The following is a 286542-nucleotide window of genomic DNA, read 5'->3' as shown; positions in this document are numbered from 1 at the left end:
GCTAATTATCGGCCATTTCCATAGTGTTTTGCACCGTAATAATCATGAGGTCGGTCTCTGCATCCTGAAGCCTATGATGCTTTTCGCAGAGAAACCTCTGCTGAGGCCCAGGTAACTTGGTATTTCCCATACCTGGCACCGGAGCCTTGGAAGATAGGATTGTTTTCAGTATTATTTCACCGTCCTTTCACCACCGTTTCAAGAACGGGAGCCCTTTTCAACCCTTAGCGCAAGAATCCTTCCTTGGAGATGAGATATTTTACTGGGGTGGCAAGTGCAGGGCCTATGTCAGTCCTGGGTTTGTTGGACTAGCGCCAGACATGAGAAGGGCGCCTTTGTGGGAGAGGTGAATAGTGCGGATCCTGTTTCAGTCTAAAGACTGAAACAGGATCCGCACTTTTCACCGTTCCTTTCAGAATCATTTGATTCATCAGCTAGGAACGGCGATTCCTTCTCCAGACCAATCGAAGGCTAGGCCAAAGCAACTCGATCTTTCCAAGAGGTGTGTGGCACAACTTTTGAAAGAACCGCTAGGTGCAGAACTATTTGGTATTTTTCCGTAGCACTTTTCACCATAATTGTCCTAAGGTTGGTCTCTGCATCCTTAAGCATAAGGGAGTTTTCACAGACGAAAGCAGTCCGAGGCCCAGTAAACTTGGCATTTGCAGTAGTTGGTGCTAGAGAGTGCAAAGAAAGTGTTCTTCTCAGTATTATTCCACTGTGGTTTCACCATGATTTTCAGAACCCGAGAAGGTTTCTCGCATTAGCATAAGAATCCTGCCTGGTAGTTGAGAATTCTGGGTGGGGTGTAAGTGCGGGGCTTCTGTCAGCCCTGCCTTTGATTTGTTTATCTCCAGAGTTGGTAAGTGCATATTTGCGTGGGATGGGAAAAGTGTGGATCGTGCTTCAGATTTCATGCTGACCCTTTTGAAATCACCAGTATGTTGCTAATTATTGGCCATTTCCATAGTGTTTTGCACCGTAATAATCATGAGGTCGGTCTCTGCATCCTGAAGCCTATGATGCTTTTCGCAGAGAAACCTCTGCTGAGGCCCAGGTAACTTGGTATTTCCCATACCTGGCACCGGAGCCTTGGAAGATAGGATTGTTTTCAGTATTATTTCACCGTCCTTTCACCACCGTTTCAAGAACGGGAGCCCTTTTCAACCGTTAGCGCAAGAATCCTTCCTTGGAGATGAGATATTTTACTGGGGTGGCAAGTGCAGGGCCTGTGTCAGTCCTGGGTTTGTTGGACTAGCGCCAGACATGAGAAGGGCGCCTTTGTGGGAGAGGTGAATAGTGCGGATCCTGTTTCAGTCTAAAGACTGAAACAGGATCCGCACTTTTCACCGTTCCTTTCAGAATCATTTGATTCATCAGCTAGGAACGGCGATTCCTTCTCCAGACCAATCGAAGCCTAGGCCAAAGCAACTCGATCTTTCCAAGAGGTGTGTGGCACAGCTTTTGAAAGAACTGCTAGGTGGAGAACTATTTGGTATTTTTCCGTAGCACTTTTCACCATAATTTTCCTAAGGTTGGTCTCTGCATCCTTAAGCATAAGGGAGTTTTCACAGACGAAAGCAGTCCGAGGCCCAGTAAACTTGGCATTTGCAGTAGTTGGTGCTAGAGAGTGCAAAGAAAGTGTTCTTCTCAGTATTATTCCACTGTGGTTTCACCATGATTTTCAGAACCCGAGCAGGTTTCTCGCATTAGCATAAGAATCCTGCCTGGTAGTTGAGAATTCTGGGTGGGGTGTAAGTGCGGGGCTTCTGTCAGCCCTGCCTTTGATTTGTTTATCTCCAGAGTTGGTAAGTGCATATTTGCGTGGGATGGGAAAAGTGTGGATCCTGCTTCAGATTTCATGCTGAACCTTTTGAAATCACCAGTATGTTGCTAATTATTGGCCATTTCCATAGTGTTTTGCACTGTAATAATCATGAGGTCGGTCTCTGCATCCTGAAGCCTATGATGCTTTTCGCAGAGAAACCTCTGCTGAGGCCCAGGTAACTTGGTATTTCCCATACCTGGCACCGGAGCCTTGGAAGATAGGATTGTTTTCAGTATTATTTCACCGCCCTTTCACCACCGTTTCAAGAACGGGAGCCCTTTTCAACCGTTAGTGCAAGGATCCTTCCTTGGAGATGAGATATTTTACTGGGGTGGCAAGTGCAGGGCCTGTGTCAGTCCTGGGTTTGTTGGACTAGCGCCAGACATGAGAAGGGCGCCTTAGTGGAGGAGAGGTGAATAGTGCGGATCCTGTTTCAGTCTAAAGACTGAAACAGGATCCGCACTTTTCACAGTTCCTTTCAGAATCATTTGATTCATCAGCTAGGAACGGCGATTCCTTCTCCAGACCAATCGAAGCCTAGGCCAAAGCAACTCGATCTTTCCAAGAGGTGTGTGGCACAACTTTTGAAAGAACCGCTAGGTGCAGAACTATTTGGTATTTTTCCGTAGCACTTTTCACCATAATTGTCGTAAGGTTGGTCTCTGCATCCTTAAGCATAAGGGAGTTTTCACAGACGAAAGCAGTCTGAGGCCCAGTAAACTTGGCATTTGCAGTAGTTGGTGCTAGAGAGTGCAAAGAAAGTGTTCTTCTCAGTATTATTCCACTGTGGTTTCACCATGATTTTCAGAACCCGAGCAGGTTTCTCGCATTAGCATAAGAATCCTGCCTGGTAGTTGAGATTTCTGGGTGGGGTGTAAGTGCGGGGCTTCTGTCAGCCCTGCCTTTGATTTGTTTATCTCCAGAGTTGGTAAGTGCATATTTGCGTGGGATGGGAAAAGTGTGGATCGTGCTTCAGATTTCATCCTGACCCTTTTGAAATCACCAGTATGTTGCTAATTATTGGCCATTTCCATAGTGTTTTGCACCGTAATAATCATGAGGTCGGTCTCTGCATCCTGAAGCCTATGATGCTTTTCGCAGAGAAACCTCTGCTGAGGCCCAGGTAACTTGGTATTTCCCATACCTGGCACAGGAGCCTTGGAAGATAGGATTGTTTTCAGTATTATTTCACCGTCCTTTCACCACCGTTTCAAGAACGGGAGCCCTTTTCAACCGTTAGCGCAAGGATCCTTCCTTGGAGATGAGATATTTTACTGGGGTGGCAAGTGCAGGGCCTGTGTCAGTCCTGGGTTTGTTGGACTAGCGCCAGACATGAGAAGGGCGCCTTTGTGGGAGAGGTGAATAGTGCGGATCCTGTTTCAGTCTAAAGACTGAAACAGGATCCGCACTTTTCACCGTTCCTTTCAGAATCATTTGATTCATCAGCTAGGAACGGCGATTCCTTCTCCAGACCAATCGAAGGCTAGGCCAAAGCAACTCGATCTTTCCAAGAGGTGTGTGGCACAACTTTTGAAAGAACCGCTAGGTGCAGAACTATTTGGTATTTTTCCGTAGCACTTTTCACCCTAATTGTCGTAAGGTTGGTCTCTGCATCCTTAAGCATAAGGGAGTTTTCACAGACGATAGCAGTCTGAGGCCCAGTAAACTTGGCATTTGCAGTAGTTGGTGCTAGAGAGTGCAAAGAAAGTGTTCTTCTCAGTATTATTCCACTGTGGTTTCACCATGATTTTCAGAACCCGAGCAGGTTTCTCGCATTAGCATAAGAATCCTGCCTGGTAGTTGAGAATTCTGGGTGGGGTGTAAGTGCGGGGCTTCTGTCAGCCCTGCCTTTGATTTGTTTATCTCCAGAGTTGGTAAGTGCATATTTGCGTGGGATGGGAAAAGTGTGGATCGTGCTTCAGATTTCATGCTGACCCTTTTGAAATCACCAGTATGTTGCTAATTATTGGCCATTTCCATAGTGTTTTGCACCGTAATAATCATGAGGTCGGTCTCTGCATCCTGAAGCCTATGATGCTTTTCGCAGAGAAACCTCTGCTGAGGCCCAGGTAACTTGGTATTTCCCATACCTGGCACCGGAGCCTTGGAAGATAGGATTGTTTTCAGTATTATTTCACCGTCCTTTCACCACCGTTTCAAGAACGGGAGCCCTTTTCAACCGTTAGCGTAAGAATCCTTCCTCGGAGATGAGATATTTTACATGGGTGGCAAGTGCAGGGCCTGTGTCAGTCCTGGGTTGGTTGGACTAGCGCCAGACATGAGAAGGGCGCCTTTGTGGGAGAGGTGAATAGTGCGGATCCTGTTTCAGTCTAAAGACTGAAACAGGATCCGCACTTTTCACCGTTCCTTTCAGAATCATTTGATTCATCAGCTAGGAACGGCGATTCCTTCTCCAGACCAATCGAAGGCTAGGCCAAAGCAACTCGATCTTTCCAAGAGGTGTGTGGCACAACTTTTGAAAGAACCGCTAGGTGCAGAACTATTTGGTATTTTTCCGTAGCACTTTTCACCATAATTGTCCTAAGGTTGGTCTCTGCATCCTTAAGCATAAGGGAGCTTTCACAGACGAAAGCAGTCCGAGGCCCAGTAAACTTGGCATTTGCAGTAGTTGGTGCTAGAGAGTGCAAAGAAAGTGTTCTTCTCAGTATTATTCCACTGTGGTTTCACCATGATTTTCAGAACCCGAGCAGGTTTCTCGCATTAGCATAAGAATCCTGCCTGGTAGTTGAGAATTCTGGGTGGGGTGTAAGTGCGGGGCTTCTGTCAGCCCTGCCTTTGATTTGTTTATCTCCAGAGTTGGTAAGTGCATATTTGCGTGGGATGGGAAAAGTGTGGATCGTGCTTCAGATTTCATGCTGACCCTTTTGAAATCACCAGTATGTTGCTAATTATTGGCCATTTCCATAGTGTTTTGCACCGTAATAATCATGAGGTCGGTCTCTGCATCCTGAAGCCTATGATGCTTTTCGCAGAGAAACCTCTGCTGAGGCCCAGGTAACTTGGTATTTCCCATACCTGGCACCGGAGCTTTGGAAGATAGGATTGTTTTCAGTATTATTTCACCGTCCTTTCACCACCGTTTCAAGAACGGGAGCCCTTTTCAACCCTTAACGCAAGAATCCTTCCTTGGAGATGAGATATTTTACTGGGGTGGCAAGTGCAGGGCCTGTGTCAGTCCTGGGTTTGTTGGACTAGCGCCAGACATGAGAAGGGCGCCTTTGTGGGAGAGGTGAATAGTGCGGATCCTGTTTCAGTCTAAAGACTGAAACAGGATCCGCACTTTTCACCGTTCCTTTCAGAATCATTTGATTCATCAGCTAGGAACGGCGATTCCTTCTCCAGACCAATCGAAGGCTAGGCCAAAGCAACTCGATCTTTCCAAGAGGTGTGTGGCACAACTTTTGAAAGAACCGCTAGGTGCAGAACTATTTGGTATTTTTCCGTAGCACTTTTCACCATAATTGTCCTAAGGTTGGTCTCTGCATCCTTAAGCATAAGGGAGTTTTCACAGACGAAAGCAGTCCGAGGCCCAGTAAACTTGGCATTTGCAGTAGTTGGTGCTAGAGAGTGCAAAGAAAGTGTTCTTCTCAGTATTATTCCACTGTGGTTTCACCATGATTTTCAGAACCCGAGCAGGTTTCTCGCATTAGCATAAGAATCCTGCCTGGTAGTTGAGAATTCTGGGTGGGGTGTAAGTGCGGGGCTTCTGTCAGCCCTGCCTTTGATTTGTTTATCTCCAGAGTTGGTAAGTGCATATTTGCGTGGGATGGGAAAAGTGTGGATCCTGCTTCAGATTTCATGCTGACCCTTTTGAAATCACCAGTATGTTGCTAATTATTGGCCATTTCCATAGTGTTTTGCACCGTGATAATCATGAGGTCGGTCTCTGCATCCTGAAGCCTATGATGCTTTTCACAGAGAAACCTCTGCTGAGGCCCAGGTAACTTGGTATTTCCCATACCTGGCATCGGAGCCTTGGAAGATAGGATTGTTTTCAGTATTATTTCACCGTCCTTTCACCACCGTTTCAAGAACGGGAGCCCTTTTCAACCGTTAGCGCAAGAATCCTTCCTTGGAGATGAGATATTTTACTGGGGTGGCAAGTGCAGGGCCTGTGGCAGTCCTGGGTTTGTTGGACTAGCGCCAGACATGAGAAGGGCGCCTTTGTGGGAGAGGTGAATAGTGCGGATCCTGTTTCAGTCTAAAGACTGAAACAGGATCCGCACTTTTCACCGTTCCTTTCAGAATCATTTGATTCATCAGCTAGGAACGGCGATTCCTTCTCCAGACCAATCGAAGGCTAGGCCAAAGCAACTCGATCTTTCCAAGAGGTGTGTGGCACAACTTTTGAAAGAACCGCTAGGTGCAGAACTATTTGGTATTTTTCCGTAGCACTTTTCACCCTAATTGTCCTAAGGTTGGTCTCCGCATCCTTAAGCATAAGGGAGTTTTCACAGACGAAAGCAGTCTGAGGCCCAGTAAACTTGGCATTTGCAGTAGTTGGTGCTAGAGAGTGCAAAGAAAGTGTTCTTCTCAGTATTATTCCACTGTGGTTTCACCATGATTTTCAGAACCCGAGCAGGTTTCTCGCATTAGCATAAGAATCCTGCCTGGTAGTTGAGATTTCTGGGTGGGGTGTAAGTGCGGGGCTTCTGTCAGCCCTGCCTTTGATTTGTTTATCTCCAGAGTTGGTAAGTGCATATTTGCGTGGGATGGGAAAAGTGTGGATCGTGCTTCAGATTTCATCCTGACCCTTTTGAAATCACCAGTATGTTGCTAATTATTGGCCATTTCCATAGTGTTTTGCACCGTAATAATCATGAGGTCGGTCTCTGCATCCTGAAGCCTATGATGCTTTTCGCAGAGAAACCTCTGCTGAGGCCCAGGTAACTTGGTATTTCCCATACCTGGCACAGGAGCCTTGGAAGATAGGATTGTTTTCAGTATTATTTCACCGTCCTTTCACCACCGTTTCAAAAACGGGAGCCCTTTTCAACCGTTAGCGCAAGGATCCTTCCTTGGAGATGAGATATTTTACTGGGGTGGCAAGTGCAGGGCCTGTGTCAGTCCTGGGTTTGTTGGACTAGCGCCAGACATGAGAAGGGCGCCTTTGTGGGAGAGGTGAATAGTGCGGATCCTGTTTCAGTCTAAAGACTGAAACAGGATCCGCACTTTTCACCGTTCCTTTCAGAATCATTTGATTCATCAGCTAGGAACGGCGATTCCTTCTCCAGACCAATCGAAGGCTAGGCCAAAGCAACTCGATCTTTCCAAGAGGTGTGTGGCACAACTTTTGAAAGAACCGCTAGGTGCAGAACTATTTGGTATTTTTCCGTAGCACTTTTCACCATAATTGTCCTAAGGTTGGTCTCTGCATCCTTAAGCATAAGGGAGTTTTCACAGACGAAAGCAGTCCGAGGCCCAGTAAACTTGGCATTTGCAGTAGTTGGTGCTAGAGAGTGCAAAGAAAGTGTTCTTCTCAGTATTATTCCACTGTGGTTTCACCATGATTTTCAGAACCCGAGCAGGTTTCTCGCATTAGCATAAGAATCCTGCCTGGTAGTTGAGAATTCTGGGTGGGGTGTAAGTGCGGGGCTTCTGTCAGCCCTGCCTTTGATTTGTTTATCTCCAGAGTTGGTAAGTGCATATTTGCGTGGGATGGGAAAAGTGTGGATCGTGCTTCAGATTTCATCCTGACCCTTTTGAAATCACCAGTATGTTGCTAATTATTGGCCATTTCCATAGTGTTTTGCACCGTAATAATCATGAGGTCGGTCTCTGCATCCTGAAGCCTATGATGCTTTTCGCAGAGAAACCTCTGCTGAGGCCCAGGTAACTTGGTATTTCCCATACCTGGCACCGGAGCTTTGGAAGATAGGATTGTTTTCAGTATTATTTCACCGTCCTTTCACCACCGTTTCAAGAACGGGAGCCCTTTTCAACCCTTAACGCAAGAATCCTTCCTTGGAGATGAGATATTTTACTGGGGTGGCAAGTGCAGGGCCTGTGTCAGTCCTGGGTTTGTTGGACTAGCGCCAGACATGAGAAGGGCGCCTTTGTGGGAGAGGTGAATAGTGCGGATCCTGTTTCAGTCTAAAGACTGAAACAGGATCCGCACTTTTCACCGTTCCTTTCAGAATCATTTGATTCATCAGCTAGGAACGGCGATTCCTTCTCCAGACCAATCGAAGGCTAGGCCAAAGCAACTCGATCTTTCCAAGAGGTGTGTGGCACAACTTTTGAAAGAACCGCTAGGTGCAGAACTATTTGGTATTTTTCCGTAGCACTTTTCACCATAATTGTCCTAAGGTTGGTCTCTGCATCCTTAAGCATAAGGGAGTTTTCACAGACGAAAGCAGTCCGAGGCCCAGTAAACTTGGCATTTGCAGTAGTTGGTGCTAGAGAGTGCAAAGAAAGTGTTCTTCTCAGTATTATTCCACTGTGGTTTCACCATGATTTTCAGAACCCGAGCAGGTTTCTCGCATTAGCATAAGAATCCTGCCTGGTAGTTGAGAATTCTGGGTGGGGTGTAAGTGCGGGGCTTCTGTCAGCCCTGCCTTTGATTTGTTTATCTCCAGAGTTGGTAAGTGCATATTTGCGTGGGATGGGAAAAGTGTGGATCCTGCTTCAGATTTCATGCTGACCCTTTTGAAATCACCAGTATGTTGCTAATTATTGGCCATTTCCATAGTGTTTTGCACCGTGATAATCATGAGGTCGGTCTCTGCATCCTGAAGCCTATGATGCTTTTCACAGAGAAACCTCTGCTGAGGCCCAGGTAACTTGGTATTTCCCATACCTGGCATCGGAGCCTTGGAAGATAGGATTGTTTTCAGTATTATTTCACCGTCCTTTCACCACCGTTTCAAGAACGGGAGCCCTTTTCAACCGTTAGCGCAAGAATCCTTCCTTGGAGATGAGATATTTTACTGGGGTGGCAAGTGCAGGGCCTGTGGCAGTCCTGGGTTTGTTGGACTAGCGCCAGACATGAGAAGGGCGCCTTTGTGGGAGAGGTGAATAGTGCGGATCCTGTTTCAGTCTAAAGACTGAAACAGGATCCGCACTTTTCACCGTTCCTTTCAGAATCATTTGATTCATCAGCTAGGAACGGCGATTCCTTCTCCAGACCAATCGAAGGCTAGGCCAAAGCAACTCGATCTTTCCAAGAGGTGTGTGGCACAACTTTTGAAAGAACCGCTAGGTGCAGAACTATTTGGTATTTTTCCGTAGCACTTTTCACCCTAATTGTCCTAAGGTTGGTCTCCGCATCCTTAAGCATAAGGGAGTTTTCACAGACGAAAGCAGTCTGAGGCCCAGTAAACTTGGCATTTGCAGTAGTTGGTGCTAGAGAGTGCAAAGAAAGTGTTCTTCTCAGTATTATTCCACTGTGGTTTCACCATGATTTTCAGAACCCGAGCAGGTTTCTCGCATTAGCATAAGAATCCTGCCTGGTAGTTGAGATTTCTGGGTGGGGTGTAAGTGCGGGGCTTCTGTCAGCCCTGCCTTTGATTTGTTTATCTCCAGAGTTGGTAAGTGCATATTTGCGTGGGATGGGAAAAGTGTGGATCGTGCTTCAGATTTCATCCTGACCCTTTTGAAATCACCAGTATGTTGCTAATTATTGGCCATTTCCATAGTGTTTTGCACCGTAATAATCATGAGGTCGGTCTCTGCATCCTGAAGCCTATGATGCTTTTCGCAGAGAAACCTCTGCTGAGGCCCAGGTAACTTGGTATTTCCCATACCTGGCACAGGAGCCTTGGAAGATAGGATTGTTTTCAGTATTATTTCACCGTCCTTTCACCACCGTTTCAAAAACGGGAGCCCTTTTCAACCGTTAGCGCAAGGATCCTTCCTTGGAGATGAGATATTTTACTGGGGTGGCAAGTGCAGGGCCTGTGTCAGTCCTGGGTTTGTTGGACTAGCGCCAGACATGAGAAGGGCGCCTTTGTGGGAGAGGTGAATAGTGCGGATCCTGTTTCAGTCTAAAGACTGAAACAGGATCCGCACTTTTCACCGTTCCTTTCAGAATCATTTGATTCATCAGCTAGGAACGGCGATTCCTTCTCCAGACCAATCGAAGGCTAGGCCAAAGCAACTCGATCTTTCCAAGAGGTGTGTGGCACAACTTTTGAAAGAACCGCTAGGTGCAGAACTATTTGGTATTTTTCCGTAGCACTTTTCACCATAATTGTCCTAAGGTTGGTCTCTGCATCCTTAAGCATAAGGGAGTTTTCACAGACGAAAGCAGTCCGAGGCCCAGTAAACTTGGCATTTGCAGTAGTTGGTGCTAGAGAGTGCAAAGAAAGTGTTCTTCTCAGTATTATTCCACTGTGGTTTCACCATGATTTTCAGAACCCGAGCAGGTTTCTCGCATTAGCATAAGAATCCTGCCTGGTAGTTGAGAATTCTGGGTGGGGTGTAAGTGCGGGGCTTCTGTCAGCCCTGCCTTTGATTTGTTTATCTCCAGAGTTGGTAAGTGCATATTTGCGTGGGATGGGAAAAGTGTGGATCGTGCTTCAGATTTCATCCTGACCCTTTTGAAATCACCAGTATGTTGCTAATTATTGGCCATTTCCATAGTGTTTTGCACCGTAATAATCATGAGGTCGGTCTCTGCATCCTGAAGCCTATGATGCTTTTCGCAGAGAAACCTCTGCTGAGGCCCAGGTAACTTGGTATTTCCCATACCTGGCACCGGAGCCTTGGAAGATAGGATTGTTTTCAGTATTATTTCACCGTCCTTTCACCACCGTTTCAAGAACGGGAGCCCTTTTCAACCGTTAGCGCAAGAATCCTTCCTTGGAGATGAGATATTTTACTGGGGTGGCAAGTGCAGGGCCTGTGTCAGTCCTGGGTTTGTTGGACTAGCGCCAGACATGAGAAGGGCGCCTTTGTGGGAGAGGTGAATAGTGCGGATCCTGTTTCAGTCTAAAGACTGAAACAGGATCCGCACTTTTCACCGTTCCTTTCAGAATCATTTGATTCATCAGCTAGGAATGGCGATTCCTTCTCCAGACCAATCGAAGCCTAGGCCAAAGCAACTCGATCTTTCCAAGAGGTGTGTGGCACAGCTTTTGAAAGAACCGCTAGGTGGAGAACTATTTGGTATTTTTCCGTAGCACTTTTCACCATAATTGTCCTAAGGTTGGTCTCTGCATCCTTAAGCATAAGGGAGTTTTCACAGACGAAAGCAGTCCGAGGCCCAGTAAACTTGGCATTTGCAGTAGTTGGTGCTAGAGAGTGCAAAGAAAGTGTTCTTCTCAGTATTATTCCACTGTGGTTTCACCATGATTTTCAGAACCCGAGCAGGTTTCTCGCATTAGCATAAGAATCCTGCCTGGTAGTTGAGAATTCTGGGTGGGGTGTAAGTGCGGGGCTTCTGTCAGCCCTGCCTTTGATTTGTTTATCTCCAGAGTTGGTAAGTGCATATTTGCGTGGGATGGGAAAAGTGTGGATCCTGCTTCAGATTTCATGCTGAACCTTTTGAAATCACCAGTATGTTGCTAATTATTGGCCATTTCCATAGTGTTTTGCACTGTAATAATCATGAGGTCGGTCTCTGCATCCTGAAGCCTATGATGCTTTTCGCAGAGAAACCTCTGCTGAGGCCCAGGTAACTTGGTATTTCCCATACCTGGCACCGGAGCCTTGGAAGATAGGATTGTTTTCAGTATTATTTCACCGCCCTTTCACCACCGTTTCAAGAACGGGAGCCCTTTTCAACCGTTAGTGCAAGGATCCTTCCTTGGAGATGAGATATTTTACTGGGGTGGCAAGTGCAGGGCCTGTGTCAGTCCTGGGTTTGTTGGACTAGCGCCAGACATGAGAAGGGCGCCTTTGTGGGAGAGGTGAATAGTGCGGATCCTGTTTCAGTCTAAAGACTGAAACAGGATCCGCACTTTTCACAGTTCCTTTCAGAATCATTTGATTCATCAGCTAGGAACGGCGATTCCTTCTCCAGACCAATCGAAGCCTAGGCCAAAGCAACTCGATCTTTCCAAGAGGTGTGTGGCACAACTTTTGAAAGAACCGCTAGGTGCAGAACTATTTGGTATATTTCCGTAGCACTTTTCACCCTAATTGTGGTAAGGTTGGTCTCTGCATCCTTAAGCATAAGAGAGTTTTCACAGACGAAAGCAGTCTGAGGCCCAGTAAACTTGGCATTTGCAGTAGTTGGTGCTAGAGAGTGCAAAGAAAGTGTTCTTCTCAGTATTATTCCACTGTGGTTTCACCATGATTTTCAGAACCCGAGCAGGTTTCTCGCATTAGCATAAGAATCCTGCCTGGTAGTTGAGAATTCTGGGTGGGGTGTAAGTGCGGGGCTTCTGTCAGCCCTGCCTTTGATTTGTTTATCTCCAGAGTTGGTAAGTGCATATTTGCGTGGGATGGGAAAAGTGTGGATCGTGCTTCAGATTTCATCCTGACCCTTTTGAAATCACCAGTATGTTGCTAATTATTGGCCATTTCCATAGTGTTTTGCACCGTAATAATCATGAGGTCGGTCTCTGCATCCTGAAGCCTATGATGCTTTTCGCAGAGAAACCTCTGCTGAGGCCCAGGTAACTTGGTATTTCCCATACCTGGCACAGGAGCCTTGGAAGATAGGATTGTTTTCAGTATTATTTCACCGTCCTTTCACCACCGTTTCAAGAACGGGAGCCCTTTTCAACCGTTAGCGCAAGGATCCTTCCTTGGAGATGAGATATTTTACTGGGTTGGCAAGTGCAGGGCCTGTGTCAGTCCTGGGTTTGTTGGACTAGCGCCAGACATGAGAAGGGCGCCTTTGTGGGAGAGGTGAATAGTGCGGATCCTGTTTCAGTCTAAAGACTGAAACAGGATCCTCACTTTTCACCGTTCCTTTCAGAATCATTTGATTCATCAGCTAGGAACGGCGATTCCTTCTCCAGACCAATCGAAGGCTAGGCCAAAGCAACTCGATCTTTCCAAGAGGTGTGTGGCACAACTTTTGAAAGAACCGCTAGGTGCAGAACTATTTGGTATTTTTCCGTAGCACTTTTCACCATAATTGTCCTAAGGTTGGTCTCTGCATCCTTAAGCATAAGGGAGTTTTCACAGACGAAAGCAGTCTGAGGCCCAGTAAACTTGGCATTTGCAGTAGTTGGTGCTAGAGAGTGCAAAGAAAGTGTTCTTCTCAGTATTATTCCACTGTGGTTTCACCATGATTTTCAGAACCCGAGCAGGTTTCTCGCATTAGCATAAGAATCCTGCCTGGTAGTTGAGAATTCTGGGTGGGGTGTAAGTGCGGGGCTTCTGTCAGCCCTGCCTTTGATTTGTTTATCTCCAGAGTTGGTAAGTGCATATTTGCGTGGGATGGGAAAAGTGTGGATCGTGCTTCAGATTTCATGCTGACCCTTTTGAAATCACCAGTATGTTGCTAATTATTGGCCATTTCCATAGTGTTTTGCACCGTAATAATCATGAGGTCGGTCTCTGCATCCTGAAGCCTATGATGCTTTTCGCAGAGAAACCTCTGCTGAGGCCCAGGTAACTTGGTATTTCCCATACCTGGCACCGGAGCCTTGGAAGATAGGATTGTTTTCAGTATTATTTCACCGTCCTTTCACCACCGTTTCAAGAACGGGAGCCCTTTTCAACCGTTAGCGAAAGAATCCTTCCTCGGAGATGAGATATTTTACATGGGTGGCAAGTGCAGGGCCTGTGTCAGTCCTGGGTTGGTTGGACTAGCGCCAGACATGAGAAGGGCGCCTTTGTGGGAGAGGTGAATAGTGCGGATCCTGTTTCAGTCTAAAGACTGAAACAGGATCCGCACTTTTCACCGTTCCTTTCAGAATCATTTGATTCATCAGCTAGGAACGGCGATTCCTTCTCCAGACCAATCGAAGGCTAGGCCAAAGCAACTGGATCTTTCCAAGAGGTGTGTGGCACAACTTTTGAAAGAACCGCTAGGTGCAGAACTATTTGGTATTTTTCCGTAGCACTTTTCACCATAATTGTCCTAAGGTTGGTCTCTGCATCCTTAAGCATAAGGGAGTTTTCACAGACGAAAGCAGTCCGAGGCCCAGTAAACTTGGCATTTGCAGTAGTTGGTGCTAGAGAGTACAAAGAAAGTGTTCTTCTCAGAATTATTCCACTGTGGTTTCACCATGATTTTCAGAACCCGAGCAGGTTTCTCGCATTAGCATAAGAATCCTGCCTGGTAGTTGAGAATTCTGGGTGGGGTGTAAGTGCGGGGCTTCTGTCAGCCCTGCCTTTGATTTGTTTATCTCCAGAGTTGGTAAGTGCATATTTGCGTGGGATGGGAAAAGTGTGGATCGTGCTTCAGATTTCATGCTGACCCTTTTGAAATCACCAGTATGTTGCTAATTATTGGCCATTTCCATAGTGTTTTGCACCGTAATAATCATGAGGTCGGTCTCTGCATCCTGAAGCCTATGATGCTTTTCGCAGAGAAACCTCTGCTGAGGCCCAGGTAACTTGGTATTTCCCATACCTGGCACCGGAGCTTTGGAAGATAGGATTGTTTTCAGTATTATTTCACCGTCCTTTCACCACCGTTTCAAGAACGGGAGCCCTTTTCAACCCTTAACGCAAGAATCCTTCCTTGGAGATGAGATATTTTACTGGGGTGGCAAGTGCAGGGCCTGTGTCAGTCCTGGGTTTGTTGGACTAGCGCCAGACATGAGAAGGGCGCCTTTGTGGGAGAGGTGAATAGTGCGGATCCTGTTTCAGTCTAAAGACTGAAACAGGATCCGCACTTTTCACCGTTCCTTTCAGAATCATTTGATTCATCAGCTAGGAACGGCGATTCCTTCTCCAGACCAATCGAAGGCTAGGCCAAAGCAACTCGATCTTTCCAAGAGGTGTGTGGCACAACTTTTGAAAGAACCGCTAGGTGCAGAACTATTTGGTATTTTTCCGTAGCACTTTTCACCATAATTGTCCTAAGGTTGGTCTCTGCATCCTTAAGCATAAGGGAGTTTTCACAGACGAAAGGAGTCTGAGGCCCAGTAAACTTGGTATTTGCAGTAGTTTGTGCTAGAGAGTGCAAAGAAAGTGTTCTTCTCAGTATTATTCCACTGTGGTTTCACCATGATTTTCAGAACCCGAGCAGGTTTCTCGCATTAGCATAAGAATCCTGCCTGGTAGTTGAGAATTCTGGGTGGGGTGTAAGTGCGGGGCTTCTGTCAGCCCTGCCTTTGATTTGTTTATCTCCAGAGTTGGTAAGTGCATATTTGCGTGGGATGGGAAAAGTGTGGATCCTGCTTCAGATTTCATGCTGACCCTTTTGAAATCACCAGTATGTTGCTAATTATTGGCCATTTCCATAGTGTTTTGCACCGTGATAATCATGAGGTCGGTCTCTGCATCCTGAAGCCTATGATGCTTTTCACAGAGAAACCTCTGCTGAGGCCCAGGTAACTTGGTATTTCCCATACCTGGCATCGGAGCCTTGGAAGATAGGATTGTTTTCAGTATTATTTCACCGTCCTTTCACCACCGTTTCAAGAACGGGAGCCCTTTTCAACCGTTAGCGCAAGAATCCTTCCTTGGAGATGAGATATTTTACTGGGGTGGCAAGTGCAGGGCCTGTGTCAGTCCTGGGTTTGTTGGACTAGCGCCAGACATGAGAAGGGCGCCTTTGTGGGAGAGGTGAATAGTGCGGATCCTGTTTCAGTCTAAAGACTGAAACAGGATCCGCACTTTTCACCGTTCCTTTCAGAATCATTTGATTCATCAGCTAGGAACGGCGATTCCTTCTCCAGACCAATCGAAGGCTAGGCCAAAGCAACTCGATCTTTCCAAGAGGTGTGTGGCACAACTTTTGAAAGAACCGCTAGGTGCAGAACTATTTGGTATTTTTCCGTAGCACTTTTCACCCTAATTGTCCTAAGGTTGGTCTCTGCATCCTTAAGCATAAGGGAGTTTTCACAGACGAAAGCAGTCTGAGGCCCAGTAAACTTGGCATTTGCAGTAGTTGGTGCTAGAGAGTGCAAAGAAAGTGTTCTTCTCAGTATTATTCCACTGTGGTTTCACCATGATTTTCAGAACCCGAGCAGGTTTCTCGCATTAGCATAAGAATCCTGCCTGGTAGTTGAGATTTCTGGGTGGGGTGTAAGTGCGGGGCTTCTGTCAGCCCTGCCTTTGATTTGTTTATCTCCAGAGTTGGTAAGTGCATATTTGCGTGGGATGGGAAAAGTGTGGATCGTGCTTCAGATTTCATCCTGACCCTTTTGAAATCACCAGTATGTTGCTAATTATTGGCCATTTCCATAGTGTTTTGCACCGTAATAATCATGAGGTCGGTCTCTGCATCCTGAAGCCTATGATGCTTTTCGCAGAGAAACCTCTGCTGAGGCCCAGGTAACTTGGTATTTCCCATACCTGGCACAGGAGCCTTGGAAGATAGGATTGTTTTCAGTATTATTTCACCGTCCTTTCACCACCGTTTCAAAAACGGGAGCCCTTTTCAACCGTTAGCGCAAGGATCCTTCCTTGGAGATGAGATATTTTACTGGGGTGGCAAGTGCAGGGCCTGTGTCAGTCCTGGGTTTGTTGGACTAGCGCCAGACATGAGAAGGGCGCCTTTGTGGGAGAGGTGAATAGTGCGGATCCTGTTTCAGTCTAAAGACTGAAACAGGATCCGCACTTTTCACCGTTCCTTTCAGAATCATTTGATTCATCAGCTAGGAACGGCGATTCCTTCTCCAGACCAATCGAAGGCTAGGCCAAAGCAACTCGATCTTTCCAAGAGGTGTGTGGCACAGCTTTTGAAAGAACCGCTAGGTGCAGAACTATTTGGTATTTTTCCGTAGCACTTTTCACCATAATTGTCCTAAGGTTGGTCTCTGCATCCTTAAGCATAAGGGAGTTTTCACAGACGAAAGCAGTCTGAGGCCCAGTAAACTTGGCATTTGCAGTAGTTGGTGCTAGAGAGTGCAAAGAAAGTGTTCTTCTCAGTATTATTCCACTGTGGTTTCACCATGATTTTCAGAACCCGAGCAGGTTTCTCGCATTAGCATAAGAATCCTGCCTGGTAGTTGAGAATTCTGGGTGGGGTGTAAGTGCGGGGCTTCTGTCAGCCCTGCCTTTGATTTGTTTATCTCCAGAGTTGGTAAGTGCATATTTGCGTGGGATGGGAAAAGTGTGGATCCTGCTTCAGATTTCATGCTGAACCTTTTGAAATCACCAGTATGTTGCTAATTATTGGCCATTTCCATAGTGTTTTGCACCGTAATAATCATGAGGTCGGTCTCTGCATCCTGAAGCCTATGATGCTTTTCGCAGAGAAACCTCTGCTGAGGCCCAGGTAACTTGGTATTTCCCATACCTGGCACCGGAGCCTTGGAAGATAGGATTGTTTTCAGTATTATTTCACCGCCCTTTCACCACCGTTTCAAGAACGGGAGCCCTTTTCAACCGTTAGTGCAAGGATCCTTCCTTGGAGATGAGATATTTTACTGGGGTGGCAAGTGCAGGGCCTGTGTCAGTCCTGGGTTTGTTGGACTAGCGCCAGACATGAGAAGGGCGCCTTTGTGGGAGAGGTGAATAGTGCGGATCCTGTTTCAGTCTAAAGACTGAAACAGGATCCGCACTTTTCACAGTTCCTTTCAGAATCATTTGATTCATCAGCTAGGAACGGCGATTCCTTCTCCAGACCAATCGAAGCCTAGGCCAAAGCAACTCGATCTTTCCAAGAGGTGTGTGGCACAACTTTTGAAAGAACCGCTAGGTGCAGAACTATTTGGTATTTTTCCGTAGCACTTTTCACCCTAATTGTGGTAAGGTTGGTCTCTGCATCCTTAAGCATAAGAGAGTTTTCACAGACGAAAGCAGTCTGAGGCCCAGTAAACTTGGCATTTGCAGTAGTTGGTGCTAGAGAGTGCAAAGAAAGTGTTCTTCTCAGTATTATTCCACTGTGGTTTCACCATGATTTTCAGAACCCGAGCAGGTTTCTCGCATTAGCATAAGAATCCTGCCTGGTAGTTGAGATTTCTGGGTGGGGTGTAAGTGCGGGGCTTCTGTCAGCCCTGCCTTTGATTTGTTTATCTCCAGAGTTGGTAAGTGCATATTTGCGTGGGATGGGAAAAGTGTGGATCGTGCTTCAGATTTCATCCTGACCCTTTTGAAATCACCAGTATGTTGCTAATTATTGGCCATTTCCATAGTGTTTTGCACCGTAATAATCATGAGGTCGGTCTCTGCATCCTGAAGCCTATGATGCTTTTCGCAGAGAAACCTCTGCTGAGGCCCAGGTAACTTGGTATTTCCCATACCTGGCACAGGAGCCTTGGAAGATAGGATTGTTTTCAGTATTATTTCACCGTCCTTTCACCACCGTTTCAAGAACGGGAGCCCTTTTCAACCGTTAGCGCAAGGATCCTTCCTTGGAGATGAGATATTTTACTGGGTTGGCAAGTGCAGGGCCTGTGTCAGTCCTGGGTTTGTTGGACTAGCGCCAGACATGAGAAGGGCGCCTTTGTGGGAGAGGTGAATAGTGCGGATCCTGTTTCAGTCTAAAGACTGAAACAGGATCCGCACTTTTCACCGTTCCTTTCAGAATCATTTGATTCATCAGCTAGGAACGGCGATTCCTTCTCCAGACCAATCGAAGGCTAGGCCAAAGCAACTCGATCTTTCCAAGAGGTGTGTGGCACAACTTTTGAAAGAACCGCTAGGTGCAGAACTATTTGGTATTTTTCCGTAGCACTTTTCACCATAATTGTCCTAAGGTTGGTCTCTGCATCCTTAAGCATAAGGGAGTTTTCACAGACGAAAGCAGTCTGAGGCCCAGTAAACTTGGCATTTGCAGTAGTTGGTGCTAGAGAGTGCAAAGAAAGTGTTCTTCTCAGTATTATTCCACTGTGGTTTCACCATGATTTTCAGAACCCGAGCAGGTTTCTCGCATTAGCATAAGAATCCTGCCTGGTAGTTGAGAATTCTGGGTGGGGTGTAAGTGCGGGGCTTCTGTCAGCCCTGCCTTTGATTTGTTTATCTCCAGAGTTGGTAAGTGCATATTTGCGTGGGATGGGAAAAGTGTGGATCGTGCTTCAGATTTCATGCTGACCCTTTTGAAATCACCAGTATGTTGCTAATTATTGGCCATTTCCATAGTGTTTTGCACCGTAATAATCATGAGGTCGGTCTCTGCATCCTGAAGCCTATGATGCTTTTCGCAGAGAAACCTCTGCTGAGGCCCAGGTAACTTGGTATTTCCCATACCTGGCACCAGAGCCTTGGAAGATAGGATTGTTTTCAGTATTATTTCACCATACTTTCACCACCGTTTCAAGAACGGGAGCCCTTTTCAACCCTTAGCGCAAGAATCCTTCCTTGGAGATGAGATATTTTACTGGGGTGGCAAGTGCAGGGCCTGTGTCAGTCCTGGGTTTGTTGGACTAGCGCCAGACATGAGAAGGGCGCCTTTGTGGGAGAGGTGAATAGTGCGGATCCTGTTTCAGTCTAAAGACTGAAACAGGATCCGCACTTTTCACCGTTCCTTTCAGAATCATTTGATTCATCAGCTAGGAACGGCGATTCCTTCTCCAGACCAATCGAAGGCTAGGCCAAAGCAACTGGATCTTTCCAAGAGGTGTGTGGCACAACTTTTGAAAGAACCGCTAGGTGCAGAACTATTTGGTATTTTTCCGTAGCACTTTTCACCATAATTGTCCTAAGGTTGGTCTCTGCATCCTTAAGCATAAGGGAGTTTTCACAGACGAAAGCAGTCCGAGGCCCAGTAAACTTGGCATTTGCAGTAGTTGGTGCTAGAGTGTACAAAGAAAGTGTTCTTCTCAGTATTATTCCACTGTGGTTTCACCATGATTTTCAGAACCCGAGCAGGTTTCTCGCATTAGCATAAGAATCCTGCCTGGTAGTTGAGAATTCTGGGTGGGGTGTAAGTGCGGGGCTTCTGTCAGCCCTGCCTTTGATTTGTTTATCTCCAGAGTTGGTAAGTGCATATTTGCGTGGGATGGGAAAAGTGTGGATCGTGCTTCAGATTTCATGCTGACCCTTTTGAAATCACCAGTATGTTGCTAATTATTGGCCATTTCCATAGTGTTTTGCACCGTAATAATCATGAGGTCGGTCTCTGCATCCTGAAGCCTATGATGCTTTTCGCAGAGAAACCTCTGCTGAGGCCCAGGTAACTTGGTATTTCCCATACCTGGCACCGGAGCTTTGGAAGATAGGATTGTTTTCAGTATTATTTCACCGTCCTTTCACCACCGTTTCAAGAACGGGAGCCCTTTTCAACCCTTAACGCAAGAATCCTTCCTTGGAGATGAGATATTTTACTGGGGTGGCAAGTGCAGGGCCTGTGTCAGTCCTGGGTTTGTTGGACTAGCGCCAGACATGAGAAGGGCGCCTTTGTGGGAGAGGTGAATAGTGCGGATCCTGTTTCAGTCTAAAGACTGAAACAGGATCCGCACTTTTCACCGTTCCTTTCAGAATCATTTGATTCATCAGCTAGGAACGGCGATTCCTTCTCCAGACCAATCGAAGGCTAGGCCAAAGCAACTCGATCTTTCCAAGAGGTGTGTGGCACAACTTTTGAAAGAACCGCTAGGTGCAGAACTATTTGGTATTTTTCCGTAGCACTTTTCACCATAATTGTCCTAAGGTTGGTCTCTGCATCCTTAAGCATAAGGGAGTTTTCACAGACGAAAGGAGTCCGAGGCCCAGTAAACTTGGTATTTACAGTAGTTTGTGCTAGAGAGTGCAAAGAAAGTGTTCTTCTCAGTATTATTCCACTGTGGTTTCACCATGATTTTCAGAACCCGAGCAGGTTTCTCGCATTAGCATAAGAATCCTGCCTGGTAGTTGAGAATTCTGGGTGGGGTGTAAGTGCGGGGCTTCTGTCAGCCCTGCCTTTGATTTGTTTATCTCCAGAGTTGGTAAGTGCATATTTGCGTGGGATGGGAAAAGTGTGGATCGTGCTTCAGATTTCATGCTGACCCTTTTGAAATTACCAGTATGTTGCTAATTATTGGCCATTTCCATAGTGTTTTGCACCGTAATAATCATGAGGTCGGTCTCTGCATCCTGAAGCCTATGATGCTTTTCGCAGAGAAACCTCTGCTGAGGCCCAGGTAACTTGGTATTTCCCATACCTGGCACCGGAGCTTTGGAAGATAGGATTGTTTTCAGTATTATTTCACCGTCCTTTCACCACCGTTTCAAGAACGGGAGCCCTTTTCAACCCTTAACGCAAGAATCATTCCTTGGAGATGAGATATTTTACTGGGGTGGCAAGTGCAGGGCCTGTGTCTGTCCTGGGTTTGTTGGACTAGCGCCAGACATGAGAAGGGCGCCTTTGTGGGAGAGGTGAATAGTGCGGATCCTGTTTCAGTCTAAAGACTGAAACAGGATCCGCACTTTTCACCGTTCCTTTCAGAATCATTTGATTCATCAGCTAGGAACGGCGATTCCTTCTCCAGACCAATCGAAGGCTAGGCCAAAGCAACTCGATCTTTCCAAGAGGTGTGTGGCACAACTTTTGAAAGAACCGCTAGGTGCAGAACTATTTGGTATTTTTCCGTAGCACTTTTCACCATAATTGTCCTAAGGTTGGTCTCTGCATCCTTAAGCATAAGGGAGTTTTCACAGACGAAAGGAGTCCGAGGCCCAGTAAACTTGGTATTTACAGTAGTTTGTGCTAGAGAGTGCAAAGAAAGTGTTCTTCTCAGTATTATTCCACTGTGGTTTCACCATGATTTTCAGAACCCGAGCAGGTTTCTCGCATTAGCATAAGAATCCTGCCTGGTAGTTGAGAATTCTGGGTGGGGTGTAAGTGCGGGGCTTCTGTCAGCCCTGCCTTTGATTTGTTTATCTCCAGAGTTGGTAAGTGCATATTTGCGTGGGATGGGAAAAGTGTGGATCGTGCTTCAGATTTCATGCTGACCCTTTTGAAATCACCAGTATGTTGCTAATTATTGGCCATTTCCATAGTGTTTTGCACCGTAATAATCATGAGGTCGGTCTCTGCATCCTGAAGCCTATGATGCTTTTCACAGAGAAACCTCTGCTGAGGCCCAGGTAACTTGGTATTTCCCATACCTGGCATCGGAGCCTTGGAAGATAGGATTGTTTTCAGTATTATTTCACCGTCCTTTCACCACCGTTTCAAGAACGGGAGCCCTTTTCAACCGTTAGCGCAAGAATCCTTCCTTGGAGATGAGATATTTTACTGGGGTGGCAAGTGCAGGGCCTGTGTCAGTCCTGGGTTTGTTGGACTAGCGCCAGACATGAGAAGGGCGCCTTTGTGGGAGAGGTGAATAGTGCGGATCCTGTTTCAGTCTAAAGACTGAAACAGGATCCGCACTTTTCACCGTTCCTTTCAGAATCATTTGATTCATCAGCTAGGAACGGCGATTCCTTCTCCAGACCAATCGAAGGCTAGGCCAAAGCAACTCGATCTTTCCAAGAGGTGTGTGGCACAACTTTTGAAAGAACCGCTAGGTGCAGAACTATTTGGTATTTTTCCGTAGCACTTTTCACCATAATTGTCCTAAGGTTGGTCTCTGCATCCTTAAGCATAAGGGAGTTTTCACAGACGAAAGCAGTCCGAGGCCCAGTAAACTTGGCATTTGCAGTAGTTGGTGCTAGAGAGTACAAAGAAAGTGTTCTTCTCAGTATTATTCCACTGTGGTTTCACCATGATTTTCAGAACCCGAGCAGGTTTCTCGCATTAGCATAAGAATCCTGCCTGGTAGTTGAGAATTCTGGGTGGGGTGTAAGTGCGGGGCTTCTGTCAGCCCTGCCTTTGATTTGTTTATCTCCAGAGTTGGTAAGTGCATATTTGCGTGGGATGGGAAAAGTGTGGATCGTGCTTCAGATTTCATGCTGACCCTTTTGAAATCACCAGTATGTTGCTAATTATTGGCCATTTCCATAGTGTTTTGCACCGTAATAATCATGAGGTCGGTCTCTGCATCCTGAAGCCTATGATGCTTTTCGCAGAGAAACCTCTGCTGAGGCCCAGGTAACTTGGTATTTCCCATACCTGGCACCGGAGCTTTGGAAGATAGGATTGTTTTCAGTATTATTTCACCGTCCTTTCACCACCGTTTCAAGAACGGGAGCCCTTTTCAACCCTTAACGCAAGAATCCTTCCTTGGAGATGAGATATTTTACTGGGGTGGCAAGTGCAGGGCCTGTGTCAGTCCTGGGTTTGTTGGACTAGCGCCAGACATGAGAAGGGCGCCTTTGTGGGAGAGGTGAATAGTGCGGATCCTGTTTCAGTCTAAAGACTGAAACAGGATCCGCACTTTTCACCGTTCCTTTCAGAATCATTTGATTCATCAGCTAGGAACGGCGATTCCTTCTCCAGACCAATCGAAGGCTAGGCCAAAGCAACTCGATCTTTCCAAGAGGTGTGTGGCACAACTTTTGAAAGAACCGCTAGGTGCAGAACTATTTGGTATTTTTCCGTAGCACTTTTCACCATAATTGTCCTAAGGTTGGTCTCTGCATCCTTAAGCATAAGGGAGTTTTCACAGACGAAAGGAGTCCGAGGCCCAGTAAACTTGGTATTTACAGTAGTTTGTGCTAGAGAGTGCAAAGAAAGTGTTCTTCTCAGTATTATTCCACTGTGGTTTCACCATGATTTTCAGAACCCGAGCAGGTTTCTCGCATTAGCATAAGAATCCTGCCTGGTAGTTGAGAATTCTGGGTGGGGTGTAAGTGCGGGGCTTCTGTCAGCCCTGCCTTTGATTTGTTTATCTCCAGAGTTGGTAAGTGCATATTTGCGTGGGATGGGAAAAGTGTGGATCGTGCTTCAGATTTCATGCTGACCCTTTTGAAATCACCAGTATGTTGCTAATTATTGGCCATTTCCATAGTGTTTTGCACCGTAATAATCATGAGGTCGGTCTCTGCATCCTGAAGCCTATGATGCTTTTCACAGAGAAACCTCTGCTGAGGCCCAGGTAACTTGGTATTTCCCATACCTGGCATCGGAGCCTTGGAAGATAGGATTGTTTTCAGTATTATTTCACCGTCCTTTCACCACCGTTTCAAGAACGGGAGCCCTTTTCAACCGTTAGCGCAAGAATCCTTCCTTGGAGATGAGATATTTTACTGGGGTGGCAAGTGCAGGGCCTGTGTCAGTCCTGGGTTTGTTGGACTAGCGCCAGACATGAGAAGGGCGCCTTTGTGGGAGAGGTGAATAGTGCGGATCCTGTTTCAGTCTAAAGACTGAAACAGGATCCGCACTTTTCACCGTTCCTTTCAGAATCATTTGATTCATCAGCTAGGAACGGCGATTCCTTCTCCAGACCAATCGAAGGCTAGGCCAAAGCAACTCGATCTTTCCAAGAGGTGTGTGGCACAACTTTTGAAAGAACCGCTAGGTGCAGAACTATTTGGTATTTTTCCGTAGCACTTTTCACCATAATTGTCCTAAGGTTGGTCTCTGCATCCTTAAGCATAAGGGAGTTTTCACAGACGAAAGCAGTCTGAGGCCCAGTAAACTTGGCATTTGCAGTAGTTGGTGCTAGAGAGTGCAAAGAAAGTGTTCTTCTCAGTATTATTCCACTGTGGTTTCACCATGATTTTCAGAACCCGAGCAGGTTTCTCGCATTAGCATAAGAATCCTGCCTGGTAGTTGAGAATTCTGGGTGGGGTGTAAGTGCGGGGCTTCTGTCAGCCCTGCCTTTGATTTGTTTATCTCCAGAGTTGGTAAGTGCATATTTGCGTGGGATGGGAAAAGTGTGGATCGTGCTTCAGATTTCATGCTGACCCTTTTGAAATCACCAGTATGTTGCTAATTATTGGCCATTTCCATAGTGTTTTGCACCGTAATAATCATGAGGTCGGTCTCTGCATCCTGAAGCCTATGATGCTTTTCGCAGAGAAACCTCTGCTGAGGCCCAGGTAACTTGGTATTTCCCATACCTGGCACCAGAGCCTTGGAAGATAGGATTGTTTTCAGTATTATTTCACCGTCCTTTCACCACCGTTTCAAGAACGGGAGCCCTTTTCAACCCTTAGCGCAAGAATCCTTCCTTGGAGATGAGATATTTTACTGGGGTGGCAAGTGCAGGGCCTGTGTCAGTCCTGGGTTTGTTGGACTAGCGCCAGACATGAGAAGGGCGCCTTTGTGGGAGAGGTGAATAGTGCGGATTCTGTTTCAGTCTAAAGACTGAAACAGGATCCGCACTTTTCACCGTTCCTTTCAGAATCATTTGATTCATCAGCTAGGAACGGCGATTCCTTCTCCAGACCAATCGAAGGCTAGGCCAAAGCAACTCGATCTTTCCAAGAGGTGTGTGGCACAACTTTTGAAAGAACCGCTAGGTGCAGAACTATTTGGTATTTTTCCGTAGCACTTTTCACCATAATTGTCCTAAGGTTGGTCTCTGCATCCTTAAGCATAAGGGAGTTTTCACAGACGAAAGCAGTCCGAGGCCCAGTAAACTTGGCATTTGCAGTAGTTGGTGCTAGAGAGTACAAAGAAAGTGTTCTTCTCAGTATTATTCCACTGTGGTTTCACCATGATTTTCAGAACCCGAGCAGGTTTCTCGCATTAGGATAAGAATCCTGCCTGGTAGTTGAGAATTCTGGGTGGGGTGTAAGTGCGGGGCTTCTGTCAGCCCTGCCTTTGATTTGTTTATCTCCAGAGTTGGTAAGTGCATATTTGGGTGGGATGGGAAAAGTGTGGATCGTGCTTCAGATTTCATGCTGACCCTTTTGAAATCACCAGTATGTTGCTAATTATTGGCCATTTCCATAGTGTTTTGCACCGTAATAATCATGAGGTCGGTCTCTGCATCCTGAAGCCTATGATGCTTTTCGCAGAGAAACCTCTGCTGAGGCCCAGGTAACTTGGTATTTCCCATACCTGGCACCGGAGCTTTGGAAGATAGGATTGTTTTCAGTATTATTTCACCGTCCTTTCACCACCGTTTCAAGAACGGGAGCCCTTTTCAACCCTTAGCGCAAGAATCCTTCCTTGGAGATGAGATATTTTACTGGGGTGGCAAGTGCAGGGCCTGTGTCAGTCCTGGGTTTGTTGGACTAGCGCCAGACATGAGAAGGGCGCCTTTGTGGGAGAGGTGAATAGTGCGGATCCTGTTTCAGTCTAAAGACTGAAACAGGATCCGCACTTTTCACCGTTCCTTTCAGAATCATTTGATTCATCAGCTAGGAACGGCGATTCCTTCTCCAGACCAATCGAAGCCTAGGCCAAAGCAACTCGATCTTTCCAAGAGGTGTGTGGCACAACTTTTGAAAGAACCGCTAGGTGCAGAACTATTTGGTATTTTTCCGTAGCACTTTTCACCATAATTGTCCTAAGGTTGGGCTCTGCATCCTTAAGCATAAGGGAGTTTTCACAGACGAAAACAGTCCGAGGCCCAGTAAACTTGGCATTTGCAGTAGTTGGTGCTAGAGAGTGCAAAGAAAGTGTTCTTCTCAGTATTATTCCACTGTGGTTTCACCATGATTTTCAGAACCCGAGCAGGTTTCTCGCATTAGCATAAGAATCCTGCCTGGTAGTTGAGAATTCTGGGTGGGGTGTAAGTGCGGGGCTTCTGTCAGCCCTGCCTTTGATTTGTTTATCTCCAGAGTTGGTAAGTGCATATTTGCGTGGGATGGGAAAAGTGTGGATCGTGCTTCAGATTTCATCCTGACCCTTTTGAAATCACCAGTATGTTGCTAATTATCGGCCATTTCCATAGTGTTTTGCACCGTAATAATCATGAGGTCGGTCTCTGCATCCTGAAGCCTATGATGCTTTTCGCAGAGAAACCTCTGCTGAGGCCCAGGTAACTTGGTATTTCCCATACCTGGCACCGGAGCTTTGGAAGATAGGATTGTTTTCAGTATTATTTCACCGTCCTTTCACCACCATTTCAAGAACGGGAGCCCTTTTCAACCCTTAGCGCAAGAATCCTTCCTTGGAGATGAGATATTTTACTGGGGTGGCAAGTGCAGGGCCTGTGTCAGTCCTGGGTTTGTTGGACTAGCGCCAGACATGAGAAGGGCGCCTTTGTGGGAGAGGTGAATAGTGCGGATCCTGTTTCAGTCTAAAGACTGAAACAGGATCCGCACTTTTCACCGTTCCTTTCAGAATCATTTGATTCATCAGCTAGGAACGGCGATTCCTTCTCCAGACCAATCGAAGGCTAGGCCAAAGCAACTCGATCTTTCCAAGAGGTGTGTGGCACAAGTTTTGAAAGAACCGCTAGGTGCAGAACTATTTGGTATTTTTCCGTAGCACTTTTCACCATAATTGTCCTAAGGTTGGTCTCTGCATCCTTAAGCATAAGGGAGTTTTCACAGACGAAAGCAGTCCGAGGCCCAGTAAACTTGGCATTTGCAGTAGTTGGTGCTAGAGAGTACAAAGAAAGTGTTCTTCTCAGTATTATTCCACTGTGGTTTCACCATGATTTTCAGAACCCGAGCAGGTTTCTCGCATTAGCATAAGAATCCTGCCTGGTAGTTGAGAATTCTGGGTGGGGTGTAAGTGCGGGGCTTCTGTCAGCCCTGCCTTTGATTTGTTTATCTCCAGAGTTAGTAAGTGCATATTTGCGTGGGATGGGAAAAGTGTGGATCGTGCTTCAGATTTCATCCTGACCCTTTTGAAATCACCAGTATGTTGCTAATTATCGGCCATTTCCATAGTGTTTTGCACCGTAATAATCATGAGGTCGGTCTCTGCATCCTGAAGCCTATGATGCTTTTCGCAGAGAAACCTCTGCTGAGGCCCAGGTAACTTGGTATTTCCCATACCTGGCACCGGAGCTTTGGAAGATAGGATTGTTTTCAGTATTATTTCACCGTCCTTTCACCACCGTTTCAAGAACGGGAGCCCTTTTCAACCCTTAGCGCAAGAATCCTTCCTTGGAGATGAGATATTTTACTGGGGTGGCAAGTGCAGGGCCTGTGTCAGTCCTGGCTTTGTTGGACTAGCGCCAGACATGAGAAGGGCGCCTTTGTGGGAGAGGTGAATAGTGCGGATCCTGTTTCAGTCTAAAGACTGAAACAGGATCCGCACTTTTCACCGTTCCTTTCAGAATCATTTGATTCATCAGCTAGGAACGGCGATTCCTTCTCCAGACCAATCGAAGGCTAGGCCAAAGCAACTCGATCTTTCAAGAGGTGTGTGGCACAACTTTTGAAAGAACCGCTAGGTGCAGAACTATTTGGTATTTTTCCGTAGCACTTTTCACCATAATTGTCCTAAGGTTGGTCTCTGCATCCTTAAGCATAAGGGAGCTTTCACAGACGAAAGCAGTCCGAGGCCCAGTAAACTTGGCATTTGCAGTAGTTGGTGCTAGAGAGTGCAAAGAAAGTGTTCTTCTCAGTATTATTCCACTGTGGTTTCACCATGATTTTCAGAACCCGAGCAGGTTTCTCGCATTAGCATAAGAATCCTGCCTGGTAGTTGAGATTTCTGGGTGGGGTGTAAGTGAGGGGCTTCTGTCAGCCCTGCCTTTGATTTGTTTATCTCCAGAGTTGGTAAGTGCATATTTGCGTGGGATGGGAAAAGTGTGGATCGTGCTTCAGATTTCATCCTGACCCTTTTGAAATCACCAGTATGTTGCTAATTATCGGCCATTTCCATAGTGTTTTGCACCGTAATAATCATGAGGTCGGTCTCTGCATCCTGAAGCCTATGATGCTTTTCGCAGAGAAACCTCTGCTGAGGCCCAGGTAACTTGGTATTTCCCATACCTGGCACCGGAGCCTTGGAAGATAGGATTGTTTTCAGTATTATTTCACCGTCCTTTCACCACCGTTTCAAGAACGGGAGCCCTTTTCAACCGTTAGCGCAAGGATCCTTCCTTGGAGATGAGATATTTTACTGGGGTGGCAAGTGCAGGGCCTGTGTCAGTCCTGGGTTTGTTGGACTAGCGCCAGACATGAGAAGGGCGCCTTTGTGGGAGAGGTGAATAGTGCGGATCCTGTTTCAGTCTAAAGACTGAAACAGGATTCGCACTTTTCACCGTTCCTTTCAGAATCATTTGATTCATCACCTAGGAACGGCGATTCCTTCTCCAGACCAATCGAAGGCTAGGCCAAAGCAACTCGATCTTTCCAAGAGGTGTGTGGCACAACTTTTGAAAGAACCACTAGGTGCAGAACTATTTGGTATTTTTCCGTAGCACTTTTCACCATAATTGTCCTAAGGTTGGTCTCTGCATCCTTAAGCATAAGGGAGATTTCACAGACGAAAACAGTCCGAGGCCGAGTAAACTTGGCATTTCCAGTAGTTGGTGCTAGAGAGTGCAAAGAAAGTGTTCTTCTCAGTATTATTCCACTGTGGTTTCACCATGATTTTCAGAACCCGAGCAGGTTTCTCGCATTAGCATAAGAATCCTGCCTGGTAGTTGAGAATTCTGGGTGGGGTGTAAGTGCGGGGCTTCTGTCAGCCCTGCCTTTGATTTGTTTATCTCCAGAGTTGGTAAGTGCATATTTGCGTGGGATGGGAAAAGTGTGGATCCTGCTTCAGATTTCATGCTGAACCTTTTGAAATCACCAGTATGTTGCTAATTATTGGCCATTTCCATAGTGTTTTGCACTGTAATAATCATGAGGTCGGTCTCTGCATCCTGAAGCCTATGATGCTTTTCGCAGAGAAACCTCTGCTGAGGCCCAGGTAACTTGGTATTTCCCATACCTGGCACCGGAGCCTTGGAAGATAGGATTGTTTTCAGTATTATTTCACCGTCCTTTCACCACCGTTTCAAGAACGGGAGCCCTTTTCAACCCTTAGCGCAAGAATCCTTCCTTGGAGATGAGATATTTTACTGGGGTGGCAAGTGCAGGGCCTGTGTCAGTCCTGGGTTTGTTGGACTAGCGCCAGACATGAGAAGGGCGCCTTTGTGGGAGAGGTGAATAGTGCGGATCCTGTTTCAGTCTAAAGACTGAAACAGGATCCGCACTTTTCACCGTTCCTTTCAGAATCATTTGATTCATCAGCTAGGAACGGCGATTCCTTCTCCAGACCAATCGAAGGCTAGGCCAAAGCAACTCGATCTTTCCAAGAGGTTGTGACACAACTTTTGAAAGAACCGCTAGGTGCAGAACTATTTGGTATTTTTCCGTAGCACTTTTCACCCTAATTGTCGTAAGGTTGGTCTCTGCATCCTTAAGCATAAGGGAGTTTTCACAGACGAAAGCAGTCTGAGGCCCAGTAAACTTGGCATTTGCAGTAGTTGGTGCTAGAGAGTGCAAAGAAAGTGTTCTTCTCAGTATTATTCCACTGTGGTTTCACCATGATTTTCAGAACCCGAGCAGGTTTCTCGCATTAGCATAAGAATCCTGCCTGGTAGTTGAGATTTCTGGGTGGGGTGTAAGTGCGGGGCTTCTGTCAGCCCTGCCTTTGATTTGTTTATCTCCAGAGTTGGTAAGTGCATATTTGCGTGGGATGGGAAAAGTGTGGATCGTGCTTCAGATTTCATCCTGACCCTTTTGAAATCACCAGTATGTTGCTAATTATCGGCCATTTCCATAGTGTTTTGCACCGTAATAATCATGAGGTCGGTCTCTGCATCCTGAAGCCTATGATGCTTTTCACAGAGAAACCTCTGCTGAGGCCCAGGTAACTTGGTATTTCCCATACCTGGCACCGGAGCCTTGGAAGATAGGATTGTTTTCAGTATTATTTCACCGTCCTTTCACCACCGTTTCAAGAACGGGAGCCCTTTTCAACCGTTATCGCAAGAATCCTTCCTTGGAGATGAGATATTTTACTGGGGTGGCAAGTGCAGGGCCTGTGTCAGTCCTGGGTTTGTTGGACTAGCGCCAGACATGAGAAGGGCGCCTTTGTGGGAGAGGTGAATAGTGCGGATCCTGTTTCAGTCTAAAGACTGAAACAGGATCCGCACTTTTCACCGTTCCTTTCAGAATCATTTGATTCATCAGCTAGGAACGGCGATTCCTTCTCCAGACCAATCGAAGGCTAGGCCAAAGCAACTCGATCTTTCCAAGAGGTGTGTGGCACAACTTTTGAAAGAACCGCTAGGTGCAGAACTATTTGGTATTTTTCCGTAGCACTTTTCACCATAATTGTCCTAAGGTTGGTCTCTGCATCCTTAAGCATAAGGGAACTTTCACAGACGAAAGCAGTCCGAGGCCCAGTAAACTTGGCATTTGCAGTAGTTGGTGCTAGAGAGTGCAAAGAAAGTGTTCTTCTCAGTATTATTCCACTGTGGTTTCACCATGATTTTCAGAACCCGAGCAGGTTTCTCGCATTAGCATAAGAATCCTGCCTGGTAGTTGAGAATTCTGGGTGGGGTGTAAGTGCGGGGCTTCTGTCAGCCCTGCCTTTGATTTGTTTATCTCCAGAGTTGGTAAGTGCATATTTGCGTGGGATGGGAAAAGTGTGGATCGTGCTTCAGATTTCATCCTGACCCTTTTGAAATCACCAGTATGTTGCTAATTATCGGCCATTTCCATAGTGTTTTGCACCGTAATAATCATGAGGTCGGTCTCTGCATCCTGAAGCCTATGATGCTTTTCGCAGAGAAACCTCTGCTGAGGCCCAGGTAACTTGGTATTTCCCATACCTCGCACCGGAGCCTTGGAAGATAGGATTGTTTTCAGTATTATTTCACCGTCCTTTCACCACCGTTTCAAGAACGGGAGCCCTTTTCAACCCTTAGCGCAAGAATCCTTCCTTGGAGATGAGATATTTTACTGGGGTGGCAAGTGCAGGGCCTGTGTCAGTCCTCGGTTTGTTGGACTAGCGCCAGACATGAGAAGGGCGCCTTTGTGGGAGAGGTGAATAGTGCGGATCCTGTTTCAGTCTAAAGACTGAAACAGGATCCGCACTTTTCACCGTTCCTTTCAGAATCATTTGATTCATCAGCTAGGAACGGCGATTCCTTCTCCAGACCAATCGAAGGCTAGGCCAAAGCAACTCGATCTTTCCAAGAGGTGTGTGGCACAACTTTTGAAAGAACCGCTAGGTGCAGAACTATTTGGTATTTTTCCGTAGCACTTTTCACCATAATTGTCCTAAGGTTGGTCTCTGCATCCTTAAGCATAAGGGAGTTTTCACAGACGAAAGCAGTCCGAGGCCCAGTAAACTTGGCATTTGCAGTAGTTGGTGCTAGAGAGTGCAAAGAAAGTGTTCTTCTCAGTATTATTCCACTGTGGTTTCACCATGATTTTCAGAACCCGAGCAGGTTTCTCGCATTAGCATAAGAATCCTGCCTGGTAGTTGAGAATTCTGGGTGGGGTGTAAGTGCGGGGCTTCTGTCAGCCCTGCCTTTGATTTGTTTATCTCCAGAGTTGGTAAGTGCATATTTGCGTGGGATGGGAAAAGTGTGGATCGTGCTTCAGATTTCATGCTGACCCTTTTGAAATCACCAGTATGTTGCTAATTATTGGCCATTTCCATAGTGTTTTGCACCGTAATAATCATGAGGTCGGTCTCTGCATCCTGAAGCCTATGATGCTTTTCACAGAGAAACCTCTGCTGAGGCCCAGGTAACTTGGTATTTCCCATACCTGGCACCGGAGCCTTGGAAGATAGGATTGTTTTCAGTATTATTTCACCGTCCTTTCACCACCGTTTCAAGAACGGGAGCCCTTTTCAACCCTTAGCGCAAGAATCCTTCCTTGGAGATGAGATATTTTACTGGGGTGGCAAGTGCAGGGCCTGTGTCAGTCCTGGGTTTGTTGGACTAGCGCCAGACATGAGAAGGGCGCCTTTGTGGGAGAGGTGAATAGTGCGGATCCTGTTTCAGTCTAAAGACTGAAACAGGATCCGCACTTTTCACCGTTCCTTTCAGAATCATTTGATTCATCAGCTAGGAACGGCGATTCCTTCTCCAGACCAATCGAAGCCTAGGCCAAAGCAACTCGATCTTTCCAAGAGGTGTGTGGCACAACTTTTGAAAGAACCGCTAGGTGCAGAACTATTTGGTATATTTCCGTAGCACTTTTCACCATAATTGTCCTAAGGTTGGTCTCTGCATCCTTAAGCATAAGGGAGCTTTCACAGACGAAAGCAGTCCGAGGCCCAGTAAACTTGGCATTTGCAGTAGTTGGTGCTAGAGAGTGCAAAGAAAGTGTTCTTCTCAGTATTATTCCACTGTGGTTTCACCATGATTTTCAGAACCCGAGCAGGTTTCTCGCATTAGCATAAGAATCCTGCCTGGTAGTTGAGATTTCTGGGTGGGGTGTAAGTGCGGGGCTTCTGTCAGCCCTGCCTTTGATTTGTTTATCTCCAGAGTTGGTAAGTGCATATTTGCGTGGGATGGGAAAAGTGTGGATCGTGCTTCAGATTTCATCCTGACCCTTTTGAAATCACCAGTATGTTGCTAATTATCGGCCATTTCCATAGTGTTTTGCACCGTAATAATCATGAGGTCGGTCTCTGCATCCTGAAGCCTATGATGCTTTTCGCAGAGAAACCTCTGCTGAGGCCCAGGTAACTTGGTATTTCCCATACCTGGCACCGGAGCCTTGGAAGATAGGATTGTTTTCAGTATTATTTCACCGTCCTTTCACCACCGTTTCAAGAACGGGAGCCCTTTTCAACCGTTAGCGCAAGGATCCTTCCTTGGAGATGAGATATTTTACTGGGGTGGCAAGTGCAGGGCCTGTGTCAGTCCTGGGTTTGTTGGACTAGCGCCAGACATGAGAAGGGCGCCTTTGTGGGAGAGGTGAATAGTGCGGATCCTGTTTCAGTCTAAAGACTGAAACAGGATCCGCACTTTTCACCGTTCCTTTCAGAATCATTTGATTCATCAGCTAGGAACGGCGATTCCTTCTCCAGACCAATCGAAGCCTAGGCCAAAGCAACTCGATCTTTCCAAGAGGTGTGTGGCACAACTTTTGAAAGAACCGCTAGGTGCAGAACTATTTGGTATTTTTCCGTAGCACTTTTCACCATAATTGTCCTAAGGTTGGTCTCTGCATCCTTAAGCATAAGGGAGATTTCACAGACGAAAACAGTCCGAGGCCCAATAAACTTGGCATTTGCAGTAGTTGGTGCTAGAGAGTGCAAAGAAAGTGTTCTTCTCAGTATTATTCCACTGTGGTTTCACCATGATTTTCAGAACCCGAGCAGGTTTCTCGCATTAGCATAAGAATCCTGCCTGGTAGTTGAGAATTCTGGGTGGGGTGTAAGTGCGGGGCTTCTGTCAGCCCTGCCTTTGATTTGTTTATCTCCAGAGTTGGTAAGTGCATATTTGCGTGGGATGGGAAAAGTGTGGATCGTGCTTCAGATTTCATGCTGACCCTTTTGAAATCACCAGTATGTTGCTAATTATTGGCCATTTCCATAGTGTTTTGCACCGTAATAATCATGAGGTCGGTCTCTGCATCCTGAAGCCTATGATGCTTTTCGCAGAGAAACCTCTGCTGAGGCCCAGGTAACTTGGTATTTCCCATACCTGGCACCGGAGCCTTGGAAGATAGGATTGTTTTCAGTATTATTTCACCGTCCTTTCACCACCGTTTCAAGAACGGGAGCCCTTTTCAACCGTTAGCGCAAGAATCCTTCCTTGGAGATGAGATATTTTACTGGGGTGGCAAGTGCAGGGCCTGTGTCAGTCCTGGGTTTGTTGGACTAGCGCCAGACATGAGAAGGGCGCCTTTGTGGGAGAGGTGAATAGTGCGGATCCTGTTTCAGTCTAAAGACTGAAACAGGATCCGCACTTTTCACCGTTCCTTTCAGAATCATTTGATTCATCAGCTAGGAACGGCGATTCCTTCTCCAGACCAATCGAAGGCTAGGCCAAAGCAACTCGATCTTTCCAAGAGGTGTGTGGCACAACTTTTGAAAGAACCGCTAGGTGGAGAACTATTTGGTATTTTTCCGTAGCACTTTTCACTATAATTGTCCTAAGGTTGGTCTCTGCATCCTTAAGCATAAGGGAGCTTTCACAGACGAAAGCAGTCCGAGGCCCAGTAAACTTGGCATTTGCAGTAGTTGGTGCTAGAGAGTGCAAAGAAAGTGTTCTTCTCAGTATTATTCCACTGTGGTTTCACCATGATTTTCAGAACCCGAGCAGGTTTCTCGCATTAGCATAAGAATCCTGCCTGGTAGTTGAGAATTCTGGGTGGGGTGTAAGTGCGGGGCTTCTGTCAGCCCTGCCTTTGATTTGTTTATCTCCAGAGTTGGTAAGTGCATATTTGCGTGGGATGGGAAAAGTGTGGATCGTGCTTCAGATTTCATGCTGACCCTTTTGAAATCACCAGTATGTTGCTAATTATCGGCCATTTCCATAGTGTTTTGCACCGTAATAATCATGAGGTTGGTCTCTGCATCCTGAAGCCTATGATGCTTTTCGCAGAGAAACCTCTGCTGAGGCCCAGGTAACTTGGTATTTCCCATACCTGGCACCGGAGCCTTGGAAGATAGGATTGTTTTCAGTATTATTTCACCGTCCTTTCACCACCGTTTCAAGAACGGGAGCCCTTTTCAACCCTTAGCGCAAGAATCCTTCCTTGGAGATGAGATATTTTACTGGGGTGGCAAGTGCAGGGCCTGTGTCAGTCCTGGGTTTGTTGGACTAGCGCCAGACATGAGAAGGGCGCCTTTGTGGGAGAGGTGAATAGTGCGGATCCTGTTTCAGTCTAAAGACTGAAACAGGATCCGCACTTTTCACCGTTCCTTTCAGAATCATTTGATTCATCAGCTAGGAACGGCGATTCCTTCTCCAGACCAATCGAAGCCTAGGCCAAAGCAACTCGATCTTTCCAAGAGGTGTGTGGCACAACTTTTGAAAGAACCGCTAGGTGCAGAACTATTTGGTATTTTTCCGTAGCACTTTTCACCATAATTGTCCTAAGGTTGGGCTCTGCATCCTTAAGCATAAGGGAGTTTTCACAGACGAAAGCAGTCCGAGGCCCAGTAAACTTGGCATTTGCAGTAGTTGGTGCTAGAGAGTGCAAAGAAAGTGTTTTTCTCAGTATTATTCCACTGTGGTTTCACCATGATTTTCAGAACCCGAGCAGGTTTCTCGCATTAGCATAAGAATCCTGCCTGGTAGTTGAGATTTCTGGGTGGGGTGTAAGTGCGGGGCTTCTGTCAGCCCTGCCTTTGATTTGTTTATCTCCAGAGTTGGTAAGTGCATATTTGCGTGGGATGGGAAAAGTGTGGATCGTGCTTCAGATTTCATCCTGACCCTTTTGAAATCACCAGTATGTTGCTAATTATCGGCCATTTCCATAGTGTTTTGCACCGTAATAATCATGAGGTCGGTCTCTGCATCCTGAAGCCTATGATGCTTTTCACAGAGAAACCTCTGCTGAGGCCCAGGTAACTTGGTATTTCCCATACCTGGCACCGGAGCCTTGGAAGATAGGATTGTTTTCAGTATTATTTCACCGTCCTTTCACCACCGTTTCAAGAACGGGAGCCCTTTTCAACCGTTATCGCAAGAATCCTTCCTTGGAGATGAGATATTTTACTGGGGTGGCAAGTGCAGGGCCTGTGTCAGTCCTGGGTTTGTTGGACTAGCGCCAGACATGAGAAGGGCGCCTTTGTGGGAGAGGTGAATAGTGCGGATCCTGTTTCAGTCTAAAGACTGAAACAGGATCCGCACTTTTCACCGTTCCTTTCAGAATCATTTGATTCATCAGCTAGGAACGGCGATTCCTTCTCCAGACCAATCGAAGGCTAGGCCAAAGCAACTCGATCTTTCCAAGAGGTGTGTGGCACAACTTTTGAAAGAACCGCTAGGTGCAGAACTATTTGGTATTTTTCCGTAGCACTTTTCACCATAATTGTCCTAAGGTTGGTCTCTGCATCCTTAAGCATAAGGGAACTTTCACAGACGAAAGCAGTCCGAGGCCCAGTAAACTTGGCATTTGCAGTAGTTGGTGCTAGAGAGTGCAAAGAAAGTGTTCTTCTCAGTATTATTCCACTGTGGTTTCACCATGATTTTCAGAACCCGAGCAGGTTTCTCGCATTAGCATAAGAATCCTGCCTGGTAGTTGAGATTTCTGGGTGGGGTGTAAGTGCGGGGCTTCTGTCAGCCCTGCCTTTGATTTGTTTATCTCCAGAGTTGGTAAGTGCATATTTGCGTGGGATGGGAAAAGTGTGGATCGTGCTTCAGATTTCATGCTGACCCTTTTGAAATCACCAGTATGTTGCTAATTATCGGCCATTTCCATAGTGTTTTGCACCGTAATAATCATGAGGTCGGTCTCTGCATCCTGAAGCCTATGATGCTTTTCGCAGAGAAACCTCTGCTGAGGCCCAGGTAACTTGGTATTTCCCATACCTGGCACCGGAGCCTTGGAAGATAGGATTGTTTTCAGTATTATTTCACCGTCCTTTCACCACCGTTTCAAGAACGGGAGCCCTTTTCAACCCTTAGCGCAAGAATCCTTCCTTGGAGATGAGATATTTTACTGGGGTGGCAAGTGCAGGGCCTGTGTCAGTCCTGGGTTTGTTGGACTAGCGCCAGACATGAGAAGGGCGCCTTTGTGGGAGAGGTGAATAGTGCGGATCCTGTTTCAGTCTAAAGACTGAAACAGGATCCGCACTTTTCACCGTTCCTTTCAGAATCATTTGATTCATCAGCTAGGAACGGCGATTCCTTCTCCAGACCAATCGAAGGCTAGGCCAAAGCAACTCGATCTTTCCAAGAGGTGTGTGGCACAACTTTTGAAAGAACCGCTAGGTGCAGAACTATTTGGTATTTTTCCGTAGCACTTTTCACCATAATTGTCCTAAGGTTGGTCTCTGCATCCTTAAGCATAAGGGAGTTTTCACAGACGAAAGCAGTCCGAGGCCCAGTAAACTTGGCATTTGCAGTAGTTGGTGCTAGAGAGTACAAAGAAAGTGTTCTTCTCAGTATTATTCCACTGTGGTTTCACCATGATTTTCAGAACCCGAGCAGGTTTCTCGCATTAGCATAAGAATCCTGCCTGGTAGTTGAGAATTCTGGGTGGGGTGTAAGTGCGGGGCTTCTGTCAGCCCTGCCTTTGATTTGTTTATCTCCAGAGTTGGTAAGTGCATATTTGCGTGGGATGGGAAAAGTGTGGATCGTGCTTCAGATTTCATCCTGACCCTTTTGAAATCACCAGTATGTTGCTAATTATCGGCCATTTCCATAGTGTTTTGCACCGTAATAATCATGAGGTCGGTCTCTGCATCCTGAAGCCTATGATGCTTTTCGCAGAGAAACCTCTGCTGAGGCCCAGGTAACTTGGTATTTCCCATACCTGGCACCGGAGCTTTGGAAGATAGGATTGTTTTCAGTATTATTTCACCGTCCTTTCACTACCGTTTCAAGAACGGGAGCCCTTTTCAACCCTTAGCGCAAGAATCCTTCCTTGGAGATGAGATATTTTACTGGGGTGGAAGTGCAGGGCCTGTGTCAGTCCTGGGTTTGTTGGACTAGCGCCAGACATGAGAAGGGCGCCTTTGTGGGAGAGGTGAATAGTGCGGATCCTGTTTCAGTCTAAAGACTGAAACAGGATCCGCACTTTTCACCGTTCCTTTCAGAATCATTTGATTCATCAGCTAGGAACGGCGATTCCTTCTCCAGACCAATGGAAGGCTAGGCCAAAGCAACTCGATCTTTCCAAGAGGTGTGTGGCACAACTTTTGAAAGAACCGCTAGGTGCAGAACTATTTGGTATTTTTCCGTAGCACTTTTCACCATAATTGTCCTAAGGTTGGTCTCTGCATCCTTAAGCATAAGGGAGTTTTCACAGACGAAAACAGTCCGAGGCCCAGTAAACTTGGCATTTGCAGTAGTTGGTGCTAGAGAGTGCAAAGAAAGTGTTCTTCTCAGTATTATTCCACTGTGGTTTCACCATGATTTTCAGAACCCGAGCAGGTTTCTCGCATTAGCATAAGAATCCTGCCTGGTAGTTGAGAATTCTGGGTGGGGTGTAAGTGCGGGGCTTCTGTCAGCCCTGCCTTTGATTTGTTTATCTCCAGAGTTGGTAAGTGCATATTTGCGTGGGATGGGAAAAGTGTGGATCGTGCTTCAGATTTCATGCTGACCCTTTTGAAATCACCAGTATGTTGCTAATTATTGGCCATTTCCATAGTGTTTTGCACCGTAATAATCATGAGGTCGGTCTCTGCATCCTGAAGAATATGATGCTTTTCGCAGAGAAACCTCTGCTGAGGCCCAGGTAACTTGGTATTTCCCATACCTGGCACCGGAGCCTTGGAAGATAGGATTGTTTTCAGTATTATTTCACCGTCCTTTCACCACCGTTTCAAGAACGGGAGCCCTTTTCAACCGTTAGCGCAAGAATCCTTCCTTGGAGATGAGATATTTTACTGGGGTGGCAAGTGCAGGGCCTGTGTCAGTCCTGGGTTTGTTGGACTAGCGCCAGACATGAGAAGGGCGCCTTTGTGGGAGAGGTGAATAGTGCGGATCCTGTTTCACTCTAAAGACTGAAACAGGATCCGCACTTTTCACCGTTCCTTTCAGAATCATTTGATTCATCAGCTAGGAACGGCGATTCCTTCTCCAGACCAATCGAAGGCTAGGGCAAAGCAACTCGATCTTTCCAAGAGGTGTGTGGCACAACTTTTGAAAGAACCGCTAGGTGCAGAACTATTTGGTATTTTTCCGTAGCACTTTTCACCATAATTGTCCTAAGGTTGGTCTCTGCATCCTTAAGCATAAGGGAGTTTTCACAGACGAAAACAGTCCGAGGACCAGTAAACTTGGCATTTGCAGTAGTTGGTGCTAGAGAGTGCAAAGAAAGTGTTCTTCTCAGTATTATTCCACTGTGGTTTCACCATGATTTTCAGAACCCGAGCAGGTTTCTCGCATTAGCATAAGAATCCTGCCTGGTAGTTGAGAATTCTGGGTGGGGTGTAAGTGCGGGGCTTCTGTCAGCCCTGCCTTTGATTTGTTTATCTCCAGAGTTGGTAAGTGCATATTTGCGTGGGATGGGAAAAGTGTGGATCGTGCTTCAGATTTCATGCTGACCCTTTTGAAATCACCAGTATGTTGCTAATTATCGGCCATTTCCATAGTGTTTTGCACCGTAATAATCATGAGGTCGGTCTCTGCATCCTGAAGCCTATGATGCTTTTCGCAGAGAAACCTCTGCTGAGGCCCAGGTAACTTGGTATTTCCCATACCTGGCACCGGAGCCATGGAAGATAGGATTGTTTTCAGTATTATTTCACCGTCCTTTCACCACCGTTTCAAGAACGGGAGCCCTTTTCAACCCTTAGCGCAAGAATCCTTCCTTGGAGATGAGATATTTTACTGGGGTGGCAAGTGCAGGGCCTGTGTCAGTCCTGGCTTTGTTGGACTAGCGCCAGACATGAGAAGGGCGCCTTTGTGGGAGAGGTGAATAGTGCGGATCCTGTTTCAGTCTAAAGCCTGAAACAGGATCCGCACTTTTCACCGTTCCTTTCAGAATCATTTGATTCATCAGCTAGGAACGGCGATTCCTTCTCCAGACCAATCGAAGGCTAGGCCAAAGCAACTCGATCTTTCCAAGAGGTGTGTGGCACAACTTTTGAAAGAACCTCTAGGTGCAGAACTATTTGGTATTTTTCCGTAGCACTTTTCACCATAATTGTCCTAAGGTTGGTCTCTGCATCCTTAAGCATAAGGGAGTTTTCACAGACGAAAGCAGTCCGAGGCCCAGTAAACTTGGCATTTGCAGTAGTTGGTGCTAGAGAGTACAAAGAAAGTGTTCTTCTCAGTATTATTCCACTGTGGTTTCACCATGATTTTCAGAACCCGAGCAGGTTTCTCGCATTAGCATAAGAATCCTGCCTGGTAGTTGAGAATTCTGGGTGGGGTGTAAGTGCGGGGCTTCTGTCAGCCCTGCCTTTGATTTGTTTATCTCCAGAGTTGGTAAGTGCATATTTGCGTGGGATGGGAAAAGTGTGGATCGTGCTTCAGATTTCATCCTGACCCTTTTGAAATCACCAGTATGTTGCTAATTATCGGCCATTTCCATAGTGTTTTGCACCGTAATAATCATGAGGTCGGTCTCTGCATCCTGAAGCCTATGATGCTTTTCGCAGAGAAACCTCTGCTGAGGCCCAGGTAACTTGGTATTTCCCATACCTGGCACCGGAGCTTTGGAAGATAGGATTGTTTTCAGTATTATTTCACCGTCCTTTCACCACCGTTTCAAGAACGGGAGCCCTTTTCAACCCTTAGCGCAAGAATCCTTCCTTGGAGATGAGATATTTTACTGGGGTGGCAAGTGCAGGGCCTGTGTCAGTCCTGGGTTTGTTGGACTAGCGCCAGACATGAGAAGGGCGCCTTTGTGGGAGAGGTGAATAGTGCGGATCCTGTTTCAGTCTAAAGACTGAAACAGGATCCGCACTTTTCACCGTTCCTTTCAGAATCATTTGATTCATCAGCTAGGAACGGCGATTCCTTCTCCAGACCAATCGAAGGCTAGGCCAAAGCAACTCGATCTTTCCAAGAGGTGTGTGGCACAACTTTTGAAAGAACCGCTAGGTGCAGAACTATTTGGTATTTTTCCGTAGCACTTTTCACCATAATTGTCCTAAGGTTGGTCTCTGCATCCTTAAGCATAAGGGAGCTTTCACAGACGAAAGCAGTCCGAGGCCCAGTAAACTTGGCATTTGCAGTAGTTGGTGCTAGAGAGTGCAAAGAAAGTGTTCTTCTCAGTATTATTCCACTGTGGTTTCACCATGATTTTCAGAACCCGAGCAGGTTTCTCGCATTAGCATAAGAATCCTGCCTGGTAGTTGAGATTTCTGGGTGGGGTGTAAGTGCGGGGCTTCTGTCAGCCCTGCCTTTGATTTGTTTATCTCCAGAGTTGGTAAGTGCATATTTGCGTGGGATGGGAAAAGTGTGGATCGTGCTTCAGATTTCATCCTGACCCTTTTGAAATCACCAGTATGTTGCTAATTATCGGCCATTTCCATAGTGTTTTGCACCGTAATAATCATGAGGTCGGTCTCTGCATCCTGAAGCCTATGATGCTTTTCGCAGAGAAACCTCTGCTGAGGCCCAGGTAACTTGGTATTTCCCATACCTCGCACCGGAGCCTTGGAAGATAGGATTGTTTTCAGTATTATTTCACCGTCCTTTCACCACCGTTTCAAGAACGGGAGCCCTTTTCAACCGTTAGCGCAAGGATCCTTCCTTGGAGATGAGATATTTTACTGGGGTGGCAAGTGCAGGGCCTGTGTCAGTCCTGGGTTTGTTGGACTAGCGCCAGACATGAGAAGGGCGCCTTTGTGGGAGAGGTGAATAGTGCGGATCCTGTTTCAGTCTAAAGACTGAAACAGGATCCGCACTTTTCACCGTTCCTTTCAGAATCATTTGATTCATCAGCTAGGAACGGCGATTCCTTCTCCAGACCAATCGAAGCCTAGGCCAAAGCAACTCGATCTTTCCAAGAGGTGTGTGGCACAACTTTTGAAAGAACCGCTAGGTGCAGAACTATTTGGTATTTTTCCGTAGCACTTTTCACCATAATTGTCCTAAGGTTGGTCTCTGCATCCTTAAGCATAAGGGAGATTTCACAGACGAAAACAGTCCGAGGCCCAATAAACTTGGCATTTGCAGTAGTTGGTGCTAGAGAGTGCAAAGAAAGTGTTCTTCTCAGTATTATTCCACTGTGGTTTCACCATGATTTTCAGAACCCGAGCAGGTTTCTCGCATTAGCATAAGAATCCTGCCTGGTAGTTGAGAATTCTGGGTGGGGTGTAAGTGCGGGGCTTCTGTCAGCCCTGCCTTTGATTTGTTTATCTCCAGAGTTGGTAAGTGCATATTTGCGTGGGATGGGAAAAGTGTGGATCGTGCTTCAGATTTCATGCTGACCCTTTTGAAATCACCAGTATGTTGCTAATTATTGGCCATTTCCATAGTGTTTTGCACCGTAATAATCATGAGGTCGGTCTCTGCATCCTGAAGCCTATGATGCTTTTCGCAGAGAAACCTCTGCTGAGGCCCAGGTAACTTGGTATTTCCCATACCTGGCACCGGAGCCTTGGAAGATAGGATTGTTTTCAGTATTATTTCACCGTCCTTTCACCACCGTTTCAAGAACGGGAGCCCTTTTCAACCGTTAGCGCAAGAATCCTTCCTTGGAGATGAGATATTTTACTGGGGTGGCAAGTGCAGGGCCTGTGTCAGTCCTGGGTTTGTTGGACTAGCGCCAGACATGAGAAGGGCGCCTTTGTGGGAGAGGTGAATAGTGCGGATCCTGTTTCAGTCTAAAGACTGAAACAGGATCCGCACTTTTCACCGTTCCTTTCAGAATCATTTGATTCATCAGCTAGGAACGGCGATTCCTTCTCCAGACCAATCGAAGGCTAGGCCAAAGCAACTCGATCTTTCCAAGAGGTGTGTGGCACAACTTTTGAAAGAACCGCTAGGTGGAGAACTATTTGGTATTTTTCCGTAGCACTTTTCACCATAATTGTCCTAAGGTTGGTCTCTGCATCCTTAAGCATAAGGGAGCTTTCACAGACGAAAGCAGTCCGAGGCCCAGTAAACTTGGCATTTGCAGTAGTTGGTGCTAGAGAGTGCAAAGAAAGTGTTCTTCTCAGTATTATTCCACTGTGGTTTCACCATGATTTTCAGAACCCGAGCAGGTTTCTCGCATTAGCATAAGAATCCTGCCTGGTAGTTGAGAATTCTGGGTGGGGTGTAAGTGCGGGGCTTCTGTCAGCCCTGCCTTTGATTTGTTTATCTCCAGAGTTGGTAAGTGCATATTTGCGTGGGATGGGAAAAGTGTGGATCGTGCTTCAGATTTCATGCTGACCCTTTTGAAATCACCAGTATGTTGCTAATTATCGGCCATTTCCATAGTGTTTTGCACCGTAATAATCATGAGGTCGGTCTCTGCATCCTGAAGCCTATGATGCTTTTCGCAGAGAAACCTCTGCTGAGGCCCAGGTAACTTGGTATTTCCCATACCTGGCACCGGAGCCTTGGAAGATAGGATTGTTTTCAGTATTATTTCACCGTCCTTTCACCACCGTTTCAAGAACGGGAGCCCTTTTCAACCCTTAGCGCAAGAATCCTTCCTTGGAGATGAGATATTTTACTGGGGTGGCAAGTGCAGGGCCTGTGTCAGTCCTGGGTTTGTTGGACTAGCGCCAGACATGAGAAGGGCGCCTTTGTGGGAGAGGTGAATAGTGCGGATCCTGTTTCAGTCTAAAGACTGAAACAGGATCCGCACTTTTCACCGTTCCTTTCAGAATCATTTGATTCATCAGCTAGGAACGGCGATTCCTTCTCCAGACCAATCGAAGCCTAGGCCAAAGCAACTCGATCTTTCCAAGAGGTGTGTGGCACAACTTTTGAAAGAACCGCTAGGTGCAGAACTATTTGGTATTTTTCCGTAGCACTTTTCACCATAATTGTCCTAAGGTTGGGCTCTGCATCCTTAAGCATAAGGGAGTTTTCACAGACGAAAGCAGTCCGAGGCCCAGTAAACTTGGCATTTGCAGTAGTTGGTGCTAGAGAGTACAAAGAAAGTGTTCTTCTCAGTATTATTCCACTGTGGTTTCACCATGATTTTCAGAACCCGAGCAGGTTTCTCGCATTAGCATAAGAATCCTGCCTGGTAGTTGAGAATTCTGGGTGGGGTGTAAGTGCGGGGCTTCTGTCAGCCCTGCCTTTGATTTGTTTATCTCCAGAGTTGGTAAGTGCATATTTGCGTGGGATGGGAAAAGTGTGGATCGTGCTTCAGATTTCATCCTTTCCCTTTTGAAATCACCAGTATGTTGCTAATTATTGGCCATTTCCATAGTGTTTTGCACCGTAATAATCATGAGGTCGGTCTCTGCATCCTGAAGCCTATGATGCTTTTCGCAGAGAAACCTCTGCTGAGGCCCAGGTAACTTGGTATTTCCCATACCTGGCACCGGAGCTTTGGAAGATAGGATTGTTTTCAGTATTATTTCACCGTCCTTTCACCACCGTTTCAAGAACGGGAGCCCTTTTCAACCGTTAGCGCAAGAATCCTTCCTTGGAGATGAGATATTTTACTGGGGTGGCAAGTGCAGGGCCTGTGTCAGTCCTGGGTTTGTTGGACTAGCGCCAGACATGAGAAGGGCGCCTTTGTGGGAGAGGTGAATAGTGCGGATCCTGTTTCAGTCTAAAGACTGAAACAGGATCCGCACTTTTCACCGTTCCTTTCAGAATCATTTGATTCATCAGCTAGGAACGGCGATTCCTTCTCCAGACCAATCGAAGGCTAGGCCAAAGCAACTCGATCTTTCCAAGAGGTGTGTGGCACAACTTTTGAAAGAACCGCTAGGTGCAGAACTATTTGGTATTTTTCCGTAGCACTTTTCACCATAATTGTCCTAAGGTTGGTCTCTGCATCCTTAAGCATAAGGGAGCTTTCACAGACGAAAGCAGTCCGAGGCCCAGTAAACTTGGCATTTGCAGTAGTTGGTGCTAGAGAGTGCAAAGAAAGTGTTCTTCTCAGTATTATTCCACTGTGGTTTCACCATGATTTTCAGAACCCGAGCAGGTTTCTCGCATTAGCATAAGAATCCTGCCTGGTAGTTGAGATTTCTGGGTGGGGTGTAAGTGCGGGGCTTCTGTCAGCCCTGCCTTTGATTTGTTTATCTCCAGAGTTGGTAAGTGCATATTTGCGTGGGATGGGAAAAGTGTGGATCGTGCTTCAGATTTCATGCTGACCCTTTTGAAATCACCAGTATGTTGCTAATTATCGGCCATTTCCATAGTGTTTTGCACCGTAATAATCATGAGGTCGGTCTCTGCATCCTGAAGCCTATGATGCTTTTCGCAGAGAAACCTCTGCTGAGGCCCAGGTAACTTGGTATTTCCCATACCTGGCACCGGAGCCTTGGAAGATAGGATTGTTTTCAGTATTATTTCACCGTCCTTTCACCACCGTTTCAAGAACGGGAGCCCTTTTCAACCCTTAGCGCAAGAATCCTTCCTTGGAGATGATATATTTTACTGGGGTGGCAAGTGCAGGGCCTGTGTCAGTCCTGGGTTTGTTGGACTAGCGCCAGACATGAGAAGGGCGCCTTTGTGGGAGAGGTGAATAGTGCGGATCCTGTTTCAGTCTAAAGACTGAAACAGGATCCGCACTTTTCACCGTTCCTTTCAGAATCATTTGATTCATCAGCTAGGAACGGCGATTCCATCTCCAGACCAATCGAAGCCTAGGCCAAAGCAACTCGATCTTTCCAAGAGGTGTGTGGCACAACTTTTGAAAGAACCGCTAGGTGGAGAACTATTTGGTATTTTTCCATAGCACTTTTCACCCTAATTGTCGTAAGGTTGGTCTCTGCATCCTTAAGCATAAGGGAGTTTTCACAGACGAAAGCAGTCTGAGGCCCAGTAAACTTGGCATTTGCAGTAGTTGGTGCTAGAGAGTGCAAAGAAAGTGTTCTTCTCAGTATTATTCCACTGTGGTTTCACCATGATTTTCAGAACCCGAGCAGGTTTCTCGCATTAGCATAAGAATCCTGCCTGGTAGTTGAGAATTCTGGGTGGGGTGTAAGTGCGGGGCTTCTGTCAGCCCTGCCTTTGATTTGTTTATCTCCAGAGTTGGTAAGTGCATATTTGCGTGGGATGGGAAAAGTGTGGATCGTGCTTCAGATTTCATGCTGACCCTTTTGAAATCACCAGTATTTTGCTAATTATTGGCCATTTCCATAGTGTTTTGCACCGTAATAATCATGAGGTCGGTCTCTGCATCCTGAAGCCTATGATGCTTTTCGCAGAGAAACCTCTGCTGAGGCCCAGGTAACTTGGTATTTCCCATACCTGGCACCGGAGCCTTGGAAGATAGGATTGTTTTCAGTATTATTTCACCGTCCTTTCACCACCGTTTCAAGAACGGGAGCCCTTTTCAACCATTAGCGCAAGAATCCTTCCTTGGAGATGAGATATTTTACTGGGGTGGCAAGTGCAGGGCCTGTGTCAGTCCTGGGTTTGTTGGACTAGCGCCAGACATGAGAAGGGCGCCTTTGTGGGAGAGGTGAATAGTGCGGATCCTGTTTCAGTCTAAAGACTGAAACAGGATCCGCACTTTTCACCGTTCCTTTCAGAATCATTTGATTCATCAGCTAGGAACGGCGATTCCTTCTCCAGACCAATCGAAGCCTAGGCCAAAGCAACTCGATCTTTCCAAGAGGTGTGTGGCACAACTTTTGAAAGAACCGCTAGGTGCAGAACTATTTGGTATTTTTCCGTAGCACTTTTCACCATAATTGTCCTAAGGTTGGTCTCTGCATCCTTAAGCCTAAGGGAGTTTTCACAGACGAAAGCAGTCCGAGGCCCAGTAAACTTGGCATTTGCAGTAGTTGGTGCTAGAGAGTACAAAGAAAGTGTTCTTCTCAGTATTATTCACTGTGGTTTCACCATGATTTTCAGAACCCGAGCAGGTTTCTCGCATTAGCATTAGAATCCTGCCTGGTAGTTGAGAATTCTGGGTGGGGTGTAAGTGCGGGGCTTCTGTCAGCCCTGCCTTTGATTTGTTTATCTCCAGAGTTGGTAAGTGCATATTTGCGTGGGATGGGAAAAGTGTGGATCGTGCTTCAGATTTCATCCTGACCCTTTTGAAATCACCAGTATGTTGCTAATTATCGGCCAGTTCCATAGTGTTTTGCACCGTAATAATCATGAGGTCGGTCTCTGCATCCTGAAGCCTATGATGCTTTTCGCAGAGAAACCTCTGCTGAGGCCCAGGTAACTTAGTATTTCCCATACCTGGCACAGGAGCCTTGGAAGATAGGATTGTTTTCAGTATTATTTCACCGTCCTTCCACCACCGTTTCAAGAACGGGAGCCCTTTTCAACCGTTAGCGCAAGAATCCTTCCTTGGAGATGAGATATTCTACTGGGGTGGCAAGTGCAGGGCCTGTGTCAGTCCTGGGTTTGTTGGACTAGCGCCAGACATGAGAAGGGCGCCTTTGTGGGAGAGGTGAATAGTGCGGATCCTGTTTCAGTCTAAAGACTGAAACAGGATCCGCACTTTTCACCGTTCCTTTCAGAATCATTTGATTCATCAGCTAGGAACGGCGATTCCTTCTCCAGACCAATCGAAGGCTAGGCCAAAGCAACTCGATCTTTCCAAGAGGTGTGTGGCACAACTTTTGAAAGAACCGCTAGGTGGAGAACTATTTGGTATTTTTCCGTAGCACTTTTCACCCTAATTGTCGTAAGGTTGGTCTCTGCATCCTTAAGCATAAGGGAGTTTTCACAGACGAAAGCAGTCTGAGGCCCAGTAAACTTGGCATTTGCAGTAGTTGGTGCTAGAGAGTGCAAAGAAAGTGTTCTTCTCAGTATTATTCCACTGTGGTTTCACCATGATTTTCAGAACCCGAGCAGGTTTCTCGCATTAGCATAAGAATCCTGCCTGGTAGTTGAGAATTCTGGGTGGGGTGTAAGTGCGGGGCTTCTGTCAGCCCTGCCTTTGATTTGTTTATCTCCAGAGTTGGTAAGTGCATATTTGCGTGGGATGGGAAAAGTCTGGATCGTGCTTCAGATTTCATGCTGACCCTTTTGAAATCACCAGTATTTTGCTAATTATTGGCCATTTCCATAGTGTTTTGCACCGTAATAATCATGAGGTCGGTCTCTGCATCCTGAAGCCTATGATGCTTTTCGCAGAGAAACCTCTGCTGAGGCCCAGGTAACTTGGTATTTCCCATACCTGGCACCGGAGCCTTGGAAGATAGGATTGTTTTCAGTATTATTTCACCGTCCTTTCACCACCGTTTCAAGAACGGGAGCCCTTTTCAACCGTTAGCGCAAGAATCCTTCCTTGGAGATGAGATATTTTACTGGGGTGGCAAGTGCAGGGCCTGTGTCAGTCCTGGGTTTGTTGGACTAGCGCCAGACATGAGAAGGGCGCCTTTGTGGGAGAGGTGAATAGTGCGGATCCTGTTTCAGTCTAAAGACTGAAACAGGATCCGCACTTTTCACCGTTCCTTTCAGAATCATTTGATTCATCAGCTAGGAACGGCGATTCCTTCTCCAGACCAATCGAAGGCTAGGCCAAAGCAACTCGATCTTTCCAAGAGGTGTGTGGCACAACTTTTGAAAGAACCGCTAGGTGCAGAACTATTTGGTATTTTTCCGTAGCACTTTTCACCATAATTGTCCTAAGGTTGGTCTCTGCATCCTTAAGCCTAAGGGAGTTTTCACAGACGAAAGCAGTCCGAGGCCCAGTAAACTTGGCATTTGCAGTAGTTGGTGCTAGAGAGTACAAAGAAAGTGTTCTTCTCAGTATTATTCACTGTGGTTTCACCATGATTTTCAGAACCCGAGCAGGTTTCTCGCATTAGCATTAGAATCCTGCCTGGTAGTTGAGAATTCTGGGTGGGGTGTAAGTGCGGGGCTTCTGTCAGCCCTGCCTTTGATTTGTTTATCTCCAGAGTTGGTAAGTGCATATTTGCGTGGGATGGGAAAAGTGTGGATCGTGCTTCAGATTTCATCCTGACCCTTTTGAAATCACCAGTATGTTGCTAATTATCGGCCAGTTCCATAGTGTTTTGCACCGTAATAATCATGAGGTCGGTCTCTGCATCCTGAAGCCTATGATGCTTTTCGCAGAGAAACCTCTGCTGAGGCCCAGGTAACTTAGTATTTCCCATACCTGGCACAGGAGCCTTGGAAGATAGGATTGTTTTCAGTATTATTTCACCGTCCTTCCACCACCGTTTCAAGAACGGGAGCCCTTTTCAACCGTTAGCGCAAGAATCCTTCCTTGGAGATGAGATATTTTACTGGGGTGGCAAGTGCAGGGCCTGTGTCAGTCCTGGGTTTGTTGGACTAGCGCCAGACATGAGAAGGGCGCCTTTGTGGGAGAGGTGAATAGTGCGGATCCTGTTTCAGTCTAAAGACTGAAACAGGATCCGCACTTTTCACCGTTCCTTTCAGAATCATTTGATTCATCAGCTAGGAACGGCGATTCCTTCTCCAGACCAATCGAAGCCTAGGCCAAAGCAACTCGATCTTTCCAAGAGGTGTGTGGCACAACTTTTGAAAGAACCGCTAGGTGGAGAACTATTTGGTATTTTTCCGTAGCACTTTTCACCCTAATTGTCGTAAGGTTGGTCTCTGCATCCTTAAGCATAAGGGAGTTTTCACAGACGAAAGCAGTCTGAGGCCCAGTAAACTTGGCATTTGCAGTAGTTGGTGCTAGAGAGTGCAAAGAAAGTGTTCTTCTCAGTATTATTCCACTGTGGTTTCACCATGATTTTCAGAACCCGAGCAGGTTTCTCGCATTAGCATAAGAATCCTGCCTGGTAGTTGAGAATTCTGGGTGGGGTGTAAGTGCGGGGCTTCTGTCAGCCCTGCCTTTGATTTGTTTATCTCCAGAGTTGGTAAGTGCATATTTGCGTGGGATGGGAAAAGTGTGGATCGTGCTTCAGATTTCATGCTGACCCTTTTGAAATCACCAGTATTTTGCTAATTATTGGCCATTTCCATAGTGTTTTGCACCGTAATAATCATGAGGTCGGTCTCTGCATCCTGAAGCCTATGATGCTTTTCGCAGAGAAACCTCTGCTGAGGCCCAGGTAACTTGGTATTTCCCATACCTGGCACCGGAGCCTTGGAAGATAGGATTGTTTTCAGTATTATTTCACCGTCCTTTCACCACCGTTTCAAGAACGGGAGCCCTTTTCAACCATTAGCGCAAGAATCCTTCCTTGGAGATGAGATATTTTACTGGGGTGGCAAGTGCAGGGCCTGTGTCAGTCCTGGGTTTGTTGGACTAGCGCCAGACATGAGAAGGGCGCCTTTGTGGGAGAGGTGAATAGTGCGGATCCTGTTTCAGTCTAAAGACTGAAACAGGATCCGCACTTTTCACCGTTCCTTTCAGAATCATTTGATTCATCAGCTAGGAACGGCGATTCCTTCTCCAGACCAATCGAAGGCTAGGCCAAAGCAACTCGATCTTTCCAAGAGGTGTGTGGCACAACTTTTGAAAGAACCGCTAGGTGCAGAACTATTTGGTATTTTTCCGTAGCACTTTTCACCATAATTGTCCTAAGGTTGGTCTCTGCATCCTTAAGCCTAAGGGAGTTTTCACAGACCAAAGCAGTCCGAGGCCCAGTAAACTTGGCATTTGCAGTAGTTGGTGCTAGAGAGTACAAAGAAAGTGTTCTTCTCAGTATTATTCACTGTGGTTTCACCATGATTTTCAGAACCCGAGCAGGTTTCTCGCATTAGCATAAGAATCCTGCCTGGTAGTTGAGAATTCTGGGTGGGGTGTAAGTGCGGGGCTTCTGTCAGCCCTGCCTTTGATTTGTTTATCTCCAGAGTTGGTAAGTGCATATTTGCGTGGGATGGGAAAAGTGTGGATCGTGCTTCAGATTTCATCCTGACCCTTTTGAAATCACCAGTATGTTGCTAATTATCGGCCAGTTCCATAGTGTTTTGCACCGTAATAATCATGAGGTCGGTCTCTGCATCCTGAAGCCTATGATGCTTTTCGCAGAGAAACCTCTGCTGAGGCCCAGGTAACTTAGTATTTCCCATACCTGGCACCGGAGCTTTGGAAGATAGGATTGTTTTCAGTATTATTTCACCGTCCTTTCACCACCGTTTCAAGAACGGGAGCCCTTTTCAACCCTTAGCGCAAGAATCCTTCCTTGGAGATGAGATATTTTACTGGGGTGGCAAGTGCAGGGCCTGTGTCAGTCCTGGGTTTGTTGGACTAGCGCCAGACATGAGAAGGGCGCCTTTGTGGGAGAGGTGAATAGTGCGGATCCTGTTTCAGTATAAAGACTGAAACAGGATCCGCACTTTTCACCGTTCCTTTCAGAATCATTTGATTCATCAGCTAGGAACGGCGATTCCTTCTCCAGACCAATCGAAGGCTAGGCCAAAACAACTCGATCTTTCCAAGAGGTGTGTGGCACAACTTTTGAAAGAACCGCTGGTTGCAGAACTATTTGGTATTTTTCCGTAGCACTTTTCACCATAATTGTCCTAAGGTTGGTCTCTGCATCCTTAAGCATAAGGGAGCTTTCACAGACGAAAGCAGTCCGAGGCCCAGTAAACTTGGCATTTGCAGTAGTTGGTGCTAGAGAGGGCAAAGAAAGTGTTCTTCTCAGTATTATTCCACTGTGGTTTCACCATGATTTTCAGAACCCGAGCAGGTTTCTCGCATTAGCATAAGAATCCTGCCTGGTAGTTGAGAATTCTGGGTGGGGTGTAAGTGCGGGGCTTCTGTCAGCCCTGCCTTTGATTTGTTTATCTCCAGAGTTGGTAAGTGCATATTTGCGTGGGATGGGAAAAGTGTGGATCGTGCTTCAGATTTCATGCTGACCCTTTTGAAATCACCAGTATGTTGCTAATTATTGGCCATTTCCATAGTGTTTTGCACCGTAATAATCATGAGGTCGGTCTCTGCATCCTGAAGCCTATGATGCTTTTCGCAGAGAAACCTCTGCTGAGGCCCAGGTAACTTGGTATTTCCCATACCTGGCACCGGAGCCTTGGAAGATAGGATTGTTTTCAGTATTATTTCACCGTCCTTCCACCACCGTTTCAAGAACGGGAGTCCTTTTCAACCCTTAGCGCAAGAATCCTTCCTTGGAGATGAGATATTTTACTGGGGTGGCAAGTGCAGGGCCTGTGTCAGTCCTGGGTTTGTTGGACTAGCGCCAGACATGAGAAGGGCGCCTTTGTGGGAGAGGTGAATAGTGCGGATCCTGTTTCAGTCTTAAGACTGAAACAGGATCCGCACTTTTCACCGTTCCTTTCAGAATCATTTGATTCATCAGCTAGGAACGGCGATTCCTTCTCCAGACCAATCGAAGGCTAGGCCAAAGCAACTCGATCTTTCCAAGAGGTGTGTGGCACAACTTTTGAAAGAACCGCTAGGTGCAGAACTATTTGGTATTTTTCCGTAGCACTTTTCACCATAATTGTCCTAAGGTTGGTCTCTGCATCCTTAAGCATAAGGGAGCTTTCACAGACGAAAGCAGTCCGAGGCCCAGTAAACTTGGCATTTGCAGTAGTTGGTGCTAGAGAGTGCAAAGAAAGTGTTCTTCTCAGTATTATTCCACTGTGGTTTCACCATGATTTTCAGAACCCGAGCAGGTTTCTCGCATTAGCATAAGAATCCTGCCTGGTAGTTGAGATTTCTGGGTGGGGTGTAAGTGCGGGGCTTCTGTCAGCCCTGCCTTTGATTTGTTTATCTCCAGAGTTGGTAAGTGCATATTTGCGTGGGATGGGAAAAGTGTGGATCGTGCTTCAGATTTCATCCTGACCCTTTTGAAATCACCAGTATGTTGCTAATTATCGGCCATTTCCATAGTGTTTTGCACCGTAATAATCATGAGGTCGGTCTCTGCATCCTGAAGCCTATGATGCTTTTCGCAGAGAAACCTCTGCTGAGGCCCAGGTAACTTGGTATTTCCCATACCTGGCACCGGAGCCTTGGAAGATAGGATTGTTTTCAGTATTATTTCACCGTCCTTTCACCACCGTTTCAAGAACGGGAGCCCTTTTCAACCCTTAGCGCAAGAATCCTTCCTTGGAGATGAGATATTTTACTGGGGTGGCAAGTGCAGGGCCTGTGTCAGTCCTGGGTTTGTTGGACTAGCGCCAGACATGAGAAGGGCGCCTTTGTGGGAGAGTTGAATAGTGCGGATCCTGTTTCAGTCTAAAGACTGAAACAGGATCCGCACTTTTCACCGTTCCTTTCAGAATCATTTGATTCATCAGCTAGGAACGGCAATTCCTTCTCCAGACCAATCGAAGGCTAGGCCAAAGCAACTCGATCTTTCCAAGAGGTGTGTGGCACAACTTTTGAAAGAACCGCTAGGTGCAGAACTATTTGGTATTTTTCCGTAGCACTTTTCACCATAATTGTCCTAAGGTTGGTCTCTGCATCCTTAAGCATAAGGGAGTTTTCACAGACGAAAACAGTCCGAGGCCCAGTAAACTTGGCATTTGCAGTAGTTGGTGCTAGAGAGTGCAAAGAAAGTGTTCTTCTCAGTATTATTCCACTGTGGTTTCACCATGATTTTCAGAACCCGAGCAGGTTTCTCGCATTAGCATAAGAATCCTGCCTGGTAGTTGAGAATTCTGGGTGGGGTGTAAGTGCGGGGCTTCTGTCAGCCCTGCCTTTGATTTGTTTATCTCCAGAGTTGGTAAGTGCATATTTGCGTGGGATGGGAAAAGTGTGGATCGTGCTTCAGATTTCATGCTGACCCTTTTGAAATCACCAGTATGTTGCTAATTATTGGCCATTTCCATAGTGTTTTCCACCGTAATAATCATGAGGTCGGTCTCTGCATCCTGAAGCCTATGATGCTTTTCGCAGAGAAACCTCTGCTGAGGCCCAGGTAACTTGGTATTTCCCATACCTGGCACCGGAGCCTTGGAAGATAGGATTGTTTTCAGTATTATTTCACCGTCCTTTCACCACCGTTTCAAGAACGGGAGCCCTTTTCAACCGTTAGCGCAAGAATCCTTCCTTGGAGATGAGATATTTTACTGGCGTGGCAAGTGCAGGGCCTGTGTCAGTCCTGGGTTTGTTGGACTAGCGCCAGACATGAGAAGGGCGCCTTTGTGGGAGAGGTGAATAGTGCGGATCCTGTTTCAGTCTAAAGACTGAAACAGGATCCGCACTTTTCACCGTTCCTTTCAGAATCATTTGATTCATCAGCTAGGAACGGCGATTCCTTCTCCAGACCAATCGAAGGCTAGGCCAAAACAACTCGATCTTTCCAAGAGGTGTGTGGCACAACTTTTGAAAGAACCGCTGGTTGCAGAACTATTTGGTATTTTTCCGTAGCACTTTTCACCATAATTGTCCTAAGGTTGGTCTCTGCATCCTTAAGCATAAGGGAGCTTTCACAGACGAAAGCAGTCCGAGGCCCAGTAAACTTGGCATTTGCAGTAGTTGGTGCTAGAGAGTGCAAAGAAAGTGTTCTTCTCAGTATTATTCCACTGTGGTTTCACCATGATTTTCAGAACCCGAGCAGGTTTCTCGCATTAGCATAAGAATCCTGCCTGGTACTTGAGATTTCTGGGTGGGGTGTAAGTGCGGGGCTTCTGTCAGCCCTGCCTTTGATTTGTTTATCTCCTGAGTTGGTAAGTGCATATTTGCGTGGGATGGGAAAAGTGTGGATCGTGCTTCAGATTTCATCCTGACCCTTTCGAAATCACCAGTATGTTGCTAATTATTGGCCATTTCCATAGTGTTTTGCACCGTAATAATCATGAGGTCGGTCTCTGTATCCTGAAGCCTATGATGCTTTTCGCAGAGAAACCTCTGCTGAGGCCCAGGTAACTTGGTATTTCCCATACCTGGCACAGGAGCCTTGGAAGATAGGATTGTTTTCAGTATTATTTCACCGTCCTTTCACCACCGTTTCAAGAACGGGAGCCCTTTTCAACCGTTAGCGCAAGAATCCTTCCTTGGAGATGAGATATTTTACTGGGGTGGCAAGTGCAGGGCCTGTGTCAGTCCTGGGTTTGTTGGACTAGCGGCAGACATGAGAAGGGCGCCTTTGTGGGAGAGGTGAATAGTGCGGATCCTGTTTCAGTCTAAAGACTGAAACAGGATCCGCACTTTTCACCGTTCCTTTCAGAATCATTTGATTCATCAGCTAGGAACGGCGATTCCTTCTCCAGACCAATCGAAGGCTAGGCCAAAGCAACTCGATCTTTCCAAGAGGTGTGTGGCACAACTTTTGAAAGAACCGCTAGGTGGAGAACTATTTGGTATTTTTCCGTAGCACTTTTCACCATAATTGTCCTAAGGTTGGTCTCTGCATCCTTAAGCATAAGGGAGTTTTCACAGACGAAAACTGTCCGAGGCCCAGTAAACTTGGCATTTGCAGTAGTTGGTGCTAGAGAGTGCAAAGAAAGTGTTCTTCTCAGTATTATTCCACTGTGGTTTCACCATGATTTTCAGAACCCGAGCAGGTTTCTCGCATTAGCATAAGAATCCTGCCTGGTAGTTGAGAATTCTGGGTGGGGTGTAAGTGCGGGGCTTCTGTCAGCCCTGCCTTTGATTTGTTTATCTCCAGAGTTGGTAAGTGCATATTTGCGTGGGATGGGAAAAGTGTGGATCGTGCTTCAGATTTCATGCTGACCCTTTTGAAATCACCAGTATGTTGCTAATTATTGGCCATTTCCATAGTGTTTTGCACCGTAATAATCATGAGGTCGGTCTCTGCATCCTGAAGCCTATGATGCTTTTCGCAGAGAAACCTCTGCTGAGGCCCAGGTAACTTGGTATTTCCCATACCTGGCACCGGAGCCTTGGAAGATAGGATTGTTTTCAGTATTATTTCACCGTCCTTTCACCCACCGTTTCAAGAACGGGAGCCCTTTTCAACCCTTAGCGCAAGAATCCTTCCTTGGAGATTAGATATTTTACTGGGGTGGCAAGTGCAGGGCCTGTGTCAGTCCTGGGTTTGTTGGACTAGCGCCAGACATGAGAAGGGCGCCTTTGTGGGAGAGGTGAATAGTGCGGATCCTGTTTCAGTCTAAAGACTGAAACAGGATCCGCACTTTTCACCGTTCCTTTCAGAATCATTTGATTCATCAGCTAGGAACGGCGATTCCTTCTCCAGACCAATCGAAGGCTAGGCCAAAGCAACTCGATCTTTCCAAGAGGTGTGTGGCACAACTTTTGAAAGAACCGCTAGGTGCAGAACTATTTGGTATTTTTCCGTAGCACTTTTCACCATAATTGTCCTAAGGTTGGTCTCTGCATCCTTAAGCATAAGGGAGCTTTCACAGACGAAAGCAGTCCGAGGCCCAGTAAACTTGGCATTTGCAGTAGTTGGTGCTAGAGAGTGCAAAGAAAGTGTTCTTCTCAGTATTATTCCACTGTGGTTTCACCATGATTTTCAGAACCCGAGCAGGTTTCTCGCATTAGCATAAGAATCCTGCCTGGTAGTTGAGAATTCTGGGTGGGGTGTAAGTGCGGGGCTTCTGTCAGCCCTGCCTTTGATTTGTTTATCTCCAGAGTTGGTAAGTGCATATTTGCGTGGGATGGGAAAAGTGTGGATCGTGCTTCAGATTTCATCCTGACCCTTTTGAAATCACCAGTATGTTGCTAATTATCGGCCATTTCCATAGTGTTTTGCACCGTAATAATCATGAGGTCGGTCTCTGCATCCTGAAGCCTATGATGCTTTTCGCAGAGAAACCTCTGCTGAGGCCCAGGTAACTTGGTATTTCCCATACCTGGCACCGGAGCCTTGGAAGATAGGATTGTTTTCAGTATTATTTCACCGTCCTTTCACCACCGTTTCAAGAATGGGATCCCTTTTCAACCGTTAGCGCAAGAATCCTTCCTTGGAGATGAGATATTTTACTGGGGTGGCAAGTGCAGGGCCTGTGTCAGTCCTGGGTTTGTTGGACTAGCGCCAGACATGAGAAGGGCGCCTTTGTGGGAGAGGTGAATAGTGCGGATCCTGTTTCACTCTAAAGACTGAAACAGGATCCGCACTTTTCACTGTTCCTTTCAGAATCATTTGATTCATCAGCTAGGAACGGCGATTCCTTCTCCAGACCAATCGAAGGCTAGGCCAAAGCAACTCGATCTTTCCAAGAGGTGTGTGGCACAACTTTTGAAAGAACCGCTAGGTGCAGAACTATTTGGTATTTTTCCGTAGCACTTTTCACCATAATTGTCCTAAGGTTGGTCTCTGCATCCTTAAGCATAAGGGAGATTTCACAGACGAAAACAGTCCGAGGCCCAGTAAACTTGGCATTTGCAGTAGTTGGTGCTAGAGAGTGCAAAGAAAGTGTTCTTCTCAGTATTATTCCACTGTGGTTTCACCATGATTTTCAGAACCCGAGAAGGTTTCTCGCATTAGCATAAGAATCCTGCCCGGTAGTTGAGAATTCTGGGTGGGGTGTAAGTGCGGGGCTTCTGTCAGCCCTGCCTTTGATTTGTTTATCTCCAGAGTTGGTAAGTGCATATTTGCGTGGGATGGGAAAAGTGTGGATCGTGCTTCAGATTTCATCCTGACCCTTTTGAAATCACCAGTATGTTGCTAATTATTGGCCATTTCCATAGTGTTTTGCACTGTAATAATCATGAGGTCGGTCTCTGCATCCTGAAGCCTATGATGCTTTTCGCAGAGAAACCTCTGCTGAGGCCCAGGTAACTTGGTATTTCCCATACCTGGCACCGGAGCCTTGGAAGATAGGATTGTTTTCAGTATTATTTCACCGTCCTTTCACCACCGTTTCAAGAACGGGAGCCCTTTTCAACCGTTAGCGCAAGAATCCTTCCTTGGAGATGAGATATTTTACTGGGGTGGCAAGTGCAGGGCCTGTGTCAGTCCTGGGTTTGTTGGACTAGCGCCAGACATGAGAAGGGCGCCTTTGTGGGAGAGGTGAATAGTGCGGATCCTGTTTCAGTCTAAAGACTGAAACAGGATCCGCACTTTTCACCGTTCCTTTCAGAATCATTTGATTCATCAGCTAGGAACGGCGATTCCTTCTCCAGACCAATCGAAGGCTAGGCCAAAGCAACTCGATCTTTCCAAGAGGTGTGTGGCACAACTTTTGAAAGAACCGCTAGGTGGAGAACTATTTGGTATTTTTCCGTAGCACTTTTCACCATAATTGTCCTAAGGTTGGTCTCTGCATCCTTAAGAATAAGGGAGTTTTCACAAACGAAAGCAGTCCGAGGCCCAGTAAACTTGGCATTTGCAGTAGTTGGTGCTACAGAGTGCAAAGAAAGTGTTCTTCTCAGTATTATTCCACTGTGGTTTCACCATGATTTTCAGAACCCGAGCAGGTTTCTCGCATTAGCATAAGAATCCTGCCTGGTAGTTGAGATTTCTGGGTGGGGTGTAAGTGCGGGGCTTCTGTCAGCCCTGCCTTTGATTTGTCTATCTCCTGAGTTGGTAAGTGCATATTTGCGTGGGATGGGAAAAGTGTGGATCGTGCTTCAGATTTCATCCTGACCCTTTTGAAATCACCAGTATGTTGCTAATTATCGGCCATTTCCATAGTGTTTTGCACCGTAATAATCATGAGGTCGGTCTCTGCATCCTGAAGCCTATGATGCTTTTCGCAGAGAAACCTCTGCTGAGGCCCAGGTAACTTGGTATTTCCCATACCTGGCACCGGAGCTTTAGAAGATAGGATTGTTTTCAGTATTATTTCACCGTCCTTTCACCACCGTTTCAAGAACGGGAGCCCTTTTCAACCGTTAGCGCAAGAATCCTTCCTTGGAGTTGAGATATTTTACTAGGGTGGCAAGTGCAGGGCCTGTGTCAGTCCTGGGTTTGTTGGACTAGCGCCAGACATGAGAAGGGCGCCTTTGTGGGAGAGGTGAATAGTGCGGATCCTGTTTCAGTCTAAAGACTGAAACAGGATCCGCACTTTTCACCGTTCCTTTCAGAATCATTTGATTCATCAGCTAGGAACGGCGATTCCTTCTCCAGACCAATCGAAGGCTAGGCCAAAGCAACTCGATCTTTCCAAGAGGTGTGTGGCACAACTTTTGAAAGCACCGCTAGGTGCAGAACTATTTGGTATTTTTCCGTAGCACTTTTCACCATAATTGTCCTAAGGTTGGTCTCTGCATCCTTAAGCATAAGGGAGCTTTCACAGACGAAAGCAGTCCGAGGCCCAGTAAACTTGGCATTTGCAGTAGTTGGTGCTAGAGAGTGCAAAGAAAGTGTTCTTCTCAGTATTATTCCACTGTGGTTTCACCATGATTTTCAGAACCCGAGCAGGTTTCTCGCATTAGCATAAGAATCCTGCCTGGTAGTTGAGATTTCTGGGTGGGGTGTAAGTGCGGGGCTTCTGTCAGCCCTGCCTTTGATTTGTTTATCTCCAGAGTTGGTAAGTGCATATTTGCGTGGGATGGGAAAAGTGTGGATCGTGCTTCAGATTTCATCCTGACCCTTTTGAAATCACCAGTATGTTGCTAATTATCGGCCATTTCCATAGTGTTTTGCTCCGTAATAATCATGAGGTCGGTCTCTGCATCCTGAAGCCTATGATGCTTTTCGCAGAGAAACCTCTGCTGAGGCCCAGGTAACTTGGTATTTCCCATACCTGGCACCGGAGCCTTGGAAGATAGGATTGTTTTCAGTATTATTTCACCGTCCTTTCACCACCGTTTCAAGAACGGGAGCCCTTTTCAACCGTTAGCGCAAGAATCCTTCCTTGGAGATGAGATATTTTACTGGGGTGGCAAGTGCAGGGCCTGTGTCAGTCCTGGGTTTGTTGGACTAGCGCCAGACATGAGAAGGGCGCCTTTGTGGGAGAGGTGAATAGTGCGGATCCTGTTTCAGTCTAAAGACTGAAACAGGATCCGCACTTTTCACCGTTCCTTTCAGAATCATTTGATTCATCAGCTAGGAACGGCGATTCCTTCTCCAGACCAATCGAAGCCTAGGCCAAAGCAACTCGATCTTTCCAAGAGGTGTGTGGCACAACTTTTGAAAGAACCGCTAGGTGCAGAACTATTTGGTATTTTTCCGTAGCACTTTTCACCATAATTGTCCTAAGGTTGGTCTCTGCATCCTTAAGCATAAGGGAGTTTTCACAGACGAAAGCAGTCCGAGGCCCAGTAAACTTGGCATTTGCAGTAGTTGGTGCTAGAGAGTACAAAGAAAGTGTTCTTCTCAGTATTATTCCACTGTGGTTTCACCATGATTTTCAGAACCCGAGCAGGTTTCTCGCATTAGCATAAGAATCCTGCCTGGTAGTTGAGAATTCTGGGTGGGGTGTAAGTGCGGGGCTTCTGTCAGCCCTGCCTTTGATTTGTTTATCTCCAGAGTTGGTAAGTGCATATTTGCGTGGGATGGGAAAAGTGTGGATCGTGCTTCAGATTTCATGCTGACCCTTTTGAAATCACCAGTATGTTGCTAATTATTGGCCATTTCCATAGTGTTTTGCACCGTAATAATCATGAGGTCGGTCTCTGCATCCTGAAGCCTATGATGCTTTTCGCAGAGAATCCTCTGCTGAGGCCCAGGTAACTTGGTATTTCCCATACCTGGCACCGGAGCTTTGGAAGATAGGATTGTTTTCAGTATTATTTCACCGTCCTTTCACCACCGTTTCAAGAACGGGAGCCCTTTTCAACCCTTAGCGCAAGAATCCTTCCTTGGAGATGAGATATTTTACTGGGGTGGCAAGTGCAGGGCCTGTGTCAGTCCTGGCTTTGTTGGACTAGCGCCAGACATGAGAAGGGCGCCTTTCTGGGAGAGGTGAATAGTGCGGATCCTGTTTCAGTCTAAAGACTGAAACAGGATCCGCACTTTTCACCGTTCCTTTCAGAATCATTTGATTCATCAGCTAGGAACGGCGATTCCTTCTCCAGACCAATCGAAGGCTAGGCCAAAGCAACTCGATCTTTCCAAGAGGTGTGTGGCACAACTTTTGAAAGAACCGCTAGGTGCAGAACTATTTGGTATTTTTCCGTAGCACTTTTCACCATAATTGTCCTAAGGTTGGTCTCTGCATCCTTAAGCATAAGGGAGTTTTCACAGACGAAAGCAGTCCGAGGCCCAGTAAACTTGGCATTTGCAGTAGTTGGTGCTAGAGAGTACAAAGAAAGTGTTCTTCTCAGTATTATTCCACTGTGGTTTCACCATGATTTTCAGAACCCGAGCAGGTTTCTCGCATTAGCATAAGAATCCTGCCTGGTAGTTGAGAATTCTGGGTGGGGTGTAAGTGCGGGGCTTCTGTCAGCCCTGCCTTTGATTTGTTTATCTCCAGAGTTGGTAAGTGCATATTTGCGTGGGATGGGAAAAGTGTGGATCGTGCTTCAGATTTCATCCTGACCCTTTTGAAATCACCAGTATGTTGCTAATTATCGGCCATTTCCATAGTGTTTTGCACCGTAATAATCATGAGGTCGGTCTCTGCATCCTGAAGCCTATGATGCTTTTCGCAGAGAAACCTCTGCTGAGGCCCAGGTAACTTGGTATTTCCCATACCTGGCACCGGAGCCTTGGAAGATAGGATTGTTTTCAGTATTATTTCACCGTCCTTTCACCACCGTTTCAAGAACGGGAGCGCTTTTCAACCCTTAGCGCAAGAATCCTTCCTTGGAGATGAGATATTTTACTGGGGTGGCAAGTGCAGGGCCTGTGTCAGTCCTGGGTTTGTTGGACTAGCGCCAGACATGAGAAGGGCGCCTTTGTGGGAGAGGTGAATAGTGCGGATCCTGTTTCAGTCTAAAGACTGAAACAGGATCCGCACTTTTCACCGTTCCTTTCAGAATCATTTGATTCATCAGCTAGGAACGGCGATTCCTTCTCCAGACCAATCGAAGGCTAGGCCAAAGCAACTCGATCTTTCCAAGAGGTGTGTGGCACAACTTTTGAAAGAACCGCTAGGTGCAGAACTATTTGGTATTTTTCCGTAGCACTTTTCACCATAATTGTCCTAAGGTTGGTCTCTGCATCCTTAAGCATAAGGGAGCTTTCACAGACGAAAGCAGTCCGAGGCCCAGTAAACTTGGCATTTGCAGTAGTTGGTGCTAGAGAGTGCAAAGAAAGTGTTCTTCTCAGTATTATTCCACTGTGGTTTCACCATGATTTTCAGAACCCGAGCAGGTTTCTCGCATTAGCATAAGAATCCTGCCTGGTAGTTGAGATTTCTGGGTGGGGTGTAAGTGCGGGGCTTCTGTCAGCCCTGCCTTTGATTTGTTTATCTCCAGAGTTGGTAAGTGCATATTTGCGTGGGATGGGAAAAGTGTGGATCGTGCTTCAGATTTCATCCTGACCCTTTTGAAATCACCAGTATGTTGCTAATTATCGGCCATTTCCATAGTGTTTTGCACCGTAATAATCATGAGGTCGGTCTCTGCATCCTGAAGCCTATGATGCTTTTCGCAGAGAAACCTCTGCTGAGGCCCAGGTAACTTGGTATTTCCCATACCTGGCACCGGAGCCTTGGAAGATAGGATTGTTTTCAGTATTATTTCACCGTCCTTTCACCACCGTTTCAAGAACGGGAGCCCTTTTCAACCGTTAGCGCAAGAATCCTTCCTTGGAGATGAGATATTTTACTGGGGTGGCAAGTGCAGGGCCTGTGTCAGTCCTGGGTTTGTTGGACTAGCGCCAGACATGAGAAGGGCGCCTTTGTGGGAGAGGTGAATAGTGCGGATCCTGTTTCAGTCTAAAGACTGAAACAGGATCCGCACTTTTCACCGTTCCTTTCAGAATCATTTGATTCATCAGCTAGGAACGGCGATTCCTTCTCCAGACCAATCGAAGCCTAGGCCAAAGCAACTCGATCTTTCCAAGAGGTGTGTGGCACAACTTTTGAAAGAACCGCTAGGTGCAGAACTATTTGGTATTTTTCCGTAGCACTTTTCACCATAATTGTCCTAAGGTTGGTCTCTGCATCCTTAAGCATAAGGGAGTTTTCACAGACGAAAGCAGTCCGAGGCCCAGTAAACTTGGCATTTGCAGTAGTTGGTGCTAGAGAGTACAAAGAAAGTGTTCTTCTCAGTATTATTCCACTGTGGTTTCACCATGATTTTCAGAACCCGAGCAGGTTTCTCGCATTAGCATAAGAATCCTGCCTGGTAGTTGAGAATTCTGGGTGGGGTGTAAGTGCGGGGCTTCTGTCAGCCCTGCCTTTGATTTGTTTATCTCCAGAGTTGGTAAGTGCATATTTGCGTGGGATGGGAAAAGTGTGGATCGTGCTTCAGATTTCATGCTGACCCTTTTGAAATCACCAGTATGTTGCTAATTATTGGCCATTTCCATAGTGTTTTGCACCGTAATAATCATGAGGTCGGTCTCTGCATCCTGAAGCCTATGATGCTTTTCGCAGAGAATCCTCTGCTGAGGCCCAGGTAACTTGGTATTTCCCATACCTGGCACCGGAGCTTTGGAAGATAGGATTGTTTTCAGTATTATTTCACCGTCCTTTCACCACCGTTTCAAGAACGGGAGCCCTTTTCAACCCTTAGCGCAAGAATCCTTCCTTGGAGATGAGATATTTTACTGGGGTGGCAAGTGCAGGGCCTGTGTCAGTCCTGGCTTTGTTGGACTAGCGCCAGACATGAGAAGGGCGCCTTTCTGGGAGAGGTGAATAGTGCGGATCCTGTTTCAGTCTAAAGACTGAAACAGGATCCGCACTTTTCACCGTTCCTTTCAGAATCATTTGATTCATCAGCTAGGAACGGCGATTCCTTCTCCAGACCAATCGAAGGCTAGGCCAAAGCAACTCGATCTTTCCAAGAGGTGTGTGGCACAACTTTTGAAAGAACCGCTAGGTGCAGAACTATTTGGTATTTTTCCGTAGCACTTTTCACCATAATTGTCCTAAGGTTGGTCTCTGCATCCTTAAGCATAAGGGAGTTTTCACAGACGAAAGCAGTCCGAGGCCCAGTAAACTTGGCATTTGCAGTAGTTGGTGCTAGAGAGTACAAAGAAAGTGTTCTTCTCAGTATTATTCCACTGTGGTTTCACCATGATTTTCAGAACCCGAGCAGGTTTCTCGCATTAGCATAAGAATCCTGCCTGGTAGTTGAGAATTCTGGGTGGGGTGTAAGTGCGGGGCTTCTGTCAGCCCTGCCTTTGATTTGTTTATCTCCAGAGTTGGTAAGTGCATATTTGCGTGGGATGGGAAAAGTGTGGATCGTGCTTCAGATTTCATCCTGACCCTTTTGAAATCACCAGTATGTTGCTAATTATCGGCCATTTCCATAGTGTTTTGCACCGTAATAATCATGAGGTCGGTCTCTGCATCCTGAAGCCTATGATGCTTTTCGCAGAGAAACCTCTGCTGAGGCCCAGGTAACTTGGTATTTCCCATACCTGGCACCGGAGCCTTGGAAGATAGGATTGTTTTCAGTATTATTTCACCGTCCTTTCACCACCGTTTCAAGAACGGGAGCGCTTTTCAACCCTTAGCGCAAGAATCCTTCCTTGGAGATGAGATATTTTACTGGGGTGGCAAGTGCAGGGCCTGTGTCAGTCCTGGGTTTGTTGGACTAGCGCCAGACATGAGAAGGGCGCCTTTGTGGGAGAGGTGAATAGTGCGGATCCTGTTTCAGTCTAAAGACTGAAACAGGATCCGCACTTTTCACCGTTCCTTTCAGAATCATTTGATTCATCAGCTAGGAACGGCGATTCCTTCTCCAGACCAATCGAAGGCTAGGCCAAAGCAACTCGATCTTTCCAAGAGGTGTGTGGCACAACTTTTGAAAGAACCGCTAGGTGCAGAACTATTTGGTATTTTTCCGTAGCACTTTTCACCATAATTGTCCTAAGGTTGGTCTCTGCATCCTTAAGCATAAGGGAGCTTTCACAGACGAAAGCAGTCCGAGGCCCAGTAAACTTGGCATTTGCAGTAGTTGGTGCTAGAGAGTGCAAAGAAAGTGTTCTTCTCAGTATTATTCCACTGTGGTTTCACCATGATTTTCAGAACCCGAGCAGGTTTCTCGCATTAGCATAAGAATCCTGCCTGGTAGTTGAGATTTCTGGGTGGGGTGTAAGTGCGGGGCTTCTGTCAGCCCTGCCTTTGATTTGTTTATCTCCAGAGTTGGTAAGTGCATATTTGCGTGGGATGGGAAAAGTGTGGATCGTGCTTCAGATTTCATCCTGACCCTTTTGAAATCACCAGTATGTTGCTAATTATCGGCCATTTCCATAGTGTTTTGCACCGTAATAATCATGAGGTCGGTCTCTGCATCCTGAAGCCTATGATGCTTTTCGCAGAGAAACCTCTGCTGAGGCCCAGGTAACTTGGTATTTCCCATACCTGGCACCGGAGCCTTGGAAGATAGGATTGTTTTCAGTATTATTTCACCGTCCTTTCACCACCGTTTCAAGAATGGGATCCCTTTTCAACCGTTAGCGCAAGAATCCTTCCTTGGAGATGAGATATTTTACTGGGGTGGCAAGTGCAGGGCCTGTGTCAGTCCTGGGTTTGTTGGACTAGCGCCAGACATGAGAAGGGCGCCTTTGTGGGAGAGGTGAATAGTGCGGATCCTGTTTCAGTCTAAAGACTGAAACAGGATCCGCACTTTTCACCGTTCCTTTCAGAATCATTTGATTCATCAGCTAGGAACGGCGATTCCTTCTCCAGACCAATCGAAGGCTAGGCCAAAGCAACTCGATCTTTCCAAGAGGTGTGTGGCACAACTTTTGAAAGAACCGCTAGGTGGAGAACTATTTGGTATTTTTCCGTAGCACTTTTCACCATAATTGTCCTAAGGTTGGTCTCTGCATCCTTAAGCATAAGGGAGATTTCACAGACGAAAACAGTCCGAGGCCCAGTAAACTTGGCATTTGCAGTAGTTGGTGCTAGAGAGTGCAAAGAAAGTGTTCTTCTCAGTATTATTCCACTGTGGTTTCACCATGATTTTCAGAACCCGAGCAGGTTTCTCGCATTAGCATAAGAATCCTGCCCGGTAGTTGAGCATTCTGGGTGGGGTGTAAGTGCGGGGCTTCTGTCAGCCCTGCCTTTGATTTGTTTATCTCCAGAGTTGGTAAGTGCATATTTGCGTGGGATGGGAAAAGTGTGGATCGTGCTTCAGATTTCATCCTGACCCTTTTGAAATCACCAGTATGTTGCTAATTATCGGCCATTTCCATAGTGTTTTGCACCGTAATAATCATGAGGTCGGTCTCTGCATCCTGAAGCCTATGATGCTTTTCGCAGAGAAACCTCTGCTGAGGCCCAGGTAACTTGGTATTTCCCATACCTGGCACCGGAGCCTTGGAAGATAGGATTGTTTTCAGTATTATTTCACCGTCCTTTCACCACCGTTTCAAGAACGGGAGCCCTTTTCAACCGTTAGCGCAAGAATCCTTCCTTGGAGATGAGATATTTTACTGGGGTGGCAAGTGCAGGGCCTGTGTCAGTCCTGGGTTTGTTGGACTAGCGCCAGACATGAGAAGGGCGCCTTTGTGGGAGAGGTGAATAGTGCGGATCCTGTTTCAGTCTAAAGACTGAAACAGGATCCGCACTTTTCACCGTTCCTTTCAGAATCATTTGATTCATCAGCTAGGAACGGCGATTCCTTCTCCAGACCAATCGAAGGCTAGGCCAAAGCAACTCGATCTTTCCAAGAGGTGTGTGGCACAACTTTTGAAAGAACCGCTAGGTGGAGAACTATTTGGTATTTTTCCGTAGCACTTTTCACCATAATTGTCCTAAGGTTGGTCTCTGCATCCTTAAGAATAAGGGAGTTTTCACAGACGAAAGCAGTCCGAGGCCCAGTAAACTTGGCATTTGCAGTAGTTGGTGCTAGAGAGTGCAAAGAAAGTGTTCTTCTCAGTATTATTCCACTGTGGTTTCACCATGATTTTCAGAGCCCGAGCAGGTTTCTCGCATTAGCATAAGAATCCTGCCTGGTAGTTGAGAATTCTGGGTGGGGTGTAAGTGCGGGGCTTCTGTCAGCCCTGCCTTTGATTTGTCTATCTCCTGAGTTGGTAAGTGCATATTTGCGTGGGATGGGAAAAGTGTGGATCGTGCTTCAGATTTCATCCTGACCCTTTTGAAATCACCAGTATGTTGCTAATTATCGGCCATTTCCATAGTGTTTTGCACCGTAATAATCATGAGGTCGGTCTCTGCATCCTGAAGCCTATGATGCTTTTCGCAGAGAAACCTCTGCTGAGGCCCAGGTAACTTGGTATTTCCCATACCTGGCACCGGAGCCTTGGAAGATAGGATTGTTTTCAGTATTATTTCACCGTCCTTTCACCACCGTTTCAAGAACGGGAGCGCTTTTCAACCCTTAGCGCAAGAATCCTTCCTTGGAGATGAGATATTTTACTGGGGTGGCAAGTGCAGGGCCTGTGTCAGTCCTGGGTTTGTTGGACTAGCGCCAGACATGAGAAGGGCGCCTTTGTGGGAGAGGTGAATAGTGCGGATCCTGTTTCAGTCTAAAGACTGAAACAGGATCCGCACTTTTCACCGTTCCTTTCAGAATCATTTGATTCATCAGCTAGGAACGGCGATTCCTTCTCCAGACCAATCGAAGGCTAGGCCAAAGCAACTCGATCTTTCCAAGAGGTGTGTGGCACAACTTTTGAAAGAACCGCTAGGTGCAGAACTATTTGGTATTTTTCCGTAGCACTTTTCACCATAATTGTCCTAAGGTTGGTCTCTGCATCCTTAAGCATAAGGGAGCTTTCACAGACGAAAGCAGTCCGAGGCCCAGTAAACTTGGCATTTGCAGTAGTTGGTGCTAGAGAGTGCAAAGAAAGTGTTCTTCTCAGTATTATTCCACTGTGGTTTCACCATGATTTTCAGAACCCGAGCAGGTTTCTCGCATTAGCATAAGAATCCTGCCTGGTAGTTGAGATTTCTGGGTGGGGTGTAAGTGCGGGGCTTCTGTCAGCCCTGCCTTTGATTTGTTTATCTCCAGAGTTGGTAAGTGCATATTTGCGTGGGATGGGAAAAGTGTGGATCGTGCTTCAGATTTCATCCTGACCCTTTTGAAATCACCAGTATGTTGCTAATTATCGGCCATTTCCATAGTGTTTTGCACCGTAATAATCATGAGGTCGGTCTCTGCATCCTGAAGCCTATGATGCTTTTCGCAGAGAAACCTCTGCTGAGGCCCAGGTAACTTGGTATTTCCCATACCTGGCACCGGAGCCTTGGAAGATAGGATTGTTTTCAGTATTATTTCACCGTCCTTTCACCACCGTTTCAAGAACGGGAGCCCTTTTCAACCGTTAGCGCAAGGATCCTTCCTTGGAGATGAGATATTTTACTGGGGTGGCAAGTGCAGGGCCTGTGTCAGTCCTGGGTTTGTTGGACTAGCGCCAGACATGAGAAGGGCGCCGTTGTGGGAGAGGTGAATAGTGCGGATTCTGTTTCAGTCTAAAGACTGAAACAGGATCCGCACTTTTCACCGTTCCTTTCAGAATCATTTGATTCATCAGCTAGGAACGGCGATTCCTTCTCCAGACCAATCGAAGGCTAGGCCAAAGCAACTCGATCTTTCCAAGAGGTGTGTGGCACAACTTTTGAAAGAACCGCTAGGTTCAGAACTATTTGGTATTTTTCCGTAGCACTTTTCACCATAATTGTGCTAAGGTTGGTCTCTGCATCCTTATGCATAAGGGAGTTTTCACAGACGAAAGCAGTCCGAGGCCCAGTAAACTTGGCATTTGCAGTAGTTGGTGCTAGAGAGTGCAAAGAAAGTGTTCTTCTCAGTATTATTCCACTGTGGTTTCACCATGATTTTCAGAGCCCGAGCAGGTTTCTCGCATTAGCATAAGAATCCTGCCTGGTAGTTGAGAATTCTGGGTGGGGTGTAAGTGCGGGGCTTCTGTCAGCCCTGCCTTTGATTTGTCTATCTCCTGAGTTGGTAAGTGCATATTTGCGTGGGATGGGAAAAGTGTGGATCGTGCTTCAGATTTCATCCTGACCCTTTTGAAATCACCAGTATGTTGCTAATTATCGGCCATTTCCATAGTGTTTTGCACCGTAATAATCATGAGGTCGGTCTCTGCATCCTGAAGCCTATGATGCTTTTCGCAGAGAAACCTCTGCTGAGGCCCAGGTAACTTGGTATTTCCCATACCTGGCACCGGAGCTTTAGAAGATAGGATTGTTTTCAGTATTATTTCACCGTCCTTTCACCACCGTTTCAAGAACGGGAGCCCTTTTCAACCCTTAGCGCAAGAATCCTTCCTTGGAGATGAGATATTTTACTAGAGTGGCAAGTGCAGGGCCTGTGTCAGTCCTGGGTTTGTTGGACTAGCGCCAGACATGAGAAGGGCGCCTTTGTGGGAGAGGTGAATAGTGCGGATCCTGTTTCAGTCTAAAGACTGAAACAGGATCCGCACTTTTCACCGTTCCTTTCAGAATCATTTGATTCATCAGCTAGGAACGGCGATTCCTTCTCCAGACCAATCGAAGGCTAGGCCAAAGCAACTCGATCTTTCCAAGAGGTGTGTGGCACAACTTTTGAAAGAACCGCTAGGTGCAGAACTATTTGGTATTTTTCCGTAGCACTTTTCACCATAATTGTCCTAAGGTTGGTCTCTGCATCCTTAAGCCTAAGGGAGTTTTCACAGACCAAAGCAGTCCGAGGCCCAGTAAACTTGGCATTTGCAGTAGTTGGTGCTAGAGAGTACAAAGAAAGTGTTCTTCTCAGTATTATTCACTGTGGTTTCACCATGATTTTCAGAACCCGAGCAGGTTTCTCGCATTAGCATAAGAATCCTGCCTGGTAGTTGAGAATTCTGGGTGGGGTGTAAGTGCGGGGCTTCTGTCAGCCCTGCCTTTGATTTGTTTATCTCCAGAGTTGGTAAGTGCATATTTGCGTGGGATGGGAAAAGTGTGGATCGTGCTTCAGATTTCATCCTGACCCTTTTGAAATCACCAGTATGTTGCTAATTATCGGCCAGTTCCATAGTGTTTTGCACCGTAATAATCATGAGGTCGGTCTCTGCATCCTGAAGCCTATGATGCTTTTCGCAGAGAAACCTCTGCTGAGGCCCAGGTAACTTAGTATTTCCCATACCTGGCACCGGAGCCTTGGAAGATAGGATTGTTTTCAGTATTATTTCACCGTCCTTTCACCACCGTTTCAAGAACGGGAGCCCTTTTCCACCGTTAGTGCAAGAATCCTTCCTTGGAGATGAGATATTTTACTGGGGTGGCAAGTGCAGGGCCTGTGTCAGTCCTGGGTTTGTTGGACTAGCGCCAGACATGAGAAGGGCGCCTTTGTGGGACAGGTGAATAGTGCGGATCCTGTTTCAGTCTAAAGACTGAAACAGGATCCGCACTTTTCACCGTTCCTTTCAGAATCATTTGATTCATCAGCTAGGAACGGCGATTCCTTCTCCAGACCAATCGAAGGCTAGGCCAAAGCAACTCGATCTTTCCAAGAGGTGTGTGGCACAACTTTTGAAAGAACCGCTAGGTGCAGAACTATTTGGTATTTTTCCGTAGCACTTTTCACCATAATTGTCCTAAGGTTGGTCTCTGCATCCTTAAGCATAAGGGAGCTTTCACAGACGAAAGCAGTCCGAGGCCCAGTAAACTTGGCATTTGCAGTAGTTGGTGCTAGAGAGTGCAAAGAAAGTGTTCTTCTCAGTATTATTCCACTGTGGTTTCACCATGATTTTCAGAACCCGAGCAGGTTTCTCGCATTAGCATAAGAATCCTGCCTGGTAGTTGAGATTTCTGGGTGGGGTGTAAGTGCGGGGCTTCTGTCAGCCCTGCCTTTGATTTGTTTATCTCCAGAGTTGGTAAGTGCATATTTGCGTGGGATGGGAAAAGTGTGGATCGTGCTTCAGATTTCATCCTGACCCTTTTGAAATCACCAGTATGTTGCTAATTATCGGCCATTTCCATAGTGTTTTGCACCGTAATAATCATGAGGTCGGTCTCTGCATCCTGAAGCCTATGATGCTTTTCGCAGAGAAACCTCTGCTGAGGCCCAGGTAACTTGGTATTTCCCATACCTGGCACCGGAGCCTTGGAAGATAGGATTGTTTTCAGTATTATTTCACCGTCCTTTCACCACCGTTTCAAGAACGGGAGCCCTTTTCAACCCTTAGCGCAAGAATCCTTCCTTGGAGATGAGATATTTTACTGGGGTGGCAAGTGCAGGGCCTGTGTCAGTCCTGGGTTTGTTGGACTAGCGCCAGACATGAGAAGGGCGCCTTTGTGGGAGAGGTGAATAGTGCGGATCCTGTTTCAGTCTAAAGACTGAAACAGGATCCGCACTTTTCACCGTTCCTTTCAGAATCATTTGATTCATCAGCTAGGAACGGCAATTCCTTCTCCAGACCAATCGAAGGCTAGGCCAAAGCAACTCGATCTTTCCAAGAGGTGTGTGGCACAACTTTTGAAAGAACCGCTAGGTGCAGAATTATTTGGTATTTTTCCGTAGCACTTTTCACCATAATTGTGCTAAGGTTGGTCTCTGCATCCTTAAGCATAAGGGAGTTTTCACAGACGAAAGCAGTCCGAGGCCCAGTAAACTTGGCATTTGCAGTAGTTGGTGCTAGAGAGTGCAAAGAAAGTGTTCTTCTCAGTATTATTCCACTGTGGTTTCACCATGATTTTCAGAACCCGAGCAGGTTTCTCGCATTAGCATGAGAATCCTGCCTGGTAGTTGAGATTTCTGGGTGGGGTGTAAGTGCGGGGCTTCTGTCAGCCCTGCCTTTGATTTGTTTATCTCCTGAGTTGGTAAGTGCATATTTGCGTGGGATGGGAAAAGTGTGGATCGTGCTTCAGATTTCATCCTGACCCTTTCGAAATCACCAGTATGTTGCTAATTATTGGCCATTTCCATAGTGTTTTGCACCGTAATAATCATGAGGTCGGTCTTTGCATCCTGAAGCCTATGATGCTTTTCGCAGAGAAACCTCTGCTGAGGCCCAGGTAACTTGGTATTTCCCATACCTAGCACAGGAGCCTTGGAAGATAGGATTGTTTTCAGTATTATTTCACCGTCCTTTCACCACCGTTTCAAGAACGGGAGCCCTTTTCAACCCTTAGCGCAAGAATCCTTCCTTGGAGATGAGATATTTTACTGGGGTGGCAAGTGCAGGGCCTGTGTCAGTCCTGGGTTTGTTGGACTAGCGCCAGACATGAGAAGGGCGCCTTTGTGGGAGAGGTGAATAGTGCGGATCCTGTTTCAGTCTAAAGACTGAAACAGGATCCGCACTTTTCACCGTTCCTTTCAGAATCATTTGATTCATCAGCTAGGAACGGCGATTCCTTCTCCAGACCAATCGAAGGCTAGGCCAAAACAACTCGATCTTTCCAAGAGGTGTGTGGCACAACTTTTGAAAGAACCGCTGGTTGCAGAACTATTTGGTATTTTTCCGTAGCACTTTTCACCATAATTGTCCTAAGGTTGGTCTCTGCATCCTTAAGCATAAGGGAGCTTTCACAGACGAAAGCAGTCCGAGGCCCAGTAAACTTGGCATTTGCAGTAGTTGGTGCTAGAGAGGGCAAAGAAAGTGTTCTTCTCAGTATTATTCCACTGTGGTTTCACCATGATTTTCAGAACCCGAGCAGGTTTCTCGCATTAGCATAAGAATCCTGCCTGGTAGTTGAGAATTCTGGGTGGGGTGTAAGTGCGGGGCTTCTGTCAGCCCTGCCTTTGATTTGTTTATCTCCAGAGTTGGTAAGTGCATATTTGCGTGGGATGGGAAAAGTGTGGATCGTGCTTCAGATTTCATGCTGACCCTTTTGAAATCACCAGTATGTTGCTAATTATTGGCCATTTCCATAGTGTTTTGCACCGTAATAATCATGAGGTCGGTCTCTGCATCCTGAAGCCTATGATGCTTTTCGCAGAGAAACCTCTGCTGAGGCCCAGGTAACTTGGTATTTCCCATACCTGGCACCGGAGCCTTGGAAGATAGGATTGTTTTCAGTATTATTTCACCGTCCTTCCACCACCGTTTCAAGAACGGGAGCCCTTTTCAACCGTTAGCGCAAGAATCCTTCCTTGGAGATGAGATATTTTACTGGGGTGGCAAGGGCAGGGCCTGTGTCAGTCCTGGGTTTGTTGGACTAGCGCCAGACATGAGAAGGGCGCCTTTGTGGGAGAGGTGAATAGTGCGGATCCTGTTTCAGTCTTAAGACTGAAACAGGATCCGCACTTTTCACCGTTCCTTTCAGAATCATTTGATTCATCAGCTAGGAACGGCGATTCCTTCTCCAGACCAATCGAAGGCTAGGCCAAAGCAACTCGATCTTTCCAAGAGGTGTGTGGCACAACTTTTGAAAGAACCGCTAGGTGCAGAACTATTTGGTATTTTTCCGTAGCACTTTTCACCATAATTGTCCTAAGGTTGGTCTCTGCATCCTTAAGCATAAGGGAGCTTTCACAGACGAAAGCAGTCCGAGGCCCAGTAAACTTGGCATTTGCAGTAGTTGGTGCTAGAGAGTGCAAAGAAAGTGTTCTTCTCAGTATTATTCCACTGTGGTTTCACCATGATTTTCAGAACCCGAGCAGGTTTCTCGCATTAGCATAAGAATCCTGCCTGGTAGTTGAGATTTCTGGGTGGGGTGTAAGTGCGGGGCTTCTGTCAGCCCTGCCTTTGATTTGTTTATCTCCAGAGTTGGTAAGTGCATATTTGCGTGGGATGGGAAAAGTGTGGATCGTGCTTCAGATTTCATGCTGACCCTTTTGAAATCACCAGTATGTTGCTAATTATTGGCCATTTCCATAGTGTTTTGCACCGTAATAATCATGAGGTCGGTCTCTGCATCCTGAAGCCTATGATGCTTTTCGCAGAGAAACCTCTGCTGAGGCCCAGGTAACTTGGTATTTCCCATACCTGGCACCGGAGCCTTGGAAGATAGGATTGTTTTCAGTATTATTTCACCGTCCTTTCACCACCGTTTCAAGAACGGGAGCCCTTTTCAACCGTTAGCGCAAGAATCCTTCCTTGGAGATGAGATATTTTACTGGGGTGGCAAGTGCAGGGCCTGTGTCAGTCCTGGGTTTGTTGGACTAGCGCCAGACATGAGAAGGGCGCCTTTGTGGGAGAGGTGAATAGTGCGGATCCTGTTTCAGTCTAAAGACTGAAACAGGATCCGCACTTTTCACCGTTCCTTTCAGAATCATTTGATTCATCAGCTAGGAACGGCGATTCCTTCTCCAGACCAATCGAAGGCTAGGCCAAAACAACTCGATCTTTCCAAGAGGTGTGTGGCACAACTTTTGAAAGAACCGCTGGTTGCAGAACTATTTGGTATTTTTCCGTAGCACTTTTCACCATAATTGTCCTAAGGTTGGTCTCTGCATCCTTAAGCATAAGGGAGCTTTCACAGACGAAAGCAGTCCGAGGCCCAGTAAACTTGGCATTTGCAGTAGTTGGTGCTAGAGAGTGCAAAGAAAGTGTTCTTCTCAGTATTATTCCACTGTGGTTTCACCATGATTTTCAGAACCCGAGCAGGTTTCTCGCATTAGCATAAGAATCCTGCCTGGTAGTTGAGAATTCTGGGTGGGGTGTAAGTGCGGGGCTTCTGTCAGCCCTGCCTTTGATTTGTTTATCTCCAGAGTTGGTAAGTGCATATTTGCGTGGGATGGGAAAAGTGTGGATCGTGCTTCAGATTTCATCCTGACCCTTTTGAAATCACCAGTATGTTGCTAATTATCGGCCATTTCCATAGTGTTTTGCACCGTAATAATCATGAGGTCGGTCTCTGCATCCTGAAGCCTATGATGCTTTTCGCAGAGAAACCTCTGCTGAGGCCCAGGTAACTTGGTATTTCCCATACCTGGCACCGGAGCCTTGGAAGATAGGATTGTTTTCAGTATTATTTCACCGTCCTTTCACCACCGTTTCAAGAATGGGATCCCTTTTCAACCGTTAGCGCAAGAATCCTTCCTTGGAGATGAGATATTTTACTGGGGTGGCAAGTGCAGGGCCTGTGTCAGTCCTGGGTTTGTTGGACTAGCGCCAGACATGAGAAGGGCGCCTTTGTGGGAGAGGTGAATAGTGCGGATCCTGTTTCACTCTAAAGACTGAAACAGGATCCGCACTTTTCACTGTTCCTTTCAGAATCATTTGATTCATCAGCTAGGAACGGCGATTCCTTCTCCAGACCAATCGAAGGCTAGGCCAAAGCAACTCGATCTTTCCAAGAGGTGTGTGGCACAACTTTTGAAAGAACCGCTAGGTGGAGAACTATTTGGTATTTTTCCGTAGCACTTTTCACCATAATTGTCCTAAGGTTGGTCTCTGCATCCTTAAGCATAAGGGAGATTTCACAGACGAAAACAGTCCGAGGCCCAGTAAACTTGGCATTTGCAGTAGTTGGTGCTAGAGAGTGCAAAGAAAGTGTTCTTCTCAGTATTATTCCACTGTGGTTTCACCATGATTTTCAGAACCCGAGCAGGTTTCTCGCATTAGCATAAGAATCCTGCCCGGTAGTTGAGAATTCTGGGTGGGGTGTAAGTGCGGGGCTTCTGTCAGCCCTGCCTTTGATTTGTTTATCTCCAGAGTTGGTAAGTGCATATTTGCGTGGGATGGGAAAAGTGTGGATCGTGCTTCAGATTTCATCCTGACCCTTTTGAAATCACCAGTATGTTGCTAATTATTGGCCATTTCCATAGTGTTTTGCACTGTAATAATCATGAGGTCGGTCTCTGCATCCTGAAGCCTATGATGCTTTTCGCAGAGAAACCTCTGCTGAGGCCCAGGTAACTTGGTATTTCCCATACCTGGCACCGGAGCCTTGGAAGATAGGATTGTTTTCAGTATTATTTCACCGTCCTTTCACCACCGTTTCAAGAACGGGAGCCCTTTTCAACCGTTAGCGCAAGAATCCTTCCTTGGAGATGAGATATTTTACTGGGGTGGCAAGTGCAGGGCCTGTGTCAGTCCTGGGTTTGTTGGACTAGCGCCAGACATGAGAAGGGCGCCTTTGTGGGAGAGGTGAATAGTGCGGATCCTGTTTCAGTCTAAAGACTGAAACAGGATCCGCACTTTTCACCGTTCCTTTCAGAATCATTTGATTCATCAGCTAGGAACGGCGATTCCTTCTCCAGACCAATCGAAGGCTAGGCCAAAGCAACTCGATCTTTCCAAGAGGTGTGTGGCACAACTTTTGAAAGAACCGCTAGGTGGAGAACTATTTGGTATTTTTCCGTAGCACTTTTCACCATAATTGTCCTAAGGTTGGTCTCTGCATCCTTAAGAATAAGGGAGTTTTCACAAACGAAAGCAGTCCGAGGCCCAGTAAACTTGGCATTTGCAGTAGTTGGTGCTACAGAGTGCAAAGAAAGTGTTCTTCTCAGTATTATTCCACTGTGGTTTCACCATGATTTTCAGAACCCGAGCAGGTTTCTCGCATTAGCATAAGAATCCTGCCTGGTAGTTGAGATTTCTGGGTGGGGTGTAAGTGCGGGGCTTCTGTCAGCCCTGCCTTTGATTTGTCTATCTCCTGAGTTGGTAAGTGCATATTTGCGTGGGATGGGAAAAGTGTGGATCGTGCTTCAGATTTCATCCTGACCCTTTTGAAATCACCAGTATGTTGCTAATTATCGGCCATTTCCATAGTGTTTTGCACCGTAATAATCATGAGGTCGGTCTCTGCATCCTGAAGCCTATGATGCTTTTCGCAGAGAAACCTCTGCTGAGGCCCAGGTAACTTGGTATTTCCCATACCTGGCACCGGAGCTTTAGAAGATAGGATTGTTTTCAGTATTATTTCACCGTCCTTTCACCACCGTTTCAAGAACGGGAGCCCTTTTCAACCCTTAGCGCAAGAATCCTTCCTTGGAGTTGAGATATTTTACTAGGGTGGCAAGTGCAGGGCCTGTGTCAGTCCTGGGTTTGTTGGACTAGCGCCAGACATGAGAAGGGCGCCTTTGTGGGAGAGGTGAATAGTGCGGATCCTGTTTCAGTCTAAAGACTGAAACAGGATCCGCACTTTTCACCGTTCCTTTCAGAATCATTTGATTCATCAGCTAGGAACGGCGATTCCTTCTCCAGACCAATCGAAGGCTAGGCCAAAGCAACTCGATCTTTCCAAGAGGTGTGTGGCACAACTTTTGAAAGCACCGCTAGGTGCAGAACTATTTGGTATTTTTCCGTAGCACTTTTCACCATAATTGTCCTAAGGTTGGTCTCTGCATCCTTAAGCATAAGGGAGCTTTCACAGACGAAAGCAGTCCGAGGCCCAGTAAACTTGGCATTTGCAGTAGTTGGTGCTAGAGAGTGCAAAGAAAGTGTTCTTCTCAGTATTATTCCACTGTGGTTTCACCATGATTTTCAGAACCCGAGCAGGTTTCTCGCATTAGCATAAGAATCCTGCCTGGTAGTTGAGAATTCTGGGTGGGGTGTAAGTGCGGGGCTTCTGTCAGCCCTGCCTTTGATTTGTTTATCTCCAGAGTTGGTAAGTGCATATTTGCGTGGGATGGGAAAAGTGTGGATCGTGCTTCAGATTTCATCCTGACCCTTTTGAAATCACCAGTATGTTGCTAATTATCGGCCATTTCCATAGTGTTTTGCACCGTAATAATCATGAGGTCGGTCTCTGCATCCTGAAGCCTATGATGCTTTTCGCAGAGAAACCTCTGCTGAGGCCCAGGTAACTTGGTATTTCCCATACCTGGCACCGGAGCCTTGGAAGATAGGATTGTTTTCAGTATTATTTCACCGTCCTTTCACCACCGTTTCAAGAATGGGATCCCTTTTCAACCGTTAGCGCAAGAATCCTTCCTTGGAGATGAGATATTTTACTGGGGTGGCAAGTGCAGGGCCTGTGTCAGTCCTGGGTTTGTTGGACTAGCGCCAGACATGAGAAGGGCGCCTTTGTGGGAGAGGTGAATAGTGCGGATCCTGTTTCACTCTAAAGACTGAAACAGGATCCGCACTTTTCACTGTTCCTTTCAGAATCATTTGATTCATCAGCTAGGAACGGCGATTCCTTCTCCAGACCAATCGAAGGCTAGGCCAAAGCAACTCGATCTTTCCAAGAGGTGTGTGGCACAACTTTTGAAAGAACCGCTAGGTGGAGAACTATTTGGTATTTTTCCGTAGCACTTTTCACCATAATTGTCCTAAGGTTGGTCTCTGCATCCTTAAGCATAAGGGAGATTTCACAGACGAAAACAGTCCGAGGCCCAGTAAACTTGGCATTTGCAGTAGTTGGTGCTAGAGAGTGCAAAGAAAGTGTTCTTCTCAGTATTATTCCACTGTGGTTTCACCATGATTTTCAGAACCCGAGCAGGTTTCTCGCATTAGCATAAGAATCCTGCCCGGTAGTTGAGAATTCTGGGTGGGGTGTAAGTGCGGGGCTTCTGTCAGCCCTGCCTTTGATTTGTTTATCTCCAGAGTTGGTAAGTGCATATTTGCGTGGGATGGGAAAAGTGTGGATCGTGCTTCAGATTTCATCCTGACCCTTTTGAAATCACCAGTATGTTGCTAATTATTGGCCATTTCCATAGTGTTTTGCACTGTAATAATCATGAGGTCGGTCTCTGCATCCTGAAGCCTATGATGCTTTTCGCAGAGAAACCTCTGCTGAGGCCCAGGTAACTTGGTATTTCCCATACCTGGCACCGGAGCTTTAGAAGATAGGATTGTTTTCAGTATTATTTCACCGTCCTTTCACCACCGTTTCAAGAACGGGAGCCCTTTTCAACCCTTAGCGCAAGAATCCTTCCTTGGAGTTGAGATATTTTACTAGGGTGGCAAGTGCAGGGCCTGTGTCAGTCCTGGGTTTGTTGGACTAGCGCCAGACATGAGAAGGGCGCCTTTGTGGGAGAGGTGAATAGTGCGGATCCTGTTTCAGTCTAAAGACTGAAACAGGATCCGCACTTTTCACCGTTCCTTTCAGAATCATTTGATTCATCAGCTAGGAACGGCGATTCCTTCTCCAGACCAATCGAAGGCTAGGCCAAAGCAACTCGATCTTTCCAAGAGGTGTGTGGCACAACTTTTGAAAGCACCGCTAGGTGCAGAACTATTTGGTATTTTTCCGTAGCACTTTTCACCATAATTGTCCTAAGGTTGGTCTCTGCATCCTTAAGCATAAGGGAGCTTTCACAGACGAAAGCAGTCCGAGGCCCAGTAAACTTGGCATTTGCAGTAGTTGGTGCTAGAGAGTGCAAAGAAAGTGTTCTTCTCAGTATTATTCCACTGTGGTTTCACCATGATTTTCAGAACCCGAGCAGGTTTCTCGCATTAGCATAAGAATCCTGCCTGGTAGTTGAGATTTCTGGGTGGGGTGTAAGTGCGGGGCTTCTGTCAGCCCTGCCTTTGATTTGTTTATCTCCAGAGTTGGTAAGTGCATATTTGCGTGGGATGGGAAAAGTGTGGATCGTGCTTCAGATTTCATCCTGACCCTTTTGAAATCACCAGTATGTTGCTAATTATCGGCCATTTCCATAGTGTTTTGCACCGTAATAATCATGAGGTCGGTCTCTGCATCCTGAAGCCTATGATGCTTTTCGCAGAGAAACCTCTGCTGAGGCCCAGGTAACTTGGTATTTCCCATACCTGGCACCGGAGCCTTGGAAGATAGGATTGTTTTCTGTATTATTTCACCGTCCTTTCACCACCGTTTCAAGAACGGGAGCCCTTTTCAACCCTTAGCGCAAGAATCCTTCCTTGGAGATGAGATATTTTACTGGGGTGGCAAGTGCAGGGCCTGTGTCAGTCCTGGCTTTGTTGGACTAGCGCCAGACATGAGAAGGGCGCCTTTGTGGGAGAGGTGAATAGTGCGGATCCTGTTTCAGTCTAAAGACTGAAACAGGATCCGCACTTTTCACCGTTCCTTTCAGAATCATTTGATTCATCAGCTAGGAACGGCGATTCCTTCTCCAGACCAATCGAAGCCTAGGCCAAAGCAACTCGATCTTTCCAAGAGGTGTGTGGCACAACTTTTGAAAGAACCGCTAGGTGCAGAACTATTTGGTATTTTTCCGTAGCACTTTTCACCATAATTGTGCTAAGGTTGGTCTCTGCATCCTTAAGCATAAGGGAGTTTTCACAGACGAAAGCAGTCCGAGGCCCAGTAAACTTGGCATTTGCAGTAGTTGGTGCTAGAGAGTACAAAGAAAGTGTTCTTCTCAGTATTATTCCACTGTGGTTTCACCATGATTTTCAGAACCCGAGCAGGTTTCTCGCATTAGCATAAGAATCCTGCCTGGTAGTTGAGAATTCTGGGTGGGGTGTAAGTGCGGGGCTTCTGTCAGCCCTGCCTTTGATTTGTTTATCTCCAGAGTTGGTAAGTGCATATTTGCGTGGGATGGGAAAAGTGTGGATCGTGCTTCAGATTTCATGCTGACCCTTTTGAAATCACCAGTATGTTGCTAATTATTGGCCATTTCCATAGTGTTTTGCACCGTAATAATCATGAGGTCGGTCTCTGCATCCTGAAGCCTATGATGCTTTTCGCAGAGAATCCTCTGCTGAGGCCCAGGTAACTTGGTATTTCCCATACCTGGCACCGGAGCTTTGGAAGATAGGATTGTTTTCAGTATTATTTCACCGTCCTTTCACCACCGTTTCAAGAACGGGAGCCCTTTTCAACCCTTAGGCAAGAATCCTTCCTTGGAGATGAGATATTTTACTGGGGTGGCAAGTGCAGGGCCTGTGTCAGTCCTGGCTTTGTTGGACTAGCGCCAGACATGAGAAGGGCGCCTTTGTGGGAGAGGTGAATAGTGCGGATCCTGTTTCAGTCTAAAGACTGAAACAGGATCCGCACTTTTCACCGTTCCTTTCAGAATCATTTGATTCATCAGCTAGGAACGGCGATTCCTTCTCCAGACCAATCGAAGGCTAGGCCAAAGCAACTCGATCTTTCCAAGAGGTGTGTGGCACAACTTTTGAAAGAACCGCTAGGTGCAGAACTATTTGGTATTTTTCCGTAGCACTTTTCACCATAATTGTCCTAAGGTTGGTCTCTGCATCCTTAAGCATAAGGGAGTTTTCACAAACGAAAGCAGTCCGAGGCCCAGTAAACTTGGCATTTGCAGTAGTTGGTGCTAGAGAGTGCAAAGAAAGTGTTCTTCTCAGTATTATTCCACTGTGGTTTCACCATGATTTTCAGAGCCCGAGCAGGTTTCTCGCATTAGCATAAGAATCCTGCCTGGTAGTTGAGAATTCTGGGTGGGGTGTAAGTGCGGGGCTTCTGTCAGCCCTGCCTTTGATTTGTCTATCTCCTGAGTTGGTAAGTGCATATTTGCGTGGGATGGGAAAAGTGTGGATCGTGCTTCAGATTTCATCCTGACCCTTTTGAAATCACCAGTATGTTGCTAATTATCGGCCATTTCCATAGTGTTTTGCACCGTAATAATCATGAGGTCGGTCTCTGCATCCTGAAGCCTATGATGCTTTTCGCAGAGAAACCTCTGCTGAGGCCCAGGTAACTTGGTATTTCCCATACCTGGCACCGGAGCCTTGGAAGATAGGATTGTTTTCAGTATTATTTCACCGTCCTTTCACCACCGTTTCAAGAACGGGAGCGCTTTTCAACCCTTAGCGCAAGAATCCTTCCTTGGAGATGAGATATTTTACTGGGGTGGCAAGTGCAGGGCCTGTGTCAGTCCTGGGTTTGTTGGACTAGCGCCAGACATGAGAAGGGCGCCTTTGTGGGAGAGGTGAATAGTGCGGATCCTGTTTCAGTCTAAAGACTGAAACAGGATCCGCACTTTTCACCGTTCCTTTCAGAATCATTTGATTCATCAGCTAGGAACGGCGATTCCTTCTCCAGACCAATCAAAGGCTAGGCCAAAGCAACTCGATCTTTCCAAGAGGTGTGTGGCACAACTTTTGAAAGAACCGCTAGGTGCAGAACTATTTGGTATTTTTCCGTAGCACTTTTCACCATAATTGTCCTAAGGTTGGTCTCTGCATCCTTAAGCATAAGGGAGCTTTCACAGACGAAAGCAGTCCGAGGCCCAGTAAACTTGGCATTTGCAGTAGTTGGTGCTAGAGAGTGCAAAGAAAGTGTTCTTCTCAGTATTATTCCACTGTGGTTTCACCATGATTTTCAGAACCCGAGCAGGTTTCTCGCATTAGCATAAGAATCCTGCCCGGTAGTTGAGCATTCTGGGTGGGGTGTAAGTGCGGGGCTTCTGTCAGCCCTGCCTTTGATTTGTTTATCTCCAGAGTTGGTAAGTGCATATTTGCGTGGGATGGGAAAAGTGTGGATCGTGCTTCAGATTTCATCCTGACCCTTTTGAAATCACCAGTATGTTGCTAATTATCGGCCATTTCCATAGTGTTTTGCACCGTAATAATCATGAGGTCGGTCTCTGCATCCTGAAGCCTATGATGCTTTTCGCAGAGAAACCTCTGCTGAGGCCCAGGTAACTTGGTATTTCCCATACCTGGCACCGGAGCCTTGGAAGATAGGATTGTTTTCAGTATTATTTCACCGTCCTTTCACCACCGTTTCAAGAACGGGAGCCCTTTTCAACCGTTAGCGCAAGAATCCTTCCTTGGAGATGAGATATTTTACTGGGGTGGCAAGTGCAGGGCCTGTGTCAGTCCTGGGTTTGTTGGACTAGCGCCAGACATGAGAAGGGCGCCTTTGTGGGAGAGGTGAATAGTGCGGATCCTGTTTCAGTCTAAAGACTGAAACAGGATCCGCACTTTTCACCGTTCCTTTCAGAATCATTTGATTCATCAGCTAGGAACGGCGATTCCTTCTCCAGACCAATCGAAGGCTAGGCCAAAGCAACTCGATCTTTCCAAGAGGTGTGTGGCACAACTTTTGAAAGAACCGCTAGGTGGAGAACTATTTGGTATTTTTCCGTAGCACTTTTCACCATAATTGTGCTAAGGTTGGTCTCTGCATCCTTAAGCATAAGGGAGTTTTCACAGACGAAAGCAGTCCGAGGCCCAGTAAACTTGGCATTTGCAGTAGTTGGTGCTAGAGAGTGCAAAGAAAGTGTTCTTCTCAGTATTATTCCACTGTGGTTTCACCATGATTTTCAGAGCCCGAGCAGGTTTCTCGCATTAGCATAAGAATCCTGCCTGGTAGTTGAGAATTCTGGGTGGGGTGTAAGTGCGGGGCTTCTGTCAGCCCTGCCTTTGATTTGTCTATCTCCTGAGTTGGTAAGTGCATATTTGCGTGGGATGGGAAAAGTGTGGATCGTGCTTCAGATTTCATCCTGACCCTTTTGAAATCACCAGTATGTTGCTAATTATCGGCCATTTCCATAGTGTTTTGCACCGTAATAATCATGAGGTCGGTCTCTGCATCCTGAAGCCTATGATGCTTTTCGCAGAGAAACCTCTGCTGAGGCCCAGGTAACTTGGTATTTCCCATACCTGGCACCGGAGCTTTAGAAGATAGGATTGTTTTCAGTATTATTTCACCGTCCTTTCACCACCGTTTCAAGAACGGGAGCCCTTTTCAACCCTTAGCGCAAGAATCCTTCCTTGGAGATGAGATATTTTACTAGGGTGGCAAGTGCAGGGCCTGTGTCAGTCCTGGGTTTGTTGGACTAGCGCCAGACATGAGAAGGGCGCCTTTGTGGGAGAGGTGAATAGTGCGGATCCTGTTTCAGTCTAAAGACTGAAACAGGATCCGCACTTTTCACCGTTCTTTTCAGAATCATTTGATTCATCAGCTAGGAACGGCGATTCCTTCTCCAGACCAATCGAAGGCTAGGCCAAAGCAACTCGATCTTTCCAAGAGGTGTGTGGCACAACTTTTGAAAGAACCGCTAGGTGCAGAACTATTTGGTATTTTTCCGTAGCACTTTTCACCATAATTGTCCTAAGGTTGGTCTCTGCATCCTTAAGCATAAGGGAGCTTTCACAGACGAAAGCAGTCCGAGGCCCAGTAAACTTGGCATTTGCAGTAGTTGGTGCTAGAGAGTGCAAAGAAAGTGTTCTTCTCAGTATTATTCCACTGTGGTTTCACCATGATTTTCAGAACCCGAGCAGGTTTCTCGCATTAGCATAAGAATCCTGCCTGGTAGTTGAGATTTCTGGGTGGGGTGTAAGTGCGGGGCTTCTGTCAGCCCTGCCTTTGATTTGTTTATCTCCAGAGTTGGTAAGTGCATATTTGCGTGGGATGGGAAAAGTGTGGATCGTGCTTCAGATTTCATCCTGACCCTTTTGAAATCACCAGTATGTTGCTAATTATCGGCCATTTCCATAGTGTTTTGCACCGTAATAATCATGAGGTCGGTCTCTGCATCCTGAAGCCTATGATGCTTTTCGCAGAGAAACCTCTGCTGAGGCCCAGGTAACTTGGTATTTCCCATACCTGGCACCGGAGCCTTGGAAGATAGGATTGTTTTCAGTATTATTTCACCGTCCTTTCACCACCGTTTCAAGAACGGGAGCCCTTTTCAACCGTTAGCGCAAGAATCCTTCCTTGGAGATGAGATATTTTACTGGGGTGGCAAGTGCAGGGCCTGTGTCAGTCCTGGGTTTGTTGTACTAGCGCCAGACATGAGAAGGGCGCCGTTGTGGGAGAGGTGAATAGTGCGGATTCTGTTTCAGTCTAAAGACTGAAACAGGATCCGCACTTTTCACCGTTCCTTTCAGAATCATTTGATTCATCAGCTAGGAATGGCGATTCCTTCTCCAGACCAATCGAAGGCTAGGCCAAAGCAACTCGATCTTTCCAAGAGGTGTGTGGCACAACTTTTGAAAGAACCGCTAGGTGCAGAACTATTTGGTATTTTTCCGTAGCACTTTTCACCATAATTGTGCTAAGGTTGGTCTCTGCATCCTTAAGCATAAGGGAGTTTTCACAGACGAAAGCAGTCCGAGGCCCAGTAAACTTGGCATTTGCAGTAGTTGGTGCTAGAGAGTGCAAAGAAAGTGTTCTTCTCAGTATTATTCCACTGTGGTTTCACCATGATTTTCAGAGCCCGAGCAGGTTTCTCGCATTAGCATAAGAATCCTGCCTGGTAGTTGAGAATTCTGGGTGGGGTGTAAGTGCGGGGCTTCTGTCAGCCCTGCCTTTGATTTGTCTATCTCCTGAGTTGGTAAGTGCATATTTGCGTGGGATGGGAAAAGTGTGGATCGTGCTTCAGATTTCATCCTGACCCTTTTGAAATCACCAGTATGTTGCTAATTATCGGCCATTTCCATAGTGTTTTGCACCGTAATAATCATGAGGTCGGTCTCTGCATCCTGAAGCCTATGATGCTTTTCGCAGAGAAACCTCTGCTGAGGCCCAGGTAACTTGGTATTTCCCATACCTGGCACCGGAGCTTTAGAAGATAGGATTGTTTTCAGTATTATTTCACCGTCCTTTCACCACCGTTTCAAGAACGGGAGCCCTTTTCAACCCTTAGCGCAAGAATCCTTCCTTGGAGATGAGATATTTTACTAGGGTGGCAAGTGCAGGGCCTGTGTCAGTCCTGGGTTTGTTGGACTAGCGCCAGACATGAGAAGGGCGCCTTTGTGGGAGAGGTGAATAGTGCGGATCCTGTTTCAGTCTAAAGACTGAAACAGGATCCGCACTTTTCACCGTTCCTTTCAGAATCATTTGATTCATCAGCTAGGAACGGCGATTCCTTCTCCAGACCAATCGAAGGCTAGGCCAAAGCAACTCGATCTTTCCAAGAGGTGTGTGGCACAACTTTTGAAAGAACCGCTAGGTGCAGAACTATTTGGTATTTTTCCGTAGCACTTTTCACCATAATTGTCCTAAGGTTGGTCTCTGCATCCTTAAGCATAAGGGAGCTTTCACAGACGAAAGCAGTCCGAGGCCCAGTAAACTTGGCATTTGCAGTAGTTGGTGCTAGAGAGTGCAAAGAAAGTGTTCTTCTCAGTATTATTCCACTGTGGTTTCACCATGATTTTCAGAACCCGAGCAGGTTTCTCGCATTAGCATAAGAATCCTGCCTGGTAGTTGAGATTTCTGGTTGGGGTGTAAGTGCGGGGCTTCTGTCAGCCCTGCCTTTGATTTGTTTATCTCCAGAGTTGGTAAGTGCATATTTGCGTGGGATGGGAAAAGTGTGGATCGTGCTTCAGATTTCATCCTGACCCTTTTGAAATCACCAGTATGTTGCTAATTATCGGCCATTTCCATAGTGTTTTGCACCGTAATAATCATGAGGTCGGTCTCTGCATCCTGAAGCCTATGATGCTTTTCGCAGAGAAACCTCTGCTGAGGCCCAGGTAACTTGGTATTTCCCATACCTGGCACCGGAGCCTTGGAAGATAGGATTGTTTTCAGTATTATTTCACCGTCCTTTCACCACCGTTTCAAGAACGGGAGCCCTTTTCAACCGTTAGCGCAAGAATCCTTCCTTGGAGATGAGATATTTTACTGGGGTGGCAAGTGCAGGCCCTGTGTCAGTCCTGGGTTTGTTGGACTAGCGCCAGACATGAGAAGGGCGCCTTTGTGGGAGAGGTGAATAGTGCGGATTCTGTTTCAGTCTAAAGACTGAAACAGGATCCGCACTTTTCACCGTTCCTTTCAGAATCATTTGATTCATCAGCTAGGAACGGCGATTCCTTCTCCAGACCAATCGAAGGCTAGGCCAAAGCAACTCGATCTTTCCAAGAGGTGTGTGGCACAACTTTTGAAAGAACCGCTACGTGCAGAACTATTTGGTATTTTTCCGTAGCACTTTTCACCATAATTGTGCTAAGGTTGGTCTCTGCATCCTTAAGCATAAGGGAGTTTTCACAGACGAAAACAGTCCGAGGCCCAGTAAACTTGGCATTTGCAGTAGTTGGTGCTAGAGAGTGCAAAGAAAGTGTTCTTCTCAGTATTATTCCACTGTGGTTTCACCATGATTTTCAGAGCCCGAGCAGGTTTCTCGCATTAGCATAAGAATCCTGCCTGGTAGTTGAGAATTCTGGGTGGGGTGTAAGTGCGGGGCTTCTGTCAGCCCTGCCTTTGATTTGTCTATCTCCTGAGTTGGTAAGTGCATATTTGCGTGGGATGGGAAAAGTGTGGATCGTGCTTCAGATTTCATCCTGACCCTTTTGAAATCACCAGTATGTTGCTAATTATCGGCAATTTCCATAGTGTTTTGCACCGTAATAATCATGAGGTCGGTCTCTGCATCCTGAAGCCTATGATGCTTTTCGCAGAGAAACCTCTGCTGAGGCCCAGGTAACTTGGTATTTCCCATACCTGGCACCGGAGCTTTAGAAGATAGGATTGTTTTCAGTATTATTTCACCGTCCTTTCATCACCGTTTCAAGAACGGGAGCCCTTTTCAACCCTTAGCGCAAGAATCCTTCCTTGGAGATGAGATATTTTACTAGGGTGGCAAGTGCAGGGCCTGTGTCAGTCCTGGGTTTGTTGGACTAGCGCCAGACATGAGAAGGGCGCCTTTGTGGGAGAGGTGAATAGTGCGGATCCTGTTTCAGTCTAAAGACTGAAACAGGATCCGCACTTTTCACCGTTCCTTTCAGAATCATTTGATTCATCAGCTAGGAACGGCGATTCCTTCTCCAGACCAATCGAAGGCTAGGCCAAAGCAACTCGATCTTTCCAAGAGGTGTGTGGCACAACTTTTGAAAGAACCGCTAGGTGCAGAACTATTTGGTATTTTTCCGTAGCACTTTTCACCATAATTGTCCTAAGGTTGGTCTCTGCATCCTTAAGCATAAGGGAGCTTTCACAGACGAAAGCAGTCCGAGGCCCAGTAAACTTGGCATTTGCAGTAGTTGGTGCTAGAGAGTGCAAAGAAAGTGTTCTTCTCAGTATTATTCCACTGTGGTTTCACCATGATTTTCAGAACCCGAGCAGGTTTCTCGCATTAGCATAAGAATCCTGCCTGGTAGTTGAGATTTCTGGGTGGGGTGTAAGTGCGGGGCTTCTGTCAGCCCTGCCTTTGATTTGTTTATCTCCAGAGTTGGTAAGTGCATATTTGCGTGGGATGGGAAAAGTGTGGATCGTGCTTCAGATTTCATCCTGACCCTTTTGAAATCACCAGTATGTTGCTAATTATCGGCCATTTCCATAGTGTTTTGCACCGTAATAATCATGAGGTCGGTCTCTGCATCCTGAAGCCTATGATGCTTTTCGCAGAGAAACCTCTGCTGAGGCCCAGGTAACTTGGTATTTCCCATACCTGGCACCGGAGCCTTGGAAGATAGGATTGTTTTCAGTATTATTTCACCGTCCTTTCACCACCGTTTCAAGAACGGGAGCCCTTTTCAACCGTTAGCGCAAGAATCCTTCCTTGGAGATGAGATATTTTACTGGGGTGGCAAGTGCAGGGCCTGTGTCAGTCCTGGGTTTGTTGGACTAGCGCCAGACATGAGAAGGGCGCCTTTGTGGGAGAGGTGAATAGTGCGGATTCTGTTTCAGTCTAAAGACTGAAACAGGATCCGCACTTTTCACCGTTCCTTTCAGAATCATTTGATTCATCAGCTAGGAACGGCGATTCCTTCTCCAGACCAATCGAAGGCTAGGCCAAAGCAACTCGATCTTTCCAAGAGGTGTGTGGCACAACTTTTGAAAGAACCGCTAGGTTCAGAACTATTTGGTATTTTTCCGTAGCACTTTTCACCATAATTGTGCTAAGGTTGGTCTCTGCATCCTTAAGCATAAGGGAGTTTTCACAGACGAAAGCAGTCCGAGGCCCAGTAAACTTGGCATTTGCAGTAGTTGGTGCTAGAGAGTGCAAAGAAAGTGTTCTTCTCAGTATTATTCCACTGTGGTTTCACCATGATTTTCAGAACCCGAGCAGGTTTCTCACATTAGCATAAGAATCCTGCCTGGTAGTTGAGATTTCTGGGTGGGGTGTAAGTGCGGGGCTTCTGTCAGCCCTGCCTTTATTTGTTTATCTCCTGAGTTGGTAAGTGCATATTTGCGTGGGATGGGAAAAGTGTGGATCGTGCTTCAGATTTCATCCTGACCCTTTCGAAATCACCAGTATGTTGCTAATTATTGGCCATTTCCATAGTGTTTTGCACCGTAATAATCCTGAGGTCGGTCTCTGCATCCTGAAGCCTATGATGCTTTTCGCAGAGAAACCTCTGCTGAGGCCCAGGTAACTTGGTATTTCCCATACCTGGCACCGGAGCCTTGGAAGATAGGATTGTTTTCAGTATTATTTCACCGTCCTTTCACCACCGTTTCAAGAACGGGAGCCCTTTTCCACCGTTAGCGCAAGAATCCTTCCTTGGAGATGAGATATTTTACTGGGGTGGCAAGTGCAGGGCCTGTGTCAGTCCTGGGTTTGTTGGACTAGCGCCAGACATGAGAAGGGCGCCTTTGTGGGAGAGGTGAATAGTGCGGATCCTGTTTCAGTCTAAAGACTGAAACAGGATCCGCACTTTTCACCGTTCCTTTCAGAATCATTTGATTCATCAGCTAGGAACGGCGATTCCTTCTCCAGACCAATCGAAGGCTAGGCCAAAGCAACTCGATCTTTCCAAGAGGTGTGTGGCACAACTTTTGAAAGAACCGCTAGGTGCAGAACTATTTGGTATTTTTCCGTAGCACTTTTCACCATAATTGTGCTAAGGTTGGTCTCTGCATCCTTAAGCATAAGGGAGTTTTCATAGACGAAAGCAGTCCGAGGCCCAGTAAACTTGGCATTTGCAGTAGTTGGTGCTAGAGAGTGCAAAGAAAGTGTTCTTCTCAGTATTATTCCACTGTGGTTTCACCATGATTTTCAGAACCCGAGCAGGTTTCTCGCATTAGCATAAGAATCCTGCCTGGTAGTTGAGAATTCTGGGTGGGGTGTAAGTGCGGGGCTTCTGTCAGCCCTGCCTTTGATTTGTCTATCTCCTGAGTTGGTAAGTGCATATTTGCGTGGGATGGGAAAAGTGTGGATCGTGCTTCAGATTTCATGCTGACCCTTTTGAAATCACCAGTATGTTGCTAATTATCGGCCATTTCCATAGTGTTTTGCACCGTAATAATCATGAGGTCGGTCTCTGCATCCTGAAGCCTATGATGCTTTTCGCAGAGAAACCTCTGCTGAGGCCCAGGTAACTTGGTATTTCCCATACCTGGCACCGGAGCTTTAGAAGATAGGATTGTTTTCAGTATTATTTCACCGTCCTTTCACCACCGTTTCAAGAACGGGAGCCCTTTTCAACCGTTAGCGCAAGAATCCTTCCTTGGAGATGAGATATTTTACTGGGGTGGCAAGTGCAGGGCCTGTGTCAGTCCTGGGTTTGTTGGACTAGCGCCAGACATGAGAAGGGCGCCTTTGTGGGAGAGGTGAATAGTGCGGATCCTGTTTCAGTCTAAAGACTGAAACAGGATCCGCACTTTTCACCGTTCCTTTCAGAATCATTTGATTCATCAGCTAGGAACGGCGATTCCTTCTCCAGACCAATCGAAGGCTAGGCCAAAGCAACTCGATCTTTCCAAGAGGTGTGTGGCACAACTTTTGAAAGAACCGCTAGGTGCAGAACTATTTGGTATTTTTCCGTAGCACTTTTCACCATAATTGTGCTAAGGTTGGTCTCTGCATCCTTAAGCATAAGGGAGTTTTCACAGACGAAAGCAGTCCGAGGCCCAGTAAACTTGGCATTTGCAGTAGTTGGTGCTAGAGAGTGCAAAGAAAGTGTTCTTCTCAGTATTATTCCACTGTGGTTTCACCATGATTTTCAGAACCCGAGCAGGTTTCTCACATTAGCATAAGAATCCTGCCTTGTAGTTGAGATTTCTGGGTGGGGTGTAAGTGCGGGGCTTCTGTCAGCCCTGCCTTTATTTGTTTATCTCCTGAGTTGGTAAGTGCATATTTGCGTGGGATGGGAAAAGTGTGGATCGTGCTTCAGATTTCATCCTGACCCTTTTGAAATCACCAGTATGTTGCTAATTATTGGCCATTTCCATAGTGTTTTGCACCGTAATAATCATGAGGTCGGTCTCTGCATCCTGAAGCCTATGATGCTTTTCGCAGAGAAACCTCTGCTGAGGCCCAGGTAACTTGGTATTTCCCATACCTGGCACCGGAGCCTTGGAAGATAGGATTGTTTTCAGTATTATTTCACCGTCCTTTCACCACCGTTTCAAGAACGGGAGCCCTTTTCCACCGTTAGCGCAAGAATCCTTCCTTGGAGATGAGATATTTTACTGGGGTGGCAAGTGCAGGGCCTGTGTCAGTCCTGGGTTTGTTGGACTAGCGCCAGACATGAGAAGGGCGCCTTTGTGGGAGAGGTGAATAGTGCGGATCCTGTTTCAGTCTAAAGACTGAAACAGGATCCGCACTTTTCACCGTTCCTTTCAGAATCATTTGATTCATCAGCTAGGAACGGCGATTCCTTCTCCAGACCAATCGAAGGCTAGGCCAAAGCAACTCGATCTTTCCAAGAGGTGTGTGGCACAACTTTTGAAAGAACCGCTAGGTGCAGAACTATTTGGTATTTTTCCGTAGCACTTTTCACCATAATTGTCCTAAGGTTGGTCTCTGCATCCTTAAGCATAAGGGAGTTTTCACAGACGAAAGCAGTCGGAGGCCCAGTAAACTTGGCATTTGCAGTAGTTGGTGCTAGAGAGTACAAAGAAAGTGTTCTTCTCAGTATTATTCCACTGTGGTTTCACCATGATTTTCAGAACCCGAGCAGGTTTCTCGCATTAGCATAAGAATCCTGCCTGGTAGTTGAGAATTCTGGGTGGGGTGTAAGTGCGGGGCTTCTGTCAGCCCTGCCTTTGATTTGTTTATCTCCAGAGTTGGTAAGTGCATATTTGCGTGGGATGGGAAAAGTGTGGATCGTGCTTCAGATTTCATCCTGACCCTTTTGAAATCACCAGTATGTTGCTAATTATCGGCCATTTCCATAGTGTTTTGCACCGTAATAATCATGAGGTCGGTCTCTGCATCCTGAAGCCTATGATGCTTTTCGCAGAGAAACCTCTGCTGAGGCCCAGGTAACTTGGTATTTCCCATACCTGGCACCGGAGCTTTGGAAGATAGGATTGTTTTCAGTATTATTTCACCGTCCTTTCACCACCGTTTCAAGAACGGGAGCCCTTTTCAACCCTTAGCGCAAGAATCCTTCCTTGGAGATGAGATATTTTACTGGGGTGGCAAAGGCAGGGCCTGTGTCAGTCCTGGGTTTGTTGGACTAGCGCCAGACATGAGAAGGGCGCCTTTGTGGGAGAGGTGAATAGTGCGGATCCTGTTTCAGTCTAAAGACTGAAACAGGATCCGCACTTTTCACCGTTCCTTTCAGAATCATTTGATTCATCAGCTAGGAACGGCGATTCCTTCTCCAGACCAATCGAAGGCTAGGCCAAAGCAACTCGATCTTTCCAAGAGGTGTGTGGCACAACTTTTGAAAGAACCGCTAGGTGCAGAACTATTTGGTATTTTTCCGTAGCACTTTTCACCATAATTGTCCTAAGGTTGGTCTCTGCATCCTTAAGCATAAGGGAGTTTTCACAGACGAAAACAGTCTGAGGCCCAGTAAACTTGGCATTTGCAGTAGTTGGTGCTAGAGAGTGCAAAGAAAGTGTTCTTCTCAGTATTATTCCACTGTGGTTTCACCATGATTTTCAGAACCCGAGCAGGTTTCTCGCATTAGCATAAGAATCCTGCCTGGTAGTTGAGATTTCTGGGTGGGGTGTAAGTGCGGGGCTTCTGTCAGCCCTGCCTTTGATTTGTTTATCTCCAGAGTTGGTAAGTGCATATTTGCGTGGGATGGGAAAAGTGTGGATCGTGCTTCAGATTTCATGCTGACCCTTTTGAAATCACCAGTATGTTGCTAATTATTGGCCATTTCCATAGTGTTTTGCACAGTAATAATCATGAGGTCGGTCTCTGCATCCTGAAGCCTATGATGCTTTTCACAGAGAAACCTCTGCTGAGGCCCAGGTAACTTGGTATTTCCCATACCTGGCACCGGAGCCTTGGAAGATAGGATTGTTTTCAGTATTATTTCACCGTCCTTTCACCACCGTTTCAAGAACGGGAGCCCTTTTCAACCGTTAGCGCAAGAATCCTTAATTGGAGATGAGATATTTTACTGGGGTGGCAAGTGCAGGCCCTGTGTCAGTCCTGGGTTTGTTGGACTAGCGCCAGACATGAGAAGGGCGCCTTTGTGGGAGAGGTGAATAGTGCGGATCCTGTTTCAGTCTAAAGACTGAAACAGGATCCGCACTTTTCACCGTTCCTTTCAGAATCATTTGATTCATCAGCTAGGAACGGCGATTCCTTCTCCAGACCAATCGAAGGCTAGGCCAAAGCAACTCGATCTTTCCAAGAGGTGTGTGGCACAACTTTTGAAAGAACCGCTAGGTGCAGAACTATTTGGTATTTTTCCGTAGCACTTTTCACCATAATTGTCCTAAGGTTGGTCTCTGCATCCTTAAGCATAAGGGAGTTTTCACAGACGAAAACAGTCCGAGGCCCAGTAAACTTGGCATTTGCAGTAGTTGGTGCTAGAGAGTGCAAAGAAAGTGTTCTTCTCAGTATTATTCCACTGTGGTTTCACCATGATTTTCAGAACCCGAGCAGGTTTCTCGCATTAGCATAAGAATCCTGCCTGGTAGTTGAGATTTCTGGGTGGGGTGTAAGTGCGGGGCTTCTGTCAGCCCTGCCTTTGATTTGTTTATCTCCAGAGTTGGTAAGTGCATATTTGCGTGGGATGGGAAAAGTGTGGATCGTGCTTCAGAATTCATGCTGACCCTTTTGAAATCACCAGTATGTTGCTAATTATTGGCCATTTCCATAGTGTTTTGCACCGTAATAATCCTGAGGTCGGTCTCTGCATCCTGAAGCCTATGATGCTTTTCGCAGAGAAACCTCTGCTGAGGCCCAGGTAACTTGGTATTTCCCATACCTGGCACCGGAGCCTTGGAAGATAGGATTGTTTTCAGTATTATTTCACCGTCCTTTCACCACCGTTTCAAGAACGGGAGCCCTTTTCCACCGTTAGCGCAAGAATCCTTCCTTGGAGATGAGATATTTTACTGGGGTGGCAAGTGCAGGGCCTGTGTCAGTCCTGGGTTTGTTGGACTAGCGCCAGACATGAGAAGGGCGCCTTTGTGGGAGAGGTGAATAGTGCGGATCCTGTTTCAGTCTAAAGACTGAAACAGGATCCGCACTTTTCACCGTTCCTTTCAGAATCATTTGATTCATCAGCTAGGAACGGTGATTCCTTCTCCAGACCAATCGAAGGCTAGGCCAAAGCAACTCGATCTTTCCAAGAGGTGTGTGGCACAACTTTTGAAAGAACCGCTAGGTGCAGAACTATTTGGTATTTTTCCGTAGCACTTTTCACCATAATTGTCCTAAGGTTGGTCTCTGCATCCTTAAGCATAAGGGAGTTTTCATAGACGAAAGCAGTCCGAGGCCCAGTAAACTTGGCATTTGCAGTAGTTGGTGCTAGAGAGTGCAAAGAAAGTGTTCTTCTCAGTATTATTCCACTGTGGTTTCACCATGATTTTCAGAACCCGAGCAGGTTTCTCGCATTAGCATAAGAATCCTGCCTGGTAGTTGAGAATTCTGGGTGGGGTGTAAGTGCGGGGCTTCTGTCAGCCCTGCCTTTGATTTGTCTATCTCCTGAGTTGGTAAGTGCATATTTGCGTGGGATGGGAAAAGTGTGGATCGTGCTTCAGATTTCATCCTGACCCTTTTGAAATCACCAGTATGTTGCTAATTATCGGCCATTTCCATAGTGTTTTGCACCGTAATAATCATGAGGTCGGTCTCTGCATCCTGAAGCCTATGATGCTTTTCGCAGAGAAACCTCTGCTGAGGCCCAGGTAACTTGGTATTTCCCATACCTGGCACCGGAGCTTTAGAAGATAGGATTGTTTTCAGTATTATTTCACCGTCCTTTCACCACCGTTTCAAGAACGGGAGCCCTTTTCAACCCTTAGCGCAAGAATCCTTCCTTGGAGATGAGATATTTTACTAGGGTGGCAAGTGCAGGGCCTGTGTCAGTCCTGGGTTTGTTGGACTAGCGCCAGACATGAGAAGGGCGCCTTTGTGGGAGAGGTGAATAGTGCGGATCCTGTTTCAGTCTAAAGACTGAAACAGGATCCGCACTTTTCACCGTTCCTTTCAGAATCATTTGATTCATCAGCTAGGAACGGCGATTCCTTCTCCAGACCAATCGAAGGCTAGGCCAAAGCAACTCGATCTTTCCAAGAGGTGTGTGGCACAACTTTTGAAAGAACCGCTAGGTGGAGAACTATTTGGTATTTTTCCGTAGCACTTTTCACCATAATTGTCCTAAGGTTGGTCTCTGCATCCTTAAGCATAAGGGAGATTTCACAGAAGAAAACAGTCCGAGGCCCAGTAAACTTGGCATTTGCAGTAGTTGGTGCTAGAGAGTGCAAAGAAAGTGTTCTTCTCAGTATTATTCCACTGTGGTTTCACCATGATTTTCAGAACCCGAGCAGGTTTCTCGCATTAGCATAAGAATCCTGCCCGGTAGTTGAGAATTCTGGGTGGGGTGTAAGTGCGGGGCTTCTGTCAGCCCTGCCTTTGATTTGTTTATCTCCAGAGTTGGTAAGTGCATATTTGCGTGGGATGGGAAAAGTGTGGATCGTGCTTCAGATTTCATCCTGACCCTTTTGAAATCACCAGTATGTTGCTAATTATTGGCCATTTCCATAGTGTTTTGCACCGTAATAATCATGAGGTCGGTCTCTGCATCCTGAAGCCTATGATGCTTTTCGCAGAGAAACCTCTGCTGAGGCCCAGGTAACTTGGTATTTCCCATACCTGGCACCGGAGCCTTGGAAGATAGGATTGTTTTCAGTATTATTTCACCGTCCTTTCACCACCGTTTCAAGAACGGGAGCCCTTTTCAACCGTTAGCGCAAGAATCCTTCCTTGGAGATGAGATATTTTACTGGGGTGGCAAGTGCAGGGCCTGTGTCAGTCCTGGGTTTGTTGGACTAGCGCCAGACATGAGAAGGGCGCCTTTGTGGGAGAGGTGAATAGTGCGGATCCTGTTTCAGTCTAAAGACTGAAACAGGATCCGCACTTTTCACCGTTCCTTTCAGAATCATTTGATTCATCAGCTAGGAACGGCGATTCCTTCTCCAGACCAATCGAAGGCTAGGCCAAAACAACTCGATCTTTCCAAGAGGTGTGTGGCACAACTTTTGAAAGAACCGCTAGGTGGAGAACTATTTGGTATTTTTCCGTAGCACTTTTCACCATAATTGTCCTAAGGTTGGTCTCTGCATCCTTAAGAATAAGGGAGTTTTCACATACGAAAGCAGTCCGAGGCCCAGTAAACTTGGCATTTGCAGTAGTTGGTGCTAGAGAGTGCAAAGAAAGTGTTCTTCTCAGTATTATTCCACTGTGGTTTCACCATGATTTTCAGAACCCGAGCAGGTTTCTCACATTAGCATAAGAATCCTGCCTGGTAGTTGAGATTTCTGGGTGGGGTGTAAGTGCGGGGCTTCTGTCAGCCCTGCCTTTATTTGTTTATCTCCTGAGTTGGTAAGTGCATATTTGCGTGGGATGGGAAAAGTGTGGATCGTGCTTCAGATTTCATCCTGACCCTTTTGAAATCACCAGTATGTTGCTAATTATTGGCCATTTCCATAGTGTTTTGCACCGTAATAATCATGAGGTCGGTCTCTGCATCCTGAAGCCTATGATGCTTTTCGCAGAGAAACCTCTGCTGAGGCCCAGGTAACTTGGTATTTCCCATACCTGGCACCGGAGCCTTGGAAGATAGGATTGTTTTCAGTATTATTTCACCGTCCTTTCACCACCGTTTCAAGAATGGGATCCCTTTTCAAACGTTAGCGCAAGAATCCTTCCTTGGAGATGAGATATTTTACTGGGGTGGCAAGTGCAGGGCCTGTGTCAGTCCTGGGTTTGTTGGACTAGCGCCAGACATGAGAAGGGCGCCTTTGTGGGAGAGGTGAATAGTGCGGATCCTGTTTCAGTCTAAAGACTGAAACAGGATCCGCACTTTTCACCGTTCCTTTCAGAATCATTTGATTCATCAGCTAGGAACGGCGATTCCTTCTCCAGACCAATCGAAGGCTAGGCCAAAGCAACTCGATCTTTCCAAGAGGTGTGTGGCACAACTTTTGAAAGAACCGCTAGGTGCAGAACTATTTGGTATTTTTCCGTAGCACTTTTCACCATAATTGTGCTAAGGTTGGTCTCTGCATCCTTAAGCATAAGGGAGTTTTCACAGACGAAAGCAGTCCGAGGCCCAGTAAACTTGGCATTTGCAGTAGTTGGTGCTAGAGAGTACAAAGAAAGTGTTCTTCTCAGTATTATTCCACTGTGGTTTCACCATGATTTTCAGAACCCGAGCAGGTTTCTCGCATTAGCATAAGAATCCTGCCTGGTAGTTGAGAATTCTGGGTGGGGTGTAAGTGCGGGGCTTCTGTCAGCCCTGCCTTTGATTTGTTTATCTCCAGAGTTGGTAAGTGCATATTTGCGTGGGATGGGAAAAGTGTGGATCGTGCTTCAGATTTCATCCTGACCCTTTTGAAATCACCAGTATGTTGCTAATTATCGGCCATTTCCATAGTGTTTTGCACCGTAATAATCATGAGGTCGGTCTCTGCATCCTGAAGCCTATGATGCTTTTCGCAGAGAAACCTCTGCTGAGGCCCAGGTAACTTGGTATTTCCCATACCTGGCACCGGAGCTTTGGAAGATAAGATTGTTTTCAGTATTATTTCACCGTCCTTTCACCACCGTTTCAAGATCGGGAGCCCTTTTCAACCGTTAGCGCAAGGATCCTTCCTTGGAGATGAGATATTTTACTGGGGTGGCAAGTGCAGGGCCTGTGTCAGTCCTGGGTTTGTTGGACTAGCGCCAGACATGAGAAGGGCGCCTTTGTGGGAGAGGTGAATAGTGCGGATCCTGTTTCAGTCTAAAGACTGAAACAGGATCCGCACTTTTCACCGTTCCTTTCAGAATCATTTGATTCATCAGCTAGGAACGGCGATTCCTTCTCCAGACCAATCGAAGGCTAGGACAAAGCAACTCGATCTTTCCAAGAGGTGTGTGGCACAACTTTTGAAAGAACCGCTAGGTGGAGAACTATTTGGTATTTTTCCGTAGCACTTTTCACCATAATTGTCCTAAGGTTGGTCTCTGCATCCTTAAGCATAAGGGAGATTTCACAGACGAAAACAGTCCGAGGCCCAGTAAACTTGGCATTTGCAGTAGTTGGTGCTAGAGAGTGCAAAGAAAGTGTTCTTCTCAGTATTATTCCACTGTGGTTTCACCATGATTTTCAGAACCCGAGCAGGTTTCTCGCATTAGCATAAGAATCCTGCCCGGTAGTTGAGAATTCTGGGTGGGGTGTAAGTGCGGGGCTTCTGTCAGCCCTGCCTTTGATTTGTTTATCTCCAGAGTTGGTAAGTGCATATTTGCGTGGGATGGGAAAAGTGTGGATCGTGCTTCAGATTTCATCCTGACCCTTTTGAAATCACCAGTATGTTGCTAATTATTGGCCATTTCCATAGTGTTTTGCACCGTAATAATCATGAGGTCGGTCTCTGCATCCTGAAGCCTATGATGCTTTTCGCAGAGAAACCTCTGCTGAGGCCCAGGTAACTTGGTATTTCCCATACCTGGCACCGGAGCCTTGGAAGATAGGATTGTTTTCAGTATTATTTCACCGTCCTTTCACCACCGTTTCAAGAACGGGAGCCCTTTTCAACCGTTAGCGCAAGAATCCTTCCTTGGAGATGAGATATTTTACTGGGGTGGCAAGTGCAGGGCCTGTGTCAGTCCTGGGTTTGTTGGACTAGCGCCAGACATGAGAAGGGCGCCTTTGTGGGAGAGGTGAATAGTGCGGATCCTGTTTCAGTCTAAAGACTGAAACAGGATCCGCACTTTTCACCGTTCCTTTCAGAATCATTTGATTCATCAGCTAGGAACGTCGATTCCTTCTCCAGACCAATCGAAGGCTAGGCCAAAACAACTCGATCTTTCCAAGAGGTGTGTGGCACAACTTTTGAAAGAACCGCTAGGTGGAGAACTATTTGGTATTTTTCCGTAGCACTTTTCACCATAATTGTCCTAAGGTTGGTCTCTGCATCCTTAAGAATAAGGGAGTTTTCACATACGAAAGCAGTCCGAGGCCCAGTAAACTTGGCATTTGCAGTAGTTGGTGCTAGAGAGTGCAAAGAAAGTGTTCTTCTCAGTATTATTCCACTGTGGTTTCACCATGATTTTCAGAACCCGAGCAGGTTTCTCGCATTAGCATAAGAATCCTGCCTGGTAGTTGAGATTTCTGGGTGGGGTGTAAGTGCGGGGCTTCTGTCAGCCCTGCCTTTGATTTGTCTATCTCCTGAGTTGGTAAGTGCATATTTGCGTGGGATGGGAAAAGTGTGGATCGTGCTTCAGATTTCATCCTGACCCTTTTGAAATCACCAGTATGTTGCTAATTATCGGCCATTTCCATAGTGTTTTGCACCGTAATAATCATGAGGTCGGTCTCTGCATCCTGAAGCCTATGATGCTTTTCGCAGAGAAACCTCTGCTGAGGCCCAGGTAACTTGGTATTTCCCATACCTGGCACTGGAGCCTTGGAAGATAGGATTGTTTTCAGTATTATTTCACCGTCCTTTCACCACCGTTTCAAGAATGGGATCCCTTTTCAACCGTTAGCGCAAGAATCCTTCCTTGGAGATGAGATATTTTACTGGGGTGGCAAGTGCAGGGCCTGTGTCAGTCCTGGGTTTGTTGGACTAGCGCCAGACATGAGAAGGGCGCCTTTGTGGGAGAGGTGAATAGTGCGGATCCTGTTTCAGTCTAAAGACTGAAACAGGATCCGCACTTTTCACCGTTCCTTTCAGAATCATTTGATTCATCAGCTAGGAACGGCGATTCCTTCTCCAGACCAATCGAAGGCTAGGCCAAAGCAACTCGATCTTTCCAAGAGGTGTGTGGCACAACTTTTGAAAGAACCGCTAGGTGCAGAACTATTTGGTATTTTTCCGTAGCACTTTTCACCATAATTGTCCTAAGGTTGGTCTCTGCATCCTTAAGCATAAGGGAGTTTTCACAGACGAAAACAGTCTGAGGCCCAGTAAACTTGGCATTTGCAGTAGTTGGTGCTAGAGAGTGCAAAGAAAGTGTTCTTCTCAGTATTATTCCACTGTGGTTTCACCATGATTTTCAGAACCCGAGCAGGTTTCTCGCATTAGCATAAGAATCCTGCCTGGTAGTTGAGATTTCTGGGTGGGGTGTAAGTGCGGGGCTTCTGTCAGCCCTGCCTTTGATTTGTTTATCTCCAGAGTTGGTAAGTGCATATTTGCGTGGGATGGGAAAAGTGTGGATCGTGCTTCAGATTTCATGCTGACCCTTTTGAAATCACCAGTATGTTGCTAATTATTGGCCATTTCCATAGTGTTTTGCACAGTAATAATCATGAGGTCGGTCTCTGCATCCTGAAGCCTATGATGCTTTTCACAGAGAAACCTCTGCTGAGGCCCAGGTAACTTGGTATTTCCCATACCTGGCACCGGAGCCTTGGAAGATAGGATTGTTTTCAGTATTATTTCACCGTCCTTTCACCACCGTTTCAAGAACGGGAGCCCTTTTCAACCGTTAGCGCAAGAATCCTTAATTGGAGATGAGATATTTTACTGGGGTGGCAAGTGCAGGCCCTGTGTCAGTCCTGGGTTTGTTGGACTAGCGCCAGACATGAGAAGGGCGCCTTTGTGGGAGAGGTGAATAGTGCGGATCCTGTTTCAGTCTAAAGACTGAAACAGGATCCGCACTTTTCACCGTTCCTTTCAGAATCATTTGATTCATCAGCTAGGAACGGCGATTCCTTCTCCAGACCAATCGAAGGCTAGGCCAAAGCAACTCGATCTTTCCAAGAGGTGTGTGGCACAACTTTTGAAAGAACCGCTAGGTGCAGAACTATTTGGTATTTTTCCGTAGCACTTTTCACCATAATTGTCCTAAGGTTGGTCTCTGCATCCTTAAGCATAAGGGAGTTTTCACAGACGAAAACAGTCCGAGGCCCAGTAAACTTGGCATTTGCAGTAGTTGGTGCTAGAGAGTGCAAAGAAAGTGTTCTTCTCAGTATTATTCCACTGTGGTTTCACCATGATTTTCAGAACCCGAGCAGGTTTCTCGCATTAGCATAAGAATCCTGCCTGGTAGTTGAGATTTCTGGGTGGGGTGTAAGTGCGGGGCTTCTGTCAGCCCTGCCTTTGATTTGTTTATCTCCAGAGTTGGTAAGTGCATATTTGCGTGGGATGGGAAAAGTGTGGATCGTGCTTCAGAATTCATGCTGACCCTTTTGAAATCACCAGTATGTTGCTAATTATTGGCCATTTCCATAGTGTTTTGCACCGTAATAATCCTGAGGTCGGTCTCTGCATCCTGAAGCCTATGATGCTTTTCGCAGAGAAACCTCTGCTGAGGCCCAGGTAACTTGGTATTTCCCATACCTGGCACCGGAGCCTTGGAAGATAGGATTGTTTTCAGTATTATTTCACCGTCCTTTCACCACCGTTTCAAGAACGGGAGCCCTTTTCCACCGTTAGCGCAAGAATCCTTCCTTGGAGATGAGATATTTTACTGGGGTGGCAAGTGCAGGGCCTGTGTCAGTCCTGGGTTTGTTGGACTAGCGCCAGACATGAGAAGGGCGCCTTTGTGGGAGAGGTGAATAGTGCGGATCCTGTTTCAGTCTAAAGACTGAAACAGGATCCGCACTTTTCACCGTTCCTTTCAGAATCATTTGATTCATCAGCTAGGAACGGTGATTCCTTCTCCAGACCAATCGAAGGCTAGGCCAAAGCAACTCGATCTTTCCAAGAGGTGTGTGGCACAACTTTTGAAAGAACCGCTAGGTGCAGAACTATTTGGTATTTTTCCGTAGCACTTTTCACCATAATTGTCCTAAGGTTGGTCTCTGCATCCTTAAGCATAAGGGAGTTTTCATAGACGAAAGCAGTCCGAGGCCCAGTAAACTTGGCATTTGCAGTAGTTGGTGCTAGAGAGTGCAAAGAAAGTGTTCTTCTCAGTATTATTCCACTGTGGTTTCACCATGATTTTCAGAACCCGAGCAGGTTTCTCGCATTAGCATAAGAATCCTGCCTGGTAGTTGAGAATTCTGGGTGGGGTGTAAGTGCGGGGCTTCTGTCAGCCCTGCCTTTGATTTGTCTATCTCCTGAGTTGGTAAGTGCATATTTGCGTGGGATGGGAAAAGTGTGGATCGTGCTTCAGATTTCATCCTGACCCTTTTGAAATCACCAGTATGTTGCTAATTATCGGCCATTTCCATAGTGTTTTGCACCGTAATAATCATGAGGTCGGTCTCTGCATCCTGAAGCCTATGATGCTTTTCGCAGAGAAACCTCTGCTGAGGCCCAGGTAACTTGGTATTTCCCATACCTGGCACCGGAGCTTTAGAAGATAGGATTGTTTTCAGTATTATTTCACCGTCCTTTCACCACCGTTTCAAGAACGGGAGCCCTTTTCAACCCTTAGCGCAAGAATCCTTCCTTGGAGATGAGATATTTTACTAGGGTGGCAAGTGCAGGGCCTGTGTCAGTCCTGGGTTTGTTGGACTAGCGCCAGACATGAGAAGGGCGCCTTTGTGGGAGAGGTGAATAGTGCGGATCCTGTTTCAGTCTAAAGACTGAAACAGGATCCGCACTTTTCACCGTTCCTTTCAGAATCATTTGATTCATCAGCTAGGAACGGCGATTCCTTCTCCAGACCAATCGAAGGCTAGGCCAAAGCAACTCGATCTTTCCAAGAGGTGTGTGGCACAACTTTTGAAAGAACCGCTAGGTGGAGAACTATTTGGTATTTTTCCGTAGCACTTTTCACCATAATTGTCCTAAGGTTGGTCTCTGCATCCTTAAGCATAAGGGAGATTTCACAGAAGAAAACAGTCCGAGGCCCAGTAAACTTGGCATTTGCAGTAGTTGGTGCTAGAGAGTGCAAAGAAAGTGTTCTTCTCAGTATTATTCCACTGTGGTTTCACCATGATTTTCAGAACCCGAGCAGGTTTCTCGCATTAGCATAAGAATCCTGCCCGGTAGTTGAGAATTCTGGGTGGGGTGTAAGTGCGGGGCTTCTGTCAGCCCTGCCTTTGATTTGTTTATCTCCAGAGTTGGTAAGTGCATATTTGCGTGGGATGGGAAAAGTGTGGATCGTGCTTCAGATTTCATCCTGACCCTTTTGAAATCACCAGTATGTTGCTAATTATTGGCCATTTCCATAGTGTTTTGCACCGTAATAATCATGAGGTCGGTCTCTGCATCCTGAAGCCTATGATGCTTTTCGCAGAGAAACCTCTGCTGAGGCCCAGGTAACTTGGTATTTCCCATACCTGGCACCGGAGCCTTGGAAGATAGGATTGTTTTCAGTATTATTTCACCGTCCTTTCACCACCGTTTCAAGAACGGGAGCCCTTTTCAACCGTTAGCGCAAGAATCCTTCCTTGGAGATGAGATATTTTACTGGGGTGGCAAGTGCAGGGCCTGTGTCAGTCCTGGGTTTGTTGGACTAGCGCCAGACATGAGAAGGGCGCCTTTGTGGGAGAGGTGAATAGTGCGGATCCTGTTTCAGTCTAAAGACTGAAACAGGATCCGCACTTTTCACCGTTCCTTTCAGAATCATTTGATTCATCAGCTAGGAACGGCGATTCCTTCTCCAGACCAATCGAAGGCTAGGCCAAAACAACTCGATCTTTCCAAGAGGTGTGTGGCACAACTTTTGAAAGAACCGCTAGGTGGAGAACTATTTGGTATTTTTCCGTAGCACTTTTCACCATAATTGTCCTAAGGTTGGTCTCTGCATCCTTAAGAATAAGGGAGTTTTCACATACGAAAGCAGTCCGAGGCCCAGTAAACTTGGCATTTGCAGTAGTTGGTGCTAGAGAGTGCAAAGAAAGTGTTCTTCTCAGTATTATTCCACTGTGGTTTCACCATGATTTTCAGAACCCGAGCAGGTTTCTCACATTAGCATAAGAATCCTGCCTGGTAGTTGAGATTTCTGGGTGGGGTGTAAGTGCGGGGCTTCTGTCAGCCCTGCCTTTATTTGTTTATCTCCTGAGTTGGTAAGTGCATATTTGCGTGGGATGGGAAAAGTGTGGATCGTGCTTCAGATTTCATCCTGACCCTTTTGAAATCACCAGTATGTTGCTAATTATTGGCCATTTCCATAGTGTTTTGCACCGTAATAATCATGAGGTCGGTCTCTGCATCCTGAAGCCTATGATGCTTTTCGCAGAGAAACCTCTGCTGAGGCCCAGGTAACTTGGTATTTCCCATACCTGGCACCGGAGCCTTGGAAGATAGGATTGTTTTCAGTATTATTTCACCGTCCTTTCACCACCGTTTCAAGAATGGGATCCCTTTTCAAACGTTAGCGCAAGAATCCTTCCTTGGAGATGAGATATTTTACTGGGGTGGCAAGTGCAGGGCCTGTGTCAGTCCTGGGTTTGTTGGACTAGCGCCAGACATGAGAAGGGCGCCTTTGTGGGAGAGGTGAATAGTGCGGATCCTGTTTCAGTCTAAAGACTGAAACAGGATCCGCACTTTTCACCGTTCCTTTCAGAATCATTTGATTCATCAGCTAGGAACGGCGATTCCTTCTCCAGACCAATCGAAGGCTAGGCCAAAGCAACTCGATCTTTCCAAGAGGTGTGTGGCACAACTTTTGAAAGAACCGCTAGGTGCAGAACTATTTGGTATTTTTCCGTAGCACTTTTCACCATAATTGTGCTAAGGTTGGTCTCTGCATCCTTAAGCATAAGGGAGTTTTCACAGACGAAAGCAGTCCGAGGCCCAGTAAACTTGGCATTTGCAGTAGTTGGTGCTAGAGAGTACAAAGAAAGTGTTCTTCTCAGTATTATTCCACTGTGGTTTCACCATGATTTTCAGAACCCGAGCAGGTTTCTCGCATTAGCATAAGAATCCTGCCTGGTAGTTGAGAATTCTGGGTGGGGTGTAAGTGCGGGGCTTCTGTCAGCCCTGCCTTTGATTTGTTTATCTCCAGAGTTGGTAAGTGCATATTTGCGTGGGATGGGAAAAGTGTGGATCGTGCTTCAGATTTCATCCTGACCCTTTTGAAATCACCAGTATGTTGCTAATTATCGGCCATTTCCATAGTGTTTTGCACCGTAATAATCATGAGGTCGGTCTCTGCATCCTGAAGCCTATGATGCTTTTCGCAGAGAAACCTCTGCTGAGGCCCAGGTAACTTGGTATTTCCCATACCTGGCACCGGAGCTTTGGAAGATAAGATTGTTTTCAGTATTATTTCACCGTCCTTTCACCACCGTTTCAAGATCGGGAGCCCTTTTCAACCGTTAGCGCAAGGATCCTTCCTTGGAGATGAGATATTTTACTGGGGTGGCAAGTGCAGGGCCTGTGTCAGTCCTGGGTTTGTTGGACTAGCGCCAGACATGAGAAGGGCGCCTTTGTGGGAGAGGTGAATAGTGCGGATCCTGTTTCAGTCTAAAGACTGAAACAGGATCCGCACTTTTCACCGTTCCTTTCAGAATCATTTGATTCATCAGCTAGGAACGGCGATTCCTTCTCCAGACCAATCGAAGGCTAGGACAAAGCAACTCGATCTTTCCAAGAGGTGTGTGGCACAACTTTTGAAAGAACCGCTAGGTGGAGAACTATTTGGTATTTTTCCGTAGCACTTTTCACCATAATTGTCCTAAGGTTGGTCTCTGCATCCTTAAGCATAAGGGAGATTTCACAGACGAAAACAGTCCGAGGCCCAGTAAACTTGGCATTTGCAGTAGTTGGTGCTAGAGAGTGCAAAGAAAGTGTTCTTCTCAGTATTATTCCACTGTGGTTTCACCATGATTTTCAGAACCCGAGCAGGTTTCTCGCATTAGCATAAGAATCCTGCCCGGTAGTTGAGAATTCTGGGTGGGGTGTAAGTGCGGGGCTTCTGTCAGCCCTGCCTTTGATTTGTTTATCTCCAGAGTTGGTAAGTGCATATTTGCGTGGGATGGGAAAAGTGTGGATCGTGCTTCAGATTTCATCCTGACCCTTTTGAAATCACCAGTATGTTGCTAATTATTGGCCATTTCCATAGTGTTTTGCACCGTAATAATCATGAGGTCGGTCTCTGCATCCTGAAGCCTATGATGCTTTTCGCAGAGAAACCTCTGCTGAGGCCCAGGTAACTTGGTATTTCCCATACCTGGCACCGGAGCCTTGGAAGATAGGATTGTTTTCAGTATTATTTCACCGTCCTTTCACCACCGTTTCAAGAACGGGAGCCCTTTTCAACCGTTAGCGCAAGAATCCTTCCTTGGAGATGAGATATTTTACTGGGGTGGCAAGTGCAGGGCCTGTGTCAGTCCTGGGTTTGTTGGACTAGCGCCAGACATGAGAAGGGCGCCTTTGTGGGAGAGGTGAATAGTGCGGATCCTGTTTCAGTCTAAAGACTGAAACAGGATCCGCACTTTTCACCGTTCCTTTCAGAATCATTTGATTCATCAGCTAGGAACGTCGATTCCTTCTCCAGACCAATCGAAGGCTAGGCCAAAACAACTCGATCTTTCCAAGAGGTGTGTGGCACAACTTTTGAAAGAACCGCTAGGTGGAGAACTATTTGGTATTTTTCCGTAGCACTTTTCACCATAATTGTCCTAAGGTTGGTCTCTGCATCCTTAAGAATAAGGGAGTTTTCACATACGAAAGCAGTCCGAGGCCCAGTAAACTTGGCATTTGCAGTAGTTGGTGCTAGAGAGTGCAAAGAAAGTGTTCTTCTCAGTATTATTCCACTGTGGTTTCACCATGATTTTCAGAACCCGAGCAGGTTTCTCGCATTAGCATAAGAATCCTGCCTGGTAGTTGAGATTTCTGGGTGGGGTGTAAGTGCGGGGCTTCTGTCAGCCCTGCCTTTGATTTGTCTATCTCCTGAGTTGGTAAGTGCATATTTGCGTGGGATGGGAAAAGTGTGGATCGTGCTTCAGATTTCATCCTGACCCTTTTGAAATCACCAGTATGTTGCTAATTATCGGCCATTTCCATAGTGTTTTGCACCGTAATAATCATGAGGTCGGTCTCTGCATCCTGAAGCCTATGATGCTTTTCGCAGAGAAACCTCTGCTGAGGCCCAGGTAACTTGGTATTTCCCATACCTGGCACTGGAGCCTTGGAAGATAGGATTGTTTTCAGTATTATTTCACCGTCCTTTCACCACCGTTTCAAGAATGGGATCCCTTTTCAACCGTTAGCGCAAGAATCCTTCCTTGGAGATGAGATATTTTACTGGGGTGGCAAGTGCAGGGCCTGTGTCAGTCCTGGGTTTGTTGGACTAGCGCCAGACATGAGAAGGGCGCCTTTGTGGGAGAGGTGAATAGTGCGGATCCTGTTTCACTCTAAAGACTGAAACAGGATCCGCACTTTTCACCGTTCCTTTCAGAATCATTTGATTCATCAGCTAGGAACGGCGATTCCTTCTCCAGACCAATCGAAGGCTAGGCCAAAGCAACTCGATCTTTCCAAGAGGTGTGTGGCACAACTTTTGAAAGAACCGCTAGGTGGAGAAATATTTGGTATTTTTCCGTAGCACTTTTCACCATAATTGTCCTAAGGTTGGTCTCTGCATCCTTAAGCATAAGGGAGATTTCACAGACGAAAACAGTCCGAGGCCCAGTAAACTTGGAATTTGCAGTAGTTGGTGCTAGAGAGTGCAAAGAAAGTGTTCTTCTCAGTATTATTCCACTGTGGTTTCACCATGATTTTCAGAACCCGAGCAGGTTTCTCGCATTAGCATAAGAATCCTGCCCGGTAGTTGAGAATTCTGGGTGGGGTGTAAGTGCGGGGCTTCTGTCAGCCCTGCCTTTGATTTGTTTATCTCCAGAGTTGGTAAGTGCATATTTGCGTGGGATGGGAAAAGTGTGGATCGTGCTTCAGATTTCATGCTGACCCTTTTGAAATCACCAGTATGTTGCTAATTATTGGCCATTTCCATAGTGTTTTGCACCGTAATAATCATGAGGTCGGTCTCTGCATCCTGAAGCCTATGATGCTTTTCGCAGAGAAACCTCTGCTGAGGCCCAGGTAACTTGGTATTTCCCATACCTGGCACCGGAGCTTTAGAAGATAGGATTGTTTTCAGTATTATTTAACCGTCCTTTCACCACCGTTTCAAGAACGGGAGCCCTTTTCAACCCTTAGCGCAAGAATCCTTCCTTGGAGATGAGATATTTTACTAGGGTGGCAAGTGCAGGGCCTGTGTCAGTCCTGGGTTTGTTGGACTAGCGCCAGACATGAGAAGGGCGCCTTTGTGGGAGAGGTGAATAGTGCGGATCCTGTTTCAGTCTAAAGACTGAAACAGGATCCGCACTTTTCACCGTTCCTTTCAGAATCATTTGATTCATCAGCTAGGAACGGCGATTCCTTCTCCAGACCAATCGAAGGCTAGGCCAAAGCAACTCGATCTTTCCAAGAGGTGTGTGGCACAACTTTTGAAAGAACCGCTAGGTGCAGAACTATTTGGTATTTTTCCGTAGCACTTTTCACCATAATTGTCCTAAGGTTGGTCTCTGCATCCTTAAGCATAAGGGAGTTTTCATAGACGAAAGCAGTCCGAGGCCCAGTAAACTTGGCATTTGCAGTAGTTGGTGCTAGAGACTGCAAAGAAAGTGTTCTTCTCAGTATTATTCCACTGTGGTTTCACCATGATTTTCAGAACCCGAGCAGGTTTCTCGCATTAGCATAAGAATCCTGCCTGGTAGTTGAGATTTCTGGGTGGGGTGTAAGTGCGGGGCTTCTGTCAGCCCTGCCTTTGATTTGTTTATCTCCAGAGTTGGTAAGTGCATATTTGCGTGGGATGGGAAAAGTGTGGATCGTGCTTCAGATTTCATGCTGACCCTTTTGAAATCACCAGTATGTTGCTAATTATTGGCCATTTCCATAGTGTTTTGCACCGTAATAATCATGAGGTCGGTCTCTGCATCCTGAAGCCTATGATGCTTTTCGCAGAGAAACCTCTGCTGAGGCCCAGGTAACTTGGTATTTCCCATACCTGGCACCGGAGCCTTGGAAGATAGGATTGTTTTCAGTATTATTTCACCGTCCTTTCACCACCGTTTCAAGAACGGGAGCCCTTTTCAACCCTTAGCGCAAGAATCCTTCCTTGGAGATGAGATATTTTACTGGGGTGGCAAGTGCAGGGCCTGTGTCAGTCCTGGGTTTGTTGGACTAGCGCCAGACATGAGAAGGGCGCCTTTGTGGGAGAGGTGAATAGTGCGGATCCTGTTTCAGTCTAAAGACTGAAACAGGATCCGCACTTTTCACCGTTCCTTTCAGAATCATTTGATTCATCAGCTAGGAACGGCGATTCCTTCTCCAGACCAATCGAAGGCTAGGCCAAAGCAACTCGATCTTTCCAAGAGGTGTGTGGCACAACTTTTGAAAGAACCGCTAGGTGCAGAACTATTTGGTATTTTTCCGTAGCACTTTTCACCATAATTGTCCTAAGGTTGGTCTCTGCATCCTTAAGCATAAGGGAGCTTTCACAGACGAAAGCAGTCCGAGGCCCAGTAAACTTGGCATTTGCAGTAGTTGGTGCTAGAGAGTGCAAAGAAAGTGTTCTTCTCAGTATTATTCCACTGTGGTTTCACCATGATTTTCAGAACCCGAGCAGGTTTCTCGCATTAGCATAAGAATCCTGCCTGGTAGTTGAGATTTCTGGGTGGGGTGTAAGTGCGGGGCTTCTGTCAGCCCTGCCTTTGATTTGTTTATCTCCAGAGTTGGTAAGTGCATATTTGCGTGGGATGGGAAAAGTGTGGATCGTGCTTCAGATTTCATCCTGACCCTTTTGAAATCACCAGTATGTTGCTAATTATCGGCCATTTCCATAGTGTTTTGCACCGTAATAATCATGAGGTCGGTCTCTGCATCCTGAAGCCTATGCTGCTTTTCGCAGAGAAACCTCTGCTGAGGCCCAGGTAACTTGGTATTTCCCATACCTGGCACCGGAGCCTTGGAAGATAGGATTGTTTTCAGTATTATTTCACCGTCCTTTCACCACCGTTTCAAGAATGGGATCCCTTTTCAACCGTTAGCGCAAGAATCCTTCCTTGGAGATGAGATATTTTACTGGGGTGGCAAGTGCAGGGCCTGTGTCAGTCCTGGGTTTGTTGGACTAGCGCCAGACATGAGAAGGGCGCCTTTGTGGGAGAGGTGAATAGTGCGGATCCTGTTTCAGTCTAAAGACTGAAACAGGATCCGCACTTTTCACCGTTCCTTTCAGAATCATTTGATTCATCAGCTAGGAACGGCGATTCCTTCTCCAGACCAATCGAAGGCTAGGCCAAAGCAACTCGATCTTTCCAAGAGGTGTGTGGCACAACTTTTGAAAGAACCGCTAGGTGGAGAACTATTTGGTATTTTTCCGTAGCACTTTTCACCATAATTGTCCTAAGGTTGGTCTCTGCATCCTTAAGCATAAGGGAGATTTCACAGACGAAAACAGTCCGAGGCCCAGTAAACTTGGCATTTGCAGTAGTTGGTGCTAGAGAGTGCAAAGAAAGTGTTCTTCTCAGTATTATTCCACTGTGGTTTCACCATGATTTTCAGAACCCGAGCAGGTTTCTCGCATTAGCATAAGAATCCTGCCCGGTAGTTGAGAATTCTGGGTGGGGTGTAAGTGCGGGGCTTCTGTCAGCCCTGCCTTTGATTTGTTTATCTCCAGAGTTGGTAAGTGCATATTTGCGTGGGATGGGAAAAGTGTGGATCGTGCTTCAGATTTCATCCTGACCCTTTTGAAATCACCAGTATGTTGCTAATTATTGGCCATTTCCATAGTGTTTTGCACCGTAATAATCATGAGGTCGGTCTCTGCATCCTGAAGCCTATGATGCTTTTCGCAGAGAAACCTCTGCTGAGGCCCAGGTAACTTGGTATTTCCCATACCTGGCACCGGAGCCTTGGAAGATAGGATTGTTTTCAGTATTATTTCACCGTCCTTTCACCACCGTTTCAAGAACGGGAGCCCTTTTCAACCGTTAGCGCAAGAATCCTTCCTTGGAGATGAGATATTTTACTGGGGTGGCAAGTGCAGGGCCTGTGTCAGTCCTGTGTTTGTTGGACTAGCGCCAGACATGAGAAGGGCGCCTTTGTGGGAGAGGTGAATAGTGCGGATCCTGTTTCAGTCTAAAGACTGAAACAGGATCCGCACTTTTCACCGTTCCTTTCAGAATCATTTGATTCATCAGCTAGGAACGGCGATTCCTTCTCCAGACCAATCGAAGGCTAGGCCAAAACAACTCGATCTTTCCAAGAGGTGTGTGGCACAACTTTTGAAAGAACCGCTAGGTGGAGAACTATTTGGTATTTTTCCGTAGCACTTTTCACCATAATTGTCCTAAGGTTGGTCTCTGCATCCTTAAGAATAAGGGAGTTTTCACATACGAAAGCAGTCCGAGGCCCAGTAAACTTGGCATTTGCAGTAGTTGGTGCTAGAGAGTGCAAAGAAAGTGTTCTTCTCAGTATTATTCCACTGTGGTTTCACCATGATTTTCAGAACCCGAGCAGGTTTCTCGCATTAGCATAAGAATCCTGCCTGGTAGTTGAGATTTCTGGGTGGGGTGTAAGTGCGGGGCTTCTGTCAGCCCTGCCTTTGATTTGTCTATCTCCTGAGTTGGTAAGTGCATATTTGCGTGGGATGGGAAAAGTGTGGATCGTGCTTCAGATTTCATCCTGACCCTTTTGAAATCACCAGTATGTTGCTAATTATCGGCCATTTCCATAGTGTTTTGCACCGTAATAATCATGAGGTCGGTCTCTGCATCCTGAAGCCTATGATGCTTTTCGCAGAGAAACCTCTGCTGAGGCCCAGGTAACTTGGTATTTCCCATACCTGGCACCGGAGCCTTGGAAGATAGGATTGTTTTCAGTATTATTTCACCGTCCTTTCACCACCGTTTCAAGAACGGGAGCCCTTTTCAACCGTTAGCGCAAGAATCCTTCCTTGGAGATGAGATATTTTACTGGGGTGGCAAGTGCAGGGCCTGTGTCAGTCCTGGGTTTGTTGGACTAGCGCCAGACATGAGAAGGGCGCCTTTGTGGGAGAGGTGAATAGTGCGGATCCTGTTTCAGTCTAAAGACTGAAACAGGATCCGCACTTTTCACCGTTCCTTTCAGAATCATTTGATTCATCAGCTAGGAATGGCGATTCCTTCTCCAGACCAATCGAAGGCTAGGCCAAAGCAACTCGATCTTTCCAAGAGGTGTGTGGCACAACTTTTGAAAGAACCGCTAGGTGCAGAACTATTTGGTATTTTTCCGTAGCACTTTTCACCATAATTGTGCTAAGGTTGGTCTCTGCATCCTTAAGCATAAGGGAGTTTTCACAGACGAAAGCAGTCCGAGGCCCAGTAAACTTGGCATTTGCAGTAGTTGGTGCTAGAGAGTGCAAAGAAAGTGTTCTTCTCAGTATTATTCCACTGTGGTTTCACCATGATTTTCAGAACCCGAGCAGGTTTCTCACATTAGCATAAGAATCCTGCCTGGTAGTTGAGATTTCTGGGTGGGGTGTAAGTGCGGGGCTTCTGTCAGCCCTGCCTTTATTTGTTTATCTCCTGAGTTGGTAAGTGCATATTTGCGTGGGATGGGAAAAGTGTGGATCGTGCTTCAGATTTCATCCTGACCCTTTTGAAATCACCAGTATGTTGCTAATTATTGGCCATTTCCATAGTGTTTTGCACCGTAATAATCATGAGGTCGGTCTCTGCATCCTGAAGCCTATGATGCTTTTCGCAGAGAAACCTCTGCTGAGGCCCAGGTAACTTGGTATTTCCCATACCTGGCACCGGAGCCTTGGAAGATAGGATTGTTTTCAGTATTATTTCACCGTCCTTTCACCACCGTTTCAAGAATGGGATCCCTTTTCAAACGTTAGCGCAAGAATCCTTCCTTGGAGATGAGATATTTTACTGGGGTGGCAAGTGCAGGGCCTGTGTCAGTCCTGGGTTTGTTGGACTAGCGCCAGACATGAGAAGGGCGCCTTTGTGGGAGAGGTGAATAGTGCGGATCCTGTTTCAGTCTAAAGACTGAAACAGGATCCGCACTTTTCACCGTTCCTTTCAGAATCATTTGATTCATCAGCTAGGAACGGCGATTCCTTCTCCAGACCAATCGAAGGCTAGGCCAAAGCAACTCGATCTTTCCAAGAGGTGTGTGGCACAACTTTTGAAAGAACCGCTAGGTGCAGAACTATTTGGTATTTTTCCGTAGCACTTTTCACCATAATTGTCCTAAGGTTGGTCTCTGCATCCTTAAGCATAAGGGAGTTTTCACAGACGAAAGCAGTCCGAGGCCCAGTAAACTTGGCATTTGCAGTAGTTGGTGCTAGAGAGTACAAAGAAAGTGTTCTTCTCAGTATTATTCCACTGTGGTTTCACCATGATTTTCAGAACCCGAGCAGGTTTCTCGCATTAGCATAAGAATCCTGCCTGGTAGTTGAGAATTCTGGGTGGGGTGTAAGTGCGGGGCTTCTGTCAGCCCTGCCTTTGATTTGTTTATCTCCAGAGTTGGTAAGTGCATATTTGCGTGGGATGGGAAAAGTGTGGATCGTGCTTCAGATTTCATGCTGACCCTTTTGAAATCACCAGTATGTTGCTAATTATTGGCCATTTCCATAGTGTTTTGCACCGTAATAATCATGAGGTCGGTCTCTGCATCCTGAAGCCTATGATGCTTTTCGCAGAGAAACCTCTGCTGAGGCCCAGGTAACTTGGTATTTCCCATACCTGGCACCGGAGCCTTGGAAGATAGGATTGTTTTCAGTATTATTTCACCGTCCTTTCACCACCGTTTCAAGAACGGGAGCCCTTTTCAACCCTTAGCGCAAGAATCCTTCCTTGGAGATGAGATATTTTACTGGGGTGGCAAGTGCAGGGCCTGTGTCAGTCCTGGGTTTGTTGGACTAGCGCCAGACATGAGAAGGGCGCCTTTGTGGGAGAGGTGAATAGTGCGGATCCTGTTTCAGTCTAAAGACTGAAACAGGATCCGCACTTTTCACCGTTCCTTTCAGAATCATTTGATTCATCAGCTAGGAACGGCGATTCCTTCTCCAGACCAATCGAAGGCTAGGCCAAAGCAACTCGATCTTTCCAAGAGGTGTGTGGCACAACTTTTGAAAGAACCGCTAGGTGCAGAACTATTTGGTATTTTTCCGTAGCACTTTTCACCATAATTGTCCTAAGGTTGGTCTCTGCATCCTTAAGCATAAGGGAGCTTTCACAGACGAAAGCAGTCCGAGGCCCAGTAAACTTGGCATTTGCAGTAGTTGGTGCTAGAGAGTGCAAAGAAAGTGTTCTTCTCAGTATTATTCCACTGTGGTTTCACCATGATTTTCAGAACCCGAGCAGGTTTCTCGCATTAGCATAAGAATCCTGCCTGGTAGTTGAGATTTCTGGGTGGGGTGTAAGTGCGGGGCTTCTGTCAGCCCTGCCTTTGATTTGTTTATCTCCAGAGTTGGTAAGTGCATATTTGCGTGGGATGGGAAAAGTGTGGATCGTGCTTCAGATTTCATCCTGACCCTTTTGAAATCACCAGTATGTTGCTAATTATCGGCCATTTCCATAGTGTTTTGCACCGTAATAATCATGAGGTCGGTCTCTGCATCCTGAAGCCTATGATGCTTTTCGCAGAGAAACCTCTGCTGAGGCCCAGGTAACTTGGTATTTCCCATACCTGGCACCGGAGCCTTGGAAGATAGGATTGTTTTCAGTATTATTTCACCGTCCTTTCACCACCGTTTCAAGAATGGGATCCCTTTTCAACCGTTAGCGCAAGAATCCTTCCTTGGAGATGAGATATTTTACTGGGGTGGCAAGTGCAGGGCCTGTGTCAGTCCTGGGTTTGTTGGACTAGCGCCAGACATGAGAAGGGCGCCTTTGTGGGAGAGGTGAATAGTGCGGATCCTGTTTCAGTCTAAAGACTGAAACAGGATCCGCACTTTTCACCGTTCCTTTCAGAATCATTTGATTCATCAGCTAGGAACGGTGATTCCTTCTCCAGACCAATCGAAGGCTAGGCCAAAGCAACTCGATCTTTCCAAGAGGTGTGTGGCACAACTTTTGAAAGAACCGCTAGGTGGAGAACTATTTGGTATTTTTCCGTAGCACTTTTCACCATAATTGTCCTAAGGTTGGTCTCTGCATCCTTAAGCATAAGGGAGATTTCACAGACGAAAACAGTCCGAGGCCCAGTAAACTTGGCATTTGCAGTAGTTGGTGCTAGAGAGTGCAAAGAAAGTGTTCTTCTCAGTATTATTCCACTGTGGTTTCACCATGATTTTCAGAACCCGAGCAGGTTTCTCGCATTAGCATAAGAATCCTGCCCGGTAGTTGAGAATTCTGGGTGGGGTGTAAGTGCGGGGCTTCTGTCAGCCCTGCCTTTGATTTGTTTATCTCCAGAGTTGGTAAGTGCATATTTGCGTGGGATGGGAAAAGTGTGGATCGTGCTTCAGATTTCATCCTGACCCTTTTGAAATCACCAGTATGTTGCTAATTATTGGCCATTTCCATAGTGTTTTGCACCGTAATAATCATGAGGTCGGTCTCTGCATCCTGAAGCCTATGATGCTTTTCGCAGAGAAACCTCTGCTGAGGCCCAGGTAACTTGGTATTTCCCATACCTGGCACTGGAGCCTTGGAAGATAGGATTGTTTTCAGTATTATTTCACCGTCCTTTCACCACCGTTTCAAGAATGGGATCCCTTTTCAACCGTTAGCGCAAGAATCCTTCCTTGGAGATGAGATATTTTACTGGGGTGGCAAGTGCAGGGCCTGTGTCAGTCCTGGGTTGGTTGGACTAGCGCCAGACATGAGAAGGGCGCCTTTGTGGGAGAGGTGAATAGTGCGGATCCTGTTTCACTCTAAAGACTGAAACAGGATCCGCACTTTTCACCGTTCCTTTCAGAATCATTTGATTCATCAGCTAGGAACGGCGATTCCTTCTCCAGACCAATCGAAGGCTAGGCCAAAGCAACTCGATCTTTCCAAGAGGTGTGTGGCACAACTTTTGAAAGAACCGCTAGGTGGAGAAATATTTGGTATTTTTCCGTAGCACTTTTCACCATAATTGTCCTAAGGTTGGTCTCTGCATCCTTAAGCATAAGGGAGATTTCACAGACGAAAACAGTCCGAGGCCCAGTAAACTTGGAATTTGCAGTAGTTGGTGCTAGAGAGTGCAAAGAAAGTGTTCTTCTCAGTATTATTCCACTGTGGTTTCACCATGATTTTCAGAACCCGAGCAGGTTTCTCGCATTAGCATAAGAATCCTGCCCGGTAGTTGAGAATTCTGGGTGGGGTGTAAGTGCGGGGCTTCTGTCAGCCCTGCCTTTGATTTGTTTATCTCCAGAGTTGGTAAGTGCATATTTGCGTGGGATGGGAAAAGTGTGGATCGTGCTTCAGATTTCATGCTGACCCTTTTGAAATCACCAGTATGTTGCTAATTATTGGCCATTTCCATAGTGTTTTGCACCGTAATAATCATGAGGTCGGTCTCTGCATCCTGAAGCCTATGATGCTTTTCGCAGAGAAACCTCTGCTGAGGCCCAGGTAACTTGGTATTTCCCATACCTGGCACCGGAGCCTTGGAAGATAGGATTGTTTTCAGTATTATTTCACCGTCCTTTCACCACCGTTTCAAGAACGGGAGCCCTTTTCCACCGTTAGCGCAAGAATCCTTCCTTGGAGATGAGATATTTTACTGGGGTGGCAAGTGCAGGGCCTGTGTCAGTCCTGGGTTTGTTGGACTAGCGCCAGACATGAGAAGGGCGCCTTTGTGGGAGAGGTGAATAGTGCGGATCCTGTTTCAGTCTAAAGACTGAAACAGGATCCGCACTTTTCACCGTTCCTTTCAGAATCATTTGATTCATCAGCTAGGAACGGCGATTCCTTCTCCAGACCAATCGAAGGCTAGGCCAAAGCAACTCGATCTTTCCAAGAGGTGTGTGGCACAACTTTTGAAAGAACCGCTAGGTGCAGAACTATTTGGTATTTTTCCGTAGCACTTTTCACCATAATTGTCCTAAGGTTGGTCTCTGCATCCTTAAGCATAAGGGAGCTTTCACAGACGAAAGCAGTCCGAGGCCCAGTAAACTTGGCATTTGCAGTAGTTGGTGCTAGAGAGTGCAAAGAAAGTGTTCTTCTCAGTATTATTCCACTGTGGTTTCACCATGATTTTCAGAACCCGAGCAGGTTTCTCTCATTAGCATAAGAATCCTGCCTGGTAGTTGAGATTTCTGGGTGGGGTGTAAGTGCGGGGCTTCTGTCAGCCCTGCCTTTGATTTGTTTATCTCCAGAGTTGGTAAGTGCATATTTGCGTGGGATGGGAAAAGTGTGGATCGTGCTTCAGATTTCATCCTGACCCTTTTGAAATCACCAGTATGTTGCTAATTATCGGCCATTTCCATAGTGTTTTGCACCGTAATAATCATGAGGTCGGTCTCTGCATCCTGAAGCCTATGATGCTTTTCGCAGAGAAACCTCTGCTGAGGCCCAGGTAACTTGGTATTTCCCATACCTGGCACCGGAGCCTTGGAAGATAGGATTGTTTTCAGTATTATTTCACCGTCCTTTCACCACCGTTTCAAGAACGGGAGCCCTTTTCAAACGTTAGCGCAAGAATCCTTCCTTGGAGATGAGATATTTTACTAGGGTGGCAAGTGCAGGGCCTGTGTCAGTCCTGGGTTTGTTGGACTAGCGCCAGACATGAGAAGGGCGCCTTTGTGGGAGAGGTGAATAGTGCGGATCCTGTTTCAGTCTAAAGACTGAAACAGGATCCGCACTTTTCACCGTTCCTTTCAGAATCATTTGATTCATCAGCTAGGAACGGCGATTCCTTCTCCAGACCAATCGAAGGCTAGGCCAAAGCAACTCGATCTTTCCAAGAGGTGTGTGGCACAACTTTTGAAAGAACCGCTAGGTGCAGAACTATTTGGTATTTTTCCGTAGCACTTTTCACCATAATTGTCCTAAGGTTGGTCTCTGCATCCTTAAGCATAAGGGAGTTTTCATAGACGAAAGCAGTCCGAGGCCCAGTAAACTTGGCATTTGCAGTAGTTGGTGCTAGAGACTGCAAAGAAAGTGTTCTTCTCAGTATTATTCCACTGTGGTTTCACCATGATTTTCAGAACCCGAGCAGGTTTCTCGCATTAGCATAAGAATCCTGCCTGGTAGTTGAGATTTCTGGGTGGGGTGTAAGTGCGGGGCTTCTGTCAGCCCTGCCTTTGATTTGTTTATCTCCAGAGTTGGTAAGTGCATATTTGCGTGGGATGGGAAAAGTGTGGATCGTGCTTCAGATTTCATGCTGACCCTTTTGAAATCACCAGTATGTTGCTAATTATTGGCCATTTCCATAGTGTTTTGCACCGTAATAATCATGAGGTCGGTCTCTGCATCCTGAAGCCTATGATGCTTTTCGCAGAGAAACCTCTGCTGAGGCCCAGGTAACTTGGTATTTCCCATACCTGGCACCGGAGCCTTGGAAGATAGGATTGTTTTCAGTATTATTTCACCGTCCTTTCACCACCGTTTCAAGAACGGGAGCCCTTTTCAACCCTTAGCGCAAGAATCCTTCCTTGGAGATGAGATATTTTACTGGGGTGGCAAGTGCAGGGCCTGTGTCAGTCCTGGGTTTGTTGGACTAGCGCCAGACATGAGAAGGGCGCCTTTGTGGGAGAGGTGAATAGTGCGGATCCTGTTTCAGTCTAAAGACTGAAACAGGATCCGCACTTTTCACCGTTCCTTTCAGAATCATTTGATTCATCAGCTAGGAACGGCGATTCCTTCTCCAGACCAATCGAAGGCTAGGCCAAAGCAACTCGATCTTTCCAAGAGGTGTGTGGCACAACTTTTGAAAGAACCGCTAGGTGCAGAACTATTTGGTATTTTTCCGTAGCACTTTTCACCATAATTGTCCTAAGGTTGGTCTCTGCATCCTTAAGCATAAGGGAGCTTTCACAGACGAAAGCAGTCCGAGGCCCAGTAAACTTGGCATTTGCAGTAGTTGGTGCTAGAGAGTGCAAAGAAAGTGTTCTTCTCAGTATTATTCCACTGTGGTTTCACCATGATTTTCAGAACCCGAGCAGGTTTCTCGCATTAGCATAAGAATCCTGCCTGGTAGTTGAGATTTCTGGGTGGGGTGTAAGTGCGGGGCTTCTGTCAGCCCTGCCTTTGATTTGTTTATCTCCAGAGTTGGTAAGTGCATATTTGCGTGGGATGGGAAAAGTGTGGATCGTGCTTCAGATTTCATCCTGACCCTTTTGAAATCACCAGTATGTTGCTAATTATCGGCCATTTCCATAGTGTTTTGCACCGTAATAATCATGAGGTCGGTCTCTGCATCCTGAAGCCTATGCTGCTTTTCGCAGAGAAACCTCTGCTGAGGCCCAGGTAACTTGGTATTTCCCATACCTGGCACCGGAGCCTTGGAAGATAGGATTGTTTTCAGTATTATTTCACCGTCCTTTCACCACCGTTTCAAGAATGGGATCCCTTTTCAACCGTTAGCGCAAGAATCCTTCCTTGGAGATGAGATATTTTACTGGGGTGGCAAGTGCAGGGCCTGTGTCAGTCCTGGGTTTGTTGGACTAGCGCCAGACATGAGAAGGGCGCCTTTGTGGGAGAGGTGAATAGTGCGGATCCTGTTTCAGTCTAAAGACTGAAACAGGATCCGCACTTTTCACCGTTCCTTTCAGAATCATTTGATTCATCAGCTAGGAACGGCGATTCCTTCTCCAGACCAATCGAAGGCTAGGCCAAAGCAACTCGATCTTTCCAAGAGGTGTGTGGCACAACTTTTGAAAGAACCGCTAGGTGGAGAACTATTTGGTATTTTTCCGTAGCACTTTTCACCATAATTGTCCTAAGGTTGGTCTCTGCATCCTTAAGCATAAGGGAGATTTCACAGACGAAAACAGTCCGAGGCCCAGTAAACTTGGCATTTGCAGTAGTTGGTGCTAGAGAGTGCAAAGAAAGTGTTCTTCTCAGTATTATTCCACTGTGGTTTCACCATGATTTTCAGAACCCGAGCAGGTTTCTCGCATTAGCATAAGAATCCTGCCCGGTAGTTGAGAATTCTGGGTGGGGTGTAAGTGCGGGGCTTCTGTCAGCCCTGCCTTTGATTTGTTTATCTCCAGAGTTGGTAAGTGCATATTTGCGTGGGATGGGAAAAGTGTGGATCGTGCTTCAGATTTCATCCTGACCCTTTTGAAATCACCAGTATGTTGCTAATTATTGGCCATTTCCATAGTGTTTTGCACCGTAATAATCATGAGGTCGGTCTCTGCATCCTGAAGCCTATGATGCTTTTCGCAGAGAAACCTCTGCTGAGGCCCAGGTAACTTGGTATTTCCCATACCTGGCACCGGAGCCTTGGAAGATAGGATTGTTTTCAGTATTATTTCACCGTCCTTTCACCACCGTTTCAAGAACGGGAGCCCTTTTCAACCGTTAGCGCAAGAATCCTTCCTTGGAGATGAGATATTTTACTGGGGTGGCAAGTGCAGGGCCTGTGTCAGTCCTGTGTTTGTTGGACTAGCGCCAGACATGAGAAGGGCGCCTTTGTGGGAGAGGTGAATAGTGCGGATCCTGTTTCAGTCTAAAGACTGAAACAGGATCCGCACTTTTCACCGTTCCTTTCAGAATCATTTGATTCATCAGCTAGGAACGGCGATTCCTTCTCCAGACCAATCGAAGGCTAGGCCAAAACAACTCGATCTTTCCAAGAGGTGTGTGGCACAACTTTTGAAAGAACCGCTAGGTGGAGAACTATTTGGTATTTTTCCGTAGCACTTTTCACCATAATTGTCCTAAGGTTGGTCTCTGCATCCTTAAGAATAAGGGAGTTTTCACATACGAAAGCAGTCCGAGGCCCAGTAAACTTGGCATTTGCAGTAGTTGGTGCTAGAGAGTGCAAAGAAAGTGTTCTTCTCAGTATTATTCCACTGTGGTTTCACCATGATTTTCAGAACCCGAGCAGGTTTCTCGCATTAGCATAAGAATCCTGCCTGGTAGTTGAGATTTCTGGGTGGGGTGTAAGTGCGGGGCTTCTGTCAGCCCTGCCTTTGATTTGTCTATCTCCTGAGTTGGTAAGTGCATATTTGCGTGGGATGGGAAAAGTGTGGATCGTGCTTCAGATTTCATCCTGACCCTTTTGAAATCACCAGTATGTTGCTAATTATCGGCCATTTCCATAGTGTTTTGCACCGTAATAATCATGAGGTCGGTCTCTGCATCCTGAAGCCTATGATGCTTTTCGCAGAGAAACCTCTGCTGAGGCCCAGGTAACTTGGTATTTCCCATACCTGGCACCGGAGCCTTGGAAGATAGGATTGTTTTCAGTATTATTTCACCGTCCTTTCACCACCGTTTCAAGAACGGGAGCCCTTTTCAACCGTTAGCGCAAGAATCCTTCCTTGGAGATGAGATATTTTACTGGGGTGGCAAGTGCAGGGCCTGTGTCAGTCCTGGGTTTGTTGGACTAGCGCCAGACATGAGAAGGGCGCCTTTGTGGGAGAGGTGAATAGTGCGGATCCTGTTTCAGTCTAAAGACTGAAACAGGATCCGCACTTTTCACCGTTCCTTTCAGAATCATTTGATTCATCAGCTAGGAATGGCGATTCCTTCTCCAGACCAATCGAAGGCTAGGCCAAAGCAACTCGATCTTTCCAAGAGGTGTGTGGCACAACTTTTGAAAGAACCGCTAGGTGCAGAACTATTTGGTATTTTTCCGTAGCACTTTTCACCATAATTGTGCTAAGGTTGGTCTCTGCATCCTTAAGCATAAGGGAGTTTTCACAGACGAAAGCAGTCCGAGGCCCAGTAAACTTGGCATTTGCAGTAGTTGGTGCTAGAGAGTGCAAAGAAAGTGTTCTTCTCAGTATTATTCCACTGTGGTTTCACCATGATTTTCAGAACCCGAGCAGGTTTCTCACATTAGCATAAGAATCCTGCCTGGTAGTTGAGATTTCTGGGTGGGGTGTAAGTGCGGGGCTTCTGTCAGCCCTGCCTTTATTTGTTTATCTCCTGAGTTGGTAAGTGCATATTTGCGTGGGATGGGAAAAGTGTGGATCGTGCTTCAGATTTCATCCTGACCCTTTTGAAATCACCAGTATGTTGCTAATTATTGGCCATTTCCATAGTGTTTTGCACCGTAATAATCATGAGGTCGGTCTCTGCATCCTGAAGCCTATGATGCTTTTCGCAGAGAAACCTCTGCTGAGGCCCAGGTAACTTGGTATTTCCCATACCTGGCACCGGAGCCTTGGAAGATAGGATTGTTTTCAGTATTATTTCACCGTCCTTTCACCACCGTTTCAAGAATGGGATCCCTTTTCAAACGTTAGCGCAAGAATCCTTCCTTGGAGATGAGATATTTTACTGGGGTGGCAAGTGCAGGGCCTGTGTCAGTCCTGGGTTTGTTGGACTAGCGCCAGACATGAGAAGGGCGCCTTTGTGGGAGAGGTGAATAGTGCGGATCCTGTTTCAGTCTAAAGACTGAAACAGGATCCGCACTTTTCACCGTTCCTTTCAGAATCATTTGATTCATCAGCTAGGAACGGCGATTCCTTCTCCAGACCAATCGAAGGCTAGGCCAAAGCAACTCGATCTTTCCAAGAGGTGTGTGGCACAACTTTTGAAAGAACCGCTAGGTGCAGAACTATTTGGTATTTTTCCGTAGCACTTTTCACCATAATTGTCCTAAGGTTGGTCTCTGCATCCTTAAGCATAAGGGAGTTTTCACAGACGAAAGCAGTCCGAGGCCCAGTAAACTTGGCATTTGCAGTAGTTGGTGCTAGAGAGTACAAAGAAAGTGTTCTTCTCAGTATTATTCCACTGTGGTTTCACCATGATTTTCAGAACCCGAGCAGGTTTCTCGCATTAGCATAAGAATCCTGCCTGGTAGTTGAGAATTCTGGGTGGGGTGTAAGTGCGGGGCTTCTGTCAGCCCTGCCTTTGATTTGTTTATCTCCAGAGTTGGTAAGTGCATATTTGCGTGGGATGGGAAAAGTGTGGATCGTGCTTCAGATTTCATGCTGACCCTTTTGAAATCACCAGTATGTTGCTAATTATTGGCCATTTCCATAGTGTTTTGCACCGTAATAATCATGAGGTCGGTCTCTGCATCCTGAAGCCTATGATGCTTTTCGCAGAGAAACCTCTGCTGAGGCCCAGGTAACTTGGTATTTCCCATACCTGGCACCGGAGCCTTGGAAGATAGGATTGTTTTCAGTATTATTTCACCGTCCTTTCACCACCGTTTCAAGAACGGGAGCCCTTTTCAACCCTTAGCGCAAGAATCCTTCCTTGGAGATGAGATATTTTACTGGGGTGGCAAGTGCAGGGCCTGTGTCAGTCCTGGGTTTGTTGGACTAGCGCCAGACATGAGAAGGGCGCCTTTGTGGGAGAGGTGAATAGTGCGGATCCTGTTTCAGTCTAAAGACTGAAACAGGATCCGCACTTTTCACCGTTCCTTTCAGAATCATTTGATTCATCAGCTAGGAACGGCGATTCCTTCTCCAGACCAATCGAAGGCTAGGCCAAAGCAACTCGATCTTTCCAAGAGGTGTGTGGCACAACTTTTGAAAGAACCGCTAGGTGCAGAACTATTTGGTATTTTTCCGTAGCACTTTTCACCATAATTGTCCTAAGGTTGGTCTCTGCATCCTTAAGCATAAGGGAGCTTTCACAGACGAAAGCAGTCCGAGGCCCAGTAAACTTGGCATTTGCAGTAGTTGGTGCTAGAGAGTGCAAAGAAAGTGTTCTTCTCAGTATTATTCCACTGTGGTTTCACCATGATTTTCAGAACCCGAGCAGGTTTCTCGCATTAGCATAAGAATCCTGCCTGGTAGTTGAGATTTCTGGGTGGGGTGTAAGTGCGGGGCTTCTGTCAGCCCTGCCTTTGATTTGTTTATCTCCAGAGTTGGTAAGTGCATATTTGCGTGGGATGGGAAAAGTGTGGATCGTGCTTCAGATTTCATCCTGACCCTTTTGAAATCACCAGTATGTTGCTAATTATCGGCCATTTCCATAGTGTTTTGCACCGTAATAATCATGAGGTCGGTCTCTGCATCCTGAAGCCTATGATGCTTTTCGCAGAGAAACCTCTGCTGAGGCCCAGGTAACTTGGTATTTCCCATACCTGGCACCGGAGCCTTGGAAGATAGGATTGTTTTCAGTATTATTTCACCGTCCTTTCACCACCGTTTCAAGAATGGGATCCCTTTTCAACCGTTAGCGCAAGAATCCTTCCTTGGAGATGAGATATTTTACTGGGGTGGCAAGTGCAGGGCCTGTGTCAGTCCTGGGTTTGTTGGACTAGCGCCAGACATGAGAAGGGCGCCTTTGTGGGAGAGGTGAATAGTGCGGATCCTGTTTCAGTCTAAAGACTGAAACAGGATCCGCACTTTTCACCGTTCCTTTCAGAATCATTTGATTCATCAGCTAGGAACGGTGATTCCTTCTCCAGACCAATCGAAGGCTAGGCCAAAGCAACTCGATCTTTCCAAGAGGTGTGTGGCACAACTTTTGAAAGAACCGCTAGGTGGAGAACTATTTGGTATTTTTCCGTAGCACTTTTCACCATAATTGTCCTAAGGTTGGTCTCTGCATCCTTAAGCATAAGGGAGATTTCACAGACGAAAACAGTCCGAGGCCCAGTAAACTTGGCATTTGCAGTAGTTGGTGCTAGAGAGTGCAAAGAAAGTGTTCTTCTCAGTATTATTCCACTGTGGTTTCACCATGATTTTCAGAACCCGAGCAGGTTTCTCGCATTAGCATAAGAATCCTGCCCGGTAGTTGAGAATTCTGGGTGGGGTGTAAGTGCGGGGCTTCTGTCAGCCCTGCCTTTGATTTGTTTATCTCCAGAGTTGGTAAGTGCATATTTGCGTGGGATGGGAAAAGTGTGGATCGTGCTTCAGATTTCATCCTGACCCTTTTGAAATCACCAGTATGTTGCTAATTATTGGCCATTTCCATAGTGTTTTGCACCGTAATAATCATGAGGTCGGTCTCTGCATCCTGAAGCCTATGATGCTTTTCGCAGAGAAACCTCTGCTGAGGCCCAGGTAACTTGGTATTTCCCATACCTGGCACTGGAGCCTTGGAAGATAGGATTGTTTTCAGTATTATTTCACCGTCCTTTCACCACCGTTTCAAGAATGGGATCCCTTTTCAACCGTTAGCGCAAGAATCCTTCCTTGGAGATGAGATATTTTACTGGGGTGGCAAGTGCAGGGCCTGTGTCAGTCCTGGGTTGGTTGGACTAGCGCCAGACATGAGAAGGGCGCCTTTGTGGGAGAGGTGAATAGTGCGGATCCTGTTTCACTCTAAAGACTGAAACAGGATCCGCACTTTTCACCGTTCCTTTCAGAATCATTTGATTCATCAGCTAGGAACGGCGATTCCTTCTCCAGACCAATCGAAGGCTAGGCCAAAGCAACTCGATCTTTCCAAGAGGTGTGTGGCACAACTTTTGAAAGAACCGCTAGGTGGAGAAATATTTGGTATTTTTCCGTAGCACTTTTCACCATAATTGTCCTAAGGTTGGTCTCTGCATCCTTAAGCATAAGGGAGATTTCACAGACGAAAACAGTCCGAGGCCCAGTAAACTTGGAATTTGCAGTAGTTGGTGCTAGAGAGTGCAAAGAAAGTGTTCTTCTCAGTATTATTCCACTGTGGTTTCACCATGATTTTCAGAACCCGAGCAGGTTTCTCGCATTAGCATAAGAATCCTGCCCGGTAGTTGAGAATTCTGGGTGGGGTGTAAGTGCGGGGCTTCTGTCAGCCCTGCCTTTGATTTGTTTATCTCCAGAGTTGGTAAGTGCATATTTGCGTGGGATGGGAAAAGTGTGGATCGTGCTTCAGATTTCATGCTGACCCTTTTGAAATCACCAGTATGTTGCTAATTATTGGCCATTTCCATAGTGTTTTGCACCGTAATAATCATGAGGTCGGTCTCTGCATCCTGAAGCCTATGATGCTTTTCGCAGAGAAACCTCTGCTGAGGCCCAGGTAACTTGGTATTTCCCATACCTGGCACCGGAGCCTTGGAAGATAGGATTGTTTTCAGTATTATTTCACCGTCCTTTCACCACCGTTTCAAGAACGGGAGCCCTTTTCCACCGTTAGCGCAAGAATCCTTCCTTGGAGATGAGATATTTTACTGGGGTGGCAAGTGCAGGGCCTGTGTCAGTCCTGGGTTTGTTGGACTAGCGCCAGACATGAGAAGGGCGCCTTTGTGGGAGAGGTGAATAGTGCGGATCCTGTTTCAGTCTAAAGACTGAAACAGGATCCGCACTTTTCACCGTTCCTTTCAGAATCATTTGATTCATCAGCTAGGAACGGCGATTCCTTCTCCAGACCAATCGAAGGCTAGGCCAAAGCAACTCGATCTTTCCAAGAGGTGTGTGGCACAACTTTTGAAAGAACCGCTAGGTGCAGAACTATTTGGTATTTTTCCGTAGCACTTTTCACCATAATTGTCCTAAGGTTGGTCTCTGCATCCTTAAGCATAAGGGAGCTTTCACAGACGAAAGCAGTCCGAGGCCCAGTAAACTTGGCATTTGCAGTAGTTGGTGCTAGAGAGTGCAAAGAAAGTGTTCTTCTCAGTATTATTCCACTGTGGTTTCACCATGATTTTCAGAACCCGAGCAGGTTTCTCTCATTAGCATAAGAATCCTGCCTGGTAGTTGAGATTTCTGGGTGGGGTGTAAGTGCGGGGCTTCTGTCAGCCCTGCCTTTGATTTGTTTATCTCCAGAGTTGGTAAGTGCATATTTGCGTGGGATGGGAAAAGTGTGGATCGTGCTTCAGATTTCATCCTGACCCTTTTGAAATCACCAGTATGTTGCTAATTATCGGCCATTTCCATAGTGTTTTGCACCGTAATAATCATGAGGTCGGTCTCTGCATCCTGAAGCCTATGATGCTTTTCGCAGAGAAACCTCTGCTGAGGCCCAGGTAACTTGGTATTTCCCATACCTGGCACCGGAGCCTTGGAAGATAGGATTGTTTTCAGTATTATTTCACCGTCCTTTCACCACCGTTTCAAGAACGGGAGCCCTTTTCAAACGTTAGCGCAAGAATCCTTCCTTGGAGATGAGATATTTTACTGGGGTGGCAAGTGCAGGGCCTGGGTCAGTCCTGGGTTTGTTGGACTAGCGCCAGACATGAGAAGGGCGCCTTTGTGGGAGAGGTGAATAGTGCGGATCCTGTTTCAGTCTAAAGACTGAAACAGGATCCGCACTTTTCACCGTTCCTTTCAGAATCATTTGATTCATCAGCTAGGAACGGCGATTCCTTCTCCAGACCAATCGAAGGCTAGGCCAAAACAACTCGATCTTTCCAAGAGGTGTGTGGCACAACTTTTGAAAGAACCGCTAGGTGGAGAACTATTTGGTATTTTTCCGTAGCACTTTTCACCATAATTGTCCTAAGGTTGGTCTCTGCATCCTTAAGAATAAGGGAGTTTTCACATACGAAAGCAGTCCGAGGCCCAGTAAACTTGGCATTTGCAGTAGTTGGTGCTAGAGAGTGCAAAGAAAGTGTTCTTCTCAGTATTATTCCACTGTGGTTTCACCATGATTTTCAGAACCCGAGCAGGTTTCTCGCATTAGCATAAGAATCCTGCCTGGTAGTTGAGATTTCTGGGTGGGGTGTAAGTGCGGGGCTTCTGTCAGCCCTGCCTTTGATTTGTCTATCTCCTGAGTTGGTAAGTGCATATTTGCGTGGGATGGGAAAAGTGTGGATCGTGCTTCAGATTTCATCCTGACCCTTTTGAAATCACCAGTATGTTGCTAATTATCGGCCATTTCCATAGTGTTTTGCACCGTAATAATCATGAGGTCGGTCTCTGCATCCTGAAGCCTATGATGCTTTTCGCAGAGAAACCTCTGCTGAGGCCCAGGTAACTTGGTATTTCCCATACCTGGCACTGGAGCCTTGGAAGATAGGATTGTTTTCAGTATTATTTCACCGTCCTTTCACCACCGTTTCAAGAATGGGATCCCTTTTCAACCGTTAGCGCAAGAATCCTTCCTTGGAGATGAGATATTTTACTGGGGTGGCAAGTGCAGGCCCTGTGTCAGTCCTGGGTTTGTTGGACTAGCGCCAGACATGAGAAGGGCGCCTTTGTGGGAGAGGTGAATAGTGCGGATCCTGTTTCAGTCTAAAGACTGAAACAGGATCCGCACTTTTCACCGTTCCTTTCAGAATCATTTGATTCATCAGCTAGGAACGGCGATTCCTTCTGCAGACCAATCGAAGGCTAGGCCAAAGCAACTCGATCTTTCCAAGAGGTGTGTGGCACAACTTTTGAAAGAACCGCTAGGTGCAGAACTATTTGGTATTTTTCCGTAGCACTTTTCACCATAATTGTGCTAAGGTTGGTCTCTGCATCCTTAAGCATAAGGGAGTTTTCACAGACGAAAGCAGTCCGAGGCCCAGTAAACTTGGCATTTGCAGTAGTTGGTGCTAGAGAGTGCAAAGAAAGTGTTCTTCTCAGTATTATTCCACTGTGGTTTCACCATGATTTTCAGAACCCGAGCAGGTTTCTCACATTAGCATAAGAATCCTGCCTGGTAGTTGAGATTTCTGGGTGGGGTGTAAGTGCGGGGCTTCTGTCAGCCCTGCCTTTATTTGTTTATCTCCTGAGTTGGTAAGTGCATATTTGCGTGGGATGGGAAAAGTGTGGATCGTGCTTCAGATTTCATCCTGACCCTTTTGAAATCACCAGTATGTTGCTAATTATTGGCCATTTCCATAGTGTTTTGCACCGTAATAATCATGAGGTCGGTCTCTGCATCCTGAAGCCTATGATGCTTTTCGCAGAGAAACCTCTGCTGAGGCCCAGGTAACTTGGTATTTCCCATACCTGGCACCGGAGCCTTGGAAGATAGGATTGTTTTCAGTATTATTTCACCGTCCTTTCACCACCGTTTCAAGAATGGGATCCCTTTTCAAACGTTAGCGCAAGAATCCTTCCTTGGAGATGAGATATTTTACTGGGGTGGCAAGTGCAGGGCCTGTGTCAGTCCTGGGTTTGTTGGACTAGCGCCAGACATGAGAAGGGCGCCTTTGTGGGAGAGGTGAATAGTGCGGATCCTGTTTCAGTCTAAAGACTGAAACAGGATCCGCACTTTTCACCGTTCCTTTCAGAATCATTTGATTCATCAGCTAGGAACGGCGATTCCTTCTCCAGACCAATCGAAGGCTAGGCCAAAGCAACTCGATCTTTCCAAGAGGTGTGTGGCACAACTTTTGAAAGAACCGCTAGGTGCAGAACTATTTGGTATTTTTCCGTAGCACTTTTCACCATAATTGTCCTAAGGTTGGTCTCTGCATCCTTAAGCATAAGGGAGTTTTCACAGACGAAAGCAGTCCGAGGCCCAGTAAACTTGGCATTTGCAGTAGTTGGTGCTAGAGAGTACAAAGAAAGTGTTCTTCTCAGTATTATTCCACTGTGGTTTCACCATGATTTTCAGAACCCGAGCAGGTTTCTCGCATTAGCATAAGAATCCTGCCTGGTAGTTGAGAATTCTGGGTGGGGTGTAAGTGCGGGGCTTCTGTCAGCCCTGCCTTTGATTTGTTTATCTCCAGAGTTGGTAAGTGCATATTTGCGTGGGATGGGAAAAGTGTGGATCGTGCTTCAGATTTCATGCTGACCCTTTTGAAATCACCAGTATGTTGCTAATTATTGGCCATTTCCATAGTGTTTTGCACCGTAATAATCATGAGGTCGGTCTCTGCATCCTGAAGCCTATGATGCTTTTCGCAGAGAAACCTCTGCTGAGGCCCAGGTAACTTGGTATTTCCCATACCTGGCACCGGAGCCTTGGAAGATAGGATTGTTTTCAGTATTATTTCACCGTCCTTTCACCACCGTTTCAAGAACGGGAGCCCTTTTCAACCCTTAGCGCAAGAATCCTTCCTTGGAGATGAGATATTTTACTGGGGTGGCAAGTGCAGGGCCTGTGTCAGTCCTGGGTTTGTTGGACTAGCGCCAGACATGAGAAGGGCGCCTTTGTGGGAGAGGTGAATAGTGCGGATCCTGTTTCAGTCTAAAGACTGAAACAGGATCCGCACTTTTCACCGTTCCTTTCAGAATCATTTGATTCATCAGCTAGGAACGGCGATTCCTTCTCCAGACCAATCGAAGGCTAGGCCAAAGCAACTCGATCTTTCCAAGAGGTGTGTGGCACAACTTTTGAAAGAACCGCTAGGTGCAGAACTATTTGGTATTTTTCCGTAGCACTTTTCACCATAATTGTCCTAAGGTTGGTCTCTGCATCCTTAAGCATAAGGGAGCTTTCACAGACGAAAGCAGTCCGAGGCCCAGTAAACTTGGCATTTGCAGTAGTTGGTGCTAGAGAGTGCAAAGAAAGTGTTCTTCTCAGTATTATTCCACTGTGGTTTCACCATGATTTTCAGAACCCGAGCAGGTTTCTCGCATTAGCATAAGAATCCTGCCTGGTAGTTGAGATTTCTGGGTGGGGTGTAAGTGCGGGGCTTCTGTCAGCCCTGCCTTTGATTTGTTTATCTCCAGAGTTGGTAAGTGCATATTTGCGTGGGATGGGAAAAGTGTGGATCGTGCTTCAGATTTCATCCTGACCCTTTTGAAATCACCAGTATGTTGCTAATTATCGGCCATTTCCATAGTGTTTTGCACCGTAATAATCATGAGGTCGGTCTCTGCATCCTGAAGCCTATGATGCTTTTCGCAGAGAAACCTCTGCTGAGGCCCAGGTAACTTGGTATTTCCCATACCTGGCACCGGAGCCTTGGAAGATAGGATTGTTTTCAGTATTATTTCACCGTCCTTTCACCACCGTTTCAAGAATGGGATCCCTTTTCAACCGTTAGCGCAAGAATCCTTCCTTGGAGATGAGATATTTTACTGGGGTGGCAAGTGCAGGGCCTGTGTCAGTCCTGGGTTTGTTGGACTAGCGCCAGACATGAGAAGGGCGCCTTTGTGGGAGAGGTGAATAGTGCGGATCCTGTTTCAGTCTAAAGACTGAAACAGGATCCGCACTTTTCACCGTTCCTTTCAGAATCATTTGATTCATCAGCTAGGAACGGTGATTCCTTCTCCAGACCAATCGAAGGCTAGGCCAAAGCAACTCGATCTTTCCAAGAGGTGTGTGGCACAACTTTTGAAAGAACCGCTAGGTGGAGAACTATTTGGTATTTTTCCGTAGCACTTTTCACCATAATTGTCCTAAGGTTGGTCTCTGCATCCTTAAGCATAAGGGAGATTTCACAGACGAAAACAGTCCGAGGCCCAGTAAACTTGGCATTTGCAGTAGTTGGTGCTAGAGAGTGCAAAGAAAGTGTTCTTCTCAGTATTATTCCACTGTGGTTTCACCATGATTTTCAGAACCCGAGCAGGTTTCTCGCATTAGCATAAGAATCCTGCCCGGTAGTTGAGAATTCTGGGTGGGGTGTAAGTGCGGGGCTTCTGTCAGCCCTGCCTTTGATTTGTTTATCTCCAGAGTTGGTAAGTGCATATTTGCGTGGGATGGGAAAAGTGTGGATCGTGCTTCAGATTTCATCCTGACCCTTTTGAAATCACCAGTATGTTGCTAATTATTGGCCATTTCCATAGTGTTTTGCACCGTAATAATCATGAGGTCGGTCTCTGCATCCTGAAGCCTATGATGCTTTTCGCAGAGAAACCTCTGCTGAGGCCCAGGTAACTTGGTATTTCCCATACCTGGCACTGGAGCCTTGGAAGATAGGATTGTTTTCAGTATTATTTCACCGTCCTTTCACCACCGTTTCAAGAATGGGATCCCTTTTCAACCGTTAGCGCAAGAATCCTTCCTTGGAGATGAGATATTTTACTGGGGTGGCAAGTGCAGGGCCTGTGTCAGTCCTGGGTTGGTTGGACTAGCGCCAGACATGAGAAGGGCGCCTTTGTGGGAGAGGTGAATAGTGCGGATCCTGTTTCACTCTAAAGACTGAAACAGGATCCGCACTTTTCACCGTTCCTTTCAGAATCATTTGATTCATCAGCTAGGAACGGCGATTCCTTCTCCAGACCAATCGAAGGCTAGGCCAAAGCAACTCGATCTTTCCAAGAGGTGTGTGGCACAACTTTTGAAAGAACCGCTAGGTGGAGAAATATTTGGTATTTTTCCGTAGCACTTTTCACCATAATTGTCCTAAGGTTGGTCTCTGCATCCTTAAGCATAAGGGAGATTTCACAGACGAAAACAGTCCGAGGCCCAGTAAACTTGGAATTTGCAGTAGTTGGTGCTAGAGAGTGCAAAGAAAGTGTTCTTCTCAGTATTATTCCACTGTGGTTTCACCATGATTTTCAGAACCCGAGCAGGTTTCTCGCATTAGCATAAGAATCCTGCCCGGTAGTTGAGAATTCTGGGTGGGGTGTAAGTGCGGGGCTTCTGTCAGCCCTGCCTTTGATTTGTTTATCTCCAGAGTTGGTAAGTGCATATTTGCGTGGGATGGGAAAAGTGTGGATCGTGCTTCAGATTTCATGCTGACCCTTTTGAAATCACCAGTATGTTGCTAATTATTGGCCATTTCCATAGTGTTTTGCACCGTAATAATCATGAGGTCGGTCTCTGCATCCTGAAGCCTATGATGCTTTTCGCAGAGAAACCTCTGCTGAGGCCCAGGTAACTTGGTATTTCCCATACCTGGCACCGGAGCCTTGGAAGATAGGATTGTTTTCAGTATTATTTCACCGTCCTTTCACCACCGTTTCAAGAACGGGAGCCCTTTTCCACCGTTAGCGCAAGAATCCTTCCTTGGAGATGAGATATTTTACTGGGGTGGCAAGTGCAGGGCCTGTGTCAGTCCTGGGTTTGTTGGACTAGCGCCAGACATGAGAAGGGCGCCTTTGTGGGAGAGGTGAATAGTGCGGATCCTGTTTCAGTCTAAAGACTGAAACAGGATCCGCACTTTTCACCGTTCCTTTCAGAATCATTTGATTCATCAGCTAGGAACGGCGATTCCTTCTCCAGACCAATCGAAGGCTAGGCCAAAGCAACTCGATCTTTCCAAGAGGTGTGTGGCACAACTTTTGAAAGAACCGCTAGGTGCAGAACTATTTGGTATTTTTCCGTAGCACTTTTCACCATAATTGTCCTAAGGTTGGTCTCTGCATCCTTAAGCATAAGGGAGCTTTCACAGACGAAAGCAGTCCGAGGCCCAGTAAACTTGGCATTTGCAGTAGTTGGTGCTAGAGAGTGCAAAGAAAGTGTTCTTCTCAGTATTATTCCACTGTGGTTTCACCATGATTTTCAGAACCCGAGCAGGTTTCTCTCATTAGCATAAGAATCCTGCCTGGTAGTTGAGATTTCTGGGTGGGGTGTAAGTGCGGGGCTTCTGTCAGCCCTGCCTTTGATTTGTTTATCTCCAGAGTTGGTAAGTGCATATTTGCGTGGGATGGGAAAAGTGTGGATCGTGCTTCAGATTTCATCCTGACCCTTTTGAAATCACCAGTATGTTGCTAATTATCGGCCATTTCCATAGTGTTTTGCACCGTAATAATCATGAGGTCGGTCTCTGCATCCTGAAGCCTATGATGCTTTTCGCAGAGAAACCTCTGCTGAGGCCCAGGTAACTTGGTATTTCCCATACCTGGCACCGGAGCCTTGGAAGATAGGATTGTTTTCAGTATTATTTCACCGTCCTTTCACCACCGTTTCAAGAACGGGAGCCCTTTTCAAACGTTAGCGCAAGAATCCTTCCTTGGAGATGAGATATTTTACTGGGGTGGCAAGTGCAGGGCCTGGGTCAGTCCTGGGTTTGTTGGACTAGCGCCAGACATGAGAAGGGCGCCTTTGTGGGAGAGGTGAATAGTGCGGATCCTGTTTCAGTCTAAAGACTGAAACAGGATCCGCACTTTTCACCGTTCCTTTCAGAATCATTTGATTCATCAGCTAGGAACGGCGATTCCTTCTCCAGACCAATCGAAGGCTAGGCCAAAACAACTCGATCTTTCCAAGAGGTGTGTGGCACAACTTTTGAAAGAACCGCTAGGTGGAGAACTATTTGGTATTTTTCCGTAGCACTTTTCACCATAATTGTCCTAAGGTTGGTCTCTGCATCCTTAAGAATAAGGGAGTTTTCACATACGAAAGCAGTCCGAGGCCCAGTAAACTTGGCATTTGCAGTAGTTGGTGCTAGAGAGTGCAAAGAAAGTGTTCTTCTCAGTATTATTCCACTGTGGTTTCACCATGATTTTCAGAACCCGAGCAGGTTTCTCGCATTAGCATAAGAATCCTGCCTGGTAGTTGAGATTTCTGGGTGGGGTGTAAGTGCGGGGCTTCTGTCAGCCCTGCCTTTGATTTGTCTATCTCCTGAGTTGGTAAGTGCATATTTGCGTGGGATGGGAAAAGTGTGGATCGTGCTTCAGATTTCATCCTGACCCTTTTGAAATCACCAGTATGTTGCTAATTATCGGCCATTTCCATAGTGTTTTGCACCGTAATAATCATGAGGTCGGTCTCTGCATCCTGAAGCCTATGATGCTTTTCGCAGAGAAACCTCTGCTGAGGCCCAGGTAACTTGGTATTTCCCATACCTGGCACTGGAGCCTTGGAAGATAGGATTGTTTTCAGTATTATTTCACCGTCCTTTCACCACCGTTTCAAGAATGGGATCCCTTTTCAACCGTTAGCGCAAGAATCCTTCCTTGGAGATGAGATATTTTACTGGGGTGGCAAGTGCAGGGCCTGTGTCAGTCCTGGGTTTGTTGGACTAGCGCCAGACATGAGAAGGGCGCCTTTGTGGGAGAGGTGAATAGTGCGGATCCTGTTTCAGTCTAAAGACTGAAACAGGATCCGCACTTTTCACCGTTCCTTTCAGAATCATTTGATTCATCAGCTAGGAACGGCGATTCCTTCTCCAGACCAATCGAAGGCTAGGCCAAAGCAACTCGATCTTTCCAAGAGGTGTGTGGCACAACTTTTGAAAGAACCGCTAGGTGGAGAAATATTTGGTATTTTTCCGTAGCACTTTTCACCATAATTGTCCTAAGGTTGGTCTCTGCATCCTTAAGCATAAGGGAGATTTCACAGACGAAAACAGTCCGAGGCCCAGTAAACTTGGAATTTGCAGTAGTTGGTGCTAGAGAGTGCAAAGAAAGTGTTCTTCTCAGTATTATTCCACTGTGGTTTCACCATGATTTTCAGAACCCGAGCAGGTTTCTCGCATTAGCATAAGAATCCTGCCCGGTAGTTGAGAATTCTGGGTGGGGTGTAAGTGCGGGGCTTCTGTCAGCCCTGCCTTTGATTTGTTTATCTCCAGAGTTGGTAAGTGCATATTTGCGTGGGATGGGAAAAGTGTGGATCGTGCTTCAGATTTCATGCTGACCCTTTTGAAATCACCAGTATGTTGCTAATTATTGGCCATTTCCATAGTGTTTTGCACCGTAATAATCATGAGGTCGGTCTCTGCATCCTGAAGCCTATGATGCTTTTCGCAGAGAAACCTCTGCTGAGGCCCAGGTAACTTGGTATTTCCCATACCTGGCACCGGAGCTTTAGAAGATAGGATTGTTTTCAGTATTATTTAACCGTCCTTTCACCACCGTTTCAAGAACGGGAGCCCTTTTCAACCCTTAGCGCAAGAATCCTTCCTTGGAGATGAGATATTTTACTAGGGTGGCAAGTGCAGGGCCTGTGTCAGTCCTGGGTTTGTTGGACTAGCGCCAGACATGAGAAGGGCGCCTTTGTGGGAGAGGTGAATAGTGCGGATCCTGTTTCAGTCTAAAGACTGAAACAGGATCCGCACTTTTCACCGTTCCTTTCAGAATCATTTGATTCATCAGCTAGGAACGGCGATTCCTTCTCCAGACCAATCGAAGGCTAGGCCAAAGCAACTCGATCTTTCCAAGAGGTGTGTGGCACAACTTTTGAAAGAACCGCTAGGTGCAGAACTATTTGGTATTTTTCCGTAGCACTTTTCACCATAATTGTCCTAAGGTTGGTCTCTGCATCCTTAAGCATAAGGGAGTTTTCATAGACGAAAGCAGTCCGAGGCCCAGTAAACTTGGCATTTGCAGTAGTTGGTGCTAGAGAGTGCAAAGAAAGTGTTCTTCTCAGTATTATTCCACTGTGGTTTCACCATGATTTTCAGAACCCGAGCAGGTTTCTCGCATTAGCATAAGAATCCTGCCTGGTAGTTGAGATTTCTGGGTGGGGTGTAAGTGCGGGGCTTCTGTCAGCCCTGCCTTTGATTTGTTTATCTCCAGAGTTGGTAAGTGCATATTTGCGTGGGATGGGAAAAGTGTGGATCGTGCTTCAGATTTCATGCTGACCCTTTTGAAATCACCAGTATGTTGCTAATTATTGGCCATTTCCATAGTGTTTTGCACCGTAATAATCATGAGGTCGGTCTCTGCATCCTGAAGCCTATGATGCTTTTCGCAGAGAAACCTCTGCTGAGGCCCAGGTAACTTGGTATTTCCCATACCTGGCACCGGAGCCTTGGAAGATAGGATTGTTTTCAGTATTATTTCACCGTCCTTTCACCACCGTTTCAAGAACGGGAGCCCTTTTCAACCCTTAGCGCAAGAATCCTTCCTTGGAGATGAGATATTTTACTGGGGTGGCAAGTGCAGGGCCTGTGTCAGTCCTGGGTTTGTTGGACTAGCGCCAGACATGAGAAGGGCGCCTTTGTGGGAGAGGTGAATAGTGCGGATCCTGTTTCAGTCTAAAGACTGAAACAGGATCCGCACTTTTCACCGTTCCTTTCAGAATCATTTGATTCATCAGCTAGGAACGGCGATTCCTTCTCCAGACCAATCGAAGGCTAGGCCAAAGCAACTCGATCTTTCCAAGAGGTGTGTGGCACAACTTTTGAAAGAACCGCTAGGTGGAGAACTATTTGGTATTTTTCCGTAGCACTTTTCACCATAATTGTCCTAAGGTTGGTCTCTGCATCCTTAAGCATAAGGGAGATTTCACAGACGAAAACAGTCCGAGGCCCAGTAAACTTGGCATTTGCAGTAGTTGGTGCTAGAGAGTGCAAAGAAAGTGTTCTTCTCAGTATTATTCCACTGTGGTTTCACCATGATTTTCAGAACCCGAGCAGGTTTCTCGCATTAGCATAAGAATCCTGCCCGGTAGTTGAGAATTCTGGGTGGGGTGTAAGTGCGGGGCTTCTGTCAGCCCTGCCTTTGATTTGTTTATCTCCAGAGTTGGTAAGTGCATATTTGCGTGGGATGGGAAAAGTGTGGATCGTGCTTCAGATTTCATCCTGACCCTTTTGAAATCACCAGTATGTTGCTAATTATTGGCCATTTCCATAGTGTTTTGCACCGTAATAATCATGAGGTCGGTCTCTGCATCCTGAAGCCTATGATGCTTTTCGCAGAGAAACCTCTGCTGAGGCCCAGGTAACTTGGTATTTCCCATACCTGGCACCGGAGCCTTGGAAGATAGGATTGTTTTCAGTATTATTTCACCGTCCTTTCACCACCGTTTCAAGAACGGGAGCCCTTTTCAACCGTTAGCGCAAGAATCCTTCCTTGGAGATGAGATATTTTACTGGGGTGGCAAGTGCAGGGCCTGTGTCAGTCCTGTGTTTGTTGGACTAGCGCCAGACATGAGAAGGGCGCCTTTGTGGGAGAGGTGAATAGTGCGGATCCTGTTTCAGTCTAAAGACTGAAACAGGATCCGCACTTTTCACCGTTCCTTTCAGAATCATTTGATTCATCAGCTAGGAACGGCGATTCCTTCTCCAGACCAATCGAAGGCTAGGCCAAAACAACTCGATCTTTCCAAGAGGTGTGTGGCACAACTTTTGAAAGAACCGCTAGGTGGAGAACTATTTGGTATTTTTCCGTAGCACTTTTCACCATAATTGTCCTAAGGTTGGTCTCTGCATCCTTAAGAATAAGGGAGTTTTCACATACGAAAGCAGTCCGAGGCCCAGTAAACTTGGCATTTGCAGTAGTTGGTGCTAGAGAGTGCAAAGAAAGTGTTCTTCTCAGTATTATTCCACTGTGGTTTCACCATGATTTTCAGAACCCGAGCAGGTTTCTCGCATTAGCATAAGAATCCTGCCTGGTAGTTGAGATTTCTGGGTGGGGTGTAAGTGCGGGGCTTCTGTCAGCCCTGCCTTTGATTTGTCTATCTCCTGAGTTGGTAAGTGCATATTTGCGTGGGATGGGAAAAGTGTGGATCGTGCTTCAGATTTCATCCTGACCCTTTTGAAATCACCAGTATGTTGCTAATTATCGGCCATTTCCATAGTGTTTTGCACCGTAATAATCATGAGGTCGGTCTCTGCATCCTGAAGCCTATGATGCTTTTCGCAGAGAAACCTCTGCTGAGGCCCAGGTAACTTGGTATTTCCCATACCTGGCACCGGAGCCTTGGAAGATAGGATTGTTTTCAGTATTATTTCACCGTCCTTTCACCACCGTTTCAAGAACGGGAGCCCTTTTCAACCGTTAGCGCAAGAATCCTTCCTTGGAGATGAGATATTTTACTGGGGTGGCAAGTGCAGGGCCTGTGTCAGTCCTGGGTTTGTTGGACTAGCGCCAGACATGAGAAGGGCGCCTTTGTGGGAGAGGTGAATAGTGCGGATCCTGTTTCAGTCTAAAGACTGAAACAGGATCCGCACTTTTCACCGTTCCTTTCAGAATCATTTGATTCATCAGCTAGGAATGGCGATTCCTTCTCCAGACCAATCGAAGGCTAGGCCAAAGCAACTCGATCTTTCCAAGAGGTGTGTGGCACAACTTTTGAAAGAACCGCTAGGTGCAGAACTATTTGGTATTTTTCCGTAGCACTTTTCACCATAATTGTGCTAAGGTTGGTCTCTGCATCCTTAAGCATAAGGGAGTTTTCACAGACGAAAGCAGTCCGAGGCCCAGTAAACTTGGCATTTGCAGTAGTTGGTGCTAGAGAGTGCAAAGAAAGTGTTCTTCTCAGTATTATTCCACTGTGGTTTCACCATGATTTTCAGAACCCGAGCAGGTTTCTCACATTAGCATAAGAATCCTGCCTGGTAGTTGAGATTTCTGGGTGGGGTGTAAGTGCGGGGCTTCTGTCAGCCCTGCCTTTATTTGTTTATCTCCTGAGTTGGTAAGTGCATATTTGCGTGGGATGGGAAAAGTGTGGATCGTGCTTCAGATTTCATCCTGACCCTTTTGAAATCACCAGTATGTTGCTAATTATTGGCCATTTCCATAGTGTTTTGCACCGTAATAATCATGAGGTCGGTCTCTGCATCCTGAAGCCTATGATGCTTTTCGCAGAGAAACCTCTGCTGAGGCCCAGGTAACTTGGTATTTCCCATACCTGGCACCGGAGCCTTGGAAGATAGGATTGTTTTCAGTATTATTTCACCGTCCTTTCACCACCGTTTCAAGAATGGGATCCCTTTTCAAACGTTAGCGCAAGAATCCTTCCTTGGAGATGAGATATTTTACTGGGGTGGCAAGTGCAGGGCCTGTGTCAGTCCTGGGTTTGTTGGACTAGCGCCAGACATGAGAAGGGCGCCTTTGTGGGAGAGGTGAATAGTGCGGATCCTGTTTCAGTCTAAAGACTGAAACAGGATCCGCACTTTTCACCGTTCCTTTCAGAATCATTTGATTCATCAGCTAGGAACGGCGATTCCTTCTCCAGACCAATCGAAGGCTAGGCCAAAGCAACTCGATCTTTCCAAGAGGTGTGTGGCACAACTTTTGAAAGAACCGCTAGGTGCAGAACTATTTGGTATTTTTCCGTAGCACTTTTCACCATAATTGTCCTAAGGTTGGTCTCTGCATCCTTAAGCATAAGGGAGTTTTCACAGACGAAAGCAGTCCGAGGCCCAGTAAACTTGGCATTTGCAGTAGTTGGTGCTAGAGAGTGCAAAGAAAGTGTTCTTCTCAGTATTATTCCACTGTGGTTTCACCATGATTTTCAGAACCCGAGCAGGTTTCTCGCATTAGCATAAGAATCCTGCCTGGTAGTTGAGATTTCTGGGTGGGGTGTAAGTGCGGGGCTTCTGTCAGCCCTGCCTTTGATTTGTTTATCTCCAGAGTTGGTAAGTGCATATTTGCGTGGGATGGGAAAAGTGTGGATCGTGCTTCAGATTTCATGCTGACCCTTTTGAAATCACCATTATGTTGCTAATTATTGGCCATTTCCATAGTGTTTTGCACCGTAATAATCATGAGGTCGGTCTCTGCATCCTGAAGCCTATGATGCTTTTCGCAGAGAAACCTCTGCTGAGGCCCAGGTAACTTGGTATTTCCCATACCTGGCACCGGAGCCTTGGAAGATAGGATTGTTTTCAGTATTATTTCACCGTCCTTTCACCACCGTTTCAAGAACGGGAGCCCTTTTCAACCCTTAGCGCAAGAATCCTTCCTTGGAGATGAGATATTTTACTGGGGTGGCAAGTGCAGGGCCTGTGTCAGTCCTGGGTTTGTTGGACTAGCGCCAGACATGAGAAGGGCGCCTTTGTGGGAGAGGTGAATAGTGCGGATCCTGTTTCAGTCTAAAGACTGAAACAGGATCCGCACTTTTCACCGTTCCTTTCAGAATCATTTGATTCATCAGCTAGGAACGGCGATTCCTTCTCCAGACCAATCGAAGGCTAGGCCAAAGCAACTCGATCTTTCCAAGAGGTGTGTGGCACAACTTTTGAAAGAACCGCTAGGTGCAGAACTATTTGGTATTTTTCCGTAGCACTTTTCACCATAATTGTCCTAAGGTTGGTCTCTGCATCCTTAAGCATAAGGGAGCTTTCACAGACGAAAGCAGTCCGAGGCCCAGTAAACTTGGCATTTGCAGTAGTTGGTGCTAGAGAGTGCAAAGAAAGTGTTCTTCTCAGTATTATTCCACTGTGGTTTCACCATGATTTTCAGAACCCGAGCAGGTTTCTCGCATTAGCATAAGAATCCTGCCTGGTAGTTGAGATTTCTGGGTGGGGTGTAAGTGCGGGGCTTCTGTCAGCCCTGCCTTTGATTTGTTTATCTCCAGAGTTGGTAAGTGCATATTTGCGTGGGATGGGAAAAGTGTGGATCGTGCTTCAGATTTCATCCTGACCCTTTTGAAATCACCAGTATGTTGCTAATTATCGGCCATTTCCATAGTGTTTTGCACCGTAATAATCATGAGGTCGGTCTCTGCATCCTGAAGCCTATGATGCTTTTCGCAGAGAAACCTCTGCTGAGGCCCAGGTAACTTGGTATTTCCCATACCTGGCACCGGAGCCTTGGAAGATAGGATTGTTTTCAGTATTATTTCACCGTCCTTTCACCACCGTTTCAAGAATGGGATCCCTTTTCAACCGTTAGCGCAAGAATCCTTCCTTGGAGATGAGATATTTTACTGGGGTGGCAAGTGCAGGGCCTGTGTCAGTCCTGGGTTTGTTGGACTAGCGCCAGACATGAGAAGGGCGCCTTTGTGGGAGAGGTGAATAGTGCGGATCCTGTTTCAGTCTAAAGACTGAAACAGGATCCGCACTTTTCACCGTTCCTTTCAGAATCATTTGATTCATCAGCTAGGAACGGCGATTCCTTCTCCAGACCAATCGAAGGCTAGGCCAAAGCAACTCGATCTTTCCAAGAGGTGTGTGGCACAACTTTTGAAAGAACCGCTAGGTGGAGAACTATTTGGTATTTTTCCGTAGCACTTTTCACCATAATTGTCCTAAGGTTGGTCTCTGCATCCTTAAGCATAAGGGAGATTTCACAGACGAAAACAGTCCGAGGCCCAGTAAACTTGGCATTTGCAGTAGTTGGTGCTAGAGAGTGCAAAGAAAGTGTTCTTCTCAGTATTATTCCACTGTGGTTTCACCATGATTTTCAGAACCCGAGCAGGTTTCTCGCATTAGCATAAGAATCCTGCCCGGTAGTTGAGAATTCTGGGTGGGGTGTAAGTGCGGGGCTTCTGTCAGCCCTGCCTTTGATTTGTTTATCTCCAGAGTTGGTAAGTGCATATTTGCGTGGGATGGGAAAAGTGTGGATCGTGCTTCAGATTTCATCCTGACCCTTTTGAAATCACCAGTATGTTGCTAATTATTGGCCATTTCCATAGTGTTTTGCACCGTAATAATCATGAGGTCGGTCTCTGCATCCTGAAGCCTATGATGCTTTTCGCAGAGAAACCTCTGCTGAGGCCCAGGTAACTTGGTATTTCCCATACCTGGCACTGGAGCCTTGGAAGATAGGATTGTTTTCAGTATTATTTCACCGTCCTTTCACCACCGTTTCAAGAATGGGATCCCTTTTCAACCGTTAGCGCAAGAATCCTTCCTTGGAGATGAGATATTTTACTGGGGTGGCAAGTGCAGGGCCTGTGTCAGTCCTGGGTTGGTTGGACTAGCGCCAGACATGAGAAGGGCGCCTTTGTGGGAGAGGTGAATAGTGCGGATCCTGTTTCACTCTAAAGACTGAAACAGGATCCGCACTTTTCACCGTTCCTTTCAGAATCATTTGATTCATCAGCTAGGAACGGCGATTCCTTCTCCAGACCAATCGAAGGCTAGGCCAAAGCAACTCGATCTTTCCAAGAGGTGTGTGGCACAACTTTTGAAAGAACCGCTAGGTGGAGAAATATTTGGTATTTTTCCGTAGCACTTTTCACCATAATTGTCCTAAGGTTGGTCTCTGCATCCTTAAGCATAAGGGAGATTTCACAGACGAAAACAGTCCGAGGCCCAGTAAACTTGGAATTTGCAGTAGTTGGTGCTAGAGAGTGCAAAGAAAGTGTTCTTCTCAGTATTATTCCACTGTGGTTTCACCATGATTTTCAGAACCCGAGCAGGTTTCTCGCATTAGCATAAGAATCCTGCCCGGTAGTTGAGAATTCTGGGTGGGGTGTAAGTGCGGGGCTTCTGTCAGCCCTGCCTTTGATTTGTTTATCTCCAGAGTTGGTAAGTGCATATTTGCGTGGGATGGGAAAAGTGTGGATCGTGCTTCAGATTTCATGCTGACCCTTTTGAAATCACCAGTATGTTGCTAATTATTGGCCATTTCCATAGTGTTTTGCACCGTAATAATCATGAGGTCGGTCTCTGCATCCTGAAGCCTATGATGCTTTTCGCAGAGAAACCTCTGCTGAGGCCCAGGTAACTTGGTATTTCCCATACCTGGCACCGGAGCCTTGGAAGATAGGATTGTTTTCAGTATTATTTCACCGTCCTTTCACCACCGTTTCAAGAACGGGAGCCCTTTTCAACCCTTAGCGCAAGAATCCTTCCTTGGAGATGAGATATTTTACTGGGGTGGCAAGTGCAGGGCCTGTGTCAGTCCTGGGTTTGTTGGACTAGCGCCAGACATGAGAAGGGCGCCTTTGTGGGAGAGGTGAATAGTGCGGATCCTGTTTCAGTCTAAAGACTGAAACAGGATCCGCACTTTTCACCGTTCCTTTCAGAATCATTTGATTCATCAGCTAGGAACGGCGATTCCTTCTCCAGACCAATCGAAGGCTAGGCCAAAGCAACTCGATCTTTCCAAGAGGTGTGTGGCACAACTTTTGAAAGAACCGCTAGGTGCAGAACTATTTGGTATTTTTCCGTAGCACTTTTCACCATAATTGTCCTAAGGTTGGTCTCTGCATCCTTAAGCATAAGGGAGCTTTCACAGACGAAAGCAGTCCGAGGCCCAGTAAACTTGGCATTTGCAGTAGTTGGTGCTAGAGAGTGCAAAGAAAGTGTTCTTCTCAGTATTATTCCACTGTGGTTTCACCATGATTTTCAGAACCCGAGCAGGTTTCTCGCATTAGCATAAGAATCCTGCCTGGTAGTTGAGATTTCTGGGTGGGGTGTAAGTGCGGGGCTTCTGTCAGCCCTGCCTTTGATTTGTTTATCTCCAGAGTTGGTAAGTGCATATTTGCGTGGGATGGGAAAAGTGTGGATCGTGCTTCAGATTTCATCCTGACCCTTTTGAAATCACCAGTATGTTGCTAATTATCGGCCATTTCCATAGTGTTTTGCACCGTAATAATCATGAGGTCGGTCTCTGCATCCTGAAGCCTATGATGCTTTTCGCAGAGAAACCTCTGCTGAGGCCCAGGTAACTTGGTATTTCCCATACCTGGCACCGGAGCCTTGGAAGATAGGATTGTTTTCAGTATTATTTCACCGTCCTTTCACCACCGTTTCAAGAATGGGATCCCTTTTCAACCGTTAGCGCAAGAATCCTTCCTTGGAGATGAGATATTTTACTGGGGTGGCAAGTGCAGGGCCTGTGTCAGTCCTGGGTTTGTTGGACTAGCGCCAGACATGAGAAGGGCGCCTTTGTGGGAGAGGTGAATAGTGCGGATCCTGTTTCAGTCTAAAGACTGAAACAGGATCCGCACTTTTCACCGTTCCTTTCAGAATCATTTGATTCATCAGCTAGGAACGGCGATTCCTTCTCCAGACCAATCGAAGGCTAGGCCAAAGCAACTCGATCTTTCCAAGATGTGTGTGGCACAACTTTTGAAAGAACCGCTAGGTGGAGAACTATTTGGTATTTTTCCGTAGCACTTTTCACCATAATTGTCCTAAGGTTGGTCTCTGCATCCTTAAGCATAAGGGAGATTTCACAGACGAAAACAGTCCGAGGCCCAGTAAACTTGGCATTTGCCGTAGTTGGTGCTAGAGACTGCAAAGAAAGTGTTCTTCTCAGTATTATTCCACTGTGGTTTCACCATGATTTTCAGAACCCGAGCAGGTTTCTCGCATTAGCATAAGAATCCTGCCCGGTAGTTGAGAATTCTGGGTGGGGTGTAAGTGCGGGGCTTCTGTCAGCCCTGCCTTTGATTTGTTTATCTCCAGAGTTGGTAAGTGCATATTTGCGTGGGATGGGAAAAGTGTGGATCGTGCTTCAGATTTCATCCTGACCCTTTTGAAATCACCAGTATGTTGCTAATTATTGGCCATTTCCATAGTGTTTTGCACCGTAATAATCATGAGGTCGGTCTCTGCATCCTGAAGCCTATGATGCTTTTCGCAGAGAAACCTCTGCTGAGGCCCAGGTAACTTGGTATTTCCCATACCTGGCACTGGAGCCTTGGAAGATAGGATTGTTTTCAGTATTATTTCACCGTCCTTTCACCACCGTTTCAAGAATGGGATCCCTTTTCAACCGTTAGCGCAAGAATCCTTCCTTGGAGATGAGATATTTTACTGGGGTGGCAAGTGCAGGGCCTGTGTCAGTCCTGGGTTGGTTGGACTAGCGCCAGACATGAGAAGGGCGCCTTTGTGGGAGAGGTGAATAGTGCGGATCCTGTTTCACTCTAAAGACTGAAACAGGATCCGCACTTTTCACCGTTCCTTTCAGAATCATTTGATTCATCAGCTAGGAACGGCGATTCCTTCTCCAGACCAATCGAAGGCTAGGCCAAAGCAACTCGATCTTTCCAAGAGGTGTGTGGCACAACTTTTGAAAGAACCGCTAGGTGGAGAAATATTTGGTATTTTTCCGTAGCACTTTTCACCATAATTGTCCTAAGGTTGGTCTCTGCATCCTTAAGCATAAGGGAGATTTCACAGACGAAAACAGTCCGAGGCCCAGTAAACTTGGAATTTGCAGTAGTTGGTGCTAGAGAGTGCAAAGAAAGTGTTCTTCTCAGTATTATTCCACTGTGGTTTCACCATGATTTTCAGAACCCGAGCAGGTTTCTCGCATTAGCATAAGAATCCTGCCCGGTAGTTGAGAATTCTGGGTGGGGTGTAAGTGCGGGGCTTCTGTCAGCCCTGCCTTTGATTTGTTTATCTCCAGAGTTGGTAAGTGCATATTTGCGTGGGATGGGAAAAGTGTGGATCGTGCTTCAGATTTCATGCTGACCCTTTTGAAATCACCAGTATGTTGCTAATTATTGGCCATTTCCATAGTGTTTTGCACCGTAATAATCATGAGGTCGGTCTCTGCATCCTGAAGCCTATGATGCTTTTCGCAGAGAAACCTCTGCTGAGGCCCAGGTAACTTGGTATTTCCCATACCTGGCACCGGAGCCTTGGAAGATAGGATTGTTTTCAGTATTATTTCACCGTCCTTTCACCACCGTTTCAAGAACGGGAGCCCTTTTCCACCGTTAGCGCAAGAATCCTTCCTTGGAGATGAGATATTTTACTGGGGTGGCAAGTGCAGGCCCTGTGTCAGTCCTGGGTTTGTTGGACTAGCGCCAGACATGAGAAGGGCGCCTTTGTGGGAGAGGTGAATAGTGCGGATCCTGTTTCAGTCTAAAGACTGAAACAGGATCCGCACTTTTCACCGTTCCTTTCAGAATCATTTGATTCATCAGCTAGGAACGGCGATTCCTTCTGCAGACCAATCGAAGGCTAGGCCAAAGCAACTCGATCTTTCCAAGAGGTGTGTGGCACAACTTTTGAAAGAACCGCTAGGTGCAGAACTATTTGGTATTTTTCCGTAGCACTTTTCACCATAATTGTCCTAAGGTTGGTCTCTGCATCCTTAAGCATAAGGGAGCTTTCACAGACGAAAGCAGTCCGAGGCCCAGTAAACTTGGCATTTGCAGTAGTTGGTGCTAGAGAGTGCAAAGAAATTGTTCTTCTCAGTATTATTCCACTGTGGTTTCACCATGATTTTCAGAACCCGAGCAGGTTTCTCGCATTAGCATAAGAATCCTGCCTGGTAGTTGAGATTTCTGGGTGGGGTGTAAGTGCGGGGCTTCTGTCAGCCCTGCCTTTGATTTGTTTATCTCCAGAGTTGGTAAGTGCATATTTGCGTGGGATGGGAAAAGTGTGGATCGTGCTTCAGATTTCATCCTGACCCTTTTGAAATCACCAGTATGTTGCTAATTATCGGCCATTTCCATAGTGTTTTGCACCGTAATAATCATGAGGTCGGTCTCTGCATCCTGAAGCCTATGATGCTTTTCGCAGAGAAACCTCTGCTGAGGCCCAGGTAACTTGGTATTTCCCATACCTGGCACCGGAGCCTTGGAAGATAGGATTGTTTTCAGTATTATTTCACCGTCCTTTCACCACCGTTTCAAGAACGGGAGCCCTTTTCAAACGTTAGCGCAAGAATCCTTCCTTGGAGATGAGATATTTTACTGGGGTGGCAAGTGCAGGGCCTGGGTCAGTCCTGGGTTTGTTGGACTAGCGCCAGACATGAGAAGGGCGCCTTTGTGGGAGAGGTGAATAGTGCGGATCCTGTTTCAGTCTAAAGACTGAAACAGGATCCGCACTTTTCACCGTTCCTTTCAGAATCATTTGATTCATCAGCTAGGAACGGCGATTCCTTCTCCAGACCAATCGAAGGCTAGGCCAAAGCAACTCGATCTTTCCAAGAGGTGTGTGGCACAACTTTTGAAAGAACCGCTAGGTGCAGAACTATTTGGTATTTTTCCGTAGCACTTTTCACCATAATTGTGCTAAGGTTGGTCTCTGCATCCTTAAGCATAAGGGAGTTTTCACAGACGAAAGCAGTCCGAGGCCCAGTAAACTTGGCATTTGCAGTAGTTGGTGCTAGAGAGTGCAAAGAAAGTGTTCTTCTCAGTATTATTCCACTGTGGTTTCACCATGATTTTCAGAACCTGAGCAGGTTTCTCACATTAGCATAAGAATCCTGCCTGGTAGTTGAGATTTCTGGGTGGGGTGTAAGTGCGGGGCTTCTGTCAGCCCTGCCTTTATTTGTTTATCTCCTGAGTTGGTAAGTGCATATTTGCGTGGGATGGGAAAAGTGTGGATCGTGCTTCAGATTTCATCCTGACCCTTTCGAAATCACCAGTATGTTGCTAATTATTGGCCATTTCCATAGTGTTTTGCACCGTAATAATCATGAGGTCGGTCTCTGCATCCTGAAGCCTATGATGCTTTTCGCAGAGAAACCTCTGCTGAGGCCCAGGTAACTTGGTATTTCCCATACCTGGCACCGGAGCCTTGGAAGATAGGATTGTTTTCAGTATTATTTCACCGTCCTTTCACCACCGTTTCAAGAATGGGATCCCTTTTCAAACGTTAGCGCAAGAATCCTTCCTTGGAGATGAGATATTTTACTGGGGTGGCAAGTGCAGGGCCTGTGTCAGTCCTGGGTTTGTTGGACTAGCGCCAGACATGAGAAGGGCGCCTTTGTGGGAGAGGTGAATAGTGCGGATCCTGTTTCAGTCTAAAGACTGAAACAGGATCCGCACTTTTCACCGTTCCTTTCAGAATCATTTGATTCATCAGCTAGGAACGGCGATTCCTTCTCCAGACCAATCGAAGGCTAGGCCAAAGCAACTCGATCTTTCCAAGAGGTGTGTGGCACAACTTTTGAAAGAACCGCTAGGTGCAGAACTATTTGGTATTTTTCCGTAGCACTTTTCACCATAATTGTCCTAAGGTTGGTCTCTGCATCCTTAAGCATAAGGGAGTTTTCACAGACGAAAGCAGTCCGAGGCCCAGTAAACTTGGCATTTGCAGTAGTTGGTGCTAGAGAGTACAAAGAAAGTGTTCTTCTCAGTATTATTCCACTGTGGTTTCACCATGATTTTCAGAACCCGAGCAGGTTTCTCGCATTAGCATAAGAATCCTGCCTGGTAGTTGAGACTTCTGGGTGGGGTGTAAGTGCGGGGCTTCTGTCAGCCCTGCCTTTGATTTGTTTATCTCCAGAGTTGGTAAGTGCATATTTGCGTGGGATGGGAAAAGTGTGGATCGTGCTTCAGATTTCATGCTGACCCTTTTGAAATCACCAGTATGTTGCTAATTATTGGCCATTTCCATAGTGTTTTGCACCGTAATAATCATGAGGTCGGTCTCTGCATCCTGAAGCCTATGATGCTTTTCGCAGAGAAACCTCTGCTGAGGCCCAGGTAACTTGGTATTTCCCATACCTGGCACCGGAGCCTTGGAAGATAGGATTGTTTTCAGTATTATTTCACCGTCCTTTCACCACCGTTTCAAGAACGGGAGCCCTTTTCCACCGTTAGCGCAAGAATCCTTCCTTGGAGATGAGATATTTTACTGGGGTGGCAAGTGCAGGGCCTGTGTCAGTCCTGGGTTTGTTGGACTAGCGCCAGACATGAGAAGGGCGCCTTTGTGGGAGAGGTGAATAGTGCGGATCCTGTTTCAGTCTAAAGACTGAAACAGGATCCGCACTTTTCACCGTTCCTTTCAGAATCATTTGATTCATCAGCTAGGAACGGCGATTCCTTCTCCAGACCAATCGAAGGCTAGGCCAAAGCAACTCGATCTTTCCAAGAGGTGTGTGGCACAACTTTTGAAAGAACCGCTAGGTGCAGAACTATTTGGTATTTTTCCGTAGCACTTTTCACCATAATTGTGCTAAGGTTGGTCTCTGCATCCTTAAGCATAAGGGAGTATTCACAGACGAAAGCAGTCCGAGGCCCAGTAAACTTGGCATTTGCAGTAGTTGGTGCTGGAGAGTGCAAAGAAAGTGTTCTTCTCAGTATTATTCCACTGTGGTTTCACCATGATTTTCAGAACCCGAGCAGGTTTCTCGCATTAGCATAAGAATCCTGCCTGGTAGTTGAGATTTCTGGGTGGGGTGTAAGTGCGGGGCTTCTGTCAGCCCTGCCTTTGATTTGTTTATATCCTGAGTTGGTAACTGCATATTTGCGTGGGATGGGAAAAGTGTGGATCGTGCTTCAGATTTCATCCTGACCCTTTCGAAATCACCAGTATGTTGCTAATTATTGGCCATTTCCATAGTGTTTTCCACCGTAATAATCATGAGGTCGGTCTCTGCATCCTGAAGCCTATGATGCTTTTCGCAGAGAAACCTCTGCTGAGGCCCAGGTAACTTGGTATTTCCCATACCTGGCACAGGAGCCTTGGAAGATAGGATTGTTTTCAGTATTATTTCACCGTCCTTTCACCACCGTTTCAAGAACGGGAGCCCTTTTCAACCGTTAGCGCAAGGATCCTTCCTTGGAGATGAGATATTTTACTGGGGTGGCAAGTGCAGGGCCTGTGTCAGTCCTGGGTTTGTTGGACTAGCGCCAGACATGAGAAGGGCGCCTTTGTGGGAGAGGTGAATAGTGCGGATCCTGTTTCAGTCTAAAGACTGAAACAGGATCCGCACTTTTCACCGTTCCTTTCAGAATCATTTGATTCATCAGCTAGGAACGGCGATTCCTTCTCCAGACCAATCGAAGGCTAGGCCAAAGCAACTCGATCTTTCCAAGAGGTGTGTGGCACAACTTTTGAAAGAACCGCTAGGTGCAGAACTATTTGGTATTTTTCCGTAGCACTTTTCACCATAATTGTCCTAAGGTTGGTCTCTGCATCCTTAAGCATAAGGGAGTTTTCATAGACGAAAGCAGTCCGAGGCCCAGTAAACTTGGCATTTGCAGTAGTTGGTGCTAGAGACTGCAAAGAAAGTGTTCTTCTCAGTATTATTCCACTGTGGTTTCACCCTGATTTTCAGAACCCGAGCAGGATTCTCGCATTAGCATAAGAATCCTGCCTGGTAGTTGAGAATTCTGGGTGGGGTGTAAGTGCGGGGCTTCTGTCAGCCCTGCCTTTGATTTGTTTATCTCCAGAGTTGGTAAGTGCATATTTGCGTGGGATGGGAAAAGTGTGGATCGTGCTTCAGATTTCATGCTGACCCTTTTGAAATCACCAGTATGTTGCTAATTATTGGCCATTTCCATAGTGTTTTGCACCGTAATAATCATGAGGTCGGTCTCTGCATCCTGAAGCCTATGATGCTTTTCGCAGAGAAACCTCTGCTGAGGCCCAGGTAACTTGGTATTTCCCATACCTGGCACCGGAGCCTTGGAAGATAGGATTGTTTTCAGTATTATTTCACCGTCCTTTCACCACCGTTTCAAGAACGGGATCCCTTTTCCACCGTTAGCGCAAGAATCCTTCCTTGGAGATGAGATATTTTACTGGGGTGGCAAGTGCAGGCCCTGTGTCAGTCCTGGGTTTGTTGGACTAGCGCCAGACATGAGAAGGGCGCCTTTGTGGGAGAGGTGAATAGTGCGGATCCTGTTTCAGTCTAAAGACTGAAACAGGATCCGCACTTTTCACCGTTCCTTTCAGAATCATTTCATTCATCAGCTAGGAACGGCGATTCCTTCTCCAGACCAATCGAAGGCTAGGCCAAAGCAACTCGATCTTTCCAAGAGGTGTGTGGCACAACTTTTGAAAGAACCGCTAGGTGCAGAACTATTTGGTATTTTTCCGTAGCACTTTTCACCATAATTGTGCTAAGGTTGGTCTCTGCATCCTTAAGCATAAGGGAGTTTTCACAGACGAAAGCAGTCCGAGGCCCAGTAAACTTGGCATTTGCAGTAGTTGGTGCTAGAGAGTGCAAAGAAAGTGTTCTTCTCAGTATTATTCCACTGTGGTTTCACCATGATTTTCAGAACCCGAGCAGGTTTCTCGCATTAGCATAAGAATCCTGCCTGGTAGTTGAGATTTCTGGGTGGGGTGTAAGTGCGGGGCTTCTCTCAGCCCTGCCTTTGATTTGTTTATCTCCTGAGTTGGTAAGTGCATATTTGCGTGGGATGGGAAAAGTGTGGATCGTGCTTCAGATTTCATCCTGACCCTTTCGAAATCACCAGTATGTTGCTAATTATTGGCCATTTCCATAGTGTTTTCCACCGTAATAATCATGAGGTCGGTCTCTGCATCCTGAAGCCTATGATGCTTTTCGCAGAGAAACCTCTGCTGAGGCCCAGGTAACTTGGTATTTCGCATACCTGGCACAGGAGCCTTGGAAGATAGGATTGTTTTCAGTATTATTTCAACGTCCTTTCACCACCGTTTCAAGAACGGGAGCCCTTTTCAACCGTTAGCGCAAGGATCCTTCCTTGGAGATGAGATATTTTACTGGGGTGGCAAGTGCAGGGCCTGTGTCAGTCCTGGGTTTGTTGGACTAGCGCCAGACATGAGAAGGGCGCCTTTGTGGGAGAGGTGAATAGTGCGGATCCTGTTTCAGTCTAAAGACTGAAACAGGATCCGCACTTTTCACCGTTCCTTTCAGAATCATTTGATTCATCAGCTAGGAACGGCGATTCCTTCTCCAGACCAATCGAAGGCTAGGCCAAAGCAACTCGATCTTTCCAAGAGGTGTGTGGCACAACTTTTGAAAGAACCGCTAGGTGCAGAACTATTTGGTATTTTTCCGTAGCACTTTTCACCATAATTGTCCTAAGGTTGGTCTCTGCATCCTTAAGCATAAGGGAGTTTTCATAGACGAAAGCAGTCCGAGGCCCAGTAAACTTGGCATTTGCAGTAGTTGGTGCTAGAGAGTGCAAAGAAAGTGTTCTTCTCAGTATTATTCCACTGTGGTTTCACCATGATTTTCAGAACCCGAGCAGGTTTCTCGCATTAGCATAAGAATCCTGCCTGGTAGTTGAGATTTCTGGGTGGGGTGTAAGTGCGGGGCTTCTGTCAGCCCTGCCTTTGATTTGTCTATCTCCTGAGTTGGTAAGTGCATATTTGCGTGGGATGGGAAAAGTGTGGATCGTGCTTCAGATTTCATCCTGACCCTTTTGAAATCACCAGTATGTTGCTAATTATCGGCCATTTCCATAGTGTTTTGCACCGTAATAATCATGAGGTCGGTCTCTGCATCCTGAAGCCTATGATGCTTTTCGCAGAGAAACCTCTGCTGAGGCCCAGGTAACTTGGTATTTCCCATACCTGGCACCGGAGCCTTGGAAGATAGGATTGTTTTCGGTATTATTTCACCGTCCTTTCACCACCGTTTCAAGAATGGGATCCCTTTTCAACCGTTAGCGCAAGAATCCTTCCTTGGAGATGAGATATTTTACTGGGGTGGCAAGTGCAGGGCCTGTGTCAGTCCTGGGTTTGTTGGACTAGCGCCAGACATGAGAAGGGCGCCTTTGTGGGAGAGGTGAATAGTGCGGATCCTGTTTCAGTCTAAAGACTGAAACAGGATCCGCACTTTTCACCGTTCCTTTCAGAATCATTTGATTCATCAGCTAGGAACGGCGATTCCTTCTCCAGACCAATCGAAGGCTAGGCCAAAGCAACTCGATCTTTCCAAGAGGTGTGTGGCACAACTTTTGAAAGAACCGCTAGGTGCAGAACTATTTGATATTTTTCCGTAGCACTTTTCACCATAATTGTCCTAAGGTTGGTCTCTGCATCCTTAAGCATAAGGGAGTTTTCATAGACGAAAGCAGTCCGAGGCCCAGTAAACTTGGCATTTGCAGTAGTTGGTGCTAGAGACTGCAAAGAAAGTGTTCTTCTCAGTATTATTCCACTGTGGTTTCACCATGATTTTCAGAACCCGAGCAGGATTCTCGCATTAGCATAAGAATCCTGCCTGGTAGTTGAGAATTCTGGGTGGGGTGTAAGTGCGGGGCTTCTGTCAGCCCTGCCTTTGATTTGTTTATCTCCAGAGTTGGTAAGTGCATATTTGCGTGGGATGGGAAAAGTGTGGATCGTGCTTCAGATTTCATGCTGACCCTTTTGAAATCACCAGTATGTTGCTAATTATTGGCCATTTCCATAGTGTTTTGCACCGTAATAATCATGAGGTCGGTCTCTGCATCCTGAAGCCTATGATGCTTTTCGCAGAGAAACCTCTGCTGAGGCCCAGGTAACTTGGTATTTCCCATACCTGGCACCGGAGCCTTGGAAGATAGGATTGTTTTCAGTATTATTTCACCGTCCTTTCACCACCGTTTCAAGAACTGGATCCCTTTTACACCGTTAGCGCAAGAATCCTTCCTTGGAGATGAGATATTTTACTGGGGTGGCAAGTGCAGGCCCTGTGTCAGTCCTGGGTTTGTTGGACTAGCGCCAGACATGAGAAGGGCGCCTTTGTGGGAGAGGTGAATAGTGCGGATCCTGTTTCAGTCTAAAGACTGAAACAGGATCCGCACTTTTCACCGTTCCTTTCAGAATCATTTCATTCATCAGCTAGGAACGGCGATTCCTTCTCCAGACCAATCGAAGGCTAGGCCAAAGCAACTCGATCTTTCCAAGAGGTGTGTGGCACAACTTTTGAAAGAACCGCTAGGTGCAGAACTATTTGGTATTTTTCCGTAGCACTTTTCACCATAATTGTGCTAAGGTTGGTCTCTGCATCCTTAAGCATAAGGGAGTTTTCACAGACGAAAGCAGTCCGAGGCCCAGTAAACTTGGCATTTGCAGTAGTTGGTGCTAGAGAGTGCAAAGAAAGTGTTCTTCTCAGTATTATTCCACTGTGGTTTCACCATGATTTTCAGAACCCGAGCAGGTTTCTCGCATTAGCATAAGAATCCTGCCTGGTAGTTGAGATTTCTGGGTGGGGTGTAAGTGCGGGGCTTCTCTCAGCCCTGCCTTTGATTTGTTTATCTCCTGAGTTGGTAAGTGCATATTTGCGTGGGATGGGAAAAGTGTGGATCGTGCTTCAGATTTCATCCTGACCCTTTCGAAATCACCAGTATGTTGCTAATTATTGGCCATTTCCATAGTGTTTTCCACCGTAATAATCATGAGGTCGGTCTCTGCATCCTGAAGCCTATGATGCTTTTCGCAGAGAAACCTCTGCTGAGGCCCAGGTAACTTGGTATTTCGCATACCTGGCACAGGAGCCTTGGAAGATAGGATTGTTTTCAGTATTATTTCAACGTCCTTTCACCACCGTTTCAAGAACGGGAGCCCTTTTCAACCGTTAGCGCAAGGATCCTTCCTTGGAGATGAGATATTTTACTGGGGTGGCAAGTGCAGGGCCTGTGTCAGTCCTGGGTTTGTTGGACTAGCGCCAGACATGAGAAGGGCGCCTTTGTGGGAGAGGTGAATAGTGCGGATCCTGTTTCAGTCTAAAGACTGAAACAGGATCCGCACTTTTCACCGTTCCTTTCAGAATCATTTGATTCATCAGCTAGGAACGGCGATTCCTTCTCCAGACCAATCGAAGGCTAGGCCAAAGCAACTCGATCTTTCCAAGAGGTGTGTGGCACAACTTTTGAAAGAACCGCTAGGTGCAGAACTATTTGGTATTTTTCCGTAGCACTTTTCACCATAATTGTCCTAAGGTTGGTCTCTGCATCCTTAAGCATAAGGGAGTTTTCATAGACGAAAGCAGTCCGAGGCCCAGTAAACTTGGCATTTGCAGTAGTTGGTGCTAGAGAGTGCAAAGAAAGTGTTCTTCTCAGTATTATTCCACTGTGGTTTCACCATGATTTTCAGAACCCGAGCAGGTTTCTCGCATTAGCATAAGAATCCTGCCTGGTAGTTGAGATTTCTGGGTGGGGTGTAAGTGCGGGGCTTCTGTCAGCCCTGCCTTTGATTTGTCTATCTCCTGAGTTGGTAAGTGCATATTTGCGTGGGATGGGAAAAGTGTGGATCGTGCTTCAGATTTCATCCTGACCCTTTTGAAATCACCAGTATGTTGCTAATTATCGGCCATTTCCATAGTGTTTTGCACCGTAATAATCATGAGGTCGGTCTCTGCATCCTGAAGCCTATGATGCTTTTCGCAGAGAAACCTCTGCTGAGGCCCAGGTAACTTGGTATTTCCCATACCTGGCACCGGAGCCTTGGAAGATAGGATTGTTTTCAGTATTATTTCACCGTCCTTTCACCACCGTTTCAAGAACGGGAGCCCTTTTCCACCGTTAGCGCAAGAATCCTTCCTTGGAGATGAGATATTTTACTGGGGTGGCAAGTGCAGGCCCTGTGTCAGTCCTGGGTTTGTTGGACTAGCGCCAGACATGAGAAGGGCGCCTTTGTGGGAGAGGTGAATAGTGCGGATCCTGTTTCAGTCTAAAGACTGAAACAGGATCCGCACTTTTCACCGTTCCTTTCAGAATCATTTGATTCATCAGCTAGGAACGGCGATTCCTTCTCCAGACCAATCGAAGGCTAGGCCAAAGCAACTCGATCTTTCCAAGAGGTGTGTGGCACAACTTTTGAAAGAACCGCTAGGTGCAGAACTATTTGGTATTTTTCCGTAGCACTTTTCACCATAATTGTCCTAAGGTTGGTCTCTGCATCCTTAAGCATAAGGGAGCTTTCACAGACGAAAGCAGTCCGAGGCCCAGTAAACTTGGCATTTGCAGTAGTTGGTGCTAGAGAGTGCAAAGAAAGTGTTCTTCTCAGTATTATTCCACTGTGGTTTCACCATGATTTTCAGAACCCGAGCAGGTTTCTCGCATTAGCATAAGAATCCTGCCTGGTAGTTGAGATTTCTGGGTGGGGTGTAAGTGCGGGGCTTCTGTCAGCCCTGCCTTTGATTTGTTTATCTCCAGAGTTGGTAAGTGCATATTTGCGTGGGATGGGAAAAGTGTGGATCGTGCTTCAGATTTCATCCTGACCCTTTTGAAATCACCAGTATGTTGCTAATTATCGGCCATTTCCATAGTGTTTTGCACCGTAATAATCATGAGGTCGGTCTCTGCATCCTGAAGCCTATGATGCTTTTCGCAGAGAAACCTCTGCTGAGGCCCAGGTAACTTGGTATTTCCCATACCTGGCACCGGAGCCTTGGAAGATAGGATTGTTTTCAGTATTATTTCACCGTCCTTTCACCACCGTTTCAAGAACGGGAGCCCTTTTCAAACGTTAGCGCAAGAATCCTTCCTTGGAGATGAGATATTTTACTGGGGTGGCAAGTGCAGGGCCTGGGTCAGTCCTGGGTTTGTTGGACTAGCGCCAGACATGAGAAGGGCGCCTTTGTGGGAGAGGTGAATAGTGCGGATCCTGTTTCAGTCTAAAGACTGAAACAGGATCCGCACTTTTCACCGTTCCTTTCAGAATCATTTGATTCATCAGCTAGGAACGGCGATTCCTTCTCCAGACCAATCGAAGGCTAGGCCAAAACAACTCGATCTTTCCAAGAGGTGTGTGGCACAACTTTTGAAAGAACCGCTAGGTGGAGAACTATTTGGTATTTTTCCGTAGCACTTTTCACCATAATTGTCCTAAGGTTGGTCTCTGCATCCTTAAGAATAAGGGAGTTTTCACATACGAAAGCAGTCCGAGGCCCAGTAAACTTGGCATTTGCAGTAGTTGGTGCTAGAGAGTGCAAAGAAAGTGTTCTTCTCAGTATTATTCCACTGTGGTTTCACCATGATTTTCAGAACCCGAGCAGGTTTCTCGCATTAGCATAAGAATCCTGCCTGGTAGTTGAGATTTCTGGGTGGGGTGTAAGTGCGGGGCTTCTGTCAGCCCTGCCTTTGATTTGTCTATCTCCTGAGTTGGTAAGTGCATATTTGCGTGGGATGGGAAAAGTGTGGATCGTGCTTCAGATTTCATCCTGACCCTTTTGAAATCACCAGTATGTTGCTAATTATCGGCCATTTCCATAGTGTTTTGCACCGTAATAATCATGAGGTCGGTCTCTGCATCCTGAAGCCTATGATGCTTTTCGCAGAGAAACCTCTGCTGAGGCCCAGGTAACTTGGTATTTCCCATACCTGGCACTGGAGCCTTGGAAGATAGGATTGTTTTCAGTATTATTTCACCGTCCTTTCACCACCGTTTCAAGAATGGGATCCCTTTTCAACCGTTAGCGCAAGAATCCTTCCTTGGAGATGAGATATTTTACTGGGGTGGCAAGTGCAGAACCTGTGTCAGTCCTGGGTTTGTTGGACTAGCGCCAGACATGAGAAGGGCGCCTTTGTGGGAGAGGTGAATAGTGCGGATCCTGTTTCACTCTAAAGACTGAAACAGGATCCGCACTTTTCACCGTTCCTTTCAGAATCATTTGATTCATCAGCTAGGAACGGCGATTCCTTCTCCAGACCAATCGAAGGCTAGGCCAAAGCAACTCGATCTTTCCAAGAGGTGTGTGGCACAACTTTTGAAAGAACCGCTAGGTGGAGAAATATTTGGTATTTTTCCGTAGCACTTTTCACCATAATTGTCCTAAGGTTGGTCTCTGCATCCTTAAGCATAAGGGAGATTTCACAGACGAAAACAGTCCGAGGCCCAGTAAACTTGGAATTTGCAGTAGTTGGTGCTAGAGAGTGCAAAGAAAGTGTTCTTCTCAGTATTATTCCACTGTGGTTTCACCATGATTTTCAGAACCCGAGCAGGTTTCTCGCATTAGCATAAGAATCCTGCCCGGTAGTTGAGAATTCTGGGTGGGGTGTAAGTGCGGGGCTTCTGTCAGCCCTGCCTTTGATTTGTTTATCTCCAGAGTTGGTAAGTGCATATTTGCGTGGGATGGGAAAAGTGTGGATCGTGCTTCAGATTTCATGCTGACCCTTTTGAAATCACCAGTATGTTGCTAATTATTGGCCATTTCCATAGTGTTTTGCACCGTAATAATCATGAGGTCGGTCTCTGCATCCTGAAGCCTATGATGCTTTTCGCAGAGAAACCTCTGCTGAGGCCCAGGTAACTTGGTATTTCCCATACCTGGCACCGGAGCTTTAGAAGATAGGATTGTTTTCAGTATTATTTAACCGTCCTTTCACCACCGTTTCAAGAACGGGAGCCCTTTTCAACCCTTAGCGCAAGAATCCTTCCTTGGAGATGAGATATTTTACTAGGGTGGCAAGTGCAGGGCCTGTGTCAGTCCTGGGTTTGTTGGACTAGCGCCAGACATGAGAAGGGCGCCTTTGTGGGAGAGGTGAATAGTGCGGATCCTGTTTCAGTCTAAAGACTGAAACAGGATCCGCACTTTTCACCGTTCCTTTCAGAATCATTTGATTCATCAGCTAGGAACGGCGATTCCTTCTCCAGACCAATCGAAGGCTAGGCCAAAGCAACTCGATCTTTCCAAGAGGTGTGTGGCACAACTTTTGAAAGAACCGCTAGGTGCAGAACTATTTGGTATTTTTCCGTAGCACTTTTCACCATAATTGTCCTAAGGTTGGTCTCTGCATCCTTAAGCATAAGGGAGTTTTCATAGACGAAAGCAGTCCGAGGCCCAGTAAACTTGGCATTTGCAGTAGTTGGTGCTAGAGACTGCAAAGAAAGTGTTCTTCTCAGTATTATTCCACTGTGGTTTCACCCTGATTTTCAGAACCCGAGCAGGATTCTCGCATTAGCATAAGAATCCTGCCTGGTAGTTGAGAATTCTGGGTGGGGTGTAAGTGCGGGGCTTCTGTCAGCCCTGCCTTTGATTTGTTTATCTCCAGAGTTGGTAAGTGCATATTTGCGTGGGATGGGAAAAGTGTGGATCGTGCTTCAGATTTCATGCTGACCCTTTTGAAATCACCAGTATGTTGCTAATTATTGGCCATTTCCATAGTGTTTTGCACCGTAATAATCATGAGGTCGGTCTCTGCATCCTGAAGCCTATGATGCTTTTCGCAGAGAAACCTCTGCTGAGGCCCAGGTAACTTGGTATTTCCCATACCTGGCACCGGAGCCTTGGAAGATAGGATTGTTTTCAGTATTATTTCACCGTCCTTTCACCACCGTTTCAAGAACGGGAGCCCTTTTCAACCCTTAGCGCAAGAATCCTTCCTTGGAGATGAGATATTTTACTGGGGTGGCAAGTGCAGGGCCTGTGTCAGTCCTGGGTTTGTTGGACTAGCGCCAGACATGAGAAGGGCGCCTTTGTGGGAGAGGTGAATAGTGCGGATCCTGTTTCAGTCTAAAGACTGAAACAGGATCCGCACTTTTCACCGTTCCTTTCAGAATCATTTGATTCATCAGCTAGGAACGGCGATTCCTTCTCCAGACCAATCGAAGGCTAGGCCAAAGCAACTCGATCTTTCCAAGAGGTGTGTGGCACAACTTTTGAAAGAACCGCTAGGTGCAGAACTATTTGGTATTTTTCCGTAGCACTTTTCACCATAATTGTCCTAAGGTTGGTCTCTGCATCCTTAAGCATAAGGGAGCTTTCACAGACGAAAGCAGTCCGAGGCCCAGTAAACTTGGCATTTGCAGTAGTTGGTGCTAGAGAGTGCAAAGAAAGTGTTCTTCTCAGTATTATTCCACTGTGGTTTCACCATGATTTTCAGAACCCGAGCAGGTTTCTCGCATTAGCATAAGAATCCTGCCTGGTAGTTGAGATTTCTGGGTGGGGTGTAAGTGCGGGGCTTCTGTCAGCCCTGCCTTTGATTTGTTTATCTCCAGAGTTGGTAAGTGCATATTTGCGTGGGATGGGAAAAGTGTGGATCGTGCTTCAGATTTCATCCTGACCCTTTTGAAATCACCAGTATGTTGCTAATTATCGGCCATTTCCATAGTGTTTTGCACCGTAATAATCATGAGGTCGGTCTCTGCATCCTGAAGCCTATGATGCTTTTCGCAGAGAAACCTCTGCTGAGGCCCAGGTAACTTGGTATTTCCCATACCTGGCACCGGAGCCTTGGAAGATAGGATTGTTTTCAGTATTATTTCACCGTCCTTTCACCACCGTTTCAAGAATGGGATCCCTTTTCAACCGTTAGCGCAAGAATCCTTCCTTGGAGATGAGATATTTTACTGGGGTGGCAAGTGCAGGGCCTGTGTCAGTCCTGGGTTTGTTGGACTAGCGCCAGACATGAGAAGGGCGCGTTTGTGGGAGAGGTGAATAGTGCGGATCCTGTTTCAGTCTAAAGACTGAAACAGGATCCGCACTTTTCACCGTTCCTTTCAGAATCATTTGATTCATCAGCTAGGAACGGCGATTCCTTCTCCAGACCAATCGAAGGCTAGGCCAAAGCAACTCGATCTTTCCAAGAGGTGTGTGGCACAACTTTTGAAAGAACCGCTAGGTGGAGAACTATTTGGTATTTTTCCGTAGCACTTTTCACCATAATTGTCCTAAGGTTGGTCTCTGCATCCTTAAGCATAAGGGAGATTTCACAGACGAAAACAGTCCGAGGCCCAGTAAACTTGGCATTTGCAGTAGTTGGTGCTAGAGAGTGCAAAGAAAGTGTTCTTCTCAGTATTATTCCACTGTGGTTTCACCATGATTTTCAGAACCCGAGCAGGTTTCTCGCATTAGCATAAGAATCCTGCCCGGTAGTTGAGAATTCTGGGTGGGGTGTAAGTGCGGGGCTTCTGTCAGCCCTGCCTTTGATTTGTTTATCTCCAGAGTTGGTAAGTGCATATTTGCGTGGGATGGGAAAAGTGTGGATCGTGCTTCAGATTTCATCCTGACCCTTTTGAAATCACCAGTATGTTGCTAATTATTGGCCATTTCCATAGTGTTTTGCACCGTAATAATCATGAGGTCGGTCTCTGCATCCTGAAGCCTATGATGCTTTTCGCAGAGAAACCTCTGCTGAGGCCCAGGTAACTTGGTATTTCCCATACCTGGCACCGGAGCCTTGGAAGATAGGATTGTTTTCAGTATTATTTCACCGTCCTTTCACCACCGTTTCAAGAACGGGAGCCCTTTTCAACCGTTAGCGCAAGAATCCTTCCTTGGAGATGAGATATTTTACTGGGGTGGCAAGTGCAGGGCCTGTGTCAGTCCTGTGTTTGTTGGACTAGCGCCAGACATGAGAAGGGCGCCTTTGTGGGAGAGGTGAATAGTGCGGATCCTGTTTCAGTCTAAAGACTGAAACAGGATCCGCACTTTTCACCGTTCCTTTCAGAATCATTTGATTCATCAGCTAGGAACGGCGATTCCTTCTCCAGACCAATCGAAGGCTAGGCCAAAACAACTCGATCTTTCCAAGAGGTGTGTGGCACAACTTTTGAAAGAACCGCTAGGTGGAGAACTATTTGGTATTTTTCCGTAGCACTTTTCACCATAATTGTCCTAAGGTTGGTCTCTGCATCCTTAAGAATAAGGGAGTTTTCACATACGAAAGCAGTCCAAGGCCCAGTAAACTTGGCATTTGCAGTAGTTGGTGCTAGAGAGTGCAAAGAAAGTGTTCTTCTCAGTATTATTCCACTGTGGTTTCACCATGATTTTCAGAACCCGAGCAGGTTTCTCGCATTAGCATAAGAATCCTGCCTGGTAGTTGAGATTTCTGGGTGGGGTGTAAGTGCGGGGCTTCTGTCAGCCCTGCCTTTGATTTGTCTATCTCCTGAGTTGGTAAGTGCATATTTGCGTGGGATGGGAAAAGTGTGGATCGTGCTTCAGATTTCATCCTGACCCTTTTGAAATCACCAGTATGTTGCTAATTATCGGCCATTTCCATAGTGTTTTGCACCGTAATAATCATGAGGTCGGTCTCTGCATCCTGAAGCCTATGATGCTTTTCGCAGAGAAACCTCTGCTGAGGCCCAGGTAACTTGGTATTTCCCATACCTGGCACCGGAGCCTTGGAAGATAGGATTGTTTTCAGTATTATTTCACCGTCCTTTCACCACCGTTTCAAGAATGGGATCCCTTTTCAAACGTTAGCGCAAGAATCCTTCCTTGGAGATGAGATATTTTACTGGGGTGGCAAGTGCAGGGCCTGTGTCAGTCCTGGGTTTGTTGGACTAGCGCCAGACATGAGAAGGGCGCCTTTGTGGGAGAGGTGAATAGTGCGGATCCTGTTTCAGTCTAAAGACTGAAACAGGATCCGCACTTTTCACCGTTCCTTTCAGAATCATTTGATTCATCAGCTAGGAACGGCGATTCCTTCTCCAGACCAATCGAAGGCTAGGCCAAAGCAACTCGATCTTTCCAAGAGGTGTGTGGCACAACTTTTGAAAGAACCGCTAGGTGCAGAACTATTTGGTATTTTTCCGTAGCACTTTTCACCATAATTGTCCTAAGGTTGGTCTCTGCATCCTTAAGCATAAGGGAGTTTTCACAGACGAAAGCAGTCCGAGGCCCAGTAAACTTGGCATTTGCAGTAGTTGGTGCTAGAGAGTACAAAGAAAGTGTTCTTCTCAGTATTATTCCACTGTGGTTTCACCATGATTTTCAGAACCCGAGCAGGTTTCTCGCATTAGCATAAGAATCCTGCCTGGTAGTTGAGAATTCTGGGTGGGGTGTAAGTGCGGGGCTTCTGTCAGCCCTGCCTTTGATTTGTTTATCTCCAGAGTTGGTAAGTGCATATTTGCGTGGGATGGGAAAAGTGTGGATCGTGCTTCAGATTTCATGCTGACCCTTTTGAAATCACCATTATGTTGCTAATTATTGGCCATTTCCATAGTGTTTTGCACCGTAATAATCATGAGGTCGGTCTCTGCATCCTGAAGCCTATGATGCTTTTCGCAGAGAAACCTCTGCTGAGGCCCAGGTAACTTGGTATTTCCCATACCTGGCACCGGAGCCTTGGAAGATAGGATTGTTTTCAGTATTATTTCACCGTCCTTTCACCACCGTTTCAAGAACGGGAGCCCTTTTCAACCCTTAGCGCAAGAATCCTTCCTTGGAGATGAGATATTTTACTGGGGTGGCAAGTGCAGGGCCTGTGTCAGTCCTGGGTTTGTTGGACTAGCGCCAGACATGAGAAGGGCGCCTTTGTGGGAGAGGTGAATAGTGCGGATCCTGTTTCAGTCTAAAGACTGAAACAGGATCCGCACTTTTCACCGTTCCTTTCAGAATCATTTGATTCATCAGCTAGGAACGGCGATTCCTTCTCCAGACCAATCGAAGCCTAGGCCAAAGCAACTCGATCTTTCCAAGAGGTGTGTGGCACAACTTTTGAAAGAACCGCTAGGTGCAGAACTATTTGGTATTTTTCCGTAGCACTTTTCACCATAATTGTCCTAAGGTTGGTCTCTGCATCCTTAAGCATAAGGGAGATTTCACAGACGAAAACAGTCCGAGGCCCAGTAAACTTGGCATTTGCAGTAGTTGGTGCTAGAGAGTGCAAAGAAAGTGTTCTTCTCAGTATTATTCCACTGTGGTTTCACCATGATTTTCAGAACCCGAGCAGGTTTCTCGCATTAGCATAAGAATCCTGCCCGGTAGTTGAGAATTCTGGGTGGGGTGTAAGTGCGGGGCTTCTGTCAGCCCTGCCTTTGATTTGTTTATCTCCAGAGTTGGTAAGTGCATATTTGCGTGGGATGGGAAAAGTGTGGATCGTGCTTCAGATTTCATCCTGACCCTTTTGAAATCACCAGTATGTTGCTAATTATTGGCCATTTCCATAGTGTTTTGCACCGTAATAATCATGAGGTCGGTCTCTGCATCCTGAAGCCTATGATGCTTTTCGCAGAGAAACCTCTGCTGAGGCCCAGGTAACTTGGTATTTCCCATACCTGGCACTGGAGCCTTGGAAGATAGGATTGTTTTCAGTATTATTTCACCGTCCTTTCACCACCGTTTCAAGAATGGGATCCCTTTTCAACCGTTAGCGCAAGAATCCTTCCTTGGAGATGAGATATTTTACTGGGGTGGCAAGTGCAGGGCCTGTGTCAGTCCTGGGTTGGTTGGACTAGCGCCAGACATGAGAAGGGCGCCTTTGTGGGAGAGGTGAATAGTGCGGATCCTGTTTCACTCTAAAGACTGAAACAGGATCCGCACTTTTCACCGTTCCTTTCAGAATCATTTGATTCATCAGCTAGGAACGGCGATTCCTTCTCCAGACCAATCGAAGGCTAGGCCAAAGCAACTCGATCTTTCCAAGAGGTGTGTGGCACAACTTTTGAAAGAACCGCTAGGTGGAGAAATATTTGGTATTTTTCCGTAGCACTTTTCACCATAATTGTCCTAAGGTTGGTCTCTGCATCCTTAAGCATAAGGGAGATTTCACAGACGAAAACAGTCCGAGGCCCAGTAAACTTGGAATTTGCAGTAGTTGGTGCTAGAGAGTGCAAAGAAAGTGTTCTTCTCAGTATTATTCCACTGTGGTTTCACCATGATTTTCAGAACCCGAGCAGGTTTCTCGCATTAGCATAAGAATCCTGCCCGGTAGTTGAGAATTCTGGGTGGGGTGTAAGTGCGGGGCTTCTGTCAGCCCTGCCTTTGATTTGTTTATCTCCAGAGTTGGTAAGTGCATATTTGCGTGGGATGGGAAAAGTGTGGATCGTGCTTCAGATTTCATGCTGACCCTTTTGAAATCACCAGTATGTTGCTAATTATTGGCCATTTCCATAGTGTTTTGCACCGTAATAATCATGAGGTCGGTCTCTGCATCCTGAAGCCTATGATGCTTTTCGCAGAGAAACCTCTGCTGAGGCCCAGGTAACTTGGTATTTCCCATACCTGGCACCGGAGCCTTGGAAGATAGGATTGTTTTCAGTATTATTTCACCGTCCTTTCACCACCGTTTCAAGAACGGGAGCCCTTTTCCACCGTTAGCGCAAGAATCCTTCCTTGGAGATGAGATATTTTACTGGGGTGGCAAGTGCAGGCCCTGTGTCAGTCCTGGGTTTGTTGGACTAGCGCCAGACATGAGAAGGGCGCCTTTGTGGGAGAGGTGAATAGTGCGGATCCTGTTTCAGTCTAAAGACTGAAACAGGATCCGCACTTTTCACCGTTCCTTTCAGAATCATTTGATTCATCAGCTAGGAACGGCGATTCCTTCTGCAGACCAATCGAAGGCTAGGCCAAAGCAACTCGATCTTTCCAAGAGGTGTGTGGCACAACTTTTGAAAGAACCGCTAGGTGCAGAACTATTTGGTATTTTTCCGTAGCACTTTTCACCATAATTGTCCTAAGGTTGGTCTCTGCATCCTTAAGCATAAGGGAGCTTTCACAGACGAAAGCAGTCCGAGGCCCAGTAAACTTGGCATTTGCAGTAGTTGGTGCTAGAGAGTGCAAAGAAATTGTTCTTCTCAGTATTATTCCACTGTGGTTTCACCATGATTTTCAGAACCCGAGCAGGTTTCTCGCATTAGCATAAGAATCCTGCCTGGTAGTTGAGATTTCTGGGTGTTGTGTAAGTGCGGGGCTTCTGTCAGCCCTGCCTTTGATTTGTTTATCTCCAGAGTTGGTAAGTGCATATTTGCGTGGGATGGGAAAAGTGTGGATCGTGCTTCAGATTTCATCCTGACCCTTTTGAAATCACCAGTATGTTGCTAATTATCGGCCATTTCCATAGTGTTTTGCACCGTAATAATCATGAGGTCGGTCTCTGCATCCTGAAGCCTATGATGCTTTTCGCAGAGAAACCTCTGCTGAGGCCCAGGTAACTTGGTATTTCCCATACCTGGCACCGGAGCCTTGGAAGATAGGATTGTTTTCAGTATTATTTCACCGTCCTTTCACCACCGTTTCAAGAACGGGAGCCCTTTTCAAACGTTAGCGCAAGAATCCTTCCTTGGAGATGAGATATTTTACTGGGGTGGCAAGTGCAGGGCCTGGGTCAGTCCTGGGTTTGTTGGACTAGCGCCAGACATGAGAAGGGCGCCTTTGTGGGAGAGGTGAATAGTGCGGATCCTGTTTCAGTCTAAAGACTGAAACAGGATCCGCACTTTTCACCGTTCCTTTCAGAATCATTTGATTCATCAGCTAGGAACGGCGATTCCTTCTCCAGACCAATCGAAGGCTAGGCCAAAGCAACTCGATCTTTCCAAGAGGTGTGTGGCACAACTTTTGAAAGAACCGCTAGGTGCAGAACTATTTGGTATTTTTCCGTAGCACTTTTCACCATAATTGTGCTAAGGTTGGTCTCTGCATCCTTAAGCATAAGGGAGTTTTCACAGACGAAAGCAGTCCGAGGCCCAGTAAACTTGGCATTTGCAGTAGTTGGTGCTAGAGAGTGCAAAGAAAGTGTTCTTCTCAGTATTATTCCACTGTGGTTTCACCATGATTTTCAGAACCTGAGCAGGTTTCTCACATTAGCATAAGAATCCTGCCTGGTAGTTGAGATTTCTGGGTGGGGTGTAAGTGCGGGGCTTCTGTCAGCCCTGCCTTTATTTGTTTATCTCCTGAGTTGGTAAGTGCATATTTGCGTGGGATGGGAAAAGTGTGGATCGTGCTTCAGATTTCATCCTGACCCTTTCGAAATCACCAGTATGTTGCTAATTATTGGCCATTTCCATAGTGTTTTGCACCGTAATAATCATGAGGTCGGTCTCTGCATCCTGAAGCCTATGATGCTTTTCGCAGAGAAACCTCTGCTGAGGCCCAGGTAACTTGGTATTTCCCATACCTGGCACCGGAGCCTTGGAAGATAGGATTGTTTTCAGTATTATTTCACCGTCCTTTCACCACCGTTTCAAGAATGGGATCCCTTTTCAAACGTTAGCGCAAGAATCCTTCCTTGGAGATGAGATATTTTACTGGGGGTGGCAAGTGCAGGGCCTGTGTCAGTCCTGGGTTTGTTGGACTAGCGCCAGACATGAGAAGGGCGCCTTTGTGGGAGAGGTGAATAGTGCGGATCCTGTTTCAGTCTAAAGACTGAAACAGGATCCGCACTTTTCACCGTTCCTTTCAGAATCATTTGATTCATCAGCTAGGAACGGCGATTCCTTCTCCAGACCAATCGAAGGCTAGGCCAAAGCAACTCGATCTTTCCAAGAGGTGTGTGGCACAACTTTTGAAAGAACCGCTAGGTGCAGAACTATTTGGTATTTTTCCGTAGCACTTTTCACCATAATTGTCCTAAGGTTGGTCTCTGCATCCTTAAGCATAAGGGAGTTTTCACAGACGAAAGCAGTCCGAGGCCCAGTAAACTTGGCATTTGCAGTAGTTGGTGCTAGAGAGTACAAAGAAAGTGTTCTTCTCAGTATTATTCCACTGTGGTTTCACCATGATTTTCAGAACCCGAGCAGGTTTCTCGCATTAGCATAAGAATCCTGCCTGGTAGTTGAGAATTCTGGGTGGGGTGTAAGTGCGGGGCTTCTGTCAGCCCTGCCTTTGATTTGTTTATCTCCAGAGTTGGTAAGTGCATATTTGCGTGGGATGGGAAAAGTGTGGATCGTGCTTCAGATTTCATGCTGACCCTTTTGAAATCACCAGTATGTTGCTAATTATTGGCCATTTCCATAGTGTTTTGCACCGTAATAATCATGAGGTCGGTCTCTGCATCCTGAAGCCTATGATGCTTTTCGCAGAGAAACCTCTGCTGAGGCCCAGGTAACTTGGTATTTCCCATACCTGGCACCGGAGCCTTGGAAGATAGGATTGTTTTCAGTATTATTTCACCGTCCTTTCACCACCGTTTCAAGAACGGGAGCCCTTTTCCACCGTTAGCGCAAGAATCCTTCCTTGGAGATGAGATATTTTACTGGGGTGGCAAGTGCAGGGCCTGTGTCAGTCCTGGGTTTGTTGGACTAGCGCCAGACATGAGAAGGGCGCCTTTGTGGGAGAGGTGAATAGTGCGGATCCTGTTTCAGTCTAAAGACTGAAACAGGATCCGCACTTTTCACCGTTCCTTTCAGAATCATTTGATTCATCAGCTAGGAACGGCGATTCCTTCTCCAGACCAATCGAAGGCTAGGCCAAAGCAACTCGATCTTTCCAAGAGGTGTGTGGCACAACTTTTGAAAGAACCGCTAGGTGCAGAACTATTTGGTATTTTTCCGTAGCACTTTTCACCATAATTGTGCTAAGGTTGGTCTCTGCATCCTTAAGCATAAGGGAGTTTTCACAGACGAAAGCAGTCCGAGGCCCAGTAAACTTGGCATTTGCAGTAGTTGGTGCTAGAGAGTGCAAAGAAAGTGTTCTTCTCAGTATTATTCCACTGTGGTTTCACCATGATTTTCAGAACCCGAGCAGGTTTCTCGCATTAGCATAAGAATCCTGCCTGGTAGTTGAGATTTCTGGGTGGGGTGTAAGTGCGGGGCTTCTGTCAGCCCTGCCTTTGATTTGTTTATATCCTGAGTTGGTAACTGCATATTTGCGTGGGATGGGAAAAGTGTGGATCGTGCTTCAGATTTCATCCTGACCCTTTCGAAATCACCAGTATGTTGCTAATTATTGGCCATTTCCATAGTGTTTTCCACCGTAATAATCATGAGGTCGGTCTCTGCATCCTGAAGCCTATGATGCTTTTCGCAGAGAAACCTCTGCTGAGGCCCAGGTAACTTGGTATTTCCCATACCTGGCACAGGAGCCTTGGAAGATAGGATTGTTTTCAGTATTATTTCACCGTCCTTTCACCACCGTTTCAAGAACGGGAGCCCTTTTCAACCGTTAGCGCAAGGATCCTTCCTTGGAGATGAGATATTTTACTGGGGTGGCAAGTGCAGGGCCTGTGTCAGTCCTGGGTTTGTTGGACTAGCGCCAGACATGAGAAGGGCGCCTTTGTGGGAGAGGTGAATAGTGCGGATCCTGTTTCAGTCTAAAGACTGAAACAGGATCCGCACTTTTCACCGTTCCTTTCAGAATCATTTGATTCATCAGCTAGGAACGGCGATTCCTTCTCCAGACCAATCGAAGGCTAGGCCAAAGCAACTCGATCTTTCCAAGAGGTGTGTGGCACAACTTTTGAAAGAACCGCTAGGTGCAGAACTATTTGGTATTTTTCCGTAGCACTTTTCACCATAATTGTCCTAAGGTTGGTCTCTGCATCCTTAAGCATAAGGGAGTTTTCATAGACGAAAGCAGTCCGAGGCCCAGTAAACTTGGCATTTGCAGTAGTTGGTGCTAGAGACTGCAAAGAAAGTGTTCTTCTCAGTATTATTCCACTGTGGTTTCACCATGATTTTCAGAACCCGAGCAGGATTCTCGCATTAGCATAAGAATCCTGCCTGGTAGTTGAGAATTCTGGGTGGGGTGTAAGTGCGGGGCTTCTGTCAGCCCTGCCTTTGATTTGTTTATCTCCAGAGTTGGTAAGTGCATATTTGCGTGGGATGGGAAAAGTGTGGATCGTGCTTCAGATTTCATGCTGACCCTTTTGAAATCACCAGTATGTTGCTAATTATTGGCCATTTCCATAGTGTTTTGCACCGTAATAATCATGAGGTCGGTCTCTGCATCCTGAAGCCTATGATGCTTTTCGCAGAGAAACCTCTGCTGAGGCCCAGGTAACTTGGTATTTCCCATACCTGGCACCGGAGCCTTGGAAGATAGGATTGTTTTCAGTATTATTTCACCGTCCTTTCACCACCGTTTCAAGAACGGGATCCCTTTTCCACCGTTAGCGCAAGAATCCTTCCTTGGAGATGAGATATTTTACTGGGGTGGCAAGTGCAGGCCCTGTGTCAGTCCTGGGTTTGTTGGACTAGCGCCAGACATGAGAAGGGCGCCTTTGTGGGAGAGGTGAATAGTGCGGATCCTGTTTCAGTCTAAAGACTGAAACAGGATCCGCACTTTTCACCGTTCCTTTCAGAATCATTTCATTCATCAGCTAGGAACGGCGATTCCTTCTCCAGACCAATCGAAGGCTAGGCCAAAGCAACTCGATCTTTCCAAGAGGTGTGTGGCACAACTTTTGAAAGAACCGCTAGGTGCAGAACTATTTGGTATTTTTCCGTAGCACTTTTCACCATAATTGTGCTAAGGTTGGTCTCTGCATCCTTAAGCATAAGGGAGTTTTCACAGACGAAAGCAGTCCGAGGCCCAGTAAACTTGGCATTTGCAGTAGTTGGTGCTAGAGAGTGCAAAGAAAGTGTTCTTCTCAGTATTATTCCACTGTGGTTTCACCATGATTTTCAGAACCCGAGCAGGTTTCTCGCATTAGCATAAGAATCCTGCCTGGTAGTTGAGATTTCTGGGTGGGGTGTAAGTGCGGGGCTTCTCTCAGCCCTGCCTTTGATTTGTTTATCTCCTGAGTTGGTAAGTGCATATTTGCGTGGGATGGGAAAAGTGTGGATCGTGCTTCAGATTTCATCCTGACCCTTTCGAAATCACCAGTATGTTGCTAATTATTGGCCATTTCCATAGTGTTTTCCACCGTAATAATCATGAGGTCGGTCTCTGCATCCTGAAGCCTATGATGCTTTTCGCAGAGAAACCTCTGCTGAGGCCCAGGTAACTTGGTATTTCGCATACCTGGCACAGGAGCCTTGGAAGATAGGATTGTTTTCAGTATTATTTCAACGTCCTTTCACCACCGTTTCAAGAACGGGAGCCCTTTTCAACCGTTAGCGCAAGGATCCTTCCTTGGAGATGAGATATTTTACTGGGGTGGCAAGTGCAGGGCCTGTGTCAGTCCTGGGTTTGTTGGACTAGCGCCAGACATGAGAAGGGCGCCTTTGTGGGAGAGGTGAATAGTGCGGATCCTGTTTCAGTCTAAAGACTGAAACAGGATCCGCACTTTTCACCGTTCCTTTCAGAATCATTTGATTCATCAGCTAGGAACGGCGATTCCTTCTCCAGACCAATCGAAGGCTAGGCCAAAGCAACTCGATCTTTCCAAGAGGTGTGTGGCACAACTTTTGAAAGAACCGCTAGGTGCAGAACTATTTGGTATTTTTCCGTAGCACTTTTCACCATAATTGTCCTAAGGTTGGTCTCTGCATCCTTAAGCATAAGGGAGTTTTCATAGACGAAAGCAGTCCGAGGCCCAGTAAACTTGGCATTTGCAGTAGTTGGTGCTAGAGAGTGCAAAGAAAGTGTTCTTCTCAGTATTATTCCACTGTGGTTTCACCATGATTTTCAGAACCCGAGCAGGTTTCTCGCATTAGCATAAGAATCCTGCCTGGTAGTTGAGATTTCTGGGTGGGGTGTAAGTGCGGGGCTTCTGTCAGCCCTGCCTTTGATTTGTCTATCTCCTGAGTTGGTAAGTGCATATTTGCGTGGGATGGGAAAAGTGTGGATCGTGCTTCAGATTTCATCCTGACCCTTTTGAAATCACCAGTATGTTGCTAATTATCGGCCATTTCCATAGTGTTTTGCAACGTAATAATCATGAGGTCGGTCTCTGCATCCTGAAGCCTATGATGCTTTTCGCAGAGAAACCTCTGCTGAGGCCCAGGTAACTTGGTATTTCCCATACCTGGCACCGGAGCCTTGGAAGATAGGATTGTTTTCGGTATTATTTCACCGTCCTTTCACCACCGTTTCAAGAATGGGATCCCTTTTCAACCGTTAGCGCAAGAATCCTTCCTTGGAGATGAGATATTTTACTGGGGTGGCAAGTGCAGGGCCTGTGTCAGTCCTGGGTTTGTTGGACTAGCGCCAGACATGAGAAGGGCGCCTTTGTGGGAGAGGTGAATAGTGCGGATCCTGTTTCAGTCTAAAGACTGAAACAGGATCCGCACTTTTCACCGTTCCTTTCAGAATCATTTGATTCATCAGCTAGGAACGGCGATTCCTTCTCCAGACCAATCGAAGGCTAGGCCAAAGCAACTCGATCTTTCCAAGAGGTGTGTGGCACAACTTTTGAAAGAACCGCTAGGTGCAGAACTATTTGATATTTTTCCGTAGCACTTTTCACCATAATTGTCCTAAGGTTGGTCTCTGCATCCTTAAGCATAAGGGAGTTTTCATAGACGAAAGCAGTCCGAGGCCCAGTAAACTTGGCATTTGCAGTAGTTGGTGCTAGAGACTGCAAAGAAAGTGTTCTTCTCAGTATTATTCCACTGTGGTTTCACCATGATTTTCAGAACCCGAGCAGGATTCTCGCATTAGCATAAGAATCCTGCCTGGTAGTTGAGAATTCTGGGTGGGGTGTAAGTGCGGGGCTTCTGTCAGCCCTGCCTTTGATTTGTTTATCTCCAGAGTTGGTAAGTGCATATTTGCGTGGGATGGGAAAAGTGTGGATCGTGCTTCAGATTTCATGCTGACCCTTTTGAAATCACCAGTATGTTGCTAATTATTGGCCATTTCCATAGTGTTTTGCACCGTAATAATCATGAGGTCGGTCTCTGCATCCTGAAGCCTATGATGCTTTTCGCAGAGAAACCTCTGCTGAGGCCCAGGTAACTTGGTATTTCCCATACCTGGCACCGGAGCCTTGGAAGATAGGATTGTTTTCAGTATTATTTCACCGTCCTTTCACCACCGTTTCAAGAACTGGATCCCTTTTCCACCGTTAGCGCAAGAATCCTTCCTTGGAGATGAGATATTTTACTGGGGTGGCAAGTGCAGGCCCTGTGTCAGTCCTGGGTTTGTTGGACTAGCGCCAGACATGAGAAGGGCGCCTTTGTGGGAGAGGTGAATAGTGCGGATCCTGTTTCAGTCTAAAGACTGAAACAGGATCCGCACTTTTCACCGTTCCTTTCAGAATCATTTCATTCATCAGCTAGGAACGGCGATTCCTTCTCCAGACCAATCGAAGGCTAGGCCAAAGCAACTCGATCTTTCCAAGAGGTGTGTGGCACAACTTTTGAAAGAACCGCTAGGTGCAGAACTATTTGGTATTTTTCCGTAGCACTTTTCACCATAATTGTGCTAAGGTTGGTCTCTGCATCCTTAAGCATAAGGGAGTTTTCACAGACGAAAGCAGTCCGAGGCCCAGTAAACTTGGCATTTGCAGTAGTTGGTGCTAGAGAGTGCAAAGAAAGTGTTCTTCTCAGTATTATTCCACTGTGGTTTCACCATGATTTTCAGAACCCGAGCAGGTTTCTCGCATTAGCATAAGAATCCTGCCTGGTAGTTGAGATTTCTGGGTGGGGTGTAAGTGCGGGGCTTCTCTCAGCCCTGCCTTTGATTTGTTTATCTCCTGAGTTGGTAAGTGCATATTTGCGTGGGATGGGAAAAGTGTGGATCGTGCTTCAGATTTCATCCTGACCCTTTCGAAATCACCAGTATGTTGCTAATTATTGGCCATTTCCATAGTGTTTTCCACCGTAATAATCATGAGGTCGGTCTCTGCATCCTGAAGCCTATGATGCTTTTCGCAGAGAAACCTCTGCTGAGGCCCAGGTAACTTGGTATTTCGCATACCTGGCACAGGAGCCTTGGAAGATAGGATTGTTTTCAGTATTATTTCAACGTCCTTTCACCACCGTTTCAAGAACGGGAGCCCTTTTCAACCGTTAGCGCAAGGATCCTTCCTTGGAGATGAGATATTTTACTGGGGTGGCAAGTGCAGGGCCTGTGTCAGTCCTGGGTTTGTTGGACTAGCGCCAGACATGAGAAGGGCGCCTTTGTGGGAGAGGTGAATAGTGCGGATCCTGTTTCAGTCTAAAGACTGAAACAGGATCCGCACTTTTCACCGTTCCTTTCAGAATCATTTGATTCATCAGCTAGGAACGGCGATTCCTTCTCCAGACCAATCGAAGGCTAGGCCAAAGCAACTCGATCTTTCCAAGAGGTGTGTGGCACAACTTTTGAAAGAACCGCTAGGTGCAGAACTATTTGGTATTTTTCCGTAGCACTTTTCACCATAATTGTCCTAAGGTTGGTCTCTGCATCCTTAAGCATAAGGGAGTTTTCATAGACGAAAGCAGTCCGAGGCCCAGTAAACTTGGCATTTGCAGTAGTTGGTGCTAGAGAGTGCAAAGAAAGTGTTCTTCTCAGTATTATTCCACTGTGGTTTCACCATGATTTTCAGAACCCGAGCAGGTTTCTCGCATTAGCATAAGAATCCTGCCTGGTAGTTGAGATTTCTGGGTGGGGTGTAAGTGCGGGGCTTCTCTCAGCCCTGCCTTTGATTTGTCTATCTCCTGAGTTGGTAAGTGCATATTTGCGTGGGATGGGAAAAGTGTGGATCGTGCTTCAGATTTCATCCTGACCCTTTTGAAATCACCAGTATGTTGCTAATTATCGGCCATTTCCATAGTGTTTTGCACCGTAATAATCATGAGGTCGGTCTCTGCATCCTGAAGCCTATGATGCTTTTCGCAGAGAAACCTCTGCTGAGGCCCAGGTAACTTGGTATTTCCCATACCTGGCACCGGAGCCTTGGAAGATAGGATTGTTTTCGGTATTATTTCACCGTCCTTTCACCACCGTTTCAAGAATGGGATCCCTTTTCAACCGTTAGCGCAAGAATCCTTCCTTGGAGATGAGATATTTTACTGGGGTGGCAAGTGCAGGGCCTGTGTCAGTCCTGGGTTTGTTGGACTAGCGCCAGACATGAGAAGGGCGCCTTTGTGGGAGAGGTGAATAGTGCGGATCCTGTTTCAGTCTAAAGACTGAAACAGGATCCGCACTTTTCACCGTTCCTTTCAGAATCATTTGATTCATCAGCTAGGAACGGCGATTCCTTCTCCAGACCAATCGAAGGCTAGGCCAAAGCAACTCGATCTTTCCAAGAGGTGTGTGGCACAACTTTTGAAAGAACCGCTAGGTGCAGAACTATTTGATATTTTTCCGTAGCACTTTTCACCATAATTGTCCTAAGGTTGGTCTCTGCATCCTTAAGCATAAGGGAGTTTTCACAGACGAAAGCAGTCCGAGGCCCAGTAAACTTGGCATTTGCAGTAGTTGGTGCTAGAGAGTGCAAAGAAAGTGTTCTTCTCAGTATTATTCCACTGTGGTTTCACCATGATTTTCAGAACCCGAGCAGGTTTCTCGCATTAGCATAAGAATCCTGCCTGGTAGTTGAGAATTCTGGGTGGGGTGTAAGTGCGGGGCTTCTGTCAGCCCTGCCTTTGATTTGTTTATCTCTAGAGTTGGTAAGTGCATATTTGCGTGGGATGGGAAAAGTGTGGATCGTGCTTCAGATTTCATGCTGACCCTTTTGAAATCACCAGTATGTTGCTAATTATTGGCCATTTCCATAGTGTTTTGCACCGTAATAATCATGAGGTCGGTCTCTGCATCCTGAAGCCTATGATGCTTTTCGCAGAGAAACCTCTGCTGAGGCCCAGGTAACTTGGTATTTCCCATACCTGGCACCGGAGCCTTGGAAGATAGGATTGTTTTCAGTATTATTTCACCGTCCTTTCACCACCGTTTCAAGAACGGGAGCCCTTTTCAACCCTTAGCGCAAGAATCCTTCCTTGGAGATGAGATATTTTACTGGGGTGGCAAGTGCAGGGCCTGTGTCAGTCCTGGGTTTGTTGGACTAGCGCCAGACATGAGAAGGGCGCCTTTGTGGGAGAGGTGAATAGTGCGGATCCTGTTTCAGTCTAAAGACTGAAACAGGATCCGCACTTTTCACCGTTCCTTTCAGAATGATTTGATTCATCAGCTAGGAACGGCGATTCCTTCTCCAGACCAATCGAAGCCTAGGCCAAAGCAACTCGATCTTTCCAAGAGGTGTGTGGCACAACTTTTGAAAGAACCGCTAGGTGCAGAACTATTTGGTATTTTTCCGTAGCACTTTTCACCCTAATTGTCGTAAGGTTGGTCTCTGCATCCTTAAGCATAAGGGAGTTTTCACAGACGAAAGCAGTCTGAGGCCCAGTAAACTTGGCATTTGCAGTAGTTGGTGCTAGAGAGTGCAAAGAAAGTGTTCTTCTCAGTATTATTCCACTGTGGTTTCACCATGATTTTCAGAACCCGAGCAGGTTTCTCGCATTAGCATAAGAATCCTGCCTGGTAGTTGAGATTTCTGGGTGGGGTGTAAGTGCGGGGCTTTTGTCAGCCCTGCCTTTGATTTGTTTATCTCCAGAGTTGGTAAGTGCATATTTGCGTGGGATGGGAAAAGTGTGGATCGTGCTTCAGATTTCATCCTGACCCTTTGGAAATCACCAGTATGTTGCTAATTATTGGCCATTTCCATAGTGTTTTGCACCGTAATAATCATGAGGTCGGTCTCTGCATCCTGAAGCCTATGATGCTTTTCGCAGAGAAACCTCTGCTGAGGCCCAGGTAACTTGGTATTTCCCATACCTGGCACCGGAGCCTTGGAAGATAGGATTGTTTTCAGTATTATTTCACCGTCCTTTCACCACCGTTTCAAGAACGGGAGCCCTTTTCCACCGTTAGTGCAAGAATCCTTCCTTGGAGATGAGATATTTTACTGGGGTGGCAAGTGCAGGGCCTGTGTCAGTCCTGGGTTTGTTGGACTAGCACCAGACATGAGAAGGGCGCCTTTGTGGGAGAGGTGAATAGTGCGGATCCTGTTTCAGTCTAAAGACTGAAACAGGATCCGCACTTTTCACCGTTCCTTTCAGAATCATTTGATTCATCAGCTAGGAACGGCGATTCCTTCTCCAGACCAATCGAAGCCTAGGCCAAAGCAACTCGATCTTTCCAAGAGGTGTGTGGCACAACTTTTGAAAGAACCGCTAGGTGCAGAACTATTTGGTATTTTTCCGTAGCACTTTTCACCCTAATTGTCCTAAGGTTGGTCTCTGCATCCTTAAGCATAAGGGAGTTTTCACAGACGAAAGCAGTCTGAGGCCCAGTAAACTTGGCATTTGCAGTAGTTGGTGCTAGAGAGTGCAAAGAAAGTGTTCTTCTCAGTATTATTCCACTGTGGTTTCACCATGATTTTCAGAACCCGAGCAGGTTTCTCGCATTAGCATAAGAATCCTGCCTGGTAGTTGAGAATTCTGGGTGGGGTGTAAGTGCGGGGCTTCTGTCAGCCCTGCCTTTGATTTGTTTATCTCCAGAGTTGGTAAGTGCATATTTGCGTGGGATGGGAAAAGTGTGGATCGTGCTTCAGATTTCATGCTGACACTTTTGAAATCACCAGTATGTTGCTAATTACTGGCCATTTCCATAGTGTTTTGCACCGTAATAATCATGAGGTCGGTCTCTGCATCCTGAAGCCTATGATGCTTTTCGCAGAGAAACCTCTGCTGAGGCCCAGGTAACTTGGTATTTCCCATACCTGGCACCGGAGCCTTGGAAGATAGGATTGTTTTCAGTATTATTTCACCGTCCTTTCACCACCGTTTCAAGAACGGGAGCCCTTTTCAACCGTTAGCGCAAGCATCCTTCCTTGGAGATGAGATATTTTACTGGGGTGGCAAGTGCAGGGCCTGTGTCAGTCCTGGGTTTGTTGGACTAGCGCCAGACATGAGAAGGGCGCCTTTGTGGGAGAGGTGAATAGTGCGGATCCTGTTTCAGTCTAAAGACTGAAACAGGATCCGCACTTTTCACCGTTCCTTTCAGAATCATTTGATTCATCAGCTAGGAACGGCGATTCCTTCTCCAGACCAATCGAAGGCTAGGCCAAAGCAACTCGATCTTTCCAAGAGGTGTGTGGCACAACTTTTGAAAGAACCGCTAGGTGCAGAACTATTTGGTATTTTTCCGTAGCACTTTTCACCATAATTTTCCTAAGGTTGGTCTCTGCATCCTTAAGCATAAGGGAGTTTTCACAGACGAAAGGAGTCCGAGGGCCAGTAAACTTGGTATTTGCAGTAGTTGGTGCTAGAGAGTGCAAAGAAAGTGTTCTTCTCAGTATTATTCCACTGTGGTTTCACCATGATTTTCAGAACCCGAGCAGGTTTCTCGCATTAGCATAAGAATCCTGCCTGGTAGTTGAGAATTCTGGGTGGGGTGTAAGTGCGGGGCTTCTGTCAGCCCTACCTTTGATTTGTTTATCTCCAGAGTTGGTAAGTGCATATTTGCGTGGGATGGGAAAAGTGTGGATCGTGCTTCAGATTTCATGCTGACCCTTTTGAAATCACCAGTATGTTGCTAATTATTGGCCATTTCCATAGTGTTTTGCACAGTAATAATCATGAGGTCGGTCTCTGCATCCTGAAGCCTATGATGCTTTTCACAGAGAAACCTCTGCTGAGGCCCAGGTAACTTGGTATTTCCCATACCTGGCACCGGAGCCTTGGAAGATAGGATTGTTTTCAGTATTATTTCACCGTCCTTTCACCACCGTTTCAAGAACGGGAGCCCTTTTCAACCGTTAGCGCAAGAATCCTTCCTTGGAGATGAGATATTTTACTGGGGTGGCAAGTGCAGGCCCTGTGTCAGTCCTGGGTTTGTTGGACTAGCGCCAGACATGAGAAGGGCGCCTTTGTGGGAGAGGTGAATAGTGCGGATCCTGTTTCAGTCCAAAGACTGAAACAGGATCCGCACTTTTCACCGTTCCTTTCAGAATCATTTGATTCATCAGCTAGGAACGGCGATTCCTTCTCCAGACCAATCGAAGGCTAGGCCAAAGCAACTCGATCTTTCCAAGAGGTGTGTGGCACAACTTTTGAAAGAACCGCTAGGTGCAGAACTATTTGGTATTTTTCCGTAGCACTTTTCACCATAATTGTCCTAAGGTTGGTCTCTGCATCCTTAAGCATAAGGGAGTTTTCACAGACGAAAACAGTCCGAGACCCAGTAAACTTGGCATTTGCAGTAGTTGGTGCTAGAGAGTGCAAAGAAAGTGTTCTTCTCAGTATTATTCCACTGTGGTTTCACCATGATTTTCAGAACCCGAGCAGGTTTCTCGCATTAGCATAAGAATCCTGCCTGGTAGTTGAGATTTCTGGGTGGGGTGTAAGTGCGGGGCTTCTGTCAGCCCTGCCTTTGATTTGTTTATCTCCAGAGTTGGTAAGTGCATATTTGCGTGGGATGGGAAAAGTGTGGATCGTGCTTCAGATTTCATGCTGACCCTTTTGAAATCACCAGTATGTTGCTAATTATTGGCCATTTCCATAGTGTTTTGCACCGTAATAATCATGAGGTCGGTCTCTGCATCCTGAAGCCTATGATGCTTTTCGCAGAGAAACCTCTGCTGAGGCCCAGGTAACTTGGTATTTCCCATACCTGGCACCGGAGCCTTGGAAGATAGGATGGTTTTCAGTATTATTTCACCGTCCTTTCACCACCGTTTCAAGAACGGGAGCCCTTTTCCACCGTTATCGCAAGAATCCTTCCTTGGAGATGAGATATTTTACTGGGGTGGCAAGTGCAGGCCCTGTGTCAGTCCTGGGTTTGTTGGACTAGCGCCAGACATGAGAAGGGCGCCTTTGTGGGAGAGGTGAATAGTGCGGATCCTGTTTCAGTCTAAAGACTGAAACAGGATCCGCACTTTTCACCGTTCCTTTCAGAATCATTTCATTCATCAGCTAGGAACGGCGATTCCTTCTCCAGACCAATCGAAGGCTAGGCCAAAGCAACTCGATCTTTCCAAGAGGTGTGTGGCACAACTTTTGAAAGAACCGCTAGGTGCAGAACTATTTGGTATTTTTCCGTAGCACTTTTCACCATAATTGTGCTAAGGTTGGTCTCTGCATCCTTAAGCATAAGGGAGTTTTCACAGACGAAAGCAGTCCGAGGCCCAGTAAACTTGGCATTTGCAGTAGTTGGTGCTAGAGAGTGCAAAGAAAGTGTTCTTCTCAGTATTATTCCACTGTGGTTTCACCATGATTTTCAGAACCCGAGCAGGTTTCTCGCATTAGCATAAGAATCCTGCCTGGTAGTTGAGATTTCTGGGTGGGGTGTAAGTGCGGGGCTTCTGTCAGCCCTGCCTTTGATTTGTTTATCTCCTGAGTTGGTAAGTGCATATTTGCGTGGGATGGGAAAAGTGTGGATCGTGCTTCAGATTTCATCCTGACCCTTTCGAAATCACCAGTATGTTGCTAATTATTGGCCATTTCCATAGTGTTTTCCACCGTAATAATCATGAGGTCGGTCTCTGCATCCTGAAGCCTATGATGCTTTTCGCACAGAAACCTCTGCTGAGGCCCAGGTAACTTGGTATTTCCCATACCTGGCACAGGAGCCTTGGAAGATAGGATTGTTTTCAGTATTATTTCACCGTCCTTTCACCACCGTTTCAAGAACGGGAGCCCTTTTCCACCGTTAGCGCAAGGATCCTTCCTTGGAGATGAGATATTTTACTGGGGTGGCAAGTGCAGGGCCTGTGTCAGTCCTGGGTTTGTTGGACTAGCGCCAGACATGAGAAGGGCGCCTTTGTGGGAGAGGTGAATAGTGCGGATCCTGTTTCAGTCTAAAGACTGAAACAGGATCCGCACTTTTCACCGTTCCTTTCAGAATCATTTGATTCATCAGCTAGGAACGGCGATTCCTTCTCCAGACCAATCGAAGCCTAGGCCAAAGCAACTCGATCTTTCCAAGAGGTGTGTGGCACAACTTTTGAAAGAACCGCTAGGTGCAGAACTATTTGGTATTTTTCCGTAGCACTTTTCACCCTAATTGTCCTAAGGTTGGTCTCTGCATCCTTAAGCATAAGGGAGTTTTCACAGATGAAAGCAGTCTGAGGCCCAGTAAACTTGGCATTTGCAGTAGTTGGTGCTAGAGAGTGCAAAGAAAGTGTTCTTCTCAGTATTATTCCACTGTGGTTTCACCATGATTTTCAGAACCCGAGCAGGTTTCTCGCATTAGCATAAGAATCCTGCCTGGTAGTTGAGAATTCTGGGTGGGGTGTAAGTGCGGGGCTTCTGTCAGCCCTGCCTTTGATTTGTTTATCTCCAGAGTTGGTAAGTGCATATTTGCGTGGGATGGGAAAAGTGTGGATCGTGCTTCAGATTTCATGCTGACACTTTTGAAATCACCAGTATGTTGCTAATTACTGGCCATTTCCATAGTGTTTTGCACCGTAATAATCATGAGGTCGGTCTCTGCATCCTGAAGCCTATGATGCTTTTCGCAGAGAAACCTCTGCTGAGGCCCAGGTAACTTGGTATTTCCCATACCTGGCACCGGAGCCTTGGAAGATAGGATTGTTTTCAGTATTATTTCACCGTCCTTTCACCACCGTTTCAAGAACGGGAGCCCTTCTCAACCGTTAGCGCAAGCATCCTTCCTTGGAGATGAGATATTTTACTGGGGTGGCAAGTGCAGGGCCTGTGTCAGTCCTGGGTTGGTTGGACTAGCGCCAGACATGAGAAGGGCGCCGTTGTGGGAGAGGTGAATAGTGCGGATCCTGTTTCAGTCTAAAGACTGAAACAGGATCCGCACTTTTCACCGTTCCTTTCAGAATCATTTCATTCATCAGCTAGGAACGGCGATTCCTTCTCCAGACCAATCGAAGGCTAGGCCAAAGCAACTCGATCTTTCCAAGAGGTGTGTGGCACAACTTTTGAAAGAACCGCTAGGTGCAGAACTATTTGGTATTTTTCCGTAGCACTTTTCACCATAATTGTGCTAAGGTTGGTCTCTGCATCCTTAAGCATAAGGGAGTTTTCACAGACGAAAGCAGTCCGAGGCCCAGTAAACTTGGCATTTGCAGTAGTTGGTGCTAGAGAGTGCAAAGAAAGTGTTCTTCTCAGTATTATTCCACTGTGGTTTCACCATGATTTTCAGAACCCGAGCAGGTTTCTCGCATTAGCATAAGAATCCTGCCTGGTAGTTGAGATTTCTGGGTGGGGTGTAAGTGCGGGGCTTCTGTCAGCCCTGCCTTTGATTTGTTTATCTCCTGAGTTGGTAAGTGCATATTTGCGTGGGATGGGAAAAGTGTGGATCGTGCTTCAGATTTCATCCTGACCCTTTCGAAATCACCAGTATGTTGCTAATTATTGGCCATTTCCATAGTGTTTTCCACCGTAATAATCATGAGGTCGGTCTCTGCATCCTGAAGCCTATGATGCTTTTCGCACAGAAACCTCTGCTGAGGCCCAGGTAACTTGGTATTTCCCATACCTGGCACAGGAGCCTTGGAAGATAGGATTGTTTTCAGTATTATTTCACCGTCCTTTCACCACCGTTTCAAGAACGGGAGCCCTTTTCCACCGTTAGCGCAAGGATCCTTCCTTGGAGATGAGATATTTTACTGGGGTGGCAAGTGCAGGGCCTGTGTCAGTCCTGGGTTTGTTGGACTAGCGCCAGACATGAGAAGGGCGCCTTTGTGGGAGAGGTGAATAGTGCGGATCCTGTTTCAGTCTAAAGACTGAAACAGGATCCGCACTTTTCACCGTTCCTTTCAGAATCATTTGATTCATCAGCTAGGAACGGCGATTCCTTCTCCAGACCAATCGAAGCCTAGGCCAAAGCAACTCGATCTTTCCAAGAGGTGTGTGGCACAACTTTTGAAAGAACCGCTAGGTGCAGAACTATTTGGTATTTTTCCGTAGCACTTTTCACCCTAATTGTCCTAAGGTTGGTCTCTGCATCCTTAAGCATAAGGGAGTTTTCACAGATGAAAGCAGTCTGAGGCCCAGTAAACTTGGCATTTGCAGTAGTTGGTGCTAGAGAGTGCAAAGAAAGTGTTCTTCTCAGTATTATTCCACTGTGGTTTCACCATGATTTTCAGAACCCGAGCAGGTTTCTCGCATTAGCATAAGAATCCTGCCTGGTAGTTGAGAATTCTGGGTGGGGTGTAAGTGCGGGGCTTCTGTCAGCCCTGCCTTTGATTTGTTTATCTCCAGAGTTGGTAAGTGCATATTTGCGTGGGATGGGAAAAGTGTGGATCGTGCTTCAGATTTCATGCTGACACTTTTGAAATCACCAGTATGTTGCTAATTACTGGCCATTTCCATAGTGTTTTGCACCGTAATAATCATGAGGTCGGTCTCTGCATCCTGAAGCCTATGATGCTTTTCGCAGAGAAACCTCTGCTGAGGCCCAGGTAACTTGGTATTTCCCATACCTGGCACCGGAGCCTTGGAAGATAGGATTGTTTTCAGTATTATTTCACCGTCCTTTCACCACCGTTTCAAGAACGGGAGCCCTTCTCAACCGTTAGCGCAAGCATCCTTCCTTGGAGATGAGATATTTTACTGGGGTGGCAAGTGCAGGGCCTGTGTCAGTCCTGGGTTGGTTGGACTAGCGCCAGACATGAGAAGGGCGCCGTTGTGGGAGAGGTGAATAGTGCGGATCCTGTTTCAGTCTAAAGACTGAAACAGGATCCGCACTTTTCACCGTTCCTTTCAGAATCATTTCATTCATCAGCTAGGAACGGCGATTCCTTCTCCAGACCAATCGAAGGCTAGGCCAAAGCAACTCGATCTTTCCAAGAGGTGTGTGGCACAACTTTTGAAAGAACCGCTAGGTGCAGAACTATTTGGTATTTTTCCGTAGCACTTTTCACCATAATTGTGCTAAGGTTGGTCTCTGCATCCTTAAGCATAAGGGAGTTTTCACAGACGAAAGCAGTCCGAGGCCCAGTAAACTTGGCATTTGCAGTAGTTGGTGCTAGAGAGTGCAAAGAAAGTGTTCTTCTCAGTATTATTCCACTGTGGTTTCACCATGATTTTCAGAACCCGAGCAGGTTTCTCGCATTAGCATAAGAATCCTGCCTGGTAGTTGAGATTTCTGGGTGGGGTGTAAGTGCGGGGCTTCTGTCAGCCCTGCCTTTGATTTGTTTATCTCCTGAGTTGGTAAGTGCATATTTGCGTGGGATGGGAAAAGTGTGGATCGTGCTTCAGATTTCATCCTGACCCTTTCGAAATCACCAGTATGTTGCTAATTATTGGCCATTTCCATAGTGTTTTCCACCGTAATAATCATGAGGTCGGTCTCTGCATCCTGAAGCCTATGATGCTTTTCGCACAGAAACCTCTGCTGAGGCCCAGGTAACTTGGTATTTCCCATACCTGGCACAGGAGCCTTGGAAGATAGGATTGTTTTCAGTATTATTTCACCGTCCTTTCACCACCGTTTAAAGAACGGGAGCCCTTTTCAACCGTTAGCGCAAGGATCCTTCCTTGGAGATGAGATATTTTACTGGGGTGGCAAGTGCAGGGCCTGTGTCAGTCCTGGGTTTGTTGGACTAGCGCCAGACATGAGAAGGGCGCCTTTGTGGGAGAGGTGAATAGTGCGGATCCTGTTTCAGTCTAAAGACTGAAACAGGATCCGCACTTTTCACCGTTCCTTTCAGAATCATTTGATTCATCAGCTAGGAACGGCGATTCCTTCTCCAGACCAATCGAAGCCTAGGCCAAAGCAACTCGATCTTTCCAAGAGGTGTGTGGCACAACTTTTGAAAGAACCGCTAGGTGCAGAACTATTTGGTATTTTTCCGTAGCACTTTTCACCCTAATTGTCCTAAGGTTGGTCTCTGCATCCTTAAGCATAAGGGAGTTTTCACAGACGAAAGCAGTCTGAGGCCCAGTAAACTTGGCATTTGCAGTAGTTGGTGCTAGAGAGTGCAAAGAAAGTGTTCTTCTCAGTATTATTCCACTGTGGTTTCACCATGATTTTCAGAACCCGAGCAGGTTTCTCGCATTAGCATAAGAATCCTGCCTGGTAGTTGAGATTTCTGGGTGGGGTGTAAGTGCGGGGCTTCTGTCAGCCCTGCCTTTGATTTGTTTATCTCCTGAGTTGGTAAGTGCATATTTGCGTGGGATGGGAAAAGTGTGGATCGTGCTTCAGATTTCATCCTGACCCTTTCGAAATCACCAGTATGTTGCTAATTATTGGCCATTTCCATAGTGTTTTCCACCGTAATAATCATGAGGTCGGTCTCTGCATCCTGAAGCCTATGATGCTTTTCGCACAGAAACCTCTGCTGAGGCCCAGGTAACTTGGTATTTCCCATACCTGGCACAGGAGCCTTGGAAGATAGGATTGTTTTCAGTATTATTTCACCGTCCTTTCACCACCGTTTCAAGAACGGGAGCCCTTTTCAACCGTTAGCGCAAGGATCCTTCCTTGGAGATGAGATATTTTACTGGGGTGGCAAGTGCAGGGCCTGTGTCAGTCCTGGGTTTGTTGGACTAGCGCCAGACATGAGAAGGGCGCCTTTGTGGGAGAGGTGAATAGTGCGGATCCTGTTTCAGTCTAAAGACTGAAACAGGATCCGCACTTTTCACCGTTCCTTTCAGAATCATTTGATTCATCAGCTAGGAACGGCGATTCCTTCTCCAGACCAATCGAAGGCTAGGCCAAAGCAACTCGATCTTTCCAAGAGGTGTGTGGCACAACTTTTGAAAGAACCGCTAGGTGCAGAACTATTTGGTATTTTTCCGTAGCACTTTTCACCATTATTTTCCTAAGGTTGGTCTCTGCATCCTTAAGCATAAGGGAGTTTTCACAGACGAAAGCAGTCCGAGGCCCAGTAAACTTGGCATTTGCAGTAGTTGGTGCTAGAGACTGCAAAGAAAGTGTTCTTCTCAGTATTATTCCACTGTGGTTTCACCATGATTTTCAGAACCCGAGCAGGTTTCTCGCATTAGCATAAGAATCCTGCCTGGTAGTTGAGATTTCTGGGTGGGGTGTAAGTGCGGGGCTTCTGTCAGCCCTGCCTTTGATTTGTTTATCTCCAGAGTTGGTAAGTGCATATTTGCGTGGGATGGGAAAAGTGTGGATCGTGCTTCAGATTTCATGCTGACCCTTTTGAAATCACCAGTATGTTGCTAATTATTGGCCATTTCCATAGTGTTTTGCACCGTAATAATCATGAGGTCGGTCTCTGCATCCTGAAGCCTATGATGCTTTTCGCAGAGAAACCTCTGCTGAGGCCCAGGTAACTTGGTATTTCCCATACCTGGCACCGGAGCCTTGGAAGATAGGATGGTTTTCAGTATTATTTCACCGTCCTTTCACCACCGTTTCAAGAACGGGAGCCCTTTTCCACCGTTATCGCAAGAATCCTTCCTTGGAGATGAGATATTTTACTGGGGTGGCAAGTGCAGGCCCTGTGTCAGTCCTGGGTTTGTTGGACTAGCGCCAGACATGAGAAGGGCGCCTTTGTGGGAGAGGTGAATAGTGCGGATCCTGTTTCAGTCTAAAGACTGAAACAGGATCCGCACTTTTCACCGTTCCTTTCAGAATCATTTCATTCATCAGCTAGGAACGGCGATTCCTTCTCCAGACCAATCGAAGGCTAGGCCAAAGCAACTCGATCTTTCCAAGAGGTGTGTGGCACAACTTTTGAAAGAACCGCTAGGTGCAGAACTATTTGGTATTTTTCCGTAGCACTTTTCACCATAATTGTGCTAAGGTTGGTCTCTGCATCCTTAAGCATAAGGGAGTTTTCACAGACGAAAGCAGTCCGAGGCCCAGTAAACTTGGCATTTGCAGTAGTTGGTGCTAGAGAGTGCAAAGAAAGTGTTCTTCTCAGTATTATTCCACTGTGGTTTCACCATGATTTTCAGAACCCGAGCAGGTTTCTCGCATTAGCATAAGAATCCTGCCTGGTAGTTGAGATTTCTGGGTGGGGTGTAAGTGCGGGGCTTCTGTCAGCCCTGCCTTTGATTTGTTTATCTCCTGAGTTGGTAAGTGCATATTTGCGTGGGATGGGAAAAGTGTGGATCGTGCTTCAGATTTCATCCTGACCCTTTCGAAATCACCAGTATGTTGCTAATTATTGGCCATTTCCATAGTGTTTTCCACCGTAATAATCATGAGGTCGGTCTCTGCATCCTGAAGCCTATGATGCTTTTCGCACAGAAACCTCTGCTGAGGCCCAGGTAACTTGGTATTTCCCATACCTGGCACAGGAGCCTTGGAAGATAGGATTGTTTTCAGTATTATTTCACCGTCCTTTCACCACCGTTTCAAGAACGGGAGCCCTTTTCAACCGTTAGCGCAAGGATCCTTCCTTGGAGATGAGATATTTTACTGGGGTGGCAAGTGCAGGGCCTGTGTCAGTCCTGGGTTTGTTGGACTAGCGCCAGACATGAGAAGGGCGCCTTTGTGGGAGAGGTGAATAGTGCGGATCCTGTTTCAGTCTAAAGACTGAAACAGGATCCGCACTTTTCACCGTTCCTTTCAGAATCATTTGATTCATCAGCTAGGAACGGCGATTCCTTCTCCAGACCAATCGAAGCCTAGGCCAAAGCAACTCGATCTTTCCAAGAGGTGTGTGGCACAACTTTTGAAAGAACCGCTAGGTGCAGAACTATTTGGTATTTTTCCGTAGCACTTTTCACCCTAATTGTCCTAAGGTTGGTCTCTGCATCCTTAAGCATAAGGGAGTTTTCACAGATGAAAGCAGTCTGAGGCCCAGTAAACTTGGCATTTGCAGTAGTTGGTGCTAGAGAGTGCAAAGAAAGTGTTCTTCTCAGTATTATTCCACTGTGGTTTCACCATGATTTTCAGAACCCGAGCAGGTTTCTCGCATTAGCATAAGAATCCTGCCTGGTAGTTGAGAATTCTGGGTGGGGTGTAAGTGCGGGGCTTCTGTCAGCCCTGCCTTTGATTTGTTTATCTCCAGAGTTGGTAAGTGCATATTTGCGTGGGATGGGAAAAGTGTGGATCGTGCTTCAGATTTCATGCTGACGCTTTTGAAATCACCAGTATGTTGCTAATTACTGGCCATTTCCATAGTGTTTTGCACCGTAATAATCATGAGGTCGGTCTCTGCATCCTGAAGCCTATGATGCTTTTCGCAGAGAAACCTCTGCTGAGGCCCAGGTAACTTGGTATTTCCCATACCTGGCACCGGAGCCTTGGAAGATAGGATTGTTTTCAGTATTATTTCACCGTCCTTTCACCACCGTTTCAAGAACGGGAGCCCTTTTCAACCGTTAGCGCAAGCATCCTTCCTTGGAGATGAGATATTTTACTGGGGTGGCAAGTGCAGGGCCTGTGTCAGTCCTGGGTTGGTTGGACTAGCGCCAGACATGAGAAGGGCGCCGTTGTGGGAGAGGTGAATAGTGCGGATCCTGTTTCAGTCTAAAGACTGAAACAGGATCCGCACTTTTCACCGTTCCTTTCAGAATCATTTCATTCATCAGCTAGGAACGGCGATTCCTTCTCCAGACCAATCGAAGGCTAGGCCAAAGCAACTCGATCTTTCCAAGAGGTGTGTGGCACAACTTTTGAAAGAACCGCTAGGTGCAGAACTATTTGGTATTTTTCCGTAGCACTTTTCACCATAATTGTGCTAAGGTTGGTCTCTGCATCCTTAAGCATAAGGGAGTTTTCACAGACGAAAGCAGTCCGAGGCCCAGTAAACTTGGCATTTGCAGTAGTTGGTGCTAGAGAGTGCAAAGAAAGTGTTCTTCTCAGTATTATTCCACTGTGGTTTCACCATGATTTTCAGAACCCGAGCAGGTTTCTCGCATTAGCATAAGAATCCTGCCTGGTAGTTGAGATTTCTGGGTGGGGTGTAAGTGCGGGGCTTCTGTCAGCCCTGCCTTTGATTTGTTTATCTCCTGAGTTGGTAAGTGCATATTTGCGTGGGATGGGAAAAGTGTGGATCGTGCTTCAGATTTCATCCTGACCCTTTCGAAATCACCAGTATGTTGCTAATTATTGGCCATTTCCATAGTGTTTTCCACCGTAATAATCATGAGGTCGGTCTCTGCATCCTGAAGCCTATGATGCTTTTCGCACAGAAACCTCTGCTGAGGCCCAGGTAACTTGGTATTTCCCATACCTGGCACAGGAGCCTTGGAAGATAGGATTGTTTTCAGTATTATTTCACCGTCCTTTCACCACCGTTTCAAGAACGGGAGCCCTTTTCAACCGTTAGCGCAAGGATCCTTCCTTGGAGATGAGATATTTTACTGTGGTGGCAAGTGCAGGGCCTGTGTCAGTCCTGGGTTTGTTGGACTAGCGCCAGACATGAGAAGGGCGCCTTTGTGGGAGAGGTGAATAGTGCGGATCCTGTTTCAGTCTAAAGACTGAAACAGGATCCGCACTTTTCACCGTTCCTTTCAGAATCATTTGATTCATCAGCTAGGAACGGCGATTCCTTCTCCAGACCAATCGAAGCCTAGGCCAAAGCAACTCGATCTTTCCAAGAGGTGTGTGGCACAACTTTTGAAAGAACCGCTAGGTGCAGAACTATTTGGTATTTTTCCTTAGCACTTTTCACCCTAATTGTCCTAAGGTTGGTCTCTGCATCCTTAAGCATAAGGGAGTTTTCACAGACGAAAGCAGTCTGAGGGCCAGTAAACTTGGCATTTGCAGTAGTTGGTGCTAGAGAGTGCAAAGAAAGTGTTCTTCTCAGTATTATTCCACTGTGGTTTCACCATGATTTTCAGAACCCGAGCAGGTTTCTCGCATTAGCATAAGAATCCTGCCTGGTAGTTGAGAATTCTGGGTGGGGTGTAAGTGCGGGGCTTCTGTCAGCCCTGCCTTTGATTTGTTTATCTCCAGAGTTGGTAAGTGCATATTTGCGTGGGATGGGAAAAGTGTGGATCGTGCTTCAGATTTCATGCTGACACTTTTGAAATCACCAGTATGTTGCTAATTATTGGCCATTTCCATAGTGTTTTGCACAGTAATAATCATGAGGTCGGTCTCTGCATCCTGAAGCCTATGATGCTTTTCACAGAGAAACCTCTGCTGAGGCCCAGGTAACTTGGTATTTCCCATACCTGGCACCGGAGCCTTGGAAGATAGGATTGTTTTCAGTATTATTTCACCGTCCTTTCACCACCGTTTCAAGAACGGGAGCCCTTTTCAACCGTTAGCGCAAGAATCCTTCCTTGGAGATGAGATATTTTACTGGGGTGGCAAGTGCAGGCCCTGTGTCAGTCCTGGGTTTGTTGGACTAGCGCCAGACATGAGAAGGGCGCCTTTGTGGGAGAGGTGAATAGTGCGGATCCTGTTTCAGTCTAAAGACTGAAACAGGATCCGCACTTTTCACCGTTCCTTTCAGAATCATTTGATTCATCAGCTAGGAACGGCGATTCCTTCTCCAGACCAATCGAAGGCTAGGCCAAAGCAACTCGATCTTTCCAAGAGGTGTGTGGCACAACTTTTGAAAGAACCGCTAGGTGCAGAACTATTTGGTATTTTTCCGTAGCACTTTTCACCATAATTGTCCTAAGGTTGGTCTCTGCATCCTTAAGCATAAGGGAGTTTTCACAGACGAAAACAGTCCGAGACCCAGTAAACTTGGCATTTGCAGTAGTTGGTGCTAGAGAGTGCAAAGAAAGTGTTCTTCTCAGTATTATTCCACTGTGGTTTCACCATGATTTTCAGAACCCGAGCAGGTTTCTCGCATTAGCATAAGAATCCTGCCTGGTAGTTGAGATTTCTGGGTGGGGTGTAAGTGCGGGGCTTCTGTCAGCCCTGCCTTTGATTTGTTTATCTCCAGAGTTGGTAAGTGCATATTTGCGTGGGATGGGAAAAGTGTGGATCGTGCTTCAGATTTCATGCTGACCCTTTTGAAATCACCAGTATGTTGCTAATTATTGGCCATTTCCATAGTGTTTTGCACCGTAATAATCATGAGGTCGGTCTCTGCATCCTGAAGCCTATGATGCTTTTCGCAGAGAAACCTCTGCTGAGGCCCAGGTAACTTGGTATTTCCCATACCTGGCACCGGAGCCTTGGAAGATAGGATGGTTTTCAGTATTATTTCACCGTCCTTTCACCACCGTTTCAAGAACGGGAGCCCTTTTCCACCGTTAGCGCAAGAATCCTTCCTTGGAGATGAGATATTTTACTGGGGTGGCAAGTGCAGGCCCTGTGTCAGTCCTGGGTTTGTTGGACTAGCGCCAGACATGAGAAGGGCGCCTTTGTGGGAGAGGTGAATAGTGCGGATCCTGTTTCAGTCTAAAGACTGAAACAGGATCCGCACTTTTCACCGTTCCTTTCAGAATCATTTCATTCATCAGCTAGGAACGGCGATTCCTTCTCCAGACCAATCGAAGGCTAGGCCAAAGCAACTCGATCTTTCCAAGAGGTGTGTGGCACAACTTTTGAAAGAACCGCTAGGTGCAGAACTATTTGGTATTTTTCCGTAGCACTTTTCACCATAATTGTGCTAAGGTTGGGCTCTGCATCCTTAAGCATAAGGGAGTTTTCACAGACGAAAGCAGTCCGAGGCCCAGTAAACTTGGCATTTGCAGTAGTTGGTGCTAGAGAGTGCAAAGAAAGTGTTCTTCTCAGTATTATTCCACTGTGGTTTCACCATGATTTTCAGAACCCGAGCAGGTTTCTCGCATTAGCATAAGAATCCTGCCTGGTAGTTGAGATTTCTGGGTGGGGTGTAAGTGCGGGGCTTCTGTCAGCCCTGCCTTTGATTTGTTTATCTCCTGAGTTGGTAAGTGCATATTTGCGTGGGATGGGAAAAGTGTGGATCGTGCTTCAGATTTCATCCTGACCCTTTCGAAATCACCAGTATGTTGCTAATTATTGGCCATTTCCATAGTGTTTTCCACCGTAATAATCATGAGGTCGGTCTCTGCATCCTGAAGCCTATGATGCTTTTCGCACAGAAACCTCTGCTGAGGCCCAGGTAACTTGGTATTTCCCATACCTGGCACAGGAGCCTTGGAAGATAGGATTGTTTTCAGTATTATTTCACCGTCCTTTCACCACCGTTTCAAGAACGGGAGCCCTTTTCAACCGTTAGCGCAAGGATCCTTCCTTGGAGATGAGATATTTTACTGGGGTGGCAAGTGCAGGGCCTGTGTCAGTCCTGGGTTTGTTGGACTAGCGCCAGACATGAGAAGGGCGCCTTTGTGGGAGAGGTGAATAGTGCGGATCCTGTTTCAGTCTAAAGACTGAAACAGGATCCGCACTTTTCACCGTTCCTTTCAGAATCATTTGATTCATCAGCTAGGAACGGCGATTCCTTCTCCAGACCAATCGAAGGCTAGGCCAAAGCAACTCGATCTTTCCAAGAGGTGTGTGGCACAACTTTTGAAAGAACCGCTAGGTGCAGAACTATTTGGTATTTTTCCGTAGCACTTTTCACCATAATTGTCCTAAGGTTGGTCTCTGCATCCTTAAGCATAAGGGAGTTTTCATAGACGAAAGCAGTCCGAGGCCCAGTAAACTTGGCATTTGCAGTAGTTGGTGCTAGAGACTGCAAAGAACGTGTTCTTCTCAGTATTATTCCACTGTGGATTCACCATGATTTTCAGAACCCGAGCAGGATTCTCGCATTAGCATAAGAATCCTGCCTGGTAGTTGAGAATTCTGGGTGGGGTGTAAGTGCCGGGCTTCTGTCAGCCCTGCCTTTGATTTGTTTATCTCCAGAGTTGGTAAGTGCATATTTGCGTGGGATGGGAAAAGTGTGGATCGTGCTTCAGATTTCATGCTGACCCTTTTGAAATCACCAGTATGTTGCTAATTATTGGCCATTTCCATAGTGTTTTGCACCGTAATAATCATGAGGTCGGTCTCTGCATCCTGAAGCCTATGATGCTTTTCGCAGAGAAACCTCTGCTGAGGCCCAGGTAACTTGGTATTTCCCATACCTGGCACCGGAGCCTTGGAAGATAGGATTGTTTTCAGTATTATTTCACCGTCCTTTCACCACCGTTTCAAGAACGGGAGCCCTTTTCCACCGTTAGCGCAAGAATCCTTCCTTGGAGATGAGATATTTTACTGGGGTAGCAAGTGCAGGCCCTGTGTCAGTCCTGGGTTTGTTGGACTAGCGCCAGACATGAGAAGGGCGCCTTTGTGGGAGAGGTGAATAGTGCGGATCCTGTTTCAGTCTAAAGACTGAAACAGGATCCGCACTTTTCACCGTTCCTTTCAGAATCATTTCATTCATCAGCTAGGAACGGCGATTCCTTCTCCAGACCAATCGAAGGCTAGGCCAAAGCAACTCCATCTTTCCAAGAGGTGTGTGGCACAACTTTTGAAAGAACCGCTAGGTGCAGAACTATTTGGTATTTTTCCGTAGCACTTTTCACCATAATTGTGCTAAGGTTGGTCTCTGCATCCTTAAGCATAAGGGAGTTTTCACAGACGAAAGCAGTCCGAGGCCCAGTAAACTTGGCATTTGCAGTAGTTGGTGCTAGAGAGTGCAAAGAAAGTGTTCTTCTCAGTATTATTCCACTGTGGTTTCACCATGATTTTCAGAACCCGAGCAGGTTTCTCGCATTAGCATAAGAATCCTGCCTGGTAGTTGAGATTTCTGGGTGGGGTGTAAGTGCGGGGCTTCTGTCAGCCCTGCCTTTGATTTGTTTATCTTCTGAGTTGGTAAGTGCATATTTGCGTGGGATGGGAAAAGTGTGGATCGTGCTTCAGATTTCATCCTGACCCTTTCGAAATCACCAGTATGTTGCTAATTATTGGCCATTTCCATAGTGTTTTCCACCGTAATAATCATGAGGTCGGTCTCTGCATCCTGAAGCCTATGATGCTTTTCGCAGAGAAACCTCTGCTGAGGCCCAGGTAACTTGGTATTTCGCATACCTGGCACAGGAGCCTTGGAAGATAGGATTGTTTTCAGTATTATTTCACCGTCCTTTCACCACCGTTTCAAGAACGGGAGCCCTTTTCAACCGTTAGCGCAAGGATCCTTCCTTGGAGATGAGATATTTTACTGGGGTGGCAAGTGCAGGGCCTGTGTCAGTCCTGGGTTTGTTGGACTAGCGCCAGACATGAGAAGGGCGCCTTTGTGGGAGAGGTGAATAGTGCGGATCCTGTTTCAGTCTAAAGACTGAAACAGGATCCGCACTTTTCACCGTTCCTTTCAGAATCATTTGATTCATCAGCTAGGAACGGCGATTCCTTCTCCAGACCAATCGAAGGCTAGGCCAAAGCAACTCGATCTTTCCAAGAGGTGTGTGGCACAACTTTTGAAAGAACCGCTAGGTGCAGAACTATTTGGTATTTTTCCGTAGCACTTTTCACCATAATTGTCCTAAGGTTGGTCTCTGCATCCTTAAGCATAAGGGAGTTTTCATAGACGAAAGCAGTCCGAGGCCCAGTAAACTTGGCATTTGCAGTAGTTGGTGCTAGAGACTGCAAAGAAAGTGTTCTTCTCAGTATTATTCCACTGTGGTTTCACCATGATTTTCAGAACCCGAGCAGGTTTCTCGCATTAGCATAAGAATCCTGCCTGGTAGTTGAGATTTCTGGGTGGGGTGTAAGTGCGGGGCTTCTGTCAGCCCTGCCTTTGATTTGTTTATCTCCAGAGTTGGTAAGTGCATATTTGCGTGGGATGGGAAAAGTGTGGATCGTGCTTCAGATTTCATGCTGACCCTTTTGAAATCACCAGTATGTTGCTAATTATTGGCCATTTCCATAGTGTTTTGCACCGTAATAATCATGAGGTCGGTCTCTGCATCCTGAAGCCTATGATGCTTTTCGCAGAGAAACCTCTGCTGAGGCCCAGGTAACTTGGTATTTCCCATACCTGGCACCGGAGCCTTGGAAGATAGGATTGTTTTCAGTATTATTTCACCGTCCTTTCACCACCGTTTCAAGAACGGGAGCCCTTTTCAACCCTTAGCGCAAGAATCCTTCCTTGGAGATGAGATATTTTACTGGGGTGGCAAGTGCAGGGCCTGTGTCAGTCCTGGGTTTGTTGGACTAGCGCCAGACATGAGAAGGGCGCCTTTGTGGGAGAGGTGAATAGTGCGGATCCTGTTTCAGTCTAAAGACTGAAACAGGATCCGCACTTTTCACCGTTCCTTTCAGAATCATTTGATTCATCAGCTAGGAACGGCGATTCCTTCTCCAGACCAATCGAAGGCTAGGCCAAAGCAACTCGATCTTTCCAAGAGGTGTGTGGCACAACTTTTGAAAGAACCGCTAGGTGCAGAACTATTTGGTATTTTTCCGTAGCACTTTTCACCATAATTGTCCTAAGGTTGGTCTCTGCATCCTTAAGCATAAGGGAGTTTTCACAGACGAAAGCAGTCCGAGGCCCGGTAAACTTGGCATTTGCAGTAGTTGGTGCTAGAGAGTGCAAAGAAAGTGTTCTTCTCAGTATTATTCCACTGTGGTTTCACCATGATTTTCAGAACCCGAGCAGGTTCCTCGCATTAGCATAAGAATCCTGCCTGGTAGTTGAGATTTCTGGGTGGGGTGTAAGTGCGGGGCTTCTGTCAGCCCTGCCTTTGATTTGTTTATCTCCTGAGTTGGTAAGTGCATATTTGCGTGGGATGGGAAAAGTGTGGATCGTGCTTCAGATTTCATCCTGACCCTTTTGAAATCACCAGTATGTTGCTAATTATTGGCCATTTCCATAGTGTTTTGCACCGTAATAATCATGAGGTCGGTCTCTGCATCCTGAAGCCTATGATGCTTTTCGCAGAGAAACCTCTGCTGAGGCCCAGGTAACTTGGTATTTCCCATACCTGGCACCGGAGCCTTGGAAGATAGGATTGTTTTCAGTATTATTTCACCGTCCTTTCACCACCGTTTCAAGAACGGGAGCCCTTTTCCACCGTTAGTGCAAGAATCCTTCCTTGGAGATGAGATATTTTACTGGGGTGGCAAGTGCAGGGCCTGTGTCAGTCCTGGGTTTGTTGGACTAGCGCCAGACATGAGAAGGGCGCCTTTGTGGGAGAGGTGAATAGTGCGGATCCTGTTTCAGTCTAAAGACTGAAACAGGATCCGCACTTTTCACCGTTCCTTTCAGAATCATTTGATTCATCAGCTAGGAACGGCGATTCCTTCTCCAGACCAATCGAAGCCTAGGCCAAAGCAACTCGATCTTTCCAAGAGGTGTGTGGCACAACTTTTGAAAGAACCGCTAGGTGCAGAACTATTTGGTATTTTTCCGTAGCACTTTTCACCCTAATTGTCGTAAGGTTGGTCTCTGCATCCTTAAGCATAAGGGAGTTTTCACAGACGAAAGCAGTCTGAGGCCCAGTAAACTTGGCATTTGCAGTAGTTGGTGCTAGAGAGTGCAAAGAAAGTGTTCTTCTCAGTATTATTCCACTGTGGTTTCACCATGATTTTCAGAACCCGAGCAGGTTTCTCGCATTAGCATAAGAATCCTGCCTGGTAGTTGAGATTTCTGGGTGGGGTGTAAGTGCGGGGCTTCTGTCAGCCCTGCCTTTGATTTGTTTATCTCCAGAGTTGGTAAGTGCATATTTGCGTGGGATGGGAAAAGTGTGGATCGTGCTTCAGATTTCATGCTGACCCTTTTGAAATCACCAGTATGTTGCTAATTATTGGCCATTTCCATAGTGTTTTGCACCGTAATAATCATGAGGTCGGTCTCTGCATCCTGAAGCCTATGATGCTTTTCGCAGAGAAACCTCTGCTGAGGCCCAGGTAACTTGGTATTTCCCATACCTGGCACCGGAGCCTTGGAAGATAGGATTGTTTTCAGTATTATTTCACCGTCCTTTCACCACCGTTTCAAGAACGGGAGCCCTTTTCCACCGTTAGCGCAAGAATCCTTCCTTGGAGATGAGATATTTTACTGGGGTGGCAAGTGCAGGCCCTGTGTCAGTCCTGGGTTTGTTGGACTAGCGCCAGACATGAGAAGGGCGCCTTTGTGGGAGAGGTGAATAGTGCGGATCCTGTTTCAGTCTAAAGACTGAAACAGGATCCGCACTTTTCACCGTTCCTTTCAGAATCATTTCATTCATCAGCTAGGAACGGCGATTCCTTCTCCAGACCAATCGAAGGCTAGGCCAAAGCAACTCGATCTTTCCAAGAGGTGTGTGGCACAACTTTTGAAAGAACCGCTAGGTGCAGAACTATTTGGTATTTTTCCGTAGCACTTTTCACCATAATTGTGCTAAGGTTGGTCTCTGCATCCTTAAGCATAAGGGAGTTTTCACAGACGAAAGCAGTCCGAGGCCCAGTAAACTTGGCATTTGCAGTAGTTGGTGCTAGAGAGTGCAAAGAAAGTGTTCTTCTCAGTATTATTCCACTGTGGTTTCACCATGATTTTCAGAACCCGAGCAGGTTTCTCGCATTAGCATAAGAATCCTGCCTGGTAGTTGAGATTTCTGGGTGGGGTGTAAGTGCGGGGCTTCTGTCAGCCCTGCCTTTGATTTGTTTATCTCCTGAGTTGGTAAGTGCATATTTGCGTGGGATGGGAAAAGTGTGGATCGTGCTTCAGATTTCATCCTGACCCTTTCGAAATCACCAGTATGTTGCTAATTATTGGCCATTTCCATAGTGTTTTCCACCGTAATAATCATGAGGTCGGTCTCTGCATCCTGAAGCCTATGATGCTTTTCGCAGAGAAACCTCTGCTGAGGCCCAGGTAACTTGGTATTTCGCATACCTGGCACAGGAGCCTTGGAAGATAGGATTGTTTTCAGTATTATTTCACCGTCCTTTCACCACCGTTTCAAGAACGGGAGCCCTTTTCAACCGTTAGCGCAAGGATCCTTCCTTGGAGATGAGATATTTTACTGGGGTGCCAAGTGCAGGGCCTGTGTCAGTCCTGGGTTTGTTGGACTAGCGCCAGACATGAGAAGGGCGCCTTTGTGGGAGAGGTGAATAGTGCGGATCCTGTTTCAGTCTAAAGACTGAAACAGGATCCGCACTTTTCACCGTTCCTTTCAGAATCATTTGATTCATCAGCTAGGAACGGCGATTCCTTCTCCAGACCAATCGAAGGCTAGGCCAAAGCAACTCGATCTTTCCAAGAGGTGTGTGGCACAACTTTTGAAAGAACCGCTAGGTGCAGAACTATTTGGTATTTTTCCGTAGCACTTTTCACCATAATTGTCCTAAGGTTGGTCTCTGCATCCTTAAGCATAAGGAAGTTTTCATAGACGAAAGCAGTCCGAGGCCCAGTAAACTTGGCATTTGCAGTAGTTGGTGCTAGAGAGTGCAAAGGAAGTGTTCTTCTCAGTATTATTCCACTGTGGTTTCACCATGATTTTCAGAACCCGAGCAGGTTTCTCGCATTAGCATAAGAATCCTGCCTGGTAGTTGAGATTTCTGGGTGGGGTGTAAGTGCGGGGCTTCTGTCAGCCCTGCCTTTGATTTGTTTATCTCCTGAGTTGGTAAGTGCATATTTGCGTGGGATGGGAAAAGTGTGGATCGTGCTTCAGATTTCATGCTGACCCTTTTGAAATCACCAGTATGTTGCTAATTATTGGCCATTTCCATAGTGTTTTGCACCATAATAATCATGAGGTCGGTCTCTGCATCCTGAAGCCTATGATGCTTTTCGCAGAGAAACCTCTGCTGATGCCCAGGTAACTTGGTATTTCCCATACCTGGCACCGGAGCCTTGGAAGATAGGATTGTTTTCAGTATTATTTCACCGTCCTTTCACCACCGTTTCAAGAACGGGATCCCTTTTCAACCGTTAGCGCAAGAATCCTTCCTTGGAGATGAGATATTTTACTGGGGTGGCAAGTGCAGGGCCTGTGTCAGTCCTGGGTTTGTTGGACTAGCGCCAGACATGAGAAGGGCGCCTTTGTGGGAGAGGTGAATAGTGCGGATCCTGTTTCAGTCTAAAGACTGAAACAGGATCCGCACTTTTCACCGTTCCTTTCAGAATCATTTGATTCATCAGCTAGGAACGGCGATTCCTTCTCCAGACCAATCGAAGGCTAGGCCAAAGCAACTCGATCTTTCCAAGAGGTGTGTGGCACAACTTTTGAAAGAACCGCTAGGTGCAGAACTATTTGATATTTTTCCGTAGCACTTTTCACCATAATTGTCCTAAGGTTGGTCTCTGCATCCTTAAGCATAAGGGAGTTTTCACAGACGAAAGCAGTCCGAGGCCCAGTAAACTTGGCATTTGCAGTAGTTGGTGCTAGAGAGTGCAAAGAAAGTGTTCTTCTCAGTATTATTCCACTGTGGTTTCACCATGATTTTCAGAACCCGAGCAGGTTTCTCGCATTAGCATAAGAATCCTGCCTGGTAGTTGAGATTTCTGGGTGGGGTGTAAGTGCGGGGCTTCTGTCAGCCCTGCCTTTGATTTGTTTATCTCTAGAGTTGGTAAGTGCATATTTGCGTGGGATGGGAAAAGTGTGGATCGTGCTTCAGATTTCATGCTGACCCTTTTGAAATCACCAGTATGTTGCTAATTATTGGCCATTTCCATAGTGTTTTCCACCGTAATAATCATGAGGTCGGTCTCTGCATCCTGAAGCCTATGATGCTTTTCGCAGAGAAACCTCTGCTGAGGCCCAGGTAACTTGGTATTTCCCATACCTGGCACCGGAGCCTTGGAAGATAGGATTGTTTTCAGTATTATTTCACCGTCCTTTCACCACCGTTTCAAGAACGGGAGCCCTTTTCAACCCTTAGCGCAAGAATCCTTCCTTGGAGATGAGATATTTTACTGGGGTAGCAAGTGCAGGCCCTGTGTCAATCCTGGGTTTGTTGGACTAGCGCCAGACATGAGAAGGGCGCCTTTGTGGGAGAGGTGAATAGTGCGGATCCTGTTTCAGTCTAAAGACTGAAACAGGATCCGCACTTTTCACCGTTCCTTTCAGAATCATTTCATTCATCAGCTAGGAACGGCGATTCCTTCTCCAGACCAATCGAAGGCTAGGCCAAAGCAACTCGATCTTTCCAAGAGGTGTGTGGCACAACTTTTGAAAGAACCGCTAGGTGCAGAACTATTTGGTATTTTTCCGTAGCACTTTTCACCATAATTGTGCTAAGGTTGGTCTCTGCATCCTTAAGCATAAGGGAGTTTTCACAGACGAAAGCAGTCCGAGGCCCAGTAAACTTGGCATTTGCAGTAGTTGGTGCTAGAGAGTGCAAAGAAAGTGTTCTTCTCAGTATTATTCCACTGTGGTTTCACCATGATTTTCAGAACCCGAGCAGGTTTCTCGCATTAGCATAAGAATCCTGCCTGGTAGTTGAGATTTCTGGGTGGGGTGTAAGTGCGGGGCTTCTGTCAGCCCTGCCTTTGATTTGTTTATCTTCTGAGTTGGTAAGTGCATATTTGCGTGGGATGGGAAAAGTGTGGATCGTGCTTCAGATTTCATCCTGACCCTTTCGAAATCACCAGTATGTTGCTAATTATTGGCCATTTCCATAGTGTTTTCCACCGTAATAATCATGAGGTCGGTCTCTGCATCCTGAAGCCTATGATGCTTTTCGCAGAGAAACCTCTGCTGAGGCCCAGGTAACTTGGTATTTCGCATACCTGGCACAGGAGCCTTGGAAGATAGGATTGTTTTCAGTATTATTTCACCGTCCTTTCACCACCGTTTCAAGAACGGGAGCCCTTTTCAACCGTTAGCGCAAGGATCCTTCCTTGGAGATGAGATATTTTACTGGGGTGGCAAGTGCAGGGCCTGTGTCAGTCCTGGGTTTGTTGGACTAGCGCCAGACATGAGAAGGGCGCCTTTGTGGGAGAGGTGAATAGTGCGGATCCTGTTTCAGTCTAAAGACTGAAACAGGATCCGCACTTTTCACCGTTCCTTTCAGAATCATTTGATTCATCAGCTAGGAACGGCGATTCCTTCTCCAGACCAATCGAAGGCTAGGCCAAAGCAACTCGATCTTTCCAAGAGGTGTGTGGCACAACTTTTGAAAGAACCGCTAGGTGCAGAACTATTTGGTATTTTTCCGTAGCACTTTTCACCATAATTGTCCTAAGGTTGGTCTCTGCATCCTTAAGCATAAGGGAGTTTTCACAGACGAAAGCAGTCCGAGGCCCAGTAAACTTGGCATTTGCAGTAGTTGGTGCTAGAGAGTGCAAAGAAAGTGTTCTTCTCAGTATTATTCCACTGTGGTTTCACCATGATTTTCAGAACCCGAGCAGGTTTCTCGCATTAGCATAAGAATCCTGCCTGGTAGTTGAGATTTCTGGGTGGGGTGTAAGTGCGGGGCTTCTGTCAGCCCTGCCTTTGATTTGTTTATCTCCAGAGTTGGTAAGTGCATATTTGCGTGGGATGGGAAAAGTGTGGATCGTGCTTCAGATTTCATGCTGACCCTTTTGAAATCACCAGTATGTTGCTAATTATTGGCCATTTCCATAGTGTTTTGCACCGTAATAATCATGAGGTCGGTCTCTGCATCCTGAAGCCTATGATGCTTTTCGCAGAGAAACCTCTGCTGAGGCCCAGGTAACTTGGTATTTCCCATACCTGGCACCGGAGCCTTGGAAGATAGGATTGTTTTCAGTATTATTTCACCGTCCTTTCACCACCGTTTCAAGAACGGGAGCCCTTTTCAACCCTTAGCGCAAGAATCCTTCCTTGGAGATGAGATATTTTACTGGAGTGGCAAGTGCAGGGCCTGTGTCAGTCCTGGGTTTGTTGGACTAGCGCCAGACATGAGAAGGGCGCCTTTGTGGGAGAGGTGAATAGTGCGGATCCTGTTTCAGTCTAAAGACGGAAACAAGATCCGCACTTTTCACCGTTCCTTTCAGAATCATTTGATTCATCAGCTAGGAACGGCGATTCCTTCTCCAGACCAATCGAAGGCTAGGCCAAAGCAACGCGATCTTTCCAAGAGGTGTGTGGCACAACTTTTGAAAGAACCGCTAGGTGGAGAACTATTTGGTATTTTTCCGTAGCACTTTTCACCATAATTGTCCTAAGGTTGGTCTCTGCATCCTTAAGCATAAGGGAGTTTTCATACACGAAAGCAGTCCGAGGCCCAGTAAACTTGGCATTTGCAGTAGTTGGTGCTAGAGAGTGCAAAGAAAATGTTCTTCTCAGTATTATTCCACTGTGGTTTCACCATGATTTTCAGAACCCAGGCAGGTTTCTCGCATTAGCATAAAAATCCTGCCTGGTAGTTGAGAATTCTGGGTGGGGTGTAAGTGCGGGGCTTCTGTCAGACCTGCCTTTGATTTGTTTATCTCCAGAGTTGGTAAGTGCATATTTGCGTGGGATGGGAAAAGTGTGGATCGTGCTTCAGATTTCATGCTGACCCTTTTGAAATCACCAGTATGTTGCTAATTATTGGCCATTTCCATAGTGTTTTGCACCGTAATAATCATGAGGTCGGTCTCTGCATCCTGAAGCCTATGATGCTTTTCGCAGAGAAACCTCTGCTGAGGCCCAGGTAACTTGGTATTTCCCATACCTGGCACCGGAGCCTTTAAAGATAGAATTGTTTTCAGTATTATTTCACTGTCCTTTCACCACCGTTTCAAGAACGGGAGCCCTTTTCAACCGTTAGCGCAAGAATCCTTCCTTGGAGATGAGATATTTTACTGGGGTGGCAAGTGCAGGGCCTGTGTCAGTCCTGGGTTTGTTGGACTAGCGCCAGACATGAGAAGGGCGCCTTTGTGGGAGAGGTGAATAGTGCGGATCCTGTTTCAGTCTAAAGACTGAAACAGGATCCGCACTTTTCACCGTTCCTTTCAGAATCATTTGATTCATCAGCTAGGAACGGCGATTCCTTCTCCAGACCAATCGAAGGCTAGGCCAAAGCAACTCGATCTTTCCAAGAGGTGTGTGGCACAACTTTTGAAAGAACCGCTAGGTGCAGAACTATTTGGTATTTTTCCGTAGCACTTTTCACCATAATTGTCCTAAGGTTGGTCTCTGCATCCTTAAGCATAAGGGAGTTTTCACAGACGAAAGCAGTCCGAGGCCCAGTAAACTTGGCATTTGCAGTAGTTGGTGCTAGAGAGTGCAAAGAAAGTGTTCTTCTCAGTATTATTCCACTGTGGTTTCACCATGATTTTCAGAACCCGAGCAGGTTTCTCGCATTAGCATAAGAATCCTGCCTGGTAGTTGAGAATTCTGGGTGGGGTGTAAGTGCGGGGCTTCTGTCAGCCCTGCCTTTGATTTGTTTATCTCCAGAGTTGGTAAGTGCATATTTGCGTGGGATGGGAAAAGTGTGGATCGTGCTTCAGATTTCATGCTGACCCTTTTGAAATCACCAGTATGTTGCTAATTATCGGCCATTTCCATAGTGTTTTGCACCGTAATAATCATGAGGTCGGTCTCTGCATCCTGAAGCCTATGATGCTTTTCGCAGAGAAACCTCTGCTGAGGCCCAGGTAACTTGGTATTTCCCATACCTGGCACCGGAGCTTTGGAAGATTGGATTGTTTTCATTATTATTTCACCGTCCTTTCACCACCGTTTCAAGAACGGGAGCCCTTTTCAACCCTTAGCGCAAGAATCCTTCCTTGGAGATGAGATATTTTACTGGGGTGGCAAGTGCAGGGCCTGTGTCAGTCCTGGGTTTGTTGGACTAGCGCCAGACATGAGAAGGGCGCCTTTGTGGGAGAGGTGAATAGTGCGGATCCTGTTTCAGTCTAAAGACTGAAACAGGATCCGCACTTTTCACCGTTCCTTTCAGAATCATTTGATTCATCAGCTAGGAACGGCGATTCCTTCTCCAGACCAATCGAAGGCTAGGCCAAAGCAACTCGATCTTTCCAAGAGGTGTGTGGCACAACTTTTGAAAGAACCGCTAGGTGCAGAACTATTTGGTATTTTTCCGTAGCACTTTTCACCATAATTGTCCTAAGGTTGGTCTCTGCATCCTTAAGCATAAGGGAGTTTTCACAGACGAAAGGAGTCCGAGGGCCAGTAAACTTGGTATTTGCAGTAGTTGGTGCTAGAGAGTGCAAAGAAAATGTTCTTCTCAGTATTATTCCACTGTGGTTTCACCATGATTTTCAGAACCCGAGCAGGTTTCTCCCATTAGCATAAGAATCCTGCCTGGTAGTTGAGAATTCTGGGTGGGGTGTAAGTGCGGGGCTTCTGTCAGCCCTGCCTTTGATTTGTTTATCTCCAGAGTTGGTAAGTGCATATTTGCGTGGGATGGGAAAAGTGTGGATCGTGCTTCAGATTTCATGCTGACCCTTTTGAAATCACCAGTATGTTGCTAATTATTGGCCATTTCCATAGTGTTTTGCACCGTAATAATCATGAGGTCGGTCTCTGCATCCTGAAGCCTATGATGCTTTTCGCAGAGAAACCTCTGCTGAGGCCCAGGTAATTTGGTATTTCCCATACCTGGCACCGGAGCCTTGGAAGATAGGATTGTTTTCAGTATTATTTCACCGTCCTTTCACCACCGTTTCAAGAACGGGAGCCCTTTTCCACCTTTAGCGCAAGAATCCTTCCTTGGAGATGAGATATTTTACTGGGGTGGCAAGTGCAGGCCCTGTGTCAGTCCTGGGTTTGTTGGACTAGCGCCAGACATGAGAAGGGCGCCTTTGTGGGAGAGGTGAATAGTGCGGATCCTGTTTCAGTCTAAAGACTGAAACAGGATCCGCACTTTTCACTGTTCCTTTCAGAATCATTTGATTCATCAGCTAGGAACGGCGATTCCTTCTCCAGACCAATCGAAGGCTAGGCCAAAGCAACTCGATCTTTCCAAGAGGTGTGTGGCACAACTTTTGAAAGAACCGCTAGGTGCAGAACTATTTGGTATTTTTCCGTAGCACTTTTCACCATAATTGTGCTAAGGTTGGTCTCTGCATCCTTAAGCATAAGGGAGTTTTCACAGACGAAAGCAGTCCGAGGCCCAGTAAACTTGGCATTTGCAGTAGTTGGTGCTAGAGAGTGCAAAGAAAGTGTTCTTCTCAGTATTATTCCACTGTGGTTTCACCATGATTTTCAGAACCCGAGCAGGTTTCTCGCATTAGCATAAGAATCCTGCCTGGTAGTTGAGAATTCTGGGTGGGGTGTAAGTGCGGGGCTTCTGTCAGCCCTGCCTTTGATTTGTTTGTCTCCAGAGTTGGTAAGTGCATATTTGCGTGGGATGGGAAAAGTGTGGATCGTGCTTCAGATTTCATGCTGACCCTTTTGAAATCACCAGTATGTTGCTAATTATTGGCCATTTCCATAGTGTTTTGCACCGTAATAATCATGAGGTCGGTCTCTGCATCCTGAAGCCTATGATGCTTTTCGCAGAGAAACCTCTGCTGAGGCCCAGGTAACTTGGTATTTCCCATACCTGGCACCGGAGCCTTGGAAGATAGGATTGTTTTCAGTATTATTTCACCGTCCTTTCACCACCGTTTCAAGAACGGGAGCCCTTTTCAACCGTTAGCGCAAGAATCCTTCCTTGGAGATGAGATATTTTACTGGAGTGGCAAGTGCAGGGCCTGTGTCAGTCCTGGGTTTGTTGGACTAGCGCCAGACATGAGAAGGGCGCCTTTGTGGGAGAGGTGAATAGTGCGGATCCTGTTTCAGTCTAAAGACGGAAACAAGATCCGCACTTTTCACCGTTCCTTTCAGAATCATTTGATTCATCAGCTAGGAACGGCGATTCCTTCTCCAGACCAATCGAAGGCTAGGCAAAAGCAACGCGATCTTTCCAAGAGGTGTGTGGCACAACTTTTGAAAGAACCGCTAGGTGGAGAACTATTTGGTATTTTTCCGTAGCACTTTTCACCATAATTGTCCTAAGGTTGGTCTCTGCATCCTTAAGCATAAGGGAGTTTTCATACACGAAAGCAGTCCGAGGCCCAGTAAACTTGGCATTTGCAGTAGTTGGTGCTAGAGAGTGCAAAGAAAATGTTCTTCTCAGTATTATTCCACTGTGGTTTCACCATGATTTTCAGAACCCAGGCAGGTTTCTCGCATTAGCATAAAAATCCTGCCTGGTAGTTGAGAATTCTGGGTGGGGTGTAAGTGCGGGGCTTCTGTCAGACCTGCCTTTGATTTGTTTATCTCCAGAGTTGGTAGGTGCATATTTGCGTGGGATGGGAAAAGTGTGGATCGTGCTTCAGATTTCATGCTGACCCTTTTGAAATCACCAGTATGTTGCTAATTATTGGCCATTTCCATAGTGTTTTGCACCGTAATAATCATGAGGTCGGTCTCTGCATCCTGAAGCCTATGATGCTTTTCTCAGAGAAACCTCTGCTAAGGCCCAGGTAACTTGGTATTTCCCATACCTGGCACCGGAGCCTTTAAAGATAGAATTGTTTTCAGTATTATTTCACTGTCCTTTCACCACCGTTTCAAGAACGGGAGCCCTTTTCAACCGTTAGCGCAAGAATCCTTCCTTGGAGATGAGATATTTTACTGGGGTGGCAAGTGCAGGGCCTGTGTCAGTCCTGGGTTTGTTGGACTAGCGCCAGACATGAGAAGGGCGCCTTTGTGGGAGAGGTGAATAGTGCGGATCCTGTTTCAGTCTAAAGACTGAAACAGGATCCGCACTTTTCACCGTTCCTTTCAGAATCATTTGATTCATCAGCTAGGAACGGCGATTCCTTCTCCAGACCAATCGAAGGCTAGGCCAAAGCAACTCGATCTTTCCAAGAGGTGTGTGGCACAACTTTTGAAAGAACCGCTAGGTGCAGAACTATTTGGTATTTTTCCGTAGCACTTTTCACCATAATTGTCCTAAGGTTGGTCTCTGCATCCTTAAGCATAAGGGAGTTTTCACAGACGAAAGCAGTCCGAGGCCCAGTAAACTTGGCATTTGCAGTAGTTGGTGCTAGAGAGTGCAAAGAAAGTGTTCTTCTCAGTATTATTCCACTGTGGTTTCACCATGATTTTCAGAACCCGAGCAGGTTTCTCGCATTAGCATAAGAATCCTGCCTGGTAGTTGAGAATTCTGGGTGGGGTGTAAGTGCGGGGCTTCTGTCAGCCCTGCCTTTGATTTGTTTATCTCCAGAGTTGGTAAGTGCATATTTGCGTGGGATGGGAAAAGTGTGGATCATGCTTCAGATTTCATGCTGACCCTTTTGAAATCACCAGTATGTTGCTAATTATCGGCCATTTCCATAGTGTTTTGCACCGTAATAATCATGAGGTCGGTCTCTGCATCCTGAAGCCTATGATGCTTTTCGCAGAGAAACCTCTGCTGAGGCCCAGGTAACTTGGTATTTCCCATACCTGGCACCGGAGCTTTGGAAGATAGGATTGTTTTCAGTATTATTTCACCGTCCTTTCACCACCGTTTCAAGAACGGGAGCCCTTTTCAACCCTTAGCGCAAGAATCCTTCCTTGGAGATGAGATATTTTACTGGGGTGGCAAGTGCAGGGCCTGTGTCAGTCCTGGGTTTGTTGGACTAGCGCCAGACATGAGAAGGGCGCCTTTGTGGGAGAGGTGAATAGTGCGGATCCTGTTTCAGTCTAAAGACTGAAACAGGATCCGCACTTTTCACCGTTCCTTTCAGAATCATTTGATTCATCAGCTAGGAACGGCGATTCCTTCTCCAGACCAATCGAAGGCTAGGCCAAAGCAACTCGATCTTTCCAAGAGGTGTGTGGCACAACTTTTGAAAGAACCGCTAGGTGCAGAACTATTTGGTATTTTTCCGTAGCACTTTTCACCATAATTGTCCTAAGGTTGGTCTCTGCATCCTTAAGCATAAGGGAGTTTTCACAGACGAAAGGAGTCCGAGGGCCAGTAAACTTGGTATTTGCAGTAGTTGGTGCTAGAGAGTGCAAAGAAAATGTTCTTCTCAGTATTATTCCACTGTGGTTTCACCATGATTTTCAGAACCCGAGCAGGTTTCTCCCATTAGCATAAGAATCCTGCCTGGTAGTTGAGAATTCTGGGTGGGGTGTAAGTGCGGGGCTTCTGTCAGCCCTGCCTTTGATTTGTTTATCTCCAGAGTTGGTAAGTGCATATTTGCGTGGGATGGGAAAAGTGTGGATCGTGCTTCAGATTTCATGCTGACCCTTTTGAAATCACCAGTATGTTGCTAATTATTGGCCATTTCCATAGTGTTTTGCACCGTAATAATCATGAGGTCGGTCTCTGCATCCTGAAGCCTATGATGCTTTTCGCAGAGAAACCTCTGCTGAGGCCCAGGTAATTTGGTATTTCCCATACCTGGCACCGGAGCCTTGGAAGATAGGATTGTTTTCAGTATTATTTCACCGTCCTTTCACCACCGTTTCAAGAACGGGAGCCCTTTTCCACCTTTAGCGCAAGAATCCTTCCTTGGAGATGAGATATTTTACTGGGGTGGCAAGTGCAGGCCCTGTGTCAGTCCTGGGTTTGTTGGACTAGCGCCAGACATGAGAAGGGCGCCTTTGTGGGAGAGGTGAATAGTGCGGATCCTGTTTCAGTCTAAAGACTGAACCAGGATCCGCACTTTTCACCGTTCCTTTCAGAATCATTTGATTCATCAGCTAGGAACGGCGATTCCTTCTCCAGACCAATCGAAGCCTAGGCCAAAGCAACTCGATCTTTCCAAGAGGTGTGTGGCACAACTTTTGAAAGAACCGCTAGGTGCAGAACTATTTGGTATTTTTCCGTAGCACTTTTCACCCTAATTGTCGTAAGGTTGGTCTCTGCATCCTTAAGCATAAGGGAGTTTTCACAGACGAAAGCAGTCCGAGGCCCAGTAAACTTGGCATTTGCAGTAGTTGGTGCTAGAGAGTGCAAAGAAAGTGTTCTTCTCAGTATTATTCCACTGTGGTTTCACCATGATTTTCAGAACCCGAGCAGGTTTCTCGCATTAGCATAAGAATCCTGCCTGGTAGTTGAGATTTCTGGGTGGGGTGTAAGTGCGGGGCTTCTGTCAGCCCTGCCTTTGATTTGTTTATCTCCAGAGTTGGTAAGTGCATATTTGCGTGGGATGGGAAAAGTGTGGATCGTGCTTCAGATTTCATCCTGACCCTTTTGAAATCACCAGTATGTTGCTAATTATTGGCCATTTCCATAGTGTTTTGCACCGTAATAATCATGAGGTCGGTCTCTGCATCCTGAAGCCTATGATGCTTTTCGCAGAGAAACCTCTGCTGAGGCCCAGGTAACTTGGTATTTCCCATACCTGGCACCGGAGCCTTGGAAGATAGGATTGTTTTCAGTATTATTTCACCGTCCTTTCACCACCGTTTCAAGAACGGGAGCCCTTTTCCACCGTTAGTGCAAGAATCCTTCCTTGGAGATGAGATATTTTACTGGGGTGGCAAGTGCAGGGCCTGTGTCAGTCCTGGGTTTGTTGGACTAGCGCCAGACATGAGAAGGGCGCCTTTGTGGGAGAGGTGAATAGTGCGGATCCTGTTTCAGTCTAAAGACTGAAACAGGATCCGCACTTTTCACCGTTCCTTTCAGAATCATTTGATTCATCAGCTAGGAACGGCGATTCCTTCTCCAGACCAATCGAAGCCTAGGCCAAAGCAACTCGATCTTTCCAAGAGGTGTGTGGCACAACTTTTGAAAGAACCGCTAGGTGCAGAACTATTTGGTATTTTTCCGTAGCACTTTTCACCCTAATTGTCGTAAGGTTGGTCTCTGCATCCTTAAGCATAAGGGAGTTTTCACAGACGAAAGCAGTCTGAGGCCCAGTAAACTTGGCATTTGCAGTAGTTGGTGCTAGAGAGTGCAAAGAAAGTGTTCTTCTCAGTATTATTCCACTGTGGTTTCACCATGATTTTCAGAACCCGAGCAGGTTTCTCGCATTAGCATAAGAATCCTGCCTGCTAGTTGAGATTTCTGGGTGGGGTGTAAGTGCGGGGCTTCTGTCAGCCCTGCCTTTGATTTGTTTATCTCCAGAGTTGGTAAGTGCATATTTGCGTGGGATGGGAAAAGTGTGGATCGTGCTTCAGATTTCATGCTGACCCTTTTGAAATCACCAGTATGTTGCTAATTATTGGCCATTTCCATAGTGTTTTGCACCGTAATAATCATGAGGTCGGTCTCTGCATCCTGAAGCCTATGATGCTTTTCGCAGAGAAACCTCTGCTGAGGCCCAGGTAACTTGGTATTTCCCATACCTGGCACCGGAGCCTTGGAAGATAGGATTGTTTTCAATATTATTTCACCGTCCTTTCACCACCGTTTCAAGAACGGGAGCCCTTTTCAACCTTTACCGCAAGCATCCTTCCTTGGAGATGAGATATTTTACTGGGGTGGCAAGTGCAGGGCCTGTGTCAGTCCTGGGTTTGTTGTACTAGCGCCAGACATGAGAAGGGCGCCTTTGTGGGAGAGGTGAATAGTGCGGATCCTGTTTCAGTCTAAAGACTGAAACAGGATCCGCACTTTTCACCGTTCCTTTCAGAATCATTTGATTCATCAGCTAGGAACGGCGATTCCTTCTCCAGACCAATCGAAGGCTAGGCCAAAGCAACTCGATCTTTCCAAGAGGTGTGTGGCACAACTTTTGAAAGAACCGGTAGGTGCAGAACTATTTGGTATTTTTCCGTAGCACTTTTCACCATAATTGTCCTAAGGTTGGTCTCTGCATCCTTAAGCATAAGGGAGTTTTCACAGACGAAAGCAGTCCGAGGCCCAGTAAACTTGGCATTTGCAGTAGTTGGTGCTAGAGAGTGCAAAGAAAGTGTTCTTCTCAGTATTATTCCACTGTGGTTTCACCATGATTTTCAGAACCCGAGCAGGTTTCTCGCATTAGCATAAGAATCCTGCCTGGTAGTTGAGAATTCTGGGTGGGGTGTAAGTGCGGGGCTTCTGTCAGCCCTGCCTTTGATTTGTTTATCTCCAGAGTTGGTAAGTGCATATTTACGTGGGATGGGAAAAGTGTGGATCGTGCTTCAGATTTCATGCTGACCCTTTTGAAATCACCAGTATGTTGCTAATTATTGGCCATTTCCATAGTGTTTTGCACCGTAATAATCATGAGGTCGGTCTCTGCATCCTGAAGCCTATGATGCTTTTCGCAGAAAAACCTCTGCTGAGGCCCAGGTAACTTGGTATTTCCCATACCTGGCACCGGAGCCTTTAAAGATAGAATTGTTTTCAGTATTATTTCACCGTCCTTTCACCACCGTTTCAAGATCGGGAGCCCTTTTCAACCGTTAGCGCAAGAATCCTTCCTTGGAGATGAGATATTTTACTGGGGTGGCAAGTGCAGGGCCTGTGTCAGTCCTGGGTTTGTTGGACTAGCGCCAGACATGAGAAGGGCGCCTTTGTGGGAGAGGTGAATAGTGCGGATCCTGTTTCAGTCTAAAGACTGAAACAGGATCCGCACTTTTCACCGTTCCTTTCAGAATCATTTCATTCATCAGCTAGGAACGGCGATTCCTTCTCCAGACCAATCGAAGGCTAGGCCAAAGCAACGCGATCTATCCAAGAGGTGTGTGGCACAACTTTTGAAAGAACCGCTAGGTGGAGAACTATTTGGTATTTTTCCGTAGCACTTTTCACCATAATTGTCCTAAGGTTGGTCTCTGCATCCTTAAGCATAAGGGAGTTTTCACAGACGAAAGCAGTCCGAGGCCCAGTAAACTTGGCATTTGCAGTAGTTGGTGCTAGAGACTGCAAAGAAAGTGTTCTTCTCAGTATTATTCCACTGTGGTTTCACCATGATTTTCAGAACCCGAGCAGGTTTCTCGCATTAGCATAAGAATCCTGCCTGGTAGTTGAGATTTCTCGGTGGGGTGTAAGTGCGGCGCTTCTGTCAGCCCTGCCTTTGATTTGTTTATCTCCAGAGTTGGTAAGTGCATACTTGCGTTAGATGGGAAAAGTGTGGATCGTGCTTCAGATTTCATCCTGACCCTTTTGAAATCACCAGTATGTTGGTAATTATGGGCCATTTCCATAGCGTTTTGCCCCGTAATAGTCATGAGGCCCGTCTCTGCATCCTGAAGCCTATGATGCTTTTGACAGAGAAACCTCTGCTGAGGCCCAGGTAACTTGGTATTTCCCAAACCTGGCACCGGAGCCTTGGAAGATAGGATTGTTTTCAGTATTATTTCACCATCCTTTCACCACCGTTTCAAGAACGGGAGCCCTTTTCAACCGTTAGCGCAAGAATCCTTCCTTGGAGATGAGATATTTTACTGGGGTGGCCAGTACAGGGCCTGTGTCAGTCCTGGGTTTGTTGGACTAGCGCCAGACATGAGAAGGGCGCCTTTGTGGGAGAGGTGAATAGTGCGGATCCTGTTTCAGTCTTTAGACTGAAACAGGATCCGCACTTTTCACCGTTCCTTTCAGAATCATTTGATTCATCAGCTAGGAACTGCGATTCCTTCTCCAGACCAATCGAAGGCTAGGCCAAAGCAACTCGATCTTTCCAAGAGGTGTGTGGCACAACTTTTGATAGAACCGCTAGGTGGAGAACTGTTTGGTATTTTTCCGTAGCACTTTTCACCATAATTGTCCTAAGGTTGGTCTCTGCATCCTTAAGCATAAGGGAGTTTTCACAGACGAAAGCAGTCCGAGGCCCAGTAAAATTGGCATTTGCAGTAGTTGGTGCTAGAGAGTGCAAAGAAAGTGTTCTTCTCAGTATTATTCCACTGTGTTTTCACCATGATTTTCAGAACCCGAGCAGGTTTCTCCCATTAGCATAAGAATCCTGCCTGGTAGTTGAGAATTCTGGGTGGGGTGTAAGTGCGGGGCTTCTGTCAGCCCTGCCTTTGATTTGTTTATCTCCAGAGTTGGTAAGTGCATATTTGCGTGGGATGAGAAAAGTGTGGATCGTGCTTCAGATTTCATCCTGACCCTTTTGAAATCACCAGTATGTTGCTAATTATTGGCCATTTCCATAGTGTTTTGCACCTTAATAATCATGAGGTCGGTCTCTGCATCCTGAAGCCTATGATGCTTTTCGCAGAGAAACCTCTGCTGAGGCCCAGGTAACTTGGTATTTCCCATACCTGGCACCGGAGCCTTGGAAGATAGGATTGTTTTCAGTATTATTTCACCGTCCTTTCACCACCGTTTCAAGAACCGGAGACCTTTTCATCCGTTAGCGTAAGAATCCTTCCTTGGGAATGAGATATTTTACTGGGGTGTCAACTACAGGGACTCTGTCAGTCCTGGGTTTGTTGGACTAGCGCCAGACATGAGAAGGGCGCCTTTGTGGGAGAGGTGAATAGTGCGGATCCTGTTTCAGTCTTTAGACTGAAACAGGATCCGCACTTTTCACTGTTCCTTTCAGAATCATTTGATTCATCAGCTAGGAACGGCGATTCCTTCTCCAGACCAATCGAAGGCTAGGCCAATGCAACTCGATCTTTCCAAGAGGTGTGTGGCACAACTTTTGAAAGAACCGCTAGGTGGAGAACTATTTGGTATTTTTCCGTAGCACTTTTCACCATAATTGTCCTAAGGTTGGTCTCTGCATCCTTAAGCATAAGGGAGTTTTCACAGACGAAAGCAGTCCGAGGCCCAGTAAACTTGGCATTTGCAGTAGTTGGTGCTAGAGACTGCAAAGAAAGTGTTCTTCTCAGTATTATTCCACTGTGGTTTACCATGATTTTCAGAACCCGAGCAGGTTTCTCGCGTTAGCATAAGAATCCTGCATGGTAGTTGAGATTTCTGGGTGGGGTGTAAGTGTCGGGATTCTGTCAGCCCTGCCTTTGATTTGTTTATCTCCAGAGTTCGTAAGTGCATACTTGCGTAAGATGGGAAAAGTGTGGATCGTGCTTCAGATTTCATCCTGACCCTTTTGAAATCACCAATATGTTGGTAATTATTGGCCATTTCCATAGCGTTTTGCACCGTAATAGTCATGAGGCCCGTCTCTGCATCCTGAAGCCTATGATGCTTTTCACAGAGAAACCTCTGCTGAGGCCCAGGTAACTTGGAATTTCCCATACCTGCACCGGAGCCTTTGAAGATAGGATTGTTTTCAGTATTAATTCACCGTCCTTTCACCACCGTTTCAAGAACGGGAGCCCTTTTCATCCGTTAGCGTAAGAATCCTTCCTTGGGAATGAGATATTTTACTGGGGTGTCAACTTCAGTGACTCTGTCAGTCCAGGGTTTGTTGGACTAGCGCCAGACATGAGAAGGGCGCCTTTGTGGGAGAGGTGAATAGTGCGGATCCTGTTACAGTCTAAAGACTGAAACAGGTTCCGCACTTTTCACCGTTCCTTTCAGAATCATTTGATTCATCAGCTAGGAACGGCGATTCCTTCTCCAGACCAATCGAAGGCTAGGCCAAAGCAACTCGATCTTTCCAAGAGGTGTGTGGCACAACTTTTGAAAGAACCGCTAGGTGCAGAACTATTTGGTATTTTTCCGTAGCACTTTTCACCATAATTGTCCTAAGGTTGGTCTCTGCATCCTTAAGCATAAGGGAGTTTTCACAGACGAAAGCAGTCCGAGGCCCAGTAAACTTGGCATTTGCAGTAGTTGGTGCTAGAGAGTGCAAAGAAAGTGTTCTTCTCAGTATTATTCCACTGTGGTTTCACCATGATTTTCAGAACCCGAGCAGGTTTCTCGCATTAGCATAAGAATCCTGCCTGGTAGTTGAGATTTCTGGGTGGGGTGTAAGTGCGGCGCTTCTGTCAGCCCTGCCTTTGATTTGTTTATCTCCAGAGTTGGTAAGTGCATACTTGCGTGAGATGGGAAAAGTGTGGATCGTGCTTCAGATTTCATCCTGACCCTTTTGAAATCACCAATATGTTGGTAATTATTGGCCATTTCCATAGCGTTTTGCACCGTAATAGTCATGAGGCCCGTCTCTGCATCCTGAAGCCTATGATGCTTTTCACAGAGAAACCTCTGCTGAGGCCCAGGTAACTTGGAATTTGCCATACCTGCACCGGAACCTTGGAAGATAGGATTGTTTTCAGTATTATTTCACCGTCCTTTCACCACCGTTTCAAGAACGGGAGCCCTTTTCATCCGTTAGCGTAAGAATCCTTCCTTGGGAATGAGATATTTTACTGGGGTGGCAAGTGCAGGGCCTGTGTCAGTCCTGGGTTTGTTGGACTAGCGCCAGACATGAGAAGGGCGCCTTTGTGGGAGAGGTGAATAGTGCGGATCCTGTTTCAGTCTAAAGACTGAAACAGGATCCGCACTTTTCACCGTTCCTTTCAGAATCATTTCATTCATCAGCTAGGAACGGCGATTCCTTCTCCAGACCAATCGAAGGCTAGGCCAAAGCAACTCGATCTTTCCAAGAGGTGTGTGGCACAACTTTTGAAAGAACCGCTAGGTGGAGAACTATTTGGTATTTTTCCGTAGCACTTTTCACCATAATTGTCCTAAGGTTGGTCTCTGCATCCTTAAGCATAAGTGAGTTTTCACAGACGAAGGCAGTCCAAGGCCCAGTAAACTTGGCATTTGCAGTAGTTGGTGCTAGAGACTGCAAAGAAAGTGTTCTTCTCAGTATTATTCCACTGTGTTTTCACCATGATTTTCAGAACCCGAGCAGGTTTCTCGCATTAGCACAAGAATCCTGCCTGGTAGTTGAGATTTCTGGGTGGGGTGTAAGTGCGGGGCTTTTGTCAGCCCTGCCTTGGATTTGTTTATCTCCAGAGTTGGTAAGTGCATATTTGCGTGAGATGGGAAAAGTGTGGATCGTGCTTCAGATTTCATCCTGACCCTTTTGAAATCACCAGTATGTTGCTAATTATTGGCCATTTCCATAGTGTTTTGCACCTTAATAATCATGAGGTCGGTCTCTGCATCCTGAAGCCTATGATGCTTTTCGCAGAGAAACCTCTGCTGAGGCCCAGGTAACTTGGTATTTCCCATACCGGGCACCGGAGCCTTGGAAGATAGGATTGTTTTCAGTATTATTTCACCGTCCTTTCACCACCGTTTCAAGAACCGGAGACCTTTTCATCCGTTAGCGTAAGAATCCTTCCTTGGGAATGAGATATTTTACTGGGGTGTCAACTTCAGGGACTCTGTCAGTCCAGGGTTTGTTGGACTAGCGCCAAACATGAGAAGGGCGCCTTTGTGGGAGAGGTGAATAGTGCGGATCCTGTTTCAGTCTAAAGACTGAAACAGGATCCGCACTTTTCACCGTTCCTTTCAGAATCATTTGATTCATCAGCTAGGAACGGCGATTCCTTCTCCAGACCAATCGAAGGCTAGGCCAAAGCAACGCGATCTTTCCAAGAGGTGTGTGGCCCAACTTTTGAAAGAACCGCTAGGTGGAGAACTATTTGGTATTTTTCCGTAGCACTTTTCACCATAATTGTCCTAAGGTTGGTCTCTGCATCCTTAAGCATAAGGGAGTTTTCACAGACGAAAGCAGTCCGAGGCCCAGTAAACTTGGCATTTGCAGTACTTGGTGCTAGAGACTGCAAAGAAAGTGTTCTTCTCAGTATTATTCCACTGTGGTTTCACCATGATTTTCAGAACCCGAGCAGGTTTCTCGCATTAGCATAAGAATCCTGCCTGGTAGTTGAGATTTCTCGGTGGGGTGTAAGTGCGGCGCTTCTGTCAGCCCTGACTTTGATTTGTTTATCTCCAGAGTTGGTAAGTGCATACTTGCGTGAGATGGGAAAAGTGTGGATCGTGCTTCAGATTTCATCCTGACCCTTTTGAAATCACCAGTATGTTGGTAATTATTGGCCATTTCCATAGCGTTTTGCACCGTAATAGTCATGAGGCCCGTCTCTGCATCCTGAAGCCTATGATGCTTTTCACAGAGAAACCTCTGCTGAGGCCCAGGTAACTTGGAATTTGCCATACCTGCACCCGAACCTTGGAAGATAGGATTGTTTTCAGTATTATTTCACCGTCCTTTCACCACCGTTTCAAGAACGGGAGCCCTTTTCATCCGTTAGCGTAAGAATCCTTCCTTGGGAATGAGATATTTTACTGGGGTGGCAAGTGCAGGGCCTGTGTCAGTCCTGGGTTTGTTGGACTAGCGCCAGACATGAGAAGGGCGCCTTTGTGGGAGAGGTGAATAGTGCGGATCCTGTTTCAGTCTAAAGACTGAAACAGGATCCGCACTTTTCACCGTTCCTTTCAGAATCATTTCATTCATCAGCTAGGAACGGCGATTCCTTCTCCAGACCAATCGAAGGCTAGGCCAAAGCAACTCGATCTTTCCAAGAGGTGTGTGGCACAACTTTTGAAAGAACCGCTAGGTGGAGAACTATTTGGTATTTTTCCGTAGCACTTTTCACCATAATTGTCCTAAGGTTGGTCTCTGCATCCTTAAGCATAAGTGAGTTTTCACAGACGAAGGCAGTCCCAGGCCCAGTAAACTTGGCATTTGCAGTAGTTGGTGCTAGAGACTGCAAAGAAAGTGTTCTTCTCAGTATTATTCCACTGTGTTTTCACCATGATTTTCAGAACCCGAGCAGGTTTCTCGCATTAGCACAAGAATCCTGCCTGGTAGTTGAGATTTCTGGGTGGGGTGTAAGTGCGGGGCTTTTGTCAGCCCTGCCTTTGATTTGTTTATCTCCAGAGTTGGTAAGTGCATATTTGCGTGAGATGGGAAAAGTGTGGATCGTGCTTCAGATTTCATCCTGACCCTTTTGAAATCACCAGTATGTTGCTAATTATTGGCCATTTCCATAGTGTTTTGCACCTTAATAATCATGAGGTCGGTCTCTGCATCCTGAAGCCTATGATGCTTTTCGCAGAGAAACCTCTGCTGAGGCCCAGGTAACTTGGTATTTCCCATACCTGGCACCGGAGCCTTGGAAGATAGGATTGTTTTCAGTATTATTTCACCGTCCTTTCACCACCGTTTCAAGAACCGGAGACCTTTTCATCCGTTAGCGTAAGAATCCTTCCTTGGGAATGACATATTTTACTGGGGTGGCAACTTCAGGGACTCTGTCAGTCCAGGGTTTGTTGGACTAGCGCCAGACATGAGAAGGGCGCCTTTGTGGGAGAGGTGAATAGTGCGGATCCTGTTTCAGTCTAACGACTGAAACAGGATCCGCACTTTTCACCGTTCCTTTCAGAATCATTTGATTCATCAGCTAGGAACGGCGATTCCTTCTCCAGACCAATCGAAGATTAGGCCAAAGCAACTCGATCTTTCCAAGAGGTGTGTGGCCCAACTTTTGAAAGAACCGCTAGGTGGAGAACTATTTGGTATTTTTCCGTAGCACTTTTCACCATAATTGTCCTAAGGTTGGTCTCTGCATCCTTAAGCATAAGGGAGTTTTCACAGACGAAAGCAGTCCGAGGCCCAGTAAACATGGCATTTGCAGTAGTTGGTGCTAGAGACTGCAAAGAAAGTGTTCTTCTCAGTATTATTCCACTGTGGTTTCACCATGATTTTCAGAACCCGAGCAGGTTTCTCGCATTAGCATAAGAATCCTGCCTGGTAGTTGAGATTTCTCGGTGGGGTGTAAGTGCGGGGCTTCTGTCATCCCTGCCTTTGATTTGTTTATCTCCAGAGTTGTTAAGTGCATATTTGCGTGAGATGGGAAAAGTGTGGATCGTGCTTCAGATTTCATCCTGACCCTTTTGAAATCACCAGTATGTTGGTAATTATTGGCCATTTCCATAGTGTTTTGCACCATAATAGTCATGAGGCCCGTCTCTGCATCCTGAAGCCTATGATGCTTTTCACAGAGAAACCTCAGCTGAGGCCCAGGTAACTTGGAATTTCCCATACCTGGCACCGGAGCCTTGGAAGATAGGATTGTTTTCAGTATTATTTCACCGTCCTTTCACCACCGTTTCAAGAACGGGAGCCCTTTTCATCCGTTAGCGTAAGAATCCTTCCTTGGGAATGACATATTTTACTGGGGTGGCAACTTCAGGGACTCTGTCAGTCCTGGGTTTGTTGGACTAGCGCCAGACATGAGAAGGGCGCCTTTGTGGGAGAGGTGAATAGTGCGGATCCTGTTTCAGTCTAAAGACTGAAACAGGATCCGCACTTTTCACCGTTCCTTTCAGAATCATTTGATTCATCAGCTAGGAACGGCGATTCCTTCTCCAGACCAATCGAAGGCTAGGCCAAAGCAACGCGATCTTTCCAAGAGGTGTGTGGCACAACTTTTGAAAGAACCGCTAGGTGGAGAACTATTTGGTATTTTTCCGTAGCACTTTTCACCATAATTGTCCTAAGGTTGGTCTCTGCATCCTTAAGCATAAGGGAGTTTTCACAGACGAAAGCAGTCCGAGGCCCAGTAAACTTGGCATTTGCAGTAGTTGGTGCTAGAGACTGCAAAGAAAGTGTTCTTCTCAGTATTATTCCACTGTGGTTTCACCATGATTTTCAGAACCCGAGCAGGTTTCTCGCATTAGCATAAGAATCCTGCCTGGTAGTTGAGATTTCTGGGTGGGGTGTAAGTGCGGGGCTTCTGTCAGCCCTGCCGTTGATTTGTTTATCTCCAGAGTTGGTAAGTGCATACTTGCGTGAGATGGGAAAAGTGTGGATCGTGCTTCAGATTTCATCCTGACCCTTTTGAAATCACCAGTATGTTGGTAATTATTGGCCATTTCCATAGCGTTTTGCACCGTAATAGTCATGAGGCCCGTCTCTGCATCCTGAAGCCTATGATGCTTTTCACAGAGAAACCTCAGCTGAGGCCCAGGTAACTTGGAATTTCCCATACCTGGCACCGGAGCCTTGGAAGATAGGATTGTTTTCAGTATTATTTCACCGTCCTTTCACCACCGTTTCAAGAACGGGAGCCCTTTTCATCCGTTAGCGCAAGAATCCTTCCTTGGAGATGAGATATTTTACATGGGTGAAAAGTGCAGGGCCTGTGTCAGTCCTGGGTTTGTTGGACTAGCGCCAGACATGAGAAGGGCGCCTTTGTGGGAGAGGTGAATAGTGCGGATCCTGTTTCAGTCTAAAGACTGAAACAGGATCCGCACTTTTCACCGTTCCTTTCAGAATCATTTGATTCATCAGCTAGGAACGGCGATTCCTTCTCCAGACCAATCGAAGGCTAGGCCAAAGCAACTCGATCTTTCCAAGAGGTGTGTGGCACAACTTTTGAAAGAACCGCTAGGTGCAGAACTATTTGGTATTTTTCCGTAGCACTTTTCACCATAATTGTCCTAAGGTTGGTCTCTGCATCCTTAAGCATAAGGGAGTTTTCACAGACGAAAGCAGGCCGTGGCCCAGTAAACTTGGCATTTGCAGTAGTTGGTGCTAGAGACTGAAAAGAAAGTGTTCTTCTCAGTATTATTCCACTGTGGTTTCACCATGATTTTCAGAACCCGAGCAGGTTTCTCGCATTAGCATAAGAATCCTGCCTGGTAGTTGAGATTTTTGGGTGGGGTGTAAGTGCAGGGCTTCTGTCAGCCCTGCCTTTGATTTGTTTATCTCCAGAGTTGGTAAGTGCATATTTGCGTGGGATGGGAAAAGTGTCGATCGTGCTTCAGATTTCATCCTGACCCTTTTGAAATCACCAGTATGTTGGTAATTATTGGCCATTTCCATAGCGTTTTGCACCGTAATAGTCATGAGGCCCGTCTCTGCATCCTGAAGCCTATGATGATTTTCACAGAGAAACCTCTGCTGAGGCCCAAGTAACTTGGAATTTCCCATACCTGCACCGGAGCCTTGGAAGATAGGATTGTTTTCAGTATTATTTCACCGTCCTTTCACCACCGTTTCAAGAACGGGAGCCCTTTTGATCCGTTAGCGTAAGAATCCTTCCTTGGAAATGAGATATTTTACTGGGGTGGCAAGTGAAGGGCCTGTGTCAGTCCTGGGTTTGTTGGACTAGCGCCAGACATGAGAAGGGCGCCTTTGTGGGAGAGGTGAATAGTGCGGATCCTGTTTCAGTCTAAAGACTGAAACAGGATCCGCACTTTTCACCGTTCCTTTCAGAATCATTTGATTCATCAGCTAGGAACGGCGATTCCTTCTCCAGACCAATCGAAGGCTAGGCCAAAGCAACTCGATCTTTCCAAGAGGTGTGTGGCACAACTTTTGAAAGAACCGCTAGGTGGAGAACTATTTGGTGTGTTTCCGTAGCACTTTTCACCATAATTGTCCTAAGGTTGGTCTCTGCATCCTTAAGCATAAGGGAGTTTTCACAGACGAAAGCAGTCCGAGGCCCAGTAAACTTGGCATTTGCAGTAGTTGGTGCTAGAGACTGCAAAGAAAGTGTTCTTCTCAGTATTATTCCACTGTGGTTTCACCATGATTTTCAGAACCCGAGCAGGTTTCTCGCATTAGCATAAGAATCCTGCCTGGTAGTTGAGATTTCTCCGTGGGGTGTAAGTGCGGGGCTTCTGTCAGCCCTGCCTTTGATTTGTTTATCTCCAGAGTTGGTAAGTGCATACTTGCGTGAGATGGGAAAAGTGTGGATCGTGCTTCAGATTTCATCCTGACCCTTTTGAAATCACCAATATGTTGGTAATTATGGGCCATTTCCATAGCGTTTTGCCCCGTAATAGTCATGAGGCCCGTCTCTGCATCCTGAAGCCTATGATGCTTTTGACAGAGAAACCTCTGCTGAGGCCCAGGTAACTTGGAATTTGCCATACCTGCACCGGAGCCTTGGAAGATAGGATTGTTTTCAGTATTCTTTCACCGTCCTTTCACCACCGTTTCAAGAACGGGAGCCCTTTTCATCCGTTAGCGTAAGAATCCTTCCTTGGGAATGAGATATTTTACTGGGGTGGCAACTTCAGGGACTCTGTCAGTCCTGGGTTTGTTGGACTAGCGCCAGACATGAGAAGGGCGCCTTTGTGGGAGAGGTGAATAGTGCGGATCCTGTTTCAGTCTAAAGACTGAAACAAGATCCGCACTTTTCACCATTCCTTTCAGAATCATTTGGTTCATCAGCTAGGAACGGCGATTCCTTCTCCAGACCAATCGAAGGCTAGGCCAAAGCAACTCGATCTTTCCAAGAGGTGTGTGGCACAACTTTTGAAAGAACCGCTAGGTGGAGAACTATTTGGTATTTTTCCGTAGCACTTTTCACCATAATTGTCCTAAGGTTGGTCTCTGCATCCTTAAGCATAAGGGAGTTTTCACAGACGAAAGCAGTCCGAGGCCCAGTAAACTTGGCATTTGCAGTAGTTGCTGCTAGAGAGTGCAAAGAAAGTGTTCTTCTCAGTATTATTCCACTGTGGTTTCACCATGATTTTCAGAACCCGAGCAGGTTTCTCGCATTAGCATAAGAATCCTGCCTGGTAGTTGAGAATTCTGGGTGGGTGTAAGTGCGGGGCTTCTGTCAGCCCTGCCTTTGATTTGTTTATCTCCAGAGTTGGTAAGTGCATACTTGCGTAAGATGGGAAAAGTGTGGATCGTGCTTCAGATTTCATCCTGACCCTTTTGAAATCACCAATATGTTGGTAATTATCGGCCATTTCCATAGCGTTTTGCACCGTAATAGTCATGAGGCCCGTCTCTGCATCCTGAAGCCTATGATGCTTTTCACAGAGAAACCTCTGCTGAGGCCCAGGTAACTTGGAATTTCCCATACCTGCACCGGAGCCTTGGAAGATAGGATTGTTTTCAGTATTATTTCACCGTCCTTTCACCACCGTTTCAAGAACGGGAGCCCTTTTCAACCGTTAGCGCAAGAATCCTTCCTTGGAGATGAGATATTTTACTGGGGTGGCAAGTGCAGGGCCTGTGTCAGTCCTGGGTTTGTTGGACTAGCGCCAGACATGAGAAGGGCGCCTTTGTGGGAGAGGTGAATAGTGCGGATCCTGTTTCAGTCTAAAGACTGAAACAGGATCCGCACTTTTCACCGTTCCTTTCAGAATCATTTGATTCATCAGCTAGGAACGGCGATTCCTTCTCCAGACCAATCGAAGGCTAGGCCAAAGCAACTCGATCTTTCCAAGAGGTGTGTGGCACAACTTTTGAAAGAACCGCTAGGTGGAGAACTATTTGGTATTTTTCCGTAGCACTTTTCACCATAATTGTGCTAAGGTTGGTCTCTGCATCCTTAAGCATAAGGGAGTTTTCACAGACGAAAGCAGTCCGAGGCCCAGTAAACTTGGCATTTGCAGTAGTTGGTGCTAGAGACTGCAAAGAAAGTGTTCTTCTCAGTATTATTCCACTGTGTTTTCACCATGATTTTCAGAACCCGAGCAGGTTTCTCGCATTAGCATAAGAATCCTGCCTGGTAGTTGTGATTTCTCGGTGGGGTGTAAGTGCGGGGCTTTTGTCAGCCCTGCCTTTGATTTCTTTATCTCCAGAGTTGGTAAGTGCATATTTGCGTGGGATGAGAAAAGTGTGGATCGTGCTTCAGATTTCATCCTGACCCTTTTGAAATCACCAGTATGTTGGTAATTATTGGCCATTTCCATAGCGTTTTGCACCGTAATAGTCATGAGGCCCGTCTCTGCATCCTGAAGCCTATGATGCTTTTCACAGAGAAACCTCTGCTGAGGCCCAGGTAACTTGGAATTTCCCATACCTGCACCGGAGCCTTGGAAGATAGGATTGTTTTCAGTATTATTTCACCGTCCGTTCACCACCGTTTCAAGAACGGGAGCCCTTTTCACCCGTTAGCGCAAGAATCCTTCCTTGGAGATGAGATATTTTACTGGGGTGGCAAGTGCAGGGCCTGTGTCAGTCCTGGGTTTGTTGGACTAGCGCCAGACATGAGAAGGGCGCCTTTGTGGGAGAGGTGAATAGTGCGGATCCTGTTTCAGTCTAAAGACTGAAACAGGATCCGCACTTTTCACCGTTCCTTTCAGAATCATTTGATTCATCAGCTAGGAACGGCGATTCCTTCTCCAGACCAATCGAAGGTTAGGCCAAAGAAACTCGATCTTTCCAAGAGGTGTGTGGCCCAACTTTTGAAAGAACCGCTAGGTGGAGAACTATTTGGTATTTTTCCGTAGCACTTTTCACCATAATTGTCCTAAGGTTGGTCTCTGCATCCTTAAGCATAAGGGAGTTTTCACAGACGAAAGCAGGCCGAGGCCCAGTAAACTTGGCATTTGCAGTAGTTGGTGCTAGAGCCTGCAAAGAAAGTGTTCTTCTCAGTATTATTCCACTGTGGTTTCACCATGATTTTCAGAACCCGAGCAGGTTTCTCGCATTAGCATGAGAATCCTGCCTGGTAGTTGAGATTTCTGGGTGGGGTGTAAGTGCGGGGCTTCTGTCAGCCCTGCCTTTGATTTGTTTATCTCCAGAGTTGGTAAGTGCATACTTGCGTGAGATGGGAAAAGTGTGGATCGTGCTTCAGATGTCATCCTGACCCTTTTGAAATCACCAATATGTTGATAATTATTGGCCATTTCCATAGCGTTTTGCCCCGTAATAGTCATGAGGCCCGTCTCTGCATCCTGAAGCCTATGATGCTTTTCACAGAGAAACCTCTGCTGAGGCCCAGGTAACTTGGAATTTCCCATACCTGGCACCGGAGCCTTGGAAGATAGGATTGTTTTCAGTATTATTTCACCGTCCTTTCACCACCGTTTCAAGAACAGGACCCCTTTTCATCCGTTAGCGTAAGAATCCTTCCTTGGGAATGAGATATTTTACTGGGGTGGCAACTTCAGGGACTCTGTCAGTCCTGGGTTTGTTGGACTAGCGCCAGACATAAGGGCGCCTTTGTGGGAGAGGTGAATAGTGCGGATCCTGTTTCAGTCTAAAGACTGAAACAGGATCCGCACTTTTCACCGTTCCTTTCAGAATCATTTGTTTCATCAGCTAGGAACGGCGATTCCTTCTCCAGACCAATCGAAGGCTAGGCCAAAGCAACTCGATCTTTCCAAGAGGTGTGTGGCACAACTTTTGAAAGAACCGCTAGGTGCAGAACTATTTGGTATTTTTCCGTAGCACTTTTCACCATAATTGTCCTAAGGTTGGTCTCTGCATCCTTAAGCATAAGGGAGTTTTTACAGACGAAAGCAGGCCGAGGCCCAGTAAACTTGGCATTTGCAGTAGTTGGTGCTAGAGACTGCAAAGAAAGTGTTCTTCTCAGTATTATTCCACTGTGGTTTCACCATGATTTTCAGAACCCGAGCAGGTTTCTCGCATTAGCATAAGAATCCTGCCTGGTAGTTGAGATTTCTGGGTGGGGTGTAAGTGCGGGGCTTCTGTCATCCCTGCCTTTGATTTGTTTATCTCCAGAGTTGTTAAGTGCATATTTGCGTGAGATGGGAAAAGTGTGGATCGTGCTTCAGATTTCATCCTGACCCTTTTGAAATCACCAGTATGTTGGTAATTATTGGCCATTTCCATAGCGTTTTGCACCATAATAGTCATGAGGCCCGTCTCTGCATCCTGAAGCCTATGATGCTTTTCACAGAGAAACCTCAGCTGAGGCCCAGGTAACTTGGAATTTCCCATACCTGGCACCGGAGCCTTGGAAGATAGGATTGTTTTCAGTATTATTTCACCGTCCTTTCACCACAGTTTCAAGAACGGGAGCCCTTTTCATCCGTTAGCGTAAGAATCCTTCCTTGGAGATGAGATATTTTACATGGGTGGAAAGTGCAGGGCCTGTGTCAGTCCTGGGTTTGTTGGACTAGCGCCAGACATGAGAAGGGCGCCTTTGTGGGAGAGGTGAATAGTGCGGATCCTGTTTCAGTCTAAAGACTGAAACAGGATCCACACTTTTCACCGTTCCTTTCAGAATCATTTGATTCATCAGCTAGGAACGGCGATTCCTTCTCCAGACCAATCGAAGGCTAGGCCAAAGCAACTCGATCTTTCCAAGAGGTGTGTGGCACAACTTTTGAAAGAACCGCTAGGTGGAGAACTATTTGGTATTTTTCCGTAGCACTTTTCACCATAATTGTCCTAAGGTTGGTCTCTGCATCCTTAAGCCTTAGGGGATTTTCACAGACGAAAGCAGGCCGAGGCCCAGTAAACTTGGCATTTGCAGTAGTTGGTGCTAGAGACTGCAAAGAAAGTGTTCTTCTCAGTATTATTCCACTGTGGTTTCACCATGATTTTCAGAACCCGAGCAGGTTTCTCGCATTAGCATGAGAATCCTGCCTGGTAGTTGAGATTTCTGGGTGGGGTGTAAGTGCGGGGCTTCTGTCAGCCCTGCCTTTGATTTGTTTATCTCCAGAGTTGGTAAGTGCATACTTGCGTGAGATGGGAAAAGTGTGGATCGTGCTTCAGATGTCATCCTGACCCTTTTGAAATCACCAATATGTTGATAATTATTGGCCATTTCCATAGCGTTTTGCCCCGTAATAGTCATGAGGCCCGTCTCTGCATCCTGAAGCCTATGATGCTTTTCACAGAGAAACCTCTGCTGAGGCCCAGGTAACTTGGAATTTCCCATACCTGGCACCGGAGCCTTGGAAGATAGGATTGTTTTCAGTATTATTTCACCGTCCTTTCACCACCGTTTCAAGAACAGGACCCCTTTTCATCCGTTAGCGTAAGAATCCTTCCTTGGGAATGAGATATTTTACTGGGGTGGCAACTTCAGGGACTCTGTCAGTCCTGGGTTTGTTGGACTAGCGCCAGACATAAGGGCGCCTTTGTGGGAGAGGTGAATAGTGCGGATCCTGTTTCAGTCTAAAGACTGAAACAGGATCCGCACTTTTCACCGTTCCTTTCAGAATCATTTGATTCATCAGCTAGGAACGGCGATTCCTTCTCCAGACCAATCGAAGGCTAGGCCAAAGCAACTCGATCTTTCCAAGAGGTGTGTGGCACAACTTTTGAAAGAACCGCTAGGTGGAGAACTATTTGGTATTTTTCCGTAGCACTTTTCACCATAATTGTCCTAAGGTTGGTCTCTGCATCCTTAAGCATAAGGGAGTTTTCACAGACGAAAGCAGTCCGAGGCCCAGTAAACTTGGCATTTGCAGTAGTTGGTGCTAGAGAGTGCAAAGAAAGTGTTCTTCTCAGTATTATTCCACTGTGGTTTCACCATGATTTTCAGAACTCGAGCAGGTTTCTCGCATTAGCATAAGAATCCTGCCTGGTAGTTGAGATTTCTGGGTGGGGTGTAAGTGCGGGGCTTCTGTCATCCCTGCCTTTGATTTGTTTATCTCCAGAGTTGTTAAGTGCATATTTGCGTGAGATGGGAAAAGTGTGGATCGTGCTTCAGATTTCATCCTGACCCTTTTGAAATCACCAGTATGTTGGTAATTATTGGCCATTTCCATAGCGTTTTGCACCGTAATAGTCATGAGGCCCGTCTCTGCATCCTGAAGCCTATGATGCTTTTCACAGAGGAACCTCAGCTGAGGCCCAGGTAACTTGGAATTTCCCATACCTGGCACGGGAGCCTTGGAAGATAGGATTGTTTTCATTATTATTTCACCGTCCTTTCACCACCGTTTCAAGAACGGGAGCCCTTTTCATCCGTTAGCGTAAGAATCCTTCCTTGGAGATGAGATATTTTACATGGGTGGAGAGTGCAGGGCCTGTGTCAGTCCTGGGTTGGTTGGACTAGCGCCAGACATGAGAAGGGCGCCTTTGTGGGAGAGGTGAATAGTGCGGATCCTGTTTCAGTCTAAAGACTGAAACAGGATCCGCACTTTTCACCGTTCCTTTCAGAATCATTTGATTCATCAGCTAGGAATGGCGATTCCTTCTCCAGACCAATCGAAGGCTAGGCCAAAGCAACTCGATCTTTCCAAGAGGTGTGTGGCACAACTTTTGAAAGAACCGCTAGGTGGAGAACTATTTGGTATTTTTCCGTAGCACTTTTCACCATAATTGTCCTAAGGTTGGTCTCTGCATCCTTAAGCATAAGGGAGTTTTCACAGACGAAAGCAGGCCGAGGCCCAGTAAACTTGGCATTTGCAGTAGTTGGTGCTAGAGACTGCAAAGAAAGTGTTCTTCTCAGTATTATTCCACTGTGGTTTCACCATGATTTTCAGAACCCGAGCAGGTTTCTCACATTAGCATAAGAATCCTGCCTGGTAGTTGAGATTTCTGGGTGGGGTGTAAGTGCGGGGCTTCTGTCAGCCCTGCCTTTGATTTGTTTATCTCCAGAGTTGGTAAGTGCATATTTGCGTGTTATGGGAAAAGTGTGGATCGTGCTTCAGATTTCATGCTGACCCTTTTGAAATCACCAGTATGTTGCTAATTATTGGAAATTTCCATAGTGTTTTGCACCGTAATAATCATGAGGTCGGTCTCTGCATCCTGAAGCCTATGATGCTTTTCGCAGAGAAACCTCTGCTGAGGCCCATGTAACTTGGTATTTCCCATACCTGGCACCGGAGCCTTGGAAGATAGGATTGTTTTCAGTATTATTTCACCGTCCTTTCACCACCGTTTCAAGAATGGGAGCCCTTTTCAACCGTTAGCGCAAGGATCCTTCCTTGGAGATGAGATATTTTACTGGGGTGGCAAGTGCAGGGCCTGTGTCAGTCCTGGGTTTGTTGGACTAGCGCCAGACATGAGAAGGGCGCCTTTGTGGGAGAGGTGAATAGTGCGGATCCTGTTTCAGTCTAAAGACTGAAACAGGATCCGCACTTTTCACCGTTCCTTTCAGAATCATTTGATTCATCAGCTAGGAACGGCGATTCCTTCTCCAGACCAATCGAAGGCTAGGCCAAAGCAACTCGATCTTTCCAAGAGGTGTGTGGCACAACTTTTGAAAGAACCGCTAGGTGCAGAACTATTTGGTATTTTTCCGTAGCACTTTTCACCATAATTGTGCTAAGGTTGGTCTCTGCATCCTTAAGCATAAGGGAGTTTTCACAGACGAAAGCAGTCCGAGGCCCAGTAAACTTGGCATTTGCAGTAGTTGGTGCTAGAGACTGCAAAGAAAGTGTTCTTCTCAGTATTATTCCACTGTGGTTTCACCATGATTTTCAGAACCCGAGCAGGTTTCTCGCATTAGCATAAGAATCCTGCCTGGTAGTTGAGATTTCTGGGTGGGGTGTAAGTGCGGGGCTTCTGTCATCCCTGCCTTTGATTTGTTTATCTCCAGAGTTGTTAAGTGCATATTTGCGTGAGATGGGAAAAGTGTGGATCGTGCTTCAGATTTCATCCTGACCCTTTTGAAATCACCAGTATGTTGGTAATTATTGGCCATTTCCATAGCGTTTTGCACCATAATAGTCATGAGGCCCGTCTCTGCATCCTGAAGCCTATGATGCTTTTCACAGAGAAACCTCAGCTGAGGCCCAGGTAACTTGGAATTTCCCATACCTGGCACCGGAGCCTTGGAAGATAGGATTGTTTTCAGTATTATTTCACCGTCCTTTCACCACAGTTTCAAGAACGGGAGCCCTTTTCATCCGTTAGCGTAAGAATCCTTCCTTGGAGATGAGATATTTTACATGGGTGGAAAGTGCAGGGCCTGTGTCAGTCCTGGGTTTGTTGGACTAGCGCCAGACATGAGAAGGGCCCCTTTGTGGGAGAGGTGAATAGTGCGGATCCTGTTTCAGTCTAAAGACTGAAACAGGATCCGCACTTTTCACCGTTCCTTTCAGAATCATTTGATTCATCAGCTAGGAACGGCGATTCCTTCTCCAGACCAATCGAAGGCTAGGCCAAAGCAACTCGATCTTTCCAAGAGGTGTGTGGCACAACTTTTGAAAGAACCGCTAGGTGGAGAACTATTTGGTATTTTTCCGTAGCACTTTTCACCATAATTGTCCTAAGGTTGGTCTCTGCATCCTTAAGCCTTAGGGGATTTTCACAGACGAAAGCAGGCCGAGGCCCAGTAAACTTGGCATTTGCAGTAGTTTGTGCTAGAGACTGAAAAGAAAGTGTTCTTCTCAGTATTATTCCACTGTGGTTTCACCATGATTTTCAGAACCCGAGCAGCTTTCTCGCATTAGCATAAGAATCCTGCCTGGTAGTTGAGATTTCTGGGTGGGGTGTAAGTGCAGGGCTTCTGTCAGCCCTGCCTTTGATTTGTTTATCTCCAGAGTTGGTAAGTGCATATTTGCGTGGGATGGGAAAAGTGTGGATCGTGCTTCAGATTTCATCCTGACCCTTTTGAAATCACCAGTATGTTGGTAATTATTGGCCATTTCCATAGCGTTTTGCACCGTAATAATCATGAGGCCCGTCTCTGCATCCTGAAGCCTATGATGATTTTCACAGAGAAACCTCTGCTGAGGCCCAAGTAACTTGGAATTTCCCATACCTGCACCGGAGCCTTGGAAGATAGGATTGTTTTCAGTATTATTTCACCGTCCTTTCACCACCGTTTCAAGAACGGGAGCCCTTTTCAACCGTTAGCGCAAGAATCCTTCCTTGGAAATGAGATATTTTACTGGGGTGGCAAGTGCAGGGCCTGTGTCAGTCCTGGGTTGGTTGGACTAGCGCCAGACATGAGAAGGGCGCCTTTGTGGGAGAGGTCAATAGTGCGGATCCTGTTTCAGTCTAAAGACTGAAACAGGATCCGCACTTTTCACCGTTCCTTTCAGAATCATTTCATTCATCAGCTAGGAACGGCGATTCCTTCTCCAGACCAATCGAAGGCTAGGCCGAAGCAACTCGATCATTCCAAGAGGTGTGTGGCACAACTTTTGAAAGAACCGCTAGGTGGAGAACTATTTGGTATTTTTCCGTAGCACTTTTCACCATAATTGTGCTAAGGTTGGTCTCTGCATCCTTAAGCATAAGGGAGTTTTCACAGACGAAAGCAGTCCGAGGCCCAGTAAACTTGGCATTTGCAGTAGTTGGTGGTAGAGACTGCAAAGAAAGTGTTCTTCTCAGTATTATTCCACTGTGTTTTCACCATGATTTTCAGAACCCGAGCAGCTTTCTCGCATTAGCATAAGAATCCTGCCTGGTAGTTGAGATTTCTGGGTGGGGTGTAAGTGCGGGGCTTTTGTCAGCCCTGCCTTTGATTTCTTTATCTCCAGAGTTGGTAAGTGCATATTTGCGTGGGATGAGAAAAGTGTGGATCGTGCTTCAGATTTCATCCTGACCCTTTTGAAATCACCAGTATGTTGGTAATTATTGGCCATTTCCATACCGTTTTGCACCGTAATAGTCATGAGGCCCGTCTCTGCATCCTGAAGCCTGTGATGCTTTTCACAGAGAAACCTCTGCTGAGGCCCAGGTAACTTGGAATTTCCCATACCTGCACCGGAGACTTGGAAGATAGGATTGTTTTCAGTATTATTTCACCTTCCTTTCACCACCGTTTCAAGAACGGGAGCCCTTTTCAACCGTTAGCGTAAGAATCCTTCCTTGGAGATGAGATATTTTACATGGGTGGAAAGTGCAGGGCCTGTGTCAGTCCTGGGTTTGTTGGACTAGCGCCAGACATGAGAAAGGCGCCTTTGTGGGAGAGGTGAATAGTGCGGATCCTGTTTCAGTCTAAAGACTGAAACAGGATCCGCACTTTTCACCGTTCCTTTCAGAATCATTTGATTCATCAGCTAGGAACGGCGATTCCTTCTCCAGACCAATCGAAGGCTAGGCCAAAGCAACTCGATCTTTCCAAGAGGTGTGTGGCCCAACTTTTGAAAGAACCGCTAGGTGGAGAACTATTTGGTATTTTTCCATAGCACTTTTCACCATAATTGTCCTAAGGTTGGTCTCTGCATCCTTAAGCATAAGGGAGTTTTCACAGACGAAAGCAGGCCGAGGCCCAGTAAACTTGGCATTTGCAGTAGTTGGTGCTAGAGACTGAAAAGAAAGTGTTCTTCTCAGTATTATTCCACTGTGGTTTCACCATGATTTTCAGAACCCGAGCAGGTTTCTCGCATTAGCATAAGAATCGTGCCTGGTAGTTGAGATTTCTCGGTGGGGTGTAAGTGCGGCGCTTCTGTCAGCCCTGCCTTTGATTTGTTTATCTCCAGAGTTGGTAAGTGCATACTTGCGTGAGATGGGAAAAGTGTGGATCGTGCTTCAGATTTCATCCTGACTCTTTTGAAATCACCAATATGTTGGTAATTATGGGCCATTTCCATAGCGTTTTGCCCCGTAATAGTCATGAGGCCCGTCTCTGCATCCTGAAGCCTATGATGCTTTTGACAGAGAAACCTCTGCTGAGGCCCAGGTAACTTGGAATTTCCCATACCTGCACCGGAGCCTTGGAAGATAGGATTGTTTTCAGTATTATTTCACCGTCCTTTCACCACCGTTTCAAGAACGGGAGCCCTTTTCATCGTTTAGCATAAGAATCCTTCCTTGGGAATGAGATATTTTACTGGGGTGGCAACTTCAGGGACTCTGTGAGTCCTGGGTTTGTTGGACTAGCGCCAGACATGAGAATGGCGCCTTTGTGGGAGAGGTGAATAGTGCGGATCCTGTTTCAGTCTAAAGACTGAAACAGGATCCGCACTTTTCACCGTTCCTTTCAGAATCATTTGATTCATCAGCTAGGAACGGCGATTCCTTCTCCAAACCAATCGAAGGCTAGGCCAAAGCAACGCGATCTTTCCAAGAGGTGTGTGGCACAACTTTTGAAAGAACCGCTAGGTGGAGAACTATTTGGTATTTTTCCGTAGCACTTTTCACCATAATTGTCCTAAGGTTGGTCTCTGCATCCTTAAGCATAAGGGTGTTTTCACAGACGAAAGCAGTCCGAGGCCCAGTAAACTTGGCATTTGCAGTAGTTGGTGCTAGAGACTGCAAAGAAAGTGTTCTTCTCAGTATTATTCCACTGTGGTTTCACCATGATTTTCAGAACCCGAGCAGGTTTCTCGCATTAGCATAAGAATCCTGCCTGGTAGTTGAGATTTCTGGGTGGGGTGTAAGTGCGGGGCTTCTGTCAGCCCTGCCATTGATTTGTTTATCTCCAGAGTTGGTAAGTGCATACTTGCGTGAGATGGGAAAAGTGTGGATCGTGCTTCAGATTTCATCCTGACCCTTTTGAAATCACCAGTATGTTGGTAATTATTGGCCATTTCCATAGCGTTTTGCACCGTAATAGTCATGAGGCCCGTCTCTGCATCCTGAAGCCTATGATGCTTTTCACAGAGAAACCTCAGCTGAGGCCCAGGTAACTTGGAATTTCCCATACCTGGCACCGGAGCCTTTGAAGATAGGATTGTTTTCAGTATTATTTCACCGTCCTTTCACCACCGTTTCAAGAACGGGAGCCCTTTTGATCCGTTAGCGTAAGAATCCTTCCTTGGAGATGAGATATTTTACTGGGGTGGCAAGTGCAGGGCCTGTGTCAGTCCTGGGTTTGTTGGACTAGCGCCAGACATGAGAAGGGCGCCTTTGTGGGAGAGGTGAATAGTGCGGATCCTGTTTCAGTCTAAAGACTGAAACAGGATCCGCACTTTTCACCGTTCCTTTCAGAATCATTTGATTCATCAGCTAGGAACGGCGATTCCTTCTCCAGACCAATCGAAGGCTAGGCCAAAGCAACTCGATCTTTCCAAGAGGTGTGTGGCACAACTTTTGAAAGAACCGCTAGGTGGAGAACTATTTGGTGTGTTTCCGTAGCACTTTTCACCATAATTGTCCTAAGGTTGGTCTCTGCATCCTTAAGCATAAGGGAGTTTTCACAGACGATAGCAGGCCGAGGCCCAGTAAACTTGGCATTTGCAGTAGTTGGTGCTAGAGACTGAAAAGAAAGTGTTCTTCTCAGTATTATTCCACTGTGGTTTCACCATGATTTTCAGAACCCGAGCAGATTTCTCGCATTAGCATAAGAATCCTGCCTGGTAGTTGAGATTTCTGGGTGGGGTGTAAGTGCGGGGCTTCTGTCAGCCCTGCCTTTGATTTGTTTATCTCCAGAGTTGTTAAGTGCATATTTGCGTGAGATGGGAAAAGTGTGGATCGTGCTTCAGATTTCATCCTGACCCTTTTGAAATCACCAGTATGTTGGTAATTATTGGCCATTTCCGTAGGGTTTTCCACCGTAATAGTCATGAGGCCCGTCTCTGCATCCTGAAGCCTATGATAATTTTCACAGAGAAACCTCTGCTGAGGCCTAGGTAACTTGGAATTTCCCATACCTGGCACCGGAGCCTTGGAAGATAGGATTGTTTTCAGTATTATTTCACCGTCCTTTCACCACCGTTTCAAGAACGGGAGCCCTTTTCATCCGTTAGCGTAAGAATCCTTCCTTGGGAATGAGATATTTTACTGGGGTGGCAACTTCAGGGACTCTGTCAGTCCTGGGTTTGTTGGAGTAGCGCCAGACATGAGAAGGGCGCCTTTGTGGGAGAGGTGAATAGTGCGCATCCTGTTTCAGTCTAAAGACTGAAACAGGATCCGCACTTTTCACCGTTCCTTTCAGAATCATTTGATTCATCAGCTAGGAACGGCGATTCCTTCTCCAGACCAATCGAAGGCTAGGCCAAAGCAACTCGATCTTTCCAAGAGGTGTGTGGCACAACTTTTGAAAGAACCGCTAGGTGGAGAACTATTTGGTATTTTTCCGTAGCACTTTTCACCATAATTGTCCTAAGGTTGGTCTCTGCATCCTTAAGCATAAGGGAGTTTTCACAGACAAAACAGGCCGAGGCCCAGTAAACTTGGCATTTGCAGTAGTTGGTGCTAGAGACTGCAAAGAAAGTGTTCTTCTCAGTATTATTCCACTGTGGTTTCACCATGATTTTCAGAACCCGAGCAGGTTTCTCGCATTAGCATAAGAATCCTGCCTGGTAGTTGAGATTTCTGGGTGGGGTGTAAGTGCGGGGCTTCTGTCAGCCCTGCCTTTGATTTGTTTATCTCCAGAGTTGATAAGTGCATACTTGCGTGAGATGGGAAAAGTGTGGATCGTGCTTCAGATTTCATCCTGACCCTTTTGAAATCACCAATATGTTGGTAATTATTGGCCATTTCCATAGCGTTTTGCACCGTAATAGACATGAGGCCCGTCTCTGCTTCCTGAAGCCTATGATGCTTTTCACAGAGAAACCTCTGCTGAGGCCCAGGTAACTTGGAATTTGGCATACCTGCACCGGAGCCTTGGAAGATAGGATTGTTTTCAGTATTATTTCACCGTCCTTTCACCACCGTTTCAAGAACGGGAGCCCTTTTCATCCGTTAGCGTCAGAATCCTTCCTTGGGAATGAGATATTTTACTGGGGTGGCAAGTGCAGGGCCTGTGTCAGTCCTGGGTTGGTTGGACTAGCGCCAGACATGAGAAGGGCGCCTTTGTGGGAGAGGTGAATAGTGCGCATCCTGTTTCACTCTAAAGACTGAAACAGGATCCGCACTTTTCACCGTTCCTTTCAGAATCATTTGATTCATCAGCTAGGAACGGCGATTCCTTCTCCAGACCAATCGAAGGCTAGGCCAAAGCAACTCGATCTTTCCAAGAGGTGTGTGGCACAACTTTTGAAAGAACCGCTAGGTGGAGAACTATTTGGTATTTTTCCGTAGCACTTTTCACCATAATTGTCCTAAGGTTGGTCTCTGCATCCTTAAGCATAAGGGAGTTTTCACAGACGAAAGCAGGCCGAGGCCCGGTAAACTTGGCATTTGCAGTAGTTGGTGCTAGAGACTCCAAGAAATTGTTCTTCTCAGTATTATTCCACTGTGGTTTCACCATGATTTTCACAACCCGAGCAGGTTTCTCGCATTAGCATAAGAATCCTGCCTGGTAGTTGAGATTTCTGGGTGGGGTGTAAGTGCGGGGCTTCTGTCAGCCCTGCCTTTGATTTGTTTATCTCCAGAGTTGGTAAGTGCATACTTGCGTGAGATGGGAAAAGTGTGGATCGTGCTTCAGATTTCATCCTGACCCTTTTGAAATCACCAGTATGTTGGTAATTATTGGCCATTTCCGTAGGGTTTTCCACCGTAATAGTCATGAGGCCCGTCTCTGCATCCTGAAGCCTATGATAATTTTCACAGAGAAACCTCTGCTGAGGCCTAGGTAACTTGGAATTTCCCATACCTGCACCGGAGCCTTGGAAGATAGGATTGTTTTCAGTATTATTTCACCGTCCTTTCACCACCGTTTCAAGAACGGGAGCCCTTTTCATCCGTTAGCGTAAGAATCCTTCCTTGGGAATGAGATATTTTACTGGGGTGGCAAGTGCAGGGCCTGTGTCAGTCCTGGGTTGGTTGGACTAGCGCCAGACATGAGAAGGGCGCCTTTGTGGGAGAGGTGAATAGTGCGCATCCTGTTTCACTCTAAAGACTGAAACAGGATCCGCACTTTTCACCGTTCCTTTCAGAATCATTTGATTCATCAGCTAGGAACGGCGATTCCTTCTCCAGACCAATCGAAGGCTAGGCCAAAGCAACTCGATCTTTCCAAGAGGTGTGTGGCACAACTTTTGAAAGAACCGCTAGGTGGAGAACTATTTGGTATGTTTCCGTAGCACTTTTCACCATAATTGTCCTAAGGTTGGTCTCTGCATCCTTAAGCATAAGGGAGTTTTCACAGACGAAAGCAGGCCGAGGCCCAGTAAACTTGGCATTTGCAGTAGTTGGTGCTAGAGACTGCAAAGAAAGTGTTCTTCTCAGTATTATTCCACTGTGGTTTCACCATGATTTTCAGAACCCGAGCAGGTTTCTCGCATTAGCATAAGAATCCTGCCTGGTAGTTGAGATTTCTGGGTGGGGTGTAAGTGTGGGGCTTCTGTCAGCCCTGCCTTTGATTTGTTTATCTCCAGAGTTGTTAAGTGCATATTTGCGTGAGATGGGAAAAGTGTGGATCGTGCTTCAGATTTCATCCTGACCCTTTTGAAATCACCAGTATGTTGGTAATTATTGGCCATTTCCATAGCGTTTTGCACCGTAATATTCATGAGGCCCGTCTCTGCATCCTGAAGCCTATGATAATTTTCACAGAGAAACCTCTGCTGAGGCCCAGGTAACTTGGAATTTCCCATACCTGGCACCGGAGCCTTGGAAGATAGGATTGTTTTCAGTATTATTTCACCGTCCTTTCACCACCGTTTCAAGAACGGGAGACCTTTTCATCCGTTAGCGTAAGAATCCTTCCTTGGAGATGAGATATTTTACTGGGGTGGCAAGTGCAGGGCCTGTGTCAGTCCTGGGTTGGTTGGACTAGCGCCAGACATGAGAAGGGCGCCTTTGTGGGAGAGGTGAATAGTGCGGATCCTGTTTCAGTCTAAAGACTGAAACAGGATCCGCACTTTTCACCGTTCCTTTCAGAATCATTTGATTCATCAGCTAGGAACGGCGATTCCTTCTCCAGACCAATCGAAGGCTAGGCCAAAGCAACTCGATCTTTCCAAGAGGTGTGTGGCACAACTTTTGAAAGAACCGCTAGGTGGAGAACTATTTGGTATTTTTCCGTAGCACTTTTCACCATAATTGTCCTAAGGTTGGTCTCTGCATCCTTAAGCATAAGGGAGTTTTCACAGACGAAAGCAGCCCGAGGCCCAGTAAACTTGGCATTTGCAGTAGTTGGTGCTAGAGACTGCAAAGAAAGTGTTCTTCTCAGTATTATTCCACTGTGGTTTCACCATGATTTTCAGAACCCGAGCAGGTTTCTCGCATTAGCATAAGAATCCTGCCTGGTAGTTGAGATTTCTGGGTGGGGTGTAAGTGCGGGGCTTCTGTCAGCCCTGCCTTTGATTTGTTTATCTCCAGAGTTGGTAAGTGCATACTTGCGTGAGATGGGAAAAGTGTGGATCGTGCTTCAGATTTCATCCTGACCCTTTTGAAATCACCAATATGTTGGTAATTATTGGCCATTTCCATAGCGTTTTGCACAGTAATAGTCATGAGGCCCGTCTCTGCATCCTGAAGCGTATGATGCTTTTCACAGAGAAACCTCAGCTGAGGCCCAGGTAACTTGGAATTTCCCATACCTGGCACCGGAGCCTTGGAAGATAGGATTGTTTTCAGTATTATTTCACCGTCCTTTCACCACCGTTTCAAGAACGGGAGCCCTTTTCTTCCGTTAGCGTAAGAATCCTTCCTTGGAGATGAGATATTTTACTGGGGTGGCAAGTGCAGGGCCTGTGTCAGTCCTGGGTTGGTTGGACTAGCGCCAGACATGAGAAGGGCGTCTTTGTGGTAGAGGTGAATAGTGCGGATCCTGTTTCAGTCTAAAGACTGAAACAGGATCCGCACTTTTCACCGTTCCTTTCAGAATCATTTGATTCATCAGCTAGGAACGGCGATTCCTTCTCCAGACCAATCGAAGGCTAGGCCAAAGCAACTCGATCTTTCCAAGAGGTGTGTGGCACAACTTTTGAAAGAACCGCTAGGTGGAGAACTATTTGGTATTTTTCCGTAGCACTTTTCACCATAATTGTCCTAAGGTTGGTCTCTGCATCCTTAAGCATAAGGGAGTTTTCACAGACGAAACAGGCCGAGGCCCAGTAAACTTGGCATTTGCAGTAGTTGGTGCTAGAGACTGCAAAGAAAGTGTTCTTCTCAGTATTATTCCACTGTGGTTTCACCATGATTTTCAGAACCCGAGCAGGTTTCTCGCATTAGCATAAGAATCCTGCCTGGTAGTTGAGATTTCTGGGTGGGGTGTAAGTGCGGGGCTTCTGTCAGCCCTGCCTTTGATTTGTTTATCTCCAGAGTTGTTAAGTGCATATTTGCGTGAGATGGGAAAAGTGTGGATCGTGCTTCAGATTTCATCCTGACCCTTTTGAAATCACCAGTATGTTGGTAATTATTGGCCATTTCCATAGCGTTTTGCACCGTAATAGTCATGAGGCCCGTCTCTGCATCCTGAAGCCTATGATGCTTTTCACAGAGAAACCTCTGCTGAGGCCCAGGTAACTTGGAATTTCCCATACCTGGCACCGGAGCCTTGGAAGATAGGATTGTTTTCAGTATTATTTCACCGTCCTTTCACCACCGTTTCAAGAACGGGAGCCCGTTTCATCCGTTAGCGTAAGAATCCTTCCTTGGAGATGAGATATTTTACTGGGGTGGCAAGTGCAGGGCCTGTGTCAGTCCTGGGTTGGTTGGACTAGCGGCAGACATGAGAAGGGCGCCTTTGTGGGAGAGGTGAATAGTGCGGATCCTGTTTCAGTCTAAAGACTGAAACAGGTTCCGCACTTTTCACCGTTCCTTTCAGAATCATTTGATTCATCAGCTAGGAACGGCGATTCCTTCTCCAGACCAATCGAAGGCTAGGCCAAAGCAACTCGATCTTTCCAAGAGGTGTGTGGCACAACTTTTGAAAGAACCGCTAGGTGGAGAACTATTTGGTGTGTTTCCGTAGCACTTTTCACCATAATTGTCCTAAGGTTGGTCTCTGCATCCTTAAGCATAAGGGAGTTTTCACAGACGAAAGCAGGCCGAGGCCCAGTAAACTTGGCATTTGCAGTAGTTGGTGCTAGAGACTGAAAAGAAAGTGTTCTTCTCAGTATTATTCCACTGTGGTTTCACCATGATTTTCAGAACCCGAGCAGATTTCTCGCATTAGCATAAGAATCCTGCCTGGTAGTTGAGATTTCTGGGTGGGGTGTAAGTGCGGGGCTTCTGTCAGCCCTGCCTTTGATTTGTTTATCTCCAGAGTTGTTAAGTGCATATTTGCGTGAGATGGGAAAAGTGTGGATCGTGCTTCAGATTTCATCCTGACCCTTTTGAAATCACCAGTATGTTGGTAATTATTGGCCATTTCCGTAGGGTTTTCCACCGTAATACTCATGAGGCCCGTCTCTGCATCCTGAAGCCTATGATGCTTTTCACAGAGAAACCTCTGCTGAGGCCCAGGTAACTTGGAATTTCCCATACCTGGCACCGGAGCCTTGGAAGATAGGATTGTTTTCAGTATTATTTCACCGTCCTTTCACCACCGTTTCAAGAACGGGAGACCTTTTCATCCGTTAGCGTAAGAATCCTTCCTTGGAGATGAGATATTTTACTGGGGTGGCAAGTGCAGGGCCTGTGTCAGTCCTGGGTTGGTTGGACTAGCGCCAGACATGAGAAGGGCGCCTTTGTGGGAGAGGTGAATAGTGCGGATCCTGTTTCAGTCTAAAGACTGAAACAGGATCCGCACTTTTCACCGTTCCTTTCAGAATCATTTGATTCATCAGCTAGGAACGGCGATTCCTTCTCCAGACCAATCGAAGGCTAGGCCAAAGCAACTCGATCTTTCCAAGAGGTGTGTGGCACAACTTTTGAAAGAACCGCTAGGTGCAGAACTATTTGGTATTTTTCCGTAGCACTTTTCACCATAATTGTCCTAAGGTTGGTCTCTGCATCCTTAAGCATAAGGGAGTTTTCACAGACGAAAGCAGTCCGAGGCCCAGTAAACTTGGCATTTGCAGTAGTTGGTGCTAGAGACTGCAAAGAAAGTGTTCTTCTCAGTATTATTCCACTGTGGTTTCACCATGATTTTCAGAACCCGAGCAGGTTTCTCGCATTAGCATAAGAATCCTGCCTGGTAGTTGAGATTTCTGGGTGGGGTGTAAGTGCGGGGCTTCTGTCATCCCTGCCTTTGATTTGTTTATCTCCAGAGTTGTTAAGTGCATATTTGCGTGAGATGGGAAAAGTGTGGATCGTGCTTCAGATTTCATCCTGACCCTTTTGAAATCACCAGTATGTTGGTAATTATTGGCCATTTCCATAGCGTTTTGCACCGTAATAGTCATGAGGCCCGTCTCCGCATCCTGAAGCCTATGATGCTTTTCACAGAGAAACCTCAGCTGAGGCCCAGGTAACTTGGAATTTCCCATACCTGCACAGGAGCCTTGGAAGATAGGATTGTTTTCAGTATTATTTCACCGTCCTTTCACCACCGTTTCAAGAACGGGAGCCCTTTTCATCCGTTAGGGTAAGAATCCTTCCTTGGGAAAGACATATTTTACTGGGGTGGCAACTTCAGGGACTATGTCAGTCCTGGGTTTGTTGGACTAGCGCCAGACATGAGAAGGGCGCCTTTGTGGGAGAGGTGAATAGTGCAGATCCTGTTTCAGTCTAAAGACTGAAACAGGATCCGCACTTTTCACCGTTCCTTTCAGAATCATTTGATTCATCAGCTAGGAACGGCGATTCCTTCTCCAGACCAATCGAAGGCTAGGCGAAAGCAACTCGATCTTTCCAAGAGGTGTGTGGCACAACTTTTGAAAGAACCGCTAGGTGGAGAACTATTTGGTATTTTTCTGTAGCACTTTTCACCATAATTGTCCTAAGGTTGGTCTCTGCATCCTTAAGCATAAGGGAGTTTTCACAGACGAAAGCAGGCCGAGGCCCAGTAAACTTTGCATTTGCAGTAGTTGGTGCTAGAGACTGCAAAGAAAGTGTTCTTCTCAGTATTATTCCACTGTGGTTTCACCATGATTTTCAGAACCCGAGCAGGTTTCTCGCATTAGCATAAGAATCCTGCCTGGTAGTTGAGATTTCTGGGTGGGGTGTAAGTGCGGGGCTTCTGTCAGCCCTGCCTTTGATTTGTTTATCTCCAGAGTTGTTAAGTGCATATTTGGGTGAGATGGGATAAGTGTGGATCGTGCTTCAGATTTCATCCTGACCCTTTTGAAATCACCAGTATGTTGGTAATTATTGGCCATTTCCATAGCGTTTTGCACCGTAATAGTCATGAGGCCCGTCTCTGCATCCTGAAGCCTATGATGCTTTTCACAGAGAAACCTCTGCTGAGGCCCAGGTAACTTGGAATTTCCCATACCTGCACCGGAGCCTTGGAAGATAGGATTGTTTTCAGTAGTATTTCACCGTCCTTTCACCACCGTTTCAAGAACGGGAGCCCTTTTCATCCGTTAGCGTAAGAATCCTTCCTTGGGAAAGACATATTTTACTGGGGTGGCAACTTCAGGGACTCTGTCAGTCCTGGGTTTGTTGGACTAGCGCCAGACATGAGAAGGGCGCCTTTGTGGGAGAGGTGAATAGTGCGGATCCTGTTTCAGTCTAAAGACTGAAACAGGATCCGCACTTTTCACCGTTCCTTTCAGAATCATTTGATTCATCAGCTAGGAACGGCGATTCCTTCTCCAGACCAATCGAAGGCTAGGCCAAAGCAACTCGATCTTTCCAAGAGGTGTGTGGCACAACTTTTGAAAGAACCGCTAGGTGGAGAACTATTTGGTATTTTTCCGTAGCACTTTTCACCATAATTGTCCTAAGGTTGGTCTCTGCATCCTTAAGCATAAGGGACTTTTCACAGACGAAAGCAGCCCGAGGCCCAGTAAACTTGGCATTTGCAGTAGTTGGTGCTAGAGACTGCAAAGAAAGTGTTCTTCTCAGTATTATTCCACTGTGGTTTCACCATGATTTTCAGAACCCGAGCAGGTTTCTCGCATTAGCATAAGAATCCTGCCTGGTAGTTGAGATTTCTGGGTGGGGTGTAAGTGCGGGGCTTCTGTCAGCCCTGCCTTTGATTTGTTTATCTCCAGAGTTGGTAAGTGCATATTTGCGTGAGATGGGAAAAGTGTGGATCGTGCTTCAGATTTCATCCTGACCCTTTTGAAATCTCCAGTATGTTGGTAATTATTGGCCATTTCCATAGCGTTTTGCACCGTAATAGTCATGAGGCCCGTCTCTGCATCCTGAAGCCTATGATGCTTTTCACAGAGAAACCTCTGCTGAGGCCCAGGTAACTTGGATTTTCCCATACCTGCACCGGAGCCTTGGAAGATAGGATTGATTTCAGTATTATTTCACCATCCTTTCACCACCGTTTCAAGAACGGGAGCCCTTTTCATCCGTTAGCGTAAGAATCCTTCCTTGGGAATGAGATATTTTACTGGGGTGGCAACTTCAGGTACTTTGTCAGTCCTGGGTTTGTTGGACTAGCGCCAGACATGAGAAGGGGGCCTTTGTGGGAGAGGTGAATAGTGCGGATCCTGTTTCAGTCTAAAGACTGAAACAGGATCCGCACTTTTCACCGTTCCTTTCAGAATCATTTGATTCATCAGCTAGGAACGGCGATTCCTTCTCCAGACCAATCGAAGGCTAGGCCAAAGCAACTCGATCTTTCCAAGAGGTGTGTGGCACAACTTTTGAAAGAACCGCTAGGTGGAGAACTATTTGGTATTTTTCCGTAGCACTTTTCACCATAATTGTCCTAAGGTTGGTCTCTGCATCCTTAAGCATAAGGGAGTTTTCACAGACGAAAGCAGGCCGAGGCCCAGTAAACTTGGCATTTGCAGTAGTTGGTGCTAGAGACTGCAAAGAAAGTGTTCTTCTCAGTATTATTCCACTGTGGTTTCACCATGATTTTCAGAACCCGAGCAGGTTTCTCGCATTAGCATAAGAATCCTGCCTGGTAGTTGAGATTTCTGGGTGGGGTGTAAGTGCGGGGCTTCTGTCAGCCCTGCCTTTGATTTGTTTATCTCCAGAGTTGGTAAGTGCATATTTGCGTGAGACGGGAAAAGTGTGGATCGTGCTTCAGATTTCATCCTGACCCTTTTGAAATCTCCAGTATGTTGGTAATTATTGGCCATTTCCATAGCGTTTTGCACCGTAATAGTCATGAGGCCCGTCTCTGCATCCTGAAGCCTATGATGCTTTTCACAGAGAAACCTCTGCTGAGGCCCAGGTAACTTGGATTTTCCCATACCTGCACCGGAGCCTTGGAAGATAGGATTGATTTCAGTATTATTTCACCGTCCTTTCACCACCGTTTCAAGAACGGGAGCCCTTTTCATCCGTTAGCGTAAGAATCCTTCCTTGGGAATGAGATATTTTACTGGGGTGGCAACTTCAGGGACTTTGTCAGTCCTGGGTTTGTTGGACTAGCGCCAGACATGAGAAGGGCGCCTTTGTGGGAGAGGTGAATAGTGCGGATCCTGTTTCAGTCTAAAGACTGAAACAGGATCCGCACTTTTCACCGTTCCTTTCAGAATCATTTGATTCATCAGCTAGGAACGGCGATTCCTTCTCCAGACCAATCGAAGGCTAGGCCAAAGCAACTCGATCTTTCCAAGAGGTGTGTGGCACAACTTTTGAAAGAACCGCTAGGTGGAGAACTATTTGGTATTTTTCCGTAGCACTTTTCACCATAATTGTCCTAAGGTTGGTCTCTGCATCCTTAAGCATAAGGGAGTTTCCACAGACGAAAGCAGGCCGAGGCCCAGTAAACTTGGCATTTGCAGTAGTTGGTGCTAGAGACTGCAAAGAAAGTGTTCTTCTCAGTATTATTCCACTGTGGTTTCACCATGATTTTCAGAACCCGAGCAGGTTTCTCGCATTAGCATAAGAATCCTGCGTGGTAGTTGAGATTTCTGGGTCGGGTGTAAGTGTGGGGCTTCTGTCAGCCCTGCCTTTGATTTGTTTATCTCCAGAGTTGTTAAGTGCATATTTGCGTGAGATGGGAAAAGTGTGGATCGTGCTTCAGATTTCATCCTGACCCTTTTGAAATCACCAGTATGTTGCTAATTATTGGCCATTTCCATAGCGTTTTGCACCGTAATAGTCATGAGGCCCGTCTCTGCATCCTGAAGCCTATGATAATTTTCACAGAGAAACCTCTGCTGAGGCCCAGGTAACTTGGATTTTCCCATACCTGCACCGGAGCCTTGGAAGATAGGATTGATTTCAGTATTATTTCACCATCCTTTCACCACCGTTTCAAGAACGGGAGCCCTTTTCATCCGTTAGCGTAAGAATCCTTCCTTGGGAATGAGATATTTTACTGGGGTGGCAACTTCAGGGACTTTGTCAGTCCTGGGTTTGTTGGACTAGCGCCAGACATGAGAAGGGCGCCTTTGTGGGAGAGGTGAATAGTGCGGATCCTGTTTCAGTCTAAAGACTGAAACAGGATCCGCACTTTTCACCGTTCCTTTCAGAATCATTTGATTCATCAGCTAGGAACGGCGATTCCTTCTCCAGACCAATCGAAGGCTAGGCCAAAGCAACTCGATCTTTCCAAGAGGTGTGTGGCACAACTTTTGAAAAAACCGCTAGGTGGAGAACTATTTGGTATTTTTCCGTAGCACTTTTCACCATAATTGTCCTAAGGTTGGTCTCTGCATCCTTAAGCATAAGGGAGTTTTCACAGACGAAAGCAGGCCGAGGCCCAGTAAACTTTGCATTTGCAGTAGTTGGTGCTAGAGACTGCAAAGAAAGTGTTCTTCTCAGTATTATTCCACTGTGGTTTCACCATGATTTTCAGAACCCGAGCAGGTTTCTCGCATTAGCATAAGAATCCTGCCTGGTAGTTGAGATTTCTGGGTGGGGTGTAAGTGCGGGGCTTCTGTCAGCCCTGCCTTTGATTTGTTTATCTCCAGAGTTGTTAAGTGCATATTTGGGTGAGATGGGAAAAGTGTGGATCGTGCTTCAGATTTCATCCTGACCCTTTTGAAATCACCAGTATGTTGGTAATTATTGGCCATTTCCATAGCGTTTTGCACCGTAATAGTCATGAGGCCCGTCTCTGCATCCTGAAGCCTATGATGCTTTTCACAGAGAAACCTCTGCTGAGGCCCAGGTAACTTGGAATTTCCCATACCTGCACCGGAGCCTTGGAAGATAGGATTGTTTTCAGTAGTATTTCACCGTCCTTTCACCACCGTTTCAAGAACGGGAGCCCTTTTCATCCGTTAGCGTAAGAATCCTTCCTTGGGAAAGACATATTTTACTGGGGTGGCAACTTCAGGGACTCTGTCAGTCCTGGGTTTGTTGGACTAGCGCCAGACATGAGAAGGGCGCCTTTGTGGGAGAGGTGAATAGTGCGGATCCTGTTTCAGTCTAAAGACTGAAACAGGATCCGCACTTTTCACCGTTCCTTTCAGAATCATTTGATTCATCAGCTAGGAACGGCGATTCCTTCTCCAGACCAATCGAAGGCTAGGCCAAAGCAACTCGATCTTTCCAAGAGGTGTGTGGCACAACTTTTGAAAGAACCGCTAGGTGGAGAACTATTTGGTATTTTTCCGTAGCACTTTTCACCATAATTGTCCTAAGGTTGGTCTCTGCATCCTTAAGCATAAGGGACTTTTCACAGACGAAAGCAGCCCGAGGCCCAGTAAACTTGGCATTTGCAGTAGTTGGTGCTAGAGACTGCAAAGAAAGTGTTCTTCTCAGTATTATTCCACTGTGGTTTCACCATGATTTTCAGAACCCGAGCAGGTTTCTCGCATTAGCATAAGAATCCTGCCTGGTAGTTGAGATTTCTGGGTGGGGTGTAAGTGCGGGGCTTCTGTCAGCCCTGCCTTTGATTTGTTTATCTCCAGAGTTGGTAAGTGCATATTTGCGTGAGATGGGAAAAGTGTGGATCGTGCTTCAGATTTCATCCTGACCCTTTTTAAATCTCCAGTATGTTGGTAATTATTGGCCATTTCCATAGCGTTTTGCACCGTAATAGTCATGAGGCCCGTCTCTGCATCCTGAAGCCTATGATGCTTTTCACAGAGAAACCTCTGCTGAGGCCCAGGTAACTTGGATTTTCCCATACCTGCACCGGAGCCTTGGAAGATAGGATTGATTTCAGTATTATTTCACCATCCTTTCACCACCGTTTCAAGAACGGGAGCCCTTTTCATCCGTTAGCGTAAGAATCCTTCCTTGGGAATGAGATATTTTACTGGGGTGGCAACTTCAGGTACTTTGTCAGTCCTGGGTTTGTTGGACTAGCGCCAGACATGAGAAGGGCGCCTTTGTGGGAGAGGTGAATAGTGCGGATCCTGTTTCAGTCTAAAGACTGAAACAGGATCCGCACTTTTCACCGTTCCTTTCAGAATCATTTGATTCATCAGCTAGGAACGGCGATTCCTTCTCCAGACCAATCGAAGGCTAGGCCAAAGCAACTCGATCTTTCCAAGAGGTGTGTGGCACAACTTTTGAAAGAACCGCTAGGTGGAGAACTATTTGGTATTTTTCCGTAGCACTTTTCACCATAATTGTCCTAAGGTTGGTCTCTGCATCCTTAAGCATAAGGGAGTTTTCACAGACGAAAGCAGGCCGAGGCCCAGTAAACTTGGCATTTGCAGTAGTTGGTGCTAGAGACTGCAAAGAAAGTGTTCTTCTCAGTATTATTCCACTGTGGTTTCACCATGATTTTCAGAACCCGAGCAGGTTTCTCGCATTAGCATAAGAATCCTGCCTGGTAGTTGAGATTTCTGGGTGGGGTGTAAGTGCGGGGCTTCTGTCAGCCCTGCCTTTGATTTGTTTATCTCCAGAGTTGGTAAGTGCATATTTGCGTGAGACGGGAAAAGTGTGGATCGTGCTTCAGATTTCATCCTGACCCTTTTGAAATCTCCAGTATGTTGGTAATTATTGGCCATTTCCATAGCGTTTTGCACCGTAATAGTCATGAGGCCCGTCTCTGCATCCTGAAGCCTATGATGCTTTTCACAGAGAAACCTCTGCTGAGGCCCAGGTAACTTGGATTTTCCCATACCTGCACCGGAGCCTTGGAAGATAGGATTGATTTCAGTATTATTTCACCGTCCTTTCACCACCGTTTCAAGAACGGGAGCCCTTTTCATCCGTTAGCGTAAGAATCCTTCCTTGGGAATGAGATATTTTACTGGGGTGGCAACTTCAGGGACTTTGTCAGTCCTGGGTTTGTTGGACTAGCGCCAGACATGAGAAGGGCGCCTTTGTGGGAGAGGTGAATAGTGCGGATCCTGTTTCAGTCTAAAGACTGAAACAGGATCCGCACTTTTCACCGTTCCTTTCAGAATCATTTGATTCATCAGCTAGGAACGGCGATTCCTTCTCCAGACCAATCGAAGGCTAGGCCAAAGCAACTCGATCTTTCCAAGAGGTGTGTGGCACAACTTTTGAAAGAACCGCTAGGTGGAGAACTATTTGGTATTTTTCCGTAGCACTTTTCACCATAATTGTCCTAAGGTTGGTCTCTGCATCCTTAAGCATAAGGGAGTTTCCACAGACGAAAGCAGGCCGAGGCCCAGTAAACTTGGCATTTGCAGTAGTTGGTGCTAGAGACTGAAAAGAAAGTGTTCTTCTCAGTATTATTCCACTGTGGTTTCACCATGATTTTCAGAACCCGAGCAGGTTTCTCGCATTAGCATAAGAATCCTGCGTGGTAGTTGAGATTTCTGGGTCGGGTGTAAGTGTGGGGCTTCTGTCAGCCCTGCCTTTGATTTGTTTATCTCCAGAGTTGTTAAGTGCATATTTGCGTGAGATGGGAAAAGTGTGGATCGTGCTTCAGATTTCATCCTGACCCTTTTGAAATCACCAGTATGTTGCTAATTATTGGCCATTTCCATAGCGTTTTGCACCGTAATAGTCATGAGGCCCGTCTCTGCATCCTGAAGCCTATGATAATTTTCACAGAGAAACCTCTGCTGAGGCCCAGGTAACTTGGATTTTCCCATACCTGCACCGGAGCCTTGGAAGATAGGATTGATTTCAGTATTATTTCACCGTCCTTTCACCACCGTTTCAAGAACGGGAGCCCTTTTCATCCGTTAGCGTAAGAATCCTTCCTTGGGAATGAGATATTTTACTGGGGTGGCAACTTCAGGGACTTTGTCAGTCCTGGGTTTGTTGGACTAGCGCCAGACATGAGAAGGGCGCCTTTGTGGGAGAGGTGAATAGTGCGGATCCTGTTTCAGTCTAAAGACTGAAACAGGATCCGCACTTTTCACCGTTCCTTTCAGAATCATTTGATTCATCAGCTAGGAACGGCGATTCCTTCTCCAGACCAATCGAAGGCTAGGCCAAAGCAACTCGATCTTTCCAAGAGGTGTGTGGCACAACTTTTGAAAAAACCGCTAGGTGGAGAACTATTTGGTATTTTTCCGTAGCACTTTTCACCATAATTGTCCTAAGGTTGGTCTCTGCATCCTTAAGCATAAGGGAGTTTTCACAGACGAAAGCAGTCCGAGGCCCAGTAAACTTGGCATTTGCAGTAGTTGGTGCTAGAGACTGCAAAGAAAGTGTTCTTCTCAGTATTATTCCACTGTGGTTTCACCATGATTTTCAGAACCCGAGCAGGTTTCTCGCATTAGCATAAGAATCCTGCCTGGTAGTTGAGATTTCTGGGTCGGGTGTAAGTGTGGGGCTTCTGTCAGCCCTGCCTTTGATTTGTTTATCTCCAGAGTTGTTAAGTGCATATTTGCGTGAGATGGGAAAAGTGTGGATCGTGCTTCAGATTTCATCCTGACCCTTTTGAAATCACCAGTATGTTGGTAATTATTGGCCATTTCCATAGCGTTTTGCACCGTAATAGTCATGAGGCCCGTCTCTGCATCCTGAAGCCTATGATGCTTTTCACAGAGAAACCTCTGCTGAGGCCCAGGTAACTTGGAATTTCCCATACCTGCACCGGAGCCTTGGAAGATAGGATTGTTTTCAGTATTATTTCACCGTCCTTTCACCACCGTTTCAAGAACGGGAGCCCTTTTCATCCGTTAGCGTAAGAATCCTTCCTTGGAGATGAGATATTTTACTGGGGTGGCAAGTGCAGGGCCTGTGTCAGTCCTGGGTTGGTTGGACTAGCGCCAGACATGAGAAGGGCGCCTTTGTGGGAGAGGTGAATAGTGCGGATCCTGTTTCAGTCTAAAGACTGAAACAGGATCCGCACTTTTCACCGTTCCTTTCAGAATCATTTGATTCATCAGCTAGGAACGGCGATTCCTTCTCCAGACCAATCGAAGGCTAGGCCAAAGCAACTCGATCTTTCCAAGAGGTGTGTGGCACAACTTTTGAAAGAACCGCTAGGTGCAGAACTATTTGGTATTTTTCCGTAGCACTTTTCACCATAATTGTCCTAAGGTTGGTCTCTGCATCCTTAAGCATAAGGGAGTTTTCACAGACGAAAGCAGGCCGAGGCCCGGTAAACTTGGCATTTGCAGTAGTTGGTGCTAGAGACTGAAAAGAAAGTGTTCTTCTCAGTATTATTCCACTGTGGTTTCACCATGATTTTCAGAACCCGAGCAGGTTTCTCGCATTAGCATAAGAATCCTGCCTGGTACTTGAGATTTCTGGGTGGGGTGTTAGTGCGGGGCTTCTGTCAGCCCTGCCTTTGATTTGTTTATCTCCAGAGTTGGTAAGTGCATATTTGCGTGGGATGGGAAAAGTGTGGATCGTGCTTCAGATTTCATCCTGACCCTTTTGAAATCACCAGTATGTTGGTAATTATTGGCCATTTCCATAGCGTTTTGCACCGTAATAGTCATGAGGCCCGTCTCTGCATCCTGAAGCCTATGATAATTTTCACAGAGAAACCTCTGCTGAGGCCCAGGTAACTTGGAATTTCCCATACCTGGCACCGGAGCCTTGGAAGATAGGATTGTTTTCAGTATTATTTCACCGTCCTTTCACCACCGTTTCAAGAACGGGAGCCCTTTTCATCCGTTAGCGTAAGAATCCTTCCTTGGGAATGAGATATTTTACTGGGGTGGCAACTTCAGGGACTCTGTCAGTCCTGGGTTTGTTGGACTAGCGCCAGACATGAGAAGGGCGCCTTTGTGGGAGAGGTGAATAGTGCGGATCCTGTTTCAGTCTAAAGACTGAAACAGGATCCGCACTTTTCACCGTTCCTTTCAGAATCATTTGATTCATCAGCTAGGAACGGCGATTCCTTCTCCAGACCAATCGAAGGCTAGGCCAAAGCAACTCGATCTTTCCAAGAGGTGTGTGGCACAACTTTTGAAAGAACCGCTAGGTGGAGAACTATTTGGTATTTTTCCGTAGCACTTTTCACCATAATTGTGCTAAGGTTGGTCTCTGCATCCTTAAGCATAAGGGAGTTTCCACAGACGAAAGCAGGCCGAGGCCCGGTAAACTTGGCATTTGCAGTAGTTGGTGCTAGAGACTGCAAAGAAAGTGTTCTTCTCAGTATTATTCCACTGTGGTTTCACCATGATTTTCAGAACCCGAGCAGGTTTCTCGCATTAGCATAAGAATCCTGCGTGGTAGTTGAGATTTCTGGGTCGGGTGTAAGTGTGGGGCTTCTGTCAGCCCTGCCTTTGATTTGTTTATCTCCAGAGTTGTTAAGTGCATATTTGCGTGAGATGGGAAAAGTGTGGATCGTGCTTCAGATTTCATCCTGACCCTTTTGAAATCACCAGTATGTTGCTAATTATTGGCCATTTCCATAGCGTTTTGCACCGTAATAGTCATGAGGCCCGTCTCTGCATCCTGAAGCCTATGATAATTTTCACAGAGAAACCTCTGCTGAGGCCCAGGTAACTTGGAATTTCCCATACCTGGCACCGGAGCCTTGGAAGATAGGATTGTTTTCAGTATTATTTCACCGTCCTTTCACCACCGTTTCAAGAACGGGAGCCCTTTTCATCCGTTAGCGTAAGAATCCTTCCTTGGAGATGAGATATTTTACTGGGGTGGCAAGTGCAGGGCCTGTGTCAGTCCTGGGTTGGTTGGACTAGCGCCAGACATGAGAAGGGCGCCTGTGTGGGAGAGGTGAATAGTGCGGATCCTGTTTCAGTCTAAAGACTGAAACAGGATCCGCACTTTTCACCGTTCCTTTCAGAATCATTTGATTCATCAGCTAGGAACGGCGATTTCTTCTCCAGACCAATCGAAGGCTAGGCCAAAGCAACTCGATCTTTCCAAGAGGTGTGTGGCACAACTTTTGAAAGAACCGCTAGGTGGAGAACTATTTGGTATTTTTCCGTAGCACTTTTCACCATAATTGTCCTAAGGTTGGTCTCTGCATCCTTAAGCATAAGGGAGTTTTCACAGACGAAAGCAGCCCGAGGCCCAGTAAACTTGGCATTTGCAGTAGTTGGTGCTAGAGACTGCAAAGAAAGTGTTCTTCTCAGTATTATTCCACTGTGGTTTCACCATGATTTTCAGAACCCGAGCAGGTTTCTCGCATTAGCATAAGAATCCTGCCTGGTAGTTGAGATTTCTGGGTGGGGTGTAAGTGCGGGGCTTCTGTCAGCCCTGCCTTTGATTTGTTTATCTCCAGAGTTGGTAAGTGCATATTTGCGTGAGATGGGAAAAGTGTGGATCGTGCTTCAGATTTCATCCTGACCCTTTTGAAATCTCCAGTATGTTGGTAATTATTGGCCATTTCCATAGCGTTTTGCACCGTAATAGTCATGAGGCCCGTCTCTGCATCCTGAAGCCTATGATGCTTTTCACAGAGAAACCTCTGCTGAGGCCCAGGTAACTTGGAATTTCCCATACCTGCACCGGAGCCTTGGAAGATAGGATTGTTTTCAGTATTATTTCACCGTCCTTTCACCACCGTTTCAAGAACGGGAGCCCTTTTCATCCGTTAGCGTAAGAATCCTTCCTTGGGAAAGACATATTTTACTGGGGTGGCAACTTCAGGGACTCTGTCAGTCCTGGGTTTGTTGGACTAGCGCCAGACATGAGAAGGGCGCCTTTGTGGGAGAGGTGAATAGTGCGGATCCTGTTTCAGTCTAAAGACTGAAACAGGATCCGCACTTTTCACCGTTCCTTTCAGAATCATTTGATTCATCAGCTAGGAACGGCGATTCCTTCTCCAGACCAATCGAAGGCTAGGCCAAAGCAACTCGATCTTTCCAAGAGGTGTGTGGCACAACTTTTGAAAGAACCGCTAGGTGGAGAACTATTTGGTATTTTTCCGTAGCACTTTTCACCATAATTGTCCTAAGGTTGGTCTCTGCATCCTTAAGCATATGGGAGTTTTCACAGACGAAAGCAGGCCGAGGCCCAGTAAACTTGGCATTTGCCGTAGTTGGTGCTAGAGACTGCTAAGAAAGTGTTCTTCTCAGTATTATTCCACTGTGGTTTCACCATGATTTTCAGAACCCGAGCAGGTTTCTCGCATTAGCATAAGAATCCTGCCTGGTAGTTGAGATTTCTGGGTGGGGTGTAAGTGCGGGGCTTCTGTCAGCCCTGCCTTTGATTCGTTTATCTCCAGAGTTGGTAAGTGCATACTTGCGTGAGACGGGAAAAGTGTGGATCGTGCTTCAGATTTCATCCTGACCCTTTTGAAATCTCCAGTATGTTGGTAATTATTGGCCATTTCCATAGCGTTTTGCACCGTAATAGTCATGAGGCCCGTCTCTGCATCCTGAAGCCTATGATGCTTTTCACAGAGAAACCTCTGCTGAGGCCCAGGTAACTTGGATTTTCCCATACCTGCACCGGAGCCTTGGAAGATAGGATTGATTTCAGTATTATTTCACCGTCCTTTCACCACCGTTTCAAGAACGGGAGCCCTTTTCATCCGTTAGCGTAAGAATCCTTCCTTGGGAATGAGATATTTTACTGGGGTGGCAACTTCAGGGACTTTGTCAGTCCTGGGTTTGTTGGACTAGCGCCAGACATGAGAAAGGCGCCTTTGTGGGAGAGGTGAATAGTGCGGATCCTGTTTCAGTCTAAAGACTGAAACAGGATCCGCACTTTTCACCGTTCCTTTCAGAATCATTTGATTCATCAGCTAGGAACGGCGATTCCTTCTCCAGACCAATCGAAGGCTAGGCCAAAGCAACTCGATCTTTCCAAGAGGTGTGTGGCACAACTTTTGAAAAAACCGCTAGGTGGAGAACTATTTGGTATTTTTCCGTAGCACTTTTCACCATAATTGTCCTAAGGTTGGTCTCTGCATCCTTAAGCATAAGGGAGTTTCCACAGACGAAAGCAGGCCGAGGCCCAGTAAACTTGGCATTTGCAGTAGTTGGTGCTAGAGACTGCAAAGAAAGTGTTCTTCTCAGTATTATTCCACTGTGGTTTCACCATGATTTTCAGAACCCGAGCAGGTTTCTCGCATTAGCATAAGAATCCTGCCTGGTAGTTGAGATTTCTGGGTGGGGTGTAAGTGTGGGGCTTCTGTCAGCCCTGCCTTTGATTTGTTTATCTCCAGAGTTGGTAAGTGCATATTTGCGTGAGATGGGAAAAGTGTGGATCGTGCTTCAGATTTCATCCTGACCCTTTTGAAATCACCAGCATGTTGCTAATTATTGGCCATTTCCATAGCGTTTTGTACCGTAATAGTCATGAGGCCCGTCTCTGCATCCTGAAGCCTATGATGCTTTTCACAGAGAAACCTCTGCTGAGGCCCAGGTAACTTGGAATTTCCCATACCTGCACCGGAGCCTTGGAAGATAGGATTGTTTTCAGTATTATTTCACCGTCCTTTCACCACCGTTTCAAGAACGGGAGCCCTTTTCATCCGTTAGCGTAAGAATCCTTCCTTGGGAAAGACATATTTTACTGGGGTGGCAACTTCAGGGACTCTGTCAGTCCTGGGTTTGTTGGACTAGCGCCAGACATGAGAAGGGCGCCTTTGTGGGAGAGGTGAATAGTGCGGATCCTGTTTCACTCTAAAGACTGAAACAGGATCCGCACTTTTCACCGTTCCTTTCAGAATCATTTGATTCATCAGCTAGGAACGGCGATTCCTTCTCCAGACCAATCGAAGGCTAGGCCAAAGCAACTCGATCTTTCCAAGAGGTGTGTGGCACAACTTTTGAAAGAACCGCTAGGTGGAGAACTATTTGGTATTTTTCCGTAGCACTTTTCACCATAATTGTCCTAAGGTTGGTCTCTGCATCCTTAAGCATAAGGGACTTTTCACAGACGAAAGCAGGCCGAGGCCCAGTAAACTTGGCATTTGCAGTAGTTGGTGCTAGAGACTGCAAAGAAAGTGTTCTTCTCAGTATTATTCCACTGTGGTTTCACCATGATTTTCAGAACCCGAGCAGGTTTCTCGCATTAGCATAAGAATCCTGCCTGGTAGTTGAGATTTCTGGGTGGGGTGTAAGTGCGGGGCTTCTGTCAGCCCTGCCTTTGATTCGTTTATCTCCAGAGTTGGTAAGTGCATATTTGCGTGAGATGGGAAAAGTGTGGATCGTGCTTCAGATTTCATCCTGACCCTTTTGAAATCTCCAGTATGTTGGTAATTATTGGCCATTTCCATAGCGTTTTGCACCGTAATAGTCATGAGGCCCGTCTCTGCATCCTGAAGCCTATGATGCTTTTCACAGAGAAACCTCTGCTGAGGCCCAGGTAACTTGGATTTTCCCATACCTGCACCGGAGCCTTGGAAGATAGGATTGATTTCAGTATTATTTCACCATCCTTTCACCACCGTTTCAAGAACGGGAGCCCTTTTCATCCGTTAGCGTAAGAATCCTTCCTTGGGAATGAGATATTTTACTGGGGTGGCAACTTCAGGGACTTTGTCAGTCCTGGGTTTGTTGGACTAGCGCCAGACATGAGAAGGGCGCCTTTGTGGGAGAGGTGAATAGTGCGGATCCTGTTTCAGTCTAAAGACTGAAACAGGATCCGCACTTTTCACCGTTCCTTTCAGAATCATTTGATTCATCAGCTAGGAACGGCGATTCCTTCTCCAGACCAATCGAAGGCTAGGCCAAAGCAACTCGATCTTTCCAAGAGGTGTGTGGCACAACTTTTGAAAAAACCGCTAGGTGGAGAACTATTTGGTATTTTTCCGTAGCACTTTTCACCATAATTGTCCTAAGGTTGGTCTCTGCATCCTTAAGCATAAGGGAGTTTTCACAGACGAAAGCAGTCCGAGGCCCAGTAAACTTGGCATTTGCAGTAGTTGGTGCTAGAGACTGCAAAGAAAGTGTTCTTCTCAGTATTATTCCACTGTGGTTTCACCATGATTTTCAGAACCCGAGCAGGTTTCTCGCATTAGCATAAGAATCCTGCCTGGTAGTTGAGATTTCTGGGTCGGGTGTAAGTGCGGGGCTTCTGTCAGCCCTGCCTTTGATTTGTTTATCTCCAGAGTTGGTAAGTGCATATTTGCGTGAGATGGGAAAAGTGTGGATCGTGCTTCAGATTTCATCCTGACCCTTTGAAATCACCAGTATGTTGGTAATTATTGGCCATTTCCATAGCGTTTTGCACCGTAATAGTCATGAGGCCCGTCTCTGCATCCTGAAGCCTATGATGCTTTTCACAGAGAAACCTCTGCTGAGGCCCAGGTAACTTGGAATTTCCCATACCTGCACCGGAGCCTTGGAAGATAGGATTGTTTTCAGTATTATTTCACCGTCCTTTCACCACCGTTTCAAGAACGGGAGCCCTTTTCATCCGTTAGCGTAAGAATCCTTCCTTGGGAAAGACATATTTTACTGGGGTGGCAACTTCAGGGACTCTGTCAGTCCTGGGTTTGTTGGACTAGCGCCAGACATGAGAAGGGCGCCTTTGTGGGAGAGGTGAATAGTGCGGATCCTGTTTCACTCTAAAGACTGAAACAGGATCCGCACTTTTCACCGTTCCTTTCAGAATCATTTGATTCATCAGCTAGGAACGGCGATTCCTTCTCCAGACCAATCGAAGGCTAGGCCAAAGCAACTCGATCTTTCCAAGAGGTGTGTGGCACAACTTTTGAAAGAACCGCTAGGTGGAGAACTATTTGGTATTTTTCCGTAGCACTTTTCACCATAATTGTCCTAAGGTTGGTCTCTGCATCCTTAAGCATAAGGGAGTTTTCACAGACGAAAGCAGGCCGAGGCCCAGTAAACTTGGCATTTGCAGTAGTTGGTGCTAGAGACTGCAAAGAAAGTGTTCTTCTCAGTATTATTCCACTGTGGTTTCACCATGATTTTCAGAACCCGAGCAGGTTTCTCGCATTAGCATAAGAATCCTGCCTGGTACTTGAGATTTCTGGGTGGGGTGTTAGTGCGGGGCTTCTGTCAGCCCTGCCTTTGATTTGTTTATCTCCAGAGTTGGTAAGTGCATACTTGCGTGAGATGGGAAAAGTGTGGATCGTGCTTCAGATTTCATCCTGACCCTTTTGAAATCACCAATATGTTGGTAATTATTGGCCATTTCCATAGCGTTTTGCACCGTAATAGTCATGAGGCCCGTCTCTGCATCCTGAAGCCTATGATGCTTTTCACAGAGAAACCTCTGCTGAGGCCCAGGTAACTTGGAATTTGCCATACCTGCACCGGAGCCTTGGAAGATAGGATTGTTTTCAGTATTATTTCACCGTCCTTTCACCACCGTTTCAAGAACGGGAGCCCTTTTCATCCGTTAGCGTAAGAATCCTTCCTTGGAGATGAGATATTTTACTGGGGTGGCAAGTGCAGGGCCTGTGTCAGTCCTGGGTTGGTTGGACTAGCGCCAGACATGAGAAGGGCACCTTTGTGGGAGAGGTGAATAGTGCGGATCCTGTTTCAGTCTAAAGACTGAAACAGGATCCGCACTTTTCACCGTTCCTTTCAGAATCATTTGAATCATCAGCTAGGAACGGCGATTCCTTCTCCAGACCAATCGAAGGCTAGGCCAAAGCAACTCGATCTTTCCAAGAGGTGTGTGGCACAACTTTTGAAAGAACCGCTAGGTGGAGAACTATTTGGTATTTTTCCGTAGCACTTTTCACCATAATTGTCCTAAGGTTGGTCTCTGCATCCTTAAGCATAAGGGAGTTTTCACAGACGAAAGCAGGCCGAGGCCCAGTAAACTTGGCATTTGCAGTAGTTGGTGCTAGAGACTGCAAAGAAAGTGTTCTTCTCAGTATTATTCCACTGTGGTTTCACCATGATTTTCAGAACCCGAGCAGGTTTCTCGCATTAGCATAAGAATCCTGCCTGGTAGTTGAGATTTCTGGGTGGGGTGTAAGTGCGGGGCTTCTGTCAGCCCTGCCTTTGATTTGTTTATCTCCAGAGTTGGTAAGTGCATATTTGCGTGAGATGGGAAAAGTGTGGATCGTGCTTCAGATTTCATCCTGACCCTTTTGAAATCTCCAGTATGTTGGTAATTATTGGCCATTTCCATAGCGTTTTGCACCGTAATAGTCATGAGGCCCGTCTCTGCATCCTGAAGCTATGATGCTTTTCACAGAGAAACCTCTGCTGAGGCCCAGGTAACTTGGATTTTCCCATACCTGCACCGGAGCCTTGGAAGATAGGATTGATTTCAGTATTATTTCACCATCCTTTCACCACCGTTTCAAGAACGGGAGCCCTTTTCATCCGTTAGCGTAAGAATCCTTCCTTGGGAATGAGATATTTTACTGGGGTGGCAACTTCAGGGACTTTGTCAGTCCTGGGTTTGTTGGACTAGCGCCAGACATGAGAAGGGCGCCTTTGTGGGAGAGGTGAATAGTGCGGATCCTGTTTCAGTCTAAAGACTGAAACAGGATCCGCACTTTTCACCGTTCCTTTCAGAATCATTTGATTCATCAGCTAGGAACGGCGATTCCTTCTCCAGACCAATCGAAGGCTAGGCCAAAGCAACTCGATCTTTCCAAGAAGTGTGTGGCACAACTTTTGAAAAAACCGCTAGGTGGAGAACTATTTGGTATTTTTCCGTAGCACTTTTCACCATAATTGTCCTAAGGTTGGTCTCTGCATCCTTAAGCATAGGGGAGTTTTCACAGACGAAAGCAGTCCGAGGCCCAGTAAACTTGGCATTTGCAGTAGTTGGTGCTAGAGACTTCAAAGAAAGTGTTCTTCTCAGTATTATTCCACTGTGGTTTCACCATGATTTTCAGAACCCGAGCAGGTTTCTCGCATTAGCATAGGAATCCTGCCTGGTAGTTGAGATTTCTGGGTCGGGTGTAAGTGTGGGGCTTCTGTCAGCCCTGCCTTTGATTTGTTTATCTCCAGAGTTGTTAAGTGCATATTTGCGTGAGATGGGAAAAGTGTGGATCGTGCTTCAGATTTCATCCTGACCCTTTTGAAATCACCAGTATGTTGGTAATTATTGGCCATTTCCATAGCGTTTTGCACCGTAATAGTCATGAGGCCCGTCTCTGCATCCTGAAGCCTATGATGCTTTTCACAGAGAAACCTCTGCTGAGGCCCAGGTAACTTGGAATTTCCCATACCTGCACCGGAGCCTTGGAAGATAGGATTGATTTCAGTATTATTTCACCATCCTTTCACCACCGTTTCAAGAACGGGAGCCCTTTTCATCCGTTAGCGTAAGAATCCTTCCTTGGGAATGAGATATTTTACTGGGGTGGCAACTTCAGGGACTTTGTCAGTCCTGGGTTTGTTGGACTAGCGCCAGACATGAGAAGGGCGCCTTTGTGGGAGAGGTGAATAGTGCGGATCCTGTTTCACTCTAAAGACTGAAACAGGATCCGCACTTTTCACCGTTCCTTTCAGAATCATTTGATTCATCAGCTAGGAACGGCGATTCCTTCTCCAGACCAATCGAAGGCTAGGCCAAAGCAACTCGATCTTTCCAAGAAGTGTGTGGCACAACTTTTGAAAAAACCGCTAGGTGGAGAACTATTTGGTATTTTTCCGTAGCACTTTTCACCATAATTGTCCTAAGGTTGGTCTCTGCATCCTTAAGCATAAGGGAGTTTTCACAGACGAAAGCAGTCCGAGGCCCAGTAAACTTGGCATTTGCAGTAGTTGGTGCTAGAGACTGCAAAGAAAGTGTTCTTCTCAGTATTATTCCACTGTGGTTTCACCATGATTTTCAGAACCCGAGCAGGTTTCTCGCATTAGCATAAGAATCCTGCCTGGTAGTTGGGATTTCTGGGTCGGGTGTAAGTGTGGGGCTTCTGTCAGCCCTGCCTTTGATTTGTTTATCTCCAGAGTTGTTAAGTGCATATTTGCGTGAGATGGGAAAAGTGTGGATCGTGCTTCAGATTTCATCCTGACCCTTTTGAAATCACCAGTATGTTGGTAATTATTGGCCATTTCCATAGCGTTTTGCACCGTAATAGTCATGAGGCCCGTCTCTGCATCCTGAAGCCTATGATGCTTTTCACAGAGAAACCTCTGCTGAGGCCCAGGTAACTTGGAATTTGCCATACCTGCCCCGGAGCCTTGGAAGATAGGATTGTTTTCAGTATTATTTCACCGTCCTTTCACCACCGTTTCAAGAACGGGAGACCTTTTCATCCGTTAGCGTAAGAATCCTTCCTTGGGAATGAGATATTTTACTGGGGTGGCAAGTGCAGGGCCTGTGTCAGTCCTGGGTTTGTTGGACTAGCGCCAGACATGAGAAGGGCGCCTTTGTGGGAGAGGTGAATAGTGCGGATCCTGTTTCACTCTAAAGACTGAAACAGGATCCGCACTTTTCACCGTTCCTTTCAGAATCATTTGATTCATCAGCTAGGAACGGCGATTCCTTCTCCAGACCAATCGAAGGCTAGGCCAAAGCAACTCGATCTTTCCAAGAGGTGTGTGGCACAACTTTTGAAAGAACCGCTAGGTGGAGAACTATTTGGTATTTTTCCGTAGCACTTTTCACCATAATTGTCCTAAGGTTGGTCTCTGCATCCTTAAGCATAAGGGAGTTTTCACAGACGAAAGCAGGCCGAGGCCCAGTAAACTTGGCATTTGCAGTAGTTGGTGCTAGAGACTGCAAAGAAAGTGTTCTTCTCAGTATTATTCCACTGTGGTTTCACCATGATTTTCAGAACCCGAGCAGGTTTCTCGCATTAGCATAAGAATCCTGCCTGGTAGTTGAGATTTCTGGGTGGGGTGTAAGTGCGGGGCTTCTGTCAGCCCTGCCATTGATTTGTTTATCTCCAGAGTTGGTAAGTGCATATTTGGGTGAGATGGGAAAAGTGTGGATCGTGCTTCAGATTTCATCCTGACCCTTTTGAAATCACCAGTATGTTGCTAATTATTGGCCATTTCCATAGCGTTTTGCACCGTAATAGTTATGAGGCCCGTCTCTGCATCCTGAAGCCTATGATGCTTTTCACAGAGAAACCTCTGCTGAGGCCCAGGTAACTTGGAATTTCCCATACCTGCACCGGAGCCTTGGAAGATAGGATTGTTTTCAGTATTATTTCACCGTCCTTTCACCACCGTTTCAAGAACGGGAGCCCTTTTCATCCGTTAGCGTAAGAATCCTTCCTTGGGAAAGACATATTTTACTGGGGTGGCAACTTCAGGGACTCTGTCAGTCCTGGGTTTGTTGGACTAGCGCCAGACATGAGAAGGGCGCCTTTGTGGGAGAGGTGAATAGTGCGGATCCTGTTTCAGTCTAAAGACTGAAACAGGATCCGCACTTTTCACCGTTCCTTTCAGAATCATTTGATTCATCAGCTAGGAACGGCGATTCCTTCTCCAGACCAATCGAAGGCTAGGCCAAAGCAACTCGATCTTTCCAAGAAGTGTGTGGCACAGCTTTTGAAAAAACCGCTAGGTGGAGAACTATTTGGTATTTTTCCGTAGCACTTTTCACCATAATTGTCCTAAGGTTGGTCTCTGCATCCTTAAGCATAAGGGAGTTTTCACAGACGAAAGCAGTCCGAGGCCCAGTAAACTTGGCATTTGCAGTAGTTGGTGCTAGAGACTGCAAACAAAGTGTTCTTCTCAGTATTATTCCACTGTGGTTTCACCATGATTTTCAGAACCCGAGCAGGTTTCTCGCATTAGCATAAGAATCCTGCCTGGTAGTTGAGATTTCTGGGTCGGGTGTAAGTGTGGGGCTTCTGTCAGCCCTGCCTTTGATTTGTTTATCTCCAGAGTTGTTAAGTGCATATTTGCGTGAGATGGAAAAAGTGTGGATCGTGCTTCAGATTTCATCCTGACCCTTTTGAAATCACCAGTATGTTGGTAATTATTGGCCATTTCCATAGCGTTTTGCACCGTAATAGTCATGAGGCCCGTCTCTGCATCCTGAAGCCTATGATAATTTTCACAGAGAAACCTCTGCTGAGGCCCAGGTAACTTGGAATTTCCCATACCTGGCACCGGAGCCTTGGAAGATAGGATTGTTTTCAGTATTATTTCACCGTCCTTTCACCACCGTTTCAAGAACGGGAGCCCTTTTCATCCGTTAGCGTAAGAATCCTTCCTTGGAGATGAGATATTTTACTGGGGTGGCAAGTGCAGGGCCTGTGTCAGTACTGGGTTGGTTGGACTAGCGCCAGACATGAGAAGGGCGCCTGTGTGGGAGAGGTGAATAGTGCGGATCCTGTTTCAGTCTAAAGACTGAAACAGGATCCGCACTTTTCACCGTTCCTTTAAGAATCATTTGATTCATCAGCTAGGAACGGCAATTCCTTCTCCAGACCAATCGAAGGCTAGGCCAAAGCAACTCGATCTTTCCAAAGGTGTGTGGCACAACTTTTGAAAGAACCGCTAGGTGGAGAACTATTTGGTATTTTTCCGTAGCACTTTTCACCATAATTGTCCTAAGGTTGGTCTCTGCATCCTTAAGCATAAGGGAGTTTTCACAGACGAAAGCAGTTCGAGGACCAGTAAACTTGGCATTTGCAGTAGTTGGTGCTAGAGACTGCAAAGAAAGTGTTCTTCTCAGTATTATTCCACTGTGGTTTCACCATGATTTTCAGAACCCGAGCAGGTTTCTCGCATTAGCATAATAATCCTGCCTGGTAGTTGAGATTTCTGGGTGGGGTGTAAGTGCGGGGCTTCTGTCAGCCCTGCCTTTGATTTGTTTATCTCCAGAGTTGTTAAGTGCATATTTGGGTGAGATGGGAAAAGTGTGGATCGTGCTTCAGATTTCATCCTGACCCTTTTGAAATCACCAGTATGTTGCTAATTATTGGCCATTTCCATAGCGTTTTGCACAGTAATAGTCATGAGGCCCGTCTCTGCATCCTGAAGCCTATGATGCTTTTCACAGAGAAACCTCAGCTGAGGCCCAGGTAACTTGGAATTTCCCATACCTGGCACCGGAGCCTTGGAAGATAGGATTGTTTTCAGTATTATTTCACCGTCCTTTCACCACCGTTTCAAGAACGGGAGCCCTTTTCATCCGTTAGCGTAAGAATCCTTCCTTGGGAAAGACATATTTTACTGGGGTGGCAACTTCAGGGACTCTGTCAGTCCTGGGTTTGTTGGACTAGCGCCAGACATGAGAAGGGCGCCTTTGTGGGAGAGGTGAATAGTGCGGATCCTGTTTCAGTCTAAAGACTGAAACAGGATCCGCACTTTTCACCGTTCCTTTCAGAATCATTTGATTCATCAGCTAGGAACGGCGATTCCTTCTCCAGACCAATCGAAGGCTAGGCCAAAGCAACTCGATCTTTCCAAGAGGTGTGTGGCACAACTTTTGAAAGAACCGCTAGGTGGAGAACTATTTGGTATTTTTCCGTAGCACTTTTCACCATAATTGTCCTAAGGTTGGTCTCTGCATCCTTAAGCATAAGGGAGTTTTCACAGACGAAAGCAGGCCGAGGCCCAGTAAACTTGGCATTTGCAGTAGTTGGTGCTAGAGACTGCAAAGAAAGTGTTCTTCTCAGTATTATTCCACTGTGGTTTCACCATGATTTTCAGAACCCGAGCAGGTTTCTCGCATTAGCATAAGAATCCTGCCTGGTAGTTGAGATTTCTCCGTGGGGTGTAAGTGCGGGGCTTCTGTCAGCCCTGCCTTTGATTTGTTTATCTCCAGAGTTGGTAAGTGCATATTTGCGTGAGATGGGAAAAGTGTGGATCGTGCTTCAGATTTCATCCTGACCCTTTTGAAATCTCCAGTATGTTGGTAATTATTGGCCATTTCCATAGCGTTTTGCACCGTAATAGTCATGAGGCCCGTCTCTGCATCCTGAAGCCTATGATGCTTTTCACAGAGAAACCTCTGCTGAGGCCCAGGTAACTTGGATTTTCCCATACCTGCACCGGAGCCTTGGAAGATAGGATTGATTTCAGTATTATTTCACCGTCCTTTCACCACCGTTTCAAGAACGGGAGCCCTTTTCATCCGTTAGCGTAAGAATCTTTCCTTGGGAATGAGATATTTTACATGGGTGGCAAGTGCAGGGCCTGTGTCAGTCCTGGGTTTGTTGGACTAGCGCCAGACATGAGAAGGGCGCCTTTGTGGGAGAGGTGAATAGTGCGGATCCTGTTTCAGTCTAAAGACTGAAACAGGATCCGCACTTTTCACCGTTCCTTTCAGAATCATTTGATTCATCAGCTAGGAACGGCGATTCCTTCTCCAGACCAATCGAAGGCTAGGCCAAAGCAACTCGATCTCTCCAAGAGGTGTGTGGCACAACTTTTGAAAAAACCGCTAGGTGGAGAACTATTTGGTATTTTTCCGTAGCACTTTTCACCATAATTGTCCTAAGGTTGGTCTCTGCATCCTTAAGCATAAGGGAGTTTTCACAGACGAAAGCAGTCCGAGGCCCAGTAAACTTGGCATTTGCAGTAGTTGGTGCTAGAGACTGCAAAGAAAGTGTTCTTCTCAGTATTATTCCACTGTGGTTTCACCATGATTTTCAGAACCCGAGCAGGTTTCTCGCATTAGCTTAAGAATCCTGCCTGGTAGTTGAGATTTCTGGGTCGGGTGTAAGTGTGGGGCTTCTGTCAGCCCTGCCTTTGATTTGTTTATCTCCAGAGTTGGTAAGTGCATATTTGCGTGAGATGGGAAAAGTGTGGATCGTGCTTCAGATTTCATCCTGACCCTTTTAAAATCACCAGTATGTTGCTAATTATTGGCCATTTCCATAGCGTTTTGCACCGTAATAGTCATGAGGCCCGTCTCTGCATCCTGAAGCCTATGATGCTTTTCACAGAGAAACCTCTGCTGAGGCCCAGGTAACTTGGAATTTCCCATACCTGGCACCGGAGCCTTGGAAGATAGGATTGTTTTCAGTATTATTTCACCGTCCTTTCACCACCGTTTCAAGAACGGGAGCCCTTTTCATCCGTTAGCGTAAGAATCCTTCCTTGGGAATGAGATATTTTACTGGGGTGGCAACTTCAGGGACTCTGTCAGTCCTGGGTTTGTTGGACTAGCGCCAGACATGAGAAGGGCGCCTTTGTGGGAGAGGTGAATAGTGCGGATCCTGTTTCAGTCTAAAGACTGAAACAGGATCCGCACTTTTCACCGTTCCTTTCAGAATCATTTGATTCATCAGCTAGGAACGGCAATTCCTTCTCCAGACCAATCGAAGGCTAGGCCAAAGCAACTCGATCTTTCCAAGAGGTGTGTGGCACAACTTTTGAAAGAACCGCTAGGTGCAGAACTATTTGGTATTTTTCCGTAGCACTTTTCACCATAATTGTCCTAAGGTTGGTCTCTGCATCCTTAAGCATAAGGGAGTTTTCACAGACGAAAGCAGGCCGAGGCCCAGTAAACTTGGCATTTGCAGTAGTTGGTGCTAGAGACTGCAAAGAAAGTGATCTTCTCAGTATTATTCCACTGTGGTTTCACCATGATTTTCAGAACCCGAGCAGGTTTCTCGCATTAGCATAAGAATCCTGCCTGGTAGTTGAGATTTCTGGGTGGGGTGTTAGTGCGGGGCTTCTGTCAGCCCTGCCTTTGATTTGTTTATCTCCAGAGTTGGTAAGTGCATATTTGCGTGGGATGGGAAAAGTGTGGATCGTGCTTCAGATTTCATCCTGCCCCTTTTGAAATCACCAGTATGTTGGTAATTATTGGCCATTTCCATAGCGTTTTGCACCGTAATAGTCATGAGGCCCGTCTCTGCATCCTGAAGCCTATGATGCTTTTCACAGAGAAACCTCAGCTGAGGCCCAGGTAACTTGGAATTTCCCATACCTGGCACCGGAGCCTTGGAAGATAGGATTGTTTTCAGTATTATTTCACCATCCTTTCACCACCGTTTCAAGAACGGGACCCCTTTTCATCCGTTAGCGTAAGAATCCTTCCTTGGAGATGAGATATTTTACATGGGTGGCAAGTGCAGGGCCTGTGTCAGTCCTGGGTTGGTTGGACTAGCGCCAGACATGAGAAGGGCGCCTTTGTGGGAGAGGTGAATAGTGCGGATCCTGTTTCAGTCTAAAGACTGAAACAGGATCCGCACTTTTCACCGTTCCTTTCAGAATCATTTGATTCATCAGCTAGGAACGGCGATTCCTTCTCCAGACCAATCGAAGGCTAGGCCAAAGCAACTCGATCTTTCCAAGAGGTGTGTGGCACAACTTTTGAAAGAACCGCTAGGTGGAGAACTATTTGGTATTTTTCCGTAGCACTTTTCACCATAATTGTCCTAAGGTTGGTCTCTGCATCCTTAAGCATAAGGGAGTTTTCACAGACGAAAGCAGGCCGAGGCCCAGTAAACTTGGCATTTGCAGTAGTTGGTGCTAGAGACTGCAAAGAAAGTGTTCTTCTCAGTATTATTCCACTGTGGTTTCACCATGATTTTCAGAACCCGAGCAGGTTTCTCGCATTAGCATAAGAATCCTGCCTGGTAGTTGAGATTTCTGGGTGGGGTGTAAGTGCGGGGCTTCTGTCAGCCCTGCCTTTGAATTGTTTATCTCCAGAGTTGGTAAGTGCATAGTTGCGTGAGATGGGAAAAGTGTGGATCGTGCTTCAGATTTCATCCTGACCCTTTTGAAATCTCCAGTATGTTGGTAATTATTGGCCATTTCCATAGCGTTTTGCACCGTAATAGTCATGAGGCCCGTCTCTGCATCCTGAAGCCTATGATGCTTTTCACAGAGAAACCTCTGCTGAGGCCCAGGTAACTTGGATTTTCCCATACCTGCACCGGAGCCTTGGAAGATAGGATTGATTTCAGTATTATTTCACCGTCCTTTCACCACCGTTTCAAGAACGGGAGCCCTTTTCATCCGTTAGCGTAAGAATCTTTCCTTGGGAATGAGATATTTTACATGGGTGGCAAGTGCAGGGCCTGTGTCAGTCCTGGGTTGGTTGGACTAGCGCCAGACATGAGAAGGGCGCCTTTGTGGGAGAGGTGAATAGTGCGGATCCTGTTTCAGTCTAAAGACTGAAACAGGATCCGCACTTTTCACCGTTCCTTTCAGAATCATTTGATTCATCAGCTAGGAACGGCGATTCCTTCTCCAGACCAATCGAAGGCTAGGCCAAAGCAACTCGATCTCTCCAAGAGGTGTGTGGCACAACTTTTGAAAAAACCGCTAGGTGGAGAACTATTTGGTATTTTTCCGTAGCACTTTTCACCATAATTGTCCTAAGGTTGGTCTCTGCATCCTTAAGCATAAGGGAGTTTTCACAGACGAAAGCAGTCCGAGGCCCAGTACTTGGCATTTGCAGTAGTTGGTGCTAGAGACTGCAAAGAAAGTGTTCTTCTCAGTATTATTCCACTGTGGTTTCACCATGATTTTCAGAACCCGAGCAGGTTTCTCGCATTAGCTTAAGAATCCTGCCTGGTAGTTGAGATTTCTGGGTCGGGTGTAAGTGTGGGGCTTCTGTCAGCCCTGCCTTTGATTTGTTTATCTCCAGAGTTGGTAAGTGCATATTTGCGTGAGATGGGAAAAGTGTGGATCGTGCTTCAGATTTCATCCTGACCCTTTTAAAATCACCAGTATGTTGCTAATTATTGGCCATTTCCATAGCGTTTTGCACCGTAATAGTCATGAGGCCCGTCTCTGCATCCTGAAGCCTATGATGCTTTTCACAGAGAAACCTCTGCTGAGGCCCAGGTAACTTGGAATTTCCCATACCTGGCACCGGAGCCTTGGAAGATAGGATTGTTTTCAGTATTATTTCACCGTCCTTTCACCACCGTTTCAAGAACGGGAGCCCTTTTCATCCGTTAGCGTAAGAATCCTTCCTTGGGAATGAGATATTTTACTGGGGTGGCAACTTCAGGGACTCTGTCAGTCCTGGGTTTGTTGGACTAGCGCCAGACATGAGAAGGGCGCCTTTGTGGGAGAGGTGAATAGTGCGGATCCTGTTTCAGTCTAAAGACTGAAACAGGATCCGCACTTTTCACCGTTCCTTTCAGAATCATTTGATTCATCAGCTAGGAACGGCAATTCCTTCTCCAGACCAATCGAAGGCTAGGCCAAAGCAACTCGATCTTTCCAAGAGGTGTGTGGCACAACTTTTGAAAGAACCGCTAGGTGCAGAACTATTTGGTATTTTTCCGTAGCACTTTTCACCATAATTGTCCTAAGGTTGGTCTCTGCATCCTTAAGCATAAGGGAGTTTTCACAGACGAAAGCAGGCCGAGGCCCAGTAACTTGGCATTTGCAGTAGTTGGTGCTAGAGACTGCAAAGAAAGTGTTCTTCTCAGTATTATTCCACTGTGGTTTCACCATGATTTTCAGAACCCGAGCAGGTTTCTCGCATTAGCATAAGAATCCTGCCTGGTAGTTGAGATTTCTGGGTGGGGTGTTAGTGCGGGGCTTCTGTCAGCCCTGCCTTTGATTTGTTTATCTCCAGAGTTGGTAAGTGCATATTTGCGTGGGATGGGAAAAGTGTGGATCGTGCTTCAGATTTCATCCTGCCCCTTTTGAAATCACCAGTATGTTGGTAATTATTGGCCATTTCCATAGCGTTTTGCACCGTAATAGTCATGAGGCCCGTCTCTGCATCCTGAAGCCTATGATGCTTTTCACAGAGAAACCTCAGCTGAGGCCCAGGTAACTTGGAATTTCCCATACCTGGCACCGGAGCCTTGGAAGATAGGATTGTTTTCAGTATTATTTCACCATCCTTTCACCACCGTTTCAAGAACGGGAGCCCTTTTCATCCGTTAGCGTAAGAATCCTTCCTTGGAGATGAGATATTTTACATGGGTGGCAAGTGCAGGGCCTGTGTCAGTCCTGGGTTGGTTGGACTAGCGCCAGACATGAGAAGGGCGCCTTTGTGGGAGAGGTGAATAGTGCGGATCCTGTTTCAGTCTAAAGACTGAAACAGGATCCGCACTATTCACCGTTCCTTTCAGAATCATTTGATTCATCAGCTAGGAACGGCGATTCCTTCTCCAGACCAATCGAAGGCTAGGCCAAAGCAACTCGATCTTTCCAAGAGGTGTGTGGCACAACTTTTGAAAGAACCGCTAGGTGGAGAACTATTTGGTATTTTTCCGTAGCACTTTTCACCATAATTGTCCTAAGGTTGGTCTCTGCATCCTTAAGCATAAGGGAGTTTTCACAGACGAAAGCAGGCCGAGGCCCAGTAAACTTGGCATTTGCAGTAGTTGGTGCTAGAGACTGCAAAGAAAGTGTTCTTCTCAGTATTATTCCACTGTGGTTTCACCATGATTTTCAGAACCCGAGCAGGTTTCTCGCATTAGCATAAGAATCCTGCCTGGTAGTTGAGATTTCTGGGTGGGGTGTAAGTGCGGGGCTTCTGTCAGCCCTGCCTTTGAATTGTTTATCTCCAGAGTTGGTAAGTGCATAGTTGCGTGAGATGGGAAAAGTGTGGATCGTGCTTCAGATTTCATCCTGACCCTTTTGAAATCTCCAGTATGTTGGTAATTATTGGCCATTTCCATAGCGTTTTGCACCGTAATAGTCATGAGGCCCGTCTCTGCATCCTGAAGCCTATGATGCTTTTCACAGAGAAACCTCTGCTGAGGCCCAGGTAACTTGGATTTTCCCATACCTGCACCGGAGCCTTGGAAGATAGGATTGATTTCAGTATTATTTCACCGTCCTTTCACCACCGTTTCAAGAACGGGAGCCCTTTTCATCCGTTAGCGTAAGAATCTTTCCTTGGGAATGAGATATTTTACATGGGTGGCAAGTGCAGGGCCTGTGTCAGTCCTGGGTTGGTTGGACTAGCGCCAGACATGAGAAGGGCGCCTTTGTGGGAGAGGTGAATAGTGCGGATCCTGTTTCAGTCTAAAGACTGAAACAGGATCCGCACTTTTCACCGTTCCTTTCAGAATCATTTGATTCATCAGCTAGGAACGGCGATTCCTTCTCCAGACCAATCGAAGGCTAGGCCAAAGCAACTCGATCTCTCCAAGAGGTGTGTGGCACAACTTTTGAAAAAACCGCTAGGTGGAGAACTATTTGGTATTTTTCCGTAGCACTTTTCACCATAATTGTCCTAAGGTTGGTCTCTGCATCCTTAAGCATAAGGGAGTTTTCACAGACGAAAGCAGTCCGAGGCCCAGTAAACTTGGCATTTGCAGTAGTTGGTGCTAGAGACTGCAAAGAAAGTGTTCTTCTCAGTATTATTCCACTGTGGTTTCACCATGATTTTCAGAACCCGAGCAGGTTTCTCGCATTAGCTTAAGAATCCTGCCTGGTAGTTGAGATTTCTGGGTCGGGTGTAAGTGTGGGGCTTCTGTCAGCCCTGCCTTTGATTTGTTTATCTCCAGAGTTGGTAAGTGCATATTTGCGTGAGATGGGAAAAGTGTGGATCGTGCTTCAGATTTCATCCTGACCCTTTTAAAATCACCAGTATGTTGCTAATTATTGGCCATTTCCATAGCGTTTTGCACCGTAATAGTCATGAGGCCCGTCTCTGCATCCTGAAGCCTATGATGCTTTTCACAGAGAAACCTCTGCTGAGGCCCAGGTAACTTGGAATTTCCCATACCTGGCACCGGAGCCTTGGAAGATAGGATTGTTTTCAGTATTATTTCACCGTCCTTTCACCACCGTTTCAAGAACGGGAGCCCTTTTCATCCGTTAGCGTAAGAATCCTTCCTTGGGAATGAGATATTTTACTGGGGTGGCAACTTCAGGGACTCTGTCAGTCCTGGGTTTGTTGGACTAGCGCCAGACATGAGAAGGGCGCCTTTGTGGGAGAGGTGAATAGTGCGGATCCTGTTTCAGTCTAAAGACTGAAACAGGATCCGCACTTTTCACCGTTCCTTTCAGAATCATTTGATTCATCAGCTAGGAACGGCAATTCCTTCTCCAGACCAATCGAAGGCTAGGCCAAAGCAACTCGATCTTTCCAAGAGGTGTGTGGCACAACTTTTGAAAGAACCGCTAGGTGCAGAACTATTTGGTATTTTTCCGTAGCACTTTTCACCATAATTGTCCTAAGGTTGGTCTCTGCATCCTTAAGCATAAGGGAGTTTTCACAGACGAAAGCAGGCCGAGGCCCAGTAAACTTGGCATTTGCAGTAGTTGGTGCTAGAGACTGCAAAGAAAGTGTTCTTCTCAGTATTATTCCACTGTGGTTTCACCATGATTTTCAGAACCCGAGCAGGTTTCTCGCATTAGCATAAGAATCCTGCCTGGTAGTTGAGATTTCTGGGTGGGGTGTTAGTGCGGGGCTTCTGTCAGCCCTGCCTTTGATTTGTTTATCTCCAGAGTTGGTAAGTGCATATTTGCGTGGGATGGGAAAAGTGTGGATCGTGCTTCAGATTTCATCCTGCCCCTTTTGAAATCACCAGTATGTTGCTAATTATTGGCCATTTCCATAGCGTTTTGCACCGTAATAGTCATGAGGCCCGTCTCTGCATCCTGAAGCCTATGATGCTTTTCACAGAGAAACCTCAGCTGAGGCCCAGGTAACTTGGAATTTCCCATACCTGGCACCGGAGCCTTGGAAGATAGGATTGTTTTCAGTATTATTTCACCATCCTTTCACCACCGTTTCAAGAACGGGAGCCCTTTTCATCCGTTAGCGTAAGAATCCTTCCTTGGAGATGAGATATTTTACATGGGTGGCAAGTGCAGGGCCTGTGTCAGTCCTGGGTTGGTTGGACTAGCGCCAGACATGAGAAGGGCGCCTTTGTGGGAGAGGTGAATAGTGCGGATCCTGTTTCAGTCTAAAGACTGAAACAGGATCCGCACTTTTCACCGTTCCTTTCAGAATCATTTGATTCATCAGCTAGGAACGGCGATTCCTTCTCCAGACCAATCGAAGGCTAGGCCAAAGCAACTCGATCTTTCCAAGAGGTGTGTGGCACAACTTTTGAAAGAACCGCTAGGTGGAGAACTATTTGGTATTTCTCCGTAGCACTTTTCACCATAATTGTCCTAAGGTTGGTCTCTGCATCCTTAAGCATAAGGGAGTTTTCACAGACGAAAGCAGGCCGAGGCCCAGTAAACTTGGCATTTGCAGTAGTTGGTGCTAGAGACTGCAAAGAAAGTGTTCTTCTCAGTATTATTCCACTGTGGTTTCACCATGATTTTCAGAACCCGAGCAGGTTTCTCGCATTAGCATAAGAATCCTGCCTGGTAGTTGAGATTTCTGGGTGGGGTGTAAGTGCGGGGCTTCTGTCAGCCCTGCCTTTGAATTGTTTATCTCCAGAGTTGGTAAGTGCATAGTTGCGTGAGATGGGAAAAGTGTGGATCGTGCTTCAGATTTCATCCTGACCCTTTTGAAATCTCCAGTATGTTGGTAATTATTGGCCATTTCCATAGCGTTTTGCACCGTAATAGTCATGAGGCCCGTCTCTGCATCCTGAAGCCTATGATGCTTTTCACAGAGAAACCTCTGCTGAGGCCCAGGTAACTTGGATTTTCCCATACCTGCACCGGAGCCTTGGAAGATAGGATTGATTTCAGTATTATTTCACCGTCCTTTCACCTCCGTTTCAAGAACGGGAGCCCTTTTCATCCGTTAGCGTAAGAATCTTTCCTTGGGAATGAGATATTTTACATGGGTGGCAAGTGCAGGGCCTGTGTCAGTCCTGGGTTTGTTGGACTAGCGCCAGACATGAGAAGGGCGCCTTTGTGGGAGAGGTGAATAGTGCGGATCCTGTTTCAGTCTAAAGACTGAAACAGGATCCGCACTTTTCACCGTTCCTTTCAGAATCATTTGATTCATCAGCTAGGAACGGCGATTCCTTCTCCAGACCAATCGAAGGCTAGGCCAAAGCAACTCGATCTTTCCAAGAGGTGTGTGGCACAACTTTTGAAAAAACCGCTAGGTGGAGAACTATTTGGTATTTTTCCGTAGCACTTTTCACCATAATTGTCCTAAGGTTGGTCTCTGCATCCTTAAGCATAAGGGAGTTTTCACAGACGAAAGCAGTCCGAGGCCCAGTAAACTTGGCATTTGCAGTAGTTGGTGCTAGAGACTGCAAAGAAAGTGTTCTTCTCAGTATTATTCCACTGTGGTTTCACCATGATTTTCAGAACCCGAGCAGGTTTCTCGCATTAGCATAAGAATCCTGCCTGGTAGTTGAGATTTCTGGGTCGGGTGTAAGTGTGGGGCATCTGTCAGCCCTGCCTTTGATTTGTTTATCTCCAGAGTTGGTAAGTGCATATTTGCGTGAGATGGGAAAAGTGTGGATCGTGCTTCAGATTTCATCCTGACCCTTTTGAAATCACCAGTATGTTGCTAATTATTGGCCATTTCCATAGCGTTTTGCACCGTAATAGTCATGAGGCCCGTCTCTGCATCCTGAAGCCTATGATGCTTTTCACAGAGAAACCTCTGCTGAGGCCCAGGTAACTTGGATTTTCCCATACCTGGCACCGGAGCCTTGGAAGATAGGATTGTTTTCAGTATTATTTCACCGTCCTTTCACCACCGTTTCAAGAACGGGAGCCCTTTTCATCCGTTAGCGTAAGAATCCTTCCTTGGGAATGAGATATTTTACTGGGGTGGCAAGTGCAGGGCCTGTGTCAGTCCTGGGTGGTTGGACTAGCGCCAGACATGAGAAGGGCGCCTTTGTGGGAGAGGTGAATAGTGCGGATCCTGTTTCAGTCTAAAGACTGAAACAGGATCCGCACTTTTCACCGTTCCTCTCAGAATCATTTGATTCATCAGCTAGGAACGGCAATTCCTTCTCCAGACCAATCGAAGGCTAGGCCAAAGCAACTCGATCTTTCCAAGAGGTGTGTGGCACAACTTTTGAAAGAACCGCTAGGTGGAGAACTATTTGGTATTTTTCCGTAGCACTTTTCACCATAATTGTCCTAAGGTTGTTCTCTGCATCCTTAAGCATAAGGGACTTTTCACAGACGAAAGCAGGCCGAGGCCCAGTAAACTTGGCATTTGCAGTAGTTGGTGCTAGAGACTGCAAAGAAAGTGTTCTTCTCAGTATTATTCCACTGTGGTTTCACCATGATTTTCAGAACCCGAGCAGGTTTCTCGCATTAGCATAAGAATCCTGCCTGGTAGTTGAGATTTCTGGGTGGGGTGTAAGTGCGGGGCTTCTGTCAGCCCTGCCTTTGATTTGTTTATCTCCAGAGTTGTTAAGTGTATGTTTGCGTGAGATGGGAAAAGTGTGGATCGTGCTTCAGATTTCATCCTGACCCTTTTGAAATCACCAGTATGTTGCTAATTATTGGCCATTTCCATAGCGTTTTGCACCGTAATAGTCATGAGGCCCGTCTCTGCATCCTGAAGCCTATGATGCTTTTCACAGAGAAACCTCTGCTGAGGCCCAGGTAACTTGGAATTTCCCATACCTGCACCGGAGCCTTGGAAGATAGGATTGTTTTCAGTATTATTTCACCGTCCCTTCACCACCGTTTCAAGAACGGGAGCCCTTTTCATCCGTTAGCGTAAGAATCCTTCCTTGGGAAAGACATATTTTACTGGGGTGGCAACTTCAGGGACTTTGTCAGTCCTGGGTTTGTTGGACAAGCGCCAGACATGAGAAGGGCGCCTTTGTGGGAGAGGTGAATAGTGCGGATCCTGTTTCAGTCTAAAGACTGAAACAGGATCCGCACTTTTCACCGTTCCTTTCAGAATCATTTGATTCATCAGCTAGGAACGGCGATTCCTTCTCCAGACCAATCGAAGGCTAGGCCAAAGCAACTCGATCTTTCCAAGAGGTGTGTGGCACAACTTTTGAAAGAACCGCTAGGTGGAGAACTATTTGGTATTTTTCCGTAGCACTTTTCACCATAATTGTCCTAAGGTTGGTCTCTGCATCCTTAAGCATAAGGGAGTTTTCACAGACGAAAGCAGGCCGAGGCCCAGTAAACTTGGCATTTGCAGTAGTTGGTGCTAGAGACTGCAAAGAAAGTGTTCTTCTCAGTATTATTCCACTGTGGTTTCACCATGATTTTCAGAACCCGAGCAGGTTTCTCGCATTAGCATAAGAATCCTGCCTGGTAGTTGAGATTTCTGGGTGGGGTGTAAGTGCGGGGCTTCTGTCAGCCCTGCCTTTGAATTGTTTATCTCCAGAGTTGGTAAGTGCATAGTTGCGTGAGATGGGAAAAGTGTGGATCGTGCTTCAGATTTCATCCTGACCCTTTTGAAATCTCCAGTATGTTGGTAATTATTGGCCATTTCCATAGCGTTTTGCACCGTAATAGTCATGAGGCCCGTCTCTGCATCCTGAAGCCTATGATGCTTTTCACAGAGAAACCTCTGCTGAGGCCCAGGTAACTTGGATTTTCCCATACCTGCACCGGAGCCTTGGAAGATAGGATTGATTTCAGTATTATTTCACCGTCCTTTCACCACCGTTTCAAGAACGGGAGCCCTTTTCATCCGTTAGCGTAAGAATCCTTCCTTGGAGATGAGATATTTTACATGGGTGGCAAGTGCAGGGCCTGTGTCAGTCCTGGGTTGGTTGGACTAGCGCCAGACATGAGAAGGGCGCCTTTGTGGGAGAGGTGAATAGTGCGGATCCTGTTTCAGTCTAAAGACTGAAACAGGATCCGCACTTTTCACCGTTCCTTTCAGAATCATTTGATTCATCAGCTAGGAACGGCGATTCCTTCTCCAGACCAATCGAAGGCTAGGCCAAAGCAACTCGATCTTTCCAAGAGGTGTGTGGCACAACTTTTGAAAGAACCGCTAGGTGGAGAACTATTTGGTATTTTTCCGTAGCACTTTTCACCATAATTGTCCTAAGGTTGGTCTCTGCATCCTTAAGCATAAGGGAGTTTTCACAGACGAAAGCAGTCCGAGGCCCAGTAAACTTGGCATTTGCAGTAGTTGGTGCTAGAGACTGCAAAGAAAGTGTTCTTCTCAGTATTATTCCATTGTGGTTTCACCATGATTTTCAGAACCCGAGCAGGTTTCTCGCATTAGCATAAGAATCCTGCCTGGTAGTTGAGATTTCTGGGTCGGGTGTAAGTGTGGGGATTCTGTCAGCCCTGCCTTTGATTTGTTTATCTCCAGAGTTGTTAAGTGCATATTTGCGTGAGATGGGAAAAGTGTGGATCGTGCTTCAGATTTCATCCTGACCCTTTTGAAATCACCAGTATGTTGGTAATTATTGGCCATTTCCATAGCGTTTTGCACCGTAACAGTCATGAGGCCCGTCTCTGCATCCTGAAGCCTATGATAATTTTCACAGAGAAACCTCTGCTGAGGCCCAGGTAACTTGGAATTTCCCATACCTGGCACCGGAGCCTTGGAAGATAGGATTGTTTTCAGTATTATTTCACCGTCCTTTCACCACCGTTTCAACAACGGGAGCCCTTTTCATCCGTTAGCGTAAGAATCCTTTCTTGGAGATGAGATATTTTACATGGGTGGCAAGTGCAGGGCCTGTGTCAGTCCTGGGTTGGTTGGACTAGCGCCAGACATGAGAAGGGCGCCTTTGTGGGAGAGGTGAATAGTGCGGATCCTGTTTCAGTCTAAAGACTGAAACAGGATCCGCACTTTTCACCGTTCCTTTCAGAATCATTTGATTCATCAGCTAGGAACGGCGATTCCTTCTCCAGACCAATCGAAGGCTAGGCCAAAGCAACTCGATCTTTCCAAGAGGTATGTGGCACAACTTTTGAAAGAACCGCTAGGTGGAGAACTATTTGGTATTTTTCCGTAGCACTTTTCACCATAATTGTCCTAAGGTTGGTCTCTGCATCCTTAAGCATAAGGTAGTTTTCACAGACGAAAGCAGGCCGAGGCCCAGTAAACTTGGCATTTGCAGTAGTTGGTGCTAGAGACTGAAAAGAAAGTGTTCTTCTCAGTATTATTCCACTGTGGTTTCACCATGATTTTCAGAACCCGAGCAGGTTTCTCGCATTAGCATAAGAATCCTGCCTGGTAGTTGAGATTTCTGGGTGGGGTGTTAGTGCGGGGCTTCTGTCAGCCCTGCCTTTGATTTGTTTATCTCCAGAGTTGGTAAGTGCATATTTGCGTGGGATGGGAAAAGTGTGGATCGTGCTTCAGATTTCATCCTGACCCTTTTGAAATCACCAGTATGTTGGTAATTATTGGCCATTTCCATAGCGTTTTGCACCGTAATAGTCATGAGGCCCGTCTCTGCATCCTGAAGCCTATGATGCTTTTCACAGAGAAACCTCTGCTGAGGCCCAGGTAACTTGGAATTTCCCATACCTGCACCGGAGCCTTGGAAGATAGGATTGATTTCAGTATTATTTCACCGTCCTTTCACCACCGTTTCAAGAATGGGAGCCCTTTTCATCCGTTAGCGTAAGAATCCTTCCTTGGGAAAGACATATTTTACTGGGGTGGCAACTTCAGGGACTTTGTCAGTCCTGGGTTTGTTGGACTAGCGCCAGACATGAGAAGGGCGCCTTTGTGGGAGAGGTGAATAGTGCGGATCCAGTTTCAGTCTAAAGACTGAAACAGGATCCGCACTTTTCACCGTTCCTTTCAGAATCATTTGATTCATCAGCTAGGAACGGCGATTCCTTCTCCAGACCAATCGAAGGCTAGGCCAAAGCAACTCGATCTTTCCAAGAGGTGTGTGGCACAACTTTTGAAAGAACCGCTAGGTGGAGAACTATTTGGTATTTTTCCGTAGCACTTTTCACCATAATTGTCCTAAGGTTGGTCTCTGCATCCTTAAGCATAAGCGAGTTTTCACAGACGAAAGCAGGCCGAGGCCCAGTAAACTTGGCATTTGCAGTAGTTGGTGCTAGAGACTGCAAAGAAAGTGTTCTTCTCAGTATTATTCCACTGTGGTTTCACCATGATTTTCAGAACCCGAGCAGGTTTCTCGCTTTAGCATAAGAATCCTGCCTGGTAGTTGAGATTTCTGGGTGGGGTGTAAGTGCGGGGCTTCTGTCAGCCCTGCCTTTGATTTGTTTATCTCCAGAGTTGGTAAGTGCATATTTGCGTGAGATGGGAAAAGTGTGGATCGTGCTTCAGATTTCATCCTGACCCTTTTGAAATCTCCAGTATGTTGGTAATTATTGGCCATTTCCATAGCGTTTTGCACCGTAATAGTCATGAGGCCCGTCTCTGCATCCTGAAGCCTATGATGCTTTTCACAGAGAAACCTCTGCTGAGGCCCAGGTAACTTGGATTTTCCCATACCTGCACCGGAGCCTTGGAAGATAGGATTGATTTCAGTATTATTTCACCGTCCTTTCACCACCGTTTCAAGAAGGGGAGCCCTTTTCATCCGTTAGCGTAAGAATCCTTCCTTGGGAATGAGATATTTTACTGGGGTGGCAACTTCAGGGACTCTGTCAGTCCTGGGTTTGTTAGACTAGCGCCAGACATGAGAAGGGCGCCTTTGTGGGAGAGGTGAATAGTGCGGATCCTGTTTCAGTCTAAAGACTGAAACAGGATCCGCACTTTTCACCGTTCCTTTCAGAATCATTTGATTCATCAGCTAGGAACGGCGATTCCTTCTCCAGACCAATCGAAGGCTAGGCCAAAGCAACTCGATCTTTCCAAGAGGTGTGTGGCACAACTTTTGAAAGAACCGCTAGGTGGAGAACTATTTGGTATTTTTCCGTAGCACTTTTCACCATAATTGTCCTAAGGTTGGTCTCTGCATCCTTAAGCATAAGGGAGTTTTCACAGACGAAAGCAGTCCGAGGCCCAGTAAACTTGGCATTTGCAGTAGTTGGTGCTAGAGACTGCAAAGAAAGTGTTCTTCTCAGTATTATTCCACCTTGGTTTCACCATGATTTTCAGAACCCGAGCAGGTTTCTCGCATTAGCGTAAGAATCCTGCCTGGTAGTTGAGATTTCTGGGTGGGGTGTAAGTGCGGGGCTTCTGTCAGCCCTGCCTTTGATTCGTTTATCTCCAGAGTTGGTAAGTGCATATTTGCGTGAGATGGGAAAAGTGTGGATCGTGCTTCAGATTTCATCCTGACCCTTTTGAAATCTCCAGTATGTTGGTAATTATTAGCCATTTCCATAGCGTTTTGCACCGTAATAGTCATGAGGCCCGTCTCTGCATCCTGAAGCCTATGATGCTTTTCACAGAGAAACCTCAGCTGAGGCCCAGGTAACTTGGAATTTCCCATACCTGGCACCGGAGCCTTGGAAGATAGGATTGTTTTCAGTATTATTTCACCGTCCTTTCACCACCGTTTCAAGAACGGGAGCCCTTTTCATCCGTTAGCGTAAGAATCCTTCCTTGGAGATGAGATATTTTACATGGGTGGCAAGTGCAGGGCCTGTGTCAGTCCTGGGTTGGTTGGACTAGCGCCAGACATGAGAAGGGCGCCTTTGTGGGAGAGGTGAATAGTGCGGATCCTGTTTCAGTCTAAAGACTGAAACAGGATCCGCACTTTTCACCGTTCCTTTCAGAATCATTTGATTCATCAGCTAGGAACGGCGATTCCTTCTCCAGACCAATCGAAGGCTAGGCCAAAGCAACTCGATCTTTCCAAGAGGTGTGTGGCACAACTTTTGAAAGAACCGCTAGGTGGAGAACTATTTGGTAATTTTCCGTAGCACTTTTCACCATAATTGTCCTAAGGTTGGTCTCTGCATCCTTAAGCATAAGGGAGTTTTCACAGACGAAAGCAGTCCGAGGCCCAGTAAACTTGTCATTTGCAGTAGTTGGTGCTAGAGACTGCAAAGAAAGTGTTCTTCTCAGTATTATTCCACTGTGGTTTCACCATGATTTTCAGAACCCGAGCAGGTTTCTCGCATTAGCATAAGAATCCTGCCTGGTAGTTGAGATTTCTGGGTGGGGTGTTAGTGCGGGGCTTCTGTCAGCCCTGCCTTTGATTTGTTTATCTCCAGAGTTGGTAAGTGCATATTTGCGTGGGATGGGAAAAGTGTGGATCGTGCTTCAGATTTCATCCTGACCCTTTTGACATCACCAGTATGTTGGTAATTATTGGCCATTTCCATAGCGTTTTGCACCGTAATAGTCATGAGGCCCGTCTCTGCATCCTGAAGCCTATGATGCTTTTCACAGAGAAACCTCTGCTGAGGCCCAGGTAACTTGGATTTTCCCATACGTGCACCGGAGCCTTGGAAGGTAATATTGATTTCAGTATTATTTCACCGTCCTTCACCACCGTTTCAAGAACGGGAGCCCTTTTCATCCGTTAGCGTAAGAATCCTTCCTTGGGAATGAGATATTTTACTGGGGTGGCAACTTCAGGGACTCTGTCAGTCCTGGGTTTGTTGGACTAGCGCCAGACATGAGAAGGGCGCCTTTGTGGGAGAGGTGAATAGTGCGGATCCTGTTTCAGTCTAAAGACTGAAACAGGATCCGCACTTTTCACCGTTCCTTTCAGAATCATTTGATTCATCAGCTAGGAACGGCGATTCCTTCTCCAGACCAATCGAAGGCTAGGCCAAAGCAACTCGATCTTTCCAAGAGGTGTGTGGCACAACTTTTGAAAAAACCGCTAGGTGGAGAACTATTTGGTATTTTTCCGTAGCACTTTTCACCATAATTGTCCTAAGGTTGGTCTCTGCATCCTTAAGCATAAGGGAGTTTTCACAGACGAAAGCAGTCCGAGGCCCAGTAAACTTGGCATTTGCAGTAGTTGGTGCTAGAGACTGCAAAGAAAGTGTTCTTCTCAGTATTATTCCACTGTGGTTTCACCATGATTTTCAGAACCCGAGCAGGTTTCTCGCATTAGCATAAGAATCCTGCCTGGTAGTTGAGATTTCTGGGTCGGGTGTAAGTGCGGGGCTTCTGTCAGCCCTGCCTTTGATTTGTTTATCTCCAGAGTTGTTAAGTGCATATTTGCGTGAGATGGGAAAAGTGTGGATCGTGCTTCAGATTTCATCCTGACCCTTTTGAAATCACCAGTATGTTGCTAATTATTGGCCATTTCCATAGCGTTTTGCACCGTAATAGTCATGAGGCCCGTCTCTGCATCCTGAAGCCTATGATGCTTTTCACAGAGAAACCTCTGCTGAGTCCCAGGTAACTTGGAATTTCCCATACCTGCACCGGAGCCTTGGAAGATAGGATTGTTTTCAGTATTATTTCACCGTCCTTTCACCACCGTTTCAAGAACGGGAGCCCTTTTCAATCGTTAGCGCAAGAATCCTTCCTCGGAGATGAGATATTTTACTGGGGTGGCAAGTGCAGGGCCTATGTAAGTCCTGGGTTTGTTGGACTAGCGCCAGACATGAGAAGGGCGCCTTTGTGGGAGAGGTGAGAAGGGCGCCTTTGTGGGAGAGTCTAAGGACTGAAACAGGATCCGCACTTTTCACCGTTCCTTTCAGAATCATTTGATTCATCAGCTAGGAACGGCGATTCCTTCTCCAGACCAATCGAAGGCTAGGCCAAAGCAACTCGATCTTTCCAAGAGGTGTGTGGCACAACTTTTGAAAGAACCTCTAGGTGGAGAACTATTTGGTATTTTTCCGTAGCACTTTTCACCATAATTGTCCTAAGGTTGGTCTCTGCATCCTTAAGCATAAGGGAGTTTTCACAGACGAAAGCAGTCCGAGGCCCAGTAAACTTGGCATTTGCAGTGGTTGGTGCTAGAGACTGCAAAGAAAGTGTTCTTCTCAGTATTATTCCACTGTGTTTTCACCATGATTTTCAGAACCCGAGCAGGTTTCTCGCATTAGCATAAGAATCCTGCCTGGTAGTTGAGATATCTGGGTGGGGTGTAAGTGTGGGGCTTCTGTCAGCCCTGCCTTTGATTTGTTTATCTCCAGAGTTGTTAAGTGCATATTTGCATGAGATGGGAAAAGTGTGGATCGTGCTTCACATTTCATCCTGACCCTTTTGAAATCACCAGTATGTTGGTAATTATTGGCCATTTCCATAGCGTTTTGCACCGTAATAGTCATGAGGCCCGTCTCTGCATCCTGAAGCCTATGATGCTTTTCACAGAGAAACCTCTGCTGAGGCCCAGGTAACTTGGATTTTCCCATACCTGCACCGGAGCCTTGGAAGATAGGATTGATTTCAGTATTATTTCACCGTCCTTTCACCACCGTTTCAAGAACGGGAGCCCTTTTCATCCGTTAGCGTAAGAATCCTTCCTTGGGAATGAGATATTTTACTGGGGTGGCAACTTCAGGGCCTGTGTCAGTCCTGGGTTTGTTGGACTAGCGCCAGACATGAGAAGGGCGCCTTTGTGGGAGAGGTGAATAGTGCGGATCCTGTTTCAGTCTAAAGACTGAAACAGGATCCGCACTTTTCACCGTTCCTTTCAGAATCATTTGATTCATCAGCTAGGAACGGCGATTCCTTCTCCAGACCAATCGAAGGCTAGGCCAAAGCAACTCGATCTTTCCAAGAGGTGTGTGGCACAACTTTTGAAAAAACCGCTAGGTGGAGAACTATTTGGTATTTTTCCGTAGCACTTTTCACCATAATTGTCCTAAGGTTGGTCTCTGCATCCTTAAGCATAAGGGAGTTTCCACAGACGAAAGCAGGCCGAGGCCCAGTAAACTTGGCATTTGCAGTAGTTGGTGCTAGAGACTGCAAAGAAAGTGTTCTTCTCAGTATTATTCCACTGTGGTTTCACCATGATTTTCAGAACCCGAGCAGGTTTCTCGCATTAGCATAAGAATCCTGCCTGGTAGTTGAGATTTCTGGGTCGGGTGTAAGTGTGGGGCTTCTGTCAGCCCTGCCTTTGATTTGTTTATCTCCAGAGTTGTTAAGTGCATATTTGCGTGAGATGGGAAAAGTGTGGATCGTGCTTCAGATTTCATCCTGACCCTTTTGAAATCACGAGTATGTTGGTAATTATTGGCCATTTCCATAGCGTTTTGCACCGTAATAGTCATGAGGCCCGTCTCTGCATCCTGAAGCCTATGATAATTTTCACAGAGAAACCTCTGCTGAGGCCCAGGTAACTTGGAATTTCCCATACCTGGCACCGGAGCCTTGGAAGATAGGATTGTTTTCAGTATTATTTCACCGTCCTTTCACCACCGTTTCAAGAAGGGGAGCCCTTTTCATCCGTTAGCGTAAGAATCCTTCCTTGGGAATGAGATATTTTACTGGGGTGGCAACTTCAGGGACTCTGTCAGTCCTGGGTTTGTTAGACTAGCGCCAGACATGAGAAGGGCGCCTTTGTGGGAGAGGTGAATAGTGCGGATCCTGTTTCAGTCTAAAGACTGAAACAGGATCCGCACTTTTCACCGTTCCTTTCAGAATCATTTGATTCATCAGCTAGGAACGGCGATTCCTTCTCCAGACCAATCGAAGGCTAGGCCAAAGCAACTCGATCTTTCCAAGAGGTGTGTGGCACAACTTTTGAAAGAACCGCTAGGTGGAGAACTATTTGGTATTTTTCCGTAGCACTTTTCACCATAATTGTCCTAAGGTTGGTCTCTGCATCCTTAAGCATAAGGGAGTTTTCACAGACGAAAGCAGTCCGAGGCCCAGTAAACTTGGCATTTGCAGTAGTTGGTGCTAGAGACTGCAAAGAAAGTGTTCTTCTCAGTATTATTCCACTGTGGTTTCACCATGATTTTCAGAACCCGAGCAGGTTTCTCGCATTAGCATAAGAATCCTGCCTGGTAGTTGAGATTTCTGGGTGGGGTGTAAGTGCGGGGCTTCTGTCAGCCCTGCCTTTGATTCGTTTATCTCCAGAGTTGGTAAGTGCATATTTGCGTGAGATGGGAAAAGTGTGGATCGTGCTTCAGATTTCATCCTGACCCTTTTGAAATCTCCAGTATGTTGGTAATTATTAGCCATTTCCATAGCGTTTTGCACCGTAATAGTCATGAGGCCCGTCTCTGCATCCTGAAGCCTATGATGCTTTTCACAGAGAAACCTCAGCTGAGGCCCAGGTAACTTGGAATTTCCCATACCTGGCACCGGAGCCTTGGAAGATAGGATTGTTTTCAGTATTATTTCACCGTCCTTTCACCACCGTTTCAAGAACGGGAGCCCTTTTCATCCGTTAGCGTAAGAATCCTTCCTTGGAGATGAGATATTTTACATGGGTGGCAAGTGCAGGGCCTGTGTCAGTCCTGGGTTGGTTGGACTAGCGCCAGACATGAGAAGGGCGCCTTTGTGGGAGAGGTGAATAGTGCGGATCCTGTTTCAGTCTAAAGACTGAAACAGGATCCGCACTTTTCACCGTTCCTTTCAGAATCATTTGATTCATCAGCTAGGAACGGCGATTCCTTCTCCAGACCAATCGAAGGCTAGGCCAAAGCAACTCGATCTTTCCAAGAGGTGTGTGGCACAACTTTTGAAAGAACCGCTAGGTGGAGAACTATTTGGTATTTTTCCGTAGCACTTTTCACCATAATTGTCCTAAGGTTGGTCTCTGCATCCTTAAGCATAAGGGAGTTTTCACAGACGAAAGCAGTCCGAGGCCCAGTAAACTTGGCATTTGCAGTAGTTGGTGCTAGAGACTGCAAAGAAAGTGTTCTTCTCAGTATTATTCCACTGTGGTTTCACCATGATTTTCAGAACCCGAGCAGGTTTCTCGCATTAGCATAAGAATCCTGCCTGGTAGTTGAGATTTCTGGGTGGGGTGTTAGTGCGGGGCTTCTGTCAGCCCTGCCTTTGATTTGTTTATCTCCAGAGTTGGTAAGTGCATATTTGCGTGGGATGGGAAAAGTGTGGATCGTGCTTCAGATTTCATCCTGACCCTTTTGACATCACCAGTATGTTGGTAATTATTGGCCATTTCCATAGCGTTTTGCACCGTAATAGTCATGAGGCCCGTCTCTGCATCCTGAAGCCTATGATGCTTTTCACAGAGAAACCTCTGCTGAGGCCCAGGTAACTTGGATTTTCCCATACTTGCACCGGAGCCTTGGAAGGTAATATTGATTTCAGTATTATTTCACCGTCCTTTCACCACCGTTTCAAGAACGGGAGCCCTTTTCATCCGTTAGCGTAAGAATCCTTCCTTGGGAATGAGATATTTTACTGGGGTGGCAACTTCAGGGACTCTGTCAGTCCTGGGTTTGTTGGACTAGCGCCAGACATGAGAAGGGCGCCTTTGTGGGAGAGGTGAATAGTGCGGATCCTGTTTCAGTCTAAAGACTGAAACAGGATCCGCACTTTTCACCGTTCCTTTCAGAATCATTTGATTCATCAGCTAGGAACGGCGATTCCTTCTCCAGACCAATCGAAGGCTAGGCCAAAGCAACTCGATCTTTCCAAGAGGTGTGTGGCACAACTTTTGAAAAAACCGCTAGGTGGAGAACTATTTGGTATTTTTCCGTAGCACTTTTCACCATAATTGTCCTAAGGTTGGTCTCTGCATCCTTAAGCATAAGGGAGTTTTCACAGACGAAAGCAGTCCGAGGCCCAGTAAACTTGGCATTTGCAGTAGTTGGTGCTAGAGACTGCAAAGAAAGTGTTCTTCTCAGTATTATTCCACTGTGGTTTCACCATGATTTTCAGAACCCGAGCAGGTTTCTCGCATTAGCATAAGAATCCTGCCTGGTAGTTGAGATTTCTGGGTCGGGTGTAAGTGCGGGGCTTCTGTCAGCCCTGCCTTTGATTTGTTTATCTCCAGAGTTGTTAAGTGCATATTTGCGTGAGATGGGAAAAGTGTGGATCGTGCTTCAGATTTCATCCTGACCCTTTTGAAATCACCAGTATGTTGCTAATTATTGGCCATTTCCATAGCGTTTTGCACCGTAATAGTCATGAGGCCCGTCTCTGCATCCTGAAGCCTATGATGCTTTTCACAGAGAAACCTCTGCTGAGTCCCAGGTAACTTGGAATTTCCCATACCTGCACCGGAGCCTTGGAAGATAGGATTGTTTTCAGTATTATTTCACCGTCCTTTCACCACCGTTTCAAGAACGGGAGCCCTTTTCAATCGTTAGCGCAAGAATCCTTCCTCGGAGATGAGATATTTTACTGGGGTGGCAAGTGCAGGGCCTATGTAAGTCCTGGGTTTGTTGGACTAGCGCCAGACATGAGAAGGGCGCCTTTGTGGGAGAGGTGAGAAGGGCGCCTTTGTGGGAGAGTCTAAGGACTGAAACAGGATCCGCACTTTTCACCGTTCCTTTCAGAATCATTTGATTCATCAGCTAGGAACGGCGATTCCTTCTCCAGACCAATCGAAGGCTAGGCCAAAGCAACTCGATCTTTCCAAGAGGTGTGTGGCACAACTTTTGAAAGAACCGCTAGGTGGAGAACTATTTGGTATTTTTCCGTAGCACTTTTCACCATAATTGTCCTAAGGTTGGTCTCTGCATCCTTAAGCATAAGGGAGTTTTCACAGACGAAAGCAGTCCGAGGCCCAGTAAACTTGGCATTTGCAGTGGTTGGTGCTAGAGACTGCAAAGAAAGTGTTCTTCTCAGTATTATTCCACTGTGTTTTCACCATGATTTTCAGAACCCGAGCAGGTTTCTCGCATTAGCATAAGAATCCTGCCTGGTAGTTGAGATATCTGGGTGGGGTGTAAGTGTGGGGCTTCTGTCAGCCCTGCCTTTGATTTGTTTATCTCCAGAGTTGTTAAGTGCATATTTGCGTGAGATGGGAAAAGTGTGGATCGTGCTTCAGATTTCATCCTGACCCTTTTGAAATCACCAGTATGTTGGTAATTATTGGCCATTTCCATAGCGTTTTGCACCGTAATAGTCATGAGGCCCGTCTCTGCATCCTGAAGCCTATGATGCTTTTCACTGAGAAACCTCTGCTGAGTCCCAGGTAACTTGGAATTTCCCATACCTGCACCGGAGCCCTGGAAGATAGGATTGTTTTCAGTATTATTTCACCGTCCTTTCACCACCGTTTCAAGAACGGGAGCCCTTTTCAATCGTTAGCGCAAGAATCCTTCCTCGGAGATGAGATATTTTACTGGGGTGGCAAGTGCAGGGCCTGTGTCAGTCCTGGGTTTGTTGGACTAGCGCCAGACATGAGAAGGGCGCCTTTGTGGGAGAGGTGAATAGTGCGGATCCTGTTTCAGTCTAAAGACTGATACAGGATCCGCACTTTTCACCGTTTCTTTCAGAGTCATTTGATTCATCAGCTAGGAACGGCGATTCCTTCTCCAGACCAATGGAAGGCTAGGCCAAAGCAACTCGATCTTTCCAAGAGGTGTGTGGCACAACTTTTGAAAGAACCGCTAGGTGGAGAACTATTTGGTATTTTTCCGTAGCACTTTTCACCATAATTGTCCTAAGGTTGGTCTCTGCATCCTTAAGCATAAGGGAGTTTTCACAGACGAAAGCAGTCCGAGGCCCAGTAAACTATCTCATCTCCAAAGAAGGATTCTTGCGCTAATGGTTGAAAAGGGCTCCCGTTTTTGAAACGGTTGTGAAAGGACGGTGAAATAATACTGAAAACAATCCTATCTTCCAAGGCTCAGGTGCAGGTATGGGAAATTCCAAGTTACCTGGGCCTCAGCAGAGGTTTCTCTGCGAAAAGCATCATAGGCTTCAGGATGCAGAGACCGGCCTCATGACGATTACGGTGGAAAACGCTATGGAAATGGCCAATAATTACCAACATACTGGTGATTTCAAAAGGGTCAGGATGAAATGTGAAGCACGATCCACACTTTTCCCATCCCACGCAAATATGCACTTACCAACTCTGGAGATAAACAAATCAAAGGCAGGGCTGACAAAAGCCCCGCACTTACACCCCACCCAGAAATCTCAACTACCAGGCAGGATTCTTATGCTAATGCGAGAAACCTGCTCGGGTTCTGAATATCATGGTGAAACCACAGTGGAATAATACTGAGAAGAACACTTTCTTTGCAGTCTCTAGCACCAACTACTGCAAATGCCAAGTTTACTGGGCCTCGGACTGCTTTCGTCTGTGAAAACTCCCCTATGCTTAAGGATGCAGAGACCAACCTTAGGACAATTATGGTGAAAAGTGCTACGGAAAAATACCAAATAGTTCTCCACCTAGCGGTTCTTTCAAAAGTTGTGCCACACACCTCTTGGAAAGATCGAGTTGCTTTGGCCTAGCCTTCGATTGGTCTGGAGAAGGAATCGCCGTTCCTAGCTGATGAATCAAATGATTCTGAAAGGAACGGTGAAAAGTGCGGATCCTGTTTCAGTCTTTAGACTGAAACAGGATCCGCATTATTCACCTCTCCCACAAAGGCGCCCTTCTCATGTCTGGCGCTAGTCCAACAAACCCAGGACAGACAGAGTCCCTGAAGTTGCCACCCCAGTAAAATATCTCATGTCCAAGGAAGGATTCTTACGCTAACGGTTGAAAAGGGCTCCCGTTCTTGAAACGGTGGTGAATGGACGGTGAAATAATACTGAAAACAATCCTATCTTCCAAGGCTCCGGTGCCAGGTATGGGAAATACCAAGTTACCTGTGCCTCAGCAGAGGTTTCTCTGCGAAAAGCATCATAGGCTTCAGGATGCAGAGATGGGCCTCATGACTATTACGGTGCAAAACACTATGGAAATGGCCAATAATTAGCAACATACTGGTGATTT

This window comes from Lemur catta, chromosome 13 (assembly GCF_020740605.2).
Source record: "Lemur catta isolate mLemCat1 chromosome 13, mLemCat1.pri, whole genome shotgun sequence".
Lineage (NCBI taxonomy): Eukaryota > Metazoa > Chordata > Mammalia > Primates > Lemuridae > Lemur > Lemur catta.
The sequence above is the reverse complement of the archived record's forward strand: the minus strand, read 5'-3'. Positions refer to the sequence as shown.